This window comes from Carica papaya, chromosome 4 (genome assembly GCF_054855325.1).
Source record: "Carica papaya isolate Zhongbai chromosome 4, ASM5485532v1, whole genome shotgun sequence".
Lineage (NCBI taxonomy): Eukaryota > Viridiplantae > Streptophyta > Magnoliopsida > Brassicales > Caricaceae > Carica > Carica papaya.
The window spans coordinates 5,122,265-5,392,901 of record NC_142312.1 but is presented as its reverse complement, the minus strand read 5'-3'; the positions used below and the strand labels follow the sequence as shown (position 1 = coordinate 5,392,901).

Below are 270,637 nucleotides of genomic sequence, written 5' to 3'. Positions count from 1 at the left end.
AATTTAATTGAATTTATTTTAATAATAATAATAATAAAAAGGGTTAAAAAGTGTTTAGAAATTTAATTGAAAATAATTTTTGGGAAAAATGATGTGAAAATTTGGGTTCTAAGAGTATTTTTGAAAGAAAAATCAGAAATCGGAGGTCAAAACGTAATTTAAAAAAGTCGTGTCACGTCAGCTGCCCGGTCAGCAGCTCCGGCCAACCACGAAGCGCTAGGTGGCAGAGACGCTAACGTGAGAGGGAGCCACGTTGGTGATCCGCGTGCATTTGATCGAACGGATGAGATCCGTTCCTGCGTATACGGACGACCCAGATAAAAAACGCACACGAACAACCCAGATTGCATCGCGCACGGACGTCTCAGATTGAATCACGTACGGACGGTCTAGATTGAATCGCGATGAACGGCCCAAATTTATTCCCTATTTAATCGCGATCGGACGATCCAGATTAAAAGCAATGGACAACTCATATCAAAAGCGATGGACAGCTCATATTAAAAGCGGATGGGTATAAATAACCTCATCCGCACTCAAATCTTAACCCTAGCTGCCAGAGCCCTTCGCCGGAAAAGACAGCCTAGCCGCCGGGGAATCGACCGCTGCCACTCGCCGCCGTACTAGAGCAATTTTTGGCCGCCAAACGAGGTAAAAATTATACCATTTGCTCAGAATTTGATTCTAAACCCACCTATGGCTAAATCGGAGCAAAAGCGTCGATCAATTGGCTGAAAAACACCGTCGAAGCTCAGTGGCGCCGCCGCGAGGTATTTCGATTTTCGTCTCAGATGATGCCCTTCCCAATTACCGTTCGATGTGATTTTTATACCATTGTGATCACTATTTCATCCTCTACAGGTTGACCGGAGCAAAACACCCAACCACAACGTGAGTCGGATGAGTCGTCGCATCGGAGAGCTCTATCGCCGATGAGTTTCGGTTTTCTATATTTTTTCGTCCCACCGAGTGCGCTAAATGTGTTTTATCACAAGAATCGATGCAAGTTTGGCTGAATTCGGTCGAAAACAGCCAACCCGATGTGGACCTCCGCCGCGAGCGACGACACAGTTGCTAGAGCACGGCAGAGCCGTCGTACCGGAATTCTGAAATTGGCCGAGTAGGCCCTGAGTCTGATTTTTTGGATTATTTGGGACATGTGTAGGTACCATAAGTACGTTTCAGTTCCCGATGAAAAATTCAGGGAACCCAGGGACCGCCCGTACGCGCAGTGACAATCTAGTTTTCAGCGTCAAATCAAGTAAGAACCCCTCACCCTATTTCCTAGATGTGAAGTTTGAATAAATAATAATACTATATTTTGTACAAATTAAATAAATATGCATAATTAATTACGGTTGCTAATGGAGCCCGAACTGGACATTATTCTATGTCGATTCCTGTTTGACTTATTTTACAATTTAAATGCATTATAGTATCTGGTTTATCTATTTTATGGTTTTAAATGCATGTATCACTGCTTACTTCACAACTGTTTGATTTTAGAAATTTAATATATAATTGCATTGTTTGATGCATGTTACTTGTTTATGTATTTATGTTTGATTTTGTGATGAAGATTAAGGACAAACAGGAATATGATGTGATATGATAAATGGATAAGGTGACAACCTCACTAGATATTCTATAAGATGGTTGACGGAGCGGGTTCATAGGGAACCCTATCGTGAATGTTGTCTCATACCGGATGAGGTATGAAAACTTAGTCATTTGGTGTTCATACCGGACCGGGTACGGGGTCGGCCCGCTTCACCCTCATACCGGACAGAAAATTGAGGTTTAACGTCTTGGTGCTCATACCGGGCGGGATATGGGGACAGCCTTTGAATTAAGATTGTTAAGAAAAATAGTTCACGTGTAGCAGAGACACCCCTATGGATCCCCATAGATACTAGTAGACTGGTGAAACGAGAAGTGGTGATGATCATTTATTGTTAATGAATACGGATTTATGATGTGTTTTATGTTACTGATTATGCATGAAATTGTGATCTGTATGATGTTATTGTCCTTACAGGTTATTTTCACAGATTCTCAAAGGGTAAAAATAATAGTAAGTGGTTTTATTTTAAATAATTGTATTGGTTTAAAATTTGTGCTCTATTAATTATTTTCGATTTTTTACTAACATTTACTTCTCTGACAGTGATATAGTGTAATGTCTTTACTGGGTTAGTATAGTTTATTTATTATTTAACCATTTCATATCAGAAGGACCTGATTCCCGAGCTCGATCCACAAGAAGACGACAAATAGATGCTAAATGCTTTATAATTTCATTTATTTTTCTCATTTCTCGTATTTTTTTTAGATAACTTATTTCGTGATATTGTTTAGTACTTTTAAGTTATTGTGTAAGGGATGTTAATCTTAATCTTTTATTTCACTTCCGCACTCAGATTATTATATGTATTTCCTTTTGAATTTACAGGGTCGTTTTGAAATTATTTTATAGAGTTAAAAATAATTCGTAATTTTAAACTAATAGTGCAATGTAATATGTTAATGTTAGAGTTGCTTAAGAACGTTGATTAAGTCTCTCATTTGACAAATATTTTGTGCATAATATTAGAGTTATGTAATTAAACTAAGACACGTGTCAACTTTTTTCATTTATTGGAGGTTTGAGAATTATTCTATATGCACCATGTATTATATAAAAACTTCAATTCCTCAAGTTAAAAGTAATATAAAATAGAACTCTATACTATATTCGTAATATTTTTTTATTTAGTGACAAATTTAAATATAATTTTTTTTTTATCAATATAAATCCAGACACTTGCCGATCAATACTTATTTACAAGTTGATTGATCAAATAATTTCAGATAAAAAATCTCACATCCTTATAATTATATCTTTTAAAATGTTTATTAACCATAAAATTGGTGGCTTAAGGTGAAAAATAAAAATAAAAATAAAAATGAAACAATTATGAGAAGATGAATATTGTAGCTATATAATGATAAGATTTATATGAATAAATTTTTTTTTTTTTTTTTTTTTTTGAAATGGAATAAGAACATATATGGACCTATAGATATTCAAAAGCAAAAGAGAAATGGACCTTTTACTCGCCCCGTGAATTTCCTATGGCCCTTTAGCGCATAACCGCTTTCCTTCTTAAAAACCTTTTTTGGGCCAAATTTATTGGAGAAAAGAAATCGGCATTGCCTTGGTGTTACCGTCGAGACAAAATCTCCTCTCCCTCTCTGTCAACTCTGTGTTTCTCTCTCTAAATGTTGGTTAATCTTTTCTCTCTCTGAAGATTCGTGTCCGTTTTGAAGATACTTTCTCCTGATCAATTTTGATTGTCAAGAAAGAACAAGAACAAAGAAGGTCGAGAAATGACGACTTCTCATTCTTCGTCTTCTCCTCTCGCTTCGAGCGAAGAGCTAGAAGAGGAAAAACAACAACCGCAACAGGTAAAGGAGTGTGTACATAAAACAAAGACGATACAGTTCTTGGGCAGGACGACGCCTATCGTCCTTCAAAACGACAATGGACCTTGCCCCCTCCTGGCCATCTGTACATTCTCTCTTCTCTCTCTCTCTCTCTCCGTGTGTTCCTCTATATATCGTTCTGGCTAGGGTTTCTCATTATTCTTTGGACTTGTTTTCTTGCCGAAAAAATAGAACAGAGGGGAGGAAATGAAATTGAGCTTTTAGATGTTAGGTTTTGGTTTTTATCTTGTATTCAAATCGATCGTGATTGTGCCAAATTTAATGGAAATGGATTCGTTTGGCGACGCTATATGATGAGGCGTTTTGTCTCTTTTGTAGGAAGATTTGGATTTATTTGTTTGTTTTGTCTTATTATTCTGTGTGCAAAATGGGGATTAATTCTGTGAATTCTTGTGGTTTTTCAAGTTTTGTATTGGTAATTTATGTTGTTGTTAACTACTTGATCCATTTAAATTATTATCTTTAATCAGTTGTCTTTAGTTTAGTGATGCCGACTGGTTTGTTTACGTTTTTCTTTACTAGGGTTTCTTTAACTCCAATTACGACTGGTTCTTTCCTAATCACTAATCATTTAAATTTTGTGTTTTTTGAATTTAGTCTGAAGAGATGGGCGCAAAACTTGTAATACCAGTCAGTTTTAGCTTTTTTTTTGTTCCAGAAAGTGTAGAATTGAATGAATTCCAAATTTAAGACTTGTATCTGGCAGTTTCAGAGGAGGCTCTGATACTGGAGGTTGAAAAGTGAAATACATGTCTTCTTTTTGAGTTTCTAAAGTTGATCAAAGAAAAAATATTCCGACCAGTAGTTTTTCTCATTGTTCTAATGTAGAATATGTTTGGATCTTGCATTTTTGGTATTACTGTTCTTTCTATATGTGATGGCTTCTTATAGTTTCTTAATGATTGATTTTATTTGTTATCCGTTTGTTCTTTTGCCATGAGAAGTTTTTCAAGGGAAGAGTTTGTAATGCTCACACTGTTAGTGACTCGAGAGAGTATATATTTGTAGCTGAATGATCTTAAGAGTAGCTTAGGCTATAGGAAATATGCCTCTTATGTTATGACCTGTCTTTTTAAATGACAGCCTTGTCATTCCAGAACTTATGTAGAATGTTACTTGTGGTCTTATTTTGTATTTATCCCTGAAAGTAAGCTTTGGGTTAGGCAGAAATGGGAGACACGAAATTCTTTTAGAGTATGGTGGAGTTTCTTTGCTATTATGAGCAACTTAAACCACTAGGTGTTGCCTGGTTGGTTAGTGCTTGCTCTCCCTATAATTGAGTATAGTTCAACACCCATTTATTGCATCAAAAAATGTGCGAGCAATTTAAAACTGAACAAATTAGTCTGGATTTACTTTGTTCCAGTAGTAACATGGAACATCAACTTAAGCAATAATTACGCCATCGGTCTTAACTTTTATGATTTTCAATATGATGCTGATTTTTTGAATATATTATTTCATAAATGATTTTGAAAAATGCTGGTTTTTCTTATCGTTATATCGTTTCGTGATTGGGGTCAAAGATGCATTTTGATGGTTGATTTCTGGGTTTGTAACAGGTAATGTTCTTCTGTTGAGAAACAATTTGAATTTAAGTCCTGATATATCTGAAGTTTCTCAAGAGAAACTGCTGTCGCTTGTTGCAGAACGGTTGATTGATTCCAATAGTAATGTCAATGTAATGACTTCTTTTCTAATTCATTTTAACTGTTTACTTTTTGTTAGCCTAAGTTGATATGGATGCCTCCATCATTTTGCAGAATAAAGATGCAGGATATGTTGAAAATCAACAACAGAATATTGCTGATGCAATTGATCGGTTACCACGCCTTGCAACCGGAATTGACGTAAATATAAAATTTAGAAGGTTGGATATCCCATCTTTTTGAAACTCCTTTCTTATACCTTCCATCCCCAACCCCAACCACAGACGTGTTTGTTTTCTAATTGGAATGCATATTTAACTTGCAGGATAGATGATTTTGAGTTCACACCTGAATGTGCCATATTTGATCTACTTGACATTCCTCTATATCATGGTTGGATTGTTGATGCCCAGGTATGGCTCTATCTTGACCTGCCTATGATTTGTGCGAGAACTTAATTATTCTTAAGCTATATGCTGTTGGATATTTTGAGATTATTGCAATTGTTTTAAATATCCTACGTTTGTTAGATTTGTTATGTTTTGTTGAACTGCAAATTCTTAAGAGTTCAAAATATGTGTGTCAGATGTGGTAACACAGCTAACTGTGTGTAATCTTCCGTTCTGCCTAAATAAATTTATTAGCGAAAATGATGCCCAAGATGCATGAGTCGCAAACACAAAACTGATATATAGCCAATAAGAGACTATAAGCTCTCTAACGGCATTTTAGAATTTTTTTATGCGTTAAGTAAACAACCAAGAGCTCATAAGTTTGATAGTTTATAAACTCTTGCGACATGCATTTTCAAAAAAGGCAGTTGGGAATAATTTTTATTTTAAAGAGTTGATGAGCTCTTTAAAAACTCTAGAGTGGACCAAGTAAATGACTGAGATAATTGTGAGCAATTTAAAAAATTATATTTGTATCCGATTTAACTTGTTCTTTCTCTAAGGGTGCCATTTTTTTATCTGAACAGAACTGCCATCTTATAGGTCATATTTTTACCAAACGCGTAAATAAATTAATACAACCTATAAGTTCATGTTACTCAAGCACTTAGATAGCTTATAAAATAAGTTGAGCCGAACATGCTCTTACTGATTTGCTTACATAGAAAATCGAATTTCTTTTTTTTTTGAAATAAAAAGTGTAGAACTATATTAACATGGTACCAAACAACCGGGGGTACAATCTCTATACATAAAGCTTTACAATATAGTTAGTGAATCAATGACATGCCCAAAATTCACATCATTAATCATATCATGCCTTAAAAATAAAAACTCAAAATAATGGATTCACATATCTCTCAGCCTATACAAATCAGTAGGTGTACCCTCAAAAGCTATAGAATTTCTTTCCCTCTCAAAGAATCCAAAACAAGGATAATGGAATAATATATTTCAACTTTCTATCTAATTGTATGCCATGCCAAGCCCACAACTCCTCCCTAATACACCCAACCATCACTCAACTAACACCAATCAAACTATAAATAGCACTCCATAATTCAAACGCCGTCGGACGCCACAACAAAACATGTCTGCAGCTTTCTTCATTAGCCATACATAAATGACATCTATTGGGAATAAACAGCCCCCTAGCAATTAAATTGTCAATTGTCAAGATCATTCTCTACTTGCTTCCCATGCAAAAAAAGCAACTCTAGGGGGAACATTAGCCTTCCAAATCTGCCTTGTAGGAAAAATTAAGTTCATGACATTATTTCTGTTTGTTAAGTGCTTGTAGTAAGATTTGACAGAAAAAACTCCACTTTTATCCACCTTCCACTGCACTTTATCCTTACCAGCATTCAACTGTTGGGCAGACAATAAACTGAGCAGATTTTCAAATTCTCTGAGTTCCTAATCCTGCAAATTTCTAGGAACATTGATCAGCCAATCAACACGACCAGTATTTAATTTATATGCATCCTGAACCAGCATATTTTGTGCTTGAGCAATAGAATAAATTCTAGGAAATCTTCTCAATAAACACTCATTATCAATTTAGGTATCCTTCCAAAATCTGATTTTGTTGCCCCTACCAGCCTTCCACTGCAAATTTTCCTTAAACTGAGGCCACTGCCTCAAAATGTTTCTCCATAAGCTCTTGCCATGGGTTCTTCTAAGCCTTGTTACTCTACTGTCATCCCACACTAAGTGACCCCAACGAATCCGGACAATCTGCCTCCACAGTCTGTTCTCCTCATGTAAAAAATGCCAAACCATTTTCCTTGCAATGCCACATTTAAATCGACAATAGATCTGATACCAAACCCCCCATATTTCAGTGATTTTTTGATTTCCTCACATTTTACCAAATGAAATCTATGATTCTCCTCATCATCACCCAAAAAATTTACATTGTAGAGTTTCCAGCTTCTTCGCAATATTCACTGGAATCGATATTGTTGACAAATAATAGATTGGAAGTTTAGCCATGGTGTTTTTTATTAATGTAACTCTCCCCCCTTTTGACAGCAACTTCCTCTTCCAACCAGCCAACCTATTCTCACACATTTCTAAAACAGAATCCCATGAAGCACTACTCTTATACCTAGTCCCCAACGGCAGGCCAAGATATTTGATTGGTAATGTGACTTCCCTACACTCCAAAATGGCCGCATAGAGTCTCCCATCTCCATCACCTCACGGCTTTACCGATTCAGATTTTTGGAGATTGATCTTCAAACTTGACACCCCTTGAAAGCATAAAAGAATACACCTCAAATGGAGAAGGTTTCTCATATCAGGGTGACAAAAGATTAAGGTGTTATCAGCAAATAAAAGATGAGAAACATCAAGTGTACTGCTGCCACGTTCAACACAAACACCCTTGAAAAGTTGTTGTTCCTTGGCCTTGCTCATCAAACCAACCAACGCTTTCATAACCAAAATAAATAATAAAGGAGAGAGTGAGTCTCCTTGCCTTAAACCCCTAGAGGCCGTCAAGAATTCCAAAGGACCACCATTAATGAGAACAACAAAGGAAGTGGGTGTCATGCATGTATGCATCCAAAGTCTCCATTTTGGCCCAAACACAATCCTTTCAGCATGTAGTCCACAAAGCTCCAACTAGCATGGTCATATGCCTTTTTCATGTCAAGTTTACAAATAATACCTTCCTTCCTATTGGTGACAAGATCGTCAACTATCTCATTAGTTGCCATAACAGTATTAAGGATTTGCCTACCTTCCACAAAAGCGTTTTGACTACTACTAGTGATATCCCCAAGTACTTTAGAAAGTCTTTTAGCCAAAACTTTAGCGATGAGTTTATATATACAGCCAACCAAACTTATCGGCCTGAAATCACCAAATTCCTTAGCCTCCTTTTTGGGAATAAGAGTAACAAAGGTAGAATTGAGAGTCCTCACACATTTTCTAGATTTATGCAGTTCCTTAAACATTTCCATAACATCATCCTTGATTACATACCAAAATTTCTGCATAAATTTCATATTAAACCCATTAAGACCTGGAGCTTTATCCCCATACACAAATCCAAGCTTTCTTTAATCTCATTCTCAGAGAATGCATTTTCCAGCAATAATTTGTTGTCCTCAAAAAGTCGCCTAAAATTTATTCCATTCAAAGTAAGCCTTCTCATATGATCTTTTTGGTACAATTTGCCAAAATAGTCTTTGACTGCCTTTTTGATCTCTTGATTACCTTTAACTTTGCAGCGATTAACCCAGATTTCTGAAATGTAGTTATTTCTTCTCCTATTGTTGGCCATAATGTGAAAGTACTTCGTGTTTCAATCACCTTCCTTAACCCACCTCTCTCTTGATGACACAATAAATCTCATCAACCTTACACAAATTAGCTAAATCCACTTTTAGATTATTTCTCTTGCCTATCATGGTCTCATTTAGCAAACCATCCCCCTTCAGCAGATCAATGTAACTGATTTCCTGCATGATACTAGTGAAAATTTTCCTTGCCTAAGTTTTTCTTCTCTCGCCCACACCTTTATTAACTTTTTAACCTCTTTCAGTTTTCTAGCCAATCTGAAACTTGCTTTACCATGAATCATGGTATTTCCCCAAGCTTCTTCCACCAACTCAACAAATCTCAAATCCGACAACCATCTATTATCAAGCCAGAAAGGGTTTGGCCCTCATTGAATTCCATCTGCTTGAAGGAAAATAGGGTAATGATCCAACATTGGCCTTTGAAGAGTTTTCTAAATAACTCTGGGAATTTGTGTCATCAAAGCAGGATTAACCAAGACTCTATCAATTCTAGAACACGTAAGTTGCTGCCTCATATTTGTCCAAGTCTATTGTTCTCCAGAGAGTGGAAGGTCTACTAATTCCAACCTATCCACCAATGTGCTCAACTGGTTAGCATCAGTCATCCTCACATTGCTGCTGTTCCTGTCATCGCAATTCAGAGTCATGTTGAACCCCCCACCCCCAACGATCCAGAAATCAACCCATTTCCTCTTGTTATCCATAAGTTCCCTCCGGAGTTTCTCTCTCTCTACATTGTTGTCCTGACAATACACACCCGTAAAAGCCCATTCACAATTTGACTTACAGCTCTTGAAAAAGCAAGATAATGTAGTTTTTCCTTTGATCACCTCTAGACAGTTAATAATCCTTTCATTCCACATGAGGATAATACCATCAACAGTACCAATTGTTGGAATACAATGCCATCCTACTCTTTCACTCTTCACATGCTACGAATAATCTCGTCCGAGCATAGATCCAGTTTAGACTCCTGCAAACAAACAATATCCGACTTCCATTTTGCCAAACAACATTTAATAATGAGTCTCTTACCTCGGTTATTCACACCCCTAACATTTCATGATACAATTTTATCGATCATTAGAATCAAAAATTTTTTTCCTCCCTAACTCCTCTTATCTTCCCTCCTCTTCCCTTCATAGTTGACAGTAGATTCAAGTCTTTTCAATTCTCTCGATATACTCTCAACAACTTTTTTTCCCCCTTAGACATCACAATGCCCTTGTTCTTTTTTTCCTTTCTTCTCTTTTCTATTTCAGAAAAAAATAAGAAAGCTTGAGCTTCCATACCTTCCATAGAAATCTTTATTGATTTGCTGTATTTCTGAATATTTTGATAAACCTGTTGCGAATACCCCGTCGGGAAACCATTGACAATATCAATATCATCTAAGCTCAAAACAAGAATCTCTTTGACATCCGGATCCACGAAAGGGAAAATCTCCTACTGCTACTCTGTCTTTAAACATGACCATCATCAGACATTGTCCTTCACCCTCTTCTTCCCTTTCAGGCTCCATAGCGTTGGATAAATCATCAACAAACTTCTCATCTTCTTCTTCACTCGATTCCGCATCACTGTGTTATGAAGTTTGCACCTTACCATCCTCCATGCTTACCATCGACATGCGCTCTAGGGTTTCGGACACCAGAGTTTCATTTTGCTTCGCTTCTGTCTTAGTCACAACGGGCCTCACTTTTAGAATTCAAAGACTCGCCGCAGGTTGGGTTAAAAACATCCCTGCTCCTTTGACCTTCATCCGCTCTATTAAGTTTTATCGGGCTAGATCCGACATGCCATTTCCATTTCTCCACCCAATTGAATCTCTTCTTTTCATTGGGCCCACCTTTTTTGCTCAAGGTTTGGCCCATAGGCCCATTCTCCTCCCTTTTCTTTCTTAGCTCAAAATGCTGAGAATATGAAGCATGTTGGGTCCTTGGCCTTTCGAGTCATCTCCTGACGAATCGGGTCCCATGCCCCACGTTGCTCTTCTGCCCTACCCAATTCCTTTCGCGTCTTTCTTTTGCATTGCTGTTGCGTAAGTTTGTGTTGCACCAAATGCCCATGTGAAGTGAATAGGCTCAGCACAGTGGGGACATTTAACAATCGCATTTCAAGGAGTGGTACGACAGATCAATCATTCAGAATCCACCACCTTCACCCTTTCATTCGAATGAGATACTGGAGCACGCACTTGTCTGTTCGCGAGTTCAAAGTCGCCACCATCAATTTCCACTACCCTTTTCTTTGGTCCCCCCAAGGGAAAAATATTCTTTTCTCCTTTTCTTTCCATTGAATTGACAGAACAACATACTTACCTCTTTTGTTACTGCCATAAGATATCCATAAATTGTAATTACTGCGAATCAAATGCCTTGCCCATTTTCCTCCTTGCCTATTCCAAAAAAAAATCTTCTAAAGATTCCAATAACCACTCGAACTCCTCTTTGTTGAGAAAAATCGGTCTCCTGAATCCCACCCCATTTTCACTAATTCGTAGTCTGTCCAAACTTTTTCCAACACAAACTAAGTCATACGATTTATTTTAAATGGCCAGAAACCTTCGACTATCGGACATAACTCGGTCTCCAACCTAGATTGGCCACAATGGCTGGCCGTAGGTTGAAAAATGGGGCCTTGACTTTTTAGGGATTAGAGAGAGCTTGAGAGAGAGTATCAAGTATTGAATATCTTGTAAAACATGAAAATCGAATTCCTTTTATGGTTTTTAAATTTGGTTTTTGGTGTATATGAGCTTGCTTATGGCGTGCGTCATATTTTTTTGGGTGGGTCTCAAGGAAGTTGATGTTGGACAAACTATGGTTAATTTGCCTACTTAGGATTTAGAGATAAAAACCTAGATATGACACCTAAAGTTCTCAGACATCAAACTCAAGGAGTCTTAAGGATCATACTTAAATATTTAATTGCATTTCACAACTAGAAAATGGAGAAACCCTCAAAGTATTTTATTGAATAACTGAATGATGATCTCAAGGAGATTATAAAAGTATTTGTAGAGCACAAGTAAGTCTTTCCTAAGTAGGAGTAGACTAATAAATATTAAAACTAATGAGATTAGAAATACTACTTCTATCAAGATAGAGAATTATATTACTAATAAGATTAAAAATACTACTACTGGTACAAATAGGAAAACAAATACTAATATCTAAAAGTTATTAAAACCATAATAATAGATTCCTAAATAGTATAATTGTTTTATATTTAAAAGAACTAGATTTTTATCAATGTGCTACACACAAAATATGTTTTTCTATAATTATATGAAAAATAATAAATGTATTTTATGTGAGTAAAAATAAGGTAGAAGTAAAAAAAAATCTCTAATTAAAATGTAAAAAAAAATTATCATATCTTAATCTTTGGTAAAAGATCTTTAGGATGATTGAAGTGTGTAGAGAGAAATAGGTGATAAAAATTTGTAGTGTATAATTTTAGAATTTGTGTTAAGTACATACTAATCACATAGTAATATTGTCACAATAATTTTATCTTTAAATTTAAAAATTATTTAGTGCATAATTTGTAGTCAACTTAATATTAAATTCTATTTTTATAGTTAAAAATTTAAGTCGATTTTTATATATTATCACATTAATAATATATTTAAAAATTATTTTCATATTTAAAAAATTTAATAGATGGCTAGTATATATGTTGCTATATAATATGAAATAATTTTAAAAGTATGAGGAATTGATATGTGTCAATTCCCAACTTTAATGGAAAGACAATTGTTTAAAAGTGTGAAATCCTAGCAGGAGAATGGAATCAGCATGTTAACCAATTGGTGAATCAAGTTGGTTATTGCATGGAACTTTCATGAGCTGTCTTCTAGGAAAGGATCTTGATGAACAGGAACAGCATATGGTGGTTCTTCTTGCTTCTCTACTTCAGAGTCTGCTGGCACACCATTTTTTTTTGGTAAATGACAAAGTACCGCTGATATACACCTTATTGCTGACTAGAAAAGAGGTATTTACTTGTCCATTAGGAGCTAGACCATCATCCTCATATGATTCATAACCATAATCTCTTTCTTGCGTCTCCTCCTGTTGTTCTACTGCGACATGCAAGTTATTATTCTTTGGGCATTGGTAACCCATGAGTCCACTCTCTCCACACCTAAAACAAACAATCTCCTTATCTTTAGGAGAAGCCTTGGAAATTAGGAGTGGGTTTCGTGGTTTCTTGGAATTTAATATTTCAAATATTCTTCAATGTCAAGAGAAGCTTGGCGAGTTGGGGTGGTCGCAGGAGGTTGCCAAGTTAATTTTTTTAATATCAGTTTTTAATTCTGCTCTGGATTGAGATGCTGCCTGTGTCAAAAGACTTGCTCATGGCTTCGGACTTGAGAAAAGAAAAGAGAAGAGAAGAGAGAAAAAACATAGAAAAAGATGAGAAACTTTGAGGTAAATTGCTTTATTTTCTTTGATACCTTTATAGGCTACAAGTGATGAAGACGGCCGACTATGGAGACAGAAATCGCTTGGCTGTTTTGGTCAGTGGCGGCCGTGGGATATGATGGTAATCGTTAGGATTAATTCGGTCAACCCAAAACCCTAACCCTAATTGCAGCTATTACAATGAAAAAGACCAATCTACCCTTGTGTAATTTCGTATTTTATCCCTAATTGGATTCCTGACAACCTGACTATCGTATTTTACCAATTAACTTAAAATTTTTTATTTTTGAAAATTTTGTGTTTACTTAGTTATTCACATGTTGTCCTGAATTATAGTGAAGTTTGTCAAAATTGTTGGAAAGTAAATACTTTCACAAAGAATGACTTCCATCTCATCCCATGTTTCAGTTGTCAGGTGTTTCCTTCTTGTTATATTCTCATCAACACTACAATATTTTTTTGCGAATTTGACTGATTTTGTTTTGGCAATCTAATTTGTCATCCATCTGACATGTCAGACTAATGAAGATGTAGGATAAATTAGAAATAATTTGCCTACTTAGGAATTTAAGAGTAAAAACCTAAATATTACACCTAGAATTTCTTAAGCATTGCATCTAAAAAGTTTTGAGTATCACACTTCAAGATTTAAGTGTATTACTTTTTTGAGATAAAAAGAATGTGTGTATAGTATACGGCATCAAGGGGGTGCCACCCATATTCAAAATATTTACATCTCAATTAGAACATCAAAGACCTTCTCAAAATCATCCCACCCATAAATGTCATGACCCAGCATTAGAGCCCCAAAAACATTAATCCGCCTGTCCCTAATTCTGGTCATATCCCTCACACACCTTTCAAACGCTATATTGTTTCTCTCTTTCCAAATTATGCAGAAAATAGTAAGAAGAATAAGCTTTACAGTTTTCGGTTTTTTACAAATCCCACCCCACTCACAGTTCAGTCATAACATTACTTGCTATCACTCAGTTAATACCTAGAAGACTATACACCATAGACCATATATTATAAGCCACCGGGCACCTAAACAGTAAGTGATTACAAGATTCAGCCGCTTTCATTCACATGTAGCATCCATTAACCGTGATCTTGTCTCTCCTCATCAACTTGTCGATGGTAAGGATGCATTCTTGAACTGCTTCCCAAGTAAAAAAAAAAAGCAATTCTTGGCGAAGCCTTTACTTTCCATATTTGTTGAGCCAGAAAATTGATGCTGTCCCCATCTCTCTTGACCTAGTGAGCATAGTTGAACAATCCATTCTTATTCAATTTCCACACCACTTTATCCTTATCATTGCTCAGTTGCACCTTAGACATCAACAGAAGTAGTGCCTTAAATTCTTCAATCTCCCAGTCATTAAGGTTCCTAGACGAAGTCAGGTCCCACCCTCTATTATCATCCTCACCTCTGAACACCTCCTCCACCAACATATTTTTCTTTTGGGCGATTATTCTTGGAAATTGATCCCAAGGCTACCCATTCCAATCCACTTGTCATCCCAAAAGCGAATGTTATTACCCCACCCAAGTTTCCAATGGACACAATCCGAAATCTGAGTTCTCCCCGTTTCAATCTTCCTTCGTAAACCCATTTCATGAGGCCTCACCACCTCACAAATAGGACTTTCCCCTATCTCCCCAAGATTTAATTACATTACATAATTTGAAATAAGAAAATCTCAAATTATGATATTGAATAATTGATGGTGGCTCAAGGAGATTAAAAAGCTATTTATATAATATGAAATAAGTCTTTCCGACGTAGGGTTAGATTAAGAAATAATAATACTAATAAGATTATAAATGCTACTTCTAATAAGATAGGAAATACTAATGCTATTGAGATTAAAAATAATACTAGTGATACAAATAAGAATTATTAAAACTACAATAAGTGACTCTTAATTAGTGTAGTAGTTTTGTATTAATATAAGTATGATTTCTAATCTATTTAAATAATCTATAGCAAATCTATTCTATAGTATTCTTCACTAGTTGGAGAAACCCTGATCATGAGTTTTGAAGTGGCAAATGATGCAAAACCTTGATATTCAAGCTTAAAATGAAAATTTAACAAACTATTTGCTATAGCAAACATAATGAGAAACAAATAATTATTTATGACTATGAAATCTTGATGGTAGGACGAAATCAAAAGGTTGACCAATTTGTGCTTTAACTTCATCATTGAATTTAACATCACTAGATCTAATTATTGACTTAGGTTCCTCCTTGCATTGAACTTCCGTAGAACTCTCTTTTAAGAAGTGAAAGGTCTTGAATACCCTCAAGATCTTTACTCTTTGGAACAAATGACAGTTTTTCTTATTTCTCAACTTCAACAAGCTCATTTTTTTAACATCTTTTCCGTCTGTAGGTATATTTAATCATCTTTTTTGTAGTCTTTATGCCAAGCATAAAATGCTAAGTATCGCTAGTCATTTCATGCTGTACATATCAATCATAAAGATAAAATCGACTGAGAAGAATGTATGTGAACGTTATTGGAACTATATCACATAAGATTGAACTAGTGTATGTACCATGACAAGTAGAACAAGACTCTATTGAGTTACTAAAATCTCGTATTATCCGTCCATCCAGACTAGTCTATGTGGTCACATATGCGGTTGCACTGAGAGATTGAGTCATTCAACTGATAAATTGAAACAAGGTTCTTGCTCGTAAATGACAAGTTCCTTACTTTTATTTTGACAACGAGCAAGAATTTGAAAAATGGGAGAATGATTTCAATCTTCCTTCAAGTTAACTATTTGGTTGTGCTTAACTATAACCAAGACAAACTTGTCAATTTTACATTCTCGAAGTGATGATTCGTTCTCTTCAAGAATCCACTTGTTTAAAATTTTTCCATCATACTAACTTTTTTCAAGGAGGATTGCAAAGATAAAAGGAGTAGACAAAAATATATGAGAATTATTTTGAACTGCTGAAAACCAATTTGGAAGGAATAAACCGGTACGGGTGAATCGATTTGGTGAAACTCTGTTCAAAAACTCAGAACAAAGCACAAGATTGCAGAGCCCTCTTGTATATCAGACGTGCGTGAGACTCACATGTCGGATTCTGATCGCCTGACTGCGGCTGGGTGTTTGATTTACCAGTTGACTTAGGTCATCCACTGCCATGTTGGAGTATGAGTTCTCTTTGGATTACATTTAATTTCGTGTTTAGTTTTATTTATTCCGGATTATTAAATGTTCGGATGCTGTAACACTGCATCCCATATTGATAATGCTGTAAGGAAAAATGTACTATATACTTGTGCCTGAAAGCCTCAAAAGTACCAACATTTAACACTTTTGAGCTATGGGCCTTGCTTTTGTTAGACTTCTGGTTTTACAACATGTACTCAGATATTTATCCTACCATTCCTTGTTCAGCATGTATATCTTGATTTGCAGATGGGCATGTTTCACTGTTTCTGCTCTTGGTTTCAACTACTAGTACTTTTTTGCATGTCCACCAGGATTTTGATACTGCTGATGCCATTGGGTTCAAGTCCTACAATGCTTTAATGGGGGAGCTTGTTGCCCTAGAAACCCAAAAGACTGAAGGTGAATATAAAATCAATTCTGGAGAGGATTATGTTGATTTTGCTGCTGCAACAACTGCGACCTTAGGGGTTCCTTCTCCGTCCCTTTCAAAAACTAGATCTTTTGATGATTCCCAGCTTACAGACTCTGGTAACAGAAAAGCGAGAAAAGGGGATCTTGAAGAAGAAGCAGAGTTATTGAGAGTGTTGAAATTGTCGGAGACTGCGTTGCCAACTCAAGTAGATGATTCTCTTGTAAGCAGTGCTAATACAGGAACCATGCCTCCTGCTGGTTCAGATGAGATTCAGTCCACCAAAAAGGATGTGCTTGTTAGTCCAGATGAGCGTCTGTCTACTAAAGAAGATGCGCTTGTTGGTACTGATAATACATTAGAGCGGCATATTGATTCAGAAACAGTGTGTTTTCTGATCACTGATAATAGTAATCAGACATGTTTGAAGACGAATACAGAACAAGAAATGTCTGCAGTCCCGGCCATAGATGGAGGTGTTTACCTTGATCTGTCATCTTGTACAAAACCTAGAGAACAAGGAATTTGTGATGTTGTGGATAAGAAGAATAGTTGTGAGGCACTGATGGTTGATAAATGTAGCATTCAGTCAACGGTGGGGAACATCACCGAGATGCCAGTTGTTGTTGAGGATGCACCTTGTATTTCTCCTGATAAAGGTAGTGCATCTGTGAATGATAACAGTGTGAACAAATCTCAAGGTGATGATAAAGTTGAGTATCAGTTTACTTCTGTAACTGGTTTTCATGAGCCAGTAGAAAACGTGTGTGTTTATGATACAGCAGAAGCATCAGGCTTAAGCATGTCAAGTGGACATTTGGATTCTAGTGGCAGATTGCAGCATGATGTACCTGAAGCTTTTACCTCAAGTATTGATGGTAGTGAGCCCATATATGAAGGCGAAGAATGCATATTTGATTCAGGATCTATGGCATATGAAAATAGAGAGCCTGTGTATGAAGGTGAGGTAATCCTTGCAGAACAAGCTGATAACATTGCTGCGAGTTCCAGTGCTGCAAGGGCTAAGGACGGACTCACTCCAGAACAAGGTAAGTTAGTGCTGCATATCAACCAACTTTAATTTTTGTTTAGGGTTTCTGTGCATAAAATTAATGTGCTCTGGAATTTGCTCAAAATTTGTTTTCAGGAGAAGTGATAAGGATTTTTTTGAAGAATAATGCTAGTCAATTAACCTTTTACGGGTATGTTTATTTCAGTTATAAGTGTCCTTTCGGAATTCCGGTGTCGTTGTTCTAGGTGCTGAGAAGCTTTCTTTGCAGTAGTTATCTTAAAAAAAGCTTTCTTTGCAGTAATTAGTACACATTTCGCAGGCTTTTCTGCTTACAAGATGGTCTAAAAGAGCGTGAGCTTTGTGTTTTTTTCCGTAATAATCACTTCAGCACCATGTTTAAGGTCAGTTACATGTTGCAATACACTTTTATGTTTATGAACTGCAAAGTAGTTGCTGGGACCCAGATTTTAGAAAAAGATAGATTTTAGCTGAACTTCCAATTTTTCCTGTTTCCAAAAGGGGTCTTCTAATTTCTGTGTTTGCAGTATGATGGTGAACTTTATCTGTTAGCTACAGATCAAGGTTATCTAAATCAGCCGGATTTGGTCTGGGAGAAACTAAATGAGGTACCAATATTTGCTTTTCTCCTTGCTTAGAATCATCTCACTGGCATCTTCATCATCAAGGGAAACAGGAATATAAATATATATTAATTTATAAACAGGAATATAAATTTGAAGCACTGAATTTTCTCCTCGTTGAGATCGGACTACTATGGAGTTATCATGTACATTCTCTCTTTGTAAATCTTGTGCTGCCATGATTTCTGGAAAAAAAAAACAAAAACAAATCCTATAGACTGCTTGATTTGGCTTAGTAGAATTTTTTAAGAAGAGAACTATTCAATGTGGGGTTGCCACCTATGTATAACAAAGCTTCACAAAGAAGAAGAAAAGTGTTATATGAGGCACTAGGTGTGATGGACTGCCATGTGCTCCATGATTTCTGGAAAAAAAAAAAAAACAAAAACAAACCTTGTGTTTTAGAGTCAAGATGCTTCATTTGCTCTTCTTTTAGGGTGGATGGGGGGTTTTTGTGGTGTTTGGGTTGAGATCTGCATAAATTACTGTCAGACTGCCTCACTAAATTTTGCTGTTTTTCTTTTCTGTTTATGGTTCTTTCAGATGGAAGTAGGAAAACAGTTTTGAGTTGATAACCAATGGATCTCTTATGTGTTTACAAAAGAAAAAGAAACCAAGGAAAAAAACAAGATTTTCTAGTTCAAAATTTCTTGCACTGATAAAGTTTAGTACACTATTTTCTTTCAGGTCAACGGGGATACATTGTTCATGACAGGTAACTTCAAGGAGTTTAAGGTAGAAAGTCAAACAACAAATGATGCATGGGATGAACATAATGTTGTGGCCAGTACTGCTGTACGTTTTCTTTCTGCAAATTTTCTTTTTCGAGCTTGTCCACAGTAGCTTAAATCAACTAATTGAAATTTACATGCCTCAGGACTATCTTGCAAGCATTGATAGTGCAGCACAAGCGGGGTTGGATATAAAGTAATTATTTCTAACATTATGCTATATTGATATTTTGGTTGCCAGTTTAACTGTGCACATAAAACTCATTGGTATCGGTAGTCTCTTCAAATTTGGCTTGTTTTTTTCGGAGTGCTGTTTATTGTCAGTTTTCACCTGACCTCAAAATGAAACTTAATTTAAATTGAACTAAATTAAATTTTGAACAACTTTTCTGCTCTTTAGGTATCTTTAAAAGAAAAACTTTTCTGCTCTTTAGGAAGAGAGTTTCTTTTAGATTGATTATATGGTTTATATGAAATTATGTTTCATGTTTAAAATTATATATACTGTTGTTGCAGCTCTGATCTACAACTAGCCATTGCTCTGCAACACCAGGAATTTGAGCAACAACCCCAGCGTCACAATTCGCAGCAACCATCAAATGGTAGTGGTTCAAAATTGATAACAGGACCACAGGTAGGTTCACCCTGCTTGCCACATGATTTCTTAATTGTTAACCTTGTGTTTACCACTTAGTCCTACACCGGATTATTGGAGAGATAATACTATCTGCCAAATGCTATGGATGGGTAGAGATTGGTATTTTACTTGGTCCAGCTGGGTTGACCATTAGGTGCTGGATTGACATCTTACAAGTAATTATTCAGAAAATTACAAAAATATGACTTGTATTAGGTTATTCTATGAAAAATATGACTTCATTTTGAAAATTTTCAAAACCATGACTTGTTTCGTTCACAATCTAAAATGACGAAGAAAAACATGACTACAATAGATTTTACCTTAAGAAACGTTAAAATCCATTGATTATGGACTGGCCTGCCAAAAATGGTAAAGACACAATCATCTCCTTCCTCTCCTCTCTCACTAAACCTTTTATTTTCTCTCTTATTGAAGCCTCCATGTACGTCTAGTAGTGACATGCTCCAGACAAAAAGCATTAGTCGACACTTGAAACCTCTCAACCTAGACTCCTTCCTCTACTCCCATTGCTAATAGTCTTCTTCTTTCCTTTGCCCAGACCCGCCCAAGCACCCAATTCCTCACTGACCGACCCTGCTATCACTTAAGAAACCCCACAAAACCTGAGAATCGAACGCCGCAACTCATACACAGCATAACAGTGAAGGAGAAGGTGATTGCACGATTTATCCTCACTTTTGCGCATACAACATCTGTTCACCAGCACCATACTCATCAAATTATCCACCGTTAAAATACAGTTTCTGCTGGCCTCCCAAGCAAAAAACACAATCTTAGGAGGGGCCTGCACCTGCCAGATTTGATTAGCAGGAAAACAAGTGGACCTACAGGTTCTCTCCCCCATAGTATAGCGATGGTATGATTTCACGGAGAACACCCCACTTTTCTTATGCTTCCAGACCAGCTTATCATTGTCAGCTTATACATTGGAGAGCATCAGAAGTAGATTCTCGAATTCCTCCACCTCCCAATCCTTCAGATTTCTAGTCACCGTAATATTCCACATCCCCACTCCCCCACTCCCGCTCCACACCTCCTCCACACGGGCGTTTTTGTCATGCGCGATTGCATAAATTCTGGGAAATCTATTTATAAAACAGCCCCCATCCTCCCAAACATCAGTCCAAAATAACACGTTATTCCCTTTTCCAACCTTCCACTTGACACACTCACTTCAGTAACTTCTTTCTCTAATACTCTTCCAAAGACCAGTGCCATAATTTCCTCCGTTACTACCCCACACGCCTCTCCCATCCCACGAGCCCCATCTCGGCTCAACGACGTTTTTCCACATACTGTCCTCCTCTTTCAAACATTTCCTCAACCACTTGCCATGCAGAGCCCTATTCATTTGAACAAGAGATCTAATACCCAATCCCACTTCCCACAACGGTTTCTTCACCTCCTAGTTAACAAGGTGCATTCTCCTTCTCTCCTCTTCATCACCCAAAGAAACCGACACTGAATTCTTTCCAATTTTTTGGCAGCAGAAACCGGAAGTTTGAGGGCTGAAAGATAATAAATTGGAGTATTTGTTATTTCAAAAAAAAAAAAATTGGAATATTTGAGATGACACTCTTCACCAAAGTAAGTCTACCTCCCTTGGATAAGAAGTTCCGCTTCCAATTTGTCAACCTTCTCTCAACAATCTCAACTGCTGGATCCAATGTGCATCTCTCCTTGTATCTCGCACCCAATGGAAGAGCCAAGTATTTTAGAGGAAGTTTGGCAGATTTACACCCCAAAACACCAGCAAGAGTTTCTTCACCCTCCCTTCCCAAATCTAACAATCTTGGACTTATTTAAGTTAATGTTGAGCCCCGGGACAGCCTGAAAACAAAGCAAAACAGCACCTAAATTCTGCACCATTTCTTCCTTTGCTTCACAAAATATCAAAGTATCATCTGGAAAAAATAAGTGAGACATCTCCACCTTCTGATTATTCTTGCTATCCCAAACCCCTCTAAGCAAATCACATTCCTTGGGCCTCTCTAACATCATGTTGAAAGCCTCCATAACAATAATGAAGAGGAGTGGAGAAAGCAGGTTGCTTTGTCTAAGTCCCCGGGAAGCCTTAAAGAAAGTAGATGGACCACCGTTAATCATTACCGCAAACGACGTGGTAGAAATACATATCTTGATCCACCTCCTCTATTTCTTGCCAAAACCCAACCTCCCCAACATGTAGTTGACAAAATCCAAACAAACATGATCATAGGCCTTCTCCATATCCATTACTTTCAAAAAAAGAAAAAGCTTAAGAATTCATATTTTGATTGTATAAGTATCAAAATACCCCATCTTATTTAATAGTCATGATCATTATGCAAACTTTTTTTTTGAATAAAAAATGTGTTACTATTCATAAGACACCAAGAGTGTGCAACCCATCTACAAAGTTTACAAGTTTAACGAAGCATTACTAAGGATTCTCAACTCCTCACTTAAATTCAAATGTTGATCCATAATCAAAATACTCATAACCTGGAACCAAGAATCCTTAATTCTAATTAAAGTTGCTTTTTATCTCCTACTATTCTCTTTCCAAATGACCCAAAAGGTCGCCAAAGGGATATGTCTAATTGTCTTTTTATCTCTTTGGATGCCTCCACATCTAAAAGCTCCGCTCTCATTTTGCCTGCAACTCAATTCAGACTTGAAAGGTATAAACCAGAGAACATACGTGATGTGTGAGTGGATATCAAAGGATGATATGATTACATTTATTTACCCCACTCTTGCACAAGTAACATTTATTCGCCAAAACTTTGCCTCTTTTGATCAACTTGTCAAGAGTAAGAATATTTTGTCGAACTACTTCCCAAGTAGTAGAAGCCACCCTAGGAGTCATTTTCAACTTCCACGCCATTCTTCAAAGAAATATTTCTCACACTCCTCATTGCTAGTCGAAAATTGGTAATACGACTTGATCGAGAAGTGTCCATTGCGACAAAGGTTCCATATTTGTTCATCCTTGTTTTCTTCATAAATCTCCACCTTCGTGAGTGTACTAAGTAGCCACACGTACTCTTCCCAATCATTTGAATTTTGGTTCAGATCAACACCCAAATTTCAGTTCATCCTTAATTATGATGTCCTTGTCTCAAGAAATATAAAAAATTAAAGGGAATTTCGAACAAAGAGCTACTCCTTCCATCTGATAGTCTGTCCATAGACTCACTCTCTATGCTGACCCAATTTTCCATCAATAAGCATTGAAATACTCCCTTATTCTTAATAAACCTCTTCCACCGTCCAGCCCCATAGGTCTCCATTAGAATTTCTGTCAAACATCCAAACCTCTCTCTTCTAAATTTTGCCTTGATCACCTTCCTCCATAGCTTCCTTCCTTTTTCATGAATCTCCAAAGTCATTGTCATCTTGGAGAGCCATTTTGAATTCCATGAAGGACCTTACTCCCAAGCTACCTTTTCGATAAGGATGTTTTACATCATCCCATGCTACAAGATGATATATTTTTTTTGAAATAAAAGAAGAGAAGATGTATTAATGTGAGGTCATTAATGAAATCAAATTTACATATCAATTAACATATTTACAATAAAATCTAGATTTTCAAAACATTCTAGATTATGCCATAAAACAGTAGAGGCAAAATAATGAAATCATTTATTTTTGATGCTATTAAAGTCTTGTTCAAGCCCTTCAAAAGTTCTGTTGTTTCTCTCCTTTCAAATAATCCAGAAAATGGTAAGAGAAGTTAATTTAATCGCTTTGTTACTAATCAGACCTTCTCATGCCAGAAGTTTGGAATAAACAGAATTTTTTATTACTCAAGAGATCCCCAGAAGTCCGAGTATCATGCTCCAGAGTTTGTGAGATGTTTGACATTTTAAGAGTAGATGATTACATGATTCAAGAGATTTCTTACAGAAGAAACACCTGTTGACAGTAGTATGCCATCTTTTCATCAAATTATTTATTGTGAGGATTTTCTCTTTTGCAGCTTTCCAAGCAAAAAAAGTTTGGGGGGGCACCCGATTTTCAAATGATTTTTGAGTGGAAAAGATATGTTTCATTAGAGTTATACCGGTCAGAAAAGAGTATAGAGAACTAACACTGAAGATACCATTCTTTTTTAATTTCCAATGCAGTTTATCATTTTGATTTTGTAGTTATGTGTTTGCCAATAAGTGAAGTAAGGATTGATAATTTTCTTGTTCTCAATCTTGAAGGTTCCTCATCGCTGGGACACTTCAGGAGGCAGGAATGACTGAACCAATAATATCATTTACTGTGGTAGCTTTGTTTCTAGCAATTCTATATATAAGGGGATATTTGTCTTTTAATTTTTTTGAACTGCACTAAAAATCTTCTCAGAAACGGACCTTGAACCCATTACCAATATTCCATTTAGTGTGATGATGTTTTTTCATATAATATAACCGTAGTTGCTGTTTTTAATTTAAGAGAGATTTTGTGGCTCCTCGTTATACCATTTTGATTCTATCACTATTTTCCAGAGACTGTCATTTTCATTCCAATATCTCCAAATTCATTTATCAAGAACTCTTTTGTTTAGTTTGATTATTGATTTTAGTCCCAAGCCCCCTTCTTTTAAGGGTTTTTTTATCTTCAACCAATTCACTAAGTGGTATTTCTTGCAATTTTTACTCCAACCCTAAAGAAAGTTACATTAGATCTGCTCTAGTTTCTTTGCCACCTTATTTGGTTTGTTAAGCACCAATAAAAGTAAATCGGGAGATTGGAGAGTGTGTTTTTAATCAAGGTCAATCTACCTCCTTTTGATAGAAATTTTTTCTTCCAGGTAGATAATCTGTTATTGAACAAATCGATCACAGATTCCTAGTAATTACTATCATTGTGCTTGGTGCCAAGAGGAACACCAAGGTAAGTGATAGGTAACTGTGTCTGCTTGCAGCCCAAAACCACACTGAAGTCTTCATTTCTGGAGCTGTTTCCCAACAAAACTATTTTAGATTTTTCGAGATTTATATTTAAACCAGAGACAGCCTAAAAGCATAATAGAATACATTTTAGAAAGATGAGGGAGCTGAAATCCGGTTGACAGAAAATCAGTGTATCATCAGCGAAGAAAAAATAAAAATTTTTCGTTTTATGATCTCTGTTACCTATAGTAATCCCTTTAATTAAATTCAATGATTTTGTTTTCTCAATAAGTTTATTCAGGGCCTCCATCACAATAATGAATAAGAGTGGAGAAAGGGAATCCCTTTGCCGTAGCAGATGATATCTCCTTTTGTCTTTTGAATCCCCCACAAAAATCTGCATTCGATCATCTCTAATCTCTTTACCATGCTCGTAGGAAATGGTGGCCAAAGACGTGAAGTAAATGGGGGCCATAAAGAGAGCCTTCTTCCCTTGAGAGTAAGCCCCTCTTCCATCCAGCTAATTAGGGTTTGAATCTATTTGCCACCGGGTCCCATGCCACAATATCTTTGAATTTTGTGCAAAGTGAAAGATCCAAATATTTAATTGGGACTTGCACCTCGAAATAGTTTCCAATTGATCGTCTTCTCGATGCTCACCCACTGCACTTGTTCTGGCTTTGCCATATTACTCTCAAAGACCAAAAACTGCCTGGAAGCTCAACAATGCAACACCTAAGATTAAGGAGGTAATTGTGATTTGGCCCACAAAACAATAACGTATCTTCAACAAAGAATAAATAAGTCACTTAAACCTCTTTGTCGTTTCTTTAACCTTCACCCCTTTATAAAGGTTCAATTCCCTTGCGTTGATATGCAGTATGGTTAGTGCTGTCTTAAGTATCAGGAAGAGCAAAGGATACAATGGATCACCCTGCCTTAAGCCTCTAGAATCCTTAAAAAAATTAGATGCTCCATCATTCACTAGAACTGAAAAGGAAGATGTGGTAATATAAGTCTTAATCGAAGTTTGCCATTTATGCCTGAAACCCATTCTTTCTGTCATGTATAATAGAAAACTCCTAGCCACATGATCGTGGGCCTTCCCCATAAAAAGCTTGCATAAAGCACCTCGCTCGCCCTTTCTCAACAAGGTGTCCACTATCTCATTAGGTATTAAGGCCGCATCAAATATTTATCTCTCCTCCAAAAGAATATGTTAGCATTCCCTGATCACTTTAGTCATTCTTCGTGTCAGGACTTTTGCTATTATTTTATACACACCGCCGGCTGAGCTATAGGTTTAAAGTCACTGATCTTTAATGCTTCTTGGATTTTCAGGATGAAAATTAGAAAAGTTGAGGTTAGACTTCCATGAATGTCCTTGAATAGTGGAATTAACCAAATTAGCCTTTAGGTCACTCTTCAAAAATATCTAAATTCTGTTGAAAAAACCTGATTTTGAAGCGTCTAACCTCAGTGCCTTGTCTCCTTTACAATCATAGTGGCCTCAAGAATTTTCTCCTGAAAAAACTTGTTCAAGGAGCATGCCATCCTGATCACTAAATCTGTTGGAACTCAACCCATCTAAAGTGGGTCTCCATGGCTCCACCTCTCTATACAAATCCTAAAAAAAAGACTTCATCCCCTCCCTCAGCTCGTTGTTACCTTTCCTCACTCAACCGCTCACTTCTAACGCCTCTATATAGTTGTATCCCCTATGATGACTAGCCAAAGAATGTAAGAATTTCGTATTTCTATCACCCTTCTTAATCCACTTGGCCCTCAACTTTTGTCGAAGGCTATCTCCTCCCTGAAAATAACATTTGCTAGTTCTAGACAGATCTCGTTTTTGCATCCCATCCTCCACCGGGGGGACCCCCCCGTCCCCTTTAATGCTTCCAGCCTCTGTAACTCGGCAAAGAGTTCGTCTTTCCTTTGGCTTTCCTCTCCTAACTCCTCCTTATTCCGTCTCTTAAGCTTGTCTTTTAACATAGCAAGCTTCTGACAATTCTAAAGCTGGTAAAACTGCCCGTCTGCATTCTTCCTGCCACTCTTTGATCTTGTCTTGGGAATCAGGGACCTTGAGCCATTTGCTCTCAAAACTAAATGAGCAAGGGCACCACCTAATGCTGTTGATCTCCAAACTTATGGGAAAAATCATTATTATTATATAAATATCAAATATTGATTTGATAATTGAAATTTGAGATCTCTAATTTTGGTTTTTAATAAATTTTCTTAAGGTGTTATGCTGTCTCTTTGTCCTATATTAGTTGGTATTAGAGCTTAACTTCGATCAATTACACTGCTCAAATTTTGTTCTCAACTTCACAAAACACAACCTCCCTACCAAAAATAAAATACTAAACTCTTGAAACAATCATTAAAGCAACATGATTCCAACCAACCACCTTGAGGTGGTCAACACCACCCCTCCTGTTAGCTTTAGAAGAATCCACTTTGCACATCCACCAAATTTTAGCCTCTAAAGTTGTTGGAATCCACCTCACTTGTTAGGCAATCCGTGGATCATCGCCACAAACACGAGATGTACTGCTTCCTGGCTGCAGCAAGTGAGACCGACACCAGATCTGAAACTAGTGTCTCCAGGCAAATCCTTTGCCAGGAGATTGTCATTGGAAACTTGCTGGAAACCAGCACGTGGCTTTCAGAATGTTGATACCTTATGTTGAATGGTTCAAACTAGTTGACCCAATCTGGTTCAGTTTGTCCGCTTCAACCAACTCTAGACCGATTCTCAATTGTTCCAGACTGGTTCTTTAAGGTTTTCTGGACTGGGTTCCAAAACATAGACCCAAAACATTGAATAGGCTGAGGAAAATTATTAAAAGAGATAGCTTGGAGATTAAGAGAGAATTCTCTTAAGGTTTGTCTGAAGGGGATTAAGAGAGAATTCTCTTAACTTTTGGAGCTTGCCAACATTTTGCTTATGGAAGAGATAGCTTGGAGACAACATTCGGATTTATTTGGATCCATGAGGGGAATACCAAAATTTTCCATGACATCACTATCTTCAATAATAGATCCAATTTCCTTGCCAAGCTTGCAGTTAGGTTGAGAATGCATGAAATGGGGCAGGCTGTTGGTGAATTCCATTCTGAGTTGTATCAGGAGATTGATGCTTGACATCTTAGGCAGGACAAGATGGAGTTTTTGAGGGCGGTGTTGCTGATAGATCTGTGCTTGAGAGTCCTTTCGTTTTTGAGTGAAATGTGGGATACTAATGTCCGGGCCTGATGGTGTTGCTATGTCTTTCTTCCTCTAGAATTTGGCGATATTCAAAAGGAGAATTTTGGAGATGTTATAGGATTTTTATATTTTGTAAAGTAGTTAGAAGTCTAAATGTCTCATTTCTTGTCTCAGTCCGTAAGTTGGAAGGGTGATTGATGTGAGCAAGGAAAGGAAAAAGAAAATCTTCTCCTTTAAAGAGAGAATCAACCAAGAAAAGGGAGAAAAGAAATTGTGGGCTATCAAGGGAGCCTTCATGACCAGCTTTAAATTACCATAAATCTTCCTTCTAAACCACTCATTATCTCTTCTAATAAAGAAAGAAGACCATATCAATCATAGTTAGGAAGTTATACTTTAATTTTAATTAATTTCCTATGTAATTGCACCTAGTTAGGAATTTAAATTTAAATTTTAATTAATTTCCTATGTAATTGTAATTTTAAATTAGAAGATTTTTATTATCTTTTTATTCACATGGTCTATTTTATAAATAGGTTCTCAAATTTTCATTGTAAGGAATGAAGTTTTAGAATAATAAAATTATGAAAAGTTTTAATTTTCAATTAGTTAAGTTTTTTTAACCTTCTTGTTGAATGAGAATTGATTCAATTTATTAAAATAAATCCTTATGGCGTTTTATCAAATTTTTTTCGAATTGATTTCTAACTTATCAAGTTCATACTTGTGGTAGTTTTAATCAATTCAAACTATCTCAATTACCTTGGTTGACATTCACGTGTTGAATGTAGTTCCAGTAGGGAGGATTTATTAGGAGTTTTATGATTCTGAAAACTAATGTTATATGCAGAGTTTTTTATCACATTAGTTGATTTTGGATTCCGTATCATTGATGGAGTTTAGGGAGATCAAACCTATTAGTTTTATAGGTTGCTCTTAGAAGCTTATTGCTAAAATCTGCTGAGAAGAATTATGCTTCATCGACAGCAAATGACTATTGAAAAGTCTCATAGCCCTTCCCTATATTAAGTGACTGGCAGCATGGGTTTTTGTGTGGATGGACTTGTTACTGCATATTCACAGACTCTTTTGTCATTATTATTAATGCAAAATTGAAGCACACAAGTTTATACTATGCAGATAAATTATCTCATTAGAAATAGATAGTTACACTATTTTGGCTCCTTACTTTTGGGTCACAATTTACTATCCTTAGAAGATATTGGAGCAGTTGTTGATATGCTAATTGACATGTAACATTCTTTGTATATTGGGTGGTATTCCCTTGGTACCTTTTAATTCGATTTTTTTTTTATTTCAAAAAAATATATATATATATATATCTCATTAGATAGAGGGTCCTGATGGTTCCTTTAATTCTGCTAGGAGTCAGACAAGAAAATGCATTATCCACTTTCCTTTTTCATTTAACTGATGGAAGCTGTCAGCCACCCTCCTTTTTTAAGTTAGAGTAGTTGGGGGCTTTGTAGGTCCTAGATAAAGATTCCCTCATCAACAGTTTATTTTTTTTATGTGTTTATTGTGTTTTCATGTTGTGTCTAGGCTTCAGTCTCAAAAAAGAAAAAGTAGTCCAGGCTTAAGATTAATCGAAGTCAAAATTTGTTCTGATCCGGTTAGAGGTAAATGATAAGGAGCTGGGCCCAGGTGTTCAGGTGCAAATTCAGTCTGTTTCCTAATAAATACCTTGGCTTACTGCTTGGTGTTGGTATCAAGGAATTGGATATTTACCATTGTAGTCAAGATAGAAATGAGGTTGGGTGGCTGGAAGAGGTTTTTCTTATCCGCATGGGAGAGAAAGAGGAGGCGGGGGGGGGTTGTATTTCAATTAGTGGCGATTAGGTCAAACAACTAGTGCCAACAATCAATTTGGGGGCCAGGCCTTTAACTAACTTCAACAGCTTCCTGTTGGCTAAATGGCAATGGAAGTTCATGTATAAAAGGACTCCATGTGGGGGATGATAATTGCAGTGAAGTATGATTGGCAGCTGGTGAGTGGCTCTTGAGAAAATATAGAGGTGCGACTGCTTTGGTCCTTGGAAGTCCTGCTATAAGTTTGGGCAGCATTGCTTGATAAGATTGTTTTCAAGGTGGATAGTGGTAGAAGGATCAGGTTTTTCTTACCCTTTATATTTTTTTAAAAAAAGTGTTCTAGCTGACTGCTCAAAGAAGTTATCCTATCTATATTTATGTCCAAGAAATAAGAGTCATCCCATCTAATTTTCCATTCACAACATTGAAAAAGGTGTGGGTTGGGAACTGTACTATGGTGTACACTGGTGGAATCCAGTGGAGCATCGTTCTTCTTAAGAATCTTAACTACTCTGAGATTAATGATTGGATTCCCAGCCTGACAAAGTTAGTACGATGTGGAGGCTCTCAAAGGGTGGCCGGTTCTCTTTTAAGTCCTGTTGTGCTCATCTAGATGTGCTGATCCTAATTTTGGTTGCTTTGCCTGTAAGTTAATATGAAATACAAAAACTATTCCCCCATAGCCTTTTTCGGATAGGTGCAATCCTAATAACTGGCAACTTGATGAAGAGAGAGAGTGTCTTGGTTAACATGTGTTTTTCTTCCATAGGAAATATTAATCTCCTGGACGATCTTTTGCTCTGGTATCCTGTAACTAAAAGGTTTTGGCATTTAGCATTGATCTTCTCAATTTGAGGTATGTTCTGCAGTAAGGATGAAATCTGGGTTTGGAGAGCTATCTTGGCGTCTAGAACTAAATGGAAGCTGCTGGCCCTCATACCTCCCTCCATTTTTTGAGGCACTTTGAAGGAAACAAAAAATAAGAGCTTTTGGAAATATTTTCTCGTTGCTTGTATTCGGTATTTTTGCTCAAGGGTCACCCAACTTAAGGACAAGACAGATTTTACAGATATGATTGATATGTTTCTATCTGGTCTTTATACTGGATATTTTGTACAAGGGTGGTACCCTCTTGGCACTCTCCATATGATATTTCTTTTTTTACGCTAAAAAATTATCTTAGTCATGGTTCAAATTCTTATATCTCTTCATAGAGTTGTTTTTTTTTGGAATTTGTATTAGAGTTCCTAGTACGATATTAGCATAGATCTCTAAGCAGCTTATGTTTTATGATTGCTGGATCCGATCTTGATTGTGATGCAATCAAATCTTAGATATGATGCTTGAGGAAATTTTTTCCTAAATGTGCTATTTAAGAAGTTTTATGTACAATATCTAGGTTTAATTGATAACCTCTAGTAGGTAAATTAAACCCTGATTTATCCTTGTGCTCTTTATGCATAATAGGAAACGGGTGAATTACATGCCACAATTTTAAAGATTTGTTTAGAATAAATTTAAAAATTCATGTGAAATGTATTTGCCAATCTACACTCAGTTTAACTAGAAGACAATGACAATCCTACCTAAAATGATAATGAATTCCTATGAACTTCTATATTAATTGCATTGTTCCAATTCCACATTGAATACCATGTGAATTCCATTTCATTGTATTTAGTGAAATTTACACTCTCTCCTAATTTAAAGTATTTGTGGATTTGCAAATGAATTTCCTGACGTTCTTTGAATTATTCCAAACGGAGCCACAGTATTGGATATAATTCAGTTATCATGTTTCTAAAATAGTAAATTTAGTCCATTTCATTTATATGCCACTATAGGAAAAATGAAAATATTTTAGAATTCCCAGTAATGGAAATGCAAATGTTGCAAAAACAATTTTCTTATAGGAAGATAACCATTTGCTCAAATTTAATTTAGAACTTTTAAGGTAAATCCCAACCACAATTAGAGATGACCAGTCAGTACTTTATACAAATGAGTTTAATAACTTTTAAAAGGAGATGTATGATCTATTAGTCATTTGCATTTTATGTATTATTAAAGTTGAGTTAACAAAGATTCGCCAGCTAAAGAAGTTAACAATTTTAAAAACTTGTGGACTGAATTTTTATTATGTTGATGTCTTTGTAACATTCAAAAGTGTCTTGAAGTTATGTAAGTTATAATTACTTGATTTGCTACGTCTTGTCAGACAATATACTATTTTGAAATGACGTGTTTCTTTTTCTACTTTCGGCTCCCTGGGTTGAAGTCCTAGTGAATTTTAGTGGCATAGAGCTATAATAAGGAACACTCCCTAATTAACCAACTTTTTTTTCCATAGTTCATAGCTTTAATAAGATATAAGTATTCGATAAAATTAGACTTCAAAGCTAAAAAATTGGTACAATGGCCAAAAAGATGATTTACTGGTAATCAGTTGGGGCTCTTATTCTGTTAATGATACTTTAGATAGGATTTTGTGCTTTGCTTCTAGTTGGGCAAAACCATAATGGATTCTTTTGGGGTTCCTCTTTCTATTGTTGCAGGGGACTGAGTTGTGAATTTGTATTGACATTTTTGCTTAATTTCTCTTTGTTGTTATCTTTTGTATATTTTTAAAAAATTGTCAAAATGCATTTTGAAATTTAGTGAAAGATATTTTGGCCTAAGAGGTTAGTCAAATAAATTTCTTACTTATTACTTGAAGCCACAAGGAAAAAAGAATGCCTCATTTGTCACTAGTTTTTTATTTTCGTTTTAAAAAACTCGAGGTAATCTGGCCTTAAATCATTTTGAAAGTGCAGTGAAACTCCTTGGATTTCCTTTTTTCTTATCAAAACTAGCTTAAAACTGGTTTACCAACAATATAAGCCAATTCAAACACTTGGTATACTGCAAAAACGTACGACTCATTGAACAGTTAGTTATTTTAGCAACGTAAAGTTGTTCATGTTCAACTTATAATCATGCTCATCAATGGTTTCACCGCTTAATTGTAGATATCCTTGACCTTACGGTGAATATTACAGTAAATGTCAATGACGCAAAAAGAAAATGTGGTTTTGTTGCAGGTCTCAAAGATGGGGGGCAGGAACTCTTCATCTTCATACTCAAGGCCTGATGGAAAATCAAAAGAGAAATGTACAGTGATGTGAGGTCTGCATGTAAACGATCTGGAAGTTTGTGCTGTGTAAATGGTTGGTGTACTCTGGCCCAATTGGATTTTACTTCAATAAACCCTATTAACCCATCTCTCACACTTGAGAATCAGATCAGGAATTTTTTTTCTTTCAAAAGGTTAACTATATATAATATGTAGGTAGATAATAGATTCTCCTGAGTTTTACATAGTTGCAGGGGGAATAGTAGCTTTCATCTCTAAATTGTTTGCTAAGACAGGAGGGGAGAATAGGAAAGTGATAGAGTTACTTTTCGGCCATAATGGCTTTTAGTTACGGAAGTGAATAATTTTGCGTAGCGTGTGGTCCTGCCCTATCTAAAGAGTTGATTATATCATCGAGCCCATCAAAGTCCTAATGCACACATGCACTTGAAAAGTCGTGAACATGGTTTAACAAAATTAGAGGGGCAGGTGATGTTGATATGGCATCTGATCTAAGTAGGTTCAATATCATTTAAAACCTTAGGAAGTGTCAGCGTCTATCCTCAAAGGTCGGGAATCATCTGGGTTCTCTTGCATCTTTTAGCTGACTCCCTACTGACTCGGCTTTAGAGGTAACTTTTGTGGTGAAGCGGACCGGACTGGACCGGAACGTGATGACCTCCTACTGAAATGGGAAACCATCATAACATTGAAAAAGAAGAAGAAAATTTAAATGCAAGTTCTTGAAATCAGTTTGATTGACCATGAAAGCACAAAAGTTTTGATGAATTTTGAATATGTCAATAAAATTGACCCATTTCAAGAATACTAATATGTCCTCTTCCTTATTTTTAGCTTGGGGTGGGGGGTGGTTTGCTATAGTCTTCTTTTATTTGGTCTCATTTTGCACATTAATTAATGAATGAAGAAATAATATGTACCTACCTTATTATATGAAAAATCCTCAAGACTTATATACCGTGTTGATTATAATAATTTTGGTTATTAAACATTTAGAAATTGAGGACGTTCTTCTATTTTCTTTCTAATTTTAGTTAGAATATTATAATAATAAATACGATTTACCTTATAGCTGCTAAGTTTACCTGTTAAATAATATTTTTACATTAGATTCATTATAGTATTTTTCCTACTTAATAATACTTTATTCACGTTATAAAAATTTTATGAGTAAAAACATATAAATTATTAATTAAACAATTTAATAAAAAGAATTACTATAAAATTATTACATACAATTAACTGGTAAAAAATGATCTTCATACATATCCGGATCTCTTTAAACTCAGCTTTATCTTGCGTGACAAGAGAAAACGACAAAAGTTAGGGTTGGAATAAAAAGTCAGCTTTTGATTGGTCTTTCCTGTTAATACAGTTAAAAGTCACCCGTCACCTAAGCCTTTCTACCTCATAATTCCTTTCCTCCTATTTGTTGAATCATTCTTTATATTCCATCCACTAATAACTATTTCTTTTTAAAATAAATATTCTTTTTTATTTTTATTTTTATAATATTAAAAAAAATAGTAAATTTTGATTAATAAATTATTTTCTGAATCTTATAAATTCAATTCAAATTTTTTTTATAATTATTTTACAATATTAATTCAATAACTATTATTCAACTTCACATATGGTAGCATGCTGCCAAGCTGCAAGGACCATGACCTATAATGGCATTTATTAGTGGCCCTAACTGCCCACTAATCTTAAATTAATTTTTAATAAGAAAAATCTAATCCCCTTTTTTGCATTGCAGGAGCTGTATATGACTCAGCACCGAGTATGAGACACTTCAATTATTTATCATTACATGATTATTATACATAGTTTAATATCTTTTTATCAGACTAAGTAACTTGAATTTTGGCTCATGTTGGGTTTATTCGTATACCCATATATATATATATATATATATATATTATTTTCTGAAAGTTATTCCAATTGATTACAACTAAATCGATTATTTTCTGAAAGTTATAATTTAATTTCTGCATGATAACTATATTTACTAATTCTAATTCAGTTTCTTTATAAACATTAACTAATAACTAAAATATATGTCACGTGACAATAATGAATATTAGACAAATGAGACACAATTATAGTGTAATCTTTTAAGATTTTAACATTTGCTTTTATTTTTTAAGTTATCTTAAACATTAATATTTTAAAATTAACAAAAATTAAATTGAAGCAGTATCATGAGTATTAAAATGACATTTTACAAATAAAAAACATATAAGACAAACTTTTAAAATTTAAAAAAAAAAACAAAAAAAGAAAAACCTAGCAATAGAATTTAAAAAAAAAAAACTAATTGAAGCTAAGGTTTTTGCCTTAGTATAAGAATAAATGTATTTAAAAATTAATTATAGGAGGATACATGTATATATATATATATATATATAGACTACATATATGGGGGTTGGTGACGGTGACCCGCACCATATAATCTCCTGCTTTTCGTATGTATATATTTAGAGAGGGACCACCACCCTCCCTCATTTATATGCACATACATATATAATTGGAAAATGAAAAAAAAAAAAATAGTAAAAGGGACCAGGGTTCTACAGTCGCAATCTTAGGTGGGGAAGAAGAAGAAGAAGAAGACGACAGAGCTACAGCCATGACACTTACCCCACTCCTACTACCCTTGGGATTTACGTAATTTTACTTATTTCACCACGTGCTTCTTTCTTTCTTTTCCCACAACACCCAATACTAATCTCGCGTGTATATATATATATATATACATACATACATATAATATAATTATATTTATATGTTGTTGATGGTATTGTGTTTTTGGTTTTAGGGTAAAATAGGTGTCTTTTCTTTTATAGACTTTTGTTGTTTCCTTGCTTACTTTCAACTCTATTACAACTCTCCACCAATTGTTTCCTCTCCCGTTGGACCCACCACCACCAACAATAATATTTAATAAATTAAAAGGAAAAAGGTTTAAAAAAGGAAAAGAGCATAAAATAAAATAAAAATATATATATATATATATATATATGTAAGGAGGGTGGAAGCTGACACCTCAACTGGCTAACAAAAATAAATTATTATTATTATTTTTAGGTCGATAGATAATTGTTTATCATTCTTAATTAAAAAAAAAAATAAATAAAACTATATGTATATACATATATATTTGGTGTCTATTGGGTGCTCCAAATGAAATGTACCTTTTGCAAAAAGTCAGCAAAGCTTTTCTACAGTATCTACCAATAAGAAAACAGGATTATCAATTTTAATTAAATATATATGTATATATATAAATGACAAGGACTGCCCATTTCATACAAAAATTTAATTAAAATTTTGTATTATTATGTAAATTATATATTGAATTAATAAAATATAATAATAATTTTTATGTTATATGTACATGGGCAGTACCTAAAAATCAAATCCCATCACAAAAATATTTTTTTAAAATAGGAGGATAATTACAAAAAGACAAATTGCCTATCATTTCTTTCATTTAAGGGATAATCCAAACCCTTATAAGAACAATTTTTAAAATATTACATTTTTTTTTTTTGGGGGTTGTAATTATGGTATTTATAATAATAAAAAAAAAAAAGTTGCTGAATTTTTTTGGATATATACAGAGAAAAAGCTAAAAGTAATTTAAGTTATGATAATCCAAAGATTAATAGACTTGTGTCCTGATCATGATCTCACCATCCACTTCCTTTTAAGTTTATGTTGAAATATAATTAATCCCAAATAATAAATAAATAAAACAAAAAGTAATGAATTAATAATTGTCAGGCCTTTTTTTTTTTATTTTATCATACTCTTCTTTCGTTGTAATGATTCCACACCAGCTTCTTTTATCCTTCTCTTTCTCTCTCTCTCTCTCTCTCTCTCTCTCTCTCTCTCCCTGCTCTGTTTATTTGCTCAAAGGATTTCAAGAGAAAACAACATATATATGTATATGTATATATATATATATACCTTGAAATCCTCCCACTCTTTCTCTTTCTCTCTCTAGCTCGCACACTCTCATAAACACACAAACCCTCCTCTTTCATGCTTTTTCTTTTTCTTTCTCTGCCTCTCTAAAACCTCTGCATATTACAGAATCGTTGCAGAAAGTTTTTTGTCTCAGATCCCGATATATTATTATCATCATTATTATTAACCCTTTGGCTCTCTCTCTCTCTCTCTCTCTCTGTTTCTTTTTGACGCCATTAACGAGGAAAAACCATCTTGTTTTTCCTCCCTCCTCATTTAACGTCGTCAAAAGCCCATAAGGGTCTCTTTCACTCTCCTCGAAACTCCAATTCTTTATACATAAACAATTAACCATTCAATTCTTTTCCTTTGTCTTTCTCTTTGATTCTTGTTTGTGTACGTATAAGCTCTCTTTTGTTTCTATCTCCTCACCTTCATTCTGAGCATAAAGGTTTTAGCTTTATAGGAGATGCAAGAGGCGGGTTTAGGCATGATGGGTAGTACCAGTAGTGGTGTCGGCGGTGGAGGTGAACTTTCCGGCGGTGACCAGAACCGGCAACTGAAGGCGGAGATAGGGACACACCCTCTGTACGAGCAGCTCCTAGCGGCACACGTCTCGTGTCTCCGCGTTGCCACACCGATCGATCAGCTACCTCTGATTGATGCTCAGTTGTCGCAGTCTCATCACCATCTCAGATCCTATGCTTCGCAGCACCACCACCACTCGTTACCTCCCCATGAAAGGCAAGAACTTGATGAGTTTTTGGTAGGTTAAATTTGATTTTGTTTATTGGGTATTAGTTTTTTTTCCTTATTTTCTTGTTTATAATTTGAAATTGGTGTACTGATTAATTTCAGGCTCAGTACTTGATAGTTTTATGTACGTTCAAAGAACAGCTTCAACAGCATGTCAGAGTTCATGCCGTCGAAGCTGTCATGGCTTGCCGGGAAATTGAAAATAATCTACATGCTCTAACTGGTTTGTCCTCCTCCTCAATCAATCTCGTACATGTTTGGATGAATATCTGCTTTTCATTTCTAGGATGATGAATATATTATATACATATATGTTGAATTTGTTTCGGGGAGTTTGGTAAAATGGGTAATAAATAGTAGTGTTGTTGGTGGGGGGAGAAAAATAAGGGAGGTGATTTGGGGATTTTGAAATTGCAAGTTAATGAGGATATGGTGGGTGGAGACAATAGGGTCCTACACAAACACATAATCAGATTTATATTAATTTGCAGGTGGGTTAGTTAGTAACCCCAATGGCAAATCATATAAGTTTTTGAAATAATTGGATTGTAGAGATCAACTTTGTTTTTTGGCATTCTCAATTTATTGCTACATGATTGAGTTTGGTGGTGTAGATTAATTATATGGATGAAGCATCATCTCCTTAATCATAAAATTAGAAAATATTTACATTAATTAGTGATACTTATAACCCTTAATTTATTTTTTAAAATTTTTAATCCTTATATTTATTGATGTATTTGAAGTTGTTAATTTCTATATGTTCATTTATTTAACATAAATTTTTATATTTTATTAATTAAATGATAACATGCATATTAATAATAACAAATTCTCTAATAAAAACATTCTAATAATCTAGCGATAATAAGAACACACAAAGTACATAATTCAAGACTTAAAACCAATCCATCACAAAAGTCGGAACTCTACATCTGAATTACGAAGATATTTACGAATCTCATTCAACAAAAAACTGGTATGAAAATACCCTAATCGCTAACAAAGAAAGACTTACAACCAACGGTAAATACATAAGTATAAGTGTATAAACAGACATTAGAAAATATAAAGATAAAGAGTTCGAAGTGTAATAAAGGAAATTTTCTCTTGAACTTCGACTTCCATTAATTCGTTTTATATCTCCCAAATCATCAATTCAACCAGACTAGGTACTTTGTAATGGTTGAATTCTATGTTGTAATTAAGGTGGTGATTCTAGAGAAGTGTTTTTGTAAAGTTATTCCGATGCTTTGCAGATCAAAACTCATCATCTGCATGGTTCTTCCAAATGATCTTCTAGCGTTTGCTGAACATGCATGCTTTTTACACATATACACACATATATATTTGTATATGACCAACGGAATTTCATCTATACATAAACTTCCATGCATCCATGCACGTCCATGTTCAAATTGCAGAGAAAACTAATAATTAACCAGATGATAGAAAAATTTATATTGAACAGATCTGTATTTTCCTTATTTATTACCTCTCTTGGGTATGAAGGTATAATCAAATTTTTATAAACATGGTTATTTGTTTTCATCTATATATATATATATATAAGATTAATAAAGTCTTAACCTAAATGATGATGGTCCTGTATTAGGATCATAACATGTGATTCAGCATCAATAGTCCACCAACATGTCCCTTACATGTATGTTATGCACAGGAGCATCCATTTCATAATAGAGGATTTTACTAATCATGTCATGTATGTATACATGCATATATATATATATATATATATGTCGTTTTCACATATGGGATATTTGGAATTCAGAAACCATGATTAGTTTAATAATAACCTTTTGAAATTTGTCTTACAAAAATTAAAGATGGGAAAGCATATATCATAGACTTATCCAAACATTAAGGGTTTTAGATAGTTCTAAGAAAAATTAGCCCCTGAATGATCTATGAATATATATTTTTATCTTTAAACTGTGTTTGTACGTACATCAAAATATTATCATGTGAAGTTTCAATGTTTTTTAAAAAATTATTTTATTCATATTTTTGAGTATCAAGCAACTATATATGTTTCCTTTTCAAAAATAAAGAAATAGATTATTAAGGCTACCATATATCATTTTATGCATTTAAGTAAATTTAATAAATATATATACATAAGTTCATAATTGCTCTTATTTGATTGGACGGTTAGATACAGTTACTTTTATGGAAGCAATATAAGTTCAAGTTCTAATTGAAATGATTTTTCGATAAAGTAGAAAAAAAATCAGCGTATGGCCACAACAAAGTGGTTTAACCTCGAAGACTAGAAGAAGAAACCTCACTTTAGTAGACATGGATGGAGCACCATCTGCCCTTGCAGGAGAAAAACATTGAAGCGTTTTCTTTTTTCAGTAAAAATTCTTTCCATGTTAACCTCCTTTGATTATTGGCACTTATAGGAAGTAGGTATATTTGCATCTTGAGCTGCAACTTAATCAACTGGTTATGAAATACCATTAGCTCTTATGTGTTTTATTAATATCTCTATATGTGAATCATTTGAAACATAAACTTTTCTTTTTCCTGTTGCTTTTTGAATATGAATAGAGAAGAGAGGAAGAGGATAGATTCATTACATTAAAAAAAAAAACATGGGAATGAAACTCCCATAAGAAATTCTAAAGTAATTGAGAATGAGAGTCAAATAAATCGAAAGATTCATGTTTGGTTCGAGAGAGACACTCTTATCAATTCTCGGCTAATTCTAAAAGATCCTCAGTCAATGTTCTTTCTGCTCCTGTGTGAAAGTTAGGGTTGAATGAATAGAATCATAGTTCTACTCATACCCAGTTCAAAGAATGAGGGTAATGTAGCCAGGTGAAGTTTTTAATAGAAGTAACAATAAAATTTTCTTCAAGTTTTAATTCAATGCTGTTAAATATAAATTACAGATGGTAAAGAGGATATATAGTCTAGGCAAACAGTGCGTTCAAACAAATTACGAAGTATGGTCCAATTAACAAGTAGTACAGTACAGTAAGTATGTGTATTTGTATATACTGCATAGATGAAAGCAGTTGTAGTGTAAACTTGTTGATCACCTTTTTCAAATGTATGTACGTGTGTTTGTGTATATATATACTGCATGATAATGTTCAAGGAGAGAAAGTTTGAAATATGTATACATTCAGGAGTGGGTTTGGGTGAAGGAAGTGGTGCAACAATGTCAGATGATGAAGAGGAAGTACAGATGGATTTCTCATTGGATCAATCAGGAGGTGATGGACATGATTTGATGGGTTTTGGTCCTCTGCTCCCAACAGAATCTGAAAGGTCTCTAATGGAGAGAGTCAGACAAGAACTCAAGATTGAACTCAAACAGGTAATTAATAACACTCTTCAATCCCTTAATTCTTCACCTGCTCCCACTCTTTCAACCTACAATTTTACTTCCATTATCATGGTTTTGCATATGTATTTCCCTTTTCAGGGTTTCAAATCAAAAATTGAAGATGTTAGGGAGGAGATTCTGAGAAAAAGAAGAGCTGGAAAATTACCAGGAGACACAACAACAGTGCTCAAAAACTGGTGGCAGCAACACTCGAAATGGCCCTATCCAACTGTAAGCAACCCATGTACATATATATTGATATACTTGGTCTACATATATATATATATATATATATGATATATATTTTCATATGGGTGGTGGATGGATTTTGAAAAATTAAAAAAAAAAAAAAAAAAAAAACAAATTACAGGAAGATGACAAAGCAAAACTAGTGGAGGAGACAGGGTTGCAGCTGAAGCAAATAAATAACTGGTTCATCAACCAAAGGAAACGCAACTGGCATAGCAACTCCAATTCTGTAACCTCTTTGAAGTCAAAGCGCAAGAGGTAGAGCTCCATGTCACCATGTCCACGTATATATATGTATATCATGTGGGCGTGTATATACTTGTTCAGGCTAACTTTTCATCAAGTGATTTCAAAGCTGAAAATTAGATGATTGCCAAAGCAGTTGGCAGCAGGATATAGGATTTTTCATAGATATATGTATCTGGGTACATACATATATCAGTAATTAGCAGATTGACATTCCTAAGTTGCAAGTATAAACCCTTTGAGCACTTAATTTGGGTCCCCTTAACCGGCCCTGTAATGCAAACAATTTTTGTTCAAATTTGATTAAAATTATATCATTTGGTTTTTATAGTTAAGCATGATTACAGTCAAATTCGATTATATGATAACGTTACGGAATTAAAAATCTTTAAAAATAATTATTTATTATTTCGCTATCTCTACGGTCAATAAAATACAATGATGATTCAAAAATAAGTTTCATTTGTTTAAGTTTTATATTATTTATTAAAATTATGTTTATACAAAAAGAATTTAAACATAAAAAATTATATTTTAAAAATTTAAATTTAAATTATTAATAACTAATAATTTACATCTTTATATAAAATTTAATAATTCCATATTTTTTTAATATTATATTGAAGTATCATATTTTAAATAATAAAAAATTTAAAATGATTGACTTGAGGTGACATCATGACAGAAAGAGTAATAATGTAATATCTAGATCCAAAATTTAGATCGGAATTAATTTTTAAAAAATAAAAATAAAAATAAATATATAATTTTTAATTTTTAATTTTATAAATTTTTATTTAATATTAAATTAAGAAAAAAATAGGAGGATGATGAAATTGAAAATAAATTTGAGAGAAATTGGTGAAAATTTGGGTTCGGGGCATATTTTTAAAAGAAAAATAAAAAAATTAGAGGTCAAAACGCAAATTAAGAAAAATGTGTCACATAAGATTGCCCAATTAGTAGCTCCGACGAAGCAGATCATGCCGCATGACAAGATACGCTGATGCGGTGCCACACGAGAGGCCACGCTAGCAGTCCGCGTGCCCGCGATCAGACGATCTAGATTTATTCCCTCCCGAGTGGACGGTCTGGATCCGTTCCCTCCTCAGGCGCGATCGGACTGTCGTGATTAAACGCGATGAACAATCCAGATTTATTTTCTCGTTAAACGCAATCATATGGTTTAAATTAAATCGCAATGAACTGTTCAGATTCATTTTCTCTTTAAATGCAATCGGACGATCGAGATCAAACCCGATGAACAACTCAAATTAAAAAGAGACGGATATAAATACATCACTTTATACCGAACCCTAACCCTAGCTGCCAAACCCCCCGCCGGAGAAACGAGTTGACCGCCGCCCGTCGCCGCGTCGGAGCCACCTCCGATCTCTAAAAAAGGTAAAAAAAAAATTTATTTGCTCGAAATTTGATTTTGAACACCCCTATGGCCAAATCGGAGCAAAAGGACCGGCGAATAAGCTGAAAACTGCGGGTAAAGTTCGGTGACGCGACCACGGAAAAAATCAAAAATCGCATCCGATGAGTCCTTTTCCAATTTCTGTTTCGTGCAATTTTTCACTATTGTAATCACCATCCTATTTTCAACAATTTGACGGAAGAAAAACGTCCAATCTCGAAGGTGAGCTAGCGGAGCCACCGCACTGAAAATTTTCGTCACTGATGAGTCTTTATTTTTTGACCTTTTTTAGGCTAATTGAAGCCCCTTAATGTGTTTTCTTACAGGAATGAGCATAAAATCGGCCTAAATCGGTCAAAATTGGCTAAAAACAACCAGTACAAGACAAATCGCGGTTGCGGGTAGTGGTGCCATCGCCGGAGCACGGCAACGACACTGTGCCGGAATTTCAAAATTGGCCAGAAAAAATTTTTAACACCGATTTTTAATTTTTTTGGGGTATTTTAATCTTCGAAGAAAAATTCAAAAAATCCGGGGACCAATAGTAGGTGCAGCAGAAAGTTTAGTGTTTCAGATACTGATTTAGGTAAAAATTCTTCACCTTATTCCCTGTTATGGAATTGGAGTCTAATTATAAATAATATGATATTTTACGAAATTTAGAAAACTTTGATAATTAATTACGAGTTATTAATGGAGACAGAACCGGTTATTATTTACTGTTTGTCCTGTTTTAACTGATTTATTGGTTTTACAGTTTTAAATGCATAATAATACACTAGAGTTGGTAAGATGATTCAATTGTGTTTTCTTGATACATGTATGATTTGTTTTGCGTGATTTACAGTTAAATTGTGAAATTAAAAATTAAATATAAACGGAAAACTGCTTGATTAAGTGAATAAATGAATGGTATGCTTACTAGATATCTTGAAAGATAGTGGACGGACCGGGTACATAGGGAACCCTGCCGTGAAAGTTGCCTCATATCGGACGGGATATCGAAAATTAGTATTTTGACGCTCATACCGGACATAGTATGTGGACGACTCATTTCACTCTCATACCGGACGAGGTATTGAGGGATGATATTTTTTGCGCTTATACCGAACGGGGTGTGGAGACGACCAGTTAGTTGACAATGTTGAATTAGGGTTCATGTATAGTGAGGACATCCCTATAGACCCGCATAGTTATCGGTATACCGATAAAAAAAGAAAGTTGTTGTTCTGCCTAATTGAAAATGAGATTATGATGTTGTTTGTGTTATTACCTTTATAGGTCGGTTTTGAAAATCTCGTTACGGTAAGTATGCAATAAATAATTTTATTTATGATAAATGAATTTACTTAAATTAAGATGTTCATTAGTTGTTTTTATGATTTTTACAAACTTTTATTTCTGTATCGGTGAGTAGTGTGATATTTTTATTGAGTTAGTGTAGCTCACTCATTCATTAACAATTTCAGATCAAGATAACCAAGATCCAGATATCGATCCACAAGAGGGTTGCGAATAGGATGCTTAGTTATTTACTTTTTATTTATTTATTTGATTTTTTCTTTGTTCTTTTAGAATGGTTATTTTTGTAACACTAGTGATTATTTTTAATTATTGTGTAAAGAATGTAAATCGTAACTTTATTATTTCGTTTCTGCATTCAATTTATAATTCATTTTTCTTTTATATTCTGGGTCGTTTCAAATAATATGATCGTTTGAGAGCTTATGACATGCAGAATAATATATAAAATTTTTAATCAATTATTGTTACTATGAATAAAAATATTTAATTATTATTACATAATTTTTTCAAACTTAATAAATAATTAAAATTTTGATTCTACTAAATAAAAAATTAGATATCAGTTATTATCACATCACTTATAATTTAAATTTTATATTTTTAATAAGATTCGAACTTATAATTTTAAAATAAAATAATAAAAATACATGCAATCTGTATACATGTGAATCGTCAGAAGAAAACATATGCTAGTTTTAACTATCAGTTGTCTCGTATACAGTCCACATCAATTGTATTATCATATTGACTAAAAGTCAACACAACAAATTATAAGTTGGAACTTTTATCAATTTATAATAATTCACAAAAATATTTGTTATTTAAATAAATCTATCCAAACATTTAATTTATAAAACAAAAGCATGTTTTTTACTTATTACTTCACCCTCTAACTTTTTAAAACATGTAATTGAGAACTTAATTTTATAGATGTTATAATCTGTTTATGTAATTTTGTTTTAATCTTAATTATATAAACCCACTGTTATTTTTAAGACAAAAAAAAAAAAAAAAAAAACAAGATTTTAGTAACGGTTCAAATGAGAGTTGAAACCAGGGTGGCGATCCATTCTGTCAGATTTCTTGCCTGGCGGCTAATTTCAGACGATTGATTGGTCTTCTTATTTTCTTTTCTGACGTTACAACGAAGAAAACTCCTTCCGGTTCCATTAGAAAATATTGCACAACGGAACTTTCAAAGAAACTCTCTCTGGTCGCCTGCTCTATTTGTTGAATAAACATTTAATACTTCCCAACTTCCTTATCTCTTTTTCTTTTCATTGTTTTGTTTTTATTATTATATTTATTTTTTGTGATGGGTAGTTCTGCTGAATCTGAATTTTCTTCTTCTTTCTATTCGTTCAAAGATTTCCTGCAATTTTTCGGTGTATTATATTTGTGTTTTACAGGCCCACCTTCTTCTTTCTTCCTGCTTCCGTTTACCCTTTCAACGCATACTTTTCTATCCTGCATATTATACCCAGAATCCTCAATTTTGCACCATTGATTTTCTTCAGAATACCCACCTGGGTTTTTGTCTTCTTCATATTTTTGGAGCCGCCCAGGTTCGTTTCAGTCACATTTCTTCTGGTGCTCACCAACTGTTTGATTCTGTGTCTAAGCCCTCTCGGCACTTGTCAATTTGTGGTTCTGCCTGCTGTTTTTGTTTTCTCAAAACCTCTTGGCTCTCGTCTGGCTTATTCATATTTATTTCAACCAGTTATCAGTTTGATATGGAAGAGTAAGGGTGAATCCCGCTATATAAGATTGTCTTGAGTATTTATTGGCTGCTATGGCGGATGCCGTTTATGCTGAACGTTTGTCTTTTGGAGGTTCTCATCATGGTCAGGGCCAACAAGTTGTGCCATTTCCAACCAATAAAGGATCCTTGAAAGTTTTACTCTTACATGGAAATTTAGACATTTGGGTCCAGGAGGCTAAAAATCTCCCTAATATGGATATGTTTCACAAGAAATTAGGTGATATGTTAGGGGTGTTCAATGTGAAGATTAGCAGTAAAATTGAAGACCATATGTCTCATAAGATAACCAGTGATCCCTATGTTACAGTTTCAGTTTCTGGTGCTGTAATTGGGAGAACTTTTGTGATTAGTAATAGCGAGAATCCAGTCTGGATGCAGCATTTTAATGTTCCCGTTGCCCATTATGCTGCGGAAGTGCAGTTTGTTGTGAAAGATAGTGATATTGTAGGGTCGCAGCTTATTGGTGCTGTTGGGATTCCAGTGGAGGAATTATACTCTGCCACAAAGGTTGAAGGAAGCTTCCCTGTCCTTAACGCCAGTGGGAAGCCCTGTAAAGAAGGAGCTGCATTGAGTTTATCAATTAAGTACACACCAACAGAGAGAATAAGCCTTTATCATATGGGAGTAGGCTCAGGTGCAGATTACCATGGAGTCCCAGGTACATACTTCCCTCTCAGGAAAGGTGGTAAAGTTACACTTTATCAGGATGCACATGCGCCTGATGGTTTATTGCCAAAAATGAGGCTTGAGGGTGGTATTCTGTACAAGCAAGCAAGTTGTTGGGAGCATATTTTTAATGCTATAAGTCAGGCTCGTCGCTTGATTTACATTACTGGCTGGTCTGTTTATCATAAGGTTAAATTGGTCCGAGGCAGTAACAATCCAGAAGATTGCACATTAGGGGATCTTCTGAAAACCAAGTCACAAGAAGGTGTAAGGGTGCTACTTCTGGTATGGGATGATCCAACTTCTAAGAGCATTTTCGGATATAAAACGGTAAGGAGCTTAGGTATCTTTTTTTACGTACTATGCTTTGTTTTCCACCTTTATGCAGCCTAATTTGGAACCCCTTTATTACCTTGTTTGCTTTGCTGTTTATTTGCTTGTTTTCCTATTCTTACATTTTCAAGTCAGCTACACTAATTTTGGAACTTGCTTCCGTTTTGTTTATATTTCCCTCTAGAAGTCTCAGTTTAGAAACTTATATGCAGCACTTGCACCAGATTATACTAATAAATAAATTTCTCGTTGTTGGAGAGTCTTGTTAATGTGATTACTAGTGGTAGGTTTGATTTCCTTCCTTCTGTTAAAAAATAGGCAACAAAGTGGTATCAGGTTTAAGGTAGGGGCAGGAAGCTTCTTGGTCCTATTTCTAAAGCAACCAGTTAAGAAATGGCAAAATTTAACCTTCATTGTGGAGAATTACTCTTTATTCTTAGTTTTATGCTTTCTTTTTCCCTTTTATCTGTCCAAGGCCAGTGTGAAAGATAATATCTTCTTGTCTAATAAAATGAAGGCATCCTTGTGCTTGATTCCCATCAGGAAATATACTAATATAAGGAACATGTGGATTTTATTTCCCCTTTAAGTATTCCATACGCAGATGGCTCTAACAATTCTTTACTTGTTTTCTTCACATAGAGAATTTGGTAAATTGCTGAATTAATGAACTCATTCACTTATTACCGATGAGTTTTTGACTGAGTATGGAATTTTTTTTCCCTATCCCAGGGCTCAAGACAAGGATTAAAAAATAATATATATAGATACTGGAACATTATTACCAATGAAACATGGGCATCATAAATGTTCTTGTGAAGCTTCATGATGTCCTGTTAGTATCATAGTCCATGTCCATGCACTGCATTTTCTATAAGCTCTGCACTTTAGTCTTTATTTTCATTTTTTTCTTCCTTCTAAGGCATATAGAAGCAGCAAGGTGAACTAGAATTCAAGTAACTGAGTCAAAGTAGGTTGGCCAAGCATTGTAGAGTGGCAGTTAGCTTTCCATTTTAAACTTCATTATATATTTATGTTAGTATAATGTTGTTTATTTTCTTTGTGTATATGAATATTGAACTGTCCTTTTTATGTGTATGCAGGAAGGGGTAATGCACACCAGTGATGAGGAGACACGCCATTTTTTCAAGCACTCTTCAGTGCAAGTGCTACTTTGCCCACGATCTGGTGGAAAGGGACATAGTTGGATTAAGAAACAGGTTGGATATAATGTCATGCATATATGCCCATGGATTATCTGCTGTTTTTTTTGGTTGAAAAAAATAAAGGAAACAGAATAAAACTTAGGTTCTTATCTCCAAACATTATTTGATATTATGCATTGCCAAGTCTCTTCAAACTTGATTTGTGAAAGGAAAGAAGAAAAAAAAAAGATAAAAAATTAAATTTATTCATGAAGTCGTAACTGTCCATATTATGATGCTTAAAATTTTCAGTTCTGTCTATGTTTGAATATGACTTATTGCCTAATAATCTCCCAGAAATTTTTAATCTTTTCCAGTAGCTTCCCCTCACCCCAACCCAAAAAAAAAGAAGAATTCTTAATATTGCAGTTATAGACTACAGAAACTTTTAATATTTCTTCTATAACCTAAATTTCTTACTATTTCTATGTAGAATCTCTAGCTGCCTCAAATTTCTTAATATTTCTCCTATAACCCTGAAGTTTTATTTCTTCAGAAACTTTTGGTATTTCTTCTCTAGCGTATATTTCTTAATAATTCTATGTAGAATCTCTCCAGTAGTTGCCTCAAATTTCTTAGTATTCTCCTATAACCCTAAAGTTTTTATTGTTTCTATGTATAATCTCTCCCCTTCAGTTTATTTTTTAATACATTCTTTTAAAGTATAATATGTAACTTGTTTAAAATGTAATGGCACAAATACTAATTGTATGCATAATAAAATAAATAAGAAAGCATAAAAAGTTAATGGAATATGAGATGAAGTAATATATTCAAACTAAAAACTAAGATGAAGAATTACAGTACCAAGCCTCTATCCCCCACCAAGATTTCTAGGTTCCACTGGATATGTCATGAAGAATAAATTACAGTAGATCACTGGGATTTGGATACATTACAATTGGATTTGTAAGTTTCTATAATATTGTAACCTGGTCCTTCCATTAGTATACAGCTATGGAGTTCTTTTTAAACATCCAAGATCCCTTTTTGTGTGAGCTTCTTTATCCACGTCCTTAGTAAAGAGAAACATACTCTTATATCTAATTTGTTGTTAAATTTGTTTGTTATATTTACTCCCTTATACGATTCTTCTTCTCCAGACATTCTGAAGATTTTGCTTTCATTTTTCATTGTTTTGCATTTTACTCTTTTTTACCAATTTCAGGACTCATAGAAGAAGGGAAACTAAATTTTGTCTATTATGAGCATGCCAAATATAACCAATATGTCTCAAGCATCCTTTAATGGATTGCACAAAGTTGACTCAAATATTCGTTAAGGACTGAGTTTTGTGTTTTAGAAAATTGTGAACCTAATTGTGTCAAAACCCAAAAATTAATGTAATTTACCCAATTATCAATGGCTTATATTCTGCTAGGGATCAAGAAGAGAAAAAGTGAAACCTTAGAAATAGGCATCTCCATACCGTTATCATTTTGATTTGAGGTTTTTCCTTGAAAGATTTTGGTGGAAAACATTTGAAATTTCATGAAGGATACTGACATATGATGGTCTATAAAACTGATAATATACAGCCTGCATACCTACTGTGCATTTTGTTGTCTATAAACAGCAAATGCTGAAATTTGAAGATAAGATGGTTGAAAGTAAGATACATTTCCTATCTCATGAAATGTATCGTGACTGTTTAAGCTTCTTATATGTATTCTGTGCTGAAATGTTGCAAAATGTGACTATATTTCTAAATGCTCTGTTATTTTATTCTAGGCGGAGACTTCTCTCAGTCACAGTTTCAGATGCTAGACTAAAGTTTCTTTATTTTGTCTTTAGATTGGTGTCATTTACTCGCATCTCATTTCCTCTTTAATGAACATGCACATGTTATTTCCATACAATATTGTGAACTAAAAGTCTAAAACCTATTTCATCTTTTGGTTATCAGGAAGTAGGAACAATCTATACCCATCATCAGAAAACTGTGATTGTGGATGCTGATGCAGGTAACTACAAGAGAAAGATTATAGCATTTGTTGGCGGTCTTGATTTATGCAATGGGCGTTATGATACTCCAGAACATTCTCTTTTTAGGACTCTGAAAACAGTGCACAAAGAGGACTTCCGTAACCCTAATTTCACGGTAATTATTCAAGAGCTACTTTGAATAGCTTTTTTTTCAGATTTTTGTAGAGCATATTTTAAGCATTGAGGAGAAGTGGTAAATATTTGATCATAACCACTCATTATAGATGTCTCCTTATACATGAGTGTCACTCCCTTTTTAAGGAAATGCTTTTTTTTTTCCTATGTTAAGAAGATGCTGTTTCTGATTTGCGAATCTTGTTCTTCTTGTTTCTTTTACCTCCATGAAACATCTAGCGGGTCTCATGCATATTTTATAAGACTCTTTTAGTGCTATCAAAGCTAAATATGACAATTTACGAAGCCCTTAATGGTATTGGTTATCTGCAACACAACAATATGCAAAAAGTGGAATCCACCAGGACTCAGTAAGGATGAAAGTGGTGGAGGTTGAGCAACAATAAAGAGTTCAAAATTCAGTTATATGTATATTGAGTATCTTTTTATCCATAGTCCTGGACTCATTTTTGTTATAGCCTTTTCAGGAACATGCTGTTGGTTGTCCAAGAGAACCATGGCATGATTTGCACTGCCAAATTGATGGTCCAGCAGCATATGACGTGCTAACCAATTTTGAAGAGCGTTGGTTAAAGGCTTCAAAACCTCGTGGACTTCAAAAGTTAAAGGCATCTTATGATGATTCACTACTTAAGATTGACAGAATTTCTGAAATTATTGGAATGGAAGAAATGTCTTCTTCAAGTGAGGATGATCCAGAGGTTTGGCATATACAGGTCTGTTGGTCGGGTTTGATTTTCCAGTTATTGCTTGTTTCTGCCTCCTATCATTGACTTTTTTATCCATCATTTCCCAATTGAAGGTTTTCCGGTCAATTGATTCCAGCTCAGTGAAAGTGTTTCCAGATAAACCAAAAGATGCAGTAGGCATGGTGAGAAAAATGTTAGCTCTTAGATTTTTGTCCTTAATCCTTGTATGAAAAAGCCCTTTGAATTTGGAGGATCTAATGATGGTTGATTTATTGCTTTTATTTGTTTATAGAACCTCTTATGTGGGAAGAATGTATTCATAGACATGAGCATACATACTGCTTATGTTCACGCAATACGATCTGCCCAACATTACATCTATATTGAGAACCAGTACTTCCTTGGGTCGTCATACAATTGGGATGCGCACAAAGACTTGGGTAAGAATATTTGAACTTAAGGGTATAGAATTGAGAAATCTGATACCATACTATTGAAATTTGTTAGTCCAGTGGCAAATCCAGCTTATCTGCTTCTTAATTGGAAACTTCCAGGATGATATATGAACACAATTCCAGTTGCTTTAATTTCCCTAGAGGTTTCTCTTGTTATCAATCTAGTTGAATGATGTGATGTGATTTCTATTAAATCTTATTGATAGTACATATGTTTACAGATGATTAATCTTCTACAAACCAGTCTTTAGATGAAAGTATCTATGAAAAGAATCCTCAGTTACTTGTACTATCCTAATCCTGACAATCTGCAGTTACATGTATTTTTACACGAGATTCAGAGCTTGATATAATCCCGTATGTACAATCAATTCATGTTTTTTTTTCTAGATTTAAGACTTTTTCTAGAAGTTTTCTAATAATTTTATCAAATAAATTACAATACCCCAGTCATATAATTTATGATGTGCTGAATTCATAAAACTGCTTCTCATTCTGAAATGAAAGTATTCCATTGTTTAATTTGTTTTAGGTTGAGCTTGCTTTAAATTCTGGAATAAAAACGAGAATACAACACAAAATAAGATTGAAATTTGAATGAAAATAATATTCTAATTCCAAATAAATTTTATATTCAACTCAAGTTGAGTATTTTTGTCGTTACTTATTTGCAATGTGGAAATACAAATCTGTGGTTCTAGACCTGAAAATAGGGGTGACTTTTATTAAATTATGGATAAAATAATAAATCTATATATCAAATAATTAAATTATAGGAATAATTGGAAATAGAATAAGGTTGAACTAAATGCATCATTACTTTTATTTTATCACGTGCAAGATATCAACTGTGAAGATATTAGGAGTCGTAATATGTAGAAGTTCAATCATATATCATAATCTGAGTGAGTGCAAAGATGCTCTTTATCTGCAGGTGCAAATAATTTAATACCAATGGAAATTGCTCTTAAAATAGCAAACAAGATCAGAGCAAATGAGAGATTTTCTGCATATATTCTTATCCCAATGTGGCCAGAAGGTGTTCCAACAAGTGCTCCCATTCAGAGGATTCTCTTTTGGCAGGTAAGGTGCATTTACATTCTGAAAATACTTCTGCAAATTAATCACAAGTTATTAATAAATTAAACGTCAGGGCAGAAGTAACTGTAATATAAGAAGTTCTTGCACTCTAATCAGCTTAGGATTCACAGAACTGGCAACTATTATGACATGTTGTTTTAGGTAGTTGGACAAATGTTGTTTTACTCTGCTTGTTCTAATGCATGTGTTGCTTACACATTAATTTACATTTTTCAGAATAAGTGCATTTGTTCTGGAGCAAGACATTGCATCCCACCATATTATGAGGGTTTCCTGCTGCATATTTGTAGAAATATTATGATAAGTTATATTTACTATTACTGCTCACTGTTATTTTATGCTTGTTAGACAACCACGCATCCGTAACAGAATGCTAGATGTCATTTAGGGGAGAAGGTTGTTAATTTGTTTTGTTTTTTCCTTTCTGTTTTGCCTATAAAATGAGGCACAAAACCATTGATGAAATAAGATGAAAATAGGAGTTTTTCCTACTCTCAAAATCTTCATGGTATCAGAGCATACCTGATCCAATTTTTTAGCATCCCTCTTGCATTCAATAAGCAATGGATGAACATATTTCTTCTTCGCCTGAAGTCCTTTTGGGCTCCTATCTTCCGATGCATGACAGCCATATTCTCACTGATTCGGCTCCTTTCATTACTGGCCATCGACTAAATGGCATTAACTATCTACAATTGTCATCCTCGGTGTTAATGTTCATCCGAGTGAAAGACTGGAACGAATACCTAACTGGAGAGCTCTCACCACCTCCTGCGAATGATCCAAATGCTCGGGCATGGAAACATAGAACAATCTTGTTATGTCTTGGTTGGTGAACTCAATGACCATCGAGATTGGAGAAAATTTTCTTCTTTATGAGACTATGCACGATATCTGGGTCGTAGTTTGTGAGTTCTACTCCACTCGTGACAACACTTTCGCCATCTTCAAAGTCGAAGCAAGTCTTCACGACCTGCACCAAGGAGAAATGACAGTAACTCAATATTACAATTTTCTTACCCGAAAATGGCAGCAGCTTGACGTTTTTGAGGAACATGCTTGGAGCTATCCCAAAGACGTTAGGAGATTTCAAAGCATCGTGGAATAGAAACGAATATTCAAGTTTCTTTTCTGATTGAACAAATACTTTGACGAGGCAAGAGAACGCATCCTTGGAACCAAACCTCTCCCGAACATTAGAGAGGTGTTCTTTGAGGTGCGACACGAAGAAAAAGCAGGAAGAAGGTGATGATGGGTGAATCGCAACTCAGCCATAACCTCGCTGAAAGCAGTTCTCTCTCACCCGAGTCTAGTGTAGCTCTCACAAGTGGGGTGATTGAGCGGAAGGAATGGCCATGGTGCGAATACTGTAAAAAACCTGGGCATGTTCGTAGAAGATGCTAGAAGCTTCACGGGAAGCCAGCTGAAAAGAGGTCACCAAAGCAAGAGACTCATCGGGGCAATTTTATCTCAACTGAGGAGGAATCAACTGCAGCCGCTCCTACGGAGTCCTTTATTTAGTCCTGAACAGATCAGCCTCCTTTAGAAAATGTTTTCTCTCAATACGATTCTTGTTAATGCTTCCACAGTTCATAAAGGTAATTTTTCTAGTCTCTCAACTTATTCCTCAAAAAGGGGCATGTGAATTATTGACTCGGGTGTTTCCGACCATATGACTGGGGATATCTCACCATTTAAGGAATACAATAAGTGCAGAGGTAAATTCTCAGTTAAAATGACTCAAGTTCCCAAGTCGAAGGAATATGAATAATTGCACTGTCACCCAAGTTAATTTTGTATTATGTGCTATATGTTCCAAATTTGGATTGTAATCTCCTGTCAACAAGCAAATTATCACATGACTTGAATTGTGTAGTTACATTTAACTCTAAACTGTGTGAATTTCAGGACTTGGGCTCGGGGAAGACAATTGGCAATGCTAGTATGGATTCAAGTCTTTATTTACTGCAAGCTGACAACTCTTCTCTTAGTAGACAAACTCATCGTGCAATATGTACTAATTCTGAAACTGTAAATAAGTTAAATAGGAAATGCCCCATCATGTTGTGGCATTACCGTTTAGGACATCATAATTTCTTGTATTTGAAAAAGTTATTTCCTATTTTATTTCGAAATAAAAATCCAATTTTCTTTTAGTGCGAAATATGTCAACTATCCAAATATATTCGAAATTTATTTTCCAGTTCAGTTTACAAACTCATAAAACCTTTTTCATTAATTCATAGTGATGTATGGGGTCTCTCTCGGGTTACTAATATCACCGGGACAAAATAGTTTGTATCTTTTGTTGATAATCACACTAAAATCACTTGAATCTTTCTCATGAAAGAAAAATCTAAAGTTGGCCAAATTTTTCAAAAATTTTACATTATGATTCAAAATCAATTTCACACTAAAATTCAAGTATTGAGATCAGACAATGGGTGTGAATACTTTGAAACCATTTTGAGACAATATTTTTCTGAACACGGTATTATTCATCAAAGTTCTTGTGTTAATACCCCACAACAAAATGGCATAGCCGAACGAAAAAATAGACACATTCTTCAAGTAGTCCGATCAATCATGTTCACTATCCATGTTTCAAAATTTCTTTAGGGGAACGGCTATTCTCACCGCTGCATACTTGATAAACTGCATACCCTCACGAACTCTTGCATGTCGAACACCGTATGATACACTTTTAAAGGCATTTCCACAATCTCATATCCTTCATACCCTTTCCTACAGAGTTTTCAGTTGTTCAGCCTATGTACATGTTCGTACTCACCTCGGGGGTAAACTTGACCCAAAGGCCATTAAATGTGTTTTTCTTGGATATTCACCAAATCAAAAATGATATAAATATTGTTATCCCAGGACCCGTCGTTTGTACAACACTATGGATGTTACTTTCTTTGAAACCCAGTCATTCTATCCCACTACTGATATTCAGGGGGGGCAGTATTAATCAAGAATATCAAGTATGGGATATAAGTACACCACCTCTCTCCTCTCTTCCCCATACTATTCCCGAGTCCTCATCAAATTTTTCTGAAACCAATATCAGAGAGTCTGAACCTGAACCTGTACCTACTACTATTAATAAAGAGTTACGTGTTTATATTAGGAGAAACAAAACTCCAGTTGATAAAAATTCTGAACCAACTACACATTGCTATAAGTGTACTCCAGTTCTTAGCAGTAAGAACACATCAGGTAATGAGCTTTTAGTCACAATTTCTGATACTGTTACTATTACAGACCATGATACTGAGTTATCTATTGCCTTGTGGAAAAGAATTCGATCTTGTACTAGACACCCTATACATGATTATGTTTCATTCAGCAATTTGTCTTCAAAGTATCATACATTTGTAAGTAAGCTTGATGGCAGCTCCACTGAACCTAAAACAATTCATGAAGCCCTTGTACTACCACAATGGAGAGGTACTATTTAAGAAGAGATCAGGGCTTTAGAAAAGAACAAGACTTGGGAACTGACAGAACGTCCACTTGGAAAACATAAAATAGGGTGCAAATGGGTATTCACTACAAAACACAATTCTGATGGAAGTGTGAATCGGTACAAAGCTCATCTGATGGCTAGAGGCTTCACTCAATCCTACGGGATAGATTATCAGGAGACATTTGTCCCAGTGGCTAAGCACAACACTATCTGGTTATTACTCTCTCTTGCTTCTAATCTTGATTGGTCTCTCTGTCAACTTGATGTAAAGAATGCATTTCTTAATGATGATTTAGAAGAAGAAGTATATATGGAAGTCCCTCCGGGTCTTGAGACCACATATGAATCTCATAAGGTGTGCAAACTCAGAAAGACACTTTATGGTCTAAAATAATCTCTAAGAGCTTGGTTTGACAGATTCACCAAAGTAGTCAAACATATGGGCTATGAGCAGTGTCAGTCTGATCATACTTTGTTTGTCAAAAATAGTGCCTCAGGTCAGAAAGTGATCCTAATTGTTTATATTGATGATATTATTTTAACAGGTGATAACATAGAGGAAATTTATAAACTCAAAATTTTTTTGCCACGGAGTTTGAGATAAAATATTTTGGAGCACTCAGGTATTTTCTGGGAGTGGAAAAAAGGGAATTATGTGTTACAACGGAAATATGTTCTTGACCTACTGAAAGAAACAAGGATGCTCGGGTGTAAACCAGCAGAAACGCATATGGAAACGAATACAAAGGTCGGTTTTAAAACCAATGACAAGCCAGTTGATAAATAAAGATATTAGAAAGTTATAGACAAACTTATTTGTCTCGTTCATACTAGACCTAACATCAGTTTTGCTGTTAGTACTGCAAGTCAATTCATGAATCAACTTACTATTGATCATATGAATATAGTATATCGGATTCTAAGATTCCTTAAGAAGACTCTCAAGACAATGACTATTTTTCCAGAAAACAATTAATAGGAATATTGAAATCTACACAGATGCAGATTGGGCGGGTTCTGTAACTGACAGAAGATCCACATCTGGGTACTGTACTTATGTTTGGGGAAAACTTAGTTACTTGGTGGAATAAGAAACAATCTGTTGTATCACGAAATAGTGCAGAAGCTGAACTTCGGTCACTTTGCTCATGGAATATGTGAGGGGGTTTGGTTAAAAATGATTCTAATGGAAATAAAATTCTCGGTTACTACTCCCATGAAAGTATGGTGCGACAATCAATCAATAATCAGTATAGCTAAAAATCTTGTACATCATGATCGAACTAAACATGTGGAAATAGATCGGCACTTCATTAGAGAGAAGATTGAAGATCAAACTATTACAATACTCCATGTTCCTACTAGTCAGTAAACTGCAGATATTTTAATAAAGACACTTCCCAAAGGGTCCTTCAACGAATTGATATCCAATTTAGGTTTATTCAACATTTATGTAACCTACATTGAGGGGAAGTGTAGAAATATTAGAATAAGTTATATTTACTATTACTGTTCACTGTTATTTTATTCTTATTAGACAACCAAACATCCGTAACAGAATACTAGCTGTCATTTAGGAGAGAAGGTTGTTAATTTGTTTTGTTTTTTCCTTTCTGTTTTGCCTATAAAATGATGCACAAAACCATTGATGAAATAAGATAAAAAAAGGAGTTTTTCCTACTCTCAAAATCTTCAATATTTTTCATAAGCTATTTTTGTCGATGGCTGCAGCGTAAAACTATGCAAATGATGTATGGAACAATTTACAAGGCTTTGGTGGAGGTTGGGCTTGAGAATGCATATGAGCCGCAGGATTTTTTGAATTTCTTCTGTCTTGGAAACCGTGAGGCATTGGATGAGACCAATGTTTGTGAAACCCAGAATTCTACTACAGCAGCCTCTCCTCAGGTATTCTTTAATCGTGATTTGGCTGAGTTCTATAGCTTTTCTTTTTAGCTATTTTCTTTGGGATAAAGTTCCAATACAAACACAATTATGCTTTCACGTAGCTCATCTACTGGTAAATTGCACCATATGCAGGCAACTCAAGCACTTTCCATGAAGAATCGACGCTTTATGATATACATTCATTCTAAAGGTTTGATTGTCGATGATGAGTACGTCATAATTGGATCTGCAAATATTAATCAACGATCCATGGAAGGCACCAGAGACACTGAAATAGCAATGGGTGGCTATCAGCCTCAACACACCTGGGCAAAGAAAAAATCTGGTCCACGAGGGGAGGTATGATGAGACTTCATCTATCTTCATTGACCATCACTATTATGTATTTATAGTTTTGTACTCATTTTCCTCCGCCCACTCATGGTGGTTTTGCTCAGACAGTACAGTTGAGACTCATATGTCTTAATGTCCTCAGCCAACGAAAACTGATATTGATGACCCAATTTTTAATTCATGAATTGCTCTCATGGTTGCATCATAGTGCTGGTGGAATTAGGAGGTTTTCTTATTTGAATGCAGGTATATGGATATCGGATGTCATTATGGGCAGAACACATTGGAGGTCTGGAGAAATGTTTCGAGCGACCCGAGAGCCTTGAATGCATGAGAAGGGTTAGTTACTTGAGTGAGATGAACTGGAGACAGTATGTAAGTGATGAGGTAACTGAAATGAAGGGTCACCTTCTCAAGTATCCAGTAGAAGTTGGAAGAACAGGGAAGGTGAAGGCTCTTCCTTATTGTAAAACATTCCCAGATGTGGGTGGAAACATATTGGGTTCTTTTACAGCCATTCAAGAAAATCTCACAATTTAGGATACTGACCCTGTCCTAACTTGGATTATGTTGTATGGACTTCAGACACCGAAAAAAGAATTTTCTGTTGTAAAAAAAAGTGAGGTTATACTTTCTATCATTGTTAGAACTTAGACATTCATTACTGTGTTGAGGTTTTTGTCTCACCAATTTATTTGGTGATTAATTAAAGTCAATATATAGTGAAATGTACATTTAGAATTTGGATCTAGAAGATGTAACCAGTGCTCTAATGATCAAAATACCATTACAATAAAATCTTAATTATCAATTGTTAGTTGTATTACAAGGTAAAATTAAGGTCGAATTTTTGGAAAAAATTCAATTGGTGAGATTAAATTATCATTCCTAGTTAGTGAAAACCACCCTTTACTAAAACTTGTTATTAGTTGAGTATGAATAATATTTCTATTTTGCTGAAATAAGAAGTAGAATTCTCTTTTCCCCCTATTTCTTCTCCTCCTTTGCAAGTTTCATATTCTCATACTTCTTTTGCCATTAATGGTGTTCAAGCCTTTTCTTTGGCCTCTATGTCCAAGTCATTCATGGAATTTACCATAACAATTTTTTTTAATTTTTAATTATTTAACGAAAAAAATCATATTCCACTTCTTTCCCTTTAAAGAACTAATTTTTCCTTTTTCTTTTTTCTCGGACAATGAAAAGAGGATTCTGTCCCACCACCTTCCTCACCAAACTGCATAAAAAATCTAATACATATTCACCATCTATGGGCTCGGTTTAATAAAAAATATAATTTCACTGAAAATATTTGTGGCTGTGATTTTTTTATTTCTTGAAAGAATGCATCACAAGTGGGGTGTCACTGTAAGCATGCTGGGGTCGCCCTCACCGGCACTTTTCTCTCACCGACGCATCACTCTCCCGGTCCAAAACCTGCCATAAAACCGAAAATACAGCCATAAATTTTAAATTTTTGATGAATTAAATAACATCAAGTAATTTTTTTTTTTTTTGCATTGAAATTTCATAGAACGCGTATAAAAACGTTTACTTGTGCATTCTACCAGATCCACCTCTCTTGGTCTCTGTCTCCTCGTCTCTCATTCTTGCCCTCCGTTCGTTTCTGTGATTTAGGCTTCGTGGGTATTATTCAAATGGGCTTCCCAGCAAACGGGTCTTCGTTGGATAAGCCATTGAAGTTCCTGATCTATGGCCGGACCGGCTGGATTGGGGGACTCCTGGGAAAACTCTGCGAATCCATGGCCATTGACTTCGAATACGGCTCCGGGCGGCTCGAGAACCGAGAGTCGTTAGTGGCGGACCTGGAGGCTGTGAAGCCCACCCACGTTTTCAACGCCGCCGGTGTCACAGGCCGCCCCAACGTCGACTGGTGTGAGTCCCACAAGGTGGAGACCATCCGGACCAACGTGGTCGGCACCCTCACCCTTGCTGATGTTTGCAGGAACAAGGGACTCGTACTCATCAATTACGCCACTGGCTGCATCTTCGAGTACGACTCGGATCATCCCCTTGGCTCGGGTATTGGCTTCAAGGAAGAAGACACCCCCAATTTCACCGGATCTTTCTACTCCAAAACCAAGGCTATGGTTAGTTTCGTATACCACTTACTTTACATGAAATGTCTGTGAGTTTATTGGTTTTTCTTATTAAAATCTTTGATACGTTTGATTGAATTTATCAGAATTGATTTTTGTAAATGCTTGACCTGGGTTTTTAAGAGCGTTTCATATGAGACGTAACGTGCTAGATCTGACGAGTTTTGTTTTGTTCCATTTCTTGTTTAGCGAGCTGCTTTTCCACTGTTATTGCTTACATCGTATTGTTGGTTTAATCTCTTGACTACGTAAAGATCTTGTTCTTCACACTGCAACGCCAAATTGGATCAAAAGTTCGATGCTTCATGCTTTGTGGCTTAAGATCCACTCAGAGCTCATTTCTATGCGAGCGCGAGATTTTTTGAATTGTGATCCGTACATTTAACGTTGAACTTATGGTTTCTAAAACAGTGATAAGGGCTAGTACCCCCATTTCTTGATATTCTATAACTATTTAAACTGAGTACCCACGTAAGTAATGTTGCTTGTAGATGCCATTTGAGTGTTTGGGGAAATTGAAGAAAGATTTTCTGGGTTCTTGGGGCCAAATCTTCGTTTTGGATATTGATTCTTTGTGTTAATTTAACATCCTATGTATTGATCTTCTTTGATGGTAGGGACTTTTCATGGATAATAGTATGATCGATGGACTATTTGGAAACTGCAGTCAGTGCCTCTAATTTTTTTGTAATTTTTAGTAGTATGGTTCCTCTTTTTGAGATTTTGGGCACCATTTTCCATGCCTCGTTGTGTTCTTAGTTGATGATAAAACTTGGTTGCAGTTGGTACGTAGATGTGCAGCATGGTACCGTTGTCCTAATCGTGTTCTTTTACTGATAATTGAAGGTGGAAGATTTGCTCCACAATTATGAGAATGTCTGCACCTTGCGTGTGAGAATGCCCATTTCATCTGATTTGACCAATCCACGTAACTTCATTACTAAGATCACCCGGTATGACAAAGTAGTGAACATTCCCAACTCAATGACCATCTTGGATGAACTCCTTCCCATATCTATTGAGATGGCAAAGAGAAACCTTACTGGGATATGGAACTTTACAAACCCTGGAGTCGTCAGCCACAATGAGATCTTAGAGATGTATAGGGACTACATTGACCCCAGTTTCACATGGAAGAACTTTAATCTCGAGGAACAGGCAAAGGTGATCATTGCCCCAAGAAGCAATAACGAGCTTGATGCCACCAAGTTGAAGCAGGAGTTCCCAGAAATGTTGTCCATCAAGGAGTCCCTTATCAAGTATGTATTCAAGCCAAATCAGAAGACTGCTCAAGCTTGATAGGATTCAGTTGAAGCGAAAATTCCCAAGCCATGTTTAATAGGGAATCCTGCTTTCATAATCTGCTCAAGCTGTATTGAAAGCCAGTCAAGATCTAAAAAACTAGGTTTGAACTTTTTGTTTTCCCTGTTTGGTATTTTTTGAATTTTGTTCATTTGGGTTGATGTAATATCTTCACTCCTCTTCCCAGATGACATGCATGATTGCTCTATTTGTATCTCTTTCGATGTTGTATTTGTAACTTTATCAGAAATAAATTAGTCAGAAGTGATTTATCAAGTTATAAAGACATTTTATACGATGGTTTTTTGTGGCTTGGATTTTTTTGTTTGGTTTTTTCTTATTTCTTCTGTCTGCTGAGGTCTTGTGCCATAACATGTTTGACTAGAACCTCAATTGTTGATCTTTCTAAGTTTAGTGCGGCAAAACCAGTGTATAGATTTTCAAATGGAAGCAAAAAAATAAATCTGAAAAAATCTCTATTATTGTTCTCTCTGTTTTTACTAGAGACTTTGGCTGGAATTGGATGCAGCTAACATGTAAAGGAGAGAAAAGACAAGGGGGTGTCGTTGGTAGGATTTCTAATACCCATAATTGAAAGAAGCTGTAAAGTAATATTCTTAAAAAGCTTAGTTGATATCGCTAAGTTCAATCTGATGTCCAAGGAGATTTATTACTTGCCAGTAAGAATCCCATTCTTGTGGTACATTGAAAGACCTTCAAAATTGGGAGTTTTATGCGGAAGAGAGTAGGAAGAAGAGTAGGTAGAGCCTGGGAGAATTGTGTAGATCACAAGTGGGCTTCTGACTACATGAATCCCATCTTTCCACATGATTGCCCCAGAAATTATTGGCTGCTGCGTGATCGGGGGGCCATAGACCATCACCAGAAATGACTTTTGCTCTCCAACCTTGGAGAATGACAGAACAGAAGGCTCCACGGTTACGCCAATTGAGGTGGGTATGTACATGCTAGCAGTGTAGATGGAATTTTCCGAGCCAACATTCGTGACTGTCCTGTTAAAAATAGCTAGGATCTGCTGTCCATCTTCTACTGCTACCGAGAAGGAAGGGTAGTTAAGATCCCAAGCTCTTCCAGGTTCCGTGCTGGTACAGACACTGCTGTTGTCCCAAGTTATTTTTCTCAGAGTGGTTGTGTTGTAACCTTGCTTGCATAGGAAGTTTATATAGTCACCTTCAGATGCATCATAGACAAGCCCAGGGTCTAGTGCGCCCTCTGGGTTAATATGGCCAGACCCATAAGCGAATTCGCGGTCATCATGCTTCTTAGCATCCATGATGCTAGCTGTTGAAGCAAAATGATCAAGTCAGAGTTTTATCAAGTGTATTATTCACAACTCTTCAAATGGACGAAGCTGGTAAAAGTGCAAGGAAATAGATTTCCTGACCTGTGGTCATGAGTGCGGATTTGATGGCAGCTGGGGACCAGTCAGGGTGAGCCGCCTTCACATAGGCAGCAGCACCACTAGCATGAGGACAAGACATGGATGTGCCCGAGATTATGTTGAACTCGAAACTCCTTTTGTCATTGTAGTACATAGAAGGTGGTGCGACAGGGGACCAAGCGGCAAGGATATCCACACCAGGTGCAGTGATATCAGGCTGCAGGTCATCCAAACAAGATCTTCAGGCATGTTCCAACATTCACAAATGGATAATGTGAGTTTGGTGCTTATGAATCTTTGATTACCTTGAGAATGTCTGGGGTCATAGGGTTTGGACCCCTAGAAGAGAACGATACAACAGAAGGTGCCATGGCGTCAACCCAGGCCTCACCAACCAGTATAGTTGCAATTGGATTTCTGAAGAAGGTAAAGTTATTTTCATTAAAATGTACGCATAACAAGCTTCGCTAATTCTAATTCTAACGGGTCATACAATGACTCATCTAGAAGATAAAAAGAGAGAGAAAAGAGTTAGTTACTTTGTTGATTTTATATAATCCAGAATCTGCTGTCCCTCTTCGGTGCTGATCACCGTTGCTGGTAATGGGTAATTGAATGCGAAATCAGGGAAAGATGAATCTGCCATTATGGTGCCTATACCATTGGCCAGAAGAATGCCAGAACCATCCCAGAGGGTTTCACAGAAAACAATTTTTCCAGAAACCTTGTATGAATTCATATACCCAGGGAAGCAGTATCTTGCGACATCTGGATTACCACCTGCAGAATAGTTGGCTGCATCTCTTCCCCAAATCAAGGGATAAGAGGTACCATTTAGATCAAAGCTGTTGACGGAAAGTCCCTTCATATGATGAAAGCACGTAAGGTTAGATGACGATATCAGAAATATTATTTGAAATGAGAATTTGGTGGGAGTGATGAATATTCACTCACATTGTAAACTTTTCCATTTCCAAGCGCTACTTGAGCGATGAATTTTCTATCAATGGTGCTAGCAGCAACAGTCAGTGTCCAAGGTGCATAGTTAGAAACTGTTGCAGGCCAGGGCCCGGAATTTCCAGCGGAGTTTGAGGTCAATATACCCTTTCTCATAGCATGGAAGGCACCGATGGCAATAGGATCTTCTAAGTAGGGTATTGGCCAAGGAAAACCGAGGGAGACTGATAGAATATCAACACCATCAGCTATTGCATCATCAAATGCTGCAAGAATATCTGCAGAAGAGCATCCAAATGCCCAGCAGACCTTGTACATGGCAATTCTTGCATAAGGGGCTCCTCCTCTGGCAGTCCCATTAGCTAACCCTAAGTAGCTTGCTCCCGCCACTTCACGCCCTGCTGCAGTTGACGAAGTATGAGTTCCGTGGCCTTCAGAGTCTCTTGGAGATTTGAAGTCCCCGGGGAAATACAAGTTCTCGCTGTTGTAATAGCGGGCTCCAATAAGCTTGCTGTGAAGTTTTAAGTGTTTCATCAGATGAGTTACAACTTCAGAGGATTAATGACGTCCAAAGGCAATCAAGAAGAATAACTCACTTGTTGCAGGTGAAGTTGGCACCTGTGCATTTTCCTTTCCACTTGGCTGGCGGAGCAGTAAAACCATCATCGTTAAAGCTTTCAGATTCTGGCCAGATTCCTTTAAAACAAACAATAGAGAGGTACAATTCACATCATCTTCTTTATTAATAGTTCAAAAAAGCAGAAGGAATTAATCTGCATTTGCCTGTATCTAGAAGCCCAACAATGACGTTTCCTTCTTTGGGTGGACCAACAGTGTCTTTACTAATACCCATGAAGTCCCATGACCTTGTGGTGTGAAGTTTTAGTATGTGGTTTGGAATCACAGAGACTACACCTTCCATGTCTGCAACGTATTCAATTTTTTTTAAGCATTAAGATTGTATCGATTAGTAAACAATAAGACCCAATTTCTCTTTTTTGTCAATAGTTAACAATCTCACCCGAGAAACTCTCAACTTCTTCATCTGTTAAGTTTGCTGCAAATCCATTGAAGCTCCTCCCGTAACTATAGATTAATGAGTCCTTGACTGATGATTTACTGTTCGAGATCCAGCAGTACCACCCAACAATAAAATAATTATGAACATAAGACATTTGAATAATTCGAAAATGACTTTCTGGATGTAAGAATTTCAACTGCCCTTAACTTTTAACTTAGATATGATATTATTTACACATAGTTAATTAGCTAGAAACGCAATGAAGTTTCAATTATCAAGGAAAGTCATGAATACAGCAGCAGTAGGATTGTTAGTGTATAGTAACCTCCCAAGAACAGTTTTAAGCATGGAATGGTGGGTGGATGCAACAGAGAAATCTCCCTTAGGAAGCTCTCCCATGTACACAATGTGAACCTGCAAATTTTAAATTATTACAAACTCTAGTAAAACCCATCGAAGTAAAATAGATAAGTAAAAATGTAAAAAGGGAAGAAGAATATTTTCATTACTTTCCTCTGCTGGGCATGGCAAGTAGTTAGCAGAAATGCTGCAAGTAACAATGAGTAGAGAAATGAATGCAGCTCTGGCATGGCTATCAATTTCTGTGTTTAGCACAGATCATGTTTCTTAAGTTGATTAGAGGTATTTATATGTGGCAAATTGATATTTCTTATGTGTTTTACCATGCACTAACTAAGCCGTCCCTGTTTGCTTCTGCAGGATTTTGTGATGGACGCCTACATGATTTCTTTCTAAAGAAAAAAGAATTTGATTGAAGGAATCTTAATGGTACAAGTAGTAAGAAGTCAAGATATCAATGCTTCATGCTCTTGTTAGTACTTGAAAAAAATGGTAAAAGAATGGAATAATGTTATATATGTATGTTATGGAGGATAGTGTTGTTATATATACATATGTAGATATATATATATATATATATATGTATAGGTTCTTCTTGTTATTATCATCCCCACATGCTTTGCCGGCTTCGTTCATGTGGAGCAATTAAAAGTTCCCTTTTCAGGGACCGATGGTACTCAGAAGTTTAGAATCATGCTGTGAAGTCTGAGCAAATTTAGTTTTGGTGGTCTTTAAATCTTCGAATATACACTTCAAAGCATTAAAATAATTAAACTAATAGAATTGAATTTATATTTTATTATAATGTAATTTTTAATCATTATAGTTTGGTTTTACACAAAAATTTAACCATTCAAATTTCAGTTAAAATTTTTGAATTAATTTATATCATTCAAATAATATTTTATTATAATTTTTAGAAAAGACTTGAGTTAATAATTTTTTATTATTTTAATTTTATTTGTGGTTAATGTATAAATATATAGAAAAATAGTAATTTATATTTTATCAATAATATTTAAAAGAATTTCAATTATAAAATAATGAAGTAAAATTTAATAAAACAAAATTCAATGACGAAAATTTTTTAATTAGTGAAAAGTGAAAAAACTCCGGTAAAATATATATATTATATCATAAGTTTAATAAAATAAAATATTTAAAATTTATTAAAAAAATAAAAATTATCTATAAAAAATAATTTTTTTTACTAACTTATTTTATCTTTTATCTAATATTAATATATATGATGTCACAAGATAGTAGTACTAAAATTTATAAGATTATTTTGCAAAAATAAATTTTCAATCTAATTAGACAACTTATTTTAATTAAAAATATAAATATTTTACTTAATACGCATTGCTTATATATAATAATATTATATTAGTTATTTAGTAAATTTTAGTATAAAGGGTTTGTCACTTGAATAACAAAGTGATGGTTGTATTTTAAATTTTATCTTTAATTATACACACACAAACACAAGTATGTATATATTCTACACATGTATTATCTTAGTTATGAATTTGATAGAAGATAAATACTATATTAATGTAATAGATATAATATATAATCATAAATCTAAACTTTTTTTTTGCAGGTAATATTTATATATAGTACAATACTTGTATTAAAATGGTTAGTAGCTATGTATTTAATAATATCAAATTTACTGTAAAAAAGACTTTTTCTAAATCTAAACATTTTAATAGTTAATATTTATGTATAGCACAATATATGTATTAAAATTATTAGTCACTTGACATTTAATAGTATCAAATTACTATCAAAAATATTTTTCTATCACAACTCGTATATATAAATATATATATTTAAAATATAAATTCTTAAGTTTATCAATATTACGAAGAAGTTATTAACTTATTTTTAAAAATTATTTTGTACTTTTCAAGATAGGTAATTCTTAATCCCAAAATTTCCAAGTTAATTTTTCTAAATAGTTATAAAAAAAAATAGGATATAATAAGATAGAAAAATTTTAAAAGGATTAATTCTAAATCTATAAAAAAGAATCATTAATTAAAGCAAGATTAACTCAATTAATCGCAATCGCTCTACTAAAAGAATAAGTATTAAACTATTTGTTGACTTGTTTTTAATACACCAAAAATAACTTGAAAAAATATTCTTACATAATATTTCTATTCAATCAAAAGAGAATATCGATACATAATATTTCACAACCTATATATAAGCAGTAATAAAATTACTTATAAATTTTTTTCTTCGTAATTATTAATTTATTACTATTTAATTTACTATTATTTTTCTTTAATTTTTTATAATTATTAATTTATAATTTTTCTCCATAACTGTAATTTTGAATCATTTCTTAAACAATAGTTGACTACTCCCCAATTGGTTAGTAAAAGAGAGGAGGATGGTTAATGAATGGATCTGCAGGATAAACATACGTATCTTCAATTAAATCTGCTACTTTAATTTAGTTTTTTATTTTTTATTTTTTTATTCACTAATAAAATGTTATAGTAACCACGTGTAAGTTTGCATATATATATATATATATATGTATCTATCATCTCTAAGAGTATATGTATATATATTTATATATATCTTCTTAAAAAGTAGTTATCTAATTATTAGCTTACTTCTTTCAGATTAAATAATTAAACAAATTATTAAACTAACATAACTCCATTTTTCGATAATTTGATACTATAATAATTAACTTATTTATACCATCCAAAATATCTTATAAATTAAATTTATTTATATTAATTAATATAATATTATTATGGTCTAAATACAAGAATGTACCGCAATAAATATGATGTAATATATATTTAGGATCAGCGAGTAACGATTCTCATTGATAATATAGACACTAAAATATATAAATATATTTAAATTTTAATATACAAGTTTAATATTATCGGTAATATATATACACACACATCATATATTTATCATAATTAATTAATCCAATTTGCTTTTTCAATTATAGCAACAATGAATCTTCAAGCCACTTAATATACTTTTAACGACTTGACTTTTATACATCTTGTTTTGTTTTGAGATAACAAACTTGAAAAAATAGATCATAATATATATATATATATATATATTTATTAGTTGATACATGAATTAATAATATATTATGTAAGAGTTTTAGATTGAATTTTTTTATAAATCTATATAAATATCAATAATAAAAGTTGAGATATTGTTCGAACATTATTGTAAAAAAATTTAAAGTTGCTTAAACATATCTCGATTATTTATATGTATATATGTAGTTGCTTAAACATCTCTAGATTATCTATGTGTATAAATACATGTATATATAAGTACATTGTATAAGATATGAATAATTTTCAGTAAAAACGTTATGGAATTGCCAAAAAGAAACTTGAAAACTTTGAACAAAGCATTACAAATGAGTCTTAAGTTTAAAGAAGAAAAATTAAAAATAAGAGAAAGTTATTGGTAATAAATAACAAGAATATATGAGTGTATATATATATATATATATATATATGTATATATGTATGTATACACAGAGACCTTTGGTCACTCAAACAATCAAATTGAATATAAATTTTCAAATTTAATTACATCGAAGGGATAACTAACTAACTAACGTATCTTATTTAATTAAATTTTGACCAAGCCCAAGCCCAAGCCCAAGCCCAAGCCCAAGCCCGTCCAACAAATAAAAAAAAGTGAAAAAGACAAATAATAAATTTCAATAAATTTAATAATATTATTAATATTACTTATTATAATATATAATAAATAATAGAGAATACATAATTTAATTTCTTGATTAAAACAATAACTTCACGATGCAAAATGCATTTCGAAAAGATTATATGTAATATGCAGTGTATTATACATTTGCAATTTTGTATATGTATCAGGTGTTATTTTTTAAAAATTAATATATATTAATTTTGTAAATAAAAGCTTAAGTTTTTAACATGAATGAAAATTTAAGTAATCGTTAGATCAAAGTCTATTGGTTGATTTTTTTTTTTAAAATTATTGATCAAGGAAAATTTTCCACAAAACGAAAAATTCATGGAATAATCCAACTATAAAGGGGAAAAATATGTCATCGTAGGTCTACAACACAAACTTACCTTTCAAGTTTACGATACAGTAAAACAGTAATATATATTAATTTTATGAATCGAAACTTAAATTTCTAATATGAACAAATTCAAGTAATCGATAGATCAAGGTCCGTTAATTAATTTTTTTTCTTTTAATTATTGATCAAGGAACATCTTCTGTAAGACGAAAAATACTGACATTGTAGTGTCCTAGAACTTAAAAGAAAATAAATTATAAATTGAATACGGAAGCGAAATAATAGTGTTAAAGTTTACATTTCTTATACAATAATTCAAAATATCCAATAAAGTTACGAGAATGACTCTTTTAAAAAAATAACAAAAATAAAAAAATAAATAGAAAGTAAACAACTGGACATCCTATTCGCAATCATCTTGTAGATCGGGATCTGAATCTTGGTTCTCTTAATCTAAAATGGTTAATGAAAGAGTGAGCTACACTACCTTAGTAAGAATGTCACACTACTCACCATACAGAAATGAACGTTGGTAAAAATAATAAAAACAACTAATGAAACTCTTAATTTAAGTAAATTAATTTATCATAAATAAATCATTTATTGTACACTTACCATAGTAAAATTTCTAAAAATCGACCTATAGAAGTAATAACACAATAAAATTATAATCTCATATTCAATTAATCAGAACAACAACTTTCCTTTTTTATCTGCCAACTGGTATCCATGAGGGTCCTTAGGGATGTCCCCACTACGCCTGAACTCTAATTCAACATTGTCAACTAATCGGCCGTCCCCGTATCCTGTCCGGTATGAGCGCTAAAAATATTATCTCTCAACACCCCGTTCGGTATGACGGTGAAACATGTTGTTCTCATACTCCGTCCGATATGAGCGCCAAAATATCAATCCTCGATATCTCATTCTGTTATGAGGCAAGGTTCACATGAGGGTTTCCTATGCACCCGGTCCATCCACCATCTCTCAGGATATCCAGTAAGGCTACCATTCATTCATTCACTTAATTAAACAATTTTCTATTTACATTTAATTTTCAATTTCATAATTTAATTGTAAATCATGCAAAACAAGCAATATATTCATTAAGAAATCACAACTGAATCGTCTTACCAACTCCAGCTTATTATCATGCATTTAAAACTGTAAAATCAATCAATCAGTTAAAACAGGATAAACAGTGATAAATAACCAGTTCCAGCTCCATTAGTAACCTGTGATTAATTATCGAAATTTTTTAAATTGTACAGAATATCTTATTATTTATAATTAAAATTTAATTCCATAACAAAGAATAGGGTGAAGGATTCTTACTCAAATTGGTGTTCAAAATGCTAAATTTTTAGCTGCGTCTACTTGCGGTCATCGAGTTTCTTGAATTTTTATTCGGAGATTAAAACACGCTTCAAGTACCTAGAAATATCCCAAAAAATTCAAAATTGGTGTTAGAAACCCTTTCCGGTCAATTTTAGAATTTCAGCACGGTGGTGGTAGTTTGCCTCAGGCTGACTGTTTTTGGCCAGTTTTGTACTCATCCTTGTGAGAAAACATATTAAGGGGCTTCGGTTGGCCGAAAAAAGTAAAAAAATAGAAGCTTACCGGGAGCGGGGTTTTCTGGTGCAGTGGCTTCGCCTGCTCACCTACGCAGTTGGATGTTTTTCTTCAGTCAACATGTGAAAAATAAAATGGTAGAAAAATTGCACGAAACGGGAATCAGGAAGGGCCTCATTGGAGGTGATTTTTTATTTTTTCCGTGACGGCACTGCCGGGCTTTACTCGCAGTTTTTGGCTCATCTACCGGTCCTTTTGCCTTGATTTGGCCATGAGGTATTCAAAATTAAATTTCAAGCGACTGAGAGAATTTTTACCTTTTTTGGCAGTCAGAGGTGACTCTAGCACGGCAGTAGTCGGCTCCCTTCTCGGTGACTGGTCTTTCTTCTCCGACGGTTAGGGGGGCTGGCGAGTAGGGTTAGAGTTTGGTGTGAAGTGAGATATTTATATCCGTCTCCTTTTAATCTAGTTCGTCCATCATGTTTGATTTGGTCCGATCGCCTTTAAATAGAAAATGAATTTGAACCGTTCATCGCAATTTGATCTAAACCATACGATCGCGTTTAAAGAGAGAACGAATCTGAACCATTTATCACATTTAATCGCGACCATTCGATCGCGCCTGAGGAGAGAACAGATCCTGACTGTCCACACGCGCGGAAACAAATACGAACCGTCCGATTGTGGGCACGCAGATTGCCAGCGTGGCCTCTCGTGTGGCACTGCATCAGTGTGTCTTGCCACACGGCGCACTCCAGTTCATCGGGGCTACTGACTAGGCGGTCCTACGTGGTACATTTTTTCTAAATTGTATTTTGACATCCAATTTCTGATTTTTCTTTCAAAAATACCCCAAGAACCTAAATTTTCACCTATTTTTTCCAAAATTATTTTCAGTTTCATCCTCCACCTAATTTTCTTAATTTTTACATTAAATAAAAATTGTAAAATTTTAAAAATTTAAAAATTATATTTTATACATTAATTTTAAATATTTTAAAATTAATTCTGGGTATTACAAACATGGAATGACAGAACTTTAAATAGGAAGAATATATATAACCACAGGTCTATAACAAACTTACCTATTAGAAACAAACCAAAGATAAACTTCCCTTTCTATAGCCCTTCTCTTATTCATCCTTACAAACATCTTCTTCTCAATACCTATCCGAAGTGGAAAAAGAAAATAATCATTTCGATGGTAATTACATATAAAGAATAGTTCTCGAGATCTTTATTATTTTTCCATTGGAAGGGAAATAGTCTTCCTACAGCTAATAATTTCTCCTAACTATATTGTGTGGAAAATGACGAGAGCCATAAAATAAGTGCTCCACAACTCATGAAAAGTGTAAACAAGAAACATCTGACAGGAATAGAATCAAAGGGAACAGACCATTACTAAGGTCAACCCCATCCCAGTACCTCCCTGATTTCATATCAGTTTGGTGCAGCATGTAAGCCTCTTTTAATCCATCTATGACTGGGCATCCACTCTTAAGTTTCCCAAATTAGAAGTAGTAATTATAAAGGCTGGGACTTAAATAAAAATAAATTCATAAATTAAATGTGAAAGTGATTAATAAAGTTAAGTTTATATTTTTTACACAATAATTTTGAATGCTTAATAGGGTTACAGAAATGTCTCTTCTAAAAGACAAACAAAAATTGAAAAAAATAAAACGAAAAACGAATAACTAAGCATCTTAGTACAACCATTACTAGTACTTGAAGGGAGACTGGATAGTGAACTACTCACAACCCTCTTGCTGATCGGAATCTGGATACTGGTCATCTTGATTTGAAATAGTTAATGAAAGGGTGAGTTACACTATCCCAGTAAGAATATCATACTAATAACAAATACAAAAAATTGAATATTGGTAAAAAAATCAGAAAAATAACTAATAGAGCCATTATTTTATTTAAATATGTTTAAACTTGAAGATGTTTATTTAATACTTACTATAACGAGTTTTTCAAAGACAACCTATAAATACCCATATCCATACCACTTTTCACTTTCACGCATAAGGGAACAAGAAATAATAGTTTTTCTTTCTTACCTGCTTACTGGTACCCCTGGGGGTTCATAGGGGTGTCCCCCTTGCCCGTGAATCCAATATCCAATTTAAACAATTAACCGATCATCCTCATACCCCGTCTAGTAATGAGTGTTAAACATTTTATCGTCTTGATACCCTGTTCGGTATGAGAGTGAATTATATCTTCCAAACTTTCTGGTAAGGGATTTTCTAACTCTGTCTGACTGAGATAACGTTTAGGGTATGGTTCCCTATATACTAGGACCATTCGCCCTTTTTTCGGGTACCTAGTAAGTTTTTCACATGTAGATTTCATCAACAAATAACCAACAAGCACATACTAATACCTCATGGTATATTCACATATCAATCAAACGATATTTAAGTAAACAGTACAATTTCATACATCAACAATTAAGAAACATAATTGGGGCCTGTATTTCAAATCAATGAATCAGATAAAGATTATGATCAGACAATCAATAAATTAAAAAATAATTTAAAGTAATAATTTCAATCATACAATGGATTAATCAAGCAAGTAGGACAGTACAGAAAAATAAACAAAAAATCAAGATAATTGTGAACTAACCAGTTCCTACTCCACTAGTAACATATAATTATTTTTACGATTTTTTAATTTTTTATAAAAATACAAAATTATATATCATTAAGCCTCAATTTATCGTAATAGAGAATAGTGTAAGAGATCTTTATCCAGATCGGTATTTTGAGATATCGAGTTGTCTATTACGCCTTCTAACGAGCATCGAATTTCCTGAATTTTTTCTATGAAATCTACCTAAAAATACTCTAAAAATCTAAAATTGGTGTCTAAAACTTATTTCGGCCAATTTTGGGGTTCCGGCACAACGTCGACTCCACCAACCATGGCGGTGGTTTGAGGGTTGGATATAAGTTTCTTGTGGAAATAATCTACAGTGGCATGGTACACTGTTAACCAGTTCATTTTCAGGATTACATCAAAGTCCCCCGTGTCAATCTCTATCAGGTCCACACGTAATTTCTTATCTACTATGTATATGATACAAACTTTATATATAACCTCTTCTAGTAGTGTCCTATTTATAGGAGTAGATACAAAAAATACAGAATAGAGTCTTTCAGGTTATACAATTAAGTTTTATATAAAAGTATGTGAAACAAACAAATGTAAAGCACCAGTATCAATCAAAATATGTGCAAAGTGATTACAGATATTGTACATACCCTGTATCATGTCCGGGTTGGCTTCAGTATCTTGTTAAGTGAGGTTGTAAGCTCTGCACTAAATATGAGGCCTGACCTGGTTCTGATTTCGCGGGTACTCTCTCGCGTAGTATTAGGTACTCTTACATATGCAGCAAGTATTATTGAGACAATAGTAGGGTCGGTCCCCATGATTCTTACCACAGTGCTAACAAGTTCTACCGTGTCCTGTTATTGGAGCTTGAGGAAGAGTTTGTGTCACTGGGCTAGGCCTTTTGTTCTGCTGAACCGGTGCAGTGGGTACTGGTCTGTAGTGTGAAACTGGGAGTCATGGAACTGGGGCCCATGGAAGAGGAACTGGATTGTGCTGGAGAGGGATCGGGTGACCCTGTGGTGGTACTAAATGATATGGTGGAGGCATCGGATTATACTATGGCGATACCGAATGATGTAGTGGAGACACCAGATTGTATTGTAGTGGTGCCGAATGGTATGGTAGAGGAGTAGGGTTGTACCGGGGTGGCTCTGAATCTTCCTCCTACAAGGGTGACTCAAATTATGGCAGTGGGGGAGGGTCAGACAACTCCCTCCTTTCCTCCCAGGCCTGCTGGGCAAAGATGAGTCTCTCCAGCATCTCAAAGAGTCAATCAACATCATCTCGAAGTGAGCCATCCCGGGTTGCTTAGTTTAGTGGAGGTCTTCCTCTCTTCTTTTTTTGTACCTGCATTTCACAAGAAAAAGTTGAGCGCTAGTTTATATTTGGTGTAGAAATAGTTTGTATTTGATGTTTTTAAGTCTTTGTATAAGGAATGGTTCCAAGAAACACGGATCTGATACCAACTCTAAAAGCTCGAAACTTAAATGAAAATAAATTTATAAATTAAATGCATAAACGATTAATAAAGTTATAATTTATATTCCTCATACAATAATTTTGAATGACCAATAGGGTTACAAGAATGTCCCTTCTAAAAGACAAACGGAAATTAAAGAAATAAAACGAAAAGCGAATAACTAAGCATCCTAAGATAATCTTCACTAGCACTTGAAGGGATTCCAGATAGTGAATTACTCACAACCCTTTAGCTAATTGGAATCTAGATCTTGATTCTCTTGATATGAAATAGTTAATGGAATGGTGAGCTACACTAACTCATTAAGAATATCATACTAATCATAAATACAGAAAATTGAACATCGGTAAAAAAATCAGAAAAATAACTAATAGAGTCATTGCGTTATTTAAATACGTTTAAACTTGAAAACATTTATTTAATACTTACCATAACGAGTTTTTCAAAGACAACCTATGAAGACCCATATCTATACCACTTTTTACTTTCACGCATAAGGGAACAAAAAATAATAAATTTTATTTCTTACCTACTTATTGGTACTCCTGAGGGTCCATATGGGTGTCCCCCCTACCCGTAAATTCGATATCCAATTTAAACAATTAACTGGTCGTCCCTATGCCCTATCTGGTAATTGGCGTCAAATATTTCATTGCTTTGATACCATGTCCGGTATAAAGGTGAACCATATCTCCCAAACCTTTCTGATAAGAGACTTCCTAGCCCCATCTGACTGAGGTAACATTTATGGTAGGGTTCTCTACGTACCAGATCCGTCCACCCTTTTTTCGAGTATCCAATAAGTCTTTCACATATAGATTTCCATCAACAAACAACCAACAAGCACATACTTGTATCTCATTGTATATTCATAGATCAATCAAACGACATTTAAACAAACAGTACAATTTCATACCATAACATTTAAGAAACATAATTGGGGCATTTATTTTAAATCAATGAATTAAATAAAAATCACGATCAGATAATCAATAAATTAAAAAAAATAATTTAAAAATAATAATTTCAATCATACGGTGGATCAATCAAGTAAGTAAGACAGTATAGAAAAGTAAACGGAAAATCAAGACAATTGTGAACTAACTAGTTCCGCCTCCATTAGTAACCTATAATTATTTTTAAAGTTTTGTAATTTTTCATAAAAATATGAAATCATACATCATTAAGTCTCAATTTATTGTAAGAGAGAATAGGGTGAGGGATCTTTATACGGATCGGTGTTTTGAGATGTTGAACTATTTACTACGCCTCCTAACGGGTACCAGATTTCCTGAATTTTTTTTTGTGAAATCCAAAACACTTATCACATATCTAAAAATATCTCAAAAGTACAAAATCGTTGTCCAAAACTCATTTCGGCCAATTTTGGGATTCTGGCACGGCGCCACTACCGTGCTCCGGCCCCCACTCTGCCGCAATGACAACAGTTCGTCTTAGCTTGGCCAGTTTTGGCTAATTTTGGCTGGTTTTAGCTGTATCCCTGGAGAAAAATACGTTAGGAGCCTCGATTGGTTGGGAAATCACAAAAAATCGAATCTACCGGTGGGGGGAACTTCCAGGTGTGGCAGCTCTGCTAGTCCTCCTTTGCGGCTAATATTGTTTCTTTGGTTAACCTGCACAGAAAAGGATAGTTAATACAATGATCAAAAAATAATGTGAAACAAAAATCGGGTAAGGGTTCATCGGAGGAATTTTGGAATTTTGGCCACAACAGCTTCCATGGACCTTGCCCGCAGTTTTTAGCTCACTCACCGTCCATCTTTCTTCGATTTGCGCATAGGGGTGCTCGGAATGAAATTACAAGCAGCTAGGGGAAATTTTTACCTTTTTTGGCAGCCGACGGTGACTCCGGAACAGTGGCGGTCGACGGTCGACCTCATTCTCCGGCGGGGGCTGACAGCTAAAGTTCGGGTTCTCATGTGATGTTAAGTATTTATACCCATTTTGCGTTGATCTGGGCCATCCATCACGATCGATCTCGTCCGTTCGATTGCGCTTAAAGAGGAAACAAATATGGACCATTCATTATGATTAATCTCGACCGTCCGATCGCGCCTAAAGGAAAAAAAAATCCGGGTCGTCCACGCATACGGGATCGATCATGGGTTGTTCGATCATGGGGCACGCGGATCGCCAGCGTGACCTCCCGCGTGGCACCGATATTAACGTGTCTTATCATACGGCGTGCTCTGCTTCGTCGAGGCTGCTGACTGGGTAGTCTTACGTGGTCAAACTTTTTTTTACACTTTGACCCTCAGTTTCTAATTTTTCTTTTAAAAATACCTTCCGAACTCAAATTTTTACCCATTTTTTCTAAAATTATTTTTAATCTCGTCCCTAATTTATTTTTTCTCAAAATTTCAATCAAATAAAAATAAATTAAATAAAATAATTTAATAATAAAAAGTACCTCCTGTTGTTTTTCATGCCTGAATATTATAGTAATCAAGTAAATCAATTAACTTGATCAAATATGCCATGGAATCACTCCCATCTCGGTGTCTCCCTAGTCTTATAACGATTTGGAGCAGAACTAAGCCTCTTTTAATCCAGCTATGACTGGGAATCAACTCTAAAGTTTTCCCAATTTATGAAGTAGTGATCAAGTAAATCAATTACCTTGACCAAATGTGCCATGAGATCAGCCCATCTAACTCTCTCCTTTAGCATTTTGTCCAATTTGGGATCATCCTTGAGACATAGGTTAAAACAATAAATTGCCATGACTGGAAGATAAGCACAAATAATTAGTAGATACTAGAATTGCAATTTTCTGAAAAACCAAAGATTAACTAAATAAGATCCTTATAATTTTCTTAAGAAAAGCTTTCATTCAAAAAAATAATAATAATAAGAAAAGCTTTCATTTTTATTCAAAGAAAAATCATATGATCATCGCCTTTCAGTAAATTAAACAATTATAATTAGTCTGAGCAAATGGTTTGCGCCTCTCATGTCTAGCTCATGCAACCTACCTTCAGCTTCACGCTTCTGAGCCAAACCCTTATCCCATTCCAACGTCTTCTCCTAAAAGAAAAGATATTAAGTTCAATAATAAAAGCCATATTTATGTTGTAAAAATTAATATTTTGAAAACAAGTTTTACTCGCATTTTTTCAGTTATTCTCCAAATTTTTATTATATTTGGCAATGCTGAGACAAATCTTTGAGGTCTAACTTGAAGGTCATATTGAACCACCAATGTTTATGTAATATCCTTAAAGTCTGCCTAGCTCTAAGCTGTTCCAGCCTCTTCATTCTTTGAACTTCAATGTCTTCACCAACTTAGGGCTTCTCATTTACCAAAAAAAAATGATATTATAAATTCCACAAATTAGAAAAACTCAATAAAAAATGAAAAACTATGGCAAGATAGATTCATATTTACATTCTACCTGCTGAATCATTATCATTTTCTTATTCATCAAAATTTACAGGTTTTTGCCAAACAGGATCTTCATCCACTACAAGAACACCACTCACATCTGGTTTGATTTTCTTATTTCTTTTCTCCTTTTACTTTTCTTCTACATCAGTGCTCTGGTATTGTGATTATCGAAGACGTTACAAGAGAAAAATAACTATAAGGACTAAAAAAAGGCGAAAAGAAAAGAAGATAACAAATTTTCAGGTTCTTATTTTAACAGATTCCTGATTACTTGAAAGAATAACCAATTTTTTTTTTTTTTCATATATCTAAACTTTAAAACTTGAAATTGTTAGCAATAGTCAGCAGTAGTCATATATCCACAAAATCTAATCTAAATATTTAAGTTCACAAAACAATAAGTCAACAGTAGTCTTCTCAAGTGTGAGATCAATCACCATATGTGCAGCGATTAATAATATAAAAACTTAGGTTTAAAGTAGTAAAAGGTAAGAAGAGATAAAACACTCACCTTGTGATATAGACTAGTTAATTAGGGCATAATATGGATTCTGATTATGTCTTTAATTATTGTGCAAATGTGAATATAATATCTGTCATGAAATATATAAAGTAAATCTTTAAATCTTTTTACAAACCATACTTAGGAATGTTGAAGTTACAAACATACACGGAAACAGAAAACAAAACAAAAATAAATTAGCAGTCTTCTCATTCTTCCCTATGACATGTCTAAATCTCTTGTTCACATAAAACACAGTTCCCAACAACCCAACACATAAAAAAGGGCACAGGTGCATGATATATGCAAGAAAATCAAGCCACTGGTTTTCTTTTCATTTTCAGAAATTTATGGGAAATCCAGATCAATTACACCATGAATTAGTACATAAACTATCGGCACATAAGAAAGGGCTTGGGTTTGGGCTGGGAATTCGGTGCGGGCTTGGGTTTGGGCTGGGAATTGGGTTCGGCCCAAGGCTTGGGCTTGGATTCAATTTTGGGCTAGGGCTTGGGCTTAGCTTGCATTAGACCTTGGGCTCGGCCATGGCCTTGGACTTGGCCTCGACCTTGGGGTTGGGTTCAGCCTTAGTCTTGGGCTTGGGTTTGGGCTTGGGCTTGGTTTTTGGATTGGGACCCAAGTCCAAGATAAGCCCAAGCCCAAATTGATGACCACGTCCACGTTCAAGTCCAATTCCGAACCCAAGCCCAAGTCCAAGCCTAAGGCTGAGCCCAAGGCCGAAACCAAGCTTAAGGCTAAGCCCAAGTTCAAGCCCAAGCCCAACGTTTCGATTCTCAATTTCAAATCCTTTGCAGGGTCTCTCTCTCTCTCTCGATCTCGATCTCGATCTCGACACGACGCCGGTGCGACAGACCTTCGACGACCAGACGCAGGCCTCACGCTCTCCAACAAATTACTTCCTAGCCGAATTTTCTCGCCGGCAGAACCATTGGATCACCCGACGTACACCACTGCAGCATTTCGATTCTCTGGACTCGACGCCGGTGCGATAGACCCTCGTTGACCAAAAATTACTTTGTTCGCTTTTTCCGTAAGCAGTTTTGAAAGTGTCTCCGGAACTTCAGCGGTAAGGTCAGCTGGCGGCGCATCTTGAAGACTAAGCTTTAAACCATCCATGAATTGTGGCTGTTGGTGTTTGGACATGTGAAGCCGATGTTAACACTGAGATTATTATTGGTATTATTTATTGATAGAACTAGACTGACTTGTTGAGAACTAGCTATTGATAGAACTGGCATGATGTCTTGTGTCTGGATTGGTTGTACTGCCGTGCTTGTTGTTCATCTTTTGTTGCAGGGTTGCGATTTCATTGCTTTAAATGCCTTATTAGGGTTCCGGGAACCGGTTTTTTAAGTTCCATGCTTCTTTTTATTTAATAATTTTCCAATTAAATGTTGGCAATCGAAAAATGATTCCTTTTTCTGGGGATTTTACTTTTTTCTCCTGTTTTTTGAGCACCCATTTGAAATCTATTTGTTGGTTTCTTTCAGATTCTCCTTGCTGTTCACAAATGAAACAAAGGGTGGCTGCTAGGAGTTGATGGTTGTTTAATAGTATCTGTTTATATATACTGCAGTTTCTTGGATTTATGGGCGAGTAGTGAGAGGATGATAAAAGCTCAAGATTTTGATTGTTGGGGTTGAATATGAGCCATGAGGGTGGAGAGGGTACCAGAGAGAATGAGCTGCGAGACAATGCATCAACTACAAGACCAGGATCTGATGACTTTGGCCGAGCTGTATCAAAGGTTGCAGTGGCACAGATATGTGAAAGCCTTGGATACGGGGGTTTCAAGGATTCCGCTTTGCAGGCTCTGGCAGACATTGCAATCCAGTATATACGTGAGTTAGGGAAAACTGCAAGGTTCTATGCTAATTTAGCAGGTAGAACAGAGTGCAATTTTTTTGATATTATTTGGGGTTTTGAAGATTTGGGAGAAGCTCATTGGCTGGGTGCATCGGAGAAAGGAAACAGTGTGATGGTGTCGAGAAAAGTGATGGAAATAATCCAATTTTTGAGTTCTACCAAGGAAATTCCCTTTGCTCAGCCAGTGCCACGATATCCTGTTATTAGGAGCAGGAGGATGACTCCGAGCTTTGTTCAAATGGGTGAAACACCTCCTGGTAAACATATTCCCACTTGGTTGCCTGCCTTCCCTGATCCTCACACGTACAAGCATACGCCAATGTGGAATGAAAGGGTATCAGATCCTCGTGCTGACAAGATTGAGCAAGCAAGGCAACGGAGGAAGGCAGAGAGAGCATTGTTGAGTTTGCAACAGAGACTTGTTTGTAATGATTCACGTAGAACATCAGATTGGGGGTTCATGAACAATGAGAAAGAAGAAATGCAGGAAGTTGGAAACAACCCATTTCATGCCACACCTTCAGAGCTTGAGAAGAAAAATGTTTCTCCTGTTGCACCAGTGTCGGGTAAGGTTGCTGGTGGAGCTATGAATGGGAACCATTTATCTCTGTTGGAGGCATTTGCTCCAGCCATCGAAGCAGTGAAATGCGGATTTAGTGAAGATGGAGATGTTGAGAGAAATGAACTTCCTGACGAAAGGCCTGCTATTCACTTTAAGCTCAGAACTGGCAAAAAAATTATGGGTGAATATTTGGATAAAAGTCTCCATAATAGGAAGGGTGATCAGAGAGCTGTGCCTTTTCTGCGAGATGAGGAGAGAGATGACAAAAAAAGGAGGGCTGAGTTTATCCTTAAACAATGCATGGAAAACCCTTCAGACCTCAATCAGTTGTAGATTAATTCATTGAGGTGGCTGCCTGATTGTAGTTTGGACTTGCACGTTTTTTTGAATCTGGATGTAGCAGTGGGGCCATTCATGTCCATTCTTAGGCATGCTGTTGTTGTGAGTGGAATACCATGAGAATTCTGTTGCGAGTTCCTTGTATTCCCAATTGGGAATTTTTCAAGTTATGTTAATCAGGAATTGTGTCATGTTAATTGTAGGATTAATCTTAACTGAGTACGGCTTTACTTCAAACTAATTTCTTAAAGGTGGTTTTGCTATTTGACCATCTGCTGTTGTATTTTTGACAGTAATAATACTTATACTGATTGGACTGGGCATTCTAGTGTTGGACATGGTAAAATGATTACACCGAGAACATGTTAAAAGATGTGCTTCCTTTACAGTTTCTGGAGTTAAACAGACAGGTTAAACGGACAGGTTATGTGATGGATATCGGGCTCCAGAAATTGAGAAGCTGCATTCAGAAATCAAGTGAGCTGGCATTTTTATATCGGGTACGTCTTTGTTATTCATTGAGAAATAGTATTTCAATAAGGATATACATCTTTTAGTGAGAAGATTTGTTTGGAGAAATTAATAGCTGCTTGGCCTAGGTAGATGAGAAATTGAGAAGATTTTTTGTAATGGGAAATAACTAAACAGTGTCTTTTTTGTTCTTACCATTGTGGATAAAGATTCTGTTAATTAAAAAATATATATATTATTTAAGAAGAAGGAAAGAAAGTACAAGAGAGAAGAAATCATTGAAAAAATGAGACTGGCAGAAAAAGAAAAAAACAAGAAAAACAAAAGAATGGCAGTGATACAAAAGAAGATCCTTAAGTAGATACACCTACGCTAAGGTATAGTTGTTTATTATTTACAGGTCTAGTTTATATAGGAACTAGTATTTATAGGATTATTGGTTGTATACTTTTCTTGTTTCATGTTCAGTTACTCTCTATGTTTAATTATTAGTTTGTTTTCCTATTTAGTAGAGATGTTTTGATAGATTTAAGAATTCCTATATTGTACTTCGGTACTTATTAATGGTGTACCCCATCTTAATTATTTGATAGATTATTCATATAATTATTATATAAAAGTTGATTATTGATTTGGTTGTGGAAATCTAAAGTCACAAATTTGATTCTTAGTAAATTTTCTCTAGTATTGTGCTCAACCTTACTTTGTTTATATCTGGCAGTCTCTGAAACCAAAGCAAATATGTATATAACATGTGCCCCCAACTCCAGAAAGCAAAACACCCCTAGGCCCTAACTATCCTGTCAATCAAAATAATTTAAAGTGTTAATTAAGACTAATTGAATATGTTTATTGAATTATTACTTTTAAAAACAAGAGTATCAGGGACTAGCTCTCATATTCTTAGAAGTCTTAACAGTCTCAACAGACATCTATCAGTTTTTTTTTTTTAAAAGAACCATATAAAAGACATTGCAGACATTTTATAAGCTATAATTATTGCATGATATATTTCTTTATGAAAGTTTAGAATAGCAATTTCCCCCCCCTTCCATTGGAATGAAAATCTTTTTCGTAGACATGTTATTTATTTAAAAAATTCTACACGCATATATATAATTATCAATCTACATAGTGATATAGGATAAATTAGGATTTATTTACTTAAACTATTCTTGGTACTTGGATAGAGTAGCGGCAAGAGTAGAGCAAAATGGTTGGCTAAGGTAGTCTAGGTTAGTCATAAGTAAGATTCTTATGATAAAATACTTTGAAATAGGTGGGTAAAAAAATGAATAGTGTAGCACAAAAATTATACTTAGTTTATATTAACAATGATCTGGTAGATATTGTTGCAATAGAGGTCAAGATAGTGGTAATGTCAGCAGTGATGGGGATGGTGGCATTGATAGTAATGTCAGAAGTGCCAGTGACAAAAGTGACAGTAGTGATACGGTACATTGTAAAGCTGATCTCCTATCTGTTCTTCTGTGGATAAGGTAGAAGTCTTAACATCAAACTGATCGTGCAGGCTCAGTCACAGATAGGAGATCAACTTCTGGGTAATGTTCATAGGTATGTGGAAATCTAGTGACATGGTGGAGTAAAAAACAACTGATGGTAGCTAGAAGTAGCAATGAGGCAGAGTTCAGAGCACACTAGAAATCTGTCGAAGGGTTGTGGCTCTCACATGTACTTAAAGAATTACAAATTGAAAATTCTACTCCAATAAAAGTGGTGTGACAATTTACTAATAATCAATATTGCAAAGAATCCAGTCATTATGATTAAACAAAACATGTTAAGATAGATCGACGTTTCATAAAGGAGAAAGATAAAACAAGGTATTTATGTTGTACACCTCCCTTGAACCAACAATTGTTGATATGCTCACCCAAGGCATTGCTGAGAAAGGATTTTGAAGGGCTGAATTCCAAACTTGGCATGATTAACATCTATGCCTAGCTTGAAGGGGAGTTTAGAATTATTAGAAAAAGAATTAGGAGAAAACATAGGATCTAATTATGATTCTAGAATCTCATTCTGGGGAAAGGGGACAAAATATGATTCTGGTTAGATTAATAGATCGGAAACAGGAAACTTAAAGATGTATTAACAAGTATTTTGCCTATTGCTAAGCATAAAAGCAGTGTTGATGACTGTTTATGGTGGTGAGGAACAGAGGGGGGATGTGGAATGTGGAGGTTTGAGGAATTTAAATGATTGGGAGGTGGAGGAGTATTAAGAGTTGCTTCAGTTGCTGTCAGATGTGAGAAGGAAGGCAAACAGTGATATTTTAGTTTGCAAACAACAGAATGATGGGAAATTTACTGTGAAGTCTTATTATGATCTGTTGTTGGCTTCTAATATTAGAGCAACTTCGCGTTTCCCTTACAAGCGGAAAGTTCATGTGCTGCCTAGGATTGCATGTGCCGCCTAGAATTGCTTTTTTTGCTTGAGAGGCCAGAAGGGAATGTATCTTGACCATTGACAAGTTGATAAAAGGGGGCAGAGTGATGGTGAATGTCTGTTATTTATGTAAACGAGCGGCTGAAACATGCAATCATCTACTTTTATGGTGTCCTCTCGCTCATTATTTATGCTCAATGGTTTATGGATTATCGGGTGTTGGGTTGGGTCTGGTTCAGCGAAAGAGGAGTTGTGGGCTTGGGGTGGGATGTGTCAGCAGAAAAAAATTTTAAAACTTAATCCTTTGACTATCTTTTGGGTAATTTGGAAAGAGAGAAATAGGAGGGCATTTGATGGGGTTGAGAGGGATATTGTAAAGATTAAGGATAGTTGGTTTCACTTTTTTGGCACTATTTTTTAGGACACGACATGTATAGAATCAAAGATTTGAGATATGTCATAGATAGCATTACTGAGATGTAAATATTTTTGTATATAGGTTGCACTCCCTTGGTGTGTCTGCTAATTTTATTCTTTACATTTTTTATTTAAAAAAATGATCCTAGAATCTTATAATTTAGAAAGTTTCCTAAAGTTTAAAAATATATTTTCCTTATAATTGTTTTCCTAGTTTTCGGGATATAAATTTGGTATTCAACCATATAGATAATGTATTGTTGTAGGAAAAACTATATGAATAAAATTATCAAAATGATGGTTCAGCTCCTCCTCAATATTCCAAATTCAAATTTTCAAAAGAGGACACTAGGGTGCAAATCTGGTAGAATTGGTAAACAACTTGGAAACTAATCTTAATTGTCAAAAGTTCATTTTGAAGGAGGCTTGAAATGGTATTTGCCAATCGCAATTTGAGAAAGTTAAAAGTGGAATGGAATGAAGTTCACTCAGGATTTTGTTGGGGGGGCGGGTGTCAGCATTTCGAAGGTAGACTTGGCTTTAGGCAATGGTTATAGATCATGGCTCAGTGTGACGTTGGGATGATGACAGTCTATTAAGAACTGTTTGTTCTCTTTCCAATGATTGGTGCGTGTTGTAGAATATTTTGCATCGAGATCAGGTATGGACCAGTAAGAGGTCTTTGATGTTGGTGGTGGTGGCTGCATCAATCACTACATGTGGGTTGTCGGTGAACGTGAATCAATGGCTGATCGGTGCTTAGAGTTTTGCAATTTTTTCTCAAGATGGTTTAGAACTGTTAGGGTATGAGAAATTTTAGCTTTGTACCAGTTAGTATAGAAAAGTTAGGGTTAACTTGTCTACTTGAGGATTTATGAGTAAAATCTAGGCATTATATCTGGTGCTTCTTAGATATTATACATAAAAAATTTTAAGCATCATATTGTTACGAACATGATACATGACCCAGATCTGGAAGGTATGTGTTTCGGGTGTGAGAGAAAGAGTGAGAGAGAAATAAAAAGGGGGATCTGAAGAGAACAGATTAGCAATTAGAGTATGGGTAAATAGCAGTATGTAAGCTGTATTCTCCAGCTTGAGGGGGGGCTATTAGAGTAAATAGCAGTCAGGGAATCAATTGTAATTATTTACAAATTTAGGGTCAAATTTGTAAATAGTTGTACATTACATCTTGGGTATAAATACCAGTTAGTATTCATTAATGAAACAATCTCTCATTTTTCTAAACTCTGAAACCAGAGATTCTTTTTCATCTCAACTCAGCGTTCTCCATTTCCTTCTCACAATTTCATCAAATTTCTTGATTTCACTCAGCTTAGGTGTAGTTTGAGTACAGATTATCACCAAATTTGACATATGCTGACATCATGTGTCTTTCAAATAAGTTAGGAACATGTTCACATTCCAATGTACGTTGTAATTTGATGCAGAATATATATGGACTAGATTTTGCACCAAGATGGATATGAGCTTTATTTTCTAAATAGATTATAAACCATATTTCTAGCTGTCTAGAATTTATTGTTATGCGTGGATGGTATTAGGTTTTTGATGCCTTTATGGATGATATCATTCCCTTAGCTACTTGAACTTATCTAAAGAGTTTGTTTACTACTCTTAAACGTGAATTTGCCATCACTTTGGTTTTTTTTTTTTTTTTTTTCCAATTTTTCTGGGAATTTCAGTTAATGCTAACAAGGATGGTTCATTGTTTGATCAGTTCATGTATGATTAAGGTTTGCTTAAGCATATTACCAAATACTATTTCCAGGTCATTCCTACAAGAGGCCTACTACCAAATACTGGCAGTTGTAAGTTTGCAAAATCAACTCTTCATTGAAGCTTGGTTGGGACTCTTCAATATCTTACTTTTACCCATCCTGGTATCGCTTTTGCTGTAAGTCAGGCTTGTCAATTTTTATGCATAATACTAGATATGATCACTACCAAGCTATCAAACAGATTAGCAATGATTTCTCAACCTAGACCGGAACTGAAAACCACACCAGAGGATTGATATATTTTGGATCCACAATCTGCTCATGAATCCGATGCTTACCTAGTCCGACTTGTATTTCTTTTGCGACAATGTTAGCACTATATGGTATGATTTCAAATCTGGTACCATACCAGAGGTGCTACTATATAGAATGTTGAATTTGACGTTTTATTCATTTGAAAGTTGCGTAGGGATTCCTACTGATGATAAATTGGCAGATACTTCAACCAAAAAAACTATGTCTACTAGGAGCCAATCTATGCATTCACTCCTACTTGGATTGGGAAGTGATAATGGAATCAATGACACCAGTAATACATTCCATTTTATGTATAGCGTTGTAGCCTCACAACTTGATTCTTGTGCTTATACCACTATAAATACTTAATTTCTTGCACACATGAATTCACAATGAGACAATTGTCTGTAATTACTTACAGTCATCCGCAAAACATTCCCTCACTAATTGGAGAGTAATCTTACTGAGATCAGAGCGGGACATAGCTAAGATTGTATGGTAATAGAAAAGTTTACACATTTTAAAAGTGGGGCCAATATTTTTATAAACGAATGTAACTGCGTTAGTGGTTACATGTTACATGTATTATTTATCTTCTTTCAACTACCCTATTAATTTGTAAAAAGAAAATTATCTACTTTGCATTTTTAATTAAAATAAAGTGAATCAATACCTCTACCATTTTAGCTGAATGTCTGGTGAAGTGTATAGTTTGATGTCCGTATAGCTATTTGGAAATTTTCACGCAAAAAGATAAGTTTTCCTTAAGAAACATAAGCTAATCATTTTTTTTTTCCTTTTTATTCCACGAGAAAGATGGTGAAATTTTCCTCCCCTTTTGAGTTTGTTCCGTGTCTATTACAGTTTTAAGTATATGATTAAGAAAAAATCATTCAACTGTCCCAAGTGAGAAATCAATATATACTCAGAGTTTAATCCATAAACCACCATTGAACATTGAATTACGCTCAACTTGCCTACCAAAAGTAAATAACTTCACAAAAGTTAAGACCGCTTAAAATCTTCTTTAACTTGCAAAAGCTATTTCATTTCTGAACAGAAGCTTAAAGTGGCACTGAAGGGGGATTTTATTACAAACAAATTTTATGAGGGTGGGAAGAATTGGAAGAAATTTAACCCAACGCATTTCTGGCCGAAAGTAACTACCTGCTTCAACATACTGACTGACATACAATGATCACATCTAACACCACCAACCAACTTGCTCGTTCCACATATGGTCATCCTGGTTTTTATCAGTGACCATTGGCAACTGAACCGTTCTCACAGGCAGTACAACTGATATTATCCCCTGCCTTCTGTGCATAGAATCTTCGGTACATAGAATCAACTTCCGTGAGATAGTATGTGCCAGCAGGTAAGAGGCTACAGTCCTTGCTTGTCACAAAGTCCTTCGCTCCATACCTGTGCTCCATCAGCTTCATCGTTTCTACAAACTTCTCTGGAAAAAACTGCATCAAATGCACATGTTTAATCGGCATATCCATTGGCTAATCAAATGTATGACAAGACATCAGCTTTGAAGAATGTTACGAGGGCCTTGCAGTAAATATCACTGCAAAGTTTATTTCATTTAAAGTTATTGCATAAAACCATCATGTACATGATCAACTGTTCTCATACCAATTATTTCTTGGCTAAATGATTGGTATGTATGTCCCTTTTATAAATATATAAGTTCAAGTCTTAAACTGTTAATGTAGTATGTTTTTACTAAGAATTACTATGGTGGTACAGATGTCACCTAAAAGTAATTCAAATGTTCTCATATACATTCACCCTGCCGTCTTCGTGTAATGAATATAGCTGCTGCAAGTCAATCTCCTAACCAAATAAATACTCAGTGACTTGCATGGTAAAGCTCACCGGTCTACTCAAGAGGAGTTGAAAAACATCTGGCAAGAGTAGCTTTTTTTTTTCTGAGAAGGTATGGAAAAAGTTCTGAATGCTTGTACATGACATATTGAAAATAAAGTTATTGCACTAACTAGGTCCGTAATCAAACTTTTGGGAAGGTAAAGCAAGACGACCTGAGTGTTATGACGCACATTATTGTTGGATTTTTGTGTGTTTCTCAAAGAGGTTATAACTGAAAAATCAAAACATTTACGAGACGTGCAAAATTAGAACAAGAATTACCTCATGCCTTGCCTTCAACTTCCCAGCAACATTCATTACGGTTGCAATGTTTGATAAGCTAAAAGGATCACGAGTTTCACGGAGTTTCAATGAGAACATTGTTGCTGTCAGACCACTACCATATGAAAACAAAATTACCCGCTTTCCAGCCTGAAAGTTCAAATATAATCAGAATCCCAAGTAAATCATCAAGCAGAGGCAAATTGAACTTTACCAATGAAAAAACAAATTACCAATTCGTTGTGTTTGTTGTGAATAAGTGATGCAAATGCAGCGTATAAAGATGCTGTGTACATGTTTCCAACTTGTTTTGGTATCAAAGTGGTTGGTTGGACCTTGGAATCATAGAAGGCCTTTGCAACTTGTTGGGAAACCTTCAAGGAAAAAGAGAAGGCAACCATTAGCAAGAACATCAACTGGAAGAAGTGTTGTTTTTATGAGAAGCTTTCTTTCTTAATACAGTCAAATGGCCTTCATCGTTTTGTGTTATTCAAGGAAACACCTTAATGACTGGTTGTCATGATTTACAATAGGTAGTATCAAGAGGAATATACAAGCAGTCAACAAATGGAACATAAAATTAACTATCCAGTGCATTGCAAACCAAGGTTTAAATTGAAATTTAATTTATAAAAGCATTTTTCCATGAGTAGAGAATAAAGAAAAGAAAATAAACCTTTTCAAGATCTCGGTTTTGATAGCTTTCTTCACAAGATAAAGTTGAAAATGGCCCCAGCTTTTCTTTAGCCGCCTCGTCAATGGAGCTGCAAATATAAACAAATGGAATCAGTCACCAATAATAGATGGATCAAATTAGGGATTTTAGATAGGAGAAGCAAATAAACAAACCTGGCATTCCTCAAGAAATCATTAAACATCAAACGAGCGAAACTTTTCTGTACAAGCTGCAGAAAATTAGAATGGAAATAATCAGATACCATGTAGAACTATTGTTTTTGGTATCTTCATCATTTTTGAAAGAGATATTAGTTGCAGAACTATGATAAAAACATAACACACTTTGTTATATGGAGAATGGAAGACAAAGTAGGCTGCATCAGCAATGGAAAACTGTTTGCCCTCCAGTTTCTCAAACCTGAAGAGAGGAAGACGGTGAAGAAAACACAAAGCACAATTAATTAAAGAATGTCCGTAATGGGGAAAAAAGCATATAGTACAGTGTAGAAAAAATACCTACTTGTTACAGAAATACTTGTAGCAGGAATCAAGGGCCATAAGGTAGCATGTTTGAGAAAGTTTCCCGTCAACAACCTACGAACATACCATCGAAAAGAAAAACCATGAATACCAAGAAGCAAGAAAAAAATCACTTCCACCAATATTGGCAAGCAAGTTTCTCACAAAGAAAAATTAAGAAAAGAATATTGGCAACAGACTGTAACCAGTTGCAAACTGAACCTGACCAGTTTACTTGGAGAGAGAAAATCATAGAATTATATGTTTGCACTTTCCAGGCAAGCGTGACAATGCTATAAAAATGGAAAAGGAGACAGGGATGATTTGTCAGTATCAATTTTTTATTACTTTCAAGAAGGCCACCATCTTATTCTTTTTTAGGACTACAATGTAGTAACTATGCCCAAAGTTCAGGATTCCGACTCTTTCAGTTTTCTCTGCTCTTTCTATTTAATATTTCAAATATACATATATATATATATATATATATATAGTGAGAGGGAGAGAAAGAGAGAGATGTGAATATTTTAAAAGGGATCATCTTCTCCTAACCTCAAAGAATTCTGCCAAGTTGCAGCAAATAGAGTAGCCATAGGACAAAGGCCCTTGCTACTTTGACCAACTTTGAGGAACGGTGAGAAGGGACACTGATTTTCAATCTTTCACCAAGGTTGTGGAGAGACAACAACCAAAGAGAAACAAACACTAGGAAAAATAAATAAATCTCTGGCAAAAGATGAGAATGGCTCCCCAAAAGACCATAGGCATGAGAAAGCCCCCATCTTATTCTTGTTTTGTATCAGAATACTGTAACCAGGCCAAATTTTCATAGTCTAACTCTTTCATTTTCTATTCGCACTTCTATTTATATTCATATATTTGAAAAAAAAAAAAAAAACTCTCCTCTTAAGCCAAAAGAAGCCTGCAACAATGCAGCTACTAACATGGCTATAGGACAAAGGCCCTCAATTAAAACTAAATATGGTTTCACCAACTTTTAGCAGCATGCGACTAGTGATGCCAATGTATGGTCTTCAACCAAGCTTCTGGAGAGACCACAATCGAGAAGAAATAACACTTCGGAAAAAAAAAACCAAAAGATCCCTGTTAGAAGATGAACATGTTGTCAACAGTGTTTTCTTCTCAAGCGAAAAAAGATTACATTAAAATCATTACCGGATATTCACTTGCAAGGTTGGGCTTGTAAAAGTCATAGGCATGAGACATGTGACTTCCTCTAAATTTGCTTTCAAAAGAAATAGGAGCATCAGGCCCTATTAGCATGGCAATTGCAGCCGCTCCACCGGTGGGCCGTGCAGGTCCTTCTGCATAGACCTGTTAACAGAAAAATGCCAGTAAGAAAATGAAATATAACTTCAGAATGAGAATTATACAATATCTAAATGTTGTATCCAATACAGTGCCAGTGAAATAAAACTTGAGATGTTTTCATGATATAAACGATAAACTGCTACTCAGGATTGGATAGAAGTGTATTTGCTCTTACGCATCCCATCTATGGAATATGTGGAAACAAACTAGTATTATCACAAGAATAACTGATTTACTTCCAACAATATTGTTCCGGAAAAGGCATATCATGGAGAAATAAACCAAGTATGAGATATTGCTAATATTATATTGGAAGCCTTCTTACCGCACTGTCAGTGCATACAACAAGCCCATAGCGTCCATCCCACGAACTACTCTCCACCCAATTAACACAATTGAATAATGCAGCAGTCCCACCATAGCATGCATTACTTGAGTCTACACCTTCAATGTCTGTGTTTCCATGTTTCTGTTCATTCATATTAAAAATAAAAAAAGGAAAAGGAACAATCACAAAAAAAGTTAAACATCTTCAAAATTTAATGTGTACAGAGTTTTTTTTTTTAATAAAAATATAATGCGTACAAACTGCAGGAAAGGAATCAATCTAATGTGTTCTTTTTACAAGAAACACCAAATATTTGATGGATTGCCCATGAAAGAAAGATTGTGCAAGAGATGTCATGAAACTACCAATGTGTCAGTAGGAAAGACTGGGAAGAGTACCTCAAAAATTTGCATCAAGAAAGTCTTAATGGATTTGCTCTTATCTATGACGGTCTCACTGCCTACTTCAAGACGACCAATTTGTTTTGGATCAATCTTATACTTCTCAAGGAGGGATGAAACAGCAGTCAAACTGGAAATCCAACAATTAATGCCAGTGGAGTTAGTCAATTGGATTACTAAATTGTTGTCTGCTACTTGGAGCATGTAAAACATGTGTATCAAATGTACATAGAATCACAACCTCATTGAGATGACATCTTCCACCTCTGTACAAAATGCCATGCAATCTTGTCCAAGTCCAATTGTGTATTTCCCTTTGCTTGCCCCATCATGAGCCTCTAGAGCTTCCTATTGGAATGAAAGTTAGCAAACATACAACTAGAATATTGTTCAAGGAACTCACCCACTATAATCAATGATGTAGTGGATACAGTATTTAATAAAAAGAAAAACAGAAAATTATTTAGAGAAATATTTTGGACAAAGAAAGACAATAATTTTTTTTAAAAAAATTAGTTAATATCATCTACTAAAGAAAGAAAACTTTTTCCAGTAATGCGTATTAATTAAATCACCGTGAACATATTTCCCACTTTCCCTAAACCAGTTTAGGATTCAGCAATGCAATTCATTTTTCTTTTTTTGTCTTAACATAATAAGAATCGTGGAGATTGTGCCAAAGCAATTAATCAAAAATTTTAGAGCAAAGAGAGATTCAACTGAAGTGGCTTGAGTCTTGAGGGCATGGTGTCTTTATATTTTATTAGAAATAGATCCTTTTCCAGAAGAAATAACTGGATGTAAGGTTAAATATATTTCTCTTTTCATTGAGAACGTTGGCAGGTCAAATATCAATGAAGGCTCCATACTGCGAGCTGCAACATAGTCTAATCGGTAAAAAAGAGGAAAGTTAAACTTTTTAAAAGAAAAAACTGGCATAATCATAAATATGATCATCTCTGTTTATATTGAAATGACATGACTAATTACTTAATCGGTTAGATCCAAAAAACAAGATGACCAAAACTCTCCAACCAATTTCAAAAGTGCCATTCCAGCACCATCAGAGACTAACAAATACAGAACGAAGTTATCCTTAAAAAAAGCGGTAATTCTAAGAAGACGACGAAATAGATGAAATCCAGACACAATACACAGAGAAAAAAAACGCTTATGACTCTTCGGGGCAGCTTAAATGGTAAAAGCACCAAGCTCGGTCCATATCCGGCGCCAGAAGAAGATTTGAAAAAAAAAAAAGAAAAAAGGAAAAGAAAAAGCATCATTACGCATGATAAGGAACATTCACAGCAAAGAAGACTAAGAAAGCGTATCCTTTAGCCGATTAATTTCAGATCATATTGCTCACACATGCATATTGAACCACCTAACAAAATCATTACCATTTACCACACAAAAATAGAAAGAAAAACTGAAACGAAAAGAAGAAACAAAAACATTAATACAAAAAAAATCTCCGGTTAGTAAGCAGAAGTATGAACAAGAAACGAAAAAGAAGCAGAAGTATAACAAGAAATAATCCGTATATCCATGACAGAGAAAACGGAAGAGTCGGAAATCTGAATCTAAAAAATCCAGATTCTTGCTCTGCTCAATCAAGGTTAAGCATAAGAAGAACGAAAAGAAAATAAAAACGGAGCCATAACCATCCAAATGTATATTTTTCATCTCCATGAACGTTTTCCACGCTTCTCACCACAAGAAAACAGGAAATAAAAATCGCTGGCGACCTACAACTCACAATGGAAAGAACCAAAAATGGAAGCAGAAAAAGAAAAACTACAGACTGAGATTGCGATGGGAGAGAGAAAGAGAGGGATCGGGATCACCTGTTGAACACAGGTAGGAGGGAAATAGATATCCATAGCAAGGATCCCCACATTCTTCGTCATTTCCAAAGGTTCGTCTGAGGGAAATGATTATGGAGGTGTTCGGCGAGAGAGGGGGAAGTAGATGCAAAGAAAGAGAGAGGAAACCGGGAAAATCGAGAGAGAAGAAGGAAACAGAGGGTAGAATATGGTAGAACGTCGACCGGGAGAGCTGGAGTATATATAGAAAGAGAGAGGGAAGGAAGGAAGGAAGGAAGGAAAGTCAGAGAGAGAGCCGAGTGTGTGCTGTACGTCAGATAGATAGGCCTTCTTCTCTCCCCAAATGCAGACTTCGTGAGCTGCTCATCATTCCTTTTTCCCCATTTTCACCCTTTAATTTCCGCATATTTACGATTGTACCATTGCGTATCTTACGTCAACGTTCAGTTCATTGTCGTTTTCAACAATTTCCCCCTTGTCTATTTTTTACTTTTTTCCGTACGACGTCGCTTAGAGCTCACCGTTACCAAGTCTTTTAATCCCCACACACACGCATATATATATATATATATATATATATATTAAAAAATGATGAAGAGAACTATTAGATATATAAATGAAATGTTGAATATAATATTAATTCCCAACACATGATTCTTCAACAATTATCTCAATAAATTACCCATGCATGATTCAACTTAAATATGGGTAAATTGGAAAGTGTGTGACTTTAGTTTATATCTCACTCCATTAAGTAATTGCCTAGTTACAAAACGCATATTCAATTACCAATTAAACACGTTTATTTAAAAAATTAATAATATAATTCTTTAAAATTTTTAATTATAAAAAATATTTAATTAAATAATTTATTCAAAACTAGTTCACTTAGAATGCAATCTTCACATTCTCGATAAATAATTTTCATAATAAATCAATTATAATAAGTTATTTTTATAAAATTATTAACATTTTTTATTCTTTTCTATTTGAATAATAGAGAGAATAACACTAATCAGACTACTAACAAATTTAATATATCGTAATATAAAATATCATATGGTGATAAATTTAGAAAAAATATACTATTCATATAATTAAAAACAAAATCTTGACTAAAAATATTGAGAAAATTGATTTTTTTTTTACTAAAGGTTGAAAATACTGATTCTGATGGCAAAGAAAACATCATAAGGTAATAAAAAATATATGGAGGGACAATTTTGGAATTTTTGTAGTTTTTTTTTTTACTAAAATTAAATTAAACTAATGACAAAACTTTATTGTTTGGAGGTTTTTTTTTTTATTTTATTAAAGTGCATTTTCTTGATTCTAAAGAAGGAAATTTTAATTTTGTTGATCCTCAAAATGGTATTGATATATATATATATATATGTATATGTATATGTATATAGTAAGTTGAGTTAAGAACTTAACTTTTTAAAGTACAAGTACCTACACCAAATATTATTACTTCTTGCTAAAAAATTAAGTTGAAACACTATTAAAAAATGATTAGAAAAATAACAAACCCAAAACATGATTAAAAATAAGTAATTGAACATACATATTATTTTCTTTTCCCTTTCTTACAAATAGTTGATTTAAGTACATGTGAAAATTTATTATGATTAAAAAAAATAAATCAATTAAAAAGTAAATGATTTTTCCATTTTTTTAAATTAAAATTATGTGTTTTTATGTACCTTATAACTTAATAAAACTCTATCTTAATTTAAAAACTTAAGTAAAATCAATACCTTACATTTTATTGGCTTACTATGACAAAATTCTTATCTTTTAATTATTTATATATATATTAAGGTATAACCAAATTCTTGCCTTTTAATTTATATTGTAGAACTAAAGACTTAGAATTTCATTGAATCTAAAGTAATATCATTTCAATAATATAAGTTTAGCATAACCCATTTCATCGAAATTAATTTACTAATAAGTTTAAAGCAATTGAATTTTACCGTCTTAAAAAATTAATTTATTCAATTATCAAACACAATCACTTTTTATTCTTAGTTCATATTATATTGAAATAGATTACCGTCAAATTTATATCACAATTGAAAGTATCTCTTATTTTTAGTTCGTGTTATTTATAAATAGACTACCATATATCGAGTTATATTAAAATCGAAATTAAAACTTTTTAAATTTTATTTTATCCTAGAATTAAAAAAGTAAAAAAATTTATTAAGAGGACTTTTTAAATATATATGATGATATAAACGTGTCAATAAATGGGTATAGAGAACTTAAACTCTCAACTTCTTGAATTGTTACTTTAAAAATAAAATCATTAAATTTGAATTATTAATTTTATTTAAAAATAATTGCGCATGCAATGCAACGTGTTTAATTAGAGGGGCTTATTAAACATTTAAAATTATAATTCAGAAACATAGTAGAAACTAAATTAGAATCTCAAATTCTGAAGAATAATTTAATAATTTATCTTAATATATTTTTTTATATTCAAATTCAATGCATATGATTTGGTGAATTTTTCTTCTATAAAAAAATAAGTAATTTTTATAACGAATTTGAAGTGGTTTTCAAGTTAAATTCATAATTATTAGGGTTTTTTAAAATCATTTGGTGCATCTTCTTCAAAAAGTAGAACACAAAATTACAGTAAAAGTATTTCGCGTAATTATATATATATATTAATGTCGACATAATTAATTTTTCGTATAAAGTTAGAGTTTCAAATTGGGCCCCACTTTATTTAATAAATTAGGTATCCGTTGCATGCATGTGCAGTCTCTGTGTCCGGGCCCAGATTAATGTTTACGACAGGTTACACACACAACACTAACGAAAACTGCCAACTAAAAATAGATCGGATTTACTCTAGTTTTATGATTATTTTATTGTTTTACATTAATTGAATAATTGATTTTAAAAAGGTGACAAATATAACTACAATAATTAAAAGGTTAAAGACTAAATTGAAAAATAAATTAAAAAAATTTAAGAATTATGTTATAATGAGACTATCAATTAGTCAAATTTAAAATTAGGTTTGTATTCGAATCTAGTCATACAGTATGTAAAGGTAAGTAGTTTTGTAAATAAAAGGACCGTAATATTATTTCTGTAAAATTTGAGGTTATTTTGTAAATACATATTAGTTCCATGTATAAATACCCTCAATTAATGAGAAGAATAGAATGTTGCTATTTTTCCAAATTCTTGCACTCTCTCTTCTTCCTCATTTTCTCTCACTCAATAGGATTTGTCTCATTGTTTACTGATCTAATTGTTTTCTTCATCAACTACGTACATTGATGGATGCTATATTGTAATATGGTGTTAGAGCTCAAAGATTTCTTTCGATCGATTTTTTTTTTGGTCGAAACCAAAACCCTAGGTTTGTGATTTTGCAGAGAAATTTCTCCAACTTCAAGTTCTCACATTGATAGTCATGGATACAGCTACGACTAGCACATAGTCGTCAACGTCTGAAGAAACTATAGCGAATCCATTATATCTACACCCGAGCGAGAGTCTGTCGCTTCAGCTGACTTCAACCATTCTCACAGGTAACAATTTTCACTCGCGGTCGAGGTCAATGAGAGTAGCCTTGATCACTAAAAATAAGATGAAGTTCGTGGATGGTACAACACTAGTCCCGAGTAAAGATAATTTGATGTACAGTAAGGCATAATGTTTGTGTAGTGTTGGAGCAACGATTAGAAAATACTATGAGGAGGATAAAACCATTAGGTTTTTTATAGGACTAAATAAGTCTTTCAGCGGTGTAAAATCACAAATCCTAATTCAAGATCCTTTACCTCCACTAAGTAAGGTATTTGCACTTGTTATACAACATAAGAGGAACCTTGACACAAGACTTTCAGAACAGAATTTTGATTCAAATGTTTTGTATGTGAACAAGACTTTAGTTCCTTAATAGAAATGTCAGTCTTCTAGACAAAATGTTAGCAATAATATAAGAGGAAATAAGAAGTATAATTCTGGAACTTGTGGATTCAATAATGGTAAGAGGACAACATGCACCTATTGTGGTTTCACTAGACACATAATAGAGAAGTGTTATAAGAAGTATGGTTATCCATCGAGGTATAAACCTAAGCCTCGGAACATTCCAAGTGTGAGTCAAGCTAGCACTCAGATTGGTGAATTAGAATATAGTGTAGCTAATTCTCATGTAAGAATTAATGCACAGTGCAGTGGTCCAGATGTATTCCCATACTCATTTATTAAAAGTCAATATCACAAGATACTATATCTTATTCAACCATCAACAGCTCCAAATATTTCAACCATTACTCCTCAATCAACACCCTCTCTGCTACATTCCAACCTTCCACTGAACTAGGTAAAATCGCTTTCTCCTTTATTCCATCTACACTAGTTGACTGGATCATTGATTTTGGAGCTAGCGATTATATGGTGAGCTCGATTGAGCTGTTTACTTTACACATGCCTATTGAAAATATGTTCATTAGATTACCAAATTTATAGATATTTAAAGTCACACACATTAGTAGAGTACATATTACACCAAACCTCATCCTTCATAATGCCTACTTTGTTCCCCAGTTTACACTCAATTTGATTTCCGTTAGTAAGCTATTAAAACACTCACAATTTTCATTGACATTCAACCATCATTATTGTATTATTCAGGATGTTCATAGCCAAAAGAAGATCGGTTTAGCTAGGGCAAGACATGGGTTATATCATCTTGAAGTGCCAAAATTCAAGAATATATACAATGTGATTTTGTTGTAAAGCCAATCTCTTGTATTGGTTCTGTTGTAAAGCCAATCTCTTGTACTCATTCTGTTGATAAATTAAACTTTCATTACTTTTCTTCCCTTTTAAACAAAAATAATATGTGGCACTTCTGTCTTGGCCATCCTTCTCCACCAAGACTGCAAGTGTTACATCAGTTGAAATTTAATAACTCCTTGTTCTTCATTTATTTGTGATGTATGCCTTTTTGCTAAATAAAGAAAATCTTCATTTTCCACAAGTGTTTCTACAAGTTCTTGTTATTTCGACTTAACACATGTTGATATTTGAGGTCAGTTTTTTTGTTGCCTTATTCTATGGTCATCATTATTTCTTGACCGTTGTTGATGATAAGAGTTGTTATACATGGGTATACCCCATGAAGACAAAAAGAGAAGCAAGGCAATTAATAATTAATTTTTTTGCCCATGTTGAGACATAATTTCAAACCAAAATCAAATGTTTGAGATCTGATAATGGCAGATTCGAGTACACCCACTCCAATTCCTATTGTTCCTTTTGTCAAGTTGGTGAAAGATGATGGCTCACCCAAAGTTGGTTCAACTGTAAATCGTCAGCTTGTGGGTAAGCTTTTATATCTTACCACTACATGGTTAGACATATGCTTTGCTATTCAACAACTTTCTCAATTTCTTGAAGCTCCTACTCAAACACATTTGTAGGCTGCTCATCGAATTTTGATATATTTAAAAGGCACGTCTGGGCAATATTTTATCCTACACAAAATTCTTTGAAATTGAAAGGTTCTAGCGATTCTGATTAGGCCACTTGTCCTTATTCACAAAAATTTATTACCGACTTTTGTGTATTTCTCGGAGATGCTCTGATTTCCTGAAAAATAAAAAAAACAATCAACTATATCTCGGTCTTCTTCTGAAGCGGAATATAAGGCTCTTGCTGCCACCAGTTGTGAGCTGCTGTAACGGCCCCGGAATTTTAAAGGGAAATGTATATATAAGAAAAATTCTAAGTGCGGAAGCGGAATAAAAATTTTGATTAATATCCCTTACACAATAATCCAAACGTACTAAACGAATGAGAGAATAAACTAAATAAAGTAAATATTATGGATGAATGTTATAAATAAAACTATGAAATCTTTAGATATCTACTCGTCGTCTTCCTGCGGAACGGGCTCGGGAACCAATTCTTCCTGATATGAAATGATTAAGTAAGGAATGAGCTACACTAACCCAGTAAAGACATCACACTATCTCACTGTCACAGAAGTAAAAGTTGGTAGAAAACAAAAATGACCAATGGAGCATAATTTATAACAAACTCATTTATCAATAATAAAAACCTTTACTGTCCACTTATCTCGGTGAGATTCATGAAAACAACTTATGAGAAATAATAACATCATAAACATCATAAGATCATGCACACTCTACAACATAATACATATCATACTTTTGTATTTCAATCATCAGGCAACAAATTTCCTCTTTTATCAGCCTACTAGTATCCATGGGGATCCATAGGGGGTCCCCGCTACACATGAACCATTCATATTAATAACTTAATTCCAGGGCCGTCCTTATACCCCGTCTGGTATGGGCGCCAAAATTATAAACCTCAATACTCCGTCTGGTATAAGGGTGAAACGGGCTGTGCCCATACCGGGCGTCCCCATACCCCGTCCGATATGGGCACCAAAACACATAAAGTCTCCATACTCCGTCCGATATGAGAGACTACGTTCCCGGTAGGGTTCCCTATGGACCCGGTTCGTCCACCATCTTTCAGGATATCTAGTTAGACTATCGACATTATCCATTTATCAATTCACATACTTTTTTTCATTTTTCTTAATCTCAATTATCGAATCAAATATAAACATGTAAACCAGTAATGGACACCAAACAAGGCAACACAACATCGGGTTCACAATAATTCAAACCATAATAAATGAAACCGTGATTTATGCATACGAAATCATAAAATAAACACATCAGGCACCATACTACATTCAAAACTGTAAAATAAATCAAACAACACCTAACCGAAAAATACATCAGATTCGGGCTCCATTAACAATCTTAATTAATTATACATATCATTTATTAAGCTTTAATGCCGTGAAAGAAAATAGGGTGATGGATCCTTACTTGTTTCGGAGTCTGAAATCGGGTTCTCGCTGCGCCTACGGGCAGTCCCTAGATTCCTTGAATTTTTTTTTTGGAAACTGAAACACACTTCCGGTACCTGCATATATCCCCAAAAAACCCCAAATCAGACCCAGGGCCTTTTTGGCCAATTTCAGAATTCCAGCATGACGGCTCCGCCGTGCTTCGGCGACGGTCTCGGGTTGGCCATTTCCGGCCCTTTTTGGCTGAATTTGGCCAAACTTGCATTGGTTCCTGTGATAAAACACCCTTAGGGCCCTCGGTAAGCCAAAAGAATCCATAAAATCGAGACTTACCGGTGGCGGAGCTCTCGGGTGCGGCAGCTCCTCCAGCGCGAGTCGCGATTTGGTGTTTATGCTCCGGTCAACTTATAGAGGAAAGGACGGTGGTCACAGTGGTATAAAAATTACATCGAATGGGAATCGAAAAGGGCCTCATCGGAGGTAAAAATTGAGAAAACCCGCGGCGGCACCGCTTTGCTTCGGCGACATTTTCCGGCCAATTGACCAGTGGTTTGGCTCCAATTTGGCCACAGAGGGATTTAGCATCAAAATCTGAGCCAATAGGAGAAATTTTACCTCGTTTGGCGACTGAAAAATGCCCCGATGCAGAGGCAGGTGGCGGCGGCCGGTTCCTCTAGTGGCTGGGTCGTCTTCTCCGGCGAGGGCTCTGGCGGCTAGGGTTTGGGGTTGGGTGTGAGTGAGGTTATTTATAACATTCTCCTTTTAATCTGAGCCATCCATCATGATTTAATATGGATCGTCCGATCGTAATTAAATTGGGAATGAATCTGGGCCGTTTGTGCATGATTCAATCTGGGCCGTCCACACGTGTGAGATCTGGGTCGTCCATGTGCGCTTTTGATCTGTGCCGTCCGTGCGCGCGGGAACGGATCTAGGCCGTCCGATCATGCGCACGCGGATCGCCCACTCGCGTGGCTTCCCGCGTCAGCGTCCCTGCCACGCGGCGTGTCCTGGTTGGCCGGGGCTACTGACGTGGTGCAATTTTTTCTTAATTATATTTTGACCCCCAGTTTTCGATTTTCTTTTCAAAAACAGCCCAAGAATCTAAATTTTCGCCCTTTTTTTTTTCAAAATCAATTTAAGTTAAATCCCAAAAATAATTTTACCCTATTTTATCATTATTATTATTTTTATTTCTATTAAATTAAAACATATAATTATTACGGAATAAATTAATTATTAAAATGAAATAAAACCAAAATAATTCCAATAAAAAATAATAATAATAATAAAAGGTTTGGGTGTTGCAACTCTCCCCCCTTAAGAAATTTGGTCCTCCAAATTTGGCTCTTACTCTTAGTCGAACAAATGGGGATACTGGAATTTAAAGTCTGATTCTAGCTCCCAAGTAGCCTCCCTTGGCGAGTGGTTCTCCTACACTACCTTTATAAATAATATTTTCCTGTTGCGGAGTATTCTGCTCTTTCGGTTCATGATACCGACTGGTACTTCCTCATAAGATAAGTCCTCTTGGAGTGGAAGCAGTTCATGAGCCAAGACATGAGAGGGGTCCGGGTGGTACTTACGTAGCATGGATATATGGAACACATTATGGACCTTGGAAAGCTTTGGAGACAGTGCTAGTCTGTAGACGGCAGTACCAATCATGTCTAAGACTTCATATGGTCAAAAAAATCGGGGGTTCAGTTTTTCCCTCATGTTGAACCTACTAATTCCCTTGAAAGGAGTGACCTTAAGGAACACCCGGTCGCTTTGTTCAAACGCTAAATCTCTCCTCTGGGTGTCCGCATAACTCTTCTGCCTGCTCTGAGCCGTTTGAATGTTCTTTCTAATTTTAACTATTTTAGACGTGGTCTCCTCCATCAACTCCGAGTCGAACAATTTTTTATCGCCCACTTATTCCCAACAAATTGGTGATCTGCATGGGCGCCCATATAACGCCTCATACGGAGCCATGCCAATGCTCACTTAGTAGCTGTTTTTGTAGGTAAATTCTATTAGGGGTAAATGGTCATCCTAATGGCCCCCAGAGTCAAGGACGCAAGCTCGAAGCATATCCTCAAATGTACGGATGTCCTTTCTGACTGTCCATCAGTCTTAAGGATGGAAAACAGTACTGAGAGACAGCTTTGTTCTCATGGCCTGCTGAAAGCTACTCCAAAACCGAGAAGTAAACCTGGGGTCCTTGTCGGATACCATAGTCACTGGAACTCCATGCAATCTGACTATTTTTCAGATATACATTTTTGTCAACTTATCCAAGGGATCGGTCATCCTGATGGCTAGAAAGTGGAAAGACTTGGTAAGCTGGTCAACAATTACCCAGATAACGTCATGTCCTGAACATGCCTTGGGTAATCCCGTTACGAAGTCCATAGCGATATGTTCCCACTTCTACTCCGGGATCGGTAAGGGCTGAAGTAACCCGCCTGGGTGTTGATGCTCTGCATTGACCTGCAGACATACCAAGCATTTAGATACAAAGTTAGCTATGTCCCTCTTCATCCCATTCCACTAAAACCGGGGTCGCATGCTTTGGTATATTTTGGTACTTTCGGGATACATGACAAACTTGGAGCTATGAGGCTCTGTCATGATGTCTCTCTTTAACTCACTGTCGTCTGGGACACACACTCTGTCCTGAAACCGGAGTAACCCATCGACAGAGACTCAGAATTCTGAACTCACTCCCTGTTCTGCATCATTATTGCGGGCTACTAGGGCGGGGTCGACTGACTGAGCTTCCCTTATTCTCTGTATTAACTCGGGCTGGACGGTCAGACGGCCCAAACATGCAACTCTCTTCAGGTCCCGAAGCTGAACCTGTTGTGTGACCCCAATTTGCCTGCGTTCTGAAACCATTAAATGGGCTAAGATACCTACACTTTTCTTGCTGAGGGCATCTGCCACCACGTTGCCCTTACCCGGATGATACAGGATATCACAATCATAGTTTTTAAGGAGTTCCATCCACCTTATCTGTCGCATGTTGAGATCTTTTTGAGTGAATATGTGCTTCAGACTCTTATGATCAGTATAGATCTGTAAGGTCTCTCCGTATAAATAATGGCGCCAGGTTTTCAAGGCGTGTATGATTGCGGTAAGTTCTAAGTCATGGGTGGGGTAATTCTTCTCATGATTCTTTAACTGTTTGGACCTATAAACTATGACCTTCCCATGCTGCATCAGGACACAACCCAGGCCTAGATAGGAGGCATCACTATAAACTGTATATCCTCCTGATCCACTCGGTAAAGTCAGTACGGGTGTAGTGGTCAGCCGTCCTTTTAATTCTGAAAAACTTCTCTCACAGTCCTCATTCCACTCAAACTTGACATTCTTCTTTGTGAGTCGGGTTAAGGGAGCCGCTAGACTAGAGAATCCCTCGATGAACCTGCGGTAATAACCTGTCATTCCCAGGAAGCTACAGATCTCTTTAACTAATGTCAACTTCTCTCAGCCAAGTACCGCTTCAACCTTTTCGGGATTCACTGATACTCATTCATTCGATATGATGTGTCCTAGGAAGACGGTCTGCTCAAGCCAGAATCCACACTTACTCAACTTTGCATATAGCTTCTCTTTCCTGAGAACCAGCAAAACTTGGGCTAGATGATGAGCATTCTCTTCTCTGTTTTTTGAGTAGACCAAGATGTCATCGATGAACACAATAACAAATTGATCCAAGAATTCTTTGAAGACCCTATTCATCAGATCCATAAAGATGGTTGGGGCGTTGGTTAGCCCAAATGGCATGACTAGGAACTCATAGTGTCCGTACCTGGTTCGAAAGGCCATTTTGGGGATGTCTTCTATTCTTATTTTCACCTCATGGGAACCTAATCGCAGGTCTATTTTGGAGAAGACCTGCGCACCCTGCAGCTGATCGAAGAGGTCGTCAATTCTGGAAAGGGGATATTTGTTATTGATTGTGACCTTGTTCAATCTTCTGTAATCAATACACTGTCTCAACGTTCCATCTCCCTTTCTGGCAAACGTGACTCCGGCACCCCAAGGAGACACACTGTGTCTAATAAAACCACTGTCTTGCAATTCAGTGATTTGTTTCCTCAGCTCTTCCATCTCAACGCGGCTCATGCGGTAAGGAGCAACTGAAATGGGTTGGGTGCCTGATTGTAGGTCTATAGTGAACTCAACTTCTCTATGCACTGGTAGTCCGGGCAATTCGTCCGAAAACACATCTGAAAAGTCTCAGACTACCAGAATCTCTTGGATACAAATTTTCTTCTTGGGCTTGCCTAGTTAGAGAAAATAGCAAGGTTAAAGTACTTAAAAATTAAGGAAACTTGCCATTAAGGAATAAGTATCAAATGATTTTATTAATTTGTAAATGACTCCTCATTAGGAGGATTAAATATAACCTTCTTGTTAAAGCAATCTATGGTGGCGTAATACGCCGCTAGCCAATCTATCCCTAAAATTACATCAAAATCGCCTGTGTCTAACCCTATTAGGTCTACACTCAGTTTTCTATTTGCTATCTCTACGGCACAAGTCCTGTAGGAAACTTCCTCTAATAGTGTTTCACCCCCAGCAGTAGACATAAACAACATTGAATCAAGTTTATCAAGTGATACATTAAGTTTGGATGCAAAAACATGTGAAACAAATGAATGCGATGCACCAGTGTCAAATAAAACAGGAGCAATATGGTCACAGATAGTGTACATACCCTGTACCATGTCCGGGTCGGCATCGACATCCTGCTGTGTGAGGTTGTAAACCCTGCCCTGAAAAGGAGGTCTTCCTTGGTTCTGGTTCCTCGGACACTCTCTCGCATAGTGCTGGGCACTACCACATATGCGACAGGTGTTGTTGAGGCAATAGCATGGTCGGTCCTCGTGATCCCTACCATAGTGCTGACAGATCTTGCCATGTGCTGCCCCTAGAGCCTGAGGGGGAACCTGGATCACCGGTCTGGGTCTCTTATTTTGTTGGACAGGCGCAGTAGGTACTGGTCTGCAGGGTGGTGTCGAGGGTCTGTGATTCCCTGCTGACCGAGAAAGGGTGTTGAAACTCCTCTCTACGATCTGCGCCTTTGCTAGAATGGCTGAATATGTCTTGAGCTCTAGTACCAATAAGTACTGCTTGATCTCTGGGCGGAGGCTCCATTGGAACCTCTTGGCCTTTCTGCCCTCATCCATCAATGTCTCAGGGGAGTATCGGCCCAACTCTAGGAACTTACGAGCATATTCCGACACCGTCATATTTTCCTGGACCAACTGAACAAACTCTGTCTCCTTTAAATATCGGATGTGCTTGGGGAGGTACTCCGCATGAAAGGCTGCTAAGAACTGCTCCCAAGTGACTGGTGTAGGCAGGGTAGTCTGCTTGAGCTCCCACCAACGATCTGCTTCCCCCACCAGCATGTAGGAAACAAGAGTAACCCTCTGCTCAGAAACCACTCCTAAGGTCTTGAAAGCCTTCTCTGTCTCCGCCAACCAGTACTGGGCATCTTTGAAAGAGGACTCCCTTGCAAAAGTGGAAGGGTTTAGTCTCCTGTACCTCTCTACGTAGCTTGGGTCAATCAGGGAAGGAACTGGGTCCCGTGGAAGAGGGACTAGGCCGGGCTGAGGATAGACTGGGGGGCCCTGTGGTGGCACCTGCTGATATAGTGGGGGCACTGGATTATATTGTGGCGGTGCCGGACAATACTGTGGCTGAGGCACCGAATTATACTATGGCATTGGTGCCGGGTGATACTGTGGAGGAGCAGGCTCTTGCTGGGGTGGCTCGGGATCCGCTCGCTGCAGCGGTGACTCAACCTGTGGTAGTGGGGGAGGGTCGGGTAATTCCCTTCTCTTATCTTGACCTTGCTGAGCAGCAATGATCCTTTCGAGCATCTCAAATATTCTGTCAATATCTTCCCGAAACGAATCATCCCGGGCTGCTCGGTTTAGTGGGGGTCTCCCTCTCTTCATCTCTGTGCACCTGCATTTCACAAGGAAGGGTTGAGTAATGATTCTCAGTTTGGTATTCCTCTAAGTATTATTGTGTAAGGGACGGGTCCGAGGAACGCGGCTCTGATACCAAATGTAATGGCCCCAGAATTTTAAAGGGAAATGTATATATAAGAAAAATTCTAGGTGCAGAAGCGGAATAAAAATTTTGATTAATATCCCTTACACAATGATCCAAACGTACTAAATGTTTGAGAGAATAAACTAAATAAAGTAAATATTATGGATGAATGTTATAAATAAAACTATGAAATCTTTAGATATCTACTCGTCGTCTTCCTGTGGAACGGGCTCGGGAACCAATTCTTCCTGATCTGAAATGGTTAAGTAAGGAATGAGCTACACTAACCCAGTAAAGACATCACACTATCTCACTGTCACAGAAATAAAAGTTGGTAGAAAATAAAAATGAACAATAGAGCATAATTTATAACAAACTCATTTATCAATAATAAAAACATTTACTGTCCACTTAGCTCGGTGAGATTCATAAAAATAACTTATGAGAAACAATAACATCATAAGATCATGCACACTTTGTAACATAATACATATCATACTTTTGTATTTCAATCATCAAGCAACAAATTTCCTCTTTTATCAGTCTACTAGTATTCATGGGGATCCATATGGGGTCCCCGCTACACATGAACCATTCACATTAATAACTTAATTCAAGGGCCGTCCTCATACCCCGTCCGGTATAGGCGCCAAAATCATAAACCTCAATACCCCGTCCAGTATGAGGGTGAAACGGGCCATCCCCATACCCCGTCCAGTATGGGCCCCAAAACACATAAAGTCTCCATACCCCGTCCGATATGAGAGACCACGTTCCCGGTAGGGTTCCCTATGGACCTGGTCCATCCACCATCTCATAGGATATCTAGTTAGGCTATCGACATTATCCATTTATCAATTCACATACTTTTTTCCATTTTTCTTAATCTCAATTATCCAATCAAACATAAACACGTAAATCAGTAATGGACACCAAACAAGGCAACACATCAGGTTCACAATAATTCAAACCATAATAAATGAATCGTGATTCATGCGTACGAAACCATAGAATAAACACATCAGGCACCATACTACATTCAAAACTGTAAAATAAATTAAACAACACCTGACCGAAAAATACATCAGATTCGGGCTCCATTAGCAATCTTAATTAATTATACATATCCATTAATTCATAAAATACTATTTTATCATTTATTAAGCTTTAATGCCGTGATAGAAAATAGGGTGAAGGATCCTTACTTGTTTCGGAGTCTGAAATCAGGTTCTCACTGCGCCTACGGGCAGTCTCTAGATTCCCTGAATTTTTTTTGTTGAAAACTGAAATACACTTCCGGTACCTGCACATGTCTCCAAAAACCCCCAAATCAGACCCAAGGCCTTTTCGACCAATTTCAGAATTCTGGCACGGCGGCTCCACCGTGCTCCGGCAACTGCGCCGTCGTGCACGGTGGCGATCTGCCTCAGGTTGGCTATTTTTGGTCGAATTTGGCCAAACTTGCATTGGTTCCTATGATAAAACACCCCTAGGGCCATCGGAGGGCCAAAAGAATCCAGAAAACTGAGACTTACCAGCGGCGGAGCTCTCGGGTGCAGCGGTTCCTTCGGCGCGAGTCGCGATTTGGTATTTTTGCTCCGGTCAACCTGTAAAGGAAAGGACGGTGGTCATAGTGGTATAAAAATTACATCGAACGGGAATCGGGAAGGGCCCTATCAGAGGCAAAAATCGAGAAAACCCACAGCGGCGCTGCTGGGCTTCGACGATATTTTTCGGCTAATTGGCCGGTAGTTTGGCTCTGATTTGGCCACAGAGGGGTTCAACATCGAAATCCAAGCCAAGAGAAGAAATTTTACCTCGTCTGGTGGCCGGAAAGTGCCCCAGTGCGGCGACGGTGGGTTCCTCCGATGGCTGGGTTGTCTTCTCTGGCAAGGGCTCTGGCGGCTAGGGGTTTGGGGTTGGGTGTCAATGAGGTTATTTATAACATTCTCCTTTTAATCTGAGCTGTCCATCATGATTTAATCTGGGTCGTCCGATCGCGATTAAATTGGAAATGAATCTGGACCGTCCATCGCGATACGATCTGGGTCATCCGTGCGTGATTCAATCTGGGCCGTCCGCACGAGTGAGATCTAGACCGTCCATGCGCACTTTTGATCTGGGTCATCCGTGCGCGCGGGAACGGATCTGGGCTGTCCGATCGCGCGCACGCGTATCGCCCACGTGTCTCCGTCCCGCGTGGTTTCCCGCGTCAGCGTCCCTGCCACGCGGCGTATCCTGGTTGGCCGGGGTTGCTGACGTGGCTGTTGACGTGACGTAATTTTTTCTAAATTACGTTTTGACCCCCCGATTTTCGATTTTCTTTTTAAAAATATCCCCATAATCCAAATTTTCACTCCTTTTTTTCAAAATCAATTTCAATTAAATTTCAAAAATAATTTTACTCTATTTTATCATTATTATTATTTTTATTTCTATTAAATTAAATTAAATTAAATTAAAACATATAATTATTATAAAATAAATTAATTATTAAAATGAAATAAAACCAAAATAATTCCAATAAAAAATAATAATAATAATAATAAAAGGTTTGGGTGTTACAGCTACAATGACTCCTTTTTTTTTTGCTTACTGATCTGCTTGTGAATCTTCATCAACTTGTAGTTTTTTGCGATAATCTGTCAGCAGTAAAAATTATCAAAAAATTTAATTTTTCATGAGCGGACAAAGTATATAGAAATTGATTGTCATCTCATTCGACAGAAAGTTACGGAGTATATCATTCGTTTGCTCTCTGTTTCTTCCTCGCATCAGTTGGCTGATTGTTTCACCAAGCCACTTTCCATTTCAAAGTTTAAAGCACTTGTATCCAAGCTAGGTATACAGAATTTGTATACTCTAGCTTGAGAGGGGGGATATTAGGGTATGCGAAGATAAGTAATTTTGTAAATAAAATGGCTGTAATATTATTTTTATAAAGTTGGAGATTATTTTGTAAATACATATTAATTCCATGTATAAATGCCCTCAATTAATGAAAAAAAATAGACACTTTTGTTTTTTTTAGATTTTTCCACTCTCTCTTCTTCCTCATTTTAAATATATAAAATGTGAACCCACTTTGAATTTAAAAAAAATTAATTTTATTTTGTGTCAAAATTTAATAAAATTTGATTGATTCTATAGTTGGTTGAGTCAAATCTTTTGTAAATTTAATAAAATTAAAATCAACCGGCAAATTAGTTGTTAGGTTGGGGTATGCGACTTAGAGTTTGGTGGCCACAAAACATAAAGGCGAAATCTCCAATTCATTATGCTATTAGTTAAAAAAATCACCATATTTTATTCATATTATTTTTTATTTACTTAATAATTATTATATTTAAGATTAATTTTTTTTATAAATATATAATTCTTGTAAAAATAAAATTCAGTAATATCCCAATTGAATAGTTTAGAACAAATTGACTCGGTTTATCAATTAAATCTTAAATCGAACAATTCATATTAGTTATTATAAACACACTTTAATTAATATATATATATTTATTTTATTATTACATTTTTTAATTATGGCTTCAACTAAATTATTAGTCAGATTAAGGTGTAAATAAACTAATATCAAAGTGATTTAACAAGCAATCAAATTTTAGTAACTACAACTTAGACAGTGTCATAAATTGATCCTAAATATTTACACATATTTTTAGATAGTTAGTGGCACGTATTAAATTGAGGTGGGAGAGGGGATTCAACTTATATATATGTATATATATATATATATATACATTATTCTGTAATACAATTCCAAATTTCTACTAAATTCTTCTCCTTTTATCTATTAATTCTGAAAATAGAAAAGGAAAAAATTACAACATAATACTAACAAATTGCAGCATAGTATGTAAATGTAAATATATACCAACATATTGTGTGAACTCGAGGTAGTTTAGAATATCCGGGGACCTATTCTATTTACTTACAACGATATATATAAAGTGAAGATGGTGACTTTGACGCAAAACCAAGGTAAGGTGGCTGACTTGGTTGGTGAAATTGGGAGAATACTCCCAAGTCCAACCTTACAATTCAACCCAAAATCAATCTAATAAACAAAACCAAAAACTCCAAACTCACAAGTTATATTTATATATTCATAGAATACAAAATCAAGAATAAAGATTGAATCATTCAAGAATCAATATATATATATATATATATATATATAATATGCTTCCCCAAATTGAAGGGTTATTCTTCAATTTCTTGGTTGGAATTCAATTCTTAATTTTTAAGATGTGAGTTAGATTATGGGCATCAAGTAATCCAAGATAGTAAGTTTCATATCTATATATATATGTGTGTGTGTGTGTGTGTGTTGGTTGGTGCAAATTTTCTCTTAATGTGTTGGAGTAGGCAAGTTGGGTATTGTATGGGATTTGAGAAATGAGGAAAATGAAGAAGTTTGACTTTAAAATGGTCTTTGCCTAACACTTGAAGAGCTACTAATATAAATAAGTAGTTACATATACATATACTAAATATTTTATATGAGAATTCATTAACACTTGAAATAAAAAATTACCCACGTGGAGTTCGACAATGGAGGGGAAAATTAAACAAAAAAAAAAACTTTGAGTTATTCTAAATTCAACTCAACATGTTATTATATATATATATATATAATTCAATAATCTATATTCAGAAATATATTACTACCAATTTGTGATGGTAAATTTATTAATAACATAATTATATTTTAAATAAATTAAAATGTTTTACTTTATTCAATTATAAAAAAGTGGGATAGAATATAATAAAATCCATAATGAATTTTAATTAGAATTAGAATATTTTATTTCAAAAAAAATTTAAAAACTAATAAAATTTAAAATTCTAAACATATATGAAAAATTGCCTCAACTTCTCTCTACATATATATATATATATATATATGATTGCATTCAGAAAAATAGTTTGTAATGTACATACTTAGATATAAATATCTTATAACTTCATGCAAAACATTGTTTTTAAGTAATAGAGTATCTCACGTATACCATGGCCATTCGTCGTGATTATTTTTTTTTTCAAAATTATTTATGATTGTTGTTGAAGAATTAAAAATTATGGCATTTTTTTAAGCAAAAAGTCAAAGGTGTGCAACGCCCACTATAAACTTCCTTGACGTACCATTTAATGTTGGCTTATATTATATTATATTATATGTTATTTATATATACAAACTATTTATAAAGTCTTACCTCATTAAGATCTCTTTAATTATCATATTATTTAATTTAGCAACCAATTGGATTTCAAACCAATTTGACTCCAAAAATAATGAAAATAAATTAATCAAACTAAAATTTTCCCTTACCATTCATATTCTTATATTATATTCACTAATATTCTTTTATTTTTGAGAGTTAATCTCATATTAAATTTTTAACTAATTTTTAAACATTGATGATGCATAATTATGCAAGTGATTGATCCCTTAAATAAATTACCAAAAACTTAAAATTAAAATTAATTTTTATTCATCAAAAAGTAAATTAAAATGAAAAATTGACATTTATTCATCAAATGTTGTTTTTAAATAAAATATAAAATGAGAAGGCCCAAGCCCATTGTTTTTAAAGTTCATTCGAATTTTAGGTCTATTTTTCTTATTGATGTTATACTAAATTTCTAATTGGGTTCAACTTCTAACACATGCAATTAGAAGGCCCAAACCCATTTACTTTCTTCTCAAAAATTGATTTATACATTTATATAACAACTAATACTTTATAATATTATTATTATTTTTTTAGTATTTATAGAGTTTATATTAGATAAAAGTCAAATAGTAGAAACAATCTATCACTAAATTACTAAGAAGATGAGTAGATCTCATAAGAGTTCGATTCGTGTTCTCAGCTCACACCTCGTTCGATGCCTTATTTCATAGTAAACACTTCAATAACTCTGTTTTATTATAATTATAATTCGTCTTTACTTCAATTCTAATCATTTAATATACCTGGTCTTATTGGTATAATCATTGAACTAAATAATTTATGATATTGTTATTTTTACATAATTGCCATCAATAGAACTTGGTGCAACCAGTAGTATATGAATGAACTAATGTGTTTATTGGAGTTTTGTCTTTTAAAAAAAGTGTTTTATTTGAGAGAAATAGCAATTTTTCCTTCTATGAAATTCTCTCAATTCTAGAGAAACCCTTTTGTAGAGCACCATTAATTAAGTGGTTAATGTAGTTTTCTGAACTGTAAACTTATAGGTAAGTTGTGTAAAAGAATAATATTTCAATTGGAAGAGATGATCTCTGTTTACAGGGTGAGAAGATTTTCAAGTATAAGGGAAGTGGGATGAGAAAATTTTTGTATGTCACCCCAAAATTTATTAAATTTCAACTGTCTTCTGATTAATAGCTTTATATCTCCATCTCTCCTTCTCCACAAAATCTGCATCCAAGAAACGAGAAAGAAATGCCCACAGCCTGTATACATCTTCAAAATTTGTCAAGAACCCGAGTACAACATTCACCACACAGATCCCTGATCTCTCTTCTTTTTCTTTTTCTTCTTCTTCTTCTTCTTCATCATTGTTTTTGTCTGCCAAGTAAATGTGCTCCAGAAAACCATAATCCACTGAAATGTTATTTCTATCTGCAAGTTTCTGAACCAATGGCGGATCAATCTTCTCTCCTTTCCAATCAAACACATTGAAAGCCAATGCTGGTCCTCGATCAAACTTGATTTTTGGTCCGTAGATCTTCACCACCGGAAGATGGGTCTCTGAATTTGGGTGCTTCAGACTGATCAAAGCGTTTACCAACCAGTTGATTAAGCATCTCGCCCTGCTGCTGATCACAATCAACCCTAAATTGTCTGCGTCATCCAGACCTTCACATTCAACTCTTTTGGGTTCTGAACATTCCATAATTTCAGATATTGAAGCTGCTTTCTGTTTTCCTTTGTCATTTTTCTCCTCTAATGGATCTGAAAATGAACCGGGGAGAACAAGTGTATTGGATACTGGAAGTGGGATAAGCTGTACAATTCCTGCAGTAATTGTGTTTGTCAAAATTGAAGCACTGGATTTCTTAACAAACAGGCATCCAAACCCTGATGGATTTTCCCCAAAAACCCTGAAAAAAGAACAGATGAGGAAATCTGGTTTGAACAGAGAAAGTCCCAGAGTGTCCATGTCCTTAGCTCCCAATGCACAAGCATCAAGCAATACATGCCATCCATTCTCTCTAGCCACACTCATCCAAAGATATGGGTATCGATTTCCACTCATTCTTGATTGAAGAGGAAAAACAAACATGCCCTTCTTCCTCTTTTTCTTATTACTCAGTATCTTCTTCCTCAGTTTCTCTGATTGGATTTGAAGATTAGGCCATGAAAACTCAGCTGACATTACTCTTGCTCCTCTCCTTTTTGAGCTTTCAATCATCAATCCCACCGCCTCGTTTTTATGATCGTAAACTGTTAGAAGATTTGCGTTAGAATGAAATGGGTAAGAGTCAGCCACAATTTTAAAAGCAGACTGTTGGTTCGCAGTAAAAACCATGGTGTAATCCTCATCGGAGATATTCATAAACTCCATGATTCTCTTCTTGATCTTGGACCCAATTTCTGATTCTTGGGTATGAATGATATGAGAATTGAAGTTCAGTGACTTATAAGAAATGTCAAAATCCATGTGGGAGTGTTGAGGAGTGGAAGAGGAGGCGGGAAAAGAAAGAGATGGAGAATGATATTGAAGTTGAGAGTAGGAGAAGAGGCCATGGCCAATATAGTCAAGGCAAACATGGCCTGAAACAGAGAGATGGTAATAGTGTTTAGCTCGGATTTGATCTGCTTGATGGGTGTGGATATAGAGTGGATAAGCTCTGGTGAAATTGGAAGAGGATTCAGGTAGTGAGGGGAGAGATTCATGGTTGGTGAAATGGATGTGGGGATAGAGAGATGAGGCTGTGGCAATAACAAAATCAAGGTGGTAAGAACCAGCAGCAGCAGCAGCAGCAGCTTGAGACTTCGAACTGGTTTCTGTACTGGAATCGATTAGGGAAAGAAGAGGAGCTGGGCAGCAGCCATGGAAGCAAGCTTGAGAGACTTGTTTAACGCAAGGTGAAGTCATGTTTCCAACACAAGTCGTCGTTGTCTTCTTCAGTTCTTTGAAGACTTCTAATCTGCTCTCCACTGTTTTTGCCTAGCTGTTTCTAGGCAAATTATCAGAGAGTCTTTTTGACTTTGTTTTCTCCTCCTTCCTTTATTATTTACAATCATTTGCCTTCTTTCTGATTTAATCTTTTTTTTTTTTTTTTTTTAATCCTTTTTTGTTAAAATGAATATAATTTTACAGAGATTTTATGAGAAGTAGAAAGAAGTTCAAGAGTATACTTAATTCTTTTTTTTTACATAAGAGATTAAATTGTATTTTCGTAAAAAAGGAATTAGTAAATGTATATATTTAGTAGTGAAAAAAATAATGAGATTGTGATAATTAAGAGAGAGAGAAATTAAAAAGTGTTAGAGAAGATTCAACAAGTCTTTGTAAAAAAGAAAGAAAGCAAACAAGAGAAAAGGCAAAAGATACATGTTGATAGTGGCCGGCACTTTCACGTGGGACACAAGTGTTGCCAATAATCAAAGATGCCTCTTTATTTCTTAACCCTTTTTAACTTTTAAGGGACTACTTCTTCTCTTTAATACATTTGGTTTATGTTTTCTTATGGCTTTTCATTATGGCATGATGATCAAATACCAATTATATATATATATATATATATATGAAAGTTAAGTTCCATTGCATCCTTGTGTAAGTCCCTTTCTTCAATGGTCTTCTATTATAATTTATGACTCTTCATATACTCATTATAATTATAGTCTTTTTGGGTTATATATATATATATATATATTTATCCTCCAAACTTATTCTAAATAGGACCAAATAGATATTTTCTCAATACTTATATATATATATATAATAGTATCACATTTAGAAGTCCATGCCTATTTCAATTATTTACTTTCTATGCACAACCGAAATTTTAACTTGTTTAAAGCTATTTAATGGTCATTTGACTTGCATATTTGCTCATTTTTGATCGTTTTACTTGAGTTTAATCTCATGTACCAATGTAAAAATTCTACTCAGTACATAAAACATTGTGTTAAAAAGATATAAGTTTGCTTTACTCTAAGTGATTTTACCTAAATTTTTAAGACAATAAATATAATTATTTATTTATCATATTGATTTTGTCATAATTTTACTAAGCTTAACTAAGATATCATCTCTTTAAAATTTCTATTGGAATATCCTGATTCCGAAGTTGGTCCGAAATTAATTTTAATATTTTAGATATATAAAAAATTTATTTTTAAATTAATTTATTTTAATTTTTTTTAAATTTATGGAAAAAATAGTTTATGAATGAAATTAAAAATAATTTTGAAAAAAAAATGAGTGAAAATTTAGGTTCGGATGAGTGTTTTTGAAAAAAAAAATTAAAAATTGGGGGTTAGAATGCAAATAAAAAAAATTTTGCAACGTCGGACCACCCAATCAGCAACCCCGACGAACCAGAGCACACCGCGTGACACGGCACGCTCCGCGTGACACAGCACGCTGACGTCGGTGCCACACGGGATGTCATGTGGGCAATTTGCGTGTTCCACAATCGAGCGGCTCAGGATCAATCATGCGCGCGTGGACAGCCTGGATTTGTTCTCCCTTTAAACGCGATAGAACAGTCGAGATCAAATCGCAATGAACGGTCCACATTTATTTTTTTCTTAAATACGATCGGACGATCAAAATCAAATGCGATGAACGGTCCATATTCATTTTCTCTTTAGGCATAATCGAACGGTCGAGATCAAACGTGATAAACGACTCAGATTAACACGAGATGAGTATAAATATTTTACATCACACTGAATCTAAACTCTAGCTGCCAACCTTCCGACGGAGAAGAAGAACCAGTCGCTAGAGAAGGGAGGCGACCACCGACAGCCGCTGTACCGGAGCCACCTCTGACTGCCAAAAAATGTAAAAATTCTCCTACCTACTCGGAATTCGATTCCAACACCCTTGTGGCAATATCGAAACAAAACGAATGGTAGGTAAGTTGAAAACCGTGGGCAAAGCTCGGTGGTGCCGTAACGAGCAAAACCCGCAAACTCCTCCAATGAGCCATTTCTCATTTCCTGTTTCGTGTGATTTTTCTACTATTGTATTCACCGTTCTGTTTTCTACAGGTTGATTGAAGAAAAAATCCTAGCCACAAAGGTCAGCTGGTGGAGCCGCCGCACTCGAAAAACTCCACCATCGGTAGATTTTTGTTTTTTGATTTTTTTGGCCAACAAAAACCCCCTAATGTATTTTTTCAGAGGGATATGTATAAAGGCAGCCGAAACCAGACAAAACTGGCCAAGATTGGCTAGGCCGAGGTGAACCGCTATCGTGAGCGGCATAGCCGACTTAAGCACAGCGTCATCGCTGTGCCGGGGTCCCGAAATCGGTCGAAAAAAGTTTTAGACACCGATTTTGAATTCCTGGAGTATTTTTAGGTACGTAACAAGTGTTTTAAATTTCGCAGGGATAGTTCAGGAAACTCGGTACCCATTAAAAAGCATAGTAGATAGTGCGATATCCCGAAGCACCGATCCGGGTAAGGATCCCTTACCCTTTTCTCCGTTACAGTAAATTGAGACTTAATAATTAATAATTATGTATTTTTATAAAAAATTAAAGAACCTTAAAAATAATTACAGGTCATTAGTGGAGCCAGAACCGATTAGTTTACAATCATTTTGATTTTCTATTTATTTTTTCTATATTACCTATATTTGTTTACTATTATACTGTGCGTAACTCAATTGATGATTTTTAGGATTTTTTTAGTTATTTTGTTATTTGTTTCCCTTGTATTGCATGCTGGTATTCTAGTCATTAGTTATTTAGCTGTGTTAAACTATATTATTGTTTAAGTGAACGGTGAGTATAAAATGAGATATGGTTATTGCATGGTTGATAGTTATACTGATGGAAATCTGTATGAAAAAAACTTATTGGGTACCCGGGAAAAGGTAGATAGGCCGAGTACATAAAGAACCCTACCGTGAACGTTATCTCAGTCGGACGGGACTGGGAAGTCATTTACCAGTAAAGTTTGGGAGATATAGTTTACTTTCATACCGGAAGGGGTATGGGGACGGCCGATTAATTGCTTAATTGCATATTGGGTTCACGAGTAAGAGGACATCTCTATGGACCACCAGAGGTACCGGTAAGTGGATAAAAATATAAAATGATCGTTTCTTATTATCTTATATGTGATAAATAATAGTGCATGAATATGAGTTTTCATAAGTTATTGTTGGGAAAGACTTGCTACACAAATATGGAATAAATGACTTTTTTTTTATAGTAAATGAATTTATATTAAATTAAAGGCTCTATTGTTTGTTTTTCTAATTTTTATCAATTTTTAATTTTTCATATTTGTGATTAGTGTGATATTCTTACTAGGGTAGTGTAGCTTACCCCTTCATTAACTATTTCAGATTAAGAGAATCAAGATCCACATCCCGATCAACAAAAGGGTTATGAATTGTTCACTACTCTGACTCCCTTCAAAAGCTAGTGAAGGTCATTCTAGGATTGTTTAGTTATTTGTCTTTCGTTTATTTCTTTAATTTTTGTTTATTCTTTTAGAATGGACATTCCCGTAACCCTATTGGGCATTCTAAAGTATTGTGTAAGAAATGTAAATCCTAACTCTATTATTTTCTTTCTGCATTTAATTTATGACTTTATTTTCATTTAAATTTTGGGCCTCTACATTTGGTATCAGAGCCGCGTTCTTCAGAACCATTCCTTACACAAAGATCTAAGGAAACACCAAAAAAATGAATTATCACTCAACCATTTCTTGTGAAATGCATGTACAGATCTTCCTGAGCAGCCCGAGAGAGTTCGCTTCGAGAGGATGTTAACCGACTATTTGAAATGCTGGAGAGACTCCTCGTTGCCCAGTAAACCTGGGAGGAAAGGAGGGAGCTACCTGACCCTCCCCCGTTGCCACAGTTTGAGCCACCCTATAGTAGGAGGATCTTGAGCCACCCTGGTACAATCCTGCTCATCCGGCACCACCACAGTATAGTCTGATGCCCCCACCGCATCACTTGGCACCACCACATTACAATCTGGTGCTTCTACTGTATCATCCAGTACCACCACAGGGCCATTTAGCCTTACCCCAGCACAATCCAGTCCCTTTTCCATGAGACCCAGTTCTACCTATGATAGACCCATGCTACATTGAGAGGTACCAAAGACTAAACTCATATACTTTTGTAGGGATATCCTCCTTTGAAGAGACTGAGTATTAGTTACCTGAGACAGAGAAAGCTTTCATGACTCTTGGGGTGGTTCCCGAATAAAGAGTTATACTTGCCACTTATATGCTAGTGGAAGAGGCAGGTCGCTGGTGGTAGCTTAAACAGGCCACCATACCCGTTCTAGTCACTTGAAAACAGTTCCTGATGGCCTTCAATGCAGAGTACCTCTCAGAGTATTTTCAACATCTGAAGGAAATAGAGTTTGCACACCTAATCTAGGGTGATATGACTATATTAGAATATGCTTGAAAATTCTTAGAGTTAGGTCGGTATTCCCCTGAGAGCATGATGGATGAAGGCAGAAAGGTAAGAAAGTTTGAGTGAGGTCTCCGTCTTGATATTAGACATAAGCTGTATGTGTTCGAGCTCAGTACTTACTCAGTCGTTCTGGCCAAGGCACAACTAGTAGAGAGGAACCTTCGCATTTTTTCTCAAACAATAGGGAACCTCAAGCCCCCGGTTTTACACCGCAGACCAGCACCCACTACACTTGTTCAGCAGAACAAGAGACCTAGGTTAGTGACTCAAACTCCTCCTCATATTCCGGTCATAGGATGCAGTAAGACTTGTTAGTATTGTGGTAAAGATCATGACTGACCCTGCTATTGTCTCAACAATACTTGCTGTATATGTGGGAGTGCCCAGCACTACGCGAGAGAGTGCCCAAGGAATTAGAACCGGGCCCGACTTCTTATCTAATGCAGAGTTTACAGCCTCACTCAGCAAGATGCAGAAGCCAACCCATACGCGATATAGGGTACGTACACTATCTGTAATCATCTTGCACATGTTTTAATTGATATTGGTGCTTTACATTCATTTGTCTCACATGCTTTTACATTAAACTTGAATGTATTACCTGAAAGACTTGATTCTGTATTATTTGTGTTTACTCTTGGGAGTAGGATACTACTAAGGGAGGTTACATACAGAGTTTGTATCATAGATATAACAGATAAAAAATTGAGTGTGGACCTAATAGAGATTGACACGGGGAACTTTGATATAATCCTAGGAATGAACTGGCTAGTGGTGTATCACACCACCGTAGATTATTTGTCAAAATTTGTATTTAACCCTCTTAATGAAGAGTTATTAAATTAATAAAAAATTTTAAACATTATTCCTTTGTAGCAATTTTCCTATTACAAAGTGTTTTAACTCGGCTGTTTTCTCTAACTAGGCAAATCTAAGAAAAAAATTTACATTCGAGAGATTACGATAGTCCAAGACTTCTCGGATGTATTTTCTGATGAACTACCCAGACTGCCAGTGGACAGAGAAGTTGAATTCACCATAGATCTTCAGTCAAGTGCCTAGCCTATCTTGGTTATCTCTTACCGCATGAGCTATGTTGATATGGAAGAGCTGAGAAAACATATCAATGAATTGCATGATAGTGGGTTCATCCGACATAGTCTGTCCCCTTAGGGTGCTGGAGTCACATTTACAAGGAAGGGGAATGGGACGTTAAGGTTATGTATTGACTACATGAGATTAAATAGAGTCACGATCAAGAATAAGTACCCCCTCCCTAAGATCGATGACATTTTTGATTAGTTGCAGGGTACTCAGGTTTTCTCCACAATAGACCTGCGTTCAGGTTACAATCAGGTATATATCAAGGCAGAAGACATTTCCAAAATAGTTTTTTGAACCAGGTATGGACACTGTGAGTTCTTGGTCATACCATTTGGACTAACCAACGTACCAGTCATCTTTATAGATTTGATGAACATGATTTTCAGACAATTCCTGGATCAATTCATCATTATATTTATCAATGATATCCTGATCTATTCAAAAAATAGAGAGGAGCGTGCTCACCATATGAGTCAGGTTTTACAAGTTTTCAGAGAAAAGAAGTGGTATGCAAAATTGAGTAACTGTGGGTTATGTCTCAAGCAGACTACCTTCCTATAGCACATCATATCAAGGGATGGAGTGCCAGTGAACCCCAAAAAAGTTGAAGCAGTGCTTGGTTGGGAGAAATTAACATCAGTCAAGGAGATTCGTAGCTTTTTTGGAATGACAGGTTATTATCGCAGGTTTGTAGAAGGATTTTCTTACCTAGCTGCTCCTTCGACTCGGCTCACAAAGAAAAACGTTAGGTTTGAGTAGAATGAGAACTGTGAAATGAACTTTCAAAACTAAAGAAATGGTTGACTACTACACCCGTGTTGGCCTTGCCGAGTGGGACATGTAAATATGCATTTTATAGTGATGCCTCCTACCTGGGGTTGGGTTGTATTCTGATGCAACATGGGAAGGTCATAGCCTATGGGTCCAGACAACTGAAGAGTCATGAGAAAAACTACCCCACCCACGACTTAGAACTTGTCGTAATTATCTACGCCTTAAAGACTTAACATCATTACTTATATGGGGAGATTTTTTAGATCTATACCGACCATAAGAGTTTGAAATACATATTCACTCAAAAGGATCTCAATATGCGTCAGAGACAATTGAGAGAACTCCTCAAGGACTACAATTGTAATATTTTATATCACCCGAGTAAGGGTCATGTGGTAGCCGACACACTCAGTAAAAAAAGTGCAGATATGTTAGTTCACCTAATGGTTTCAGAATGCAGGGTAATAGGGACCACACAACATATACGACTTCAGGACCTAAAGAGAGTTATATGTTTGACCCACCAGACTGTTCAACATGAGTGGATCCAAAGAATAAATGAAGCTCAATCCGCCGATTTAACTCTAACAGTTCTCAGGAAAGATGCATAATAGGGAGTAAATTCAGAATTTCGAGTCTCTGTCGACAAGTTGCTCAGATTTCAGGACAAAATGTGTGTTCCATGTGACATTGAGCTAAAAAGGGACATCATGACAGAGGCTCATAGCTCAAAGTTTGTCATACATATCGGAAGCACTAAAATGTATCAAAGTATACGACCCTAATTTTGGTTAAACAGAATGAAAAGAGAGGTAGCCGACTTTGTTTCTAAGTGTTTAGTATGTCAGCAGGTCAAGGCAAAGCATCAACGCCCAGACGACCTATTTAAGTCATTACTGATTTTGGAGTAAAAGTGGGAACACATCACAATAGATTTCGTGACAGGATTGCCTAGGGCACGCTTGAGACATGATGCCATTTGGATAATTGTTGATCGACTCACCAAGTCTTCTCACTTCTTGGCCATCAAGATGACCGACCTTTAGACAAGTTAGCAAGAATGTATATTCGAGAGATAGTTAGGTTACATGGAGTGCTAGTGACAGTAGTATCCGACAAGAACACCAGGTTCACTTTTTGGTTCTGATATAGTTTTTAGCAAGCTATGGGAACATAATTATCTCTTAGTACCACATTCCACCCTTAAACCAATGGACAATCAGAAAAGACGATCCGCACACTAGAGGATATGCTCCGAACTTGTGTTCTTGACTTAGGAGGACATTGAGATGATCATTTATTCTTAATAGAGTTTGCCTACAATAACAGCTACTAAGCAAGTATTGACATAGCTTTATACGAGGCGTTATATTGCCGCCCATACAGATCTTCGATCTATTGGGAAGAGGTGAGTAATAAAAAATTATTTGACTTAGATTTTGTGGAGGAGACTACAGCTAAAATAGTTAAGATTATGAAGAACATCCAGACAACTTAGAGTAGGCAGAAGAGTTATGCGAACACCCAGATGAGGGATTTAAAATTTAAGAAAGGTAATCGAGTGTTCCTCAAGATCACCCATTTTAAAGGAATTAATAGGTTTGGCAAGAGGGGGAAACTAAATTCTTGATTTATTTGACAATTTGAGATTTTAGACAGAATTGCTACCACCGCCTACAGACTGACATTACTTCCAGAACTATCTGGAGTCCATAATATATTTCATGTGTTAATGCTATGCAAGTACAACTTGGACCCCTCTCACATCTTGGCTCACGAGCCTCTTTCACTCCAGCAGGATCTGTCCTATGAGGAGGTACCAGTGGGCATTGTAAACCAAAAAAGCGTACTCCGCAACTGAAAAATTTATTTCCTTAAGATCCTATGGTAGAATCACACACATACAGAGGCCACATAGGAGCTAGAATCATACTTCAGAGCCTAGTATTCCCAACTATTTAATTGAGTGAGAGGGAGACAAATTTGATAGACTAAAAAAAAGAGGGGAGAGTTGTAATACCCGGGTCCAAAATTTAGCCCAGAATTAATTTTAACATTTTAAATATATAAAAAATTTATTTTAATTTTTATTGAATTTATGAAAAAAAAAAGTTATGGATGAAATTGAAAATAATTTTGAGAAAAATGGGTGAAAATTTTGGTTTGGGAGTGTTTTTAAAAGAAAAATCGAAAATTAGAGGGTCAAAGTACAAATAAGAAAATTTTTGCCATGTAGAACTGCCCAGTCAGAACTCCGACGAACTAGAGCACGCCGTGTGGTAAAGCACGCTGATGTCGGTGCCACGTGGGCGATCCACATGCCCTGCGATCGAATGGTCCAAGATCAATCCGCACACGTGGATGGCTCGAATTTGTTCCCCCTTTAAACATGATAAGATAATCAAGATCAAATCGCGATGAACGGTCCAGATTTATTTTCTCTTTCAACGCAATCAGACGGTCGAGATCAAATATGATGAATGACCTAGATTCATTTTCTCCTTAGGTGTAATCAAACGGTCGAGATCAAATGCGATGAATGATGCAGATTAACGCAAGATAGGTATAAATATTTTGCATCACACTAAACTCAAAGCCTAGCCTCCAACCTCCCGCCGGAGAAGAAGAACCAGTCGTCGAAGAAAGGAGCCGACCGCCGCCGTATCGGAGCCACCTCTGACCGCCAAAAAATGTAAAAACTCTCCTACCCACTCAGAATTTGATTATGAGCACCCTTATGACCATATCGGAGTAAAAAGAATGGCGAGTGAGCCGAAAACTGCAGGCAAAATTCACAAACTCCTCCGATGAGACCCTTTTCGTTTTCTATTTCGTGCAATTTTTTCACCGTTGTATTCACTGTTCTATTATCTACAGGTTAACTGAAGAAAAAATTCTAGCTGCGAAGGTTAGCCGGCGAAGTCGCCACACCCAGAAAATCTCACTACTAATAGGTTTCTGTTTTTTAATTTTTTCGGCCAACCGAAACCCCCTAACGTATTTTTTTACTGTGATTTGTATAAAGGCAGCTGAACTTGGCCAAAACCGGCTAGGTTGAGGCGAACCGCTGCTATGAGTTGCAAAGCCAACGCAGGAGCACGACGATGGCGCCGTATCGGGACCCCAAAATTCTCCAGAATAAGTTTTGGACACCGATTTTGGATTTTTAGAATATATTTAGGTACGTAAAAAGTGTTTTGGATTCCACAGGGATAATTCAGGAAATCTGATACCCATTAGAAAGTGTAGTAGATAGTGCAACGTCCCAAAATACCGATCCGGGTAAGGATCCCTAACCTTTTTCTCCGTTACAACAAATTAAGACTTAATAGTTAATAATAGTATATTTTTATGAAAAATTAGATAACCTTAAAAATAATTACAAGTCACTAGTGGAAGCAGAACCGGTTAGTTCACAGTCATTTTGATTTTCTGTTTATTTTTCTGTATTGCCTATATTTATTTACTATTATACTATGTGCAACTCAATTGATGACTTTTAGGGTCTTTTTGGTTATTTTATTATTTGTTTCTCCTGCATTGCGTCTTGGTATTTCGGTCATTAGTTATTTAGCTATGTTAAACTATATTGTTGTTTAAGTGAACGGTGAATACAAAATGAGATATGGTTATTGCATGGTTGATTGTTATACTGATGAAAATCTATATAACAAAGACTTACTGGGTATCCGGAAAAAGGCGAACGAGCCCAGTACCGTGAATGTTACCTCAGTCGGACGAGGATGAAAAATTCCTTACCAGTAAGGTTTGGAAGATATGATTCACCTTCATACTAGACGAAGTATCGAGGTGGTGGAACGTTGGTGCCCATTACCAGATGGGGTATGGAAATGATCGGTTAATTGTTTAATTGGATATTTAGTTCACGGGTAGTGAGACATCCCTATAAACCCTCATGGGTATCGATAAATGGGTAAAAATGTAAAATGATCATTTTTTGTTATCTTATATGTAATAAATAATAGTGCATGAATATGAGTTTTCATAAGTTATCGTTGGGAAAGACTTGTTACACAAATATGAAATAAATGGTTTTCTTTATAGTAAATGAATTTACATTAAATTAAGGGTTTCATTGGTTGTTTTTCTTATTTTTATCAATTTTCAGTTTTTTGTGTCGATAATTAGTGTAATATTCTTACTGGGTTAGTGTAGCTCACCTCTTCATTAACTATTTCAGATCAAGAGTACCAAATTTCAGATCCCGATCAATAAGGGAGTTGTGAATAATTCACCACCCGAACTCCTTTCAAGAGTTAATGAAAATCGTCTTAGAATTGCTTAGTTATTTGATTTTTATTCATTTCTTTAATTTTCGTTTATTCGTTTAGAATGAACATTTTTATAATTCTATTGGGCATTCTAAAGTATTGTGTAAAGAATGTAAACTATAACTCTATTATTTCGTTTCCGCATTTAATTTATAACTTTATTTCCATTTAAGTTTCAGAACTCTACATCTATCATTTAAAAGAATGTGACATCTTATAATAAGAGTAAATTATAATTTATTTGAATACTTATAAATGCTCTTCCTCTCATATGTTTCTTCTCCTCCAATTTCTAACCTTCTTTTTCTAGAAAAAAATTAACAAATAAAAAAGTATATATTTCTATAAATGCAAATAAAGTCATCATAGAAAACAAAATTACATGAACGACAAAAAAAAATAAAAATAAAACTAGGGAGTGAAATGCATTTTTATATATATGGATGCAATTTAATGTAGAGAACGGAATTTGAACTCATGCCCATTCGAACTAAAATAAAGTTTTGCTTCTTATACAACATCGACCATATAAGCCGTATAATAATTTAATAATAATATAATATTTTTAGTGCAATAATTAATAACCTTCAATTCAAGAAGTAATCCATGTTAAGTGTTAAATTTCAATTGAAATATAAATAAAATTTTGAAAAATCGATATAGAAATAAAAATCGAAGAGACACAAAATCCATTTGAAAATAAGAAATTATTTTCGAAAAGCTTTTTATTGATTAAGAATAACCGATAAAAAAATATGCATAGTATGTGCTACTAGATGTATGTTAAATTAATAATGATGTGCTATTTGTATTGTAATAGTTAGCAATTTGAATTTATTAATAAAAAAACAAATTAATAAATTAGTCTTCAAAATTTGATACTTATTATAATTTACTTCATAATATATTTTTATTATAATTATAAAAATTTTAATTTATTTTAAATTTTTAGTTTTTTTATCTCTTAATAAAAAAAGTTAAAATAATTAGACTATGTTTAGATACTTTAAAAAAACAGTTCAAAATAGTGACTTAATAATTAATTAAATTAATAACAATTTGATGGTGTTAATTTCTTGTTGATTAATTTATTAATTACTTAAAATCATTCTTTAAGCTGTTCTCTAAAACATTCAAACATAATTAATTATTTTAATTTTTTCTATTAAGAAATACGAGAAAATTCAACGTTTTAAACAAATAAAAAATAATAAAAACTAAATTGCAACAAAAAAATTTTAAAAAATTAAATTATAATGAATGTCAAAATTGATTTAATAATTTTTTCAAAAAATTATTAATCTTATCTCAAGATAAGGAATTCAAAAGGCAACCCACCCATGTTAAGTATTGAAATTTAAGTAAAAGTTTTGAAATATTGATGTATAAATATATGAAAAACGAAAGAGAGAGAAATCCATTTGAAAATAACATCATTTGTTATGAGAGAAACCTGTGTATTGATCAAAAGTAAACATTAAAAAAAAAAAAAAAAGTTGAATGAACTTTTGGTTCGTATTTCTGAATTTTTTAACTTAATTTTTTTATTTTTTAAATGACTAATTTATTTTGAACACATTTATTGCCTTCGTTTTCCATTCTATTTCATTTATTATCTTTTTTATTCTCTCAAAAACCCTAATAATGAGGAGATTTTAATTTCAATACAAACCTTGATGATTGAAAAATAAAATCGAATGACCAGAATTAATGGTTATACTTCTCTTTATTCTTTTAGTTCGATTTTATCTATTTTTTACTTATTTTTTATTTTTCAAAGCTTACGACCCTTCTTTTATATTTAATCCTAACTATTTTATTTATGCGCACAGTTACATCATCTAATATGAATATTTTTATTTGTATAAATGCAAATCATGTTATTAAAGAAAAAATGAAGAGAATTCGATAAATTAAACAAGTAGAATTAAGGAACTTTAAATGTACTTTTCAACATTGATCCAATAGTATATAAAATAAGTTTAATTTGTATCACCTTATGATGCTATTCTTGCTATTCTCTAGATTAGATTAATGAGACCTGCTAAAATCACCACTATAATTAGAACAGGAATACGTCAATATTGATGAATATCATCTTTGTAAAAAATACAATATTGTAAAACTTCCATAGTTGGATAAAACATGTAATAGGTTTATGACAGGCGGCCACGAGATAAAGATTTCAACAATCAATTTGGATAATTGACGGAACATGATAATATTTTAAACAGTTTACTGCATGTATATATACATACAGTTTTACACATGAACTTATATTTTAAATAGTTAGGAAATGTTAGGTAATTATTTTCTCTAGATACTGTGTGAGTAGATGTGTCGTGCCTTACATATTATATTGTGCATGCATGCATGAGAAGCAAAAGTTTGAGCAGGTTTCTTGAGATTATGTTATAAGCAAAATCAGTTAAAGGGCAACTCTCCTTTGGCGGGTAATTAATTGAAACTGATCAAAAGATGATATGAATTCGTATCTACCTGCCAAAGGGAGAGAAGCCCTACAACTGGTTAGCTTACTCCTGCAAATTAAGCTAGAGCTCTGGGCTTCTGATTTTTAACAAAGGGATGAATCATAAGGATCTTAATTTATAGGATCGACTCTTTCGTTTAGAACATGCTTACCAAAAGGAATAATCTGTATGGGATCACCAAATAGCATATCCCATGGATATCCTCTCTCCTTTATACATAACCATACACATGTATGTATGTATGCATGTGTGTATGTGATGAAAGGAAGAGAGAAAAAGAGAATGTGATGCTTGCTTTTTGAGTGTGGATGTATGGAAGAGACCTGATCTTGGAGGGTATATCCTGTGTCATATTCCTCCTCTTTTTAGTGAGGGTTCAAGTTTTAGGAATTCTTTTAGCGTTATAAGAAAATTACGTATATTTTGTATACATTATATATTAATGTTGCATATATTTATACAAGTTCACAATACATGTAGAATGATATTATATATAGAGAGAAATGTATGTAATAAAGATCATAGATTGTATGTATGCTACAGATCTAACATATCAACAAAAATGTTGGTTATCAACAGCATCATATATGGATTTTTTATCAATGGATTTATCGATGGATCTGGGGCCAATGTGGATGATTCTGTCATCGAAAATACACATTGATCATCGATGACTCTTAATGTCAAAGGGAATAGATAAAGAGTCATATGAACAAAATTTTGAATTACAGTAAACTGTGGATAAATTGATAGGGGTGAGTTAAAAATGGTTTAATAATTATGACACTGAATTATATACTTGACTGTTTGGGTAAGTTGGGTGATTATTTCCATGTGAAAGAAATTTTAATGATATAAATGTAAATTTATAAAGTATTTGAGGATCTTAAATCGAGAGTTAATTGGTCAACAATTAAATTCAAATTTTTAATATTTTTAATCATATAATTAAAATAAAATCATTGTAAAACATTTGCCTATAAAAATTAAACTAAAATTTTTATTATAATAATACTAAAATTATAATATAAAATACAATAATATTGGAAAAATTTATAGAATTATCACAAAGAAAAAATAAAAAATCCATGTATAGTTGAGTCATATGCTTAGAATAAGCTTGAGATATTAATCCAACTAGAACATATAAAATTTATCTTTCTAATGGTAGATCCTAAAAGTTACTTAGTTCTTATCCAATTACGACATTGCCTAAACCTTGTTCACCCTTATGCAATATTGTAGAGTGGACTTACATGTTCCCAAATATACTATCTTTTTAAAATCTTGGATGCAAAATTAATTTATTTTCTTCATTCTTAAATAATATGGTTTTGTTGTGCCAATAGTGATGATTTATTCGTATAAACTAATAATAAAAATTAAATCTAAACTGTTTTACAATATATTACTATTCAAATAAATGAATGATACGTCTTTTCATCAATACAAAATTTAATTTGAGTCATATTGTGTTATCGTATGTGTTTTTATTTGTATATTATTTTAATTGTTATATAGTCAATATGATTATAATAATATGTCAACTTCTCTACTCCTAACAACAAACATTATACATTTATTAGAGTAATTAATTGTTCACAATTATATTATTCTCATGAAAAAAATTTGCTTTTTGACATATACCATGTTCATACTCGTCATATCAGATAGTATATAAATTATTATTTAAAAGTTAAAAATAAATATTTATTTTCTTTTTCTTCAAACAAATAAAGTAAAGTATGATCAATTAAAAATATACATAACATTTTCATGAACATCGACAATACTAAAATTATAAGATTAAGAATTACACATCAATTCGATTATGGCTTCATCATTTGCTCAATAACATGATGTTTGTATGGTGCAATTTATAATATCAAATTCGTAAATGCTCGACTTCATAATAAGAATTAGCAAAAACAAGACTATAGTCAATCTAAGATACAAGGTAAAAGTTGAAAAATACAAATTGGACAAAAAAAAAAAAAAAAGATACAATAAGGTGCCTAAATGGGATGTTTCCCTTTACCCAAACAAACACCTTAAACGATGTCCCCTCATCATCCAAGAGACAGGCTGCAACAACTACAGAAACCAAAGTAGAAAAAGGACTAAATTGATAACTTATACTATTAAATTTTATTCTCAAAACATAATTAGTCCACTGCAGTTTTTCAATTGACTTATAAAATTGAAAAATCTGAAAAAAATAAATAAAATAAAATTCAATTACAGTCCTAATGATTAGATTTCAATAAGTTAATACTAGTTCTGGATCAAATAGTATAATATAATTGCAATTCTATTGTACTTTAATTTCATTTGCACTGAACAGTTATTTGACTAAATTCTTAGTCCATCCAAAGCACTAAGCAACTCATGAGGTTGTACTTCAATATCTGTTTATCATGCTTGTGGCTTTGTCTTCCAGTTCATAATTCAGCAAAAAAAAAAAGATAAGCTTTGTTAAATTGTACAGATTTTATTGAAAAATAAAAATAAAAATGTTATTCATCGCCATAAATTATATAAATTTGTGACTTCTGCGTCATTGTGTAGAGATGTTTTTATTTTTTCTACTCTTTCAATGGATTAAGTTTATATTTTCAATTGCTTTGCACGCTTGGGAGGGGCGATGTGCCTCTAAGTCGAATTAAGATTAAAGTTAGGATGAGACTCAGAAAGATTAATTAGGACTTAAAATAAAATCACGTTATGAAATAATATTATAATATTTAATTTAATAAAATTTAAAAATTAACTCAGTAATATGTTATCAATGTTACAGTGTTTAAATTGAATTTTATCTTAATAGATAAAATTAATATTTTATAATTAGTAAATTTTTTTTTTAATTAAAATAATCAAAATTATATTTAAATATAGTTAGAAATGTACAAATTAAAGTATAAAATAAGGGTAAAATTCCAGTACATGTCAAATCCAATTTTTTATTTTTACTTTTTTTTTTTTTTTTCTAATTTCTTCCTTTTCTCTGCAATTTCATTTTTTGGATGGTTTTCTCTCATATTTCTCAAGTGTCAGACTAAGCAAAGAGAAACTTGAACAATTTCTTTTTCCCTTTCCTCTCCCCTCCATATAGTTTATTTTCCTTCCATCTGCAATTTCATACAAAAAATTACATAAATAAAACAACAAAAAAAAAGTAAAAAGTTGCTTGATATTTGAATATATATTCCCTTTATAACAACAAATATACCTGTTAACTTCAGTCCACTTTATTGCAATTTATCAAACAAGCTTTGGGGCCAAGCTAAAGATGGAATCTAAAGCCAACTGGGGCAAGAAAAATATATTACAATTCAATTGAAGGAGGGGGGGGCGGGGAAAAAAAAACCTAATGAACAATTTTTTTTAGACAATATACAGCATGAAGGAGAAAAATGAACCTCAAAAGAATTGAAATAGAAATGGGAAAAAATTAACAAACGGATTGGGGTTGTACTATGACTAGCGGAAATACTGTGAACTAATAAAGAGAGTTATAGGTAAAGGTGGTGGCAACAATGGAGGCTATGCAAATGAGAAGTGAAGGAAGTAAAGTGACATTCAAGAGCTGACTCTCGCCCAAGTATCCAGCCAGCGTTATGGTGGCATCTGCAATAACTCGTGCAATTGTCCCTGCTTCGGTTGAAAGCAGTCCTCCATTGTAGGTTCCGCGGGAAAGTCTTGACGACATCACTCGAGACAGCAGAGATAAGTTCACACCTGGATCAATTTGGAGGATATCACTCATAACAATCCATTGATCATCTTTTTTATGAAGTAATGAATAGAAAAATATCTCACCTTCGAGTACCTCAGCAGAAACAAACATGATAAGCCCAGAGCAGACATACTGTGGCACAGTGTATGGAACTATTAAGTGGAAGCTAAGGAGTATGCCAATGCAGACCATAATTTCCGATGCCAAAAGAATTTGCCTGCAATCAAAGCAGAGAAAATCAATATCTAGAAGGGCACAACAAACATTTCAGGAGCTTTTGACCTAAGCCAAAATTGACCAGAAGCAAGACACAACTTGAAATACTTACCGGTCCTCAAACATATTGCTAATGTAACTTCCCACCACAATGTTTACAGGGAGAACAGTCAGGCCAAGACACGCAAGAAAAATGGCAACTGAGCTTGTAGACCATTTAAAATAGTATGTGGTAACGACACTGGATTCTGAAAGTAAAATCTCCATGGCATATTTGAGCATGAAATATATCAACAATTGAACCTGAAAATGATATAAAATTTAGGGCAACCAAATCAATTAAAATGAATAAAATATCTGATTATGAATATTTATGAAAAAGAAATTGTTGCCTAAAAGTTTCTCATGCATATGATGTTGATCTTTTTATTCATAAACTAGCTGCTAAGGTGAAAACCATCTATGTTCTATTCAAAATGAAGGTAAACCCGTCTATGGACCACCTCTTCAGTGGTACTAACATCATACTAGTTTCAAGTGATTTCTGCATTGCTCCTCGAAGGGCCTGTCAAACTTGCCATTTTTTATTTCCATTATATGAAAAGCCATACTTCAAATATTTCTGCATGCTTATCTGGCCTACAAATAAAGTATTTTTTTGTTGAATTTTTATGAAGTCAGTCCTTTCTCCTTTTATAATTTGTCAAACTTTCACAAGTAGGTACAAGTAACATCTATTTAAATATGACCTTTGGAATCACCAGGAAACAAAAAAGAAGAGATCCTTCATGGCCAAAGTATTATAACCAATTACCATTTACACTCAATGTAATGAACAAGATAGCCAGAAGTCTAAAACAAATATCTCATCTTAAGCTTCATTTGGATCGAATTACACTTAACACATTTCGAACTCCAAAATCCTACTTGTCTCTATCTTTTGCTTCTTTCTAGCTAATATATAACCAAATTAGTATTTACTGAGTGATTAGTAGGCAATTGATCAAAATTGGCACTCCTGAATTAGATAGTAATTTTTTTGGCAAGAGATTGAAGAACTGCAATATTTCATCCTTGTTTAAAAACTAGCTTGATGGACTGCTCATTCATGTTCATGGTAAGGAACTCTGTTGAGAAAATGTTCATTGTAACAAGACCTAACCGGCTCAGAACCCATTTTTTAAACAGAAAAAGAACAGCTAACTGAAACATAAGATATAGCTGCTAAACCAATCATAGCTGCTAAACTAATCACTATAATGAATAAAGTACCTTCACGGAGGGAGTAAGAAGTCTATAAGCTGAGCCAATCGAGTTTGCTGCCACACGAGATTCCTCTGGAGCTTCTTCACTTCCGTCACATTCATCTTCCTCTTGTTGATTTTCATCAGAACTAGTGAGCAATTGTTGTTTAAGACCTTTCTCAAGGGCATCATTTTCTGCTGTTGTCATTTTAGTGATTTAATATTCTAATCAGACAGTATTATGCTTAATTAGAATATTCTAATCAGACAGTATTATACATAATTAGAATATTTCTATTTTATAGAAGGGGCCATTTCCTCACAGATAAAATTAATCACCAGGACATTGACATGAAACTATTCAATTTTATCATTTTGATGCGAACAGAAATGTGTAGAACATAACTCGTCTCTAATTAGTATCCAGAATGAAAACCTTACAACAAGCTCTATAAAAATAGTAGTACTGACCGAAACTAGTCATAGCCCCAGAGCACTCACATCAGAGGACAGGCCATTCCCTTATGGAGTTGGCCAGGCGGGTTCAATCCCACTAACATCAAATTACGGCCCAGTTAGGCATAAACAAACAAAAAAACATTATTAGTCTTAGTGTTACTTCCCACCTATGCTGCAGCAGCTCAACTTTTCTTCCATGTCACAGATTTTGATACCCATCATTATGGGCATCTATATTTATCACAACCAACTATAATGTTCCAATACATCCTGAGGAGTTCTTTTTCTACCCATTGTTTGCATGATGGGTAATGGATTAACACAACAATTGGACAGAAGAGCAGCTCTATGGACGAAGATTCTTAAGCCCAACAAACTCATTAAACAAAGTCATTTTGCCACTATTAACAGAGGACTTACAACCGACTCTGACCGGAAGCACAAGAAGCTACCATCAATGCTTTACAATCTATCTAGTCCCAAACAGCGCAATTAGGAAACAGGATTTGAATGCTTATCCATGATTCTTCACTATTTTAAGCCAGGAAAACAAATCCCTGATTACCACAGTTAACATCTTGATGCAAAATGAGCTAGTATTAGATATTTCAATAATTTAGAGATTGTAATTATGTTAAATGTAAAACTACTATAGTACTTAAAAGTCTATATTATTGAGGAATATTATTATAGTTTTAGTAATTAGGATTTCATTATTAGTATATTTTCCTTTTGTACTAGGATTGATATTTTTAGTATTAGTAGTATTAATTTCTTATTCTTATTAGGATTAATATTCCCAATTCTACTAATTTATTATTTCTTATTTTATTTCTATTCAAAAAAGATAGTTCTATATAGGAAATATTATTTAGACATTAATATAAATTGCTTAATTTCACTTATTGGAGTATTCAATTATTTAATTTTTGTTTTCTGATAAACACTCAGTTATTCAATAATATTTTGAAACTTTCTCAATTTTCCGATTGTGTAATGCAAAGCAAACCCATGATACTTAAGACTTTTTAGATGTGATGTTTAAGGAACCTTAAATCTAATGTCTAGATTTTTTTTTATTCCCAAACTCCTAGTCGGACAAATCAACCCTATCGATCCTACATCAATTTGATACTAGAGCTAAAAGAACCCCACAACGGAAGTCTCAAAACTATGCACCCAAACAGCCCCAAAACCATCTGGAAAAAAAAATATTAAAGAACCCCTAAAACAGCTGCCAACACCGTTCACCAGCCACCTGCTGGAACAACCACTACTTTAGCTCCAGAAGATTCTGATTGGCCGAATCCCGAAGCCACGCACGGAACACCACTAGAAACCACCACACTCGCTGACGCAAACTCGCATAATCGTTGACTCTCATGAATATGAACTTCTGTGCTGTCAAGTCGTACACCAGGCTCCAATCTGGGACCAACACCTCCAGTTGAGCCGATTGCCCAACAGCCTAATTGGAAGCCGGCGCGCGAAGCCCCTGCGCGGCCAGACCTCATGCAATCTGTTCTATTTTGGCTCATGTGATGAATTCCCGATTCAACCAGACATTTCGAAAAAAAATAAATTAAGCTTCAATATGGTGACTAATGCTGAACTAAATGCTAAGCTTGAGACATGAGGCAACCACTAATACTAAATTGGAAGCAATGCAAAATACGATCAAAGCAGTCTTGGAAGAAACGAAACACTTACGTACGGTACAAGTAGATCCACCACTTCAAAATGTACAAGTTAAACAAACTATCGATAAAAGACACATCGATGAACACTGGAGATATCACCAAGAGGGTAAAAGGACGAAGCTCCTGATTTTGATAGAAGAAGATACCTCGATTTCTTTCTTGATTGGCTTAATTTAATGGAAGAATACTTCAACTAATATGAAATATCAGATGCACAAAGAGTTTGATTTGCCAACACAAAGTTGGTTGAACTTGTGAAAATAACTCCCTATAAAGGCCTTCTGCAACTTGCTTGCAGTTTAAACAACCTGCAAGTGGCTGTAGTTACAAACCTCTTTCTCACCAATAACTCCTTAAGGAAGTGGCGAAGAAAAAAAATCTATTCTGCACTTAAACAATTTGACCTTTTTGCCCCCGCACAGTCTTTTCCCAATTTACCCCTCTTCATATAGTAGACTTAAGTTTGTTTTGTTACGATACCCTTCCCTTGAGCAGCAACCTTATCCTCAAAGTTAAGATTGAGAAATTACTATCAGATGCATCGTAGTCTTCCCATGTGCATTCTTCTACTGTAGTGCCTTTCCACTGGATAAGAACCTAGTCCATAGGATGATTTCCACAAAGGACGATCCTATGTTGCAAAACATGTTGTGGATACTCACGCACTACTACGCCTTCCCAAGTATTAGCGGGTAAGTCTTGTATGATCACCTCTTTGCCCACGTTGTATCTTTTGAGTTAGGACACATGGTAGACGGGGTAGGTTCGACAGGCATCTGCTTGAGCCTTCAAGAGCCGTTGTTTGATGGTTCTGTTAGTCTCCTCTCTTTCGAACAGGAACACCTCCACCGAGGGTGAGGTTGAATAAAGATCTATAATGTCCACAAAATGTGGAGCAGCATATCTGTAAAGTGCTTGGAAATGTGTCATCTTAAGACGTGATAAAAAGTGTTATACCACCACTCGACAGCAGACAACCATTTAACCCAAGTTTTTGATTGCTGATGGGCCATGCAGTAAAGATACATCTCGAGACATTAATTAAGTGCCTGGGTCGTGGTAATGTTTTTCATCTAGTTTGCATGAAAAAGGAGAGGAGAAGATTCCTTTTCGCCCGGTGTTTCCTGGAGTTGGCTGCGCAGACAGGCTCAACACTTTAATAATTCTTGTACCACCCCAAAAAAGCTCCATGATTTGGCCAGGCCATTGCCACATTGCCGCTGAATATCATACATCTCTGTCATGAAGTTGGTCCACTCTTGGTCACCTCTTTAGCAGTCAGTTCAGCAGACAACGCCTTTGGCAGTTCCACCATCATGGCTTTTCCCTTGGACATAGTTTGTGAGATGACAGAAGCATAAGTCTTCATCAGCTCTGATGGCTTTGATACCACTTTGTCAGAGATTTTGCTCATGGTCTTGACTGAATGTCAAATGGAATTAAGAAGAAAGGGAAGAAGAAAATGATCGAGAGAGAGAGAGAGAGAGAGAGAGAGAGAGAGAGAGAGAGAGAGAGAGAGAGAGAGAGAGAGAGAGAGAGAGAGAGAGAGAGAGAGAGAGAGAGAGAGAGAGAGAGAGAGAGAGAGAGAGAGAGAGAGAGAGAGAGAGAGAGAGAGAGAGAGAGAGAGAGAGAGAGAGAGAGAGAGAGAGAGAGAGAGAGAGAGAGAGAGAGAGAGAGAGAGAGAGCTTTCAGAGAATATTTGAGTTGACTATTTTCTGCTTTTCCATTCAAATCCAAGGCCTTTATACAGACTGATTTCAGACAGGATGGATGCGCCAGTTTATTAGGTGCTCCTTCTCGTTACACCTTCTGCAACTAGCTTGCAGTTTTAACAACCTGCAAGTGGCTATATTTAGAAACAACCTCTTCCTCCCTGATAACTCCCTAAGCAAGTGGTGAATAGAAAATCTATTTTACCCTTCAACAATTTGACCCTTTTGCCTCTGTACAATCTTTTTCCAATTTAGCCCTCTTCCTAAAGTAGATGTTAAGTGGTTTTGTTACATTAATATATGTTCTTATTTGTATTAGGGTTGATTTCTTAATGTTATTATTATTAGTTTCTTATTCTTATTAGGATTAGCAATCTTAATCCTATCAATTTACTATGTTTTATTTTAGTTCTATTTAGAAAGGCATCTTAGAGATTATTATAAATAACTTGTAATTTCACTTATTTGAGCATTCTATTATCTAATAATATTTAGAGATTTTCTTAATTTTTTAGTTATGTGATGCAATTAAATCATAAGTGTGAAACTTAAGACTTCTTAAACATAACGTCTAAGGAACTCTAGGTGTGATGTCTAGATTTTTTTTATCCCAAAACCCCGAATTAGACAAATCAATCCTATTTATCCTAAATCGTCTGCATAAGCACCTGCAACAATTTGGGCTGAACTGCCCCAAAATAATGAATTTCTATAATATGCCATCAAATAACCATAATTTCTTTCTTCCAGTATGTCCCAAAGAAAAAGTCAAGTCATTTTCTCCGGTCCATTTGGATACAGATTGCTAATATATTTTGGGTGTAGCACATTTATTTCTAATGTGAACGAAATGATTTCAAACATCACAAATTCAATATTCAGTATTAAATCAGATTGCTGCATGCATGAACTAACCATGGATGATTATATACACAGTCTGTTAAGCGAAAAAAAGAATGTGATAAAAATAAATATACCAGGATTTGGTTCATTTGTTGTAGGAATTTCTTCAATTTCACGGGCAGGTTCTCTAAATGATATCCACAACCATACTAAATATATGAGCCAAGCCACAGCCATAACCCAGCCAGGCAAAGTATCTTGATTGAAGGTAAATTTGTAGATCTTAAAGTTGATCTGAAGTACACCAGCTAGAGCAGGACCACATGCCATACCAAGAGCACTAGCACTAACAAAACCTGCAGATGCCTGCATTCGTATTTTTAATGGTACACAATCACTGATGTACCGTCGGTTAACAGCTCTGGCAGAACCGAACCTGCAATGAGAATAAACAACCTTGTCAATCTATAGATTGCAGCTAAAAACAAAGATTTCAAGAGTTTATAGGTTAACGTTCGATCTGATACTCTCAGCATATTTACTTTCCAATACACCATGTTTGGAAGTTTTAAAAGAAGATAGAATTTCTCAAACTGAAAAATGAAGTAAGAAAAGGCATATTATAGCAGGTTAGAGTTATAACATACAAAATAATTAAGAAGAAAGCTTACCCACATAAAAGACGGCCGAGCAAAAGAACCGCAATTGAGTTAAGATCATAAGCTAAAGCATACATTGTATTCCCAATAAGAAGAACAATGCTACTAAATACAAGAGGTCTGAAGTATGATTTGTTTGACCAAGCACTAAAATACACTGAAGAAAACACCTGTGCTACAGCCATTGCCCCAATTACAATACCACAAACTGTTGCTGCAGCTCCAAGGCTCATTGAATAGTCATCTGCTGTAGGGACAATAATATATGTATTGACCATATAAAGAAATGTATTCGCCAAATTCAATAGGAGAGACATAAAATGGTATCTCTGATCATCAACGCGTTCCTCTGTCGGAGTAGGTAGCTCCTCTTGCATAATGAGCGCATGTTGTGCCAAAAAGTTAAGGACGTTCGTCGAATGGGTTAACCTGTCCACAGCAGCTTTTATTGAATCAACCACAGGATCCTGCAGATTAAGGCCAGTCAATGCCACAGCAAAACCTCCAGTCTGAAGAATGTATACAAGGGGTTAATCTGTTGACGCACAGATACAAGGGGAAATATGAAAACTAATACAAGAACAGTTGAGCGTCTGAAGAATGTATAAAAGGACACCTGGAGTGGAAGAACAGGCTGATCATAAATTGATAAGTAGCTTCCTTGACGGTCCTGGAGCTCGTGAAGGTTGCGGGATATTGCTCCCACGACTGCCCCTAATCCCTGCAAGTTTATTTGCCAGATGATTAGCTTGAATGGAAAAAATCCTGACAACTAACTAGCTTTCTCCACCTTATATTTCTCTGACATTGCCCCACAGGCTATAACCAAAAGTGAGAACTCGTTATAAAAAGAAGAGAAGAAGACCATCTTCTTTATTTTAAAGTGCATGAAAGATGAATGAAAAGCCTCTCTGGCGTGACACATTACCACATGCTTTAACACTTGTTGCAGTTGTGAGTAAGGATGATTAGCACGAGTCTTGACATAGTAATCAGTGAATCTATAGCCAAATCGTTTATCAAACTTCTTCAGGATCTTCCGTAGACCTATAGCATTCATCTCGACAAAAAAGAGAAGCTTTAAAAGATCTCGTCCTACTTCTCTGTATGCTTCTCGTAGTACAGTTATTTCAGATATGTCTGGCTGCCCCTGAAGAGCATCATGCCTTTCTCCTAGCTTAGCTAACCTGCTTCCAAGAATTCCTTGTTGTTCCAACAGGAAAAGGACAATCTTCTCAATCTGCAATCATCGTACCAAGAAAACATGTCCCATTTCAGGCTACATTCTAACACAGAAATTTAGGTTGTTATCTAACACTAGTGATCTAGAAAATTGGGTGTTTTCCCCAATATCTTACAAGATGAAAGCAATATTGCAGAATCGGTATCTGTTAGCAACAAAGTAGAAAAGTAGATTCTAGAAGGTAAAAGAAAGTGTTTTTGCACAACTAAAAGCGGAAAAGCAAATAAAGTCCCATGTTTTCTATTAGAATTAAAAGACAACAATTTTCCATGTTCCCCAATGAAGAAATTAAAAAACTCAGATTCTAAAATCACTTTCTTTACAAGGTCCTTCTGTGTCCACCCCCCACTGCAACATTTTCTTTCATGCTCTTTACACCTTATCCTTTTCTCGAATGTGTTGTTCACGTTAATTAGTTCAAAACCAGTCAATTGATGGTTATTTATGCTTCTATTAGTTAATAATAATAATTAGGGATTTTATAAATAAAGTGAAGTAATAATATTAAGAGGCATACTAGTAATTATTCATACATCATGAAAAAAAAAACTTATCAAATAGAATTAGATTTAATTTTACCTTGATCACAAAAGCGAAAAACATGTTGCCTAGAACATGTTCCCTAGTTTTCTACTTTCAAAAAGTTGTTTTTCTAACCGAGCAACCATATAAAATTTTCATTTTATTACCAAGAAAACGAAGAAAGAGAAACATATCCAAAACATAATAATAAAAAGGGGAAAGCACTTGACCACAGACTTTTCTGCAGTAATACTGTGCAGCACCACAGTATAAGAGGTTCGCATATCACATTACGTCGTGAGTCCTTCAATCAGGAGAGGCACAAAGATTTTACATATATATTTGTATGTAAAAACACATATCTCAAACAACAGACATAAACATGTAAATGCACATGTATACAAGTATGGGTCTGAGATGAGAAAGAGAGTTAACACGGATATCTTAAAACTTAAAAATATAGATATGAATCTATCTGCACAAACCACCTCAAGTCTGAAGCATGTGGATGTAGTAACTATATAAAACCATTCACTGAAATGTTATATTTTGTAAGACTGACACCTGAACAATATTTAGCTTTCTGGAATCATCATAGGATTCCTTGCTGATCTACTGCTACCTCTTGTATGGAACTAAAAAACTAGTATTTTCACTCAGAGAAGGCAAGTTGAGCATTAGATGATGCATGAGTTCCAAACTGAGAGAAGGCAAGTTGTCCAAGTTTCGCAACATATCTCCATGAAAAGAAAATAAACATCTCTATGTATCTGATTTAAATACCTGATTATCCAGCATTCTTGAGAAATCCTTGAGAACATGGCGACGATCTTGAGTTCCAACTTCAATTTGGTGAGCATATTGTTTTACCTTCTTCTTCATTAGTTTATAATTGATGTAATATCTGAAAGAAACATAAAATCCAGCTACCTTACATTCCACGTTAACTGTAAGCCAAACGTATTGAGTGATCTAACAAGAAAAATTAATAGTAGGACAACCTAGTATATTAGAATGAATTGGTAATTATGCAGAATTTTTTGAGTTTTTACTTTTGTTTTTGAAAAAAAAAAAACAATCAGCATAAGAATGTTCAAGCGGAAAGTTGCGCTTCAAATCGGAGCTGGTTTTCCTATTTATTGAGTGAAACTTCCATGTTTTTTATAAAAATTGCATTACTAAGTAACTAGAAAGCAAAAAATAAGACAATATATCAAAATACCCTTGCCATTCTTCAATTTGTCTTTCCTTCAACTTCTTCCCGAAGGCAACCATCTCTTACTATATTGAAAATACAAAAACTTAGGTCAGAGAAGAGAGAAAACAGCATCACTGATCGCAGGAAATGGATTGGAAGACATAGAAGTCAGCATAAAAGAAAAGAGCGAAATGACCAGGGCGTATTGGCGAAGGGATATGAGGCTTCTCACCGAAAATCCTCCGAGGATCTCGAAGGCGACGAACCCCGCGCGCTTATCTTTTTTCTTCTCTTTCTCTGTGCACGCCTCTGCTTCTACGTGTCTCCCTTCTTCCCGTTTCCTGCGCCACCAAGCCAACTTCCCTTCCTCAACAATTCGAACGTTTCACGCCCTTTTATTTCCAGAGAACCTGACTTGAAACGGCGTCGTTCTTGGTGATGGCAGAACTGGCCTTGAACGCTCACGGTGCTGGTTTTTGCTTTATTAATTATTACTATTATTCTATTATTATTAATTTATTACTTTATTATTGTATATAGACGTTATCATTATTGTTATTTATTTTTTATATTTTATTTTCATACTCTTATTTATTTTTTATATTTTTTCTTGAACAAAGTTGGAGGAGAATAGTTGTTTCTTTTTTAAAAAACTTTTGTAAAGAGATTAAGTAAAAATTATAATTACTTTAATTTTGTTCTCAAATAATATTGTCATACGGGTTCTTTTTTTTTTATTATCATTATTAAATTTATTTAAAATTTAAATAAAAATATCAAAATATATAATTTCACCGTTCATTTATAAAAAATATTCAAACTGCATTTCAAATATTTTTTTAGTTAAAATTAATCATCAATTTTTTAAAATATTTAAATTATACTATTAACTTTTATTACTCGCTAATACCGTCAACAATAATTACGTATTTAAATAGATAGCACATGAACGTTGCATCATCACACGTACATTCACATTAACCAACTCAAAATACATTAGTTGAAGTTGAAATTAGCAGCACCCAACTGCTTATATTGTCTTCGATTATGACGACATAGAGGAAGGCGATGGAAGTAGTTAGGAAGCATCACAAACTTCACAGCTGATGACTGTACTCTCCCCATCAAAGTCTAATATGCTATTTGAACCCTCTCCACCATCTTTACCACCATCTCTCATCTATCTCCTTCACACCCTCCTCCACACATTGGCTCTCCTTTTCCCTCCTCCACCACACCAGTAGACTCTCTTCTCAAATATCTTCTCTCTTTCTACCTTTCTTGTGTCTCCTTTTGTAATTTCAAACTTGACTATGAAGCTATTTTCCTCATGCTTTACAGACGCGAAACAAATGCATGCACTGGCTAGTCTCGAACTTATTTCACCACAACATCATAACGGATTCAAGACCTCATTACATTAATGTCGTGTTCTCTTCATGCAGAGATTCGAGATTTTAGTCAACTTTATTGTCACGATGGTTTATATTATAATTTCATAAATAATTTATTAAAAAATTTAATTGAGCTATTAGTAAACATGTTATTCCCTATTAATTAATACTCTTAGTCCCTGCTGAAAAAGTATAATAAAAAATAAAGGGATGAGTTATGGCGTCGTGGGGTGTGGTTTGCCATATCTGGTTTAAATGGGGTGAGCACGTGTTTATGTAGGAAGAGAATCCAAATGATTGGGCCAAAAGTTAAAAATAAAAATCATTTAAATAATAAAAAATGAAGAAAATGGTCAGAAAATGCAGCGAGTTTGGAATTTTAGTGGATGTTGCGGCCCCCTTTGTTTTTATTTTTTTGACTTCCTTCATATTCTCACATTGTGGAACCTGTTAATTGGCTTTTTTTTTTTTTTTTTTTTTGTTATCAAACAAAAGATCAAGCTCTGTTATATTTTTTTTTAACTTTTTTTTTTCAAATATTAATTTTTTTAAAAAAAAATTTAAAGAATATTTTATATTGAATAATAATTTATTTGGTAGGGATGCTAAATATATAAAAAAAATAAAATTTACGAACAATTTTGTAAAAAAATTAAGTGGGCAACTAATGTAAATAAGAAATAAGATAATGTAATTGATTGACCATCCATCCACACATGTTATAATTGAAACAAACCTTGATTTTGTATTCTTCTCTTCCATATTAACCCATCAAATATGTTGTTAGTAAAGTAATTCAATTATGGAAAGCTAAAATCTAAAATAAAAATGATGGAGAATATAAAAGTCAAAATAAAGCAGATAACACCTCCCGGAGAAGAAAAAACAAAAACAGAAGAGAAAAGCAGCCCACCAATTAGAACTACATATGGTGTGGGGTTCAAAATCAAAACACGTGGCCCCTGAATCTTCACGCACAACTCACACTCATGTCTCTTCTACAAACTTCTTTTCTTCCCACCATACAATAATAAAAATGTAAATGATTGAATAATTGTTTTCAATCAATTTATTAATTGTTGACTATTTTCTTATTATTTTTATATAATATTTTATTACAATTTCCATTATAAAAAGTGAAAAAATTGAAATAAATATAGATAATTTGTACAATGAATATAAAAAAAAAAAAAAATACAAAAGTATGGGTATTATTATACGTGAGAAGACAAAAGAGTAGTTGCAAATAGAACAAAAATTAAAAGACATTGAAGCTTATAATATGGACTCAAAAGTGTTATATGGGATTGTGCAAAAGGGAAATTATTGTCTTTTTGACATACTTCCTCATCCTGTGAGGCCGACAACACAACTAAGCTTGGATAAGCATGCAGGCATGGGCTAGAAAGGTGCTTATGAAAGTGGACAGACATTAAAACAAAAAAAAAAAAAAAGACTCCGTATGAACAGAATTAATTCGATGAGAAACATATTTCGCTATCAGCAAATTATTGAATGGGAAACATCTTTTCCACGCCAAAGACTTGCTTTGACAGAAACTTGTCTGAGTTTAAATCCAGGAGTTGGATAACAAAATTGCAAGCCAAGCTGGTCATTCTACCATCTGGGTTAAAGCTCTATCTCTACTCCTGCAACAATAACGTAACAATGTACAGCATATATGATATATTAACTTTAGAAGTGCTCAACAACATAATCAGCTGTAAACTAGTTTTTGCATTTCCAAATGCTTTATTCTTCAACGAAATACATATATCATTAATGGAGGAAGCGGTTACCCCTAACAGGCTTCTCGTTGCTGCTTCCACTAGTTTGTTTTGCCTGATAAAATTGAAGGCAAACCAAATACTAGTGAAAGAAGCAAAAAGAAGCAACAGAAAGTGGCTACCCTGTATTTATGGGTAACATAAGAGTTACAACTAAATACATATTAGAAATGATTTTAAAAAAAAATAAATGAAAGTTTTACTCTAAATCTAACCCTCTTGCCCCCTGTTGTGCACTACCACTCAGTAGAAAATCCTATTACTCTTCTGAGGTGATATGCCCATATGCCTAACAACATGTACCAAAATCCATCTAAGGAAACTAAAGAATGTCGGCCTGCCATCAAGAGAACCTATGATATGTCAGCTGCCTAAATATCAGTCATCCATTAAAACTGCCTTACTCCAACTTCTCTCACAAAATAAATTCCTCGACTAGACATTATAAGCTGTGATATATACGCTTGAGGTCAAAATGACTGCATAACACTGCTTGAGGTCAAAATGATGGCACAACGTTGAACCGCTCCCTTAAATGTTATTATACATGCATGTACATTCATGTGAACTTGCACAAGGAGTTGGATCATTCATAATCCTGTTGTTCCAACCATTTTGACCTGTAGAGTTTTGCTTTTTCAGGGGCAATGCTATCAAGAGCAGCAAGGACACACTTGCGATACGAGAAGTCTTCGGTTGTCCCGTCTGTTCTAACCAAGTGAAAGCACCGGGTACCCTTATATTCTGGATGATATCCAATCTGTAGAATAGTGAAAATGTAAAATTATAAGGTATTAGCAATGTTGAGATTGGAAGTCTAATGTGAGCAGGATAATCTGTAAAATAGTGAAAATGTAAAATTATTACGTATTAGTATCACAAATGAATGTTGAGATTGGCTGTCTAATGGGAACAAGATTCCCATATTTCAGTTGTGCTGCTATTAAGACTATTTTCCTTGCAAATTAACATTAGTAAAATTGCAAAATCAAAGAAATGGCAGGGTGTACCCTGTAGTTTAAAATTGTAATGCATTTATTAAGTAGTGCAATATGATATTTCAGTTTTGGCTGATATTGTTATTGTTAATTTTGATGTTCTTGTTTTATGTGCTTCAACAAATTAATGCCACCCAAACTTAAAAACAACTGGAAAATTAAGAGAATTGAAGTACAAAATAAGTTTCACTCAACAAATCAATGCTTCATTATAAGATAAAGTTTCCTCAACAAATCAATTCTTCATTATAAGATAAAATCACATTTCTTTAACGCAAGAAAAGGGAAAGTTACAATTACCACCTTGCAATTTTGAGATTGTCACAATTCAATTGTGAAAATTAACTTCCTATGATTTGCCAGATTTTGGAACAGGAAATACTGTTATGACCTATGTTGTTTATGTCAAATTATGAACAGCAAATTCTAGACTTTCGTTAACTTGTCAAACCCATCCTATCCTGTCTAGTTCATTTAATCATTTGCATAGAACGATTGAAAAAAGTGACAATGTAATCTTGTTGACCTACCATCAAATGACGTAGAACAATAACGAAGATGGGCGAGTTGCTTCTAGCTTGTCAAGACAGAAAATTTCCAGGAAAAATAGAGAGAAATCTTTGGGCATATTAGTTGCAATGAGATTATTATATAACTTGTTTCTAAAGTATCTATAGGCTCCTAGAAACTACCTAACTAATATAAAAAGGAAACAAGATCCGCTGTAAATAATACAAATAGGAAAAGATAAGGCAGGATATTCTTAGAACCGAAATAAGAAAAAACAAGTAAAATTGCTGTACATTGTGAAATTGTTAAATCTTTTATACTACTGCCAAGTAAACTATTTTAATCCATACAAGAATTTTTTTTTTTTTTTTGAGGACAAACATGATCTTCTCTTTCTTCGATAGGAAAAACTTTCTAGTAGAGACATTTTTTCTCTAACCCGCACACAAAAAAGCCATCTTTGGATCAAGTTGTTCTAACTACAGCATACATCGCAATAATTGCAAGAGTAACAGGAACAGAACTATTGTTTTACCACAAGTGAGAACAGTTCATGGAAGTTAATGCCTCTCTCTATGTAAAACCCTTTGTAACTAGCCTTGCCTTAATGTTATTTATCTTCCCCACTAGGATTGCATTCAAGGTTTCTCCAGTAGAAAGGGAAGATGTCAGGACCCAGAAGGACATCTGAGGCTAGGTGTATTACTTCTGTTTACAAGGCTTTCAGCTTTCTGTTGGTAATTTGGTTGTAGAAGAATATGCAATACAAAGGACTACTGAAATGCCTGGGGCATTGCTGGGGCGACAGGGGCGTTGTTGGGGGAGACTTCAACATGGTACTGAAATGTTCTGAGAGGTCTGGCGGTTTTACCAATCCAGAAGATATTGAAGATTTCAGCACACTCATAGACAGCCTTGACCTTAACAATCTTCCGTTAATGGGGGAAAAATGGACCTAGAGCAATCTAAGGGAACACTCCTCTTCCTCAAGAATTGACAGGTTTCTCATCACTACAAACCTTCTCTCGGTGCTCCCTAATTTAAATCAGAAAATTCTGTCCAGACCAACCTCAGATCATTTCCCCATTCTGTTGGCTTCGGATGGGATTCAATGGGGCCCCATCCCTTTCCGGATCAACAATAAATGGCTGGTGCTGGATAGTTTTAGGAAACTTGTTGCAGATACATGGAGCAATTTGATTATTAAGGGCACTATCAGTTATAGAATCGACACAAAATTCAAAATACTCAAAGCTGTAATCACAACTTGGGCTAAGGAGACTGGAGGAAAGAGGAAGAAGGCATCAATGATATTCTTTTGGAAATAGATGACCTGGACAGAAAAGAGGAACATTTGCTGCTTTCCATCGATGAAAGAGAAAAAAGGAAAAGTCTGAAACTTATGCGGTCCCTAAGCTTCACGTGGAAGCCATATCTTGGAAACAAAAAACTAGAGAAAAATGGATTAAGGATGGGGACAGGAACTCAAAATATTTCCACATGTTTGCTAATCACAGAAGAAGAATCAACTTTGTGGAAGAGCTCACCATTGGAAACAACAAAATTAAAGATAATGAGGCCCTCAGGGAAGGAACAAAAATCCACTTCCAGAATTTGTACACTGAACAGCATGATCACAGACCGAAATTGGATATTCTATCTTTTAACATCATTTCTAATCAAGACAAGGAGCACTTGAGGAAAAATTTACCGAGAAAGAAATTTTGGAATGCCTTCGGGAATATGACCGGGATAAAACCCCCGGTCCGGATGGTTTCAACTTCAAATTCCTCCAAACTTTCTGGGATACAATAAAAGGTGACATTATTGAATTTTTTAATGACTTTCACAATCATAGCACTTTTGTAAGATCTCTCAATTCCACATTTTTTGTTATGATTCCGAAAAGAGTCAACCCGGAGAACATTAATGACTTCAGGCCTATTAGTTTCACTGGGTGTATCTACAAACTGTTATCTAAAGTTCTTGCAAAAAGACTCTCTAAAGTGCTTAACAAAATTATTAGTGACTGCCAACATACTTTTGTTTATGGGCGACAAATATCCAATGCCATTTTAATTGCTAATGAGACTATTGATGAGGCCACAAGACACAACAAGAAAGGTATTCTTTGCAAGCTTGACATGGAAAAAGCATTTGATCATGTTAACTGGGATTTTATTGAGTACATGTTTCAACGAATGGGTTTTAGATAGAAATGGAGAAACTGGATCAGATTTTGAATCACAAGTTCCAGTTTTGCGGTTATGGTTAATGGCGGACCTTCCTCATTTTTTACTGCTTCCAGAGGTTTGAGGCAAGGGGACCCACTGTCCCCTCTTCTCTTCATCATTGTTATGGAGGTCTTACATAAACTTATTGAGAAAGTAAAGTAACTGCATATGCTTAAAGGTATTACTGTCGGCAACAGAAACAAAATGATTGAGATATCTCACTTATTTTTCACTGATGACACCATTATCTTCTGTCAACCAGAGTTTCGCTCACTTATTTTTCTGATATGCATTTTATCTTGTTTTCAAGCTGTATCTGGATTAAAAATCAAATCAACCTACATAAGTCTGAATTGGTTATTTTGAGTGCTGGGGATAATGATGTTAGTTCCCTTAATACTACTCCTAGCTGCAGAATCTCATATTTGCCTATCACCTATCTTGAAGTACCACCGGGAGCAAAACATAATGACAGTAAGATTTGGGACCCTGTTGTAGATATGGTTCAAAACAGATTGGCCACTTGGAAAAAGAAATTTTTATCTAAAAGGGCTCGGTTTACTCTCATCAAAAGCACTCTCTCCAACTTGCCTATCTACAATCTTTCGGTGCTCAATATCCCATCCAAGGTGGCAAAAAGGCTGGAAACAATTCAATGCAACTTCTTATGGGAAGATGTGGATAATGAACGGAAAAAATATCACCTTGTCAGCTGGAATGAAGTCAAAAAACCGGTTAGTGATGGCGGTTTGGGTTTGAGATCCCTTGTTAACTTAAACAAAGCACTCCTTGGAAAATGGATATGTAGATATTAGAATGACAAAGAAAGTTTCTGGAAAAAGGTTATTGATTGTAAATGGTTCGCTAGTGATCAAAGGAACCTTTCACCCATTATAAAACACAACTATGGCAGAAGTCTATGGAGGAACATCATGAACATCAGCCCAATGTTTCCTTGACTGCACTGAATGGATTATCGGTAAAGGCAACAAAATTCAATTTTGGAATGACACCTGGTGCGGAACAACGACTCTCAAAGATAGATTCCCCCAGTTTATGCCATCTCTAGCTTCAAAAATGCTCTCGTTGGTGATGTTATCACTCCAGATAATCTTAAACACATGGAACATTACTATAATGAGAAACCTACAGGATTGGGAAACTAAAAAATATGAAGCCTTACTTCTATGTTTATTGTACATTCAGATTAACAATCATGAAGACAAACTGCACTGGAAACACAAAACCAGTGGCAATTTCACTGTTAGCTCTTTCTATGATTTCCTGGATTAACAGTAATCAATCGATCCCAACTAAAATCATTTGGAAATATGGAGTCCCACCCAGAATCTCTTTTTTCGCATGGGAAGCTGCTAGAGAGAAAATTCTCACCTTGGATAATCTTATGAAAAGAGGAATTCCCATTGCAAACAGATGCTACCTTTGTAAAATGGGACTAGAATCGTGTAATCATCTTCTTCTTTGGTGCCCTTTCTCTCACAAACTTTGGGTGATGCTTCTTGGCCTATTGGGACTTTCTTGGGTCATGATAAACACAGTTTCTAGGGAACTACTTGCTTGGGAAGGTCTTACCAAAAGAAACAAGCTCTTTAAACTCATCCCACTCATAATATTGTAGGTCATTTGGAAGGAAAGAAACAAGCGTGCTTTTGACAAGAAAGAATTAGAATTCAATATTTTAAAAGATAATTGGTTTCACCATTTTGACTCTACCATACTTGAGCATGATATTGATAGTAATGTTGATTTTGCTTCTATTGTAAATATACTTATCGATATGTAAACTTTGTACATGGACGGTGCTCCCCTGGCACCTCTCATCAATACAATCTCTATACTTTTCTTTCAAAAAAAAAGGGACTACTGAAATGCCAGTTGTTACTATAACTGGTAACTAGTTTTTAGTTTACATTTTGCCAATGATTGGCTGGGTATTACTAATATTATACGGTATTATTAATATTACACAAAGGTGATTGTAGAAGCAGCTAGCAATTCAGTGAAAATTTTCCTTAATTCCTATCCACTCAAGATCTCTTCTTCTCCCACCTCTTCCTCTGTTAATCTCCCTAATCTGCCTCTTTAACCCTAAAGTTCCTCAAAAAAACTAAATTAAAATCTGTTCCTTGGGGCTGTTAATGAATCAGGTGTTGCCATGTAGCTTCTCTTAGGATTTATCGCATCAACACAAGGTGTTTTTTGCTGATACAGAAAAGGTTAGAGCTATCAGAGGATGGTCTCAACAAATCAATTTTTGAGGTACATAGCTTCCACAGGTTAGCCACATTTGGTACAAATGTGTTAAGGGATTGAATTAATTGTCATGCCCATAAAGGGAGAAATTAAATGGATCTTGCAACTTCTGGAACCTTTTAAGATACAAAGTAGAAACTGAGTGAGGCTCCTGTCCTATGAAATCCTAAGTTTGCAAGTGTCTTTAGAGGTTACTTGTCATGCTTCCAGAGTAGGAACACGAAGGATCTTCTCATCAACCGACTCCATCTTCATTTCCTGCAAACATTCCAGATCAGGGACCCATCTAGATAAACAGCCCTTGATGATCTGCCTTTTCTTCCTATCATTTATCTGCCTAATGTGCCACGATATAATTTTGTCAAACATTGGCAAAACTCATTCATTCTCCCCACACCCTCCGCTCTTCCTCTCCCTTTTTGATATGGAATCATAACTAATTGTGGACTGTAGTCTATTGAGCTCCCTGCTTCCATCTCCCTATTTCCGCCTCTCCTTGCTAATGGACTCTTCCCCCATCTTCTTCACCATCTTTCTCCTTTTGGTTTCAACAAAAAGATCCTGTAGCTGGTCATTCAACCCATCAAAAGGAACACCCAGAATTTTACTAATTTTCTGAATGCTTTTTAGAGTCCAGTCCGAGTAGCAGCACTGCCCCTCTTTCCTCGCAGCCACCATTTCCTGATCCGCAATAGACAGTGACTCCATCTTTTCGCCAACCAGGCATACTTCCAAGACCTCTTCTTCTTCGAAAGCAACAATCGCTAGAGTCCTCATACTCGTTCTCCTTCTCAGCCTTTGATACAACTCCCTCTCCTTCTTCCAGAACAGAAAAGCTAACTTCTTTTCCCACCCCGATGTCTTCTTCTCCCTCCACTTCCTGACAAGCCGCAAGGACCAGCACTGTCCTCATGTCAACAAACTCGTTCTTGGTCAGCCCATGGTTTCCAAAATCGTCTCCTCCTTCTGCTTCTCTAACATGCAAAACCCCAGTCTCACCCGACTCGGATCCCTTCGCGGAATTCAATTGACTCTGGTCTTCCACTCGGGTCAGGGCAGACTTGGGCCTCCAGACACGCACAGAATTCGTATCCCAATTGCTAGTCCAACTCGGCCCAGCAGAAAGAGCACACCCGAAATCGTAATCGTCTGGTTTGAAAATATACTGGTTTGAAGTTAGCTAAACTCAATGAGTCGAATCAAATATGATCAAAGAAGTTTGGACTGGTCAATAGAGAGCTTTAGAATACCAAAATCTACACGTAATGGTCATTGTTGGCGGTCACGCGTTGGCTTCTGGAGACCCAGTAGCTTTGGTTTTCTGGTGGCAAACTTCACTGGAGGAGCTAGTCTCGAATCTGGGTCCAATGTTACCTGTCATGGACAAGGAGGAGATCACATGATATGCTGGAGGCAACATTGACCACCTACAGGCAGTGGCCGTGAACAAGCTGACCTACTCTTCTACTTTAGGGTTCTTTTCCCACTGTTTTATGAAGAAGAAAAGAGAATGTATATATGCAAGGAATAGAGGGTGTATTTTGGGAAGTGATCTGTTGAGTACTTAGGAAAACGTGATGAATCAAATTTAACGCTCTAATATCAACTGATGCATAAAAAAGAGCTCAAAGATAAAACTTTTTAAGAACAAAAATAATCATAAATAGTTAAAGCAATGTCTTAATACTTGGATAATAAAATCATAAATAGTTTACCTAATAACTAAACTAAGTACCTTATTTTTTTTTGAGATAAAAGTAAACAATAAAATTAAAGAGACACCAAGGGGGCGTAACCCATGTACAAAAACGGATTTACAGATCTGTGAGAATGTTTACAATAGAACCAAAATCGTCAAAAGAAACAAGGTTATGGCCAAGAACAATGGAGCCAAAAAAATGCAGCAACTTATCCTTGATAGAAGTAAGTACCTTATTTTTAGGCACCAAATACATTAAAATAGAAAATCTAGAAAACCTAATAAATACAAAAATAAGTTAAACAGAAAAAAATTTGAGAAATAGTAAATCTAGAACATAATAAAACAAATCTTCATATTTTCCTGTACTGTAAAATTTTTCAAAACTTAAAAAGTAAATTAAGTCTTCCTATTCTATTTAATTAACTCCTAAACATTATGTTCCTTTATTTATTTTAGCTCTTATATTCTATTATTGAAATATGTCCACTTTTAGCAGCTTCCCATTCTGCATCAAGCAGCCCTACCTAACTTTTTTCTGCAACCAAGCTAAGTCGCAAGCATGGACTCCAACACAGTTGTTCCTCCTTTCTTCATGATCTTTATCTGCAATCACATTTGATACAACCAACATTCTGCAGTAATGTCCCACTTCACTTGTTGTCTATTTAGTATCCTTCATATTTCTAAATTGCTTACCAAGGGCCTTCATCCCTTTATCTCTGTCACTAGGATACTTGTGCTTGCCTATGCTATCAACTGCATCAGCTTACTTTTGCTCATATTACCATGCAATGCAGAATGGTCATTTATATGTGCCAGTTACTAACTAACTGCCGATGCCAATTAACAGAAAGAAATCTCTGGAAGTATCTTTAATGATGAAATGATTACAATAAACTGATTCTTTTATAGGCTCCCTTAAACTAAAAACAAACTCATCTTAATACAGAAAAGAAACAAAGACCTATTTACTCCAAACAACAATTGGGAAAAAAACAGGATATCTTTATCACTAAAGCACAAAAGTAACACTGCATTAACAGAGGAAAACCTAGGCTTGGCAACTATTAAGTATAGGAAAATCTATACACTTGCGTCCAAGTTTTGATCCCCTAAATGCTCCCTAAAATCCTGCAGATTCTGCTTTGCATCATTAAATCGATCCCATGTGCCCTAAGTCATTTAAGATTAACGGGTATAATGTTAAAAAAGTGACCTATTTGAAAATTAGTATTGAAAGTAATTGTCTCATGGAAACTATCGAACGGTAAAGCGATGACACTAAATGTAGAGAGTGGCAATTGTAAGTTGTCCTAACAAAAAACAATTTTCAAGCAAAAAATTTTCATCATTGAAATTTTCACGATCTATATTTACAAACATTAGCCATGCAAAAAATTTGTAAACTTGCAATTATAGCTTAATGTAAGTAAAGATTTATTCAGTTTTAAGTACCTTTATATATTGCGCTCCAGTTCCAATCTTCTCATAACTTTGAGGATGGAAGTACAAAGCCATCATCAAGATTTTCTTCTCCCCTTCATTTAAGCGGTGATCAATGGGATACCTGTTTGAATGAGCAATAACAAGTTACAGGACCAACATTAATAAGAACCACAGGCAGGATAAGAAAAATAAGCCAAAATATTGGTGAAAAAAAAGAACTGCATAGTGCAGCTGGAGACATGTGGACTATATAATGGCATCATTTACATCCCTTTTCCTGAAAAACTCGACATCCCTATCAGCAACAATGATCAATACCCCAACTACCAAAATACCATGCTTCAATCACTTATCCTCCATCATATACAATAATATAATTTTCCAGTCAATATCAAATCATGCATGTCAGAACAGCCAATTCAAAGATTACACGTCAACCCTATATCCTGTCCAATTCTTAATCTTCAGCAAACTACTAAAGCATGCCAACAAAAACAAAGACTTCCTTGTCTTCCATTAATATCTTGATTGTCATATATACAAGCCTATCAATATTTGACAAAAGAATTAACAGAACATCACAATTCATCACAATGATCAGATGAGAATACTTACTTGTTCAGTATTTTCTTTGATGCATGATAGAGCTTTTGAATATCTTTCCACGTTAAGACAGTTCTCAAATATGCTCTTGATATGCCTTCTAATTTCTTTAATCCTAAAGAAATAGACCCACTGTGCACATAGATTGATCGATCACCATATTTGTCTGACTTGATGTTCATAGAATTGGGTAAGTCACTCTTTACATTCTGCTTCAAAGGAGTGACTATGCTATTCAACAGGTCATAAACATCTACTGGCTGATAAAGCTCATTGTCCTGATCAATAGATGATAGAACTTATGTATTAGATTATTGAAAGAGAATGATGCAAAATGAGTTAGCACTAGATTTCTCAAATAAATTAGAATTGTAATTACTAAATGTCAAACAACTATACTTATTTAGGAGTCTATTATTATATTATTTAAAAATATTATTATAGTTTTAGTAATTTAGGATTCTATTCTTATTAGAGTTAGGAGTTTATTTTCATTAGTATTATTTTCTATTTGTATTAGAATTAATATTCTTACTTCTACTAGACAGCAGTGAAGGGCAGAACGACAGCGGCGAAGGGCAGAAGCCGTGGTTGTAACGGTAACATCGGGGAACAGTGTGGGGCGAAGCCCAGGGAGGCAGTGCTTTCTTTTTTGGCATGTGGTGAAGGTTGGTGTAGAGGAAACAAATCATATTTGGTGTCGGGGTTCTGTTTTTCAGAAGTTTGTTACTAGCAGGTGGCAAAGGTCTGTGAACTTTTACTGAATGGAATGGGGGAGTCCAGGGAGGCAGAACTTCTTGTTGATAGACAACAAATCATTCGACATAGTTAGTGAAGGCAGAAGGGATGAAAGTCTGCGATTAAGTGAAAACAGCAGAGGCTTTAGGGTGTTAATAACTTACTGGGAGGAGGAGGTTGAATGGCTTGTGGATGTTCTGAGGGAGTTCTATTGGAAGCATATCGGGAGGTCCTGGCGGCTAGACATAAAGGGTAGGTATCATGAATTGTGGGTTGCATTTGGAAGGAATAGAGGAGGACGATTTCCGGTTTTTCAAGAGAAGGTAGGGAAGGAAATTAACTGTATTTCCTTGCCAGAAGGAAGGGAAGCAGCTGGCTGGTGGCGGACAATGAAGGCAGTGGCAGAGGCTGTAGAGAAACAGTGGAAACCACCACAAAACAGAAGAGAGGCCAACATGGATAGGCAGAAGACAATGAAGATACCCACAGAGGAAGTAGATACTCAAAATCACCTGTGTTGCCCTAGATGCTACACAAAAATCAGGTTGCGCTGGAGGAGGCAAAGGAGAGCTATGAAGAAGCAGTGAGACGGAACCCTAGAATGCCCAACTGGGTGAGGAAGAAGGAACCTGAAAGAGAAGCGGGTACGATGGCTCAAAATTTTGAATTTGAAAATTCGAAATTTCAAAATTCAATCAGGGAGCAAAACGACAGCGAAGGGAAGCGTTAAGAAGGAACCAAAACACGGGTTTTGTAGGTCGTTTTTGGCAATTTTATAATAACAGCAGTCCGGTTTTTAATAGGCCCAATAGACAGGTCCAGGGTCAAAGAACAGGAAGATGGGATGTTAACAGAATGAAGGGGCAGTGGGCTAGTTTTAATAGGCGGACCAGACAAACAGATCAGGCAGTGTGGAGGCCTGCAACCAGGACCGCAGGAAGAAACCAGAATCCAGAAGTGTCCAGAGAGAGGGAAACGAAAGGAGAAGGCAGAGAAGGGAACTGGGATTTGGAAAAACCGATATGTCCGGCCACCGAACAGGTTACCACGCACAGTGATTGGAATCTAAGTACTGAAAGCTGTCAAGGGGGCACTGAAAGTGGTTATGTGTTTGGTTCCCGGTGGGTTTATGGAGAAGGAGATGGTGGTTAGTTGGTGTTTGGCATTGATACAAGTGGATGAAAAAAGAAAGAGAAGGGAGGGAAGGTGATGAAGTGGTTATGTGTTTAGTTCCCTGAAAGCTGTCAAGGGTTACGAATGCCCAGTGAAGAATAACTTACATGTTCGACTAAAAGAAAAGGTGTGAGAGAGAGATGATGGTTATGACTCCTATGAGAATGATGATTTTAATTCCTAGTGAACAAGTAAACACCTCTCTTTTATTAAAGTGTATATCATCATATTCCAAAGTGGAACAACAAGAAGAATCACTATATCTTCCTATTGCTAAGAGTCAACTAAAAAGATGGGCAAGAAGAATCACGTCTTCTTATTGCTCAATATCTTTCCCCAAGAGAATGCTATGAAAGTTCCATGCTATAAGAGATTTGACATACCAAGTGGTCAACATGTTGGTCCATCCTACAAAGACTTTAACACTCCTAAACAATTGTGTTCTTATATTATTTAAGATATTGAGGAGGATAACCAAACACAAAGGTCGTTATATTTGTATGGGAAAGTTCGAATAATAAGATTTTACATCATTTGCCACTTCAAGACTCAGGGACGATTTTTCTCCAATTAAGGAAGAATGATACAAAATGGGTTAGCACTAGATTGATTAAATGAATTAGAAACTGTAATTATATTAAATGTAAAACAAATATACTATTTAGAGCTTATTATTATATTATTTAGGATTATTATTATAATTTTAGTAACTTAGGAATTCTTATTAGAATTATAAATTTATTTTTATTGGTACTATTATCTATATGTATTAGGATTAGTGTTCTTAATTTTATTAGATTACTATTTCCTAAGTTAATTCTTAGTAGGAAAAATTACTTAAAGATTATTATAAATAGTTCTGTAATTTCACTCATTATTCATTCAAATATTTAATAATATTTTAAAAATTTCTCAATTTTCTAGTTGTGTAATACAATTAAACCTTTAAATGTGATATTTAAAATTTCTTATAGGTGATGTCTAAGAAACCTTAAGTGTGATGTCTAGTTTTTTTTTTATCCCCAAATCTCTAACTGAATAAATCAATCATATTTGCTCTACATTATAGAAGTATTTCAACCATTAAAGAAGTGCTCCATCTAGGTAAAATATTGCAACCATGAACGAAGTGATTCATTCATAGTCCCTTTTTCCCATAAATTTTTCTTTTCCATTTAAAACCCCCAGAAAATAGAAAAGCATGCAAATATCAAGCAAAATATCGACTTAATTATAAAAATTTTCAACTTACCCTCCAAGAATATATGATATCAAACTGTCCACCTGTCCCAAAACAAGGAGGCTTCCCCCAAGCTAATGCATCTATACTTCCCTGAAGATCATCAGTAACTCCAGCCTTCGCAGCTTTAACAAAGCAAGTACTAGGATTCTGCACAAATTAAAAACAGTTATGCCATTGTGCACCAACACAGACATCTTAATCCAGAAAAAGGCATATATCTAACAAGGACTAACCGAAAAGCATGCTTGCGTGAAAGGTGAGACGACAGATGCATGCTTTCTTTGTTGTGCTAACCCTCTAGAACTCAAGCCGACAAACTCTCCTGTAGCTGATAGACAATTTGCAATAAGAAGCAGATGTTCTGGAAGTATAGTCTTCCCAACATCAGATATTGCAGAGTCCAAATTCTGCATTTAGAAGCATACATATAGAGATCAAAATCATGTTACAAATCCCATAAATTCTCCCATATATAGACCCAAAAAAGCGTAGTATGGTAAACGCACATTAAGAAAAAGTTTCCATCCAGCATCTATTCCATTAGCAGAACAGAAATGATGAATGTTGTCAGGATAACTGCGTGCCCAGTCAATCATATCCATTATCGGGAGACAACCATCCATAAGTGCATTCCAGGATGTCCTAGTACCATGTTCCTCTGACATAGAAACCCTCAAGTAGAGTTCACCACGAGAGTCATAAGATTTTGATAGTTTTGGTCGATCTTTCCACAAAATATCCACCTTTTTTATCTCTGGGAATCCTGACAAAGACGTGAAGAATTCCCACCAAAAAACAAATGAGTGTACAAGCTTGATCTCAATGCTTAATACATGTCCATCTATCGCGAATATATTCCACAATCTATAAAAATATAATAAAATACTCTTTTACATAGAAAATGATAGTCAAATATTGCTCAAAACCATTTATTTTCTGCATTATAGACATTTTAGCTGTATATGATGAGGAAATGAACAGAAAAGGACATTAAACTTCACGATCAGTATAGTCCACCCATCAGATAGCACAGCTGAATACCAGCAGTTATTTTTAGGAGGTTGCTCATAAGTATGAAAAAGCTTGATGCAAGACAAAATCTGTACTTCATGGCTCCTGGTAGAGAATATGCTATTGTCCCGAATTTGAGTTTGAATATCAAGTGATAGCTGCTCATAACTAAGGTTGAATTAGGATTTAGAGGTCATTAGAGAGAACCATTAGGTTTCTAGAGTTGGCTACTCTATATCTTGCTAATGTTTTATCACTAAATTAGCCTATGCATACGAGGAAGATGCAACAGCTAGTTTCCAAATCTTAGGATCTTAACTACTACTGTTAAAAGCCAATTAACATAATTTGCGTTTTGAGATAAAAAAGCAACTCCTATGCTAATTAATCTGTCACCGTGATTTTTGACTATCTTAATTAGCCTATCTATTTAATAACTAAGAAATAATAAATTCCAAATAAAAAATACCTAAACCTAACCAAAGACAAAACAGAGTTTAACTCATACTTTTTGCCTTTGCCCTCTTTAATGCCAGCTGTTGGTGGGCCCTTCTTTTGTGTTTTTTCTTCTTTTAGGTTTAGCCATAACGAAGGAATTCTTCAATATATAGATGTTATCCCAAAAACACAATGCCTCAAATCAATATTATCCCCAGAACTAATAGCAGTATTTCTTCAAAAAGCTTAAGAACTGGAAGCAAAATTATGAAAATAGAGCTTGAAAAGAATGGAAACCTTTAATCACTGCACGAAGGAGAAATGGCATCACCAAGCCTCGAACAGTATCCAATTGAACTGAAGAATCCTTGGACTTCTTAACTACGGTGACACTGATGCAAAATGAATCTTCTTGACGTGGGCCATCATCTATAGGACACTCCCTATCCAAAATTTACAAACCTAACAAGTTAGAATACATATGTTGTCAAGGATACAGTGTAGACTGCAGAAAAAAGTCACATTTTTAATGACAATTCAGATAGATTGTAAGATTTATAATCCAAACCAGAAAATAGAACTTCTGGGAGTAGGCAAGACGACAATGACCAAAATTATTTAACTTTAGATACAAAACCAAAGAAAGCCATCTTCATAACAAAAGCCTTGAAACAAATAGTTGGGAGCAGCTTATTCAGAGATAGTTGTCACCTCCTTGAATTAAATATACTAGAAATATGACTTTTAAAAAAAAATAAAAAGTGTAGTTGTATTAATTATATGCACCCGAAAAGGGTGCAAAACCCATCTACAAAATAATTTATAAATTAGTTAGTATGTCAATAAGTTCTACTAGATTCTCCTTTGAATACAACTGTTGCCTCATCATCAAATATCAAGAGTTTGGAACCAGCTCTCTCTGACTCTATCTAAGCTCTCCTCCACTCTCCCAAAAACTTTTCTATTTCTTTCCTTCCAAGCACCCAAATAACTGCCAAAGGAATGAGCCCCAACTGCTTTTTTCTTCTTTTTTTGTGTTTTTTTTTAGAAAACACCAAAACTAGTTAATCTTTGTATCAGGCGAGAACCAGAGAGAATTAACAATAAACTCTCACAACAAACAACAGAAAGTGAATGGTTAGTATGCAATTACAAGATTTACAAGGAACACAAGCCTGGGAAAAATATTCAAGTGCACTCATCAACTAAGAAACCAAATTTTCCAGTAAACTTTATTGCATATATTTCAAAAGAGCAGAAACTGTTTCATAATTAAATTGCCAACTCCTTACAAGTAAACACATGATCATGTTTTAAGATGCTCCAAGGTAGCAGATGATAGTATTGGACTTGCAAATGAATGTAATAAATAAATGAATAAATCTAAAGAACTGTTTCATAAAAAATTAGTAACTTCTTATAAGCTAACATATGATATGCTTTATGATGCTACGAAATTGCAGATGGGGTCTTCCACTTAAAAATAAATGTAAAATACTAATTAATTTGTTGGCTAACCAATTATCTGAAAGCTTTAGTTGACAAAAATTATCCAGTTGAATTATATACGAGGGATGGCCTGCATTCTTGGAATATGCAATTTTTCTGTATTCTTAATGACCAGGAAGCCATTGGCATGACCTCTTACAAGTTTTAACCTCTGTCACTTTGGGATTATCAACATTGGCTTTTGGAGGCTTCAAGCATGTTTAATTGCAAGCCCTTTTCTGCCTTTTTTTTTTACTTGTAGTCCTTTTATCAATAATTCCACGTTTGTTAGAAGTTTTCAGAAGGATCCAGCTACGAATGTAAAAGTTATCGTTTGGACTCCTATCTTAGATAGGTTAAACCTCAAAGATTTGGTCCAAACTCTCAAACTGTATCGCACTTTGCTTCCACAGGTTTGTGTTATGTGTTATTAAGCTGCAGAGAACAATAATCACTTCTTCTTGCATAGTAATTACACTTTTCCCCAGTGATTTGCTCCAAGTTATGGTTTCAACGTTTTGATATTTTTGGCATGACTTGGGATGTTCATGGCAATCTTGAGGGTTCTATAGAAGGAAAGATAGTTTGATCTTGTGGAGACAGGCATAATTTTTTTTCTATTATGGGTAATGTGAAAAGGAATGTTAGGATCTTCCAGGATCCAGCTTCTCTGTTTTTAGTTATTCGGGATAAAATGTGCTTTTTGGCTTCTCTTTGGGGCTAGGTGCATGGACATTCTAAAAATTACTCTAGAGCATTATCACATAAAAACAGGACAGCAATTCCTTGTTTGACTATCTCTTTTTTGTTCTTTCCTTTTTATTTTTTGGGAGTATCTAATCATCAGCTTGTGTACTCTCCTCTTTTAGTAACAATATTTTTTTTCTATCAGACAAGACAACATGTCTATAATGTGCCCTATATCTACATCATCAAGGATGGGATACCCTCTCAACAAAATACTCAAGTTGGAATCGATGGTCCGTACTTCTATCAAAAATAGAATAGATGAGGTGAAAATTTGCTTTTTTATTTTCCTTCCATATGATCTTATGAATTCAACACTTTATTGTAGAAGTTTTTCTAAACACATACTAGGAATTTCTGGGTCAAATTCTACCAGAACTTGTCACTCCCTGATCTACCAGCCAACCACAGTAGGACCCTAAAGCAAGAACTTTGATATGTACACCAGCTAGACTACCGTGGCACCATCTTATTAAATGAACATAAACTTCCAAAGAAGTTCTTCTTGTGAGACCTTTGATAGACGCAGCAAACAAGAGATGTATAATAGCCAAGAGAAGTTCTTTTCTATGAGAGCTCTGATAGACACAGCAAACAGGAGATGTATCATAGTCAAGAGTTCATATCATATCAAGTTGTCTGCAGGTTGTTGGTGAAACCAGGATTAAGATTTTGGATAAAATTTGAAATGTGTAGATTAAATTACATGCTTTAGTATTTATTCCACCAATAAGTAACATTTACAGAACTAGAAGAAAAGTATCTTACTTGCTTGTTATCAGCAAATCAGAAATGTTGACTTTCAATTCCTTTTTTGCATTGTTATACCACCTGTATAGTGAACCAACAATGAGTTGCTCCTTAAGCCTTCTTCTCTTTGCTAATGCCTGAAAAGAGATGACTTTTAGAAGCAACTGAGCCTTACTAAACACAGGATGAAGGTACATTTCTGGATTATATTACCTTGCGTACATGGAAATGGCAAACCCAAGCACTCAAAGGTGCCTCGCTAAGAGTCTGTGGTGAGAAGCTAGTAACCATGTATCACATCAGTTATCACCATCAATGTGAAAATAAGAATATGAACAAGAGCAGTAAGCAAATAAGCAAGGGACACAAACTAACATGATCATAGCAGTAGAGACAATCTCTGAAAAGTTCAATCTCTCCAAATGATTTTTAACTTCTAGTGCTCCATACTCGAAACCATGCCTGTGTCTTCCAAGTTTCTCCGACAAAAACAGTGACACAGTTTGGTTACTGCTGCTTTTTCTTAAACCACACTCCATTATATTCTGTGAAAGTTAACAAAATAAGGGGAGAAAAGGCACTGTCAAGAATGCTGGTATTTTAGAGCATACATTGGAAACACTGTCAAGAATGCCAACTAATACCACCTTCTACAAGTTAGGTTAAGGCACTCCAGATATGCATATTCTACTCTGTGTTCCAGACAAAGCAGTAAAGCTTAAAAAGCAGGTTACAAGATTTTCCGATCAAAAGAAAATGAATGAAGTACCAGGCTATCTTACATTGTATCTCATTTCCGCTCAAATTGTCTCATGACTTATTTTGCCTGACTGCTTCAACATATTTGATTTTGCTTTGGATGAATCAAAATCTAGAAATAAATAGGTGCTTCCATGTAAGCTTTACACTGAAAAGTCTTATATCTATAATTCCACTTTCCATGTTCTCTTGTTTGCATTTCAACTTTAAATTTCCTCATTTATAGATATCGTTTGATGCATGTATTGGTTACTACATGCAGGTTGCTTTGCTTGATAACAAAGACAATGAAAAGAACTATAAAGTTGAAGTTTCAAATGAGAAAGAAAAAGAGAGAGAAATTGCCTTTAGATTTAGTAAGGGTGAAGTTTCAAGCAGACTAATTGGCTGATCCAAAGCACTGTATGCAGCCTCGGAAATGGCACAAGCTGATAATGAACCAACAGGTTCACCACCTATTCCCTCAAAAGGATTGACACTCCCTCTGGTCAACTGGGCCAGGCTGCAGTTTGATGTGGATGTGCCTTCATCTGTATTATAAGAGAACTGCACAAGCTGATTTCCATAAGCAGACCTTATGGTACCATCATACGCTCTATACAAATCACGCATGAAGAACATGAGCCTCCGAGTAAGAGTTCCAGGGAGATCAGCATTGTCACTGAAGGAACTACCTCGACTAGTGACAGAATGAACAAAACATTCCAATGGATTCAAGCCAGTTGAAAAAGAATTTTTAACCACTGCGTATGGGATAAATGATTTTGTAAGACAAGCATTACCGTCAATTTCTCCCATTAAACCACTGCACCTCTTTTGTTTGTTCCATGCAGCACATGAGAGCTGGTGTGGGAATCTGAATGATAAGGGGACCAATGAATGTTGCAAACCAAGACACATGCTATGCTGAACAAGTTTTGGCAGACTACCCTTGCTTCCAGCCTTATACATAGCTAGCAATGAATTTTCCTTGCTTGCATATTTGAAGGCCAGGGTTTGGATATCTCGGAAAACTTGCTTGAAAGCATCAACAGAAGCCTGGCTGAGTACAGCTGACCCCTGCTTCTCATAACATAAGCGCTCCACATCAAAAGTTATGACATTTTGACTTTCTTCATCATTTCCAGCAAGAAGATCTCGACAAGAATCAACCATCAACTGTTTGAAATTACATGTCTGCTCCGCTTCTAGCAAACCCCAAGAAATCTCATCCATCAAGTTTTCCCGAGAATGGAGATCAGAAGAAAGATACAAGTCTGATAGTGAAATGCTAAAACCCCTATCAGACAACCAATCACAAAGAACTTCCTGTGCAGCATATAAAAAGTTAAGAACCATACTTTTATCATATTTAACAAGACTTTGGAAAAGATTTCCATCATTGTCACGTAACCAGGCAGACCCGTCAGAAGAAGATGTAAGCTCCCCATTAATAATGCAAACCCCATTTTGTGAGAAGTAATAATTAAAGCCTGGAGGTAAGAGCATGCTGAATAATTGTTTGCCAGTCCAAACGGAACTATTCAGTCGAGGAGCTTTCACAAGTGCTGGCGGTGGCAACTCATAAGGACAATACATCTTCAGCTGCTGCATTTGATACTTGTTTAATAAAAACCCATCCTCCTTTATCAAATGAGCAGCAGTCAAACTATCTTGACCAAGACAAAGTAGGTTTCTACCACTCAACCAATTAGTTAACTGCCTATCTAAGGCAACAAGCTCGTGAAGCTCAACTCTAGCTTCAATCGATTGAGGAATATAGCCATGAAAGCAGTCACCATCAAAATCTCCACGGAAAGGAGAACAGCAGATAGGATTTATGGAAACAACTGAGCTTATAGGAAGGACCTTGACAGAAAGAGCAATGAGGGAGTGTGGATGAATTGATGGAGGTCTATTTATCAACAAGATATCTCCATCCTTTAGCGGCCGGGAGATAATGTCTCCCATCCGCAGATCACTGATACGACGTAAAGAAATCAGACTATTTTTTCTGCGTACATGAATCTCACCCTTCTCAAGAAGGCGTAGATCACAAGAAGAAATTAACTTGTCCCAGTTCCAATTATTCAGGTTCTCTGATATTTGCAAACTTTCTGCAATATGACAGGGAATACCAATTTCACTAAGTTTAAGGCTCCGATCCCCGATAACAACTGTGCGAAAGGAACTGTCATTTCTCTTTCCAAGAAGAACATCTTTCATATATCTCAAACCAACCATATTAGAAGAATCTTCATTCTTTAACAAAGCAGTTGTTGCATCTTTACTTGAGGACTTGAATGTGTGAAGCTGCATTAGATAGATAGAGATATATAATATATAACACCACATGAGAAAAAGCACATGTTTTGGGAGATTGGAGAGAAAACATAAAACTAGAAAATCATAGCAGAACTTGCCTTGGAAATTTTTAGACAACCCAGTACACGAGAACTCAACTCATTTGAAGTTCCCCTGAAGTCAACCAGCTTTTTGTAAGCCCCCGTTCTTTCATCCTACAGCCAACCATAAATGACAATGACGAATGAACCACATGTAAGAAAAGAAAAGTAACAAATCATACAACATAAAATGTCAAACAATCTAGTTAATCGAGTCACAAAAGAAGAGGCTTACAAAGAACAATCGCTGCCCACTGGAGAACATGTATGTCAGTTCTGTTACACGATGACTATTTGGCGTCACGGGGAAATAGTTGAGAAAAAGGGAGTCTGGCCTCAATATAAACTTTCTAATGAGCTTCGGATCAATGGCTTTCAATAAAAAATGAACCTTGAACCATTAAGCAATCACAAAACATCAGCTTATTTCCCAAAAAAAAATAAAATACCAATCAAAAACCAAGTGGCCTAGAGATAGTATGGTTTGGACAGGAATCATAGAACAACGGCAGACAGCAATTTTTTATCAAGAAAATTTACTATTTATAATCAGGAAATAGCTTGTAGCAACAATAGTTAACTTTATCCCATTCCAACAATTATAATTTTTTTTAAGATAGAATCCCACACTAACAATTAAAAAGAGATATCTTACACTATGGTCCGTTGCAATGAGTTTGTGGCAAGCAATACCAAACAAACCATTACATATAAGTCGTTTTTAATAGGAAAGAAGACTTTTAAGACAGAAATGGAATACAAGGAGAGGAAACAGTATTTTCTTAAAAAAGGAAAAAGCAGGAGAATATAACCAAAAAGCAAATAGAAGAGGAGATATCAGCAGAAAACAAACCACACAATCCTTAGCATGATAAACAAAGCTAACCTGAGAAACCCATGCCTCTTTAGAGAGTATTTGGATTGGCTTGTTTCTATGTCAAAGTTATTTAAAGCATATTTTAGTCAGAAAAGTCATATGGTATTTGGATCATCCTAGAAGTGTTAGAAGCTATACAGAGCTTTTTGTCCAAAAACCTGCTACCAGAACCATCCCTTTTAGACCTTTAACTAGAAAACTAAACGTCCCTTTAACGTTATTTTTCTACCAAAATTTAAAGGTCTAAAAGGGATGGTTCTGGTAGCAGGTTTTTGGACAAAAAGCTCTGTATAGCTTCTAACACTTCTAGGATGATCCAAATACAAATTTAACTAATCAAAATAAATATTTTTTTTAAATAAAAGGAAAGTATTATTAATTCACATGGTACCAAAGGAGTATCACCCATACACGAAATAGTTACAAGTCAATCAAGTGGTCCATGAGTACATCAAAAACTTTCCAATTTTTGATGTCATGACCCAACAAACTAGAATCAAATGTTCTATATCTCTAATTTTTATAAAATTAGTCTTTATACTCTCAAATGTTCTCGCATTCCTTTCCTTTCACACCACCCAAAAAATAGTAAGTGGAATAAGAAATAAAGTGGTCCATGAGTACATCAAAGTCTTTCCAATTTTTGATGTCATGACCCAACAAACTAGAGTCAAATATTCTATATCTCTAATTTTTATAAAATTAGTCTCTATACCCTCAAATGTTCTCGCATTCCTTTCCTTTCACACCACCCAAAAAGTAGTAAGTGGAATAAGAAATAAATGACCTTTCTTTTTACAAAAACCTGCCTATGCCCACAGCTCACTACTCATACTACCAGCCATAACCTAATTTAACCCTAACAGCCCAAAAATAGAGGCCTAAATGCTGTATGTCACTAGGCAAGTCAATAATAAGTGGTTGCATGTTTTCTCATCAGCATGGCATAAATAACATCTACTAACCAAAGTGTTACCCTTCCTTTTTAGCATGTCAATAGTCAATATGCATTCATTTGCCGTAATAAATATTACACACAGATAATTTTAAACTAAAAAGGTAATAATCATTATTTTAGTAATTTTACAAAATTTTCAACTTAAAGCTCTAATATTACCAAACATTTGACAGTTTGTTAGTCTAAAAGCTAAATTAAAAGAATAATCCAAACATTTCCATGCTTCAAGCACTACAAGCTTAAAAGCTCATTGGAGCTAAAAGCCTTATGCACTTTTTTTTTTAAATATAAAAAAAAGTAATCCAACACCTTGTTAGATTAATGAATGAAAAAATAAAAACGTTTGATTTCACTACATGCTAATATGAGTAGTCACACCATTTTTTTCCATAAAGAAGTTTTAATAAAATCTCGTATGGGAAAGATTCATAATCTAATAGCCACAAATCAGCATGTACACTTAGTGCTACCTGGGCATGAGATAAAATTCTTCTATTAGGTCTCGTACCACTTTCCTCTTGATGCGAATCTTTTGGAAGAAAGTCCCAATAGTCGGCAGGCAATGCTTCTTTTCGTCGCTTCTGAAACTTTCTTAGAACGTTTTCATTCACTTCCACCATAATCGCACTTAGTCTAAAAATATCTTCCGACAAAACTTTGAATTTCATTGGTGGATACCAATTCAACGAATTCCCCTGTATGGCATGAATCACTAGTACGAAAAATAGATACTTAAAAAAAGGAAGAAAACTAAATAGGAATAAGCCCAACTTACAACACAATATTTGCAACCTTTAGGTTGATCTATAGATAGGGAATCAGGTCCCTGATACATGATGAGACAAAAGAATAATTAATATCACACCAGAATAAAAACCAGAAAACAAGAACTTTAGTAATTCACATCATACAAAGAAAACTAGTCTCTTAAGGACCTACGCATCATACAGACATAGATATTAAGCAAGAATCAACCACCCATTCCCAGATACTAGCAAGGAAACATTAAAGCTTTATGAAGATAGATGCTTAACATCAAATAAATTGTTTTGCTCTCAAAGCCAAATTTCAAAGATTGAAATATTCATGATGTTAAAAAAATTAGATGATTCCTTAGAACCATGGAAGGCTATTTCTAGTGTTTAAGTTTCTTTTCTACCCTTAATTCATTGGAGGGTAGGGAATTGTTCTCGTTTTCTCTTTCAGGAGGACCCATGAATTGACAATGTCTGTCCAGCTTCCTGTTTCCCTAGATTTCAGAGATTATTCAAAAATCATCATTCTCCTATATCCTCCTTTTCGGTTTGATCTGATAAATCCCTTTTTCTCAGGTTTATGCTCTTATAAGTCTTACTTAGGCTTCTTCATTATCCTGTTACCCATAATATTTTCCTTAGAAAGTCCTTATGGAAAGTCAGCTCCATATAATACATAAGTTTTTTTTGGACTACAGTTTTTTGGGTAGGCTTAATACATATGATATGCTTCAAGCTCGCAGACCGAACTGTGTCTTGTCACCTAGGGCCTGTGTAGCGCGGTATACAGATGTGGAGACTCATGACTATCTTTTCTTGCATTGTAATGTCACTAAGGGAATCTAGGAATGAGTTTTTAGTAAATTTGGTTTCCAGTGGGCTTCCTCCAAGAATCTGGAGGTTTTCTTCCACCAATACTGAGAGGTCCGAGGATGAAGAGGGAAATAAAATCTCTAGGGTGCAGGGTTTTCTTGCTGGTATATGGGCAATGTTATTGGAAAGGAATGTAAGAACTTTTCGAGACTATCAACTCTCCAATTCTGATGACTTGAGATAAAGCTTGTTTTCCGCTTCTCTTTGGGCTGAGTCCAATAGATATTTTAAGGATATAGTTTACCAATTTTGTAGACGACTCACTATTCTTTCCAGTGACCAGCTAGTCTTTCACTTTCCCTCCTTTTTTCATTTTCCGTTTAAAGGATACCTAATCCTCCTTATTTCTACTTTCTCTTCTCTTAATAATCTCTCTCCTTTTTCTATTAATAAATAAATAAATAGACAACCCCTGTAGTGAGAGAGAGAAAGATGACAAGCCAAGAAGCAATCACATAGCTGAAATGCTTCTCAGACTAATTTAGAGAGAATTTTTAACTCTTTTCCCCTATCATTGAGGGGAATTACTATACTCCAAACAGTTCGCCTTTTATATTTTAATCATCAGCTCTTCAACAACCTAATTGCAGTATAGACTAGTGAAAATTCTTAATTACATTGGTAAAAATTCATCAGGATACACCTTATATATATATATATATATACATAATTTATGGTTCTATTAACTCTTTGAAAGAAACATCGTAAAATTCAACAGAGCACTATCTAAGAAATGTGTTTATAGATTGACATGAGAGCTTAAAGTAATGAATATTGCTAAAACATGGACCCAGATACTGCCCTGAAGATACGACCAGTAAGTAGAATGTTCAAACATGAGTCAATTTGTCCTTTTTTTCCCCTAATATTGCATTTGTTTGAAATGGCCAATGAAGGAATTTGTGGATAATATGGAACTTGTGGAACAGTGGATAGATAAACTGGTTCCAACAAATGCTTTCCTTTTCAATAGAAAATTGGATTCCTACCAATATGTAACTTATTTACCACCATGTGCCAGAGCACTATCTAAGAAATGTATTTATATCTTGACCTGAGAGCTTGAAGTAATGAATATTACTAAAACATGAACCCAGATACTGTCCTGAAGATAAGACCAGTAAGTAGATTGTTCGAACATGAATCAATTTGTCCTTTTTTCCCCCTAATATCGCATTTGTTTGAAATGGCCAATGAAGGAATTTGTGGATAATATGGACTTGTTGAACAGTGGATAGATAAACTGATTCCAACAAATGCTTTCCTTCTCAATAGAAAATTGGATTCCTACCAATTTGTTACTTATTTACCACTATGTGCCAACTAAACTCATCCGTAAAGGTTAGCTCTGGCTTAATCAAACTCTATAGACTGCCATTGCATCTATTCTTGAAATACGGATGAGCTGAAAAGCACTGTGGCAAGTTAAAACTGATGAGCAAATTCCCAGCTGAAGATTTCCACAGGTAAAATGGCTGGATCATGAGGCTACTGGACGGCCAGCCTAAGATCCATAGCCTCAGAAAGTAGATAGATCGCAAGCAATGAAAACGGAAGATCCTCAAGCAAATCTGTTTCAAAGAAAAAGACAGAGTCCATGAACAAACTATTACTATGAGCTTAGAGTAGTAAACAAGAGGATCCATGAAGTTTGAGCCAGCTATGGAGGTGATTTCATGAAAAACTACTAAGTCAGGAAGAGCAAAAGCAGAGATTGTGATAAAAGTTCTAAATAGATTTAACATAAGATCAAAGAAATATCCGAAGCAATGAAAAAGCTTCTCATAACTTGACACAAGCTATACCAGAAAATCAGTATACTTCCAACCAGGCAACCAGGAATGCACAGAATAAAAACTTCTTAAAAAGTTTTCATCAGACAACAATCTTAATTCAACATTTTGTGTTAGATACCTGACCTTGATCCATAGATCTTCCCGAAGAGATTTACATGCTGGGCAAACCTTATTCAGAATTTGTACAACTTCCGACAGATAATATGGATGGAGTATTGTGTACGGAAATTGAATAACTCCAAAATGGCCTAAAATTTTGATAATGAAATTAGGAATACTGGAAACTAGCAAAATTCTTACTAAAACAAAGACCAGGAACTTAATAGGTAAATTTATATTATGCAAGTTCTCAACCCATACCTTCACAGTGTTTTAAATCTTTGGCACCACATGTCAAGCACTCAGATGATGGATTTGGGAGCCCCAGCTTAGGATCAGTGACCTCACTGGCAACACAAATTTTTTCTAGACATACTTTCTCCTGTTACAGCAACAGGTCAATAATATTGTTAGTTGTTATTGAAAATTATTCAAATTGAATTAGATTTCAAACCCAAAAACCACAGTATTTTTTTACATCCATGAACCGAGCAAGATCCACAATGCCATTTTAGTTTATTGTTTAAAATGAAAGCAGCCAACATATAAGAAGAGCCATAAAAAAGACAACAAATAGGAAAGAGAAAAAATTAAAAGAAATGAGAAATTAGGTCTCTATTTAGGAGAGGGCAAGAGGAGGGGAGGGGAGGGGAGGGAAGAGAGAAGAAATTGGTCTTTACACCAAATTGTTATTATTCTTTATTGAGTAATTTCAAACAATATGTCCCAACTAAACTATTTTTGTGCTGCAAGTACCAATAGTCCACATTCCCTTTCCTTCACCTCCACTCAAATGAGGAAAGAGTGGTAAGGGTCATTGGTGACATCAGATATTGAATCATTAAGTTAAGAGGACTATTCATCGAATTTATGGGGATTCAATGACTCTAAGTTGTGCTTAAAAAAAAAGACTCTACAAAGTAAGTTGTGACCAAAATAAGTGTTTAGCCAAAATGGAACCTGGATGTGGTGTGGTTTCAAGAGTCAAAATGGAAGCTTTCTCTGATGTTTTGGCTCCTAAGGTGCAGTTAGTTAAGAGTGTCGGATTGAGGGACCTTTATTTTAGGGGCATGGGAGGAGATAGGGTTCATTTTTTGGGATGACAAAGTCATGGAATTTGTGGATTGGTGCAGGAGAAAAGACTCAATATCAGCTATATTGAGGTGAAGGGGATCAGAGTGGTCTTTGCTCTTCTGCAAGGTCTATGGAAGAGGGGAAGGCTTGGGAGATTTTAACATGATTGTTCATGCTAACAAGAGAGAAGTCAAAAGGCAGTTCCTGTGTATGCTCGAAGGAGTTTAGGGATGGACAGATATGAGGAAAAGTGTACCTGGTCCTTGTTTTCTCTTGTTTTGACTCTCAAGTTTCCATTTAGGTACAGAGATTATTGTCAACAAGTTTTCCCTATATGTCTGAAGGTAATATTATTAAATAGGGGCCTTCCTTCCACTCTGAAGATAAATGTAGTAGGGTCCCAGGGTTCAGGGATTTATTTTAGCCCCGGAGAAGAGAAATAAGTGGTAGGTCATTCTAGTTTCAAAATTGCAGACAAAATCCATATCAAGAGATTGATTAACATTTGGAGTAGGGAAGTGTTTTGGAAGAGAAAGGTTAAAAAGTTTTGAGTTGATAGGTTCACTAGGTCAACTTGACAGGTTGGAAGAGAAGAGAGCTTTTTTAAAAGAAGAAGTGTGAAATTTCCAGGTGGTGTTTATAATCAAGAGAGAAGGGGGAAAAAAAGGAGCATGAGGCCCATGGAAGCAGCAAAAGAAAGGAGTTTGAATCCATGGTTGGTAGCTTCTTTAAGGAACTAATAAGAGTTAAAATTATTTAAGGATTACTATTAAGTAAGAGTTAGAATTATTTAAGGATTTCTATGAAGTGTTTAGATTTGCAATTGGAAAAAAGTAGGACTATAACTCCCAAACCTATAATTAGATTTTGATTAGGATTTGGGATAAATTTAGTACAATGATTACGAGAACTGTAAAAGTGATCTAATTAATTAAACTACCTTATAAATACACCTATTATCATGAATAAAATCATCATACTATTAATTCAAAGAATTTCTCTCTAGAAGATTAGAGGCTCTTAGATCATTAGCCAGCAAGACTGGAAAACCATGAAGCAAGCAGCTCTGCTCTAGGATTTCATACTAGCAAGCCCCATGACCAGATCAAAAGCACGCAATCGTGACAAATTAGTACAGTCAGTGCTCATACAAGAGGATCGCGCCCACTCGGAAAAGAGGCAGGGTGGACTCACCATTCAGTTTGAAAGTTTATCCCAGAAATTGTTGACCACAAGGAAAGAGACTGCCAAAACCACCAGCTCAACAAAAAGAAAAACAAGAAGCAAGCTGACTCCAGCACCAATACATAAAGGGGAACTATGGTGCCACGGATCGCAAGGTTGGACTTTCCTCCCTATGAAGGCTCAGTTGATCTGCTGGAGTGGGTTAACAAATGCGAGCACTTCTTATGACACCAAAGGACGGTCGAAAAAGGTCAGGTGGGAGTATCTTTTCACCTTAAAGATGATATCCAACTATGGTTCTTAAAGTTGGAGCAAGACCGATTGAAACTCTTGGGAAGAATTAAAACCTACTGCAACCGTAGATTCGGCCCATCAATACACAAAAACAAATTGGGAGAACCGGTTGAATTGAAGCAGTAGCAGACAGTTGCTGAGTACCAGCAGCATCTCGAGCAACTTTGCACACATGTACCAGCCCTCATACTAAACAAGAAGTTCATATCTTCATCAGTAGCCTTCAAGAATATATGATTGTCAAAGTTGAGCTACAACAACCACCTAAGTCACTACTACTATGAGTTTGGCAACGTTCTATGAGAGGAGAGGCAAGTAAAGAAAACCAGAGAACACAAACAACTAGCGAGCGTCCAATGTGCCGCATTTTATCAAAAAATTGAATAGTGACTAGATGGAAGACAAGAGAAAGAAGGGTCTTTGTTTCAACTGTCATGAATCGTTTATCATAGGACATTGTAAAAAGCTATTTTGGTTGAAATTTGAGAAAGATGAGGAGGAAACAAGGGATGAAAGAACATTCCATTTTGGCACTTGCAGACAAGCTTCAATTCTATGAGGGGAGAAATATTACAACGAGGAAAAAAGCACGGCATTGGTGAAGTGACCAATCAAGATTTGCCACCAAGGAAAACAAGACCCTAGTTGTGTTTAGCGTGGCAACTAGGGTAAGTTTCTCCGGATAGTCAATACTATATGATTTTGTGAACCCTTTGCAACTACTTGAGCCTTTAACCTATTAACATTCCCATTAGCTTTGTATTTCACAATGAAGACCCACTCACATCTTTCTTCTTGTTTCCCTTCCGTTAGTTTAGTGAGTTTCCAAGTGCCACTTTTCTTTAACTCATTTCTTCCTCGATAGCTATATTCCAATCAAGGATACTCACGGCTTCCTGAATTGCCTTGAGAGCAAAAGTATTACCTAGATTTGCAACAAATGCCTTAAACTTAGGTGATAACTTTTTATATGACACAAAATAATATAATAGATGGCTTATGCAAGATTTTATCATTTATTGCCTCACGTACCACGGGTTCGGATAATATACTGGAACCCTTGTTTAAGGTTGATTCATTGAAGTAGTGGACATATATAAAGTACATATGAATCCACTATCTAGCTTTCCTTCGATGAAATATCTGTCTACTTTAATGTGTTTAATTTTGTCATATTGTACTAAATTGTGAGCAATACTAACTGTAAATTTATTATCACAGTATAGTCTTATAGGTCCATTCCTTGAATTTCCAAGTCTTCTACACCATAGAAACTCACACGCCCTTTGTGTCATAGCTCCAAACTCTAATTTTGAACTAAATTAGGCTACCACATTCTCCTTCTTACTTCTCCAAGTCACTAGATTCCTTCGAAAAAAGGTACAATATCCATAAATGAATCTCATGTCAATTAGTGAACCTACATAGCCCACATCATTGTTTGCTTCAAGAAACAACTCATTATTTCTTTTGAATGTAATTCTCTTCCCCAGAGCACTCTATACACAGTTTGTAGGTGCACTTTTTTTGAACTTGTACATGAATTGACTAATTATACGAACTACATGTGCAATATTTGACCTAATCTATTACAAATATATCAACTTCCCAACTAGTCTCTGGTACATCTGTGTCTTCTTTTGTCAATCCCAGTTTATGGTTGGATAATGGATATGCAAGCAAGCTTGCATGCTAGTTTACCAGTTTCTTTCAAACGGTTCTTAACATATTTTTGTTGTGATATGAATATTCCAGACTTTGAGTGGGCTACCTCTATCCCTAAATATTTTAATTTTCTCAATTCTTCAATCTCGAATCCTCTATCCAGGCATTGCTTGAAAATCAGCTTTTCTCCTTTATCATTTCCTAACAATCATATCATTACATATGCCAGGAGGGTTGTGAATCTCTCTTACTTTTCTCCTTTGTCATTTCTTAACCCTTACTTTGAGCATTTAATTTACAAGCCGTAATCTATCTTACTCCGCCCGCATTCTATTCATGGTATTACCTTTGCAAATCTCCCAAACCATGCTCAAAGGATTTGTTTTAGCATATATTGCGCCTTGATGGTACCAGTTCAAGTACCTTATTCATTCCTACTACCCTAGCAAACTTGGGGGGAGTTTCCATGTAAGTTTTTTCTAATTTTCCATACAAAAAAATATTTTTTACATCAAACTGCTGCAATTATCAATTGAAGTTAACTGCTAAATACAGGAGGATATGTACTGTTTCTTTTATAATAAGTGCAAATGTCTCTTGACAGTCAATCTCGAATCTCTAGGTACACTTTTGCGCCACCAATCTTGCCTTGTACCTTTATAAAATTCTCATGGGGTTTACCATTGATAGTGAGCTCCCACTATCAAGCTTCTAGTCCATTATGGTTTAGAAGAAAGCTAAAAAAAGGGAAGGGGAGAGAAAAGGTTAGGAGAAAAGAGAAATGAGAGAATATAAGGAATGAGTGAATTCTTTTTTCATTGCCTCATGCAGATAACTATTTACATATTTATAGTGTCAATCATTAGCACAAGGACAGGTTATCATACATACTGCCAGTTCTCTCTATGAGCTAGACTAGATATTCTCCAGCATATTCCCTTAGATATTCTCCAAATATTCTCTTAGATATTCTCTAGCATATTTCCTAAGCAATATTCCTAAATTACACTACTCTTCTCTTTTATTCTATATTGGATATTCTCAAACATATTTTCTTAGATATTCTTGAAATATTCCCTTGGATATTCTCTAGCATATTCCCTAAGCAATATTCCTAAATTACTCTACTCTTCTCTTTTATTCTTGACCTTATCCCCCCTTAGAGATGAACCTTGTCCTTAAGGTGGATGTGTGTGGAAATTGCCCCTTGAAAAAGTTCTAGTCTTCCCAGATCATTTCCTCTAGCCCATGTTGAGCCACTTAACTGGCACTTGCTTGACTTCTCTACCCTTGCGAGTGAAGATCTATTTCTTTAGAATCTCTTCCGGTTTCACCTTGACTTGTCATTTTGAATCCATAACTGACAGGAGGCTGTCTTCCCCTTCATATTTATTTAATTGGAATACATGAAACATATTGTGGATCCCAGCGTTCGGAGACAGTTTTAGCTTGTAAGCTACTACCCCGACCATCTGTAGCATTTGAAAGGGTCCATTAAATTTAGGTGCCAACTTCAAGCACCTTTGAACTACAATATTGGGCTGATCATAGGGCTGTAACCTTAATAGTAAGCATTTGGCTACCTCAAATTGTTTTTCATTCCTCTTGTTATTTGCGAAGTATTTCATACAGTTCTATGAGTCTATGAGTTGCTCCCTAAGCATTTGATTCATTACTTGCCTCTCTTCCAACCATTTCCTTGTTTTTACCCATCCTGCCATTCCTGCTTTTGCTTTCGATGACTAGAGGACGTGGATACTTGTATAAGGCCATGAAGGGTGGAATTTTCAAGCTTGAGTAGTAAGAACTGTTAAACCACCACTCTGCATGTCCTAGTCATTTTGACTTCACCTTCAGTTTCTTGTAACCCATGCATCACATATTTCTCAATACATTAATTGACCTCCAACTAGGATAAAAGATCCCATTGAAGCAGTCAATCCCATGCATATTGTCTGTACATCTGGTTGCACAAATTGCATAGTATTATAAATAGCCACTCTAGGTATTACCCGTCCGCCAGGAGAGTTTATAAACAAATAAAGATCTTTGATATCACTCTCTATACTAAGATATACCATAAGACCAATAAGTTGATTTGAGATTTCGCTATCAACCTCTTGGCCTAAAAAAAGCAACCCTCTCTACCTACCTGTCAGTTTGTGGATGGTATACTGAGCCACAGTGGAGTCTGGTTCCCATACCTCATTAATTCTTGCCAAAATTGTCCTGTATATACCTTCTCTATCTGTGACAATAGACTTTAACATCCCATGGAGTTTATAGACCTGATTCGAAAAAATTCAAGGGATGGTTGGAGTAGTGAATGCATTTGACAACGCTAGAAAGTGGTCATACTTGTTAAAACGATCTACCACTACTAGGATGGATCCTTCCCTTCTGACCTAGGTAAATGCTCCATAAAATCTACTATTATATCAGTCCAAGCTTGGTTTGGAATATCAAGGGATTGAAGCACCCTTGTTATATCTTTGACACACCTCATATTTTCTTATTCATTCTCCACATGTTGCTTCATCTTAGGCTAGTAGAGCCCTTGCTTCAGCTTGTTGTAGGTCCCCCTCGCCCCTGAATGTCCTCTTAAGGGCAAGTCATGGTGGTGTTTAAGTAATTGCTCTCTCAAGTCTGTTTTCTCCCCTCAACAAACCAACACTCTTTATATCTAAGTAATCCCTGTTAGCATTTGAAAGGACTTTGGGAAAGAAAGAGCCATCACCAAGTCCGGTAGCAGCAAAGCATGCCTTAATTCAACGCCTCCATTTCTCCCCAAAAGATATCCTCCCCAGCATATAATCCACAAAACGTCAATTTACATGGTCATTCGTCTTTTCTATATCTAGCTTACATGGTACTCCTTCCCTTCTTATGTAAATGAGTTCATCAACCACTTCATTAGCAATTAACGCTGCATCAAAGATTTGCCTTCCACCCACAAGAATGTGATGACATTCCCCAATCTTGCCAGTAAAACTTCACAACGACCTTAACTATGAGCTTATAAATACATCCAGTAAAACTTATGGATCTAAAGTCTTTTATATTACAAACCCCACCAAACTTGCCATGAGAACCAAGAAAGTAGCATTAAAGGACTTAACAAAAGATCCAACTGCATACAACTCCTGAAGAGGTCCATTATGTCTTTCTTCATTATATGTTAGAATTTCTGAAGAAAACTGATGTTGAACCCATCTGAGCCAGGTGCCTTATCTTTTCTACATGACTTGAGACCATCAAAGATCTCATCTTCAGAGAAGTCCCTCTCTAACTTGAGTCTACTAGCTTCATCCAATAGTCCCTAACATCTCTCTTTAATTGCTCATTCCACACCACAGCAATATTGCCAATCTCCATTGACTCCATATAGCTATTTCTTTTATAGTGACTTGTCATGCAATGGAAATACTTGGTGGTACGATCCCCTTTCTTAATCCATCTATTTCTTGGCTTATGTCTCCAAGTGATTTCCTTCATTTGTAACCTGGAAGCAACTTCAAACTTTTAAAAACTCTCTTCTAGCCATGTCTTCAGTTGTCGAAATCCTCTCTCCCTCCCTTCTATCAATCCCTTCAATCTCCTCCAACAAAGACTTCAACTCACCCTCATGTTTAGTCCCGTTTTCTTACACCATTTCTTGAATTTTGTTTTAACAAATTTTAATTTTTGCATAATTCTGAAGATTGTCATTCCCACTGGATTTATTGCTTCCCGCAACTCCTTAACCTTATCCCTAAACTCTTCAATTCTTAGCCACTTATTATCAAAGCTAAACGGACAAGGGTGGGATGATGTTATCTGCCATTAAACAAATGGGAAAGTGATCTGAAATGATTCTATGGAGATGCTTCTGACACATATTACTCTCATGTAACTGACAATCCATTGATACCAGAAACCGCTCAATTCTCAAACACATCGGCTTGATTCTCTTATTAGAACAAATCCACTTGTTCTGTGACAACAGTAAACCTATCAACTCAAGATGATCCAGAGTATCCCTGAATTCATCAGCACAAACACAGGAAAAAGTATCCTTATTTCTCTCACCTCTATTAAAATTGCCTCCAACCACCCACAGCCATGACCACCTATTTCTACATGCTTCCAAATCATTCACAAAATACTCCTCTCCTTACCTTCACCTCTACTATACATCCCCGTAAACACCCAACAAGTACCACTATTATGAACTTTAAAAAGACATGAGAGAGAGCACCAAGCCACCAAAGTAACCACACACTCAAACAAGTCTTCCTTCCATAATATAGGAATAATTATGGAAATTGACTTATAATGTTATAACTATTTGGCATTGCATTCCCTCTCCACTCTTTATCTCCCTTCCTTGGGCAATCGTAGTTCACTGTTGAAATCAACCTTCTCAGTTCTCTCGACCCATTCAACCTCTATTTTCGCTTGACCAAGGTCTTCGATCTCTCCGTCCTCTCCTTCACTTGTTTCCTCTTCTTAATTTCACGAAATAATTTCATCACCCTATCTTCCAAACCATTAAAAGAAACTCTCACCATTTCGTTCAGTCGCTGAACATTTTCCATCACCCAGAAAAAATCCCCCTCACCCTCAACTCCTCCATTAGATCCCCACTCTTCTCTACCATTATATCAGCTCCAAGCAAAAATCCCATCACCACTTCACAGGCTAAAACCTCCTTGGCCACCGTCACATTCGTCAAGACCAACTCCAAACACCTTCCCCCCTCCTCTACTTGTTCCCAGCTATCTTCCCTCACTTCCCAAGCCACCTCAAGACAAAACCCAGAAACGCCCACAATCCTGTCATGTAGCTCCTTAGAAGTGATCTTCTCCTTTGTGGTCTCCTTTTCTTCCATGTCAGACTTGGCCGTTGCCTCCACTTCCACCAACATTTCCTCAGTCCAGTGCTCCTCTCTCTCTCTCCAGCACAGTTACAGTTCCTTTCCCCGAACGGGTCCTCAAGCAAACCCAGATTTTCATTTAACCCAAACCCATTTCTACAAAGTTTGGTCTCTTCTTTTTGAAATCAAAGGCAATCCGACCCAAGCAACTTTCTTACCCTTCTCGGTCCACTTTCTTCTCCTGCCCAACCCATTACTCCTTTTACTTCGCATCAATCCAACAAGCTATTAGTACTCGACGGCCCACCCTCCGCAGTCCATTTTTCCTTTTCAACCCAAGTGTATTTTCTCACCGGCCCCATTACCTACTCTTTTCAAGGCTTCAGAGCTAACATTATTGTTCAGCCCCAAATTGCTTGCCCGACCCAAACAACCGCACGGAATGGCATAGTGGATTGTCCCAAAATGGCGACCACCTTGCGTGTTTTGACTAAATTTTTTAATTTCAAATCTTTCGAGTTTGGGAACATGTTCAAGTTTCTTCTTCTCTACCCAAACTTCCTCCCCTCTCTTCTCTTCTCGGCTGCTTCACTAACTCTACGAACGAGACACCACCCCTCGCTTCCAACTTCATCCACAGCTCAGCCTTACATACCGAGCAACAAACCTTCTTTTGGTATTCTTATCTCTTTTTTAAATCAGAGGATTTTATATATCTTCCAAGCCACCAGAAGTAGAAAATTAGCTAGGTCCACCTTAGCAACTTGCCTCAATCTCATAAATAGTCAAATCAACTTTCTTCCTATACATTAGATCAATATCAGAAATCAACCTATTCTTTTCTGGAGCTTCATTAGCAAAGAGCTCCTTACTTTAATGTTTAACCTGCATTCTCACAAAAGCCAACCTCATAGGCATTTTGTAGCTAGCAAAGTCATCCACATTAACCTCACTCGACAAAATGTTAATACGGTAATGAAAGTTGTCAACCTTGCACCATTTGAAAGGGATGGGACCCCAAGCAGCACCATTTAGTTCCAGACAAATGCGAAAACGGTATGAGGTAACCCTGGGAAGGGTTTTTTAAAGAAGATTGGGAATGGAAACCTTGAATTCAAGAAAGCTGAGGAATTTGTCAATGCAAAAATACGTGGCATTAGTCCTCAAGTTTGACCAAATTCATTGTTCAATGAAACAAAGGAGTATCATATAGTTCAGTAAGTTAATCAAATCCTTGAATTTGGAAGAACAAGCTTGAGAGGTAGAGAAGATCCTCAATAATCAAAATGCAAAGTATTGAAATCTCCACCTCATTCCGTATCAAATTGAGGATAGAAAATGACCCAACCGTAAAAGAGTCACTTGGGTTAAGCGTCCAAATTGGTTGATCAACATTCTCATCCAAAGAAACAAAAGATATCAATCACAAAAGGGACTCATAATTACATACTTCCCAACCATTAAGATTCCTCATAACATTCACATGACACTCCATCCTACCCCCAAATTCTCTAAATGCTTCCTTTACTGAAATATCTTTATACCTTAAAATCCCAAAAATCTGTGGGAACCTATCCTCAAGTGTTTCCTCTCCAAGCCATTGTCTGTCCAAAAGCAAATTCTCTCCCCATTACCCACCCTCCCTCTGATATATTACTGAAAACTTTCTCTCCCTGTACATATTTTTTTTCAGACTCTTGTCCCATGCAATTTGGATACTCCTTTGGAAAACCAATCCCTCCTTGTTCTCCCACACTTTGCTTCAATGACCTTACACCACAAAGTCTTGTTCTCATTCATAAACCTCCTAATCAATTTACTTTGGAGTGTCTAATTCATTTCAACTATAGACCTCAGTCATACACCTTCTTGATGCAGAGATATTTTTAGAACATTTCACGCCACCAAATCCTTTTCTCCTCTGAGTCACCCCATAAAATCAATATTGAATTGTTTCTATTTTTTTAATAACACTCACTAGAATTGTTAAAAGAGACATAAAATACACTAATAAGTTTGACAATGTGCTTTTGATAAGAGTAAGGTGCCCACCTTTAGATAACAAATTTCTCTTCCATCCTGCCAACCTCCTCTCAAACCTGGCATAATAGGGTCTCAAGTCCTCACATCTTTATATATCGCTCCCAAAGGCATGCGCAGATACTTAATGGGAAGTTTCTCCACTTTGCAACCAAAGACTTTAGCGAGTCACTCTGCTATTGTCCCTTCACCTAATCTCATGAACTCAGATTTGCTGAGATTAATTTGAAGGCCTGAAACCGCTTGTAAACATAATAAAACATATCTTAGATTAAGTAAAGCATTCTCATCCAACTTACAGAAGACTAACGTGTCATCTACAAAGAAAAGAAAGGTGATCTCCATTTGTTCTTCGACTTCCACCCTTAGCCCTCTAAGCAATCCTTCTTCCTTAGCTCTTAACATCAACATATTCAAAGCTTCCATAGTAACGATAAACAACAATGGAGAAAACGTATCTCCTTGCCTAAGACCTCTTATAGCCTTAAAAAGACGATGATCCACCATTCACTAAAACTGTAAAAGATGTGGTGGTGATGCAGGACTTAATCCACTTACACCAACTCTCCCCCAAGAACCAATGAAACCCCAATTAACATGATCATGCACCTTCTCTGTATGAAGTTTATGGAGGATCACATCGATTCTTTCTCTTGCTATTAAATCAAAGGATAAAAAAGAGAGCTCAAATTCTTTCTCTCACTAGCTCTTGTTGTTAACTTGAAACTCTAAAAGGAAGGAAGCCCCTTCCTCCTTCCCTTTTCTCTCCTGATGAAATCTCGAAAAAGAACCTAGAAGTTTCCCTATGTTTTGCTGTGATTTTCCAGCCGCTACGATTGATATATCGTTCTTCTGCAAGATCGGAGCATGTTCTCAAACATGTCACACATTTATTGATTTGTTGAAGTTGTCACAATAAATGATCCAACCTTGCTTGCCTTTATGATTGAAGTCATGATCTTCCTTGACAATCAAACATTTGATAGGTCCCATATGGCCAGTCAAAACGAAAAAGCAAGCATGAGTGTCACCTTCTTGCTACCTCTATATGCAAATGCTCTTATCGGCTAATTCACTGAAGGTTCCTGGGTGGTCAAATAGAGCATTGTTAAACAAGGCACCATTCTCGCGCTGTCTCCACATGCAAGTGCTAGATCTCCTTTTCTGCCACACAATTTAAAATTTCTTTACAATCTCTTCCAACTTTCAATGGCACATGGTGGAGACAAAAGACAATCATCTTTGGGTGTTAAGAAATTAGGGTTTGGGTTCAATTTTTTTTAGGTTATATATATGTATTTGGAGAAATGTGTGGCCCAATCAGGAGGCTCTTAATACTCAGTTTTTTATGATGTATTTTTTGTGCACGAGAAAGGAAGCAAGGGTGAACGAGGTCTTTTAAGTCTCAATTGAGCATGCTGTAGTGGAGATGGATCTTGTTAGAAATTTGGATGGCAAAGAGAGGAATATGTTGAACCCCTTGATTTCTTCTCTTTTTTGAATGCTTCGCCATCCAAGGCAAATGCTACTATGTGGAAATGCAATGCCAAATAGTTATAACATGATCAGTCAATTTCCATAATTATTTTTGTGAAGCTTTTTACAGGGATAGCACTCCCTTGATGCCTCTACTTTAATAAAATTTTCTTCCTCCCTTAAAAAAAGGCCTCAATTCAAATAGTTATCTAGCTAACAACTCCAATAGTAAGTCAATTATTTGTCTCTCAAATTTTGCTTCATTACCTCCTACTAATTGATAGCTGCCACTCCAAGTTGATCAAAAAGTTTCAACAAACAGAATGCTAATACTTCTTGAGGGGACCGATCAATTAATTTTGGTAAACCCCACACGATCTATGCCAATTATCTCATACTAATATGTTAGAATATTATAGAATATTTCTATACATAATAGGATGATTATGTTTCCAAATGTATTAAACTAATTATGAAAGAAATTAATAGGGTAATATATATTGGTTACCATATATGAATCCATTTACATGTATATGTATATCCCTACTCTCATTTTAATAAAGAATAAAAAATATTCAATATTTTTTCCTAATTTTTTACATAGTATCAGAGACAGAATTAGGATTTTAGAAGTCAGATTAAATCAGACCACATAAGGGTTGAACAATCTATTCCCAGCACCGGAGGAAGTCAACCACCGTCCTCCAACCAGTTCAAATCGTGACTAGCACGGTGGTGCACACAGAAGAGGGAACGAAGTTGTTTTCTGCCAGTTTCAAGTCCTCACGCATCGAGTGAACCGAAGGAGGCCAGTTCACATACTGGTCGAGTTTGGCACAAGGTCAAAACCCGAAGACACGCTCAGTCAGCTAGTTCTGAGCAAGAAACCAGAAGGTTGGAGCGGAGGAAGTCGCAGCGGAGTAGATTACACAACAGCAAGTTTTTCCTTTGGTTTTCGGGTGCGATTTGAGGTGATTTTATGAGCTCCTAGATTTCGGTTGTCCAATCGGTTGTGTGGCAATTTCCAGCCGAAAGGAGGCATTGTGGTGATTTCCGGCAACGGCATGTGGTGTTTCAGCGGCAGCACGTGCAGCAGCAGTCAGTCTCCAGTGGTGGCAGTGTGATTTTATTAGTTTCCGTGTGTGAAGTATTCTGTTTTTTCTAAGGATTTCTAGTATATTTGCAGTATTTTTCGTACATCCTTATCTGTTGTGTTCGAGTATTCTGGGTAATATTTTTTTATATTCTGAATTAAAATGGGTGATAATAAATTCTATGTGAATGAGATAGTCTTAGCCATATGAAATATCACTTATCATAAATTAAATGGCACCAATTATCTGGAGTGGAGCAAAACTATCAAGATTTATCTATGCAATATTGATAAAAATGATCATTTGACTCAAGACCCTACTACCGATGGAACTACACAAGTCTGGTTAAGAGATAATGCACGGTTGCTTCTGCATATTAGAAACTCAATTGACAGTAAGGTAATTGTCTTAATTAATCATTGCGAGTTTGTTAAATAACTAATGAATTATTTAGAATTTTTGTATTCAGGCAAAGGCAATGTGTCCCACATGTATGATGTTTATAAGGCCTTCTATCATATTAAGAAGAATGTCAAATCTCTCACAGCTCACTTTATGGAATTCAAAAAGACTTATGGAGAATTTAATATATTTTTTTTGTTTAGTATTGACATCAAGGTACAGCAAATATTGAGAGAGCAGATGGCTAGAATGAACTTCTTGACTGGTCACCTGAATTTTAAACTGTCAAATCTCAAATTCAATCTGGTTCCGAGATCACATTTTTTCAAAAAGTTTTCAGTAGGGTATTACGCACAGAGAATACTACACCCAGTCAGCATCCTAATGTTCTTATTGTCAAAGAATGAGGAAAAAATAATAACAAGGGAGGAAACAGACCGATAGATAGTCAGAACAATGATTCAAGTACTATTGTTTGTTATTATTATCATGAGCAAGGACACGCAAAGCGAAAATGTAAGAAATTACAAAATTGAAATCAGAGAACACAGACTGCTAATATTACAACTGTTGCTACTTCCAGCTCCTCTTATGAGAAAACTATTATTTCAACCGATGAGTATCCAAGTTTCTCTTAATTTCAAGAATATTTGAAAGAATACACACCAACCACTACTTTTGTTGAATCAAGTAAAAGATATCTTATCTCCTCATCAAACAAATGGTTGATTGAATCTAGTGCTACAAATCACATGACAGGTAATTCTAATATCTTCTCTATCTTTCGATCACACATAGCACCCTCTCCTGTAACTATTGTTGATGGGTTCAATCTATAATACTGAGGGTTCGGGACTATAAAATCAACTCCCTTCATTGCCCTTATGTCTATTTTAATTTTACCTAAACTTGATTTCAATTTAATTTCTGTAAGTAAACTTACTGAAGAACTTAATTGTTGTATCTCATTCTTCCCTGATCATTGTCCTTTTTAGGATCTTATAACGAAACAGATTATTGGTAAAGGACATGTATCAGAAGATCTCTACATTCTTGATAGTTGGGTGCCTCAACCAGTTGCATGTTCTAGTGTGATCTCTTCATTTAAAACACATTGTCAGTTGAAACATCTATCTCTCACTGTGTTGAAGAAGTTTGTGTCCTCAATTTCATGGTATATCTTCATTAAATTATGAATTATGTCAATTTGCAAAACATCATTGTAACTTGTCGAGTTCAAGAATTAATAAACAAGTTAAGTTTGCTTTTAAATTAATTCATTTTGATATATTGGGTGCATGTCCTGTTATGTCTAAAATAAGGTTTAAGTATTTTGCTATTTTTGTGTATGATTTTTCTCGAATGACTTGAATATATTTTATGAAAAATTATTCTGAAGTATTGAATTATTTTTGTGATTTTCATGCGGAAATCAAAACTTAATTTAATGTTTCTGTGCGTGTGCTAAGAAGTGATAATGTCAAAAAATATATATCAAATTCATTTCAGAATTATATGACTCAACATGCGATTCTTCATCAATCATTGTGTGTCGATACACCATCCCAAAACGGGGTTATTAAAAGAAAGAAAAAACATTTACTTGAAACTACTCAATCTTTTTTGTTCCATACAGAAATTCCTAAGCAATTTTGGGCAGATACTGTATCCACTGCCTGTTTCTTAATTAAACGTTTACCATCTACAATACTTGAAAGTGACATTCCTTACGGTATCTTTTTCCAAACAAGTCATTATTTTCAATACAGTCACAAATATTTGGTATTATTTGTTATGTTCGAGATGTGCGGCCTAATATTACTAAGTTAGATCCTAAAGTCTAGAGGTATATCTTTTCGGGATATTCTTGTTTGCAAAAGAGATATCGGTATTACTCTACAAACCTTAATAAATATCTAGTATCAGCATAGTCTTTTCAGAGAATATATCTTCTTCTCCTCACAATCCAGCTATATAGATCATGTGAAGGACGATGAATGGTTCATTTATAGATTCCAACACAATACTATTACGAAGCAACCAGGTAATGGTATTTCTTCTTATGTGTCTTCTGAGCAAACTGATGATGGTGTGCCTCCAACTCAAGAACTACCGCTAATTATTCAATCTTTATTTCAGAAAACAACATACTAATGATACATGTCCTCCACCAGTTTCTTCGTTATCTAATCCTACCACCCACGATCTTGACCTTCCTATCAGTCTTCGTAAAGGTACACGCCAATGCATCTTTCCTCATTCTACTTACCTCATTGTTAATTTTATTTTATATGATCACTTGTCTCCTTCGTCTAGTTCTTTAATTATTTCTATAGATTCCACTTCTATAGCAAAGACAGTTAAGAAGGCTCTGAATCACTTTGATTGGCGTAATGCTATACTGAAGGAGATAAATGCTCTTGATGACAATCATACATAGAATATGGTGGATGTACCCAAAGGAAAAAAGAATGTAAGGTGCAAATGGGTGTTTGCAGTCAAAGTGATTCCAAATGGCTCTGTAGCAAGACTTAAAACTCGACTGGTAGCAAAAAATTATGCTCAAACTTATGGGGTGGACGGGTCTGATACATTTATTCATATCTATTGCAGTCTCCCGAGATTACCCCTTACACCAGCTAAACATTAAAAAATGCATTTTCCATGGTGATCTCTTATAAAAAGTGGGAGCAACTACCTGGGCTTGTTACTCAGGGGGGTACGGGAAAATTTGTCATTTGAAAACATCCTTATATGGTTTGAAACAGAGTCCTCATGCATGGTTTAGCAAGTTCAATAAGGTAGTTTGTGAATTTGAATTGAAGAAAAGTAAGTGTGATCATTCAGTTTTCTACAGACAATCAACAGCTGATATTATACTTCTTATTATTTATGTTGATGATACTGTGATTACAGGATATGACCATGCAAAAAAATCCTATCTCAAGTCATTAATGCACACCAAGTTTAATACCAAAGACTTGAAACAACTAAAATACTTTTTGGAGGTAGAAGTAACAAGAAGCAAGAAAGAGATTTTATTATCTCATATGAAGTATGTACTTGATCTATATGCAGAAATAAGAAAGCTAGGAGCTAAGCCATTCAATACACCAAAGATGATGGTAATGATGGTGTTCCCCTCAATGATCCAGAGAAATATAGGCGACTAATTGGGAAATTGAATAGTCTCAATGAGACTCGTTCAAATATTACATATCCTGTCAGTGTTGCAAGTCAATTTATGTCTGCACCTACAGTCAAATGTTGGGAAGTTGTGGAACATATTTTATACTATTTAAATGGTGTCTCGAGACTTAACAGTTTTTAGAAATCATGACTATACTCGCATTAAATGTTTTGTAGATGCTGATTGGGTTGGATCTAAGGTTGATAGGAAATCTCCTACGGGTTATTGTGTTTTTGTTGGTGGAAATCTCATACATGAAAAAGTAAGAAGTAAACAGTTATATATCACTCAAGTGCAGAGTCTGAATATAAAGTTACGGCCCAATCTACATTCGAAGTCTTATGGATACATCATATTTTAGACAAAATAGGTTTGAAACCCACATCTCCCGTAAAACTCTGGTGCGATAACCAGACTGCCCTTTATATCGTCTCAAATCCTGTGTATCATGAGAAAACCAAACATATCGAGACTGATTGTCAGTTCATCTGAGATAAAATTTAGGAAAATTTTATATTTACTGGTTATGTGAAGACAGGAGAACAACTTGATAATATATTCACAAACCCTCTGAATGGAACATGGAATGAGTATCTTCAGAACAAACTAGGCATGATTAATATCTATGTTCCAACTTGAAAGAGAGTGTTAGAATATTATAAAATATTTCTATATATAATAGGGTGATTACGTTTACAAATGTATTAAATTAATTAGGAAAGAAATTAATAAGGTAATTTATATTGGTTACCATATATGAATCCATTTATATGTATATATATCCCTACTCTCATTTCAATAAAAAATGAGAAAAATTTAGTATTTTTTCCTAATTCTTTACATAATCAAAATATCCCCTTTAACATAAATCTAGGTTTGGTAGGTAAAAAAACTTCAATAGTGAAAAATCAAACTAGGTGCCTCCACTCAGTGGACACGTCACTTAACAACGTATATTTCTCTTACATTCTTTGTAATACCCTTAATTAATTTTAAAATACTTATAATTAGTGTGTAAATATAATTTTTGAACTTCTATTTAATGTATAAAATTTAATTTTTAATTTTTTAAATTATTAATTAATGTAAAAATGAAGAAAATTAAATGGATGATGAAATTGAAAACAATTTTGAAAAAAATGGTGAAAATTTGAGTTTTAAGAGTATTTTTGAAAGAAAATTCGAAAACTGGGGGTCAAAACGCAATTTAAGAAAATTGTATCACGTAGGACGTCCAGTCAGCAACCTCGACGAACTGTAGCGCGCCGCGTGGCAAGAGACGTTGATGCGTGCCACGCTGGCAATCCGCGTACTTGCGATCGGACAGTTCAGATTCATTGTCGCGCGCATAGACGGTCTGGATCCGTTCCCTCCCCAAACACGATCGAACGGTCATATTTAAACGCAATGAACGGTACAGATTCACTTCCTATTTAAACGCGATCGCACGGCACAAATCAAATCGCGATGAACGTGTAACACCCAAGTATTTTAATTTTATTCTTATTATTTTTATTTTCTTTTTTTTGTATTTGAATTTTTTAGATTTTTTTTATTTTTATTTGATTTAATTTAATTTAATTTAATGAAAATAAAAATAATAATAATGATAAAATTGGGTAAAAATATTATTTGAATTTAATTGAAATCGATTTTGGGAAAAAGGAGTGAAAATTTGGATTCTGGAGGTGTTTTTGAAAAGAAAATCGAAAACCGGGGGTCAAAACGCAATTTAGAAAAGTTGTCACGTCAGCACCTACGTCAGCAGCCACGTCAGCGGCCCGGTCAGCAGCCCCGGCCAACCAGGACACGCCGCGTGGCAAGGAAACGCTTACCAAGGGACGGGCCACATGGGCGATCCGCGTGCGCGCGATCAGACGGCCAACATCTGTTCCCGCGCACGGACGGCCCAGATTCACGCGTACGGACGGCCCAGATTCAATCAGGCACGGACAGCCCAGATTGCATCGCGATGGACGGCCCAGATTTAATCCCAATTAAATCGCGATCGAACGGTTCAGATTTAATCTTGATGGACGGTTGAGATTAAAAGGCAAATGGTATAAATAACTCCACCCACACCTGACCACAAAACCCTCGCCGCCAGTGCCTCGCCGGAGAAGAAGAACCAGACGCCGGAGGAGCCGGCCGCCGCCACCCGCCGCCGCACCGGGGAAGTTTCCGACCGCCAATCAAGGTAAATTTTCTCCCCTGGCTCGTTTTTCGATGCTGAGTCCGCCTATGGCCAAACCGGAGCCAAACCACCGGCCAAACGGCCGGAAAACCCAGCCGAAGTCCAGCGGCGCCGCCGTGACCCCCCTCTGTTTTTGCCTCCGATGAGGCCCTTCCCGGCCTTCGTTCGATGCAAATTTTATACCACTGTGATCACCATTCTTTTCTCTACAGGTTGATCGGAGCCAAACATCAAAATGCGACTCATGCCGGAGGAGCCGCCGCACCCGAAAACACCGCCGCCGGTAAGTCTCGATTTTTCGTGATTTTTTGGCCCACCGAGGGCCCTAGGGTTGTTTTATCGCAGGGACCGATGCAAATGTGGCCGAAAACGGCCAACCCAATGGGCCCTAGGTTTGACTTGGGATTTTTTGGGACACGTGCAGGTACCGGTAATGCGTTTCAGTTTTCTAGAAAAAATTCAGGGAAATTAGAGACAACCTGTAGGCGCACTGTAGAGTCGAATTCAGACCCCGAAACAAATAAGGACCCCTCACCCTGTTTCCTATCACGGTATTAAAGCTAAATAAATAATTAAATTGTACTTTATGACTTTATAGATGTATAATTGATTAAGGTTGTCAATGGAGCCCGAGTCTAATACAGTGTTGGTCTGTTATTGTTTGATCTAATTTCTAGTATTAAATGCAGCATGATGTTTGATGTAATTATGTTATAGTCTCGTATGCATGAACTATGGTTTCTTTTATTATAGTTTGTATTATGGTGAACCCGGTACTGTATTGTCTTATTTGGTGTCAATTACTGGTTTACATGTTGTGTATGATTGAATGATTGAGATTAAGGAAAAAGGCAAAAAGGTTGTGTGAATTGATAAATAGATAATGTGGACAGCCTGACTAGATATCCTGGGAGTTGGTGGACGAACCGGGTCCGTAGGGAACCCTACCGGGAACGTGGTCTCTCATGCCGGACGGGGTATGGAGGCTTATGGTTTTGACGCCCATACCAGACGGGGTATAGGGACGGCCCTGGAATCAGGTTATTAATGTTAATGGTTCACGTATAGCGGAGACCCCCTATAGATCCCCATGGATACTAGTAAGCTAGTAAAAGAGAAAAATATGTTGTTTAATGATTGAAATGCAAAGGTGTGGTAAGTGTTATGTTATAAAGTCTATATGATTTCATGATGATGATAATATTATTGCTTTCATATGTTGTTTTCATGGATCTCACTGAGATAAGTGGACAGTAAAGGTTTTTATGTTAATAAACGAGTTCGTTATAAATTATGCTTCATTGGTCATTTTTGTTTTCTATCCACCTTTACTTCCGTGGCGGCGAGATAGTGTGATTTCTTTACTGGGCTGGTGTAGCTCATTCCTTATTTAACCATTTCAGATCAGGAAGACGTTGTTCCCGAGCCCGTTCTGCAGGAAGACGGCGAAGGGTACGCTTAAAGATTTCATAGTTATATTTATAGTTCTTATTTCGAATATCTCTTTTAGTTAGTTTGTTCTTTCATGTTTTGAGTACATTTTGGTTATTGTGTAAGGGATGTTAATCAAATTTTTATTACACTTCCGCACTTGAGATTTTTAATACATACATTTTATTTAAATTTCCGGGGCCGTTACAGAACGGCCTAAATTCACTTCCTATTTAATTGCAATCGGACGGTTCAGATCAAACGCGATCGGACGGTTCAGATTAAATGCGATGGACGACCCACATTAAAAGGGAACGGATATAAATAACCCTTTGTACACCAAACTTTAACCCTACCCGCCAGACTCCCCCACCCAACGCTGGAGAAGAAAACCCAGCCACCAAAAAGGAAGCCAATCGTCGCTGCCACCGCCACGCCAGAGCCACTTCCAACCGCCAAAGGAGATAAAAAAAATATTTTTTACTCAAAATTCAATTTTAAACACCCTCATGGCCAAATCGGAACAAAATGACTGGCATATTGGCTAGAAACTGCGTACAAAGCTCAGCGGCGCCGCAGCAGAAAAAAACAAAAAAGGCCTCTAATGAGGCCCTTCCCGATTCCCGTGCTGTATAATTATTCCACTATTGTAATCATTGTTTCCTTCTCTACAAGTTGATCGAAGCAAAACACCCAACTGCAAAGGTGAGCCCGCGGAACCGCCACATCGGAGAACCCCGCCGCCGGTAAGTTTTGGTTTTTCAATTTTTTTCGGTCAACCGAGACCCCTTAACGTATTTTCTCATAAGAATTGATACAAAACCGGCCGAAAACGGCCAAAAACAGCCGATTCGAGGCAAACTGCCACTGCAGGCGGTGATGCCGTCGCTGGAGCACGGCGGAGCCGCAGTGTCGAAATTCCAAAATTTAGCAAAAAGGGATCCTAACACTTATTTTGGAATTTTTTGGGATATTTCTAGATATTTAAAGCGCGTTTTAATCCCCAAATGAAAATTCAACGAATCCGAGAACCGCCAATAGGCGCAGTCAATAAGTTTAGCATTTCGGGTATCAATTTGAGTAAGAATTTTTCATCTTATTCTCTGTTATAGAATTGAAGTCTAATTAATAATAATACGGTATTTTGTGTAATTTAAAAAATATCCATAATTAATTACAGGTTACTAATGGAGGCAAAACCGGAAGTTATTCACTATTGATTCTGTTGATTGATTTTACAGTTTGAATGCATGATAATACCTGATTGATTGATTGATTTTATAGTTTGAATGTATGTATTACTTGCCTTATGGTATAAAGTTAAATTGGGAAACTGAGATGCGATTGTATTCCTTTTATGCATGTTTTATTTGTTCCATGGGATTACGGTTGAATTGGAAAACTGAAAATTAAAGGTAAACGGGAAATTATTTGATTAAGTGGATGGTTGAAACGGCAGCCTTACTCGATATTGTGGGAGATGGTGGACGGATCGAGTACATAGAGAACCCTACCATGAACGTTGCCTCATACCGGACGAGATATCGAGATTTGGTAATTTGGTGCTCATACCGGACGGGGTATGGAGACGGCCCGTTAATTAAAAATGTTAAAGAAAAAGGTTCATGTGTAGTGGGAACATCCCTATGGACCCCAATAGATACCAGTAGGCAAAAGAGAAATTATTATTCCAACTAATCGCATATGAAATTATAATGTGTCATATTATTAACTCTATAGGTTGTTTTTGTAAATCTCGTTACGATAAGTAAACGATAAATGATTTTATTTATGATAAACGAATTTACTTAAATTAAGAACTTCATTAATTATTTTTATGATTTATACCAATTTTTATTTCTGTGTCGGTGAGTAACGTAATATTCTTACTGGGATAGTGTACCTCATTCTTTCATTAACCATTTCAGATCAAGAGAATCAAGATCCAAAACCCGATTCACAAGAGAATTGCAAGTAGGACGTTCAGTTGTTTACTTTTAATTTATTTCCTTGGTTATTTGTTATTTTTTTTAGAAGGGTTATTCCCGTAAACACTATTTGGTACTTTCAGTTATTGTGTAAAAAATGTAAACTCTAACTATTTATTTCGCTTACGCACTAAATTTATAATTTATTTTCTTTGAAATTTTCGGAATCGTTACATTTTTTCCCTCTATCTCTCTCTCACTTTTACTTTGATACGGGTGCTACTCAATAATTTCATTGTGGTTTATTTCAAAAGGGTCATCTTCCAAGTTGATTTTGAAAAAGAATCCTACCCCTAGATTTTGTTTAAGGTTCTAAAGATACCCGAATAGCTAACCAAATGAAAAAACCGATTTTACTAGGTCCAAGACATAGGGCAAGAGAAAGGGTTGAAAGACTTTTATTGGTTGCACTACCACTTGTAAATTAATTTTCCTTAAGGAAATTTTCAATTTTTTTCTTAAAACACTAGAATTTGGCTGTCAACATGATCATAAAAATTAGACTCTAAGAACAAACTATCTAGGATAAAATAACAGAAAAAAGAAAGAAAAATTTGAGGAAAAAATGAAAAGAAAGTGAAAATTATGTACAAGAATTGACAACAATGTAGTAAATAATGTCATACAAATAGAATCTATATCAAGTCAAATACCAATAAATGGTAGCCAATATTGGGAGTAGAAATAATATACTATTCCTTCTACAAATTTATCATGATTATTATGATTACTATCATTATTATTATCATTATCATTATTATTATTATTACTACTATTACTATTATTTTGTATATAATTTTAAAATATAAGATAAAATAATGATAAATTTGAGATAATGACAGAATTCATAATATGCTGATACATGTTGTTCAGTATTGTAACCAAAATTCTGGCTGGTATGGTATTTACTATTTTAATTGGTAGAAGTTGAATGAAAGTCCATTACGAACAGGACAAATAAAAGGATCTAAAATGATGTAGTAGCGAAATTGTTTAGTTTTTCATAACCTAACATATTCTCTAGGTGTGTCATTTTATATGTATCAATAACAACCTACATACTCTCTAGGTGAAAAACATTTTATTTTTGTATGTATCAGTAACAACTTATATAGGTAATAACAATGGTTTTCCGAATCCCTAAGGAAATCAAATTCCAACCTCCAAAACAAAGGAAAAAAAAGTTTTCAAACTCAACTAAAACCCCTCATGTTAATTATTTGATGGTCCAACATAAATTAACCTTTGCATTTAAGGCATAGACCACAAAATCAAAGAGTAGCAATCACCAACATTATAATTCAAGTTAGTACTGCGACCCCACTTACAACAATAAAGAAATTACCAACTCAATCAAAAATGTCTATACTATTCTGAAAAAGTATTTAACAACAATATACTTGAGCTTAGTTCCAGGCGCCAAAATATCTCCCCAAGCCCAGATTCATCCTTACTGCAGAACACCTACCCCAGGTTGAGAAGATCAGTGCTAAATCCCAAAACATTTTAGTTACAGGACACTGGAGCAGAAGATCATATTGGAGATTCACATTTCCTATGGAACAAAAATATATGTTAACCAAGACTGACTCTCTTAAACAAAAATATAAGGATTGCACCCACCCCATGCCGCTTTAAAGTGAAAAAGGCTATGGGTGGAATAGCTTTTGTAGTCCATATTAGCTTCCAAGCAAACCAACAGCACATATAGATGAATACAACAAGACTTAAAAGAGAACCAGCCATCCTTTGAGAGCCTCCACATCAGACTAACTTTGTCAGGCAGAATAGATGCTCTTTAACATGTCAGGCTGAGAGTCCAATCATTAATCTCATCCGAAGAAGGATGCTCCACTGGATTCCACCAGTTTACACCACAGTACGGTTCCCAACCCTCACCTTTTTCAATGTTGAGATTGAAAACATAGATAGGATTACTCTTAACTTTTGGAGATAAAAAGCGATACAATCACTTCTTTGAGCAGTCAGTTAGAACACCATTAGTCTAAGAAAAACCTAATCCTTCTACCACTTCCCACCTTGAAACTGATCTTATCAAGTAATACTGCCTAACCTCTAGCAGGATTTCCAAGGATCAACCTAGTCGCACCTCTGCACATCCTCAAGAACTACTCATCAACTGCCATTCCATACTTCAGCGCAATTATCATCCCCCATATGGAGTCCTTTTATACATAAAACTTCACTTCCATTTAGCCAACAGGATGCTGTTGAAGTTAGTTAAAGACCTGACCCCCGAATTGACCATAGCTAGTAGCTCTTTGACCTTATTGCCACTAATTGAAATACAACATCCCCCTCCCGCAAGGATAAGAGAAACCTCTTCCAGCCAAGCACCTCGTTTTCATCATGACTACAATGGTAAATATCCAATTCCTTGATGCCAACACCGACCAGTAAGCCAAGGTAGTTAATAAGAAACAGACTGACTTTGCACCTTCATAGCTGTGCCCAGCCCCTTATCATTTACCTCTGAACGGACCAGAACAAATTTTGGCCTTGATTAATCTTAAGCCTGGACTACTTAGATCCGAAAATATATATATTTGAATTTAGATCCGAAAATATCGGTTATAATATTAGTAGAAACACAAACATACAAACTTAATAACAACTTTTGTTTTAGTGGAACAAATTTAATACCAACTGAATCAACATGGTGCATAACTACCATACTTACTAAAGAAGACAACATCAAGTTATCAAATATAAACTGACAAAAATATACAATGATGAATTGCAAATTCATTTCACAACAAATCCTAATTTTTATATCCCAAATCCAAACTCCTGGAGGAGAAGCTGGTTTGGACAGGTTGCACAATTAAATATCCTTTTATGTTGGTTTGGACAGGCTGTTCAATCGAACATCTTTTCTTGAGAATTAGGAATCCACTATTGCTACCAAATCCAACGTGAAGTGGCACTAGAAAATAAAAAAGGGAGATTAGCATGTTAATCGACACTGACAGTTTCATGAAAAAACACTGAAAGCAGTGAATATGGATTCCTAAAACATAAAAGGATATAAAATAAGGGGGGAAGTACCCTCTCTAAAAACTCTCTCTCTAAAACTCTCCCAATCAACAGACCTTGTCCTCGATACTCCCATTTCTTCAACCCTCCTTTCCCTAACAACCGGATTCTTACACCAAACACTGATTTCTGTTTTTCATTGAACAATGTTTCTCTCCAACTCGAAGCAGTTCATTCCCATCGGAAATTAGTCTTACGACGTCATCTGCGAAGGAAGAAAACTCGATGCACTTCGAATAAATGAAAACAGCCACGGAACAAGGTGTCAATCAGCCTCAATAGAAACGAAGTGAGATGGATTACCAAATCACTCAACGACTTCTACTGGAACAATGGTGGGAAGTTCTGGGGTAAAAAATTTAAAGGTGACCATCGATATCTCTTTCTAGTGATGATCCAGAATAGAAGAGGCCGGGCTATGGTCCTCTCAGACGAAAGAGAAAATTCAACAAGGAGAATCTTCATCTCATACGGCTATGAGGCTGGATGATGGTGGCATTTTATAAAAGCAATTTCCGAGCTGTCTGAAATTCCTCTGGTAAACCCCTTTAAGCTTCAGAAAAAGGTAGCAAGCCCGACACCCATGGTAAACAATGCAATGTTTTCAAGTTCAATTTGTTGCCCTACCTGCAAAACGCAAATCCAAGTCCTGTTGGTTTCGCCGGAGAAGAAAACTTACGCAGCCATACTTTAGTGCAATGACCCGGCTCATACCCGAATGCAAGAAAACCCACCCGACCCAAAGAGGAAACCTAAAAAGCTAGAAATTCAAATTGCATCTGACAAAAGGACAAACTCTGCCACCACCAAAAGCTGCCAGAGACAAAATCAGAAGATTAAGTCAACAAAATCAAATGGGACCTTTTTAAATGGATTTCGGGCACCACAAGACAACCACAAAAAGCCCAGATTTTTCTGGGCTGAGAAAGGAAAATGAACTGATTAGCTGGCCCAAACAAGCCCAATCTGAATCCTCTTAGCCCAGTAAAAAAAATTAAGAAAATAACGAGGGAATGGAGGAAAAAAAGAGTTTTACCTTCAGTTGCGCAGAATACCAATACAAATTTCAAGACTCAGACCCAACACACAGTGTTATGGCGGTTCATAGTGAAGAAATTTTCACCGACAACGAATAAACTTCTCCTTCCTCAAATCAGCTAAATGCAACACAGTTGCACTGGGACATAACCACCAGCGTCTTCAGCTCTAATGACTGGTCTCCCGAACCAAGCTTGTTTTTTCGACCAGCAGTAAATCATGAAGAGGAACACATCCATATCAATGGAACAGAATAGGTCACAGTACAGACAGAACCAGAATCAGACCTCTCAACTCTGCAAACTCTTAAAGATACCAATATGGCATAATTAATTAATTCCCTGGATCACATACTCAAAGGGAACCACGCGGGAGACATTCACCTCTACTCCGAGTGGATCAACAAAAATATTTTCTATGTAAGTAAGTTCCTCAGTGCCCCTCTTTTTGGTTATGAAAAAGAAATTCAACTTCTTCTTGCAGATATGGAAGTTAATAAGAATGAGGAGAACAAAATAATTATGCTCCTTGAAAAGGACCGAAAGAAACAGAAAGACGGGAGTTCACGTGAATTGAGACGTCTACAAACCTCCATTAACTATGACAGACGCAACAAAAAGAACAGGGGAAATGATAGTATTTTAATTTCTCAATGATGATTGACAAAATACTTTCATGGAATGTAAGAGGCTTAAATGACTCAAAAAAGAGAACAATTGTTCGAGGATGTCTCAACAAGTGGAAACCATCCATAATCTGTCTACAGGAAACAAAGATGAGCTCGGTGAGCGATAAATTCATTAGAAGCATTTGGAGTCCCAATGATATTGGTTGGCATTTTTTACCAACCAAAGAATCAGCTGGTGGTATCATTATCATGTGGAGAAAAGACCGGTTCCAATGCCAAAATGTTATTCCCGGTGAGATCACCCTCTCTTGTCTATTCTCAAATTTATCTAACAGTGAAACTTGGTATTTCTTTGGTGTTTATTACAGAGACAACACAGAATGCACATTGTTAGCAACTGAACTCGAGATGATCAAAAGTACCTGGGATAATAAAGGTATCATTGGTGGAGACTTTAATATGGTTTTAAAAAGATCTTAAAGATCGGGCAGAAGCTACAGTGATTCCAGCATTGAGGACTTTCATTCCCTCATCAATAATCTTGACTTGACTGACCTCCCACTTAATGGTGGAAAATGGACGTGGAGTAATATGCGTGATCCGTCTTCTTTCTCAAGGATTGAAAGATTCCTTATCACCTCTAATCTAATGATTTCACTTCCAAATATTTACTAAAAACTCATGCCCAGACTCACTTCAGACCATTTTCCCATCATGTTGGTCTCGAATGGAATCTAATGGGGGCCCATTCCCTTCTGCCTGGATAATAAGTGGATCACATTGGATAGTTTCAAAACACTAGTGAATGACACTTAGAAAAACACTCAAGTCAGTGGCACGGCTAATTATAGAATTGCTCGGAAGCTCAAAATACTCAAAACAAAGATTAAGAAGTGCTCTAAAACCACTGGCAGACAAGAGGAAGAGGGCATTTCAGATATTATTAATGAAATTGACAATATTGACAAATTAGAAGAACTCAGCAATCTCACTTCTACTGATATTGATAGAAGGAACAATTTGAAAGTTGATCTGGCGCACAGGCTCCAAATGGAAGCTACTTCTTGGAAGCAAAAATGTAGAGAGAAATGGCTTAAGGATGGGGACAAAAACTCTAAATACTTCCTATACTTGCAAACCACCGCAAAAGAGTCAATTTTGTTGACGAACTCACTATTGATGGCCAACTGATTCAAAACAACAATGATCTAAAAAATGGCGCTTGTAAATATTTTCAAAAACTCTACACTGAAACCATTGGCTCTCGCCCTAAACTTGATGATTTAATGTTTACCAGAATTGATATGGATGATTGCTTATCATTGGAAAAAAAATTTTCTGAAGCTGAAATCTTTGACTGCTTGAAGGATCGTGATGGGGACAAAGCCCCAGGGCTAGATGGATTTAATCTCAAATTCATATAAACTTTTTGGAAGGTTGTCAAAAGCGACATTATTGACTTCTTCAATCATTTTCATAATCATGACTCTTTTTTAAGAGCTCTTAACTCTACTTTTCTTATCTTTATACCTAAATTACCCAACCCGAAGAACATCAAAGACTTCCGGCCTATAAGTCTCATTGGCTACATATACAAATTTCTCTCAAAAGTGTTAACTAAAAGACTTGCTATTGTTTTACATAAAGTTATTGGGAATCAAAAAATGTTTCTGTTTCTGGTAGACAGATTATAGATGTTATTCTTATTGCAAATGAAGCCATCAGGAATAACAAAAAGGGGACATTATGTAAACTGGATATGAAGAAAGCTTTTGATCGCGTCAGTTGGGACTTTATTGACTACATGCTGAAGAGACTTGGTTTTGTTACAAAATGGAGAGGTTGGATTAGAACGTGCATTTCTACATCTAGTTTTGTGGTCATGATTAACGGTGGTCCATCGAATTTTTTCATTGCTTTCAGAGGTTTGAGACAAGGTGATCCCCTGTCTCCTCTCCTTTTCATCATCGTTATGGAAAGTTTAAATAAATTATTGGAAAAAAATAAAGAATTGCAGCTATTAAAAGGTATCATTGTTGGCCAACAAGAGAATCAAATGGAGATTACTCATCTATTTTTTGCTGATAACACACTCATTTTCTGTCAACCTGATATTCACTCATTAATTTTCCTGTGATGTGTCTTACTCTGCTTCCAGACAGTATCAAGACTGAAAGTAAACCTACCAAATCTGAGTCAGTGGATTTTGGCATCTCCTTGGGTGACATACTTGCCCTTTTTTTAGGTTGTAAATTATCTCATCTTCCCATTACTTATCTTGGTGCTGCTCTTGGAGCTAAATTCAAAGATAAAAGCTATTGGGATCCGATAATTGACATGTTTCATAATCGTCTTGCAAACTAGAAGAGGAAATTCTTATCCAAGGGAGGTAGATTTACACTCATCAAAAGCACACTCTCAAATCTTCCCATCTACCTATTATCTGTACTAACTATTTCGAGCAGTGTTGCCAACAAACTAGAGGCTATACAATACAATTTCCATTGAGGTAGTAGTGACAACAATAACAAAAAACTTCATCTTGTGAATTGGAAAGAAATCAAAGAAGGTGGACTGGATATTGAGATCAATTGACAAACTAAATAAAGCTCTACTTGGAAAATGGATATGGAGATTTTGGAATGACAACAACAGCCTTTGGACATCAATCATTATGAGTAAATAGTTCAATGGTGACTGCAATGATAACCCTATATAAGACTTTTGTCGGCAATGTTCCACAAGAACAGACAAAATTTTCAGCTAATATTATTTGAAAATAGGGTGCCACTCCAAGAATTTCTTCTTTTGCATGGGAAGTTACAAAGGGCTGCATTCCTACATTAGATAATTTAATGAAAAGAGGCTTTACAATTATAAATAGATGTTTTCTCTATAAAAACAGCAACGAAACGTGTAATCACCTACTCCTGGGATGTTCCGTCTCTCACAACCTCTGGTCTACTATTCTTAGCCTCATGGGATTATTTTGAGTCAAACATAAATCAATTTTGGATGAGCTTCTTGCAACAGAATGATTGAGCTGTCACAAGAAAACTTTTAAACTCGTCCCTCTCACTATATTTTAAGTCATTTGGAAAGAAAGAAACAATCGTATTTTCGAATGAAAAGAAGTCAACTTCAAAATCATCACTAACAACTAGTTCCATTATTTTGGGTCTACTATTTTATAACATAACATCGAATGCTTTGATGATCTCGGTTCTATTGTCAATTGTTTAATCAATTTGTAAATTTTTGTAAATAGATGGTGCCTCCTTAAGACATTTACTTTAATACAACTTTTTACTTTTATTTTAAAAAAAATAATACACACAAAAAATCTAGTGCCAACCAAACAACTAATCATTTGGGTGATGTCAGCTCACGTGTATTATTTTCTTAAAAAGATCAGATCATATGTATCTTATAACTAGGATTTTTATTGAATATTAATAGAAAAACTTTGCTGTTAGTAATTTCCCATAAATTCAAACAACTGGATGAAAATCAATGCAGAGTGAAGAACTTACTTTATCTACTGAGACACTGAAATTTATGCCTGTTAGGACGGCAGATGGCACCTCTTGCTCTCCGCACAAGTCACTGTCCATATGAGTCCGTAATTTTCCGATTCTAGAAACAAACCAAGCAACCTAAACATCAATTGCTCAATTCCAAGCATTAAACAATGAAGAATTACCAAAAATCAAAACCCATTAAAGCACAATAAAGATCTGCATAACAAGTAGATAAAAACATGAATATGCTCAAGGGCAGAACATATAACAAGATAATAAAGGAATTGACCATTGAATTTTACAAGCATAGAACACCCATTTGAACGACCACAATTGAATTCTTTTCTTCTTGTAAATTTTCTATCCTAGTTTTATAACATCATGGATAAGAGCCAAATCCTTTAATATGTTTACTACCTATTTCTGACAGCATCACCCATTTCAAGTCTCACCCAATTTCCAGTTGAAGACATGAACAGAAGGAGAAGAATATCATACCTACTCATTCTCTACCCAGTTTAATTTCTTTACTATTTATGGTAAGTAAGAGCCCATATAATTTATTTACTCAATTTCCAGTAAAATATATGAAAGAAACAAGAAGAATAACATACCTAATCTTTCTTGAAGTAAACTTTAAACAAACAAGAAAAAAGAGTTAGACTGTCAAAATTGCATCAGTCGTTGATCTTGATTGAATTAGCCATTAAAGCATCAAAACTTAATCCGGTTTATGGTTGTCAATACCCCCAAACAACTTAACTTAGTTTCTTCAATTATCTAAATAAGTGTAACACCACCATGAACTTAAAATGCAGCTAAAGCAGAATTGTAGTTAATCAATTCCTTGTTCAATAAGGACAGCATTCAAAAGGTCATCCAATTCCTGCTACAGTAGTTTGACATATCATTTTATAACAAGACCCTGATGTTCTAAAAATATGGAGATTAAAGGAAAGAATGCGAGAATCAGTGGATTCAGACTAAAAAGGAAAAATAAAGGTAGAAGGAAACAATATACAGAACATATTAAATAGAAGGCTTAATCAACTCTAAATAATCCAGTGATCGTTTTAGTAAAAAAGTCAATGTATCAAGCAGAGAAACTGGCAATCAAAAAATCTTTCAACCACAACGGAGTCAAAAATTGCAAATACCATTTAACAAACTCAAGACGAGAATGCAAAATCGCCATGCACATTTTGTAATGCTTTCATCTTGAACCCTGGAAAACCCATTACATTAACAGAGCAACAAATTCAACACCTAAAACCACTTCATGTTGATCATCCAGCAAAACCGCAATACTAATTAGACATGCAAAACAAGATTACCGTGATCGCCCTCTCCGTAAAAGAGAAAAAAAGAAGTGCTTACACCCCCCCCCCCCCCCAAAAAAAAAAAAAATCAAACCTAGAAAAAACACAGAATGCCAAAATCCAAAAGGCAATAAATAAAAAAGTAAATTTTCACTTACATTCTTGACAGAAGGGACGTCCGTTTTATCTGCTCAGAAAGGTCTGTGAATACACGCTTTTTAAATAACTGAATAGTACATGAAAAAAGTCACACAGAGAAGACAAGGGCTTTCTTCTTGTGATCACGCTTTCTATCAATCGTTTTGTACACTGGTTAAGAATGAAGCAGTTCAGACGTCAATGGCGATCGGTGACCATGTCGGTGAAGTTCACAACGAAAGTAGTCACTGACTTGTGACTACAGAGGTTGAGCGTTGTGGACTTAATAGAGACTGAAAGTGTGAACACAGACAGGACAGAGGCAACTTAGGAGCGAATTGGGGAGACATAGGGTTTTTTAATTTTATAATATTATTTAATATATATATATAAGTATAATATAATTAAAGTAGTTTAATTTTTACCGTCTCCAACATTTATCTCCATTTAATTTTTACCATTATAAATATTAATAAAAATATTTATTTTTTAAAAGATAATATATATTTTTAATAACATTTAGTATATTAGTATAAATACTCGTATAACTCATGTTGTTTACTACATCTATATTTGTTTATTTTAATTTTTAATAAATTTGTTTAGCACACCCAATTTGAATATTTTGAATAATAAAAAGTAAAAGAATGTGCAAATAGAAGAACTATCATCTAAACTAAAATTGAAAATTTTAAATCATAGAAATTTGAGATAAAAACAAAACTAAAAATAAAGATTTAAAGAAAAAACTAAAATTATAAATAGAAATATAAAAACTAAGAAATGACAATAAATTATATAATAATAATATAAATTTAATAACAAAAATGTACATAAAACTATTAACTGTAACTTTATAAAATAAAATAAAATAAACTAATCAAAATACAATCAACAAATTTTAACAAAAATATTACAAATTTTTATTAAAAAATCAGGTAATGTAATTTATTGTCAAATAAAACATCAAATTCATTATCAATAAAATTTACGTACAAAATCTTGCTAAATTTAGTAAAATTATCTTCCATTTATGAGTATTCATATACATCTATCAATTAAGTATCTATTTAATAAACTATACATCTTCGATGAAAAATAAAGTTACAAGTGAGCATATACCGTAATTAGTGTGTTTGTAGTACTCGATTTGATTTTTTTCTTTTTTATGATTATGTGTTGCTTTTTATCAATGTAAACATACTTTTTTGGTTTGGCACAATAAAATTTAAGAACATCCAAACATATTATTTATACGAATAAATAAAATTTAGTATTGAATAACTAGTAAATATATTATATTACATGAAGTCATTAAGTATAAACAATCATGTATTAATACACAATTTGAAATGCTTTATTTTAATAAACTCAACTATAATAGCTATTATATTGAGAGTTTTTATTATAATATGAAGTGTCGAATTAATAATTTACAATTTTATAAATTATTGATGTTTTTAATCAACCATTATTATTTTTATTTTATTGAGTTATTTGTTAACTATTATGTTTTACTTATTTAACATTCAAAATTATGTACTATTCTACTTGCAATTTTAATAATTAAGAACGTAACCATTAAACATAATAAAATAATATTTTATGAATTTCAGACTTTAGTTTAATTTTTACTCATTAAATAATATAACAAATTTCTCATATAGTGTTATGCGCACCAAATTCAAAAATCATAATTCATTTATCATTATCTAATTTTTTACATTAATTTTTACCAATATATAATATTACAAAATCATAAAGTTATTTTTCAAATTGATCATGTTTGGTATTTTATGTTTAAGTTTACAATTAAATGTGAAATATAATTTAAAATCAATAATGAAAATATAGACTTTTTCGCATAGTAACCATTTTAATTATTAAATAAAATTAATTTAAAAGAAATTAACGGATTTTATTCTAATGATTATTTAAATTATCCTATTTATTGGGTAATGCTTATTTATTAGATAGTTAATTTTTAATTTTTATTATTATATAAATTATTTACATATTAAATTATAATTTAAAAAAAAATGATAAGAAGAATACAAATAAGACCGTTGAAGTATTTGAAAACTTAAACCAAAAGCATTTAGAAAAGAAAAGAAAAAGCCCGAATACACGTTGGGTGTGTGGGTACAGCTAATCACAACATGGACACAGCTGGGATTTGCCTCATTTTTCTCCCACCAACAAAAATTCATTTATTAAAATATACGTGCACATATTATATATATATATATATATGTACATGCATTTATACTTATAAATTATAGTTTATAAATGTGGGCCCCACCTAAAGATACATAAAGTTTTGATTTCCAGGAATGCCAGCCACTCCCACAATTACATATGTCATACAACTATATGGTAAATGAATAAATAATCAATTATGCAAATATTTATATTACCCTCGCCACTTATGTATATTAAATAATAAGACTTTAATGCATACATATGTAAGGACTAGAAAGTAGAAAGACTAGAAAGAAAAAATAAAAATAATAATAATAATAATAATAATAATAATATAATAATTAAATAAATTTATATCAAGTAGGAAACGACGTCGTTTTAGAGAGGGGAAAAACGACGTCGTTTTGAAAGAAAGAAAAACGACGTCGTTTTGGGATGTAGGAAAACGACGTCGTTTTGGGGTAGGCTGGCAGAGTATAAAAGGAGGTCGGGAAAGGGAGAAGAAAGAAGGAGAAAAGAAAAAAAAAAGAAAAAAAAGGAAAAAGAGAAAAAGGGAAAAGGAGGGAAGGAGGACAGCGGAGACGAAGAAGAAGAGGAAAGTTCCAGAAGGAGAGAGGAGAGAGTCGGGGCGGAGGGGAGCGAGAAGGGAGAGGGAAGGAGGCCGTGGACGGACGACGCGACCGACAAGAAGAAGGAAGATGGAAACGGGAGGTACGGTGAAAATTTGAGCTGTTTGGTGCGGTGTGTGTGTGTAGAGAATTTTGTTGCAGGTTGCGGCGTCGGCAATGGCGCGGCGGAGTGGAGCAATGAAGGTAGGCCGTAAGCGTGGGGTTGTCCCGCGCGCTCACGGAGGTGATCGGGGAAGGAATTGAAGGTATGGCGGTGTTGGAGGCGTGTGGGGAGCCGTGGGGAAGGATGGGGGTGGTGCGGGTAGAACAGAGTGAGGAGGATGTGAGAGGACAATCTAGGGGGCGCGGGTGGGATAAAAAACTCGAGAGGACAGAAGAGGTGTGTGCGTGGGTGGGGATGTGGAGGGAGCCACTAATAGGCGGCGATGTGTTTCCCCGAAATGCACGGTGGTGAGGGCGTGTATGTGGCGTGAAACGGTGCAAGCTGAGAGGTTAATCGCCCTAGGTAGGCAAAAGTGTATAGGAACCGGGAGGAGGCAGGAGGATGGGGGAGGTAGCGGGTAGGGGGCAGTGGGAGAGGGAAGGGGGCTGGAAGGTACGGCAGAGGGGACTAGGAAACAGGATTTGAGGGGGATTGGATGGGAGAAGAGGAGTATTGTGGTCAGTAGGAGTTAGCAAGTTAGAACGCTTGGGACTAGCATGGTATAAGGGGAGATGAGAGCATGCGGTTTGGGATGGGAGATTTGGAGGCCGTTGGGAGGGGCGGGTTGAGTTGCCGATGTTGGTGGAGCAGGGAGGGGATATGTATGTGAGTGTGGCCTAGCAAGGCCGAGAGGGGTAGAAGGGTGCATGAGTCACGGATGGTGGTGACGGGAGGTGGAAAGGTTTGTGTGTGTGCGTGGCCCAACGAGGTCGAGAGTTGGAGGAGTGAGTATGAGTCGCCGATGTTGGTGACGCGAGACGATGGTATTTGTGTGTGTGTGTGGCCTCTTTAGGTCGAGAGGTGGAGGAGTGAGTATGAGTCGCCGATGTTGGTGACGCGGAATAATGGTGTTTGTGTGTGTGCGTGGCCTATTAGGTCGAGAGGTGGAGATATGGGTATGAGTCGCCGATATTGGTGACGTGGAATGAAGGTGGTTGTGTGTGTGTGTGTGTGGCCTCGTGAGGTCGGGAGATGGGGGAAGAGTGTATGAGTCGCCGATGTTGGTGACGGGAGTTAATGGATGATTGTTGGGTGGGTGTGGTTGTTTGGCCGTGCTATTTCCTTGGAATAGGAGCTTGATAATTAGTGTAGGGAGGGGGTTATGAGTTGTTTGGGGTTGGGTAGGATAAATGCATATAGACATTTCTGGAAATTCTTGTCACTGCATATTACACTTACAACTTGATTTTTATCGTATTGAGTTATGTGAACTCACTTCTCATCATTCACAGGTGGAGTAAGGACGGAATTGGGATCCGAGCGGCTGGTAACGGAGCCCCGTCGGTAGTGCCATAGGGCACAAGTTTTGTTTGTGATTTAAAGTAGTTTGAAATGATGGTTTAGTCTGGATATTGAATATTTAGGAATGTTGATATTGTATTACTATGTGTTGTAGAGGTGGAGATGTATGTACAATTGATTTGGAACAAAGAAGGTGGACAAGTTTCTCTTGTGCATGGTTGGAATAATATGGATTTCGGTATTGTGTTGTATGAGTGCTTTATCGTACACCGTTAAGAAAAAAAACGGGGTGTTACAACATATAACTTTGAAATTTCGTATAATATCACCAATAAAAAACTAACTATTTACTAAAATTAATACGAGTAATAGATTTATTATAGTAGTCAACACCACTTTTCAAATGACAATTTGCAGTTGTTGATTGATTAAATGTTTAACCAAACAATACACATTATTAGTTATAATAAATTACAAATACTAATCACAATAAATATTAAATATTTAGAGTTTTATTTTAAATACCCGAAGACATAGGACGCTAGTAAAAATTCCAACATGAGTAAATGTTATCATTTTATTTAATCTTTTGAGTGAAAGTGTTAATTATTTATTATAAGTAATTGAAAATATATTAAATATATCAAGTAAAATTAAGGTAAAACTAAAATAATATGATATTTTATTATAAAACAAAAATAATAGCAGTCGGAAGTAATTTAAAATTAATTTATAACTCTATCGATACACAAAACGGATGAAAAAAATGATTGACAAAATAATAAAATAATAAAATTAAATAATAAATTAAATATAAATAAATATAACAAAAGAGTTGTTGAATTAATAAATGAATTAACTCAAACACAATACAATAATGTCATATTAGTTACGAAATGATAATTATTTAATGCCCAATTTGAAATAATAATTTAGATAAAGTATTTAATACATTTTAAGTTACTGTATCATTGCGATAATGACTTTATTCAATTATCATTTTAGACAATAATTTTAAAAAAAAATCTATATATATATTAATTTATTTGTATAATCGAGATAATAATTTTATTCAGTAATCAATTTAAGCAATAATTTAAATAAAAAATTTAGAAAATTTCAAGTTATTTAAAAAAAATGATATTTAATAGAAAAAAATAATTATTCGTTATGTAGTTGTAACATATATATATAAATTGAATATTTTAATCAAATATAAATAATAATTTTAAAAGTAAATCATGATATATTAAATGAGACTTTCATTTTAAAATTTTTTTTTTTTTTACCACGAGTTCCTCTTTTATCATTTAAATTAATTTCTATACGAGATTGAAAATTTGTACTATATTTTTATTCTTCTATTACTTAACATATATAAAATATATGATATAAGTAATAATAAAATATAAGTCATAGCATTGTAAACTCTCTCATATTCCTTTACATGGAGTCAATGGCTCTTTTCTTTGGTTTATGGTGCGAATTGACTCCACTTACTTTTATATTAATAAAAAAAAACGTATTATTTTTTAAAAATAAAAACATATTTTTTAATTATAATTTTCTATTGGTTGTGATAAATAATGATTTTATTTATTAATTATTATTTTAATTAATGTCCTCTCGACCTTATTGTTAAAAAATCCGAACCCAATTAGTGGTGGAAGAATATATATCATTTTAGTATATAATGCTGTAATAAATGATAGCGGGAATATATAAAATATTTAAAAATAAATTTCCTTGTATTTTTTTTTTTAATTTTAAAAAAGGCCAAATTGCTGGACCCACCACTGGATGTGCGAATGCTCAATATCATTGCACGTCTTGTTGGGGGCAATTAAGTAATATGAGAGAAAAGTCGTGGGAGTCAATAGGACCAAGATTTGACTTTCGGACACGCGTCAAATTTTGATTGGTGGTTATTCTTACCCATGAATATATAATATTTTATTGTCGAATCAAATATATAGAACGTTAACGAGGTGAGAAACTGGTTTTGCCGGTTCCCGTTCACATGAAAAGTGTTTTGAACCAGAGAGCTCGGCGAACACTGATTTTGGACTTTTTTCTTACCGTTCTAATGGATTTTTTTCTTGAACAGGTCAGTTTCTTTCTTATTCTCCTGTGGTTATTGTAGTTCTACTCGGTCTTGCCTTTTTTATGCGTTCTTTGTGGTTTTAGTTGACGAAAATTTTAACTTTGGTTTTGGAATTGTGCTGGGATTTGTGTTTTTCATCGTTTGTTTGTTGTCGTTGTTTAATCTCTGGTTATTTATGGAGATTCTCTTTGTCGCGTTTTGATCAATCTTCAGATGATTGTGTTTTGTGTTGCTATATGGGTTTGTAGCTTGAATAGTCTTGCGGGAAAGCTTGTGTTCTGGTATATTAAGGGTTTAAATTCAGTTTTAGATCTATGAAGAGAATTTGAGAAGTTGGCCGTTGCTGATTTTGGTGAAGATTTAATACCTACTAAAAGAACAGATAGAGAATGTATAGAACGGAAAGCAGTAAACTTGTGGTTTTTTGAACAATTTATCTGAAATTTATCACTTCTGTTTTATGCACTAGGTGATCGATGTGAAACATTGAAGGCTTCCTGCTTTTCGTCTTCTGAAACTGATTAAGGATTCCTTCAAGAATGCATCATATTCTGCAATATTTTGTGGTCAAATCATAATTCAGCTAGCAGGAGAGTACACTTTTTATGCATAAAGTGCAATATTGGGTACAAAGTGACACGAAGTTGAGGTTCCCGTTTGTATTTTCACAACTAGAGTTGTCTCATTGGCATGGAAATAGCCAATAGAGACAATATCAGTAAACCTTCTATTCGATTCTGCAACTGTTATAAAGTCGCAGGTCTTACTGAAACTATCTTAGACACTGTTCGAGTGTCGAATCTAAAGGATCGCTATGTTCTTGGAGATCAATTAGGATGGGGACAATTTGGTGTGATTAGAGAATGCTCAGATAAGTTTACTGGAGAAGTACTAGCCTGCAAATCTATTTCTAAAGATAGGTTGGTCACAATTGATGATGTGCGCAATGTAAAGCTTGAGATTGAAATAATGACTAGGTTGTCTGGGCATCCAAATGTTGTGGACCTCAAGGCAGTTTATGAGGAGGAAGATTATGTGCATCTTCTGATGGAGTTGTGTGCAGGAGGGGAGCTTTTTCACCGGCTTGAAAAATATGGAAGGTTTTCTGAGTTTGAGGCTCGGATTCTTTTCAGGCATTTGATGGAAGTGGTTAAGTTTTGTCATGATAATGGCATTGTTCATAGGGATTTGAAACCGGAAAATATTCTCTTGGCCACAAGGTCCTCATCGTCTCCAATTAAGCTTGCAGATTTTGGTCTTGCAACCTATATAAACTCAGGTAAAGTATATAACTTCCCAAATGTGCATATCTTATCTGTTAGGTTTGATAGCCTAAGACATTAGTTTCTTGTAAACAGGGCAAAAATTATATGGGACTGTTGGAAGCCCATTTTACATTGCTCCTGAGGTACTGGCCGGGGGTTACAATCAAGCTGCTGATGTATGGAGTGCAGGGGTTATTTTATATATTCTTCTAAGTGCCATGCCTCCTTTTTGGGGTAAGACAAAGTCAAAGATTTTTGATGCTGTTAGGGCTGCGGATCTAAGATTCTGTTCTGACACTTGGGATCAAGTATCTACATCTGCAAGGGACTTAATTAGAGGGATGCTATGTGTAGATCCCTCCAAAAGGTTCACTGCTGAAGAGGTTCTAGGTATGCAATAAACAAGTTGTTGATAAACTTGCAGGTAAAACTGATAAATCTGTTCTAGGGGCTCAGAAGTCAAACTTAAAGTTAGAGAGTATGGTTGATATCTTATCTAGTTGATCTTAGGTATTGGATGTCATATTTGCATGATATCAGGTACTAAAGGTGGTTGATATGTAATTAATATTAGTAAATGAAGCTAACGATCTTTGGCAAGTTTCTGAATGCAGCCGTATCTGAAAAACAGAGAAGTTATGACAGGGGATAAGTATAAACGACCAAAATATGATTAAAATTTAAAAATATTAAAATGTAATTTATCCTTGTCGCTATTTAAAATAACATTACAAAAATATTAGGGTGACATAAATCAATTAAGTGGTCATAAGTTAACATAAAATTTTCAAATCAATAATATATATATATTTTCAAGAAAATTTTGCCCTCTTTTATAGCTATCTACTTCTCCTTTATCCATCGCGGGGCTTGATCTTCATTCTCCCTTTCAGCCTCTCTCTTTAGGAGTGGAATTATAATAAATTCAAATTAGCATAATTTTACTATACAAAGCAAAATAATAAGATCTTAAAGTGAACTTATTTCAAAAGTAAGAGATGATTATGTAATTGTAATGTTATGTATTATTAGCTTATTTAAAAATTAGTACCTAGGGGTATTTATTAGTCTAGAACCAGACTGAACCGAGGACCGAATAAAAGTTGTGGTCTAGACTGAAGAATGAACTGTTTTATTTTGGAATGGACCAAAATTGGACTAGAAAATATCGGTCCAGTCCAACCTGGACCGAAATGGACCGAATTTCTGTTTTTTAAATCTGTGAATTAAAAAATTAACAAAGATTGTTCTTTTTTGTTTTTTCAAAATTTAGGTTTAAATTTTTTTTTTTGTACTATGGTTTGGACTGAAAACCGTGCCAAATTTTGCAGTCCACCTATAATTGGTTTGAGGAGCAGAATAAGACCATCCCTACTAGTATTATAGGCTTACTCGGTGTGAGTTTATTATTTTCTATTTATTCATGATCTATAATTAGTTATTCTCTATAATAGGTTTTTCTAGTTAATTAATTTATTTTTCCTTTTTAGTAGAATTCTTATATTAACTTAAGAATTTCTATTTTGATTGTATTATGATATCTATAATTATAAATAAAGTAACCTAACTTTGTAATTGGGAAGACCATTCGTATGATTATGATACAACCATTGAGTTATCTTTATTATTGAGATTCGAGATATCTCATTTTGGTTCTTAATAAAGTTTCTCCAAGCATTATGTCCAAGTTCTGTTTGTCCTATATAGCTGGAATCAAAGACCAACTTTCATTTGTCTCGTAATTTTTATCAACCTTTCCAACCAATTGACAAAGAAGGACTAATAACTTTAGAGGAAAAAGAATCCTGAAAGCATAAGTTAAGTCTCAACAACAAAACCCAGTGTTTGAGACCATATGGCTGCAAGCGTTCATTTGGCCACCACTAGGAGGTGGGTGTTATTGCCAAGCCCATTAGCTTCGGAAGTGTGCAATTGGCACCAAACACCAAATCTCAGCATCCACTGTTATTGGAATCCTCCTAACTTGTTAGAAAACCTGAAAACCGTTGTTACAATTGATAGATGACCTCCTTCCTGACATCGACACCAGATCTAGAACTGAGGCCTCTAGTCGAATTCCTCAGTGAAAGATTGACGTCTGATGACCACCAGGTTAGCTTGTGGTTCCCACGGCTCACAACTGCACATTAGTGTTTTGGAGTTCCGAATCCTTCTGTTGATCAGATCAAACTGATTTGACCTAATCCTGTTTGAATACTCTGGTTAAGCTACTTCTAGACTGGTTCTTGACCTTTCAACCAATTCTCAAAGTCTTTTAGCATGTTCTTTCAATTTTTGTGCTCAGTTTGGTCAAATTCACACTCGATACTCGTCTTTTGGACATATTGATTATCTGGCAAGTAAATTGATGTCTTGTCATGCAGTCAACCAAAGTTATGTAAGTTAAATTGTGCATTTAAATCCTTAAATGGCTTGATGGAAGACAGAATAGATGTAATGCTAGTAACATTATGGTGTTCTTTGATAAGGGGCTTGAATGATGGCAGGTGGATAGTTACATGCTTATGAACCCTCCTTATTCAACTAGTTAACTTCTTCATCCTTTCAACAAAGTTATTATTGTCTATTGAAAGTGTCTATAGAGCCATCTAAGTCGATTTGCAATGTACTTATTAAGAGCATTGGTCGTTGATCAACTCCTCAAGCACTCTAATATAAGTGTAAAACTTGTGAAAAATAATTGATTCTGTATTGAGAATTAAGATATCTGATAATAATTGATTTTGGTTGTGAAAAGTTCATTGTCAAAATATTCAAGAACTTCCTGAAGTTTATCCAACTATAATGGAAAAATATGCTCTCATATCTTGAAGCAATTATAACTACTCTATTACAAGAAAATGTTTACATATTGATTGAGTTGCATTATTCACTTATGGAGTGTTCTAAGAGATAATTGAAAAGTTTCAGCGATTACTTATGGGTTAGTTCTTAAACCATCTTTGATGTAAACATAAAACACGTCAAGCATTCCTCTATAGGATTACAGTAATGTAGTGAACTTTATATCCCATGACCTACCTCTTTCTATGGAACAAGATGATGTCATTATTATTGATGATTAAACAAGGTAACTGAGAGGATCATCCTTGACCATCCAACAAAACGATAACAAGTTAATAAATGAGGTAGCAAGAAGATTATGAAAGATGTTGTGATTTCTACTGTACAAATTGAGTTACCTAGTGATGGATATATTGATCAATAATGTTGTCGAGGTCGAAGATGCTAATGTTTTAGTTGATTTGAAGAAAAGGACCCACTTGAAGATACTGCCCAGAAATTTCTTTGGCTCTTAATGGTAATAAGGAAAGTTTGGCTAGTTTGCATTTTATGGATTTTATATAGTTCCTAATTAGTTTAGTACTTCGGAATCTTTGATGTTGGAAGCATTTTTCCCCCACAACAATCTCATACTTCACAGGCTTTACTTATTTGGAAGACAAGTTCCAAGTTTCATATTCTTTCTCTTTAAATATTTTAAAACTTGAGGTTGAGTTTCCTCCAGAATAGTTAGGATGAGTTAGAATTAAAAGATTTTAAAATAGTTATATATCAAGAATAACAAATATTTATGTAATTGTAATGTTGATATATTATGAAGATATCTTTAGCTTATTCTAGAACTAATACCCATAGATTTACTACAAGTGTGAGCTTATTTTATTCAGAAAAAGCATAAATGTGAGTTTATTATTGCCTAACTAATTAGGATCTCATTTATTTGTTTTCTATTATACTTTATTCTAGTCAATTAACATATTTTCTTATTTAATAGAATTCTTAGATAGACTTAAGAATTCTTATTTTTATTATATTTTGGTATAAATAGGGTATCGTAATTTAGTTATTTGGTTAACTATTACAACATTTGGTTATTAGTTTGATTATTAAGATTCAAGATCTTCAATTTTATTTCTTAATAAAGTTTCTTCTCAAGTATTGTATCCAAATCAATAATCAAATTGGAGATCTTGATAACTCAACACTTGGGAAACTTCAAAACACTGTTAGAGAGATTATTTGTTCATGTTGACCAGCTTATAAGCTTAGCAATACACCTTCAAATTCTATCTAAGCATTCTACTAAAAGAAAATAAACTAATTAACAAGATTAAGTTATACTAAAGAATAATTAAAATATGTCCAAACTAAATAGGAAATAGTAAACTCGCATTGAGAATAAGTTTATATAGGTACCGGTTCTTAGAAAAAGCTAAATACCTTAATAATATATAAGCATTAAAATTACATAAATATCAATTAGTATTGAAATATAACCACTTTAAGATGCTTTTGTTCTGCATCACTCTACCTCTTGCATCTATTAAATATATGAGCATAATACCAAACACAGCAAAGCTTGTTTGTTGTGCTTTTTTCTAGTAATCGTCGCCTTTAATTGATCAACCAAACCATCCACCTGATATGAACCAACCTGCTCTTCATCTCCCACATTCTCTCTTCTCTTGATATCTTTATTTCACTTCTCAAATTTATTTCCCTTCTCATCAACCATACTTCTTATTTTTTCTCTGAAAAATGAAATTTTAATATTTTTTCTCTTAGTACAGCTTAGTATAGTACTGAGTCCTTTTCTATATTCTATTCAGGATCTTTTTTAATTTGAATTTTTCTATCTGAACAATGGTAATTGGGTCATTTTCTATCTTTATAAGAGAATGGAGAAAGAGGAAAAAGACTAGGCAATTAATTTGTTGCACTTGAATGGAGCATGATTGATTCTTTTTACCCCAGTACTTCATAATATCAAAAAAAGTAAGATAGAAACAGAGACTGACGGCCTTCCAAACACATGTTGATTGGAAAATTGAAGATCAGTCTCTGTTTCCTTATATATAAATATGAAGAAGATAAATAGAATTTGAATGAGGGAAAAGGATACCTAAGTAAACACTACTAAAGTATTAATGAAATTTCACCACCAACGGTAGTGTTAATTCTGTAAAAGTGAAATTGTGTCTAGATCACGTCAATATATTTCGAAAGTGCAGTCATGTTAATTTTTACATTAAAGCCAGGTTTCATTAGTAATTTTTCTTAAATAAATGGTGTTTCTAAAAAAACTGCTCAAAAATTGATCTAGACATTTTTTGTTTTTGGGTCATTCTCTTCATTCTTTAAAGAAGTTAGGGAACCTTCTTGACTCTTTGATTGTTTTGTAAATTTTTTGTAAATATGCGGGCACCTCCTTAGTGCCAGTATTAATACATAATACACGTTTTATTTTTTTAAAAAAATGATCTAAACATGTGTATAAAGTATGCTTCACGAATATAATCGTCAAACCGTTGTGTGTGCCACTCTCACCATAGAGAGCCACAGACTTCATTATTACATGACAATAAATTGGTGGCTAAAATTGCCTTGTTAGTGCAGTTTGAAAGTTCTCTAATTTGATATTATAATTTGTGATTGAAAGTAGTAGATATTGGTATGAAATTAATCAGTTATCTAAAATATCTAACACCTACCACTAGGGACTGGTGCCACTTTAGCACTCTTATAAAGGGCAGTACCCCATGCTTTCAATTCAATCATGTGAATTCATGCTTCAGAAGCCAGAGAAGATACTTCTATTCTGAACCTCTTTTTGCTCATCATGTTGAGTACTGTCCTTTGTAGCTCACTCCTGGCTGGAGGATTGCTCAGAAGTTGCTCAAGAACTGGGAAAGCAAGAAGGCCTTGACCATAGACAGCTGGAAGCGGGTGGAGGTTCTTTCTCTACTCCATATGTTGCCAGGACTCAGGACTATAGCTTCAGTAATGGCCAGTTGACAGTATCCCCAGCATTCACATGCAAATCGACATTTTCCTCACTCGTAGTTGACAATTGTACTCCTTGCTCTGTATTTGAAGGTTTTTCTTTTACTAGCTGCCGAGAATCAAGCATGGGAGATTTCTCATCCCTGGTTCCATCAATGCCAAGTTTTACCTTCTTCAGTCCATGTTCTGCAGTTGAGGAAGGAACTTCAGTTCTCGAGACTCAGGCCAAACTGTCAAAAACGGAAGAAAAACACAAAGGTATTCATGTTACATTATTTCTTTGCCAATTATTATGGATTAAATAATATTTTTCAAAGCAAATATATGAATTTGATTGTTATGATTGTGTCGATTTGGATGCATTATCTGAGAGAAAATAAGCCTTCATTATTCTGGGAAATGTGACATTACTTGCGTAATATGATTTGCATAATGTTATTATTTCAAAAAAAAAAATGATTTGCATAATGTTATGTTCTTTTGTTGTAAAAAAAAATTGTGTTTTTCCTACAGAATTTGACCACCATTGTGCTTCCAAATTTTTCCTAGGTTCATCTTTCTCTAGCAATGACACTATTAACAAATTTTTGGACTTCAGTATAATCTGATCCTCAGCTCTTTGTTTCCAAATTGAAACAGAATCAAACTTGGGGAAGCTATTTGTTTTGCCGGATTTTTCACTTCCTCTTAAGCGTGAGATCGGAGAAACAGAGCAGAAGTTGGAGATTCGGAGAGGAGGAATAAATAGTTCTAGGATTTCAGGCATCCACAGCAAAAGGAACCACACAATTGGACTTGGTGAGCTTGATCAGCTTGATGTTATAGTGACTGAATCAGTTATCAGGTGGGCATCGTGCACACACATCCCAACTGCTCCATCTCTTAGATTATCACTTGTCTGCTAGAAGGACGAATATGTTATCTGTACTCTGCAAAGACTCGGAGGGAAGTACTGCTTTAACTCAAACTGACAAAGGATGTGGATTGGAACACCATGGCTTTATGCAGCAATTGATCAAGGAATTTAAATATGTGAATTGCAGGGCCTGTTTTGGCTTCATTCTTGTGGTAGTTAATGGTGGTTGAGTGATGATATTTTTTTTTGTTTTGGAAATAATTGAGAACTGTAAGTAGAAGGAATGTATAATGAGATAGCTAGGATTCAATACCTTCATATCCATAGTTTCTAACATTTACGGCTGAAAATGGTGATAAAAAAATCGTGCTTTTTTCCTGTATTATTCTTCCCAATGGAGATTTGATACTTGAAGATTTAGTAATTTTACTGACCCCCCAGAATCATACACTGCCGTTGAATTTCTCGGGAGGCAGAAGGCAGTAATGAAAATTTAAATTTGTAGCATGTAGGCATTAAAGAGCAAAACATGTAAGTCAAATTTTCATAGATTCTATTCCATATTTTCTAGAAAAAATTTTAGGTATTTAGATTACAAACAAAAATAAATAATTGTTTAGAAGGATCTACAGAAGTTTAGAAATAATATGTAGAAATTAACAAAAATTAAAGTCAAATCAAACAGATGGTGGTGTCAAGGTTATCCTGTAAATAGAGATAAAAAAGTTACCCCAAATGCGTTTGCCGGGAGTCGAACCCGGGTCTATTGCTTGGAAGGCAATTATCCTAACCGTTGGACTACAAACGCTTGATGCATCTCTTTCTACCTATTTCCAATTCCTCTACTTCCCTCCTGCAAAATTTAAAAAAGACATCTTTTAGCAACAAATATTATTAGAAAAATAAAAATTATTTACTGGCGGCTTCTTCTGGCTTCTTTTGAATAATTTAATTTTTTCTAAAAATTATTATGAAAAATATGCTTTTTACAGTAATTTTTATTCTTTATTATGAAATATATTTCTTTGAGATATTTATGTTTTTAACTAGTTACCAGCAAATGATTCCCGTGCCAGTTGCTAGTTGTGGTCAAGGGAGAGTACAGGCATGTGTTTCTGACCAAATGCAAAACTTCAACAATTTGCATATTAAGTGGGAGAAAAACTCTTTCCCCGCCCCAGAAGAATATAGTAAATGAACTCTACTCTGATACGTACAAATGATTTTCACCAGCTAAGACCAAGACGGACCATTAAAATGAGCACATTTGCTTTCGGTTCATGGAGAAAGCGTTATTTGCCATGAATTTTTCTTTTAGGATGATAGGTAAGTGGTGCATTGTTGTTTAACTTGTATTAAATTACAAAACTTTCCAAATTAAGAAAAAAAGGATCCACGTGCATATAAAAGAAAGAAAGAGCTTGTAACCACTAAATTTTTCAGCAAAATATAAAACTCAACCTCTTGAGTTGGTTCCTTGAAAAAAGAAAACTCCTCTTATGTTACAAGTCCTGCGGCCTCTTTAAGTTTATACAATAGTTCCTTTCACAGTCCCAAGCTCCTGGTGTCCGCCCCACAAAAATAGGACTGGCTTATTTGTTTACAAGCCAATCTTGGCAGTGATTCGTTATGACCTAAAAGACCAGTAGTTATCAAGGAACACAGTATATTTTCCGGATCTTTGGGCACAAAAATAAGATGAATACCATTTCATACCATTTGTAGTAATTTTCATGTTGCAGGGGCATAGTCTTGTATTGCCGTCGCTAGCTTATTGCGATCGTCCTCCGTTTTCAACCTAATTAAGAATGTGCGCGCCGTGACAGTCTCATCATTAGCACCATTTTCACCCTATAAAAAACCAAGAAAAGTCAATCCTCATGAGTTACAGGGGTTTGAACAAAAAAAATGATTCCAGAAATAGTATCAATTGAGAAGATTTTGGCGAAGGCTAACAGTAAAAGCATATCCCTGTCTGTAGTCTACAACACTACCATTTGACAGGACCGATTATGAACCTAGATCATCAAGCTGCTATATTGGAGTAGCTGGGTTTGCTTAACTATTTGACCAAGCTGCTTCATTTGATTCTTCAGAAACAACATAAATTTACAGGAACATTCTTTTACTTCCCCAAGAAAAGAATATATATTTGAAAAACAAATAAAGTACAGAAATAAGACAGCCATGGAGGTATGCATGATAACAATGGCAGAAACTAGTTACTAGTTTCAAACAAAGCACTGTCTCTAAGATGACCCAGATTCTAGATTAAAACAATCTGATGGGAATTGATCCACAGGTGAACAAGCAAATCTCTAAAGAGAGATCACCCGTCCAATTTAAAATGCAAAGAGAGCATTAGTATCTATTACCGAAGTATGAAATACTGCAACAAGGGAATTCTTTTGCGAAGGTGTCTTGATTCCTGGATATAGAAAAGCATTAAGCAACACCTTTCCCACCTGCCATCCGACAAATGGTTCAGAAAGTGTAAGGAAAAATGCTTTTTTATTGCAATATAGGAAGTAATAGCATAGAGAATATCTTATCACAAATTAAGTCTATGTTCTCCAAAAACCATAAAGAGAACAGGGCCATGCCAAACATCTACAACGTACACTTTCCATACAGAAGGCATGAAAGAAATAGACAGAAACAAAACAGAAGCAGAAATCTACATATCAAACCTAAAGAATCATTTATCATATCATCATTACTGATCTTTTCATGCAAATAAACAACCAGATGATCAATCAACCTAACAATCAAACTATAGCAAGTGGCTTTAGTTGGCTAAGTGATCTGCCTTGCCATGAAGTAAACCAAGGACTAAAAGTAAAAGTTAATGCGAACATTAGAAGAATATTATTGAGCCATCACTCTTTCCTGGTAATGCATTTTCGTTAAAATAATTGCATCTCTCCTATCATATTTTCAACTAGATTTGTTGTTAGAAAATGCTATGTTATGGATACAAGCTACAGTCCAGCAGATGGCATTGATAAATGTAACTTTGACTAAGATCTGTCGCCTACAAGATAACCAAACAATATGTAAGTTGCTACAACATTTGAAAACAGCCTCAGAGGACAGTGAAGAGCTGAATGCTTTGTTGCTACTAATATGCTTTCAGTTGTTCACTGTTCAACTACATTTCTTTGTATTTTCTTCTACTATTCTGGGAGAAGAGATTGTTTGTTAGCCTTTTCTTAGTTCTAAAAGAGCTGATGATTTTCCAGATCCCTTTAGAATTCACTTAAAAGTAACAGTTCTTGAAGCAATTATCTGCTCAAAACATTTCATGACAAATATGCTTGAAATACCCCTAGAGTGTAAATCCTGTTCTGAGCATTATCTTATTTCTCCAGAAATCTACAGAGAAAAAGAATGCCAATATGTTCTTAACATATTAGAAGGAGAATTTGATAATGCTTATCATATGGAAAAACTGCAATATCACTAAAAACTTAAGATCAATGAAGAAACTAGGATATCAATGAAAAAACCTGAGACTAACATTACTTAAAAACATTAAGTACCAATATGTCCAATTAATGCTCCAGAGTTTCTTTCTGCTTCAAATCCATAGGAAAAGCAGGTATTTTTGACTTTACAGTCCTTACTCTTTACTTTAGGATAGTCGGTTAAGAAACAAAATTTAATAGCAACAATTCACTCACTAAAAATCACGAAGAATTTAAAATCTCAGATCAAAGTATTTGGAGAGAACCACACATCATTTCAACAACTGTTGATTTGGATTCTTTTGTTGTCAAGAAATAAGATCTAATAGCAACATATCTCATCCACTAAAAATCACAAAAAATTTAAAATCTGCAGATCGAAATATTTGGAAGAAACATACATCATTTCGAACAACAACGGTTGGTTTGGATTCTTTTGTTCCCTTGCTTACACCCTCTTTGCATTTAATGCAAAGTTGTCCTGTTCCTTTATCTTTCCATGCATCTTTATCTGCTGGATCACTTGACTGTACACAAGATTAAGAACAAGAAAACAGAAAAGTTAGTGTTTTTTATTTCAATAGATAAAATATCATGTTATAAACACAGCACAAAAACGGGTGCGATCCATGTAAAAAGAAAGTGTGAGCTCCAAACATTTGTCATTGAGGAGAAGAGAAAAATATTGATGCACACTACTCCATGTCTAGGTACACCATCACCTCGACAAAATCTAGGAAAAATGAGGGCACCACCAACTGAATATCTTTTGAAAGAACCACCAATCACAAAATTTAGAAAGAATTGGATGCACCAAGACGAACACAACTGTCAGGTCATTCATCTTCAGAGCAAAATGTAAAGGCACAAAAAGAAAAGTTGTAAGTGTAACACCCAAATAAAAATAAAAATTTTTATTTTATTTATTTTTATTTTTATTTATTTGTTTGATTTTCTATTTAATTTAATTTAATGAAAATAAAAATAATAATAGTGATAAAATTGGGTAAAAATATTATTTGGATTTAATTGAAATTGATTTTGGGAAAAAAGGGTGAAAATTTGGATTCTGGGGGTGTTTTTGAAAAGAAAATCGGAAACCGGGAGTCAAAACGCAATTTAAAAAAAGTTGTGCCACGTCAACACCACGTCATCAGCCATGTCAATGGCCCGGTTAGCAGCCCCGACCAACCAGGACGCGCCGCGTGGCAAGGAAACGCTGACCAGGGGACGGGCCACGTAGGCGATCCACGTGTGCGCGATCGGACAGCCCAGATCCGTTCCCGCGTGCACGGACGACCCAGATCAAACGTGCGCACGGACAGCTCAGATTCACGCGCACGGACGGCCCAGATTCAATCAGGCACGGACGGCCCAGATTACATCGCGATGGACGGCCCAAATTTAATTCCAATTAAATCGCGATCGAACGGTTCAGATTTAATCTTGATGAACAGCTGAGATTAAAAGGAAAATGGTATAAATAACCCCACCCACACCTGACCAGAAAACCTTAGCCGCCAGTGCCTCGCCGGAGAAGAAGAACCAGACGCCAGAGGAGCCGGCCATCGCCACCCGCCGTCGCACCGGGGAAGTTTCCGACCGCCGATTGAGGTAAATTTTCTCCTCCCTGCTCGTTTTTCGATGCTGAGTCCGCCTATGGTCAAACGGCCGAAAAACCCAGCCGAAACCCAGCGACGCCGCCGCGTCCCTCCTCGGTTTTTGCCTCCGATGAGGCCCTTCTCGGCCTCTATTTGATGCAAATTTTATACCACTGTGATCACCATTCTTTTCTTTACAGGTTGATCGGAGCCAAACATCAACACGCGACTAACGGCGGAGGAGCCGCCGCACCCGAGAGCACCGCCGCCGATAAGTTTCGATTTTTCGTGATTTTTCGGCCCACCGAGGGCACTAGGGTTGTTTTACCGCAGGGACCGATGCAAGCGTGGCCGAAAACGGCCAACCCGAGGCGAATCGACGGCGCCACGGCGGAGCCGCTGTGCCGGAATTGCGATATTGGCCGAAAGGGGCCCTAGGTCTAATTTGGGATTTTTTGGGACACGTGCAGGTACGAGTAGTGCGTTTCAGTTTCCCGGAAAAAATTCAGGGAAAATTAGGGACAGCCTGTAGGCGTACTGTAGAGTCGAATTCAGACCCCGAAACAGATAAGAACACCTCACCCTATTTCCTATCACGGTATTAAAGCTAAATAAATAATTAAACTGTACTGTGTGACTTTATAGATGTATAATTGATTAAGGTTGCTAATGGAGCCCGAGTCTGATACAGTGTTGGTCTGTTATTGTTTGATCTAATTTTTAGTATTAAATGCAGCATGATGTTTGATGTAATTATGTTATGGTCTCGTATGCATGAACTATGGTTTCTTTTATTATGGTTTGTATTATGGTGAACTCGGTACTGTGTTGTTTTGTTGGATGTCAATTACTGGTTTACATGTTGTGTGTGATTAAATGATTAAGACAAAGAAAAAGGGCAAAAAAGGTTATGTGAATTGATAAGTGGATAATGTGGACAGCCTGACTAGATATCCTGCGAGATGGTGAACGGACCGGGTCCGTAGGGAACCCTACCGGGAACGTGGTCTCTCATACCGGACGGGGTATGGAGACCTTATGTGTTTTGGTGCCCATACCGGACGGGGTATGGGGACGGCCCGTTTCACCCTCATACCGGACGGAGTATTGCGGTTCATGGTTTTGGCGCCCATACCGGATGGGGTATGAGGACGGCCCTAGAATCAGGTTGTGAATGTTAATGGTTCACGTGTAGAGGGGACCCCCTATGGATTCCCAGGGATACTAGTAGGCTGGTAAAAGAGGAAATCTGTTTCCTGATGATTGAAATGTAAAAGTGTGATATATGTTGTGTTATAAAGTATATATGGTTTCATGATATTGTAAGGTTATTATTTTCAGATGTTGTTTTCATGGATCTCGCTGAGATAAGTGAACAGTAAAGAATTTTATTATTGATAAAAGAATTTGTTATAAATTATGCTCCATTTGTCATTTTGTTTTATACCCACCTTTACTTCCGTGGCGGTGAGATAGTGTGATGTCTTTACTGGACTGGTGTAGCTCATTCCTTATTTAACCATTTCAGATCAGGAAGACATTGTTTCTGAGCCTGTTCCACAGGAAGACGGCGACGGGGACGCCTAAAGACTTTATAGTTATATTTATAGTTTTTATTTCGAGTATCTCCCTTAGTTTGTAATTTCATATTTTGAGTACATTTTGGTTATTGTTCAAGGGATGTTAATCAAAATTTTTATTACACTTCCGCATTTGACATTTTTAATACATATATTTCATTCAAATTTTCGGGGTCATTACAGTAAGAAGTGTCCAGAAATGTGATGAAAACAACATAAAAGATGGTTTTCTTGACTGTGGTTTTGAAATTAATAACAAAATAATTTCAAGAGCACACCGAAGTGTCCCAAGACAAAGAAGTTGATTATACACATGCATGCACATGCTCAATATGAAGAATAAGGAGTGTATAAGACATCAAATGTTAGCCTGATGCTGTGGGTATAAGCTATTTGCATTCTCTAAGCTAAGGCTGGCCTTCCATAGCCAAGGTCAAAGAATTGGATCATGATGGTTAGCATGCTGATATATAATATCATGATCTGCTAACCAAAATTGGTATGCACTTTTTCCTAAGCTCGACAATTCCCAGTATAGTTAAGAAAAACATGTACTAGCATATAGAACACATCATTCAATGACTTCCACTTTTTCAATGTTCAACATTTAGCCAGTATGTTTTTTTTTTAAATAAACATTTAGCCAGTATGTAACATGATCTGAACATAATTCTCATACATTAGAAAAGGTTAAAAATGGCAATTTTGATATTAAATGCCGGGATAAAAAGGATTATCTGTTAATATCAATACTTCACCATTTTAATTTCAAAAAAAAAAAAATTATCTGTTTAGTGTCCAATATTCAACATATGCAATTACAATAGCAGACTCATCCTGACACACATTCATGTTGTAGCAGAAGCAGAATACTGGTTAGCAGTTAGATGGCATAGAGTGCTGTACTCTGGATGCTTTGAGTATGGAGGAGGTTACTTCTTATTATGCAGAACTAATACCAGGAATCATGTATATATATGTGTGTATTTATATAATTATAAATACTTATCTCATGGGCAATACGCCCACTTCAAAAAGTATAGTAACAAGTACCTTCTATGAGTTTTCACAGACAAATACCTTAACATAAAGCTTGCACTTGACTTCATGGACTACAATAACGCCCTTTTCTTCAGATTTCTTCACAGATGGGCTACAAGGCTGAGGCAATTCCTCTGGTAATCCAGGAAAACATGAAATACTCATATGAAAATAAAGTTCCAGGCAATATATTGACTCTCTGCAGTTTATGAAAAATGCTAAATGGTGCATTAGTTCAAGTTTGTGACATGTGGTAATGTTAGTGAACAACCAGCTTTACAACATGCTCCAATAATGTTAACATAAAATCTTGAAATCATGCCTTATCGAGTAGACAGTTACTGAAAGAAAAAATAACAAATAATATGAATTTTAGGAAAAAGATCTTTTAGATCTCTTTCCTTTTTTATTACAATTCCCTAATATCCTAATCTTTTTTGCTATTACTCATGATCGTATATAAAGTATTTGTATATTTATATTCCCTAAGTAGATTATTCATACATCGCATTGAGCTAACTTTATATAACTATCATTGATAAGAAAAAGAATCTAACCCATTTTCTCATTGAGTGAAAGGTATGAAATAAATTAAATCAGATTGATTTTTCAATAGAAAGCACTGTGTATAATCTTCAGTTTCCTCTGGCCTACCCACAAGAGCATATATGTTTTTTCTTTATTGTTGTTTTTATTGTTCTTGTTGGAGTGGTCATCAAACGGGGAGTGAGCTTCAAAAGCCAAAATTTAACTATTGCAAACAGTAGTTAACTGACAACAACTGGCAACATGCAATTTACCAACACCGAAAACTAGCAACAGGCGACACCTTAATCACCATGCACCAGCCACCCAAATACTCATTTGGAACCTTTTTCTAAATAAGGTCTGTGCTGCCCATTTGATAAGCAGATATATGCCCCTTTTTTTATCTTTCACATCACATTATAAAGGGCATAGAACTAAGGGTTCAAATCCACATTCTCATAAAGGGAGTGAAGTAGCAACTGCTATAACCAGGAGCACTCTGTAGTAGGTTTGTGTATTTAATTATAAGATTATCGAAATAGTAGAACGAATGCACAAACTGTCTAAATAATAATAAGTACAAAATGCATGATAAAGATCAGAAGTAGTGGCTTAAACGGGTTCCAAATGGAATAAAATGAGAAAGTTTAATTATCTCACCATCATCCACATCATCTGAAGTGTTATGATTTGCTGCAACTTGGCTTTGACTTCCTACGACCAAGAAAAAAAGGTTGTAAGTTCCAATTTACATAAATCTTAGTAAGCTAAACTAAGTAGTCGGCAGGAATGTTCCAAGGTGTTAGCTTTGATTTCTTCTTTCCAATTTTTTTGTTTCTCAATTATTTACTTCAAAAACCAATATGCCCATTAATTGAAAGAAGGTCAGCTTCAATAATGTCCTTTCAACTGGTAAATCAAAAAAGAAAACTGAACCATTGGGGATTCTGTTGCAGAAGATATTGGGTATGGGTTGGCACTGGAGTTTATCCCCTAACAATCTCCAAGGTTCTTTGAATTGAGGAACAAGAGGGGGCTTTTCAGGATGTTGAGTTACCTATATTATGACTAAGAGACAGTCTTCATACTTTTCTGGTTTAGTGATTACCCTATTTCTGATTTTTGAGATAGGAAAAATTACAGGACTTTTGATTTCTACTAAATGTATAGGCATCTTTTTCATAGAGAAGGCACCAAAGTTTACAACATGTAAACTCCAAATGCTTTAGCAACTCGAGGAGATTTTCCATGTAAACTCCAACAAGTCTCACAAAGGTTAGAACATTGTTGGATGTCTCTACTTACATATTGTCCATTACATCCATACCATCCATCTCTACTAGAAAGTAGGACCACCACCATTATGGCATATGACATGGAAAATGTGAAACAAGACCAATGCCAATAGACTGTGTACACTAGTCCGATGAATATGATGCACTCAAAACCCGTATATATGTTTCAATGAGTATAGGAAGCTCTATACTTGCAAAATCTATGACCTAACAAGTTCAAATTAACAAGTGTTCATCTGTTTTTGCATCATCTTAATGTCAACAATTAGAGGCAACAAAATATTCAACTCTTGGTACATGGGCTTGATAGAGTAGTATTCTCTAAAACTCTTATCACTGGTTTTTTTTAATAAGAGAAGAAATATTATTAGTGATGGAAAAGGGGAAAAAAGTACAACCGAGGAAAATAAGACATCCTCCATATGATATTAGACAAGTAATCAATAAATAAAGAATTGCAAACAAACAATGGTCTTCCTGGTTACGATGGAGATTGGTAATGCTTGTGGTAGAATAGTAGCCGTGTGCCTTAACCCATATGTTGTCAAAAAAGTGACCCTCTCCCACAGCTCTATGGAAGAAGTAGCTCAATCATTGAGAATCCTACAGTTCCCAAAAGCCAAATACACCACAGCCCTGCAAAAAGAGCCCCTCTCCAGAGTGTCTAACTCCTGAAACACCCCCTTTCCTTGATATAACAGGTCATGCAAATCTCAACCGTTGGATGGGTCACCCAATAGATGCCAAAAACCTTTATCAACTTTGTCCAAAACCTCTAAGATATATCAAAATATAAAGAACAAGTAGGAGTACGTCTCTCCCCTGTAAAGCACATCATACATATATTTGCAGACAAAATGCGGTCAGGTCAAATGACTTGGAAGATATTGTTCGCGTTTAGTTTCTGATGGATGGCAGTCCATGAGATTGACCTTTGAAGGAGCAGGAGATTTCCAAAATACTTTAGCCTTGAAAAATGGGTTATATTTGGTTTTGAAATGTGATATTCAGAAAAGGATTTACATGTGTATATGCTTGCAGGTTCCAAAGTCCATGTTATAGTATCAAGATGGGATGTTATTTAGATAGGTTTCCAAGAGTTTCAAGAGATCTAGAATTTCAAAAGCCTCCCTTTCAGAAAGGTGATGACTAAGGCGAAAGTTCCAAGTTGTATTCCCCTATGTGCTCAGAATAAAATGTGAGATAGGAGTGTTATGTCTTGTGGACAAACCATAAACGTGTGCAAATTTAGTGGCCAACAACTGATCACTTGCCCAAGTATCCTCTTAGAATTTGGCTCTACAGTCGTCACCTAAGCGGATATGAGCAAGATGGGCATAATGAGGATTGGGAGATGGCCTTCCAAGGACAACGGTGAGAATTGGTTGTACATGTAATTGCATCTCACTCATTCCTTCTGCACCCATAGATGCTTTTGCTCACCTTGTGCCACAAAGAGTTCGGCTCCTGAAGGAAGCGCCAAAACCACTCAACCAATAATGATAAATTCTTGGATCTGAGATTTCCCAGGCCTAATGCACCAGACTCCCTAGGTAACTAACATGTATCATAATTAACCAAGTGATCTCCTTTATCCTCACCCACTCCGATCCATAAAAAAATCTCCTCATGCGACTCCCTATCTTCCCATCTACTCTTATTGGAATCCTAAAGAGGGACGATATGTATAACGAACCCCCCCCCCCCCCCCCCCAAAAAAAAAGTGAAAAAAGCCCCCTCTTTTCAACTCTCAAGACATTTTGCCACTTTCAATTCACCTAAAAAGCCTGGGTATTATGGTTAACCCCCTAAAGAAACCCAAGAGATGGGACATTCCCCCCCCCCCCCCCCAAAAAAAAGTGAAAAAAGCCCCCTCTTTTCAACTCTCAAGACATTTTGCCACTTTCAATTCACCTAAAAAGCCTGGGTATTATGGTTAACCCCCTAAAGAAACCCAAGAGATGGGACATTTTAGTATAGTATATCTAATGGATCTCACTAGATAATCAAGCATCTTGCTTTCTATGTTCACCCTTGCGAATCTACTCTTTGCCACTTGGATGATGGTGAAAGTGTCCCCGATGGATTTGTTATCATCTTATAAAAATACCATCATATCACCTGCCAGTTGTAAATGAGAGACCTCTATCCTATATGTGTCTAACTTTAGTCCTCTTACTGAATCTCTCTCTACGGTCCTAGTTAGCATTCTACTAAGAGCATCCACTACCAAAGTGAAAACGAATGGAGAAAGGGGTCACCTTGTTTTAAATTCCCCGAAGAATTGAAACCAGTTACGAGGTTTCTCATTAACAATAACAGCAAAAAATTGCAGACAACCTCTAATCCGCCTTTGCCATCTTACACTAAATCCCTTGGCTTCCATCACTCTATATAAGAAACCCCAATTAACTTGATCATATACTTCCTCAAAATCTAAGTTGAGCACCAAACTTTTCTTCCTATACCTTCTAATAAATTCAACTACTTCATTTGCAACTAAGGAGGCATGCAGGATCTGTCTACCTCTCACAAAGGCGCTCTGGTTAAGTGATATAGTGTGTCTATGACCCCCACTACGCCTCTTTTATGTAAAATACCTTTGCGATGATCTTGTAGACACTTATCACTAAACTAATCAAGCAGTTGTCCAAGACCTTCATAGACTTATCCTTTTTTTTGGGATTGAAGTAATGAAAGTGGAGTTCATACTCTTGCACATGGACCCATTCAGATGAAATTTGTCAAAAACCTTCTTTAGATCCATCTTAATAATCTCCAAGGAACCCTTAAAAAATTATATTGTGAAACCATCAAGCATCAAAGATTTATCCCTGCCAAGCTCCCAAATGGCTCGTCTAGTTTCCTCCTCCTCTAATGGTCTCTCCAATGACGTAGCCTTATCTCTCTATATCAGACTCTAATCAATCCCCTCTAAGAAAGGTTGTGCTAGTTCATAATTTTTTTAGACAAAAAGTATAAACAATATACTAATGCTATAGCACCAAGAGAGTGCACATGTACAAAAGATATTTACATCTTTTTTTTTTTAGAGAAAAGAAAAATATTATTATGCACATAGGTACCAAGGGGGTACCACCAATATACAATAGCTAGTTACAAGACAATCAATTAGTTCATGACAATCTCAAAATCCTCCCGTGCATAACTCAGTAGCCTTAATAGCATTTTTTCTCCTCTGAGCATTCACTATTCTAGAAATAATCAAATATTGGCATCTCCTTCTTTGGCCCATTTAATTTTCTCCTCTTGTCTCCAACTTCTCTTCCCTCATTGGTGTCTCTTTCAAATCACTCTTTGACACTATTAGATTTTCCTTTTGTGCATTAGATATCACAATACAAATGTTAAGATATTCCTAATGAATCATATCTAAGGTTTAAATTGTTATATCCAAGTCTTTCATGTGTTGCCACAAAGCTTGACATGAATCATAAAAAGGAAAGGGTGCTACCTTGCTTCCATGCACAAGAGTAATCATGTCACCTAATCTACCAAGACTAGTAAAACAATTCTCACAACTTCTAACTAGTAACTATAGTTTGAGCCGTTCAACTTGCAACTAATTATTAGTTTAGTAAGATGTAGAAGTAATGATGTTGGTGAAAGTGGCAATATCAAAAGCAACTCTAATTAACTACCAAAATACATAAAAGAAACCATATTGACAATCAAAAGATTTTGCTTCTTGAACTAGAAAAGACAACATCACTAGAACACATTAAGCAACTCTAGAAAACCATATACGCGACAAGAATTTGGATGACTTGTATTCGACTCACAAATTTTAGAAGAAATTTAAAATAGAGAAAAAAACCCAGCAAGACAATCTGATACCTGTTCACATTAAAAGAGCAATGAAGTTTTGATTTAGGAATTTAATTGCAGATTTTAATTGAGGGCAGAACATGAGGCAAATTAGTTGCTTCCTTCTAGGGTTCGGATTAGTAGCATGGGTTAAGATTTTTGAGTTCAGGTCTAAAACAATAAGGGTGTTTAGGTTATATTGGGTTTGATAACAATATATACATATATGTATATATATACTCAGCGCACCCAGGAGCGTAGTTGAATACATCTATAAGCTACCTAGACAAGAGCAAGCAACTTACTGAATAGCCGACATGAAAAACTATTACATAAAGCAAAAATCCTCTGCACTTTATACCCTTAAAGTTTACAACTTAAACTTGGCTTACATCGCCAGGAAGTTTATATGTAATTTCTTTGGTAAATTTTTTCAGTTTTTAACAATGTAAAACAAAAGTTGAATCCATTAAAAACCACAGCATATTGCTGAAGTAAAATAGTCAATACATACCAAATGTAAATGGGGATTGATTGTTGGAGAACAAGACAGGGGCTTGATTGTTGGAGAATAATCCAGATTGAGTGTTGGCAAATCCAGAGAGGCTATTGGATAGTAACCCAGACTGACTGTTGGAAAATAATGCAGAGTGACTGTTCGAGAATAACCCGGATTGACTGTTGGAAAATAACCCAGAGTGGCTGTTGGAGAATAACCCGGATTGACTGTTGGAGAATGCTCCAGTGCTCCATGAAGTTGTGAAGCTTGTGGTTGAATTTTCTCGAGTTAAATGTGTCTTCTCTTGAAGTGGTTTTATCTCATTCTTATTTTCAGGCAACAATTTCTTCTCAGTGACATGAGATTCAGCTGGCGATGAATTGTCTCCTTTTACAGCATTCGCTTTGAGCCAGTTAACGACATCACTGAACTTCTCCTGCAAGGGGATAGATGGAGCAAACCTCTCAAGTTAGCCAAAAACAAAACATGAGCATCATGCTTTGCTTTTGTCTGCAGTACCATTTCATTTTTATGAAGACTTGGCATGGGAAACAAGGACTGTTGTGAACAAATACAGCTAAGGGCAATGTACAATCCATCACACTCTTCTTATTGAAGCAGTGAATTCACCAAGATGACAGCAAAATAATTCAGGGAAATTGGAGAGTCATACATAAACAAGCCTAGAGCTTGTTTATTTCTATTCTTAACTTAGTGTTCTGCATGATCCTAGAAAGAGCTCAACCATCACTAAAATGAATCAAACGCAAAATAAAAAGGCTAGTCCACAAAATATTCACATGAGTTATGCTGAGTATATAACCTTAAGGATGGCTCAAATTGGCTGTCCTTGTACCAGAAAACATATGCAGATGCAAAGAGGAAATGAAACTACAATGCTTACCATAATGTTAGAAGCATGAGCAAGGTAGTCTTGCACACCATCTTCCCAAAGTTCATCAGGGTGATTCTTGAGTTGTGCTTGCACCCAACTATTTGAAATAGAAGAAAATAAGAAAAAAAGGTCTACTTTTATGGTATCCAAAAATTAAAAAAAATAGAAGTTGCAAGGAAAGGATCGGTCATCATTCTGAAAAGTCAGTTAAGCATTGAATATTATAGAAACCTTGTAACAGCCTCCATATAGAATATGATTATGCAAGAAGCACAGATAGTTAGATAAACGCAGACTTATTGTTTTACTTGACACAAACTGTCTGAATTACAAGAGGCCACACCATTAAGTTGATACAATACAAAGAAGAGACTGCCTCATGCTAATCAACAAAAGCTCAATTCCTGGTAGAGAGCTAAAAAACGCACCTTGCAAATTGGTTGTTGAGTGCTCTCACGTGTCGCTGAGATGACTCGGCTCGGTGGATGTCCAAGGGCTGTGTCCCCACCTGTTGTGACGGTTCAGCTCTTTGCGCATCAAAAGGGGATCCAGACATTATTCTTTTATTCCGCAACTGTATTGTCATTAAAAATTCATGATAAGCCTCCAAATGTTGACTAATAACAGAATAAGGATCAAGAAGTATAGTAAGCATATGACATGAAATGTACATGGGCGGTACACCCTTGGTGCCTTCCTTAATATATTTCTATACTTTTATCTAAAAAAAAAGCATATGACATTAAACAAATAGTGCATGAAATACAATTTCCAGGAACTTTCTTTTTTTCGTTGAAAAAAAAAAGCAGAAATCTTGCTTTACTACTGATCTAAGATATTTATTCCAGAAATGTTTAAATAGGGCAAGCAGCTTTTCTGTTCTAGCTTACAGTCTCTTCCTTATGAACCATGGATTTGCTGTTGACAAATGGAGGTGATACCTGAAGTGAAGCAAAGCAACAATTCTGAGAAGTCTTTTAAAAACTAGAGCTTTGCTCTAAGGGCCATCTTCTGGACTCCACTGAGTTCCAGAAAGATTTGATGCAGAAAGGTTTGACCTAGGCTTTCTAAATGGATTAGGAACTATATTCCTTTCAAATCTGAAGTTATTATAATAGTTAGGAGTCTATTATTATAATTTTAGAAGTATTAAGAAACTTTTTTATGCTTTAAATTCTTTTTAATTTTCTTAGTAGGACTTCTAATAATAGTTAGATTAAGACCAAATTAAAGGCCAAAAAATATCTTTGTAATCTCTTCCATGAATCCTAGTAAAGCCATAATTCATATTCACAAAATTTTCTCAACAGAGATATTCTATATGGTTTTGCAATGAAATCAAACCCTCATCTTTTTTTTTGAGATAACAGTGTGAAATATATTAATGAAGAGGCGTTAAGGGTGAGCTGCCATGTACAAAAAGATAAAAAATTTACAAATCAATAAGTATATCTACAATAGAACCAAAGCCCTCCAAACTATCAAGATTGTGACCTAAAATAATAGATCCAGAAAAATATAACCACCTATCCTTGATAGTGACAAAATCCAACTCAATACCCTCAAAAACTCTATTGTTTCTTTCTTTCCAAATAATCCAGAAAATGGTCCCAAAAACCTGTCTCAGGCTCCACAGAGCCCAACTGTCCGAGAAAAGGGAAGAAAAAAAAAACAAATGAACAATCACAAAATCAAAAGCCAACGCAAATCTCTAAAACAACCAGTAAGTAACTTCCACTATCAATACTTTAGACATATTTAACCACCTCTTCCCTGAATTCCGAACACCGAAAACAATGAACAAATCACTGGACCAAGGTTTTCAAACCAGACTAGAAGTTAAATCTAAAGTTTATACGGAGTCTATAATAATTTTAATAGCATTAGAATTTGGATACATATAGTTTCACCTTTGTTGGTCTAACTCTCTCCAAAACAAAACATCATTGTTGTTTTCTTGCTATTGACTACCTTGAGTGTCCTTGTTAAACAAAAGGATAACTTTGTTATATTAATGACTGCATAGGTCGTGGTGGTTCTAATACTATTCTTGCTAGAGAGTCTCTTGCAATAATCAACAAAATCAATTGGATTAAATTTAATGTTATTCATGAAGTTTTAATATCTTAAAAAGGTAACATCTTTTAGACATGATTGTCTTTTAGGATGAAACAGAAAAATGAGGATTTTTTTTTTTTTATTTCCTTTGCAAGAGAAAATTTTAAAGCCACACAAGACTTTGTTCTCATTAGAGTGACACCATTATCCCCTTGTATAAATGTGACACTTCAAGCTAGTCTCTGTCCCAAAATAGAATAGGGCACACCACAAGGGATTAAAACTATAATCTTCCTTTCAATTTATATTTGTTCTGTAAGTTATTTTATGTTTCTTCCCTATAAAGATATCTAGTCATACTTAGATTAGCATTAAATTAAAGCTCTGTAAGAACCTCTGTAGTCTTTCTTATGAGAACCACTGTTCATGCTTAGAAAATCATATATGTTCTACATGATTGCATGATGCAATCAAATCCTCATCAATATGTGATCCTTAGGAGATCCTACGTGTGATTCCTAGTTATCTTTTTTTATTTTCAACTCAATTTCTTAGGTGTGATATCTAAAAATCCTTAAATTTAACCAAAGTTCTTAACAGGAAAATTAATCCTAGGTTTTTCCGCATCAAGTATGCCTTATATTATACAATATAAATCTTTGCATCTTCATCTAGTTGAGTACAAAAACAATAAAACAAACATACCACAAACTAGAACGGGGTATCCCATCACAAGGTAAGAGCTTAAGTGGTAAGCAGTCAAAAGCACTTCTAGGTATGTTATTTGCTTTTATTGCTTGCTAAACCAGCAAACTTTGTTCCGCAACCTAGCGAGCAAGGGAAATGTATAGCTTTCCTTTCTCCACCTTATTCAGAAATATCATAACCGTCCAAATTAGAGCACGTGATTAGCTTTTTCACACCTATCCTTGATTTTCTTTGTTTCGCCCAGCTTTCTAGTTGTTTGTTCCTCAAAAATCGTCCAATATATAACTAACCATAGAGGTGATGTTGTGATTTTGAGAAAAAACAATCGACTAACAGCTACAGAACCACATACACAGAATATCAACTTGCTAACATTTGCTCACGCAAACAATACCACATATACATACTTGCTCTGCGATACTAATCCCAATATAGGAACACCAGCCAAGAAATGTAATCTGAAGTTCATATAAACTTAAACATCCTCCTCAATCAAGTCAAACAATCACATTATAATATATTATAGTAAAAAAGATATATCTTCTATGCTAGCTTCCAGCTACCCGCCACAGCTAAAAACAACGGGACATATATATATATATATATATAGTATACGTATGTATGAATATAGAACCAGCGTCTTTATGCATTTATGCATTTTAAAACCGAGAAAAGGTGAAGCAAGAAACTATTCCAGGTTTTTGCTTTCAGAAAACATTAAAAGGAGGAAATTAATTTGTCGAAGGAAAAACTCACAACCGAGTCATTCATATCCGCAGCCGAGTCCGATGCCGCGAAACGTTTCGCTCCCTTCATTCTTGAGGGAACTGTCTCGCTGAAGGATTTGAAATTTCTTTTTCAAGAACTGCAAAAGAGTATTAAACGTTAGGGTTTTTCTTTCAAAATTTCTTTAGATTCTTTATTCAAGCCACTCCGTGCACAAAAAGAGTGGAGACTTTTTAATAGGGCAAGTAAAAGCGAGTGATTGAAACAATAGTGGGCCAATTGTGACCGTACGATCAGTTGGGGAAATAAAACATTCAATTTGAACCGTTGGATTCTGTTCCGGAGGGGGGGGGCTATTGTTTCAGCTCCACGTGGCCCATGTGCCTTAGAGTTGCCTGTGCTCATTTCTGGGTCCCACCACCACCACTGTTTGGCTACACGCTGCAGCAAACGGTTAAAGGTTATTTTGAAAAATTATTACGTCATAAACCTTTGAAAAAATTATTACCTAAAAAAACCCGTTCTGACTTAATTTAAGAACTTCAAAAAAAATATTATTTTTATATTATTAAATAAACTATCCAATCCAAATTGACAAAGTTCTCATACGACCCCAATATGTGTACAACCCTTATAAAGAATGATTTACACATTTTTCATATTTTGCACACATATAATAGATAGAATTTATATATATTTTCTTTAAATTCATGTTGTATTTTTATAAAAAAATTTAAAACTTTTATGCATAGTATATCTTATTTTAATTCATAAAAAAATTATATAAAATATAAAGTTTTAACAAGTTTTTTGTTTTATCATTTATTATTATTATTATTATTATTATTTTTCATATTGATAATTTCTTCACATTTATTTAAAAATAAAATAAATATGTAAAAAAGAACATATACCATTTATATTGAAAGACCATTTTAGCATTCCATTATTCCTTTATAACTAAAATAAAAATAAAAAAAATGTATAATTTAATATTTAAAAAATAGAAGGAAAAAAAATAAAAAACCATTCGCATTGAGATATTCGTGGGGGTTGGGGAAGGAGTTTTTACACAAACGGTCTCTTTTCTTCATCTTCTTCTTGAGCTAGTAGGCTAGTTTCTTGCTGGTTCTTGTCTTGAATGAAAGAGGAACTTCCATGCTTAACAACAGTGTTGTAGGAGCTTGGAGCCTTGGTTGAGGGCTTAGGATCTGGCACCATCTTCAATATGATTCCCATGGCTGTCAGCAGCAGTCCTGTGACGTGCTGTTCAGTCAATGGCTTTGTAAATATCAAGTATGATAGCCACAAAGTCACCGCCTTCCTTGCGGTTGTTATCTGCACACAGAAATATAGTATACATATATATGCCAAAATACTTGGATTTCACCCTCAATTTTTTTAAAAGTATTTAAATTGTACAATATTTTTTTTTTTGAGTTTAAATCAACTTTTAAAAATGTATAAATCACCATTTTGTTGATAATAAAAATTAACATTGTCAAATATCAATATATATAAGCGATATTTTTCGTTTGTTTTACTCCACGTGGATGCCTTGTAGATCCTCGTCCATCCACCATTGATCCTCCACCGTCTTCCTCGTTCATCCACCATCGAGAGAAAGCGTGGCTGTTAGCTCTATTGACGAGGAAGTCTCATCCTTTTTGCGAACGGAGCTCCACAAGCCTCTCCATTCGTCCACTATCAGCTTCATCAACAGAGGATGTCTCTGCCGGCTTCATCGACAACTTCTTAGATAGATTAAATCTTTAGTGGGAGATAGATGAACAAGGAAAAAAGCTTTTAGGACACAGACAAATCTCTTTTTTATGGATTCATATGGATGTCATATGTTATATATATAGTATCTATGTAGATTAAAATAGATGACATCATTATCTACATATACTGATATTTAATGATGTTAATTTTTTTTAAACAGTGAGATGGTGATTTGCACATTTTTAAATGTTGAGAGTCAGATTTAAATGCAATGAAAATTTATTGTACATTTTGAATATTTTTAAAAAGTTGAAGGTAAAATTAAGTATTTTGACTTATATATATATGTGCACATGTATATATCAGTTAATAAATATTTAAACCGACATTCCATAACTAAACAACTTCAACTCCTTTTTATGAGATTGTAGATTCTTATTAAGAGATTAATTGTATTGTTATTAGTATATAAATACTATCTAATTATTAAAATATTAATTTTTATGAGTGTCTATACATATATCCATGAACTGTGTTAACAGTTTATATCTTTAACATGCAAACACTACACACTTGAGTCTAAGACCATCACTAGTAGACCAAAGAGAACAACTATTATCATCTACATTTGACACCCAGAAATAAAACCAGAGTAAAAACAATTTGTAAAAACTGAACTGCCGAAGTCAAAAGAAGAATACACCAGTTAGGCCTCTTAACCTTTATGTAGTTAAAGAGTAATCTTTTTTATAAAAAAAGAAAATAGTAGTTTGAGCAACAAAATGTGGGGAGAGGAAAAAGATAATATTTACCATTGCAGTAGAGGCAGCACCGAAAATGGCAATGAGTGAGAGAACGGACACTTGACCGATGAACGTGGCCATGGCTTCAAAAACCAAACCCCATACACGTATGGATGCTGCAATTTATTCGAGCAAGCAACACAAAAACGAATAACATTAGGAATTACAATCATTGGGAAAGTTAGGGACGTAACCAACTAAATGATCAATTGCAAGTATCTTACCTAACAAGTGACTCAATTGTTCTCAACAAGAAAAAAGAAACAAGTGATTTTTTAGTCTTTCGTTATCCAAGAGGAACTAAGTAATATATTATAATTAAGTATCGAAGGCACTTCCTTGCATTTTGAGATTGAACTTAGGATCAAACCTTCACTCATTCTTAATAAGAAGAAAGAGTAGCAGAAATTCTAACTTGGGTCTTCACCAAGTACAATGATTTTTCTCCGAAATAAATATACTAATGCATATAATCAACTAAGAAATCATTCATTCGCCTTTACTTTATCTAAATTTGTCGGTCAATCTAACAGGCTTGTTGAGCATCACAAACAAAACAGAAATTTCTTTCATGCAGAAAAAGAAAGCACGAGGTAAAAGAAGCAAGTTACTGATGATAGAAGACAATGCCCTTTACTTGATAACAGGAATTCCATGCTCTAAACAGCTCCCCCGTTAGAATCATTGGTGCAAGCAAAAAAGGCAATCCTACTACTGTTGAGCAAAACAGCATCTCCATCTGAAGAAGAAGAACAAACAAAAAGTTCACCATTTTGTACTTCTACATCAAATTTACATTGATATGCTGACTAATAACTATTATCACCTGTGTTGTATTCGGATTCATGGTAAAAATTGCTTCTTGAAAATTACCCAGAAAGGCATCCATTATTAAAGCACCCGAAATCATCAAAATACCAATTAGGCTGAAATTTGGAGATGTCTGGGCATCTGCCAAGGTGAAAAGAATAAGGCCAGCAACCAGAAGCACAGCAGAGATGTATTCATGAACCGAGTACTTCCTTCTCAAGCCAGGGATGAAGGCACCCATTACCATGACAGGCAACACCTAAATTTAAAACAAATGTTATATCAGAAGCTATTCCAATGTTATGTTTTGATCTTTCGTGTTTCCAAATCATGAGGCAAAGTTTGAATATGAAACAAAAATTACAAAATCACCTTTCCAGATTACCTTGGTGGATTTGAACATGATTTGTGCTGGATAGTTAAGATAGGCCAAAGAACCCTTTGTTAATCCATGAGAACCCATGAGAACAGCTGAGAGTTTCACATAAGTTTTCCATGGGTTTATCATTCGCTTCATGGAGAAACCTTGGAGACAAATGAGCAATAGGTATACAAATCCTTGTACGAAAGTGAAGTACCAACCATAGCTGTAAAACAAAAGAACCATGAAATTAATGAACATATTTGACATAAACACAATAAGTTAGACCTAAAAAAAAAGCTGAGTTTGTGAAGCTGCAATGATAGAAGTACCTGAATTGAAGCCGATTATATACATATTCCTAGAATCAATTGAAAATGATGTTAATAATCTTATACAACCAACACGTATAAGAAATTTATGATTGTTCATACAATGAGAAATTAATAGTGGAGATTTAAAGACCAAAACAGTAACCTAGAACAATTCCTAAAATGAAAGACCCGCGTGCATGTTTATTTTAACTCAACTGTAAAATAACTATAGCTTTATGCCGCCAAATATTTGAACCCCTATTTTGGATGCAGAGAAAATGAGGCATCATGAGAAGAATATGTAAAAACTTCTGCCCAACTCAAACCTTATCAATATTTACGAGAACCATCATTTGAAAACTAGAACAGCATAATGAGACTTGAAATTCCCATTCCTTTCTTTTTCCATATATTCTCAGCAACCAAACAGAGAGCATCCCCAACACATGCAAAGTGGAAAACTCAGACCCAGAAAAATAATAATCAACCAACCAATCAAAATAAAAACAACCATATTAATTAGCCGAGAAATAAGCAAAATTCTTGACATACACATGGAAGCAATATATACACACATTTACTTGAGGTGAATTATGTGCACTCCAAATAAATTAATTAAACAAAAATAAGGATCAAACAAACCTCACAGATGCCATTAACGAGATAACCAAAGAAGAAACCAGAACAGCATATGAACAATTGTTGCCATTTGGGTCGATCAGAGAGAGAAATACCAAACAGGGACCTTGCTTGCTCCTCGTTCTTCATATCTTCAAATCTTCTGATATTAAAAAATCAAGCCACCCAAAAGAGGAAAGAGCACAAAAAATAAAGGGTCCTAGAGATTGGTGCACAAACTGACAGTGCATGCAATTTTGTTATTGAATTAGAAAGTAAGAATTTGATCAAAAAAAGCAGAAGGGTCTGCCACAATAACACGAAGAAGAAAGGTATCAGAAAAATAATAATAATAAAATAACGAAATGTTTTCTGTATATTTGTGAAACGAAAGAGGGAGACTGGGAAGAATGCCGCCTGCTTGTTCTTCACATGGCTAAAAGTGAAAAAGGACTCCAAAGGAGGGAGGGATTTTTTAAAGAAACTGAAAAAAGAAGACTCTCGGGTCGACCGGCTCAAGTATCTTGAGCCGGTTCGGATTTTATTCGTTTGGATTTTGGGAACAGACCGAGTACTGACTTGGCATGTCAGATTGATGAACACGTATAGACTCCATCTAATTTATTAATTATCGTACATTTCACTTTGTTTTTTTTCGTGTGCGTATTTTTTTGTAATTTTATCTATAATACTTTTTTGTGACTGGTACGAGGATTCTAATAATTTAATATTTCAATTTAGTAAAACTATTAGTAATTCTTTGTTACAATCAGATTTCGTTTAGGTACTATAATCTATTTTATAAGTATCTAAATATGTAATATCTGAAACTAAAATTTGACTCAAAATTAATTTTTTTAAAATAATAATAATAATAATAAATATATAAATATATAATTTTTAATTTTATAAATTTTTGTTTAATGTAAACTTAGAAAAAAAAAAGGGTAGATAATAAAATTGAAAATAATTTTAAAAGAAATGTGTGAAAATTTGGATTCGGGTATATTTTTGAAAGAAAAATTAAAAATTGGGAATCAAAATACAATTTATAAAAAATATGTGCCACGTAAGACCATCTAATCAGTAGCTCCGACGAACCGGAGTGCGCCGCGTGGCAAGGCACGCTGATGCGGGGCCATATGAGAGGTCATGCTGGTAATCCGCGTGTCCACGATCAGATGGTCCAGATTTGTTCCCGCGCGCGTGAATGGTTCGGATCCGTTCCCTCCTCATGTGCGATCGGACGGTCGCGATTAAACACGATGAACGACTCAGATTCGTTCACTCTTTAAACGGGATTGTACGGTCCAGATCAAATTGCAATAAACAGTTTAAATTCATTTCTTCTTTAAACGTGATCGGACGGTCGATATCAAACGTGATGGACGACCCATATTAAAAGGAGACGGATATAAATACTTCACTTCACACTGAACCCTAAGCCTAGCCGCCCGCCCCCTGCCAGAGAAGAAGAATCAATCACCAGAAAAAGGCATCGACCGTCGCACCGGAGCCACCTTCGACCGCCAAAAGAGGTAAAAAAAAATTTTGTTCGCTTGAATTTTGATTTTGAACACCCTCATGGCCAAATCGGAGTAAAATAACCGGCGGATGAGCTAGAAATCGCGGGTAAAGTCCGGCGGCATCGCCGCAAAAAAACCAAAAATCATCTCCGATGAGCCTCTTCTCGATTCCTATTTTGTGCTATTTTTTCACAATTATAATTACAATTTTATTTTCTACAGGTTAACCGAAGAAAAATGTCCAACTACGAAGGTAAGCCAGTAGAGCCGCCGCACTGGAAAATCTGGCCACTAGTGAGTTTTTGTTTTTCGACTTTTTCGGCCAACTAATGCGCCCTTAACGTGTTTTCTCGCATTAATGAGTATAAAATCGGCTCAAAACGACCAGTCCGAGGCAAACCACTGCCGTCGTGCTGGAATTTTAAAATTGACCGGAAAAGATTTTTAACACCGATTTTAGATTTTTTGGAGTATTTTTAGGTACTTAAAGTGTGTTTTAAAGTCCGAAGGAAAATTCAGGAAATCCGAAGACCGCCAATAGGCGCAACTGTGTTTTGGACACCGATTTGGGTAAGAATCTCGCACCTTATTCCCTGTTATGGAATTGAAGTTTAATTATAAATAATACGGTATTTTGTGTAATTTAAAAAATATCGATAATTAATTACAGATTACTAATGGAGTCGGAATCAGTTATTTATTATTGTTTGTCATATTTTAACTGATTGTTTGATTTTACAGTTTTGAATGCATAATAATACATTGGAATTAGTAAAATGATTCAGTTGTATTTTCTGGATGCATGTATTGCTTATTTTACGTGATTTATATCTAAATTGTGAAACTAAAAATTAAATGTAAACAGAAATTATTTGATTAAATGAATAGATGAATGGTAACCTTACTGGATATCCTGTGAGATGGTTGACAGATTAGGTACATAAAAAACTCTACTGTAAATGTTGCTTCATACCAGATGGGATATCGAGATTTGGTATTTTGGCACTCATACCGAACGGGGTATGGGAACAACCCGTTTCACCCTCATACCAAACAGAGTATTGAGGATGGTATTTTTGGCTCTCATAACGAACGAGGTATGGAGATGACCGGTCAGTTGATAATGTTGAATAAGGATTCACGCGTAGTAGGAACATCCCTATGTATCCCCATGGATACTAGTAGACAGATAAAAAGAGAAAGTTGTTGTTCTAGCTAATTGAAAATGAGATCATGATGTTATTTATGTTATTGCCTCTATAGGGCAATTTTGAAAATCTCGCTACAATAAGTATGCAATAAACGATTTTATTTATAATAAATGAATTTACTTAAATTAAGATCTTCATTAGTTGCTTTTATGATTTTTACCAACCTTCATTTTTTTATCGGTGAGTAGTGTGACATTCTTACTTGGCTAGTGTAACTCACTTTTTTGTTAACTATTTCAGATCAAGAGGAGTAAGATTAAGATTCTGATCCACAAGAGAGTTGCGAATAGGATGTCCAGTTGTTTACTTTCCATTTATTTATTTGATTTTTAGTTTATTCTTTTAGAATGGTCATTTCAGTACCCCTATTAGGTATTCTAAGTTATTGTATAATGAATGTAAACTCTAACTTTATTATTTCGTTTTCGCATTTAATTTATAATTTATTTCCTTTTAATGTTACAGGTTGTTACAAAATATTTATATTTACCATTTACAATGAAATCAAAAGTTTTTTGGTACATTATTTTTAATCAAATTACACTAATAGGATAAATTTTTTTTTACTATAATCGTTCTTATGTACTATAATCTAAATTAATGCCAAAATGTTAAAAAAAATTATTTATTTTTTATTTTGAAATTCAATGTGTAAAATCTTGTGGTATGGTTATGATACTATTAATATTCTATTACATAATATAAATTTTGATATGATAACTCCCGAAAAAATAAAATATATATGTTTACTTTTAAATCTGCATTATAAACTTCAAGCTTTATCTAAGATAAAGTGATAAAAAAATGTCTTGAATGCATAATAAATTTTTATACTATTTTCGATTTTCTATTTAAGTCTTTATACAATTTTTTTTTCTATTTAATTGTCATTATTTTCAAAATATATTGAAATAAATTCAAACTATTAAATATTGTTTAACTTCTTTTAAAAAAGGTATCATATGTTATTGATGCGCCATCAGGGTAAATAAGAGACATTCTTTTTTAAGGCAACCATTTCCATACCACATCAGATGAAAACACATTTGCTATTTTCTTCTCCTTCCCAAATTTCTTATCTTTCTTATTCTTGTTGGACTTGAATGCATTTGTTAATGAATTTATTAACGTCATATTTTTTTTTAATATTTTGTAAAAATTTAATTTGATCCGCATAATTTTTAGAATCTAGATTTATAATATTGCTACATAATTTTTCTATAAACAAATTAACCTTAGCTTTTGTGGTTAAAATTTTTAAAATCTCTGTAACTTTTACTTATTCATTCATTAATTATATAGTTGTAAGATGATTGCAATGAAATATGAAAATCGAGAAAAAAAATAAATATGTGATTTCATGACTAAAGAAGTTCAATAATTAAGAGAAGAAAAACTATAAAACTTTTGCATTAATTTATATCTTCAAAATGGATAGATATAGGTCTACAATGTATACATAAGTAGAATATTATAAAAAGAAGTAAATGAACACATAGGAAGTCATAATTAAAAAAAAATGTAAAAGTCTGAGACCTTAAAGGAAATTAATTTATAATTTAAATACGGAAGTAGACAATAGAGTTAGGATTTACATTTTTTACACAGTAAATTAGAATGTCCAATAGAGATACATGAATGTCACTACTACAATATTTTGTAAAAATAAGTAAATAAATATTTTAAAACAAATAGATAAATATCATAGGGATTAACCTCCACTAATTCTTGAAGGGGTCCGAAAGGTAAACTACTCACAATTTTCTTACTGATCGAGATCTAAATCCTAATTTTCTTGATCTAAAATGGTTAATTAAAGGGTGAACTATACTAACTCAGTAAGAATATCACGCTAATAATGGATATGGAAAATAAAAGTTGGTAAAACTCACAAAACAACTAACAGAATCATGAAGAAAATCGTTTATTCCATACTTACTGTTACGAGTTTTTAACAAATCAACCTATAAAAACCAATATCCATACAACTTTTTAATTTCATGCACAAGTGAACAAAAAACGACAATTTTTCTTTCTTACTTGCTTACTGGTACATCTGTGGGTCCGTAAAGATGTCTTCCTATACGTGAACTAAATATCCAAATTTATCAATTAACCAGTTGTCTCTATACTCCGTCCAGTAATGGGCGCTAAATATTTTATCGCATCGATACATCGTCCGGTATGAGGGTAAACTATATATTCTAAAGCTTTTCGGTATGAGACTTCCGAGCCCTGTCTGAATGAGGTAACGTTCACGGTAGGGTTCTCTATGTACCGAGCCCATCCGTCATTTTTCAATATACCAAATAAACTTTTCACATAAAGATCTCCATCAAAAAATAAACACAAAACACATGCTAACCTCTCATATTATATTCATAAATTAATTAAACAGTATTTATGCAAACAACACAACTTCATACCTTAATAATCAAGAAACGTACTCAGGACATTTATTTTCAACTTAGTTAATCAGATAAAAATTACAATCAGACAATCAATAACGAGCAAGCAATTAAATATGATAATTTAAATCATACGGCGGAACAACAAGGAATTTAGGCAGTACAGAAACATAAATATGCAACACAAATGAGTTTAGGACAAACGTACACTGATCAATTTTTCGACTTCACTAGTGATCTGTAATTATTATTATAATTTTTTTAGTTTTTACAAAAACACACAATTATTAATTATTAAGCTTTCATTTACCATAACAGAAAATATGGTTAAGGATTCTTACTCGGATCGGTGTTTCGAGACTCGTGTTGTCTACTACGCCTCCTAATAGGTCCTGAATTTTCTGAATTTTATTCCAAAAATTCAAAATACTCACCACGCAACTAAAAATATCCCAAAAATCCAAAATCAGTGTTGAAAATCCTTTACAGCTAATTTTAAGGTTCTGACACGGCACTGTTGCCCATGGTGGCAGTTTACTTAAGCCTTGACAGTTTTGGACGGTTTTACACGTACCTTTGTGAAAAAATACATAAGGGGACCTTCTTTGATAAAAAAAATAACAAAAAACTAAATCTACTAGCGGGAGGGTCTCCGGGTACGGCAGCTTCGTCGGTTCTCCTTAGCGGCTGGGGTTTTTTCTTTGGCTAATCTGTACAGAAAAGGATGATGAACACAATAGTAAACAAATTACATAAAATGGGAAACATAAAAGGGCTCATCGAAGGGGTTTTAGGATTTCGGCTGCGGTGGCTCCGCTGGGCTTTACCCATGATTTTCAGCTCACTATCTCTTTTGCTCTGATATAGGCATGGAGAGACTCAGAATCGAATTCCGAGTGGGTAGATGAGAGTTTTACCTTTTTTGATGGTTAGCGACGGCTTCGGTGCAACGGCGGCTGATGGTCGGTCTTTGTATCTAGCGGCTGGTCCTTCTTCTCCGGCGAGGGCAAGGCAGCTAGGGTTTGGGTTCCCTTGCGATGCGATATTTATATATTCACCCTGTATCGATCTGGGTTATCCATCCGCGTCGACATAGAGCGAAGAGAGCTGTCCGATCCTTGCTTATTTAGGCCAAATGCGTGGGTGAATCTGTACTGTTTATTGCGATTGATCTCATTCGTTCGATTGCGCATAAGGAGGGAATGCATATGAGTTGTTTACGCACGTAGGATCGAATTTGGGCCGTCAGATCATTGGGCACTGGGATTGCCCGTGTGGCCTCTCGCATGGCGCCAACGTCAATGTACTTTGCCACGAGGTGTGCTCTGATTTGTCGAAGCTGCTGACTGAGTTGTCTCACGTGGGCAAATTTTTTCTTTTTGTATTTTGACCCCATGTTTTCATTTTTTGTTAAAAAAACATCCACCGAACTTAAATTTTCACCAATTTACTCAAAAATTACTTTCAACTACGTACATAACATATTTTTCTTAAATAATTTAATAAAATTAAATTAAAATAACATAAAATTACTTTTTAATTATTTTTATAAATGCCAAAACTGATCTCGGATCAAATTCTATATTCGGATATTACCAAAACTATAAAAATAATATATTAAAAATATCTGCATTTTGATATATATTTTATGAAAGTTATGAAATGATACGAAAATTATAAAAAAAAATAATTATGAAATAGAATCCTTTGTATGGAAAAATTAAGAAAGTAGTTGAGATAATAGAAGAAGTTAAACTGACTAAGCACAATAGTGCATAAATACCTACAATCGACAGTATAAAAGCTATAAAAAATAATGAAAATATGTTTATTTGGATCTATGATTATCTCTCCTTTTCCTCCCTCCCCAAAGCAATGATTCTAAGTTTTTCTTTAGTTCATAATTCATAAAAATTTTTCATGTAACAATAGTATCGAAGCATTTTTCATGGCAAAATAGTTGAATCAAATAATACAAAACTCTAAAAAAGTAGGAAAATTAAATACATGGCTAGAGAAATGAGGGACCCATAGGAGAAAAATAAATCCAAAATAAAAATAAATAAATAAAGAATTCGGCAAAATGAAACAACTTCTATTAAATATAGTGGAATAGTTACTGACAACTAACAATTCAAAGATTAAGCCTCAAGACGGAGAAAATTCAAGAGCTCAATCTCATAAATAAAATAAAATAGATGTGGTGGTGGTGCTTTTATCCAGTGTGCCATCCACGCAAATGCTGTAACGACTATGAAAATTCAAAATAAAATATATAATAATTTAAGTGCGGAAGTAAAATAAAATGTTAAGATTTATATCATTTACACAATAACTTAAAAGTACTAAACAAACATCATAGAATGAATCTTCTGAAAGAAACATGAGAAATAGAAAAAAAAAACAAAGAAAAATATAAAATATCTAGCATTTACTCGCAATCTTCTTGAAGATCGGCTCGAAAACTAGGTCTTTTTGATCTAAAATGATTAAATAAGGGGTGAACTACACTAACCCAGTAAGGACATCACACTATATCACCGACACAGAAGCATAGATTGGTAGAAAATCAAAATAATCAATGGAGCATTAGATTTAAACCAATACATTTATTTAAAATAAAACCATTTACTATTTTACTTACCATTGGAGAATTTATGAAAACAAATTATAGAAATAATAATATCATACAGATCATGACCTCATGCACGACCAGCAACATATAATATATCATAAATCTACATTTATTAACAATAAACGAAATCGTAACCGTTTCTCGTTTCACCAGCCTACTAGTATCCATAATGATCCATAGGGGTGTTCCCGCTATACGTGAACCATTTCCCTTAACAGTCTTAATTACATAGCCGACCACATACCCCGTATAGTATGAGTGCCGAGACATTAAACCTCAATACCCTATCCGGTATGAGGGTGAAGTGGGTCGTCCCCATATCCCATCCGGTGTGAGCGCTAAACGACCAAGTCTCCATACCCCGTCTGGTATGAGACAACGTTCACGGTAGGATTTTCTATGAACCTGGTCCATCCACCATCTCCTAAGATATCTAGTGAGGCTATCATCTTATCTGTTTATTAGATCACACCCATTTTCTATTTTCTCTTAGCCCCTGTTACCAAATCAAACATAATCACATAAATAAATGAACATGCATCCAGTAATGCAATCATATCTTAAATCTCAAAATCAAGCAGATGTCAAGTAAGACAGTAATACATACATTTAAACTATAAAATATATAAACTAGATACTATCATACTTTTAGACTGTAAAATAAATCAACAGAGAACAATGTCCAATTCGGGCTCCATTAGCAATCCGTAATTAATTATGCACATCTATTTAATGTGTACAAAAGATCGTATTATTATTTATTCAAACTTCAAATCTATGATAGAAAATAGGGTGAGAGGTCCTTACCTGATTTGACACCGAAAAGCTAAATGGTTTACTGCGCCTACGGGCAGTCAATGGGTTCCCTGAATTTTTCATCGGGAACTAAAATGCACTTACGGTACATACAAATGTCCCAAATAACCCAAAAATCAGTCTCAGGGCCTACTCGACCAATTTCGAAAATCCAGCACGGCGGTGGCGATCCGCCTCGGGTTGGTTGTTTTCGGCCGAATTCACCCAAATTTGCATCAGTTCCTGTGAGAAAACACATTTAGGGCCCTTGGTTGACTGAAAAAATGTAGAAAAATGAAACTGGCCGAGTAGGCTGTCTTTTCTGGTGAGGGACTCTGGCGGCTAGGGTTAGGGTTTGGGTGCGGATGAAGTTATTTATACCCATCCGTTTTTTATCTAGGTCATCTATCACTTTTGATATGTACCGTCCGATCGCGATTCAATTTAGGTCGTCCGTGCACGCAGGAACGAACCTCAGTCGTTCGATCGCATGCACGCGGATCGCCCGCGTGGCTCTCCCCCCGCATGGCCTCCTGCGTCAGTGCCTCTGCTAGCTGGCGTGTCCTGGTTGGTCGGGGCTGCTGACCGGCCATCTGACGTGGTGCAATTTTTTTAAATTGTATTTTGACCTCTAGTTTTCGAATTTTCTTTCAAAAATACCCATATAACCTAAATTTTCATCAATTTTTCTCAAAATTATTTTCAATTTAATCATTAACTAATTTTTTCACAATTATTATTATTATTATTATTATTATTTTCATTAAATTAAATTCAATTAATAAATAATTATATTTAAAAAAATAAAAAAATAAAAAGTAAAAATAAATAAAAAATTAAATGTTGGGTGTTACAACTGTTACATTTAAAAAAAATTTATTTATGATTCACTTAGTATCACGTCAACAATTTGCAACACAATCTTAATACAAATTAAATAATATTTAACAGTAGAATTTCATTTCTATTTAAAAGTAAAGGAGTTTAAAGAAATAAAAAAATAATATAAATCTTAAATAAATGGAATATGGTTCACGAATTTATTATATATTTGAGTCAATAGAGATGATATATAGGTAAAATATATTATATTTTCATATAAGTTTTAAAGTACTTAAAAGAAGTGATGAGTGATTTTCTATTTGAATATCTTGTGATTAAAAGGCGTCTGTGCTTTATTGTTCATAGGTAATACCATTTTTAGGAAATTGCAAAAGTTGTGTGCATAATTTAATACCATTTTCAAGGAAATTGCAAAAGTTGTGAGCATAATTTAATATGGGTCGTTGAATGTTGACAGTTGAGATTCTTCAACAATTTACAAAAAGAAAAAAAAAAAACTAATTAAATAATGTGATATTCAATGTACACTTCATATATAATTATTACAATCAATTACAAGTTATTAACATTTTTTTATCACCATAAATTGTTAGAAACTTTAATATTATACTAAATGTAACAATTTTCTACTATAATTTTCATAAATAACCCATAATAATTAGCTACAATGTTGTAGTTATTTTTTTATTTTAAAAAAATATATATGAATTTGAGTTATGAATTCTAATATAAAAATATTAAGATATATAAATATAAAACATTAATCAATACATGTTTAATAATAATATTTTTTATTTTAAAAAGTAAATTAAATTAAATTAAATTAAAAAAGAAAAAAAAAAAGACACTGAAAACGAAAAGATTTTAATTTAATTTATTAGACATTAAACTACCTTCTGCACCGGCAATAACTTCGCGGATGTCTTATCTTGAGATCCTCAAGTCGCGTTCTTCAACCAATCTCCTCTCATGCACACTCATTTTAATTTGCTTCTTCTTCTTTTTTTCCCTTTTATAATTATTAAATTTGATAATGGATAAGAAAATCAAAATTTCTTAATTATCTTATTTATTAAAACTAATAAAAAATTTAATTTTTATTTAGCGATTTAATTACTTTATTAATTATTTATACATCGCGCAAACCTTGTAAATCAACATAGTTTATTTTAATTAATTAGGTTAGAGAAAAAAATATTGGAAAGGGATAATTTGGTAAATTCAAATCAGGTTCCTATGTGGCATTGGCGTACACCACCGTGTCAAAGCCCCAGAGGTTTGGCAGTTCAACACTTCCCACTTCAGGTTTCTCCCTAAACTTCCCTTTTCCGCCCCACCAACTGAGCTGAGTGAGTCAGAGGGAGAGCACCCAATTCTAACCAACCATGGATCTTCAAATGGAATCCATGGCCGCTGCAATTGGAGTCTCCGTCCCTGTTCTCCGCTTTCTCCTTTGCTTCGTTGCAACAATTCCGGTCTCGTTCTTGTGGCGGATAATTCCGGGTAGATTTCCCCGTCATCTTTACTCGGCTGCCTCCGGGGCGGTTCTTTCCTATGTTTCCTTTGGTTTCTCTTCGAATCTTCATTTTTTGGTGCCTATGCTGTTGGCCTACGCTTCAATGGTGTTTTACCGGCCAAAATGCGGCATCATAACCTTTTTCCTTGGATTTGGTTATCTCATCGGTTGGTACGTTTGACTTTTATTATTTAATTGAGGTTTTATCGGTTTTTTTTTTAATTCCTTTGGAATTTGGATGTTAGATTGTTGCCTGAATGGTTATTGATTTGATTTCTTTAGTTTTGCGGATTGTTGTCTTAATTGAAGTTTGCTTTTTTTTTTTTTTTTTTTTTTCTAATCAAAGTTTGAATTGGAATTTAATCTTATTTGCTATTTATGTTACTCAAACCTAAGCTTAATAAAATTCCACAAAATAACAAAGGTTCGGCGTTTTGATATGCATTTTAGTAATCTATTGGTTATTGCTTCTGTTTGGTAACTGCTTATCTGCTGTAATCAATGAAAAATATTAAATAACATATCAAATTGAATTCTTAGAAGCAGGCTTTAGAAGGGCAAAGCTTCCGAGTACTGACTATTTGCATATGTGTGTAGTCATGTATATTACATGAGTGGAGATGCATGGAAGGAAGGAGGAATAGATGCCACTGGTAAGAAATTCCTCAGGTTTTGCCTTTTACAAGTTTGCTTGAACTGGTTTAAATGTTCTTTCTCAAGTGAATGTCAAATTTCTACATATTTCATTGTACTAGGTTTTGTTATACTATCAGAATTCAAATTTAATATGAACCAATAAGAAAGAAACTCGCATTTTTCCTTTACGAAGATTGTTAGACCTCTATTTATTTGAATGTGTGGCCGTATACTTGTGTGACTAATTGCTGTTTTACTTAATTTGCATTTCTCAATCATGGCTTTTTTTTGTTTTTAAATTTTAGGAGCCTTAATGGTGTTAACATTAAAAGTCATTTCGTGCGCAATAAATTATAATGATGGATTGTTAAAAGAGGAAGGCTTACGTGAAGCACAAAAGAAAAATCGGTTGATTGAATTACCTTCGTTGATTGAGTATTTTGGTTACTGCCTCTGCTGTGGTAGTCACTTTGCCGGCCCAGTTTATGAAGTCAAGGATTATCTTGAGTGGACCGAGGGGAAGGGGGTAGGTTTACCATTGTCTATTCTTAACTTGCTTTGTCTCTTTGGTGGTTATTGGGTTTTCCGTTCTTTCTTAATTCTTCAATTAATACTTTTTCAGATTTGGGGTCGTTCAGAGAAAAGCCGGTTACCATCACCTTATGGGGCCACTCTTCGAGCTCTTTTTCAAGCTGCTATTTGCATGGGTTTGTATCTATACCTGGTACCCTACTATCCCTTGTCACGATTCACTGATCCCTTATACCAAGAATGGGGATTTTGGAAACGGTTGAGCTACCAGTACATGTCTGGATTTACCGCACGTTGGAAATATTATTTCATCTGGTCAATTTCAGAGGCTTCTATCATTATATCTGGTTTGGGTTTCAGTGGTTGGACAGAATCTACTCCGCCTAGGCCACGATGGGACCGTGCAAAAAATGTAAACATTCTAGGAGTTGAATTTGCAAAGAGTGCAGTTGAGTTACCACTTGTTTGGAACATACAAGTCAGCACCTGGCTCCGCCATTGTAAGTGTAAAAAGTTGACTACAGGCTGAACTTGGATGTATCCTAATCATGGTTCTAATTTAGGTATTAATAAATTTACATAAAAAGTTACTTGGAAAAGCTACCTCTTCTAAGTATATTGAACCACAACCAAATCTAGTCTAATCAAACTTCAATCTTCTTAGACTTATTTTTTTCTAGCAATTTTTTGTGCTATAAAAAACTGATATCTATAATATGTGAGGCAACTACAAAGCTAGACATTACAGCTTAAATATGACGTATCGAACTTACCTTGTTACAGATGTTTATGAGAGACTTGTTAAGAAGGGGAAGAAACCGGGTTTCTTCCAGTTGTTGGCTACACAGACCATCAGCGCTGTGTGGCATGTGAGTATTATCTTGTCCCTTTTCTTTCTTGAACATTGTGTTCAATATTCATCTCGTAGTGGTCCCTGCTGTTCATGTATTGTTGAAATGAAAATTTATTTCGTGAACTTGCATTTTAATGCATTTTTGTCTTGGCAAGTTAGTCATTACCATGGTCCTACTTCAATAGAGTTCATAGTGCTCATCCTAACCTTTGATCAAGGGATTGATCCATAAATGTTTTGCAAATTTTGTTCGGGCTTGTATTTTGTCCTTGCCGAAGAGATCTTTATAAATACTAGTTTTGTTTTGTTTTGTTTTTGTTGTCTCTCTCTCTCTCTCTCTTTTCTTTTTTTTTCTTTTGTTTTTCAGAGCAGCCGTTGCTTCCATTTCATATAATTTTTTCTTATGCTTCAATGGTGATCTAACATCCTTGTGAATTCTTTTTTTGAAATAAACATCCTTCTCAATTCTTAGCGCTTCTACCGTGAAAACCAGTAATTGGATCCGTGAATGGGTTTGAATGTAATATGAGTCAGTTTGTGTCATGTTTATATTTTTTTATTTAATTTAATATAGTTAATTCTCAATTAATTTCTAAAATGGAATTGGTTATTCCATACTGTGTGTCCAATTAGGATCATGTATCTTATGAAAGTTTAGTAGGCACACAGCGGTAAAATTTTAGTTGGTATAAAATGCATTAAATGAGAATAACAAGTAATGAAAATTAATAATTTGATATAAGAACCAAATTAGTCTCAATCCTTCGTCTCTTCAACCTCCTACCAATTGACCCTTAGTCTTCTGTTGGTAGTCAGCTCTATGTGTTGTTCCCAGTTTTGGCATCTAGCACTGAAATGATCCATATTATTGCAAGCAGGTCATGTCCTGATTGGTACTTATTTTTTCATATGTACTATTATTCTGATACCAGCAATCAAATTTCATTCCAATATTTTACAGAAAGAAGTTGTTTGAGTATTCTGCTTATTGACAAATGATTGTTTTATTTACTTAATTAAGTTCTTAGAACTTTTGTCAATATAATTTGATATTTTTTATTATCTCTCCGATTTATAGGGGCTATATCCTGGTTATATCATATTCTTCGTTCAGTCAGCATTGATGATTGCTGGCTCAAGAGGTGTGCAATATCTGGCTACATTTATACATACTGGTGGTTGACTAAAATAATACCATCTCATTTTATTGGATGATTTTTGTTGCCTTTCAAGCAGTCATTTACAGATGGCAGCAAGCTACAAGTATGGCGCTTTTTAAGAAGTTGCTGGTCCTCATTAACTTTGCCTACACAGCTTTAGTTCTAAACTATTCCTGTGTTGGTTTTATGGTAACTTTCTTTTGTTTCTCTCCCTCTTGCTCACCAACTTTTAAGCACTAACTGCTCGTTTGATTTCTTCTATTATTCTTCTGAACTTGAAGCTCAAAACTTTTGGAGCTTATAACGCTTTTGTTCTGTTATGAAACAGGTGTTAAGCATGCATGAAACGCTTGCCTCGTACAGGAGTGTCCATTATATAGGAACCATTATTCCCATTGTGTTGATTATGCTTGGTTACATAGTCCCTGCAAAGCCTTCCCGGTCCAAAGTGCGGAAGGAACAGTGAGAGCTTGGAGCAGCAGAACCTGCATTTTGTTCCTTTCTTTTATAGTAATTGTAATGAGATTTGGGAATCATGATTCTTCTCTACTTTGGATATATATATAACATTTGTTTCCTTTTCTGGAATTCTATGCTTAATTTAATCAATGGTTAATTTTGGCTTCAGTTTGTTAAAAATAAATTAGTTTTTGCAATTGAATTTTGACAATCGAAGTTTTAATATTAATCATATTAATCAAAGTAATTTATGAAGAAATTATTATCGCATAGTGCTTGCAATAGTTGTTTAACTATACAGCCTCTGTGAAAATTTTTCTTCTAAAATATTTATAATTAATATTGTCTTACACTGTTAATTAGAAATGTTAATATATCAAAATTTAACAATATCAATAAAACATAGGCTTTTAATAAATAATTAAAGATTTTTTATTGTGAAAATAAAAAATTAATAAAATTATTTAAATAATAAATACATTGATATTGACTCTTTGCCACCTGGGGCTTTAGTATATTATAAGGGTTAGGTTATTCGTATTGAATCTAGAATATTACAAAATAAATTAGTTTATATTCGATGTGAGCATTAAAATATTATTAGGATTTTTTTTTAATATAAAAAGACAAGAATAATGTACTTTTAATATATTATTTATCGTGTCCACAATAAATACAAAGTAATTAAGTACAAAATAGATAATTACTGAAAATATTTAAATAATAAATACATTCTAAGTTAAGAATGTCAAATCAATCTAAAATTAAATTATATTATTTATTTTATTATGCTCTATTATGAATGTTTTTAAAATTTAAATCAAGATTATAAAAAATATAGTGTAGTATTTAATTTAAGTTTGATAGTATATGCACACACATAAATATATATATATATATATACCAAATACAGTATTTAATGTAATTTATCTTTGTAATTATTTTTAATTTGCATTTAGAACTTTTGGGCATTTACTTCAATTTGGGCAAATTTAGTTTTTAACGGGAGTGATTTATTTATCCATATTAAATTGAGTTGGCTGTAGAGATGAAATATTTGGATTAGTTGAAATCTACTTTGAACTCGACACGTTAACATTGAACATAGGAGGTGAGTACCTGAAAACTACACACACACACATATATACATATCTACAAATCTCTGTGTGCGCGCGTATATATAACTAGATAGATAACTTTGAAAGAGAAAATTGTCTTAAACATTAGGAAATTGTGGAAGGCAACATGATTAGTAAGAAAATGAAGGGCATCACTGCAACTTGTCGAAAATTTCACTGAGCGGGGTTTTAACGAGGGTTTCTCAACACACAGCTAGTAGCGAATCACTCTCCCTGTCCCTTCATGCTTTGTTCAAGTCAACTTTCGGCTCTACACGTAAGGAGTTCTACAAATCTCTCTTTCAGTTTTCGTTCCTCGGCATTTTTTGATCAAACATTTATTTGTCACCACTTTTTTTGTTCGGTCCTTTGGGGATTTGATTGATTGATTGCAGCTGTTGCAACCATCAAAAGATCACTCGCTGATTCTATTTATTGTCATTGCCGTTCCCAAATGCATCGAAGTCTCACCATTTTTACCCGTCAGATTCTCACAAATTCCAGTCTTCTTCGGACAACCAATCATTCGCTCTACTTCGAATCGAGCTCACTAAACCCTCGCCCAACTTGGTCTTTGTTCTTTCGTTTCCTGTCGTTTCACCCGGTGCATCGGCATGCACCGGATCCTGATGACCCGGCCACCTTAATGAAAGAAGATGGCGTCTCGGTTTGTTCCCAAATGTGGATTGAGAATTTCCGAGAACCTGATAGGACAGTGACTAATTTGACATCGTACCTTCGTAGGTTTGAGTTGTGGGTATTGGCTTATCAAAAAGTGTGTTGCGATGAGATGGGTGCCTATGTGCCCCGTAGCGCCATTCAGAGGTCTGCATTAGAGGACTTGTTGGCGTTAAGAAATGCGGTTCTTGATAGTAGGTTTAAGTGGGGAGCCAGGTTAGATTTCTTCATTAAATCGCCTAAAGATAAGACTGATTATGATTCACTGTCCAAGAGGAAAATAAAGGCAATTCTGACAACAACACAGCCGGCGTCTTTTCAGGACAAGGTAGTGCAAGAAGTGTTGCTTATGATGTTGGAGCCAATATATGAGGCTAGGTTTTCGCAGAAATCATATGCCTTTAGGCCGGGGAGGAATGCGCATACGGTGTTGAGGGTGATTAGGAGAAATTTTGCGGGTTATTTGTGGTACATAAAAGGGGATTTAAGTGCAGTTTTGGATGGAATGAAGGTGGGATTGGTGATTGGTGCTATGATGAGAGATGTGAGGGATAAGAAAGTGATTGATTTGATAAAATCAGCCTTGGTTACACCAGTGATAACGAGTCAGATTGATGACGGGGAAAAGAAGAAAAAGAAGAAGAGAAAGTACCAAAAGAAAAGAGTACTGGCAGATGATGAGCCGAAGCCTGATCCATATTGGTTAGAATCGTTTTTTGGATTTGCTCCTGAAGAAGCAGAGAAAGTTCCTTCATGGGGGCATTGTGGAATCCTTACTCCACTTTTGTTTAATATATGCCTTGATGAACTGGACCGTTGGATTGAGGGGAAGATTAAAGAGTTCTATCGCCCATCAAAAAGCGATGTCATATGGAATAGCCCAGAAGGGGAAGCAGATCAGGGAAATACATCTTGGCCAGAATTTGTGCCTACAAGTGGACCAGATAAGACACGGAAAATGGATTATGTAAGATATGGGGGTCATCTTCTGATTGGAGTTCGAGGACCTAGGATAGATGCTGCGACATTAAGAAAGCAGTTGATTGAGTTTTGTGATCAGAAATACATGCTTAAGCTTGATAATGAAAGCCTCCCTATTGAACACATAACCAAAGGTATAATGTTCCTTGATCATGTATTGTGCAGGAGAGTGGTGTATCCAACTCTTCGGTATACTGCAACTGGTGGAAAGATAATTAGTGAGAAGGGTGTGGGTACCCTTTTGTCCGTTACAGCAAGTTTGAAACAGTGCATCAAACAGTTTAGGAAGTTGAACTTTCTCAAAGGGGATAGGGATCCAGATCCACAGCCTTGTTTTAGAATGTTTCATGCAACTCAAGCTCACACTAATGCACAAATGAACAAGTTCTTGTCAACAATGGTTGAGTGGTATAGGTTTGCAGACAATAGGAAGAAGATTGTTAATTTTTGTTCATACATCCTAAGGGGTTCACTTGCTAAGCTCTATGCTGCAAAATACAAACTCAGATCAAGAGCAAAGGTGTATAAGATTGGTTCTCGAAATCTGAGTCGTCCTTTGAAAGAGAAAAAAGGGCAGTCACCTGAATATCATAATCTTCTTAGAATGGGTCTTGTTGAGTCAATAGATGGGCTTCAGTATACCAGGATGTCTCTTGTTCCTGAAACTGATTACACACCTTTTCCAAGTAATTGGAGACCTGATCATGAGAAGACCTTGCTTGAATACATAAAGCTTGATGATCCAAAAACACTGGAAGAGCAAAGGAGTTGCATCATAGAACAGGGACTTGTGTCACCTCAGGACTATATTTCAATGCTTGTTTGGAACTACAAGAGGAATGCAATCGTGATGGATAAGCTTTCCCTTGTGGAGAATGGTAGTAACAACATTGAGAGGGATCGACCTCTGTTGATGGATGCCTCTAATGAGAACAGTGATCAAAAGAGCAAAACAGAGGAAGAAATTATTGAGAGGGTTCAGTTCGCTAGAATGTAAAATAGTTTTTGTACTCATCTTGATATTGGAAATTTTTTCAGCAGGCTCTCTTCTGGCTAGAGAAATGAAATGCAGAGAGTTGTTGCTTCAGTGAGTTAGCAATCCACTTAATATTGTTTGAAGAATAGATTATCTTGTATATTATACAGAGTTTATCAAATTTAAAAAATTTGAAGAACTTGTCAGAAAGGATGCTTTAAAAGTCGTAGCTGCTTTCCTTCTCAGTTTCTTGGTAATTTTGTAGTTTTCCTTTGAGATTTCATCACAAATTACCTTGATGTCTTCTCAGAATTCACTGATCATTTCGAGTTTTAAAGTTAGAGTGCTCTCTTTGTCTCTGTCTGACACTGGCGCTTTCCCAGGTTCTGATTTATGAAGGTCAGGCACTATTCCTTCTTCCTTCATATAGAAAGTTGTTTCTCTAGTTGACATAGTTTAAAAATGTGGTTTGAATTTATAACATGTATGGTTCAATGCCATTTCAACTAATTGAAAAATGAAATGGTATATTTAAGTTTTAGACTAATCTTAGGATCAATTAAATTCAATATCAGTAGATCTTTTTGTGACAATTTTTAGTAGATGTACTTTAACAACTAGTCACTTACATATTACCGTTCCATTGAATTTTAACAAAATTCATAGCTATGGAATTAGAAATATGACTACATGACTAAAGCTGATTTATTTTTGCATCAAAAATATAAATTATAACTAATCTCTATATGTTATAAAAATTCAATGGAAATAAAATATATTTGAAGTAAACACAACATTAGCTTAAAGAGGATAACTTTAAAAAACCACCTCTTTGAAGTATATTGAACCACAATCAATACTGGTTTAATCAAATTCAATCTTCTTAGATTTAGTTTTGTCTAGGAATTATTTCTGGTATAAGGAATTGATATCTATAATATGTGAGATGACTACAAAGCTAGACATTACAGCTTAAATATGACGTATCGAACTTACCTTGTTGCGGATGTTTATGAGAGACTTGTCAAGAAGGGGAAGAAACCAGGTTTCTTCCAGTTGTAGGTGACACAGGCCATCAGCGGTATGTGGCATGTGAGTATGATTTTATCCCTTTTCGTTCTTGAACATGGTGTTTTCACTCTTGCTTTATTGTATTTGATATTCAACTCGTAGTTGTCCCTGCACTTCGTGTATTGTTGAAATGAAAATTTATTTCGTGAACTTCCATTTCAATGTGTTTTTGTCTTGACAAGTTAGTCATTAATATGGTCCTATTTCAATAGAGTTCATAGTGCTCATCCTAACATTTGATCAATGGATTGATCCATAAATGTTTTACAAGTTTTGTTCTGGGCTTGCGTTTGCTGAATAGGTCTTTGTATTGCTAGTTAATGATTTTTATCTTTTCCAGGAAATGGTTTTGTTTTGTTTTTGCTGTTATTCTCTCTCTCTCTCTCTCTCTCTCTCTCCTTTTTTTTTTTTTCAGAGCAGCCGGTGTTTCCATTTTATATAATTTTTTCTTATGCTTCTATGGTGATCTAACATCCTTGTGAATTCTAATCGCTTCTGCGAAAACCAGGAATTCGATCTGTGAATGGGTTTGAATATAATACGAGTCACTTTGTATCATGTTTAGTTTTTTTTTTTTTAATGTGATTTAATATATTTAATTTATATAGTGAATAAGCACATCCAGGGTCAAATTTTAGTTACTATAGAATGTATGAAATGAGAATAACAAGTAATGAAAAAAATTAATGATTTGCTACAAGAACCAAATTACTCTCAATCCTCCTCTCTTCAACCTCCTACCAATTGACCCTTAGTTTTCTGTTGCTAGTCAGCTCTATATGTTGTTCACAGTTTTGGCATCTAACACTGAAATGATCCATTGCAAGCAGGTCATGTCCTGATTGGTACTTATTTTTTCATATGTACTATCATTCTGATACCAACAATATTTTTTCATATGTACTATCATTCTGATACCAACAATCAAATGTCACTCCAATATTTTACAAAAAAGGTTGTTTTTCTGCTTATTGACAAATGATTGTTTTATTTACTTAATTAAATTCTTAGGACTTTTGTCAATATAATTTGATATTTTTTATCGTCTCTCCAATTTATAGGGGCTATATCCTGGCTATATCATATTCTTCGTTCAGTCAGCATTGATGATTTTGCTGGCTCAAGAGGTATGCAATATCTGGCTACATTTATACATATTGGTGATTGACTAAAATAATACCATCTCATTTTATTGGATGGTTTTTATTGCCTTTCGAGCAATCATTTACAGATGGCAGCAAGCTACAAGTATGGCGCTTTTTGAGAAGTTGCTGGTCCTCATTAACTCTGCCTACACAGTTTTGGTTCTAAACTATTCCTGTGCTGGTTTTATGTAACTTTCTTTTGTTTCTCTCCCTCTTGCTCATCAACTTTTAAGCACTTACTGCTCGTTTGATTTCTTCTATTATCTTCCTGAACTTGAAGCTCAAAATTTTTGGAGCGTATAACGCTTTTGTCCTGTTATGAAACAGGTATTAAGCATGCATGAAACGCTTGCCTCGTACAGGAGTATCCATTATATAGGAACTATTATTCCCATTGTTTTGATTATGCTTGGTTATGTAGTCTCTGCAAAGCTTTTCCGTCCAAAGTACGGAAGGAATGGTGAGAGCTTGGAACAGCAGAATCTGCATTTTGTTCCTTTCTTTTATGGTGATTGTAATGATATTTGGGAATAATGGTTCTTCCGGAATTTTATCCTTAATTTAATTAATATTTAAATTAAGGCATCTCCAATGCATATTAACACATAAGAGTGTTAAATACAGAAATAAATTACTGAGTATATGATAAAAATTATATGCACCAAAATAAATTATTACAAATCTCTTATTAAAATATGAGTTTTAATTACACATTTATAAAACTGAAATTATACGTGGCAAAATATAAAATATTAAAATGCAAGAGGATCACTTCTTTCACTATTCGATTGAACTCATCAAAGTGTGGGATAAGTCTTGCATGTGAATGACCAATCAGTTTCATTTTCATATTGGGTATAATCTAATGACTATGACCATATTTTGCCATTGCAGCCATACATATCACATTATGAATCCATTCTCATAAGAGGGAACGCCAATCTCATTCACAAGGAGCAATTCATCGACATTTTACATATAGAGGAGGAAGAGATAGAAACCCCCCAAAGATAATAGTTAAATGAATTTTTCTTTCTTTTCTCTCATATTCTATGTTCATTCAAAACAGTTACATATTAGAACCCATTGGGGGATCTAATAACATATCTGGCCCAGAGCCCATTTTGCCCGAACTTGGCCATTGGGTCATCCTTTTAAGCCAAGGCTCTGTAGAGTGTCCCTCTTCACTATTATCATAGATAAGGCAAAGGGCCAAGCTCACATGCATTTTGAATCATCATTGTTTTGTATCCACCATGCTTAACATCATACATCCCATATTTTGCAAATGTGGAGTCATTGGGGATGCCTGGGTTCTATTTAGCATGATGCCAACCAGGAATGTGATTTGTTGGAACTCTATGATTTGGGGCTTCACATAAAATGGACAGGATATTGAAGCACTAGCCCTCTATGAAAAAATGTTGCAGGAAAACTTAAAACCAGACAATGTTACTTTTCTCAGTGTTATGTCTGCTTGTAGTCATGCTGGTTTAGTCGAAAAGGGAAAGGGATATTTTTGTCAAATTAGTGAATTGTACAACATGACACCCACTTTGGATCATTATGCATGCATGATAGGTCTTCTTGGTTGTTCAGGTAATTTAGATAAGGCAGTGGATATAATTAAAGACATGCCCCATGATCTAGATTCCGTAATTTGGTCCACCCTTTTATCAGTATTTGTAAAGAAGAGCAATATCAAACATGGAGAGATGGTTGCTAGGCACCTCTTTGAATTGGAGCCTCTCAATGCTGGCCCTTATATCATGCTTTCTAACATGTATGCCAGCTTAGGGAGATGGGAAGATGTCAAATCTCTGAGGTCTCTCATGAAGGCTAAGAATGTCAAAAAGTTTGTTGCTTATAGTTGGATTGAGACTGATAATTACATCTTTAAGTTTGTAGCAGAGGATCGGACTCATCCAGAAACAGAAATGATATATAAAGAGCTGAACAAACTTATTAAAAAGCTGCAAGAAGCTAGTTTTAGTCCGGATACAAACTTAGTTCTACATGATGTTGTTGTGGAGGAAAAGTTTGAATCCATTTGTTATCACAATGAGAAACTTGCTCTTGCATTTGGACTGATAAAGAAACCTGATGGAACAATACCAATAAAGATCATAAAGAATAATCAATTACAATAAGAGTTGATAATAACTTGTAGGTTTGTGGATCTACCAGATCTTCATAGACTTCAAGGGGTAGGTCAAAGGTCGGTTCCTCACTATCTTTCTCCTATGGGGTTGCATGGAAATGACGAGTTCTATATACTCAGTAGGAAAAGTAATATTTAAATAATATGTAACACCCAAATAAAAATAAAATTTTTTATTTTATTTATTTTTATTTTTATTTATTTGTTTGATTTTTTATTTTATTTAATTTAATTTAGTTTAATGAAAATAAAAATAATAATAGTGATAAAATTGGGTAAAAATATTATTTGGATTTAATTAAAATTGATTTTGGGAAAAAATGGTGAAAATTTATATTCTGGGGGTGTTTTTGAAAAGAAAATCGGAAACCAGGGGTCAAAACGTAATTTAAAAAAGTTGTGCCACGTCAGCACCCGGTCAGCATCCATGTCAGCGGCCCGGTCAGCAGCCCCGGCCAACCAGGACGCGCTGTGTGGCAAGGAAACGCTGACCAGAGGACGGGCCACGTGGGCGATCTGCGTGCGCGCGATCGGACGGCCCAGATCCGTTCCTGCGCGCACGGACGGCTCAGATTCACGCGCACGGACGGCCCAGATTGCATCGCGATGGACGGTCCAGATTTAATCTCAATTAAATTGCGATCGAACGGTCCAGATTTAATCTTGATGAACGGCTGAGATTAAAAGGAAAAGGGTATAAATACCCCCACCCACACCTGACCAGAAAACCCTAGCCGCCAGTACCTCACCAGAGAAGAAGAACCAGACGCCGTCACCCGCCGCCGCACCGGGGAAGTTTTCGACCGCTGATTGAGGTAAATTTTCTCCTCCTTGCTCGTTTTTCGATGCTGCGTCCGCCTATGGCCAAACCAGAGCCAAACCACCGGCCAAACGGCCGAAAAACCCAGCCGAAACCCAGCGGCGCCGCCGCACCCCTCCTCGGTTTTTGCCTCTGATGAGGCCCTTCCCGGCCTCCGTTTGATGCAAATTTTATACCACTGTGATCACCGTTCTTTTCTCTACAGGTTGATCGGAGCCAAACATCAAAACGCAACTCACGCCGGAGGAGCTGTCGCACCCGAGAGCACCGCCGTCGGTAAGTTTCAGTTTTTCGTGATTTTTCGGTCCACCGAGGGCCCTAGGGTTGTTTTATCGTAGGGACCGATGCAAGCGTGGCCGAATTCGGCCGAAAATGACCAACCTGAGGCAAATCGCCGCCGTAAGCGGCGACGCCGTCGCCGGAACACGGCGGAGCCGCCGTGCCGGAATTGCGATATTGGCCGAAATGGGCCCTAGGTCTAATTTGGGATTTTTTGGGACACGTGCAGGTACCAGTAGTGCGTTTCAGTTTCCCGGGAAAAATTCAGGAAAAATTAGGGACAGCCTGTAGGCACACTGTAGAGTCGAATTTAGACTCCGAAATAAGTAAGGACCCCTCACCCTATTTCCTATCACGGTATTGAAGCCAAATAAATAATTAAACTATATTGTGTGACTTTATAGATGTATAATTGATTAAGGTTGCCAATGGAGCCCGAGTCTGATACTGGGTTGGTCTGTTATTGTTTAATTTAATTTTCAGTATTAAATGTAGCATGATGTTTGATGTAATTATATTATGGTCTCACCTCGGGTTGGCCATTTTCGGTCCCTGCGATAGAACAACCCTAGGGCCCTCGGTGGGCCAAAAAATTACGAAAAACCGAAACTTACCGGCGGCAGGGCTCTCGGGTGCGACGGCTCCTCCGGCATGAGTCACGTTTTGCTGTTTGGCTCCGATTAACCTGTAGAGAAAAGAACGGTGATCACAGTGGTATAAAATTTGCATAAAACGGAGGCCGGGAAGGGCCTCATCGGAGGCAAAAACCGAGGAGGGACGCGACCGCACCGTAGGGTTTCGGCTGGGTTTTTCATCCGTTTGGCCGGTGGTTTGGCTCCGGTTTGGCCATAGGCGTACTCAGCGTCGAAAAACGAGCAAGGGGGAGAAAAATTACCTCGATCGGCGGTCGAAAACTTCCCCGGTGCGGCAGCGGGTGGCGGTGGCCGACTTCTCCGGCGTCTGGTTCTTCTTCTCCGGCGAACACTGGCGGCTAGGGTTTTCTTTGGTCAGGTGTGGGTGGGGGTATTTATACCCTTTGCCTTTTAATCTTGACCGTCCATCAAGATTGAATCTGGACTGTCTGATCGCGATTTAATTGGGATTAAATCTATGCTGTTCATCGCGATGCAATCTGGGCCGTCCGTGCTTGATTGAATATGGGCCGTCCGATCGCGCGCACGCGGATCGCCCACGTGGCTCGTTCCCTGGTCAGCGTTGCCTTGCCACGCGGCGCGTTTTGGTTGGCTGGGGCCGCTGACGTGGCACAACTTTTCTAAATTGTGTTTTGACCCCTGATTTCTAATTTTCTTTTCAAAAATACTCCCAGAATTCAAATTTCCACCCTTTTTTTCCAAAATCAATTTCAATTAAGTCCAAATAATATTTTTACCCAATTTTATCATTTTTATTATTTATATTTTCATTGAATTAAATTAAACTAAGTTAAATAAAAAATCAAATAAAAAAAAGAATAAAAATAAATAAATAAATAAAATTTTTATTTATTTATTTGGGTGTTACAACTCTCCCCCCCTTAAAGAAATTTGGTCCCCCAAATTTGCCTCTTACTTTTGGTCGAACAAATGGGGATACTGAGCTCTAAATTCTGATTCTAGCTCCCAAGTAGCCTCCCTGGGCATGTGGTTCTGCCACACGACCTTTACAAATGATATTTCCCGCTTGCGGAGTATTCTGCTCTTTCGGTCTGTGATACCGACCGGCACTTCTTCATAAGACAAGTCCTCTTGGAGTGAAAGCGGTTCATGGGCCAAAACATGAGAAGGGTCCGGGTTGTACTTACGTAGCATGGATACGTGGAACACGTTGTGGACTCTGGAGAGCTCTGGAGGCAGTGCTAGTCTGTAGGCAACAGTACCAATCCTGTCTATGATTTCGAAGGGTCCAATATACTGGGGGTTTAATTTTTTCCTCCTGCCGAACCTACTAATTCCCTTGAAGGGAGTGACCTTAAGAAACACCCGGTCGCCTTTCTCAAACGCTAGGTCTCTCCTCCGGGTATCTGCATAACTCTTCTGCCTACTCTGAGTTGTTTGAATGTTCTTCTTGATTTTAACTATCTTGGACGTGGTCTCCTCTACCAACTATGGCCCGAACAATCTTCTATCGCCCACCTCCTCCCAGTAAATCGGTGATCTGCACGGGCGCCCATATAACGCCTCATATGGAGCCATGCCGATACTTGCTTGGTAGCTGTTGTTGTAGGCAAACTCTATCAGGGGCAGATGGTCGTCCCAATGGCCCCCAGAGTCAAGGATACAAGCTCAGAGCATATCCTCAAGCGTACGAATTGTCCTCTCTGATTGTCCATCAGTCTGGGGATGGAAAGCAGTACCAAGAGGTAGCTTTGTTCCCAAAGCTTGCCGGAAGCTGCTCCAAAACCGAGAAGTGAACCTGGGATCCCTGTCGGACACTACTGTCACTGGAACCTCATGCAATCTGACTATCTCTCGGATATACATCCTTGCCAACTTGTCTAATGAATCGGTCATCCTGATGGCTAGGAAGTGGGAAGACTTGGTAAGTCAGTCAACGAATACCCATATGGCATTGTGTCTTGAACGTGCCTTGGGTAGCCCCGATACGAAGTCCATGGTGATATGTTCCCACTTCCACTCCGGGATCGGTAAAGGCTGAAGTAACCCACCTGGGCGCTGATGCTCTGCCTTGACCTGCTGACATACCAAATATTTAGATACAAAGTCGGCCATGTCTCTCTTCATCCCATGCCACCAAAATCGGGGTCGCATGCTCTTGTACATTTTGGTGCTTCCTGGATGCATGGAAAACTTCGAGCTATGGGGCTCCGTCATGATGTCCCTTTTTAACCCACTGTCATCTGGGACACATACCCTGTCTTGGAAACGAAGCAGTCCATCGGCAGATATTTGAAATTCTGAGCTCCTTCCCTGTTCTGCATCCTTCTTACGGGTAGGGAAAGCAGGACGTTGGTGGGAGCTCAAGCAGGCCACCCTGCCTACACCAGTCACTTGGGAGCAGTTCCTAACGGCCTTCCATGCGAAATATCTTCCTGAGCACATCCGACACCTAAAGGAAACGAAGTTTATTCAACTGGTTCAGGGAAACATGACAGTATCAGAGTATGCTTGTAAGTCCCTCGATCTGGGCCGATACTCCCGGAGACATTGATGGATGAGGGCCGAAAGGCCAGGAGATTCCAGTCGGGTCTCCGCCCAGAGATCAGGCAACACTTGGTAGTACTGGAGCTCAAGACATATTCAGCAGTCCTAGCAAAGGCACAAATCGTGGAAAGAAGCTTCAGCACCCGTCCTCAGCCAGGAGGGAGTTCCCGACCCTCAACTCCGTTCCGCAGGCCAGCACCCACGGCGCCTGCCCAACCAAATAAGAGGCCCAGACCAGCCATCCAGGCCCCTCCTCAGGCTCTAGGGGCAGCACGTGGGAAGATCTGTCAACACTGTGGCAAAGATCACGGGGACTAACCCTGCTACCGCCTCAACAACACTTGTCGCATTTGTGGCAGTGTCCAGCATTATGCCAGAGAATGCCCGAGGAACCAGAATCAAGGGAGGCCTCCTATCCAGGGCAGAGCTTACAACCTTACCCAGCAGGATGCCGACGCCGACCTGGATGTGGTACAGGGTATGTATACTATCTGTGACCATATTGCTCATGTTTTATTTGACACTGGTGCATCGCACTCTTTTGTTTCACATGCTTTTGCTTCTAAAATTAATGTATCACCTGATAAACTTGAATCACTATTGTTTGTGTCTACTGCTGGGGGTGAAACACTACTAGGGGAAGCTATCTATAGGGTTTGTGCCGTAGAGATAGCAAATAGGAAACTGAGTGTAGACCTAATAGGGTTAGACACAGGAATTTTGATGTAATCTTAGGAATGGATTGGCTAGCGGCGTATCACGCCACCATAGATTGCTTCAACAAGAAAGTTTTATTTAATCCTCCTAACGAGGAGCCATTTACAAATTAATAAAATTATTCAGTACGTATTCCTTGATGGCAAGTTTTCTTAACTTCTAGTGCCTTAATCTTGTTGTTTTCTCTGACTAGGCAAGCCCAAGAGGAAAATTTGTATTCAAGAGATTCCTGTAGTCCGAGACTTTCCAGATGTATTTCCAGACGAACTGTCCAGTCTGCCAGTGAACAGGGAAGTCGAGTTCACTATAGACCTACAGCCAGGTACCCAGCCCATTTTGGTTGCTCCTTACCGCATGAGCCGCATTGAGATGGAAGAGCTAAGGAAACAGATTACTGAACTACAAGACAGTGGTTTTATTAAACACAGTGTGTCCCCTTGGGGTGCCGGAGTTACTTTTGCAAGGAAAGGAGATGGAACGTTGAGACTGTGCATTGATTACAGAGGATTGAACAAGGTCACGATCAAAAACAAGTATCCCCTTCCCCGGATTGATGACCTCTTTGATTAGCTGCAGGGTGCACAAGTCTTCTCTAAAATAGACCTACGATCAGGTTACCACCAGGTGAAGATAAGAGCAGAAGACATCCCCAAGACGGCCTTCCGGACCAGGTACGGACACTATGAGTTCCTGGTCATGCCATTCGGGCTAACCAATGCCCCGAAAATCTTTATGGATCTGATGAACAGGGTTTTCAGAGAGTTCTTGGATCAATTTGTCATCGTGTTCATCAATGATATCTTAGTCTACTCAAAAAGCAGAGAAGAACATGCTCACCATCTGGCCCAAGTTTTGCAAGTCCTTAGAAACAAGAGGCTATATGCGAAGTTGAGTAAGTGTGGATTCTGGCTTGAGCAGACTGCCTTTCTAGGACACATCATATCGAAGGAAGGGGTATCAGTGAATCCTGAAAAGGTTGAAGCGGTGCTTGGTTGGGAGAAGCTGACATCAGTTAAAGAAATCCGTAGCCTCCTGGGAATGGCAAGTTATTACCGCAGGTTCGTTGAAGGATTTTCTAGTCTAGCAGCACCTCTAACCCGACTCATAAAGAAGAATGTCAAGTTTGAGTGGAATGAAGACTGCGAAAGAAGTTTCTTAGAATTAAAGAAACGACTGACCACTGCACTCGTGCTGGCTTTACCGAGTGGATCAGGAGGATATACAGTTTATAGTGATGCCTCCTATCTGGGCCTGGGTTGTGTCCTGATGCAACATGGAAAGGTTATAGCATACGGGTCCAGACAGTTAAAGAATCATGAGAAGAACTATCCCACCCATGACCTGAAACTTGCCGTAATCATTCATGCATTGAAAACCTGGCGTCATTATTTGTACGGAGAGGCCTTTCAGATCTATACCGATCACAAGAGTCTGAAACATATATTCACTCAGAAGGATCTCAACATATGTAAGAGAAGGTGGATGGAACTCCTTAAGGACTATGATTGTGACATCTTATACCATCCGGGTAAGGGCAACGTGGTAGAAGATGCCCTCAGCAGGAAAAGTGCAGGTATCTTAGCCCATTTGATGGTTTCAGAATGCAGACCAATTGGGGCCACACAACAAGTTCGAATTCATGATCTGAAGAGAGTCACATATTTGGGCCGCCTGACAGTCCAGCCCGAGTTAATTCAGAGAATAAGGGAAGCCCAGACAGTTGACCACGCCCTAGTAGCTCGCAAAAAGGATGCAGAACAGGGAGGGAGCTCA

General features: G+C 35.4%; 15 protein-coding genes, 1 non-coding gene and 1 pseudogene across 42 annotated transcripts; 9 read left to right on the top strand and 8 right to left on the bottom strand.

Annotated features, from left to right (window-relative positions):
* Positions 1 to 3,168: 3,168 nt before the first annotated feature.
* On the top strand, positions 3,169 to 33,257 carry LOC110817594 (FAM63A-like protein (DUF544)). 4 transcript variants are annotated; one of them, XM_022046202.2, is made up of 12 exons: positions 3,169 to 3,550; positions 5,049 to 5,167; positions 5,250 to 5,356; positions 5,461 to 5,548; positions 16,846 to 17,992; positions 18,091 to 18,145; positions 18,275 to 18,356; positions 18,501 to 18,581; positions 19,284 to 19,391; positions 19,474 to 19,523; positions 19,844 to 19,961; positions 32,983 to 33,257. In XM_022046202.2, exons 1-12 carry the CDS (start codon positions 3,370 to 3,372, stop codon positions 33,064 to 33,066), a joined length of 2,220 nt encoding a protein of 739 aa, XP_021901894.1. In that variant the 5' UTR covers positions 3,169 to 3,369; the 3' UTR covers positions 33,067 to 33,257. The 4 variants fall into 4 exon arrangements, with proteins under 4 accessions (XP_021901894.1, XP_088073693.1, XP_088073694.1 ...); XM_088217567.1 differs by lacking the exon at positions 32,983 to 33,257 and adding an exon at positions 30,672 to 31,277; XM_088217568.1 differs by lacking the exon at positions 32,983 to 33,257 and adding an exon at positions 30,772 to 31,270.
* Positions 33,258 to 36,921: 3,664 nt separating this feature from the next.
* On the top strand, positions 36,922 to 41,954 carry KNAT7 (homeobox knotted-like protein). The gene is made up of 5 exons (XM_022046191.2): positions 36,922 to 37,776; positions 37,869 to 37,989; positions 40,925 to 41,115; positions 41,224 to 41,355; positions 41,495 to 41,954. The coding sequence occupies exons 1-5, from the start codon at positions 37,480 to 37,482 to the stop codon at positions 41,633 to 41,635; spliced, it is 882 nt and encodes a 293-aa protein (XP_021901883.1). The 5' UTR covers positions 36,922 to 37,479; the 3' UTR covers positions 41,636 to 41,954.
* Positions 41,955 to 45,375: 3,421 nt separating this feature from the next.
* On the top strand, positions 45,376 to 59,200 carry LOC110817494 (phospholipase D gamma 1-like). Of its 2 annotated transcripts, none has more exons than XM_088217564.1 (10): positions 45,376 to 47,105; positions 48,212 to 48,328; positions 50,220 to 50,414; positions 50,893 to 51,150; positions 51,237 to 51,305; positions 51,416 to 51,563; positions 52,513 to 52,661; positions 57,880 to 58,056; positions 58,189 to 58,395; positions 58,636 to 59,200. In XM_088217564.1, the coding sequence occupies exons 1-10, from the start codon at positions 46,140 to 46,142 to the stop codon at positions 58,927 to 58,929; spliced, it is 2,580 nt and encodes an 859-aa protein (XP_088073690.1). In that variant the 5' UTR covers positions 45,376 to 46,139; the 3' UTR covers positions 58,930 to 59,200. The 2 variants fall into 2 exon arrangements, with proteins under 2 accessions (XP_088073690.1, XP_088073691.1); XM_088217565.1 differs by having other exon boundaries at positions 45,377 to 47,105; positions 50,902 to 51,150.
* Positions 59,201 to 59,867: 667 nt separating this feature from the next.
* On the top strand, positions 59,868 to 62,106 carry NRS/ER (nucleotide-rhamnose synthase/epimerase-reductase). The gene is made up of 2 exons (XM_022046179.2): positions 59,868 to 60,500; positions 61,356 to 62,106. Exons 1-2 carry the CDS (start codon positions 60,048 to 60,050, stop codon positions 61,806 to 61,808), a joined length of 906 nt encoding a protein of 301 aa, XP_021901871.1. The 5' UTR covers positions 59,868 to 60,047; the 3' UTR covers positions 61,809 to 62,106.
* A 29-nt stretch (positions 62,107 to 62,135) lies between these two features.
* LOC110817462 (cucumisin-like) lies at positions 62,136 to 66,084 on the bottom strand. The gene is made up of 10 exons (XM_088217566.1): positions 65,701 to 66,084; positions 65,517 to 65,605; positions 65,192 to 65,289; positions 64,954 to 65,094; positions 64,767 to 64,866; positions 64,168 to 64,681; positions 63,753 to 64,075; positions 63,519 to 63,630; positions 63,217 to 63,430; positions 62,136 to 63,113 (listed from the first exon to the last, which is right to left on the bottom strand). Exons 1-10 carry the CDS (start codon positions 65,779 to 65,781, stop codon positions 62,482 to 62,484), a joined length of 2,304 nt encoding a protein of 767 aa, XP_088073692.1. The 5' UTR covers positions 65,782 to 66,084; the 3' UTR covers positions 62,136 to 62,481.
* Positions 66,085 to 80,031: 13,947 nt separating this feature from the next.
* Positions 80,032 to 82,334, top strand: TAF8 (TBP-associated factor 8). Of its 6 annotated transcripts, none has more exons than XM_088217563.1 (2): positions 80,032 to 80,310; positions 80,821 to 82,334. In XM_088217563.1, exon 2 carries the CDS (start codon positions 80,890 to 80,892, stop codon positions 82,003 to 82,005), a length of 1,116 nt encoding a protein of 371 aa, XP_088073689.1. In that variant the 5' UTR covers positions 80,032 to 80,310; positions 80,821 to 80,889; the 3' UTR covers positions 82,006 to 82,334. The 6 variants fall into 6 exon arrangements, with proteins under 6 accessions (XP_088073689.1, XP_088073687.1, XP_088073688.1 ...); XM_088217561.1 differs by having other exon boundaries at positions 80,735 to 82,334; XM_088217562.1 differs by having other exon boundaries at positions 80,032 to 80,315.
* Positions 82,335 to 88,352: 6,018 nt separating this feature from the next.
* Positions 88,353 to 94,910, bottom strand: HMGS (hydroxymethylglutaryl-CoA synthase / HMG-CoA synthase / 3-hydroxy-3-methylglutaryl coenzyme A synthase). The gene is made up of 12 exons (XM_022046108.2): positions 94,613 to 94,910; positions 93,007 to 93,113; positions 92,763 to 92,895; positions 92,362 to 92,505; positions 91,881 to 92,039; positions 90,706 to 90,779; positions 90,528 to 90,603; positions 90,357 to 90,412; positions 90,184 to 90,271; positions 89,741 to 89,881; positions 89,508 to 89,657; positions 88,353 to 88,819 (listed from the first exon to the last, which is right to left on the bottom strand). The coding sequence occupies exons 1-12, from the start codon at positions 94,673 to 94,675 to the stop codon at positions 88,604 to 88,606; spliced, it is 1,407 nt and encodes a 468-aa protein (XP_021901800.1). The 5' UTR covers positions 94,676 to 94,910; the 3' UTR covers positions 88,353 to 88,603.
* Positions 94,911 to 113,803: 18,893 nt separating this feature from the next.
* Positions 113,804 to 115,840, bottom strand: LOC110817550 (uncharacterized). Its single transcript, XM_022046147.2, has one exon. It carries the CDS (start codon positions 115,668 to 115,670, stop codon positions 113,925 to 113,927), a length of 1,746 nt encoding a protein of 581 aa, XP_021901839.1. The 5' UTR covers positions 115,671 to 115,840; the 3' UTR covers positions 113,804 to 113,924.
* A 16,247-nt stretch (positions 115,841 to 132,087) lies between these two features.
* On the bottom strand, positions 132,088 to 142,842 carry LOC110817503 (SPX domain-containing membrane protein At4g22990-like). Of its 6 annotated transcripts, none has more exons than XM_022046069.2 (11): positions 142,626 to 142,838; positions 142,418 to 142,476; positions 141,979 to 142,099; positions 140,359 to 140,670; positions 140,047 to 140,151; positions 139,443 to 139,939; positions 138,906 to 139,207; positions 134,086 to 134,255; positions 132,926 to 133,116; positions 132,681 to 132,814; positions 132,088 to 132,599 (listed from the first exon to the last, which is right to left on the bottom strand). In XM_022046069.2, the coding sequence occupies exons 2-11, from the start codon at positions 142,468 to 142,470 to the stop codon at positions 132,361 to 132,363; spliced, it is 2,124 nt and encodes a 707-aa protein (XP_021901761.1). In that variant the 5' UTR covers positions 142,471 to 142,476; positions 142,626 to 142,838; the 3' UTR covers positions 132,088 to 132,360. The 6 variants fall into 6 exon arrangements, with proteins under 6 accessions (XP_021901761.1, XP_021901764.1, XP_021901763.1 ...); XM_022046072.2 differs by having other exon boundaries at positions 134,086 to 134,252; positions 139,443 to 139,897; positions 142,626 to 142,837; XM_022046071.2 differs by having other exon boundaries at positions 139,443 to 139,897; positions 142,626 to 142,836.
* A 2,662-nt stretch (positions 142,843 to 145,504) lies between these two features.
* NRPD1A (nuclear RNA polymerase D1A) lies at positions 145,505 to 204,361 on the bottom strand. Of its 7 annotated transcripts, XM_088217549.1 has the most exons (20): positions 204,040 to 204,361; positions 202,575 to 202,677; positions 171,692 to 171,812; positions 171,455 to 171,579; positions 168,683 to 168,733; positions 168,378 to 168,602; positions 166,308 to 166,463; positions 166,091 to 166,186; positions 164,034 to 165,980; positions 163,305 to 163,474; positions 163,143 to 163,209; positions 162,948 to 163,066; positions 160,242 to 160,387; positions 159,002 to 159,258; positions 158,729 to 158,902; positions 158,505 to 158,642; positions 155,354 to 155,619; positions 154,748 to 154,859; positions 152,841 to 152,964; positions 151,086 to 152,739 (listed from the first exon to the last, which is right to left on the bottom strand). In XM_088217549.1, the coding sequence occupies exons 2-19, from the start codon at positions 202,653 to 202,655 to the stop codon at positions 152,860 to 152,862; spliced, it is 4,356 nt and encodes a 1,451-aa protein (XP_088073675.1). In that variant the 5' UTR covers positions 202,656 to 202,677; positions 204,040 to 204,361; the 3' UTR covers positions 151,086 to 152,739; positions 152,841 to 152,859. The 7 variants fall into 7 exon arrangements, with proteins under 7 accessions (XP_088073673.1, XP_088073676.1, XP_088073677.1 ...); XM_088217547.1 differs by lacking the exons at positions 151,086 to 152,739; positions 152,841 to 152,964 and adding an exon at positions 145,505 to 146,334; XM_088217548.1 differs by having other exon boundaries at positions 151,085 to 152,964.
* Positions 204,362 to 210,257: 5,896 nt separating this feature from the next.
* Positions 210,258 to 218,709, top strand: PEPKR1 (phosphoenolpyruvate carboxylase-related kinase 1). 2 transcript variants are annotated; one of them, XM_022046085.2, is made up of 5 exons: positions 210,258 to 210,401; positions 210,868 to 211,677; positions 211,757 to 212,053; positions 217,331 to 217,729; positions 218,111 to 218,709. In XM_022046085.2, exons 2-5 carry the CDS (start codon positions 211,089 to 211,091, stop codon positions 218,374 to 218,376), a joined length of 1,551 nt encoding a protein of 516 aa, XP_021901777.1. In that variant the 5' UTR covers positions 210,258 to 210,401; positions 210,868 to 211,088; the 3' UTR covers positions 218,377 to 218,709. The 2 variants fall into 2 exon arrangements, with proteins under 2 accessions (XP_021901777.1, XP_021901776.1); XM_022046084.2 differs by having other exon boundaries at positions 218,087 to 218,709.
* Positions 218,710 to 219,063: 354 nt separating this feature from the next.
* On the bottom strand, positions 219,064 to 219,135 carry TRNAG-UCC (transfer RNA glycine (anticodon UCC)). The gene has a single exon. It is a non-coding gene; the product is annotated as a tRNA-Gly (tRNA).
* A 596-nt stretch (positions 219,136 to 219,731) lies between these two features.
* LOC110817612 (Pleckstrin homology (PH) domain superfamily protein) lies at positions 219,732 to 236,776 on the bottom strand. 2 transcript variants are annotated; one of them, XM_088217545.1, is made up of 10 exons: positions 236,584 to 236,776; positions 233,490 to 233,635; positions 233,071 to 233,158; positions 232,182 to 232,602; positions 227,205 to 227,258; positions 226,056 to 226,150; positions 222,196 to 222,321; positions 220,703 to 220,792; positions 220,044 to 220,178; positions 219,732 to 219,961 (listed from the first exon to the last, which is right to left on the bottom strand). In XM_088217545.1, the coding sequence occupies exons 1-9, from the start codon at positions 236,641 to 236,643 to the stop codon at positions 220,059 to 220,061; spliced, it is 1,200 nt and encodes a 399-aa protein (XP_088073671.1). In that variant the 5' UTR covers positions 236,644 to 236,776; the 3' UTR covers positions 219,732 to 219,961; positions 220,044 to 220,058. The 2 variants fall into 2 exon arrangements, with proteins under 2 accessions (XP_088073671.1, XP_088073672.1); XM_088217546.1 differs by having other exon boundaries at positions 236,587 to 236,776.
* A 786-nt stretch (positions 236,777 to 237,562) lies between these two features.
* On the bottom strand, positions 237,563 to 241,632 carry LOC110817559 (UDP-galactose/UDP-glucose transporter 4-like). Its single transcript, XM_022046156.2, is given in 8 exon segments — positions 237,563 to 237,891; positions 239,091 to 239,179; positions 239,182 to 239,197; positions 239,719 to 239,820; positions 239,908 to 240,150; positions 240,277 to 240,478; positions 240,585 to 240,613; positions 241,209 to 241,632. Coding segments are annotated over 8 exon segments (1,077 nt in total). The 5' UTR covers positions 241,335 to 241,632; the 3' UTR covers positions 237,563 to 237,621.
* A 10,242-nt stretch (positions 241,633 to 251,874) lies between these two features.
* On the top strand, positions 251,875 to 255,925 carry LOC110817487 (lysophospholipid acyltransferase 1-like). Its single transcript, XM_022046036.2, has 8 exons — positions 251,875 to 252,289; positions 252,716 to 252,771; positions 253,060 to 253,280; positions 253,377 to 253,785; positions 254,069 to 254,154; positions 255,217 to 255,280; positions 255,375 to 255,487; positions 255,627 to 255,925. The coding sequence occupies exons 1-8, from the start codon at positions 251,988 to 251,990 to the stop codon at positions 255,762 to 255,764; spliced, it is 1,389 nt and encodes a 462-aa protein (XP_021901728.2). The 5' UTR covers positions 251,875 to 251,987; the 3' UTR covers positions 255,765 to 255,925.
* Positions 255,926 to 256,953: 1,028 nt separating this feature from the next.
* Positions 256,954 to 262,307, top strand: LOC110817486 (Intron maturase, type II family protein). Of its 5 annotated transcripts, XM_088217542.1 has the most exons (5): positions 256,954 to 259,621; positions 259,821 to 259,909; positions 260,482 to 260,602; positions 261,643 to 261,708; positions 261,813 to 262,307. In XM_088217542.1, exon 1 carries the CDS (start codon positions 257,330 to 257,332, stop codon positions 259,529 to 259,531), a length of 2,202 nt encoding a protein of 733 aa, XP_088073668.1. In that variant the 5' UTR covers positions 256,954 to 257,329; the 3' UTR covers positions 259,532 to 259,621; positions 259,821 to 259,909; positions 260,482 to 260,602; positions 261,643 to 261,708; positions 261,813 to 262,307. The 5 variants fall into 5 exon arrangements, with proteins under 5 accessions (XP_088073668.1, XP_088073669.1, XP_088073666.1 ...); XM_088217543.1 differs by having other exon boundaries at positions 256,954 to 257,152; positions 257,271 to 260,602; XM_088217540.1 differs by having other exon boundaries at positions 259,821 to 260,602.
* An 840-nt stretch (positions 262,308 to 263,147) lies between these two features.
* LOC148266227 (pentatricopeptide repeat-containing protein At4g02750 pseudogene) lies at positions 263,148 to 263,876 on the top strand (annotated as a pseudogene).
* The last annotated feature ends 6,761 nt before the right edge of the window (positions 263,877 to 270,637 follow it).

What these genes read in the sequence shown, in the direction of transcription:
- NRS/ER (XM_022046179.2), top strand. Translation starts at nt 60,048, where the DNA reads ATGGGCTTCCCAGCAAACGGGTCTTCGTTGGATAAGCCATTGAAGTTC. An exon ending in ACTCCAAAACCAAGGCTATG is followed by an intron (nt 60,501 to 61,355) that starts GTTAGTTTCGTA and finishes TGATAATTGAAG; the next exon opens with GTGGAAGATTTGCTCCACAA.
- HMGS (XM_022046108.2), bottom strand. Translation starts at nt 94,675, where the DNA reads ATGACGAAGAATGTGGGGATCCTTGCTATGGATATCTATTTCCCTCCT. An exon ending in ACCTTGCAAGTGAATATCCG is followed by an intron (nt 90,780 to 91,880) that starts GTAATGATTTTA and finishes GTATGTTCGTAG; the next exon opens with GTTGTTGACGGGAAACTTTC. An exon ending in ACAACAAACACAACGAATTG is followed by an intron (nt 89,658 to 89,740) that starts GTAATTTGTTTT and finishes TTGAACTTTCAG; the next exon opens with GCTGGAAAGCGGGTAATTTT.
- TAF8 (XM_088217563.1), top strand. Translation starts at nt 80,890, where the DNA reads ATGAGCCATGAGGGTGGAGAGGGTACCAGAGAGAATGAGCTGCGAGAC.
- KNAT7 (XM_022046191.2), top strand. Translation starts at nt 37,480, where the DNA reads ATGCAAGAGGCGGGTTTAGGCATGATGGGTAGTACCAGTAGTGGTGTC. An exon ending in TAATCTACATGCTCTAACTG is followed by an intron (nt 37,990 to 40,924) that starts GTTTGTCCTCCT and finishes GTATACATTCAG; the next exon opens with GAGTGGGTTTGGGTGAAGGA. An exon ending in TCAAGATTGAACTCAAACAG is followed by an intron (nt 41,116 to 41,223) that starts GTAATTAATAAC and finishes TTCCCTTTTCAG; the next exon opens with GGTTTCAAATCAAAAATTGA.
- LOC110817494 (XM_088217564.1), top strand. Translation starts at nt 46,140, where the DNA reads ATGGCGGATGCCGTTTATGCTGAACGTTTGTCTTTTGGAGGTTCTCAT. An exon ending in TCCGTAACCCTAATTTCACG is followed by an intron (nt 50,415 to 50,892) that starts GTAATTATTCAA and finishes TTTTTGTTATAG; the next exon opens with CCTTTTCAGGAACATGCTGT. An exon ending in AGAGGATTCTCTTTTGGCAG is followed by an intron (nt 52,662 to 57,879) that starts GTAAGGTGCATT and finishes CGATGGCTGCAG; the next exon opens with CGTAAAACTATGCAAATGAT.
- LOC110817487 (XM_022046036.2), top strand. Translation starts at nt 251,988, where the DNA reads ATGGATCTTCAAATGGAATCCATGGCCGCTGCAATTGGAGTCTCCGTC. An exon ending in TTTGGTTATCTCATCGGTTG is followed by an intron (nt 252,290 to 252,715) that starts GTACGTTTGACT and finishes ATATGTGTGTAG; the next exon opens with TCATGTATATTACATGAGTG. An exon ending in CAGCACCTGGCTCCGCCATT is followed by an intron (nt 253,786 to 254,068) that starts GTAAGTGTAAAA and finishes ACCTTGTTACAG; the next exon opens with ATGTTTATGAGAGACTTGTT.
- LOC110817486 (XM_088217543.1), top strand. Translation starts at nt 257,330, where the DNA reads ATGCATCGAAGTCTCACCATTTTTACCCGTCAGATTCTCACAAATTCC.
- NRPD1A (XM_088217547.1), bottom strand. Translation starts at nt 202,655, where the DNA reads ATGGACAGTGACTTGTGCGGAGAGCAAGAGGTGCCATCTGCCGTCCTA. An exon ending in AGATTTAAAACACTGTGAAG is followed by an intron (nt 171,580 to 171,691) that starts GTATGGGTTGAG and finishes TCAAAATTTTAG; the next exon opens with GCCATTTTGGAGTTATTCAA. An exon ending in AAGGTTGCAAATATTGTGTT is followed by an intron (nt 168,603 to 168,682) that starts GTAAGTTGGGCT and finishes CATGCCATACAG; the next exon opens with GGGAATTCGTTGAATTGGTA.
- LOC110817503 (XM_088217554.1), bottom strand. Translation starts at nt 142,470, where the DNA reads ATGGTTGCCTTCGGGAAGAAGTTGAAGGAAAGACAAATTGAAGAATGG. An exon ending in CAAATTGAAGAATGGCAAGG is followed by an intron (nt 142,100 to 142,417) that starts GTATTTTGATAT and finishes TGTTTCTTTCAG; the next exon opens with ATATTACATCAATTATAAAC. An exon ending in TTCTTACTCCCTCCGTGAAG is followed by an intron (nt 133,117 to 134,085) that starts GTACTTTATTCA and finishes TATCATTTTCAG; the next exon opens with GTTCAATTGTTGATATATTT.
- LOC110817594 (XM_022046202.2), top strand. Translation starts at nt 3,370, where the DNA reads ATGACGACTTCTCATTCTTCGTCTTCTCCTCTCGCTTCGAGCGAAGAG. An exon ending in AGTCAATTAACCTTTTACGG is followed by an intron (nt 18,146 to 18,274) that starts GTATGTTTATTT and finishes CACATTTCGCAG; the next exon opens with GCTTTTCTGCTTACAAGATG. An exon ending in AATTGATAACAGGACCACAG is followed by an intron (nt 19,962 to 32,982) that starts GTAGGTTCACCC and finishes GTTTTGTTGCAG; the next exon opens with GTCTCAAAGATGGGGGGCAG.
- LOC110817550 (XM_022046147.2), bottom strand. Translation starts at nt 115,670, where the DNA reads ATGACTTCACCTTGCGTTAAACAAGTCTCTCAAGCTTGCTTCCATGGC.
- LOC110817612 (XM_088217545.1), bottom strand. Translation starts at nt 236,643, where the DNA reads ATGAAGGGAGCGAAACGTTTCGCGGCATCGGACTCGGCTGCGGATATG. An exon ending in TCAATCCCCATTTACATTTG is followed by an intron (nt 227,259 to 232,181) that starts GTATGTATTGAC and finishes TCTTGGTCGTAG; the next exon opens with GAAGTCAAAGCCAAGTTGCA. An exon ending in AGTGCAAGCTTTATGTTAAG is followed by an intron (nt 222,322 to 226,055) that starts GTATTTGTCTGT and finishes TCTTGTGTACAG; the next exon opens with TCAAGTGATCCAGCAGATAA.
- PEPKR1 (XM_022046084.2), top strand. Translation starts at nt 211,089, where the DNA reads ATGGAAATAGCCAATAGAGACAATATCAGTAAACCTTCTATTCGATTC. An exon ending in CACTGCTGAAGAGGTTCTAG is followed by an intron (nt 212,054 to 217,330) that starts GTATGCAATAAA and finishes TGTCCTTTGTAG; the next exon opens with CTCACTCCTGGCTGGAGGAT. An exon ending in AACGGAAGAAAAACACAAAG is followed by an intron (nt 217,730 to 218,086) that starts GTATTCATGTTA and finishes TCTGATCCTCAG; the next exon opens with CTCTTTGTTTCCAAATTGAA.
- LOC110817462 (XM_088217566.1), bottom strand. Translation starts at nt 65,781, where the DNA reads ATGCCAGAGCTGCATTCATTTCTCTACTCATTGTTACTTGCAGCATTT. An exon ending in AGAAGTTGAGAGTTTCTCGG is followed by an intron (nt 65,095 to 65,191) that starts GTGAGATTGTTA and finishes AATACGTTGCAG; the next exon opens with ACATGGAAGGTGTAGTCTCT. An exon ending in GCCAACTTCACCTGCAACAA is followed by an intron (nt 64,682 to 64,766) that starts GTGAGTTATTCT and finishes AAAACTTCACAG; the next exon opens with CAAGCTTATTGGAGCCCGCT.